The following is a 243,446-nucleotide window of genomic DNA, read 5'->3' on the forward strand; positions in this document are numbered from 1 at the left end:
GCTAACAGTAATTCCATTTTGCCATGAGGGGAATGAAAGGAAAGCTTCATTATGAGACTCTGCTAAGTGCTCTGCTAAGAGGTAACTGCAGGCAAGACCTCCTAGACAGCTTCGATAAATGCTTTGATATGTGCATTTTAAAGCAGTATCTCCAAACTATAAAAGCACTGTTTATCAACTGAAACATAGTATGCTTAGGAATTCCATTATACGCATTTCAAGGGAAATAAATTTCACTGCAGCAAATACACTACTAAAATCTTTCTGAGGTACAAATATCTCATCCCCAGTTCTTCCAGAAACTGCAAACAAATAATTAGCCCTTCTGAACTCCAGAGTCTATAGCCTGTAGTTAATGTGATGTTACTAATGCATTTACAAACACCAGGCTCCAGAGCCAACACTGAGATATTCCATCATAATTTAGATCTCTCATTAACTCCACCACCCTGACCAACATGCTGTCACTGGCAGAGTGTTTGACAGTTTACATTACCTGCAGACATGAGTTCGTGTCAATTCAATTAAGAAAGATTAATTCCAGAACTGACAATGCATAAATATTTTTAAATTACACCTGGTCTTGTTGGCAGTGCTTACTCCAAGATCGACTTCAGAAGAGAGAACATGTCTTTAGCCTCCTGGGCAGAAAGGGAAACTAGAAGGAAGGTGAAAGAAAGAATTTATTATTAATTCAGTATTCCATCATACTGTCCAAGTCTATCTTTTTTTAATCCCCCCCCCGCCCTCCCCTCCCAATAATTAAACAAGCTTATCTCTCACTGTCTGTTGCAGAATAAAAGGAAACAAGAAAGATTCGATCCAAACAGCCACTGCCAGAAAATTGTCAGTGACATCTTTATGATGATTATTTGCTGACTGGTTTAGGTCTAATTTGTGTACATTATTGCTTTGGAAGGCATTCAGATACCATGGTGATAGACACCATATGAGAATGTAGAAGAGATAACATTTGACATTTATCTCCATGAACAAAGATGTGGGTAACTCCCCACTGATTGCACTTCTGATGAGTGAAGATAAATGTCACATCAGACTAAGCCATCTCATGTTCTAGTGAAACACTCTTACTCTTGGCTCTGGTGTGTGAAAATATCTAGCTTCAGTGCATGTGAACAGGCTTCACTAGGTAAGCATCAAGCACAGGGTGATAAAATGATTTGTTCACTGTCATCAAACAGGTCAGGAGCCAGAGGAGCCAGATTTATTAAATTCTGGTCCAAGGTTTAATCTACTAGAAAAAACTTTCTCTGAGATTTCAAAGTAACAATTACACAGCCATTGCCTGAAAACAACATTTTAAAAAGTAAAAACCCTCTACCGCTGTAGCCAAATCAGTGCCACACCCAAATAAATGAACTTCATTGAGAAAGAGTGCAGTCCCACACGACTATCACTAGTATCGTGCCTTCAGAATCGGAGCCTTATTTTAGTGCTATATTATGCTGAACCAACTTCAGCCAACTTCATTGGCTGATGCTAAATAAGACAGACGTCCTTAATGCAGCAGGGGTGAGAATGTCTACTAAAATATGAAGTGGGAGGACAAGAGGGAGCATTCAGCTGGCAAGGGGAAAGGCAGGGAGAGGTAACATGCTCCTGCCATTTTTAAGTTGATGGTACGTCCCATGGACTGTTTCTCCTGTCCTATTGAGTGAACTGGGTATATTAAGGTTAAACAGGATAAAAGAAGTAATGGAATCCAAAACCACCTGACCTAAGCATTCGAGATTCTGATGCTTGGACATAACTTTTCTAATTTTTCTGCACCCACAAGTTGAAAAGATGGATTGAGTGGCTTGCAAGTTATCTTAAACTATTCAAATTTGAGTACTTCTGTACTAGCCAATATGAGGCAGCATAAAAAACAGACAAATACAGCAAGAAAAACCCAGAAGTATTTTCAAATCACTTCTAAGGTAGAGGTTTGAGCAGATACTACAACATTTGCCCAGCTCAGGCTCTAGCTTGGTTTCCTAAGGAACGAATTAAGGTTTATGCTACCACATCGTCTGTCCGTCCCTCTCTCATCAGCCCTTTCCTAATAAGGCTCAAAGCTGCTGGCCAGGCTCCATCTTACACACACAAGGCTTCTAGATGACCGGCAGCATACAAGTAAATTCAGGATGGATCCAACAATGGTGTAAGCGCTTTCATGTTAGACAGCAGGCAGATTTTACTATTAGGTGCCCGTATTCTCTATGAAGTGTACTGAGCCAAGTAGATGACACAAGTTAACGCCAAAGTAGTCAGCATGTGGAGCAGCCTACACCCCCCCACTCCCCCCAACAGAGAAGCACTCAGGGCAGGTGTGTTTGAAATTCACCCTCTGCAGGGCTCAGCTTTCTTCATAGACCTGACGCCTCCCCTCTGGGAAGAGAATGACAGCAAGACTGATGCTTAGCCCACTCAACATGAAACTTCAGTGCTCAACTGTTGTTCATTTTATCCAATTAATATCTTCTGCCAAGGTGCTGTTCTCTTTTGTTTGATTGGGGTTTTTTTCCAAAATATTTTATTTTTAAATTCTGGATTGTATTTACAAGAGTATTAATTTATTGCCATGACTGTTGCTATAAGGTATGCAAAAAACGCATTTCCGGATTCTGCCATCAGCTTATGGGGGAGCTTTCATTTCTGGATGGAATTTTTGTTTTTCAAAGGCTGATGATTTTTAAGATGTGCCAGGAGAAACAAAATGTTTCAGAGGCCAAACCTTTTTCAAGTCACTTCAGGATTAAAATTCCAAAGAGAAATGCCAATATACAAACAAATAAAAAACCCAAAGAAAATAAAGAAACTGTTCTCAAATTCCACCAAGGCAGCATATAAGTTTTTTCACATATTCAACTCTGTAGTCCCTCAAAAAAATCTAACACAATGGGGATAGAGCAGTCCATGTGTGACTACAGCAGCGGGCCTCTCTACAAATCAGAGATCCTTGGAGTGTCTGGAAAACGAACTATATATATGCACATTACAGTTTTCCCTTATCCAATCAAGCTTTAACATAGTATATCTGACCTCAAAACTATTTTCACCAGACCCTGCTATCCTGTCTGACAAAGGCACCCACCTGTGGGTTTCCTGTTTGTGGTGAACATAGACTTGGCCTTTTGAGCACTAAGATTCATTAATCTTAGCAAAGCGGAGAGAACTACAGCTGAATACAATTTATTTTGAGGTCTGTCACTAGAGCAAGATTTAATGCATTTGTATTTTTAATTCCAGAAGTGCAATAAAGAAACATGGACTTACTGAAATGCTATGAAAATAAATTGAAAACAAGAGCACTTACACCAAGTCATTAGAAATATGTTGCTATATCAGGGAAGCAAAACAGAATTAAAAACATCATTGCAATCCTAGGAACTGTTGTCATTCAGTGGAAATGACGTTTCTACGTGCAATAGGAAAAGACAGTCACGAACACCAGTGAAGCCATATAGGACAATGCTTCAGCTGCATGGAAGTTATTGGCCCAGGAAGACACACTACAGGAAAACAGGTGACATTTCCCGCTAGATATTTTTTTTTTAGTTCAGCCACCTATTAAGTCATGTAATAGTCTTTAACCTAACATCCTGGTTTCACAGAACAATTACTTCACAATCCGTGCTAAGTGATGCTGCATTTCAAGTGTTTCTAAATAACCAATTTGTAAACTAACTATTGCTATTTTCTTCCACCTTAGCTTTGGAGGAGATATGTTTCCAATTTAATAAAATGTTGATAATACTAATTGATTAAATATTTTGGGTTAATTTTTATTGTAGGTGGTTTCTGCTTTTTTATCTTTTTTTTATTAGAATACTTTTTATTATTATTATTTTTAATTTTTTAAGACAGGTTTTCTTCAAAGCAGCCTCCTCCAGTGGGAGGGACAATAATAGAACTGGGATCCAACAGAAAAAACTGTTTAGGGAATTTTTAGGGGGAAGTCAGAATAAATCTATTTTTAAAAATCTGCATTAAAATAACAAACTTTATTTTTATGTGATAAGACATTCTCTATTCTCACCTTTCCTTCATTTACAACACAGTCATTTTTAGACAGTTGATTGGCTTGGCTATGCTATCTTTCCCTGGAATACTGCCTTAGCTGGAGGACAGCCAGCATCATCACTGATGCCTCAAGAAAGTGAGCAGGATGTACACTAGGATTTCTGTCAAGGATCAACAACAAGGCAAAACTTGCATTGTTATGTAGTTGAAAACCTGCTGTTCTGAGCTTTTGGCTAGAAGTCTTATACCAATTTTTTCCTACTACTGGTAAAATAGATGATAAATCTCTAATTTGAATTAAGATATTCTTCAGAAGTTTGTGGTTTGGTTGGTTGGTTTGGTTGTAGTTGTTGTTTTTTAAGGACGTCTGAGTTCCAAACCCTTTTGCAAGCAATTTCTACTCACACTGTTCCCTCTACTTCATATTGTGTTTTTTCATACAGAAAATAAGGGATTAAAACAAAAATTAAACCAATCAAACAAAAACCCCACTGAAACCAAGTAATAACAAAAGACAGCTTCAGTGCAGTGGCAGAAAAATGTCAAAGCCTTTGGATTTAAGCCAGTTCACATATTTTTGAACGTAGAGCTGAAATATGACTTTCCCAGCCTAGCTCTTTCGTTTATTTTGTAGTTGTTCTCAAAGTATTAATGATTGCTTCATTAACAGTTTAATAAACAATTTGATATTTAAAATTTGTATAGGCTTTATCCTAATACTAAGGTTTGGTACAGGTTTTGGGTGGTTTTGGTGGTGGTGATGTGGGGGGGTTGTTTTTGGTTTGGTTTTTTTTCGTTTGTTTGGTTGTTTTACTATCAACAAATGGCTGTGGATAACTTTTCACATTTACCAGTTTTTGAAGTCTCACAATATTAAGAAGCCCTATAAATTATTAATAACACTGTCCTCACATTTTAAACCAGTTTCTCATTGGCATGAGCCATATCTAAATAGTATCTTCCAAACACAGGTGATCTTTGACATTTTTCTAAAAGTCCATTCTAGGCTATGTTAGGATAACTAGTATTTGTTGGTTTTTAACAATAAGGAGAAAAATAAATCTACATTGGTCCTTGTGCTTTTTAGTTTTGCATAATTTGCTTTTTAAACTGCAGACATTTTGTATATTTCTAACACACACTGGAGCAAGAGTCACATGTCAATAGCTGCATTAAAATAGCACTCTGACTAAATAACACCAAAAAACCTGGCCTAAAATTAAATAGGCAGGAAATTAAAAGTTACATCTGACACTTGATCTTTGACTCAAACCACTGAAAAAAGGTTAAAATGACAAAGATTTTTTTTTTTCATTCAATTGAAAGACTGGAGAAAGTGGTAAACTGACTGCAAGTTGTGCCATCACACAGTCACCTAAATAGCTTACCATCAGCCTGGACAGGCAAGAGAACGCACAGGACAATCTAGCAATCCAGGATGCCGTAAGCAACGAAAAGAGGGGTTCATACTCCCGGGTGCTCCCTTTGCCTTTGGAGCATCCTGAACCCTACACTCAGCTACAACAGGCACAACATTAGTCCTGTTTCAGGGCATTTCAGGGCATTTCTAGGGGTAAATGTACTGATTCCACTGGACAGTTCTATTCATTCTTCTACTCTCCCCATAGCTTCACAGAGTGCACATCCTTCGTTCCCTTTCTTCAAAATGGTATGGCTCCATTTTATGAGCAGATGAAGTGTAAATTATACACCTCTTCCAACTGAAAACTATTGTCCTAATCCATCTTTTTAGTAATTTCTCTGTCTGATGTATTTCAATGTTGTTGAAAGGTACCTCCAAAACCTGCTATTTTTCAGCTGTTCTTGGATAATCAAAATTAATAAATAGAAAATACAAGATAAGTAGTAAACCTAAGATCTGCTCTGTTTAGAAAAGCCCAAGAGAGATTCTGAAATTAGCTAGAGCTTTCTAAACCACCACCAAGTCATCCTTGGACTCAGGGAACTCAAGATTTGGAAAGCAGCGATGACCAACGAGCTTGCATTCAATGAGTATCAAAAAGGTCTGGTAATTATCCAATCACACCAGTATCAAGAGAGATGTTCACTTATAAAAAGCATCTAAGCAATTTGGGCCCCTGTCTTAACAGTAACACTGGTTAGACACTTCTAGCTGCACAGATATCCAGAAAAGAAAACAGTCTCCCCAGTGGAAAGCTGATAGACTTTGCTGACTCATTCCATAGCCAGGTGACGAGAGGTTGTAGTAAACCACAAGATATTGCTTTGAACCATAAAAGCTTCATTAAGTGCAAGTGCTGCCCTAACAGTTACTGGGCGACGAAGAAATATCCAAAAGTTTATGGGTGAGCTCGGTTTTCTCTTCAAGTGGAAGACAGAAGTCACTAAGTCTTCATCTGCCTCTGTTCTTCTTCTTTTGTAGGAGTTCCTCACTCAGAAATCAAGATTACAGACGCATGGATGACAATAAGCAGCTGCAGTGGATCCAACGGACACATTTCTGTGGGGATGAACTAGGAGGCATGGGGTTCAAATTAGAGGGTTTCCATAGCTCTTTTCACACTGGTGGCCAGAGGAGCTTGGTCCATTGCTGGGTATTGCCAGTGCTGAATTGTGTCCCCCCGAGCAGGGCCAACAATCATGTGATGCTGCTGACACCCACAAAACGCAGCATAAGCTGACACTGCCATTCTGAGCCAGAAACGCATCTACCATGAAAACAGAATAGTTGGCCTTACCTTCACCGAAAATTAACTAGCACTTGAACAAAGATTACTAATACAAGAAAAGGTTGACAACCAAAGCTATTAACAGAATTTGTCCCAGGTTTTGTGGCTTTTTTTTAACCCAACAGGCATTTAAATGGGCTGAAGACTGATAATATAACAGTAGTAAACAATAGTAGGACCAAAATCTTCATTAATTCCCTACAGGAGAGAGTTCTCCTGCAGAATGTTTTATCCCCCAGGCAGCTGAGAGGAAGTGAAACTGTGCTAGACATACTCCACCTCCAATGAATATGCGGGATAGCAGCCCACGAACACATGCTTTCCATGTGAAGGCAAAATATTGGTCAGCCTCAGGAGCAAGAGCACTGCACACTTGCAGTGTAAAATACTTTCAGACTATCACTTTGAAAAGAACAGTCGGGTCCAATAATCAGACATGATATACAGGATCCTATATTACATTCAAGGTTGTACTTAGCTAATGACCATAATACCACTTACTACTAATAAAAAATGTCACATTTAAAATATTATCACTCTTACAGAAAAATATGCCATGAGTAATCAGCAGGACTGTGGTCAGACAAGAAACAAATCCAAACAGCCTGTGTTGAAAGCAGATTAGTCAGAAGTTCAAAAGCAGAGAAGAAGAAAGGCCTGAAAGAGCAAAGACCTATAACACAAGAAAGAGAGGGCACAACTATAAGCAGTGAGAGTCCAGCAGTTAAATGAAAACAGGCCAAGACAAACTGAAAACAGGATACATGCAACACGTGAAAGAGATTTGTCCCTAGTCCAGACAGAGAGAAGAGCAGCCATGTTTTGCAACAGGCGGCTGTGGTCTGTGTTAAGCATGACTCCATGTCATAGTGTATAGTCATGGCTAAGCAGCTGCCCAGTCTCTCTCCTCTTTCTTCTCTGCTTAGACTATGGCTGAATTTGCACCAGTAGGGCAAAAGCTTAAGAAGAGTAAAAAAAAAATAAATACAGTGGAATTCTGTCCTCTTTCATGTGCGACTCCAGGTAAAGTTCCTTGATCCTCTGGCAAACATGCATGAGTAATCTAATGAAGTCGCAAGGATCAAACCAAACAGTGGAATCTGTAAAACTGTGATGTTAGAGTTAGGTGGTCTCCTCCTGGCTTCTTACGGGAAGGACATGGGTACAAACTGGAACACATGAGGTTCAACTTAAATATGAGAAGAAACTTCTTCACTGTGAGGGTGACAGACACTGGACCAGGCTGCCCAGGGGGGTTGTGGAGTCTCCTTCTCTGGAGACATTCAAAAGCTGCCTGGACACCTTCCTGTGTAACCTCATCTGGGTGTTCCTGCTCTGGCAGGGGGATTGGATTGGATGATCTTTCAAGGTCCCTTCCAAACCCTGACATTCTGTGATTCTGTGACAAGGAATAGACTTGGACAAAGATGACATGGATTTCCCCTGAGTAGGGAAGAAGATACCCCATCCAATGCACACATTATGAGCAAAGAAAAGACAACAAATTTAAGAAAATATTTCTGAGAAATGTAAAGCTTTAGCTTTTCAATTACCTTCCCTGAAAATGACACTTCAACAAAAGTGCTTCTTGCTTTCCTAACATTCAAGGACTAGACAGTTTAAACAAACCTCATCTTGGGTAAAAAATTTTATGCAGATTATTAATGAGAGCCAAACACCACAAGTGCTTCAATGGGTGATAAGGCATAAGGAAAACAATCTATCAATGGAAGATAGTATCAGCTTATCTCAAAAGAATATTACACCTCTCCAGCCAGCAGATTTCTAAGCATAGGAGAACAGCTTTTTTCAATTTTTTTTCCCAGCAATTTCTTAAGACATTTTCATAACACATTTTAAAAGCCCAGAGATGCATTCCCATAATGAGTTCTTAACATCCCCACAAGAAAGGTCAGAATGCAGTAAAAATTGTCTGAACACAGTTATGAGGAAGAATTGAGTTTACTGAACAAGTATCATTAATATTGCTACTACTTGATGCCTATTGTATTTCACTCTGACTCAAAGTTTTTTGCCCCAAATCTGTGTAATTGAATGTATCATGGTAAACACACACTCATATAAAGAATCTATTTGTACTCGATCATAAAATCTTAGGGACTCTGTATAGCACTCCAGTAAATAGTAAAAGATCTTATCTCTGAGTCTCGTTATATGGGTCATGAATAATATTAGAAAAAGATTGCTGTGCCTCAAAATTGGACAACAACAAACAAGGGAGCTACAGAAAAGGGATAACAAACACAATAGACCAAAAGAGAGAAACATACATCCAAGGCACTATGTCACTGCCCTACTTCATTTATGAAAGAGTTGGTTAGTAATGAGCATCAATTTACTATACGTTTTTTAATGGTATGACGTTATTCTAGACATACGTCTTCAGTCAAAACAGAGTAGTGGCACACTAGCTTACTTTTGTTAGTTTTACATTCAATGTAATTCCAAAATTAGCTAAAAAGCAAAACCATTTAAGAAAGATATGAAATTCAAATAAGACACACACAAGGAAAATCTGTTTCAATCACATGATTTACCCCCCCAAAAAGTGTAAAATCAACATAAACAGGTCCATTTTCATATTGAATCTCTGTAAATATTTAATGTGAAACAATGTGATAATTAACATCGCTATACTCTTATGCTTAAGGAGTCATTACAATCAGCCTTTGTTTGCTACAGAGTTGGCAGCACAGACCTGCTGCATTTGAGAAGGGAATGTTTTAGGGTCATTTAACATTATATCACTCTTGGTGATCCAAGAGCTGCTATAATTCTGCCAAAGAGTATAGAGGGTTTCCCAGTCAAGTTTCATCCTGATTTTGATTATTGTTTATCTCTAGTCCACGTCTGAATAGTTGTAGTAAAATAGAGGAAGTTTTACTCCTGAATTTGAGGTCAGCTTGTAATGAACCATGGTTTCAATCGCATGAACAGCTGCTTCTTTTATAAGCAAAAAGGGTTCACTTACAGTTCAGGGTAACACAGTAATAATTTAAGGAACAAGGAAGCTTCTATTCATTTCTTTATTTTTTGTATGTTTTTGAAACATTTTGACATCTGAGTGCCTATAGTGGACTTGTTGGAATAGTATGCAATATTGACATTATTTTGCTTTACAAAAAAATGAACAAAGTGAATTTTAAAACCAGAAATACAGTAGACCTATCAATCATCATATAAAAGCCTTTTTCACTGAGAACTTCATTTTTCATAGTGAGAAAAACTATTATTGAACTTCTAAGGCTTTATAACTCCAGTTAAAAGGGACACGGCAAATCAGGTATGCTCTCTGAAAACAGGACCAAAAAATATCTGGAAATGACAACAAACCAAAAGGGAAAAACATCAAAAAAACCAAGACATCGCTAAAGTCAGTGGGTCATAAATTTTTTTACAATTAACCAAGATCTCAACAGAAATAAAAGGGGTTGTTGGTTTTTCCCCCCTGCCCCCCCGATCTAATTTGAAAATGTTCTTCTGGATGAGCAGGAATAATTTCTATGACTTACAGAACTAACTAAATAAAATAACATTAACAAGGAATTTTGCATTTGTTCTCTTTTGCTTATTTAGCCAACTAAGATTTGTTAAAGTACTTGTACGTTGAATGGTTTTAAGGGGTGAATATAACAGCCTGTTGGCATTTGTCATCTCAAACATATTATGGCTTCCCATTTTCAGCAAAATCCATGTTGATGCTTTTTCGTTAATCACCCTGTTTGCTTTTGGCAGTCCATAAGTCACTGGATTGGAAGCCAAAAGATGCAGGCTGTATTCCTGGCACAGCCACTAACTTGTCATATGATCCTAGGTAAATCTTTGTGGGTCAGATTTACTCATAGTGATTCTTGATCACCTAAGTAATCCCCATGGCAGCTCACTGAAACTTATTCTAAAATAATTTCACATTTTAGCATTGACAGTCCTGCATTAAGGGCTCTATGATCAGTCCCAGAAGTCCTGTGAGGTCAGTTTCACCATCTGTACATGGAGAGGATGCCGATCTCAGAAACTTCTTTAACATAAGACTGACATCTTTTCACTTTATTTATGTTCCAATAAAGGCCTTATGCACTTTGGTGGATGTATTAGGGTTTCTCCCTGGAGCAAAAGATGAACTGATTAATTGCTCATGATCACAGGCCAAGTGTGAAGCTAGAGGTTTTCACTTCTCTTCCGCAAGAATAAATGAATATCCCTGTTTCCCACTGCACATCTTTCCTTGAAGGTAGCAAGATGGTATTCCAGAGACTCAGTAACTGAAATACAGTAGTAACTCAAATTTTAAGCCTAAATTTTAGACAGATTTCTCAACTCTTCCTTTATCTGCTTTTTCCTTCAGACTTCCAAATACCTAGCTATTTCCAAGAAAGAAAACAAACACACACAAACTTTGATCATGAGCATAATGCAATTCAGGAATAAATGTGAATCCAGACATCTCACAAAAACAAAGGGAATTTTGTAATAATATTCCCCCATAAGCTTACAGAAATCTCACCTCAAATCAGTGACACTCAGTGGATCAACACAATCTGAGCTGTGCTGAAACTGCTGCAGGGTCAGCACAGACTGGGCATGCAAACATATCCACTGTCCTTGCTGTGAGACTCTCAACACCTGCCTGTTTTCTTCTTCTCACTTGAAGGCAGGATTTTTCTGCTCCCTCGGCTCTGTCTGCTCTGCCAGTGCCTAAGTCACCCCAACTCTCATAATCTACTGTCAACACTGCCTTCTTGCCTTCAGTCTGGTCACACCAAACCATGAACAGGGATCCTCTGCATCCCAGTAGCATTTGTATTGTTATGATAAAGTCCCAATGGGAAGTGCAGCGCTGATTATAGGAAACACTGACTATAGGCAGGCAATTAACAAGGAGCAAGGAGTAGAAGCATAATTTACAACAGAAGTGTACCTGGCATTCAGGTCACTGATGACAAGGATGAGGCTGCTGGCTATCAGCCAATACCACTTGATGCTCCAGAAGTTCAAAACTGGAAATGTATTTGAGATGTTGAGAATTACTGTGTAATATTTAATATCATCCAGAGCACACACACAGCACGGTAATAGCAAGGCGGATCCAAATCCGAGCGGCTGAGAGTTTTATTTTACCTAGGAGACAAAGCTATGGCAACTTCCAACTCACTTGAATGAAGACTGTCACAAGAAATTCTAAAACCTAAACCAAATTCTAAATGGGCCAGTGTCCTGAATTTACCTCTCGGGAAAGGGTCAGCTGTTCACAGGAGAACTAGATGATGGAAAGAGAAACCCAGGAGGGATGAGAACATTAACCATATGAAAGGGTACATGACTACCAGGCTGTGCCTTTAGACCTCTCCCATGGTTGAGCTGTTGTCTGATAACTCAAACAGGCCCTTGGCTCCTTTCTGAAGTGGCTGAGGTAAGGATGAGCTAATTCAGCATTTTAAGTGACCTAATTCAGAAAATATGCAGCTATTCCACTACAGCATACACTGTTCTGCAAAGTTATTTTATTCATGTCTATGCATCTCTAAGGCTTTGCAACACTTGGAAACTTACATTTCTGAAACCTGCTGCTCTCCACATGTCCTCCTTATTCCCTAACACTGCAATTTACCACTTTACCAGATGAAAAGGTAACTGATTGGTCAGGGTACAATAACCTCAGATTCCTTGTTGGATTCGCCATTTTTAAAATGTCACAGAAGACTGGCAGGACACACTTCCTACCACATATTCAATGGCACAACACACTACGAAGAATAAATAGCATGATTAAAGTAATCCCTCCTGTTCTCCTCTCCTAGCAACAATTCCTGCAGTACACACTCGCAGCCACTGGATTAATGCAAGTTCCACATTTGAAATCTTTTTTATTCCTTCATTGTCAATGGAGAAAAATTCTCATGGAATCTTGATGCTTCTAGCTCGCACCACTACTTCTTTTCACGCTCAATTAGATTTGTTTCCATTATTCTTCTTCCTACTCTCTCATTTTTCTATTTTTGTTGCTTCCCAAATTAAGGATGGCTTCCTGAAGCAAAAGCATGACCAGCAAAGCAATGCTACTCATAATCCCCCTCCAGGTTTGTACTATGCATTACAAATATTCTTTCCTTTCTTGATATACCAAACTAAGATATCTTGGTAAGGCAGACACTCCACCTCACAGGTCTGTTTGTGTCCTTTTATTTAAAATTTAGCTTTGGGATTCTTGTTTTGAAGTTAAGCAATATTTGCTTGCATACATTTGCCCTGCTTAGACTACAAGTGATGCAAACAATCTTTAAGTGCAAGCAATGATTTACATAACAGAAGTTTTTAACCATTGCTTTACCTACCAGAAGAGATTTAGAGAAATTTTACTTTGTCAGCCTTGAACACACAAAAGTACTTAGTACTGTCTCAATAAGCTACAGATCCTTCTTTTGAAGTTGAAATGTTCTCAAAATGTTTTCTAGTTATCTGACATTACTGATTGCTTAAAAAAATGTTCTGGCAAAAAAACCAAACAGAAAACCCCCACACCTTTAAGAGCAAATTATCTCCTTTTCTTAAAGCCTGTGGAATATGTAATTCCCATTCCTACCTCACATACAGCAATGAAGAGGCTATTTATATAAAAATATATTATGGATAATAGAAATGTATTAGATGCTAATTCTAAGGTCATAGATCATCTTATGTATTGAAAGCCTCCCACACAACTTGGTTGACAAACGACTCTGTCACATCTCCAGCAGTAATACAAACCTTTCTACCTCTGTGTTCTCATCAATAAATAAATTCAAGATAAAATATGAAGATAGTGGGTGTCACAGGCCCAAACCTTCTAGGAATTCTGAAAATAAATTAATCACATTTTATGTTTTACTGCTTCCTTATATGCATGCTACCTGTACTTCAGGAGATCATCGCTTTTAGGTAGCAAAACCAAGCCTTCTAGGATGTTCGGTTCACATTAGCAGTCAACTTCTAATAATATTCTGAAAAGGAGAAAAACAGAAAAAACATCTTGGATGAGACCTACCTATTAAGTACATGTAATATTTTTATTAATAAAAGGACTGTTTATTTCTCAAAGTCAATTATAAACAGCATAGTATAAGCAGGCAAAAAAAACCCCGCATCTCCTTGTGATCCAAAGCACAGTGTAGTGCCTTGTTTCTACTTCTACCTTGAATCACTCTGCATTTTTGAGCTAGGCTAAATCTTCATGTGCTTGTCGTGATTCCTGCTAATACAGATCATCTGGCAAAGAAATACACTTCAGCAAGTAGTTACTAATCATGGTTCACTTTTTAACACAATTAATTTTAGAGTTTTAAAAAACAGTTAATCTACTTTACCAGGTGGCATCGATTTGTTAATTGAGATGTTTGTAATAGCCAGTCATTAGGTAAAATCATATCCATCACATTAACTCAAAACAGTATTAAGGCTCATCACTCATTCTTTTGTCTTTTAGCTACTAAGCTTACTACTTAGTTCTTCTACTTTCATTACCATTAGCTTTTCATATTAATAGTACTTTGATTTAGCATTCTTCTGAAGATCTGTTTTTGCTAAGATAATGCTGGGGTAGATATTTGTTATTTTGAGGACGCAATTTACAATCAGAGATAAGGAAGGCCTGAAGAAAACAGAATACAAGCTGACAAAAAGAAGGAGAATACTGTTGGAGAGTTAGCAATATAAAGTAAAGTGATGGAACACCATTACAAGTAACTAGAATAAAACACACAAGAGAAATTTCAGGTTCCAAAACTGTGCAAAGGGAATCCCGTGAACTCCCATGCTGGAATTCAGACAGCATCACTGTATTCTGCACAAAGCACATGATACCAAGCAGATGTGCTTGTATGACAGCAGCAATAGTCTTTTAAACTAACCATAGCACATCAAACAATATTTAGACACCAAATACAATCATGAAGGGAAAACAGCAATGCTAAAATTTAAGAGTGAAAATGAAACTTTAGTAATGTTCTATGTGCATAATAAGAAAGGGCGTCAAGCACAGCACTTCCGTATCATGCCAGATACAGATTTCTCAGAATTTTTAAGAAATGAACAGCCAACATACACCCACATACAAATATGAGAATGTTTTAATCACTCACAAAGGTGGACACTTAAAGAAACAGGTCCTAAAGTCCCAAACTTCATGCAGTGAGTGAAAAAAAAAACTACTATGCACAGGGCTTGCCTTGTTTGATTTATAATATTGGATGTTTCCATCCTGGTTACAACTACCATTTGTGTTAAACCAAGACAACAGCAGCTCACTGACTTTCCAAGTTGAAATCCACAGGAAAGTTAAAAGGAGTTACAGCAGCCTAAATTCTGGTACCTTCAGTCACACCTGTTAGTATTATTAAAAAAAAAAAAAAAACAATTTAAAACCAAGCAAACAAAACCACACAAGACACAGGCAACAAAAACTCCAAATATTGTAGAGGTTAGCTTTCTTGCTGGGCTAGTGTGAACATGCAGCCCACTCTTGGCCCAGTACAAACATTTTACAGTTAGATAATGTTTCATTTAATATGCCTCCACAAAAGGGGAGTTTCCTTCACACATATTAGACTGCAGCATGCACACGTATGTATGTGTACATATGGACAATGGAATGTGTCTCGACCATGGAAATCTCATCAGACTGTAAAGGTTTATGAATGAAACCAGAGGCCCCACAGAACGCCATCAATGATGAGCCATTTTATAGACTGGGAAATAAAAACAAGACTTCAAAAAAATGGAATCTGTAGCCAGAGACAGACTAATGTAAAACAGACTGTTTCTTGAATTGCATGCTTGATAGAACTGTTCTGAAACATTCTCTTGATAGAACCATTCTCCACAAACTATGCTCTGCTGATTAGAAAATCAAATCAGCTCTAGATCTGGCAGCAACAGCCAATAAGCCATTATGGAGCTATTACAGCTTTAAAAAAGTATAACAGAAGTACTGGTATTGCTATACTTTGTCCTCCCAACCTGTCTAATCTCATAAAACTGTAAACTACGAGCAAAAGATGACAGTTTTACTTCTGTGGATACGCTCAGGTTATCCAGACCGAGCTTTCTGCCAACATATTTCAGTAACCATTGTGTAAATTCAAGTATTGTCCCACTCTGATCTGTTTTAGAAATACAAAATTACTAAACCAGAACTCAGCTACAACTTTCTGTAGGGTTGTCAAGTTACATAAGGAGGAATAGAGACACTTGATGTAACTCAATACTGGCTGAAATAAATGGCAAGCTTCTTTGTTTAAACAGGTCAAATCCCATGGTCAGCCTTCAGAAAAATTCAGAGTGAAGTTAATGGGATTCCTCCCCAGACAATTATAGCAAATTGGCCCCTGTGATAATTAAAATAAATTAATTCTGTAATTTCAAAGATTTGAAGTCGATCAGAACAACCAGGATATGTTTTTATACTTCCATCTTAATATACAACTGATTGTATTGCATACAGAGGATGACTGTTTCTTCAAGGCACTTACTCAAAGTTACAGCAAAACATGACAACATTCACCCCTGTTTCAGTCACTGGTCACACTACTTTATTCTACATTTTTTACTGGCTCACAATTATCATATCCTTCTATTGACCCCAAACCTTGAAAAATTAGCACAGACTGTTAAAATACTTACAGTAAAAGCATCCATCTAATCTTTCTACTCCAGCAAAACAGTATGCTCTATCAGGAATGAAAAACTGGTTTCACTGAGGCTCACTTGACATAGGAATGAACCCACTGGGTATGGAAGGTAAAGACAAAGGGTGCTAAAATAGGAGTGAAATGTTGCAAGGAGCGTTTCCCCTTAATGAATTACTGGGAGATTTGTAGCAGGCCAGCCAGGGTAAGTCTTTCAGCATGTGTATCCACAAGTGTCATGGACTTGCTGCACTATATCGTTGCTGCCCTCTCCATGAACTGGGCAGTTTCCTTTCACCAGTTTATTTTCACTTCTATTCTGGCAGCTGTCTACAGCAGTAGGCATTTATCTTAAATAATTTGCTACTTGTTGAAGAATTCATTGCGGGGGTGCGGGAAGAGGGAAATAGCCATTCTTGGTGCATCATGTCATAACTGATTAAAAAGAAAATTCAATCAAGATAAAACAGATTTCCCACAGCTTTTTCACCCACTTCAGAGGAGATCTTATACATATAGCAACATTCCCCCTCCCCCAAGCAAAACACAATCAGAACTTGATGAATTTAACTTTTCGATTATTGGAAGTAGCAGAATTTGTGGAAGCTGTTTGCTTTTACTTAAATCCTCCAAAGGATTTTCCTTACAGAAGGAAATCCTTAGTGATGACTGCAGTAAAAAATAAACCTACTAATAAAAAAAATGACGGTTAGGGCTTTTCCTTTCTTTTTCACACTACTAACCTCTTGCAATAACAAGGCAGAGCCTTTGATGCAAACTACCTGCTTCTGTGTTCAGCAACTAACCTCAAGATCAGAGTTTCTGGAACAAAAAGACAGTGGAAATTCAAAAGGTAAGAGCAGCATTTAATGGAGATTTTTGCTGAAATGCACTTTACCTTACTTTCTGTGTCATGAGCAAAACGATCATTTGCCCAGTTTGTAAAGTACTGTGGAAGAAAGAAGAAATGTCATTGTCAAGTGCTATTGGCAATATAAAGGCCTGTTCCAAGCAGGGAAAAAAATGACAAGAAAAAAAAAGGTAAACATTTCCATTCTCCTTACTGGCTACAGTTATGGGAGGCTGGCAAGGTACATTGCAAAGTAGACCTTACAAAGTGTTTGGTAACTTTTATTAAATAGGAGCGAAAGCAAAATGGGAAAGAGTGAAAGTAAAATTACATTCTTGTGTTGTACATATGAAACCCAAGGGAGCAACTGGTATTCCAAGCACTGGTTGTTACAAGTTATTTGATGAAAGACCGGTAGCTGTTAAACTTTAATGGTTTTCTAGGGTTCATACAAATTCTGTGAAGTCAGAAGTTCACTGCAGCAGGTGAAAAATCAGGCAAGCCTCCCTAGCCCTCATTTTCTCTCATTTGAATGCAACAGTTTACACTGCAAGTTTGCATACTGTAGCCCCACAATAAAGTAAGCAGAACTGTAATTTGCTATTTAGAGCAGCTCAAGTTTCCAGACTGAGCTAGCACTAAAACTAACCATTTCAGAGTTGCAGAGCTTAATAAATAAATCAATAAATAATATTAAAAAAAAATCCATTGCTTATATAACACATTCATTATATATATAAAATGCATACTGTTTCTGTTCCACTAGCTCAGAAAAGTTTCAAAAGCAGAAATACAATAGACAATGCTAGAAAACAAAATATTTTCTTTTCACCCTAAACTCCAAGTAATAACTAACGGGCGTTCTCCAAATGGAGACTAACAATGTTGAACCAGATGTTCTCCATTTCACAAGCGTCTATGTCTCAAAAATACCCAAGACAGATATCCTTTGGAAAGTCCTACCTCCAGAGTTCAAATTTAAGCTTAAACAAAACAAAACAAAACTGAACCAACACCCTCTCCCTGCCCCACAACCTCCACAGCATGCAACAGTTCCTCACTCTGTGTATACCGGTATAAACTGATAAATTTAAAGTTACGTGTGCACATGATTATATGAAGTCTGTTAGAGAGTTATTATCAGAATCTCAACTGTGATGTCCTGATTCACTTAACATTTCAGCAAAAAATTAACTTCAGCTATGCAAGCCAGCCTCCTTGAAGTTCAATGCTGAAACTACAGCTTTGACTCTAGTTAAAATCAATACCAGACAGATTTGCTCCACTTCTAGTCTGTTAGAGTTAGTTGAAATTTTCATGAGAATATGAATTTCCATGAGGATTAAATTTCAAAGAGCAGACAACTTATAAGAATTGCTAACCTTGAAATATTTCCCTTGGAATCTTATGGCATGTGGACGCCGTTTCATCTGTGCCCATTTTTTCAATGCAACCTTAAGCTACACTGAACCTCCTTACTTGCTATTTTCAGAGAAGCATCAGTGAGAGAGCCATCTGTATTTCCACTGTATAGAGGATTACAGAACTATTCAAATATAAGTTAAAACCTACCAACCTGGCTAATTTGCGTGTGTGGTGGAAGGGCCTCAGATCTGCTACAGCTATGCTACCTATGAGAGAGAATCTAAAAGGAAACGAACATCAGTACTGTGTTATAAATTCTGAAGATCATAAAAAACATTTGACACAGGAACCCATCATCTCCAGTAATCTGCTCAGCTCAGCAGAAGCAGTGTGACATCATCACACTTAGGTACTTTCAAAACTAGATGAGCTTCTACATTTTAAATATCCAGCAAAGAACTACATAATGTATTGTCAGGAGTGCTGTTATTATTGGTTTGTAGTAATACAGATATACAAGTCGAAGCACTGATGATTTATCAATGGTCTAGGATTAAAAAGTACTTTATGCTTAATTACATATGAGGTGACAAGGAAGCATCAGCCAGGAGCCTGTATGTTATTCAAAACAAAATAGGAAATAGAAGTCAGACCACGGGTACCTAGCAAAATTAGTGGAGTCTATGAGTCAAGTTTTGTTTTCTTCAGAGCTCAGCCTCATGGCCATATTGATAGCGTAACAGTGGCTCTTGCCAAACCAACATGCCACTGTCAGCTGCGTTCTATTCACAGCTGACTCAGCAAAAGCTAAGGTTACCCAATATTTTGCATTATAAAAGTCTCTGTACAATTGCCTACAATTTTGCAACTCTCCAACTGATTAGTATGAACATTCCCAACCCTCAAAGCTGCCCTGGGACAGTCTTCTGCAGACTTTCAGTGAAACTGTACCACTGTTCCCTGAAATGAGAATAACTTTGCCCCATCAATACATTCAGATGATAATGCCTAGTACTACAATGCTTAAGAACAAGGACTTAAGACTTTGATGGGGAGACCATTATTTTGCATTTGTATAAGATCAGCTTGGAGACTACGATGAGAAGCCAGAAAAAAGTTTGATCAGACATCAGCAAAAGAGTTCATGTCTGCAGACATATTATTTCTTCACTGAGTAGACAACAAGCTACAGGTACTGTCAGTGACAGTCAGTGACAGTCAGTGACAGTCAGTGACAGTCAGTGACAGAAGTCTCTGTGGGATCAATTCAATTAAATTGCATCTTGTGGAAATACATTGATGCTGTTCACAAACAAGTAATTTTTGTATTCAGTTTTCTTTAAAAAACAATCAGACAATAATAGCCAAAATCCTTTAGAGCATAAGCAACATAATTTCTTTTCCCCAATAAATCAGGTCTGAATACCTCAGACCAGAGTCCCAAACATGGCAGAAGTTCTTGCACCAACTTCCTGGCACTTTTACCATAATTTGTAAAATAAGGGAGTGCCCCCATCATCCTGTGAGGCTGCTCTGAAAACAAAATGTCTTAACTAAGATCTCTGAAACCAAAGTATTACAAAAGGCACCCTTGAGAAAACTCAGTATGTATCACGGATAAAGAGGCAGGTTTGAACATAGAATTATTTTTTAAAAGTATGCTCAAATTAAATGCAAAAGACACCCAACTGCAATTGCACACAGCTACAAAAGGAGATGGTCTTTCCAAAATCTGTTAAATCGTGGCCACAGCAAAGCCAAACATTTCTAGATTTCTTCCCCTTCATGTTTTGCTTCCTGTAGTAGTCACTGATAAAAAACATTTTGTCGCTACTTAGCTGGGCAAAGAAAGAGACAAAGCCAAACCCCCAAAAGCTGTTATATGGTTTATTTACTAAAAAAAACATGTTTTCATTGTAATCTGAACAAGGCTCAATAACTACATTCTGGGAATTAAAGACTCAAACTCAGTGTTCTTAATGTGTATTTTTCCATAGAGCCAGGCCTTTCAGAGATGCTGCATGGTCTAGTGATGGTCAGAGAAGACTGCAAGCCTTTAGGATACTGGGTCCTAGTCCAAATTCACAGCACTGACTCATAGTCTGGGACAAGCCACTTGACCTCTTATGCCTCCAACAGTCCAGCTGGAAAATATAGAAAGAAAAGCAGCAACCCTGAATGAGAAACAGTTATTATGGCTAAGATCAGCTCCTGGATGAATCAAACGTCCAATAAAATGTGTTTTCCATATGGAAGCTGCTTTCCTAAAGTGGAATAAAATGTAAATGCCTGTCAATTATAATGATCTGAGAGGCAAGTGGTGAGAAAAGCAGCTCTGTGACAGACCAACAGGAAATACTCAGCTAGGAATGAAGGACAGTTTTGGAGTGTAGAGAAATGGGAGACGGAAGGTAGTCAGGCATCTGGCAGCAACAAAGGTGAAACTACGATTTGAGGAGGTCAGAGACAACAATGTGTCTGAGTCAGAAAAGGTCACTTATTCAATATTCCAGCTGTAAGATGAAAGAATGCAAGTGAAGATTTTTCAGAGCAGAGATCACAGATGCAAGAACATCTAAAAGGTGGACTGTTATTTGAAAGTGCTACTGACAGATATGATGAATTCATCCTCTCAGGCCAAACAATTTCTCATCAACTCTTCATTTTTTCCCTTTCCTTCTCCTCTCTTCACTTCTCTAAGCCGTCAACCCAGTTTCCCTGAGTTTCCATCCCGCCCAGGAATCCAGTCTTTTCACTAAACGTCAATAGGCCGGTCCTAACTTTAATAATACTGCACTGCTCTAAATATTGGACCATCTGAAAAATCATGATCTTCTATGATTCACATCACAGAAGTACTAGTATAAGGAGACGAGATATTCCCTAGGAAACAGTGCAACCAGGTCTTAGACTTGCATGTTTTCCAGCAGATCAAATGCTATTCATCCAAAAAAGATTGTGGATCTCTTTCTGCTACTCTGCTGCCATAAAGACATCCTCATGGAAGCCAGAGACAGAAAGCTCTATGCTTTCTTTCCATATAGAACATGAGTCTTGAGCCCAGGTACTTCAGCTATCCTGGACCACACACTCGCCCATCAGCACTGAAGCAAGATTGCTCCAAGCACATCTGTATGACAAGCAAACCAGTTCCCAAAGGAAAGGCAGAACAAAGATGACATTTTCTCTCCTCTGCCTCTCCCGAGCTGTGCTTTCTGTATGTGTGTCAGAAAGCCATTCCACTAAAATACAGTGTTTTTAAAAAAGCGTATTTCCTGTACTAACGTAACAGCTGAAGTAGCAGTGTGTCATTCCTTATTGGTATTTACATAAGGTTCATATGAAGGTGAATAGATGAGACTGCTAGTAAAACAGCTGAGTTTTAGATAATTAATACATTCTAGAAGCACACAGAATCCAAACTGTAAAGGAAACAAGTACAGCATGATTTCAACTTGGAATAGATACTGATTTCCAGCATATTCACAAACTTTCAGATTCACAAGCTCAGACCTCATAACTTTAGAGAAAACAAAAACTACAAAAAGGTCAGATGTCCTTTAACTAAAACATAGGCTGAACAGTCAGTCAGTGATAGCAACGAATTGTGAACCAAGTGAAAGAACTGGAGTCTGAGAGGCAGCCATCTGTAGATTGCACAGCGAACCGTTTAAAGAAAGAAATTCATTTCCTTGGATTGACTTTATAGAGCCAAAACAAATTATGAAAGCGTTGTATGAACAGCACTATCCAGTTCAAGTTGGAAACATGACATCAGGATGTCCACTAATGTAACAGCTCCCATGGACATTGGTAACGTTTGTACAAAACATTAAAAAGCAAACACATGCAGAACTTGAGTTAAAAGAAGTGGCCGTATCAGAACCCTGCAGCAGTGGATTCCCTGGAACACGCACCAGCATTGTCATTACAGTGAATCAGTTAATCCTCTGGAGTTTTTCCTGGAGTGAGATAATCTCCTAGGGCACAGGACAAGGCAGCAGCAGTTATGGCATTCCAAGGTGGAGATTCACAAACCAGCAAGAAGTACCACTTTATTGTGTGGCCTCAGGCAGGTCCACAGGGTATAGAAATGCACCCTGGCAGCTTCCTGCAACAGTACAACTTCCAAAACACTGTGGTGAAAACTGTCAATAGCACAGAGTCTTTTATGGGCTGTGAAGCCAGTACTGACAGTTCCTCACTTTCATCTAGCCAGGATAAAACTGAGGTAAAACAAACACTTTTAACAGTCATAATAAAAGCAATTTAAAGAATAGTGAAAGAGAAGACAGCAGCTGAGCAACTGGCTGAAGGCTACAAGAGGCAGCACTGATGGTCCAGGCAAACTACAGCCTTGCAGGCAGCAAACAATACAAAGAATTAGACCTGCTAACCACAACTTAGCCAGGTATCTGATCTGATAACAAGGAGGATATGAAACATGGAATGATGTTAATTTATGGTTAGCCTGCTGTCAGAGACTCCCTGTTGACAGGAAAATGGGAATTGTTCTGTAAGCTCAAAGCAAAGCTCTGTCTTGACAGGATGTCAAAGAAAACACTTGAGAATCCCAATGCAGACAAAAAACAAGACAAAACTTCTTGTTAGAATTATTACAACTGAACATTCTCATTTATTCTCTTCCTGTTGTTTTCATTGTCTGTTTCTTTGCCATTCACAAGTATTTAAAGACTCCTGTTAAGGCAGTTAAAGACACAAGTACTTAGACAAGTCACTAGAGGAAACCTCTTATGGCTCCTGTTGGACCAGTGGCAAAACTGAAACTACTGCAGCTACCATCTTTTTGCCCAAACTAGTGCAAGGCTTGACCACATTGACTTAGAGTTGGGACTGCAATCTACCACCTCCCTGTTCCCTTCTGGGAACATACCAGTACAACTAGATTATTTTCAGGCTTCTGAGCAGTCAGAGGATCAGGCTCTTAGACCTTTCAGTGTGCTTTCTCTTAAGACAGCAAACTCATGCACTAGTGCACAAGCCCCTTCTCTCTGGTCTCAGTGCCAGTCTCGGCTTTTCAGTTGTTCAGCCCTTACTTTAAGTGACTGCAGTTTAAACTTCATGTCAGCCCCCAGAAGACTGGTGATCTAGTAATTAAGCAAAGTATTGACATATTTATGAAGTAAAAATGTAACATGGTGATATTTACTCTTAAAGGATCTATTTGAAAAACAAGTTCAAAGCCTCTACTGCATTGTATGGATAAGATCAGGAAACACTGAATTAGTAATGGTTCAGCCACTCTGGAAAAAATGTACAAGTTTTCCACCATTGTCATCCAAAAATATTTTAAAAGTTTTTATTGTCAAGTCTAACCAGAATGTTTCTGAAATCACTTTAATGATTTTTCAGTCTTACACACCTTGCAAGCAGAACCAAAAGGCGAAAATACCACTGAAAATTCTCTTCCCCAAATATGTGCAAATGGACCAGTAAGAGGTTAATACCAGAAATCAACTTTTAGTTTCAGGTTTTCCAGTAAATATTTGAAGTATCAAGAAGCTTGGGAAAAACCGGCACCATTTTAGATGCTTAAATAAACAAAAATCAGAACTTTAGCATTCTTGAAGCAGGCAACGTGCTTTATTTTTATGGTGACAAACTATCAGTATATCAACATAAGTAACATAAAAATATTTATACAATTATAATAAATATGAAAAAATTGCTACATTTGTTATTTAAAAATTTGCTATAACAAACAACAAATTATAATAAACAGAAAAGCCTAGTAATTCAAGCTTTCACAAGCAATACAATACCTATGCCTGTCTTTCTTCCATCCTAGAGATATTTCCATTCACTAAATAATCTTATCACTCCAATTAACAGAAGCCTGAATAGAAAAAGGGATTGTATTTATCACCAATTTTATTCTATTTCAGTCAAAACAAAATGAGAGACAAACACACTCTAATTTATGAATTGGTACTAGACAGCTTAACCTTTTATACACAGCCTCAGTAATGAATCTCAGTGCCTGTCATCTTTTGCTCTTTGTACCTATACAGAACTGAGATGACTTATAGGAAGAAACATAACAAAAAAGTGAGTCACATTTGTTTTTTTATTAATATTTCTATTTTCTCATTATAACTTCAAAATACATTAAATGCACTGTATAGCAATTACTATATGTTTAGGAGAACTGAAGATAAAAACAGGAGATCTATTTAGAAGTTTTCACCTGTCGGGACCTGCCACAATGAATTAGAGCCTATCTATTTATGCACGAGATATCTATAAGAAGAAAAATACTGTTCTATTGTCTCACTAAAGTTGATTAAAACAGACAATAAAAAGTACTGTAGTGCATGAACTTTATTAGCATTGCAGCTAGTTTCAGTAGAATATTTTTCAGTAAAACTCATATTCCCAAATGGAAGAAGAAAAATATGTTTAAAACCACTGGCCATGTTCAGAATGGGAGAAAAACAACCTATTCTTCCTAGCTCTTCCTCTGCTATACCAGCCTCAACAACTGGAAGCAATGGCCACCTCAGCATTAGTTAACTCTTCAGTTAGAAACTGACACGGGACTCTGGTCTAAACCCTACCTTGCAAAAAAAAAAAAAACAAACTAACCAAACAACAACCACCACCACCCCTGAAATTCTCTTCTGCTCACAGGTCATACAGCACTTTAGGAAGACTGTACATATGCTGTACCTCTATGTGGATTTACAGGGAGGTCTCAGAAAAGAGACAGAATGCTCAATTGGCTTAAAGCCATCTCTGATGCTCGGTTGCATCACAGTGTCTACAGTCACTTGCTGACGACATTACAGAAGGCTGCCCAGAGTCTAAGTGATAACACAGCATATGGATTTCATCTCCAGTGATTCTCCTACCACCAACCCATCTTCAGAAGTGCTGGAAGAGAGGGCAGGAAAGGTCTCAGAAGACAGTCTTCCTCACCCAGACCTAGAATTCTGAAAGCTTGTTGTACTGCTCTATGATTTTTAACCAGCATAAAGGGACTAAAGAAAGTATAATGCATAAGTATAAATCAGGTTATAAACCAAGCCTTCAGAAAAGGTCTGTAGATCATGCTGCAGATCACTGATGTGGTATATAATGCTTCTTGTCAGAACTAGCAGGAAGTTATTGCCACTGAAATGCACTGCTTATATTCTGGAAATTCTAGTTTTGCTTCCCTGGCTTCTTCCCACGACATCCTGAAAGCAGAAAGAAAGCTCATGCTTGCTGCAGCAGAGCTAACCCCGTGAGTTCAGTATCACTAACTCCTGGAATAGGTGCACTTGCTTACAATACTGCAACAGAACTGCCAAAAATAACAAACATTTGCAATACACTCTTTCTTATAATGTGTATTTTTCTGATTGAGCAGATGCAAGCCTTCAGAAAGGGGGAGGAGATAGGGTAGTGACCCTAGTAACAACCACAACACACATCGCAAGCTCAGTCACAATCTCAGCTACAACTATGGGCTTAGCAGCACAGATTTTGAACTGTTGTAGATGTCCACCAAATTTGATGTTTCCTCGTTCTCCTGTGTTGCTCACAAAGAACGTAATTGCTAATTTCTTCCCTGTGTTTACATCTGTTCTTTGCTAAGCAATGCAAGAATAGCAATGAATTATTTCAAACAATTAAATTACTCCTTCTGCAAAAAGGAAGTGCCTCATACAGAGACCAAATGTAGCAATTTTAACAAAAATCTATAACTACTTTATGTTTTCCTAAATGAGAAGTTTCAAGAGTGTTCTAATTATATAAGCCCCCCAAACAAGGTCCCAACTCTTACACAGCATAAAGTTCAAAGCTTCAAACTTTTTCTAATGTAAAAATGACAAAATATATGTGATAACAAAAATAAACTTCAGATAATGTCATATTTATTTTGGTTTTTAAACAGATGTAGCAGTTCCGGGGAGCCCTGAATTACAATTTATGAACAGTCAGGCACAACCGCTTTAAATCAGTTGTTGTTTCTTATTACAAATTTTAGTCTAAAAAATAAGTGCTGCTTCTTCCTGATAGATTGAGTCTCCAGACGCACTAGAAGGAAGGAGAGAAGAGGAATAAGGAATTCCTTTTCAAGGAAAATAAGCTGAATTTATTACAGGCTCTTCAGTTTCTGGTATATTTCCACATTTATAAAATAACTTTGCACAAAATGCTTTTGCCCACACGATTTTATTGTCTAATAAGTAAGTGAAAACTGCATTAACTGATTTTTCATTCCTAACACTCTAATACTTCACATATGCTTGTAAAACCTGCTCAACTGAAGACTATATCATGAGATGACATAGATTCAAACTTTAAACAAATACATAAAGCCATGACCCATTTGTTTTGATATTCTGCAATGTTCCAGACAGGGAGAAAAGCCATCACTGAAACCATGAGACATACAAGACTTTGCAATTTATTAAGAAGATTAGCTGGGTTTAGTTTGTGCAGTAATGATTAGTCACTGAATATGTGTTGGTTTGAAAGCCTAAAAGGTCAGGGATCAAGGAATTATTTGGCTTAATTGTGTTTAGGTTTTTTTTATCTTTTAAATAGTTAAAAGTTTCTTTAAGTCAAGGAGAACTTCGCAAATGCAGAACTCCAAGTATATTCCACACAGAACATCAAATGCACCTTAAATATCTCATGTTTTTTCACTTTCGGATTATATTTGTAGAACTGCCTGCTGTGAGATGACAAAGTTCATGGTTCATCTGAACTTTTGAACTCAAGTGAGTATTTGACACAGCAAAACAATCTAAATGAACCTAACACAAAGTTTTCATAGTTTAAACCTAGCTTTCAGGCCTTTGTCTGGGGCAATTGGGTAGGAAAGTTCTTTATTGATGTTGTAAAAACTACCAGTTTAATAACAGGCAGAGAGAGTGGAGAGATCAGTGGAAAGAGCACCTTAGCATTTCTGAAATAGTGCTGGTTTGGTAGTTCATTGAACTTTACCTGACCCCATTATGAAGGCTTCCCCAGGACAAGTTGTAGCTGCATTTGTGACAAGCCTGAAGCTTCCTATCTTATTTCAAATAGGCTCCAGGGCTGGGAGTTCACAGATAAAGTTAGTTTAAAAAAATACTCTGCACACATGAATTCACTTGGCTCCTTGCACTGCTATTTCATTTTTATGTTCAGGCTGGATTTTCTGTATTACAGAGAAGCTTAAATATTTTTTTCCAAAAGGAAAAAGTTTGTCACCTGCATTCCTGCCATATAACAGAATAAGTCCTTAAAAAAATGGGAGAACACAGCGCATTTAAGATTCTTATGCTGATGCTCCTCACAGACCCTAAATCTCGGCCTGCTGGCACATAACTGCTATGATCCTTTCCTAATGTTACTAAAAAGTCTACAGCAGTCTCAATTCATGCTTTATCAATTTTAGACGTATCAACCAACAAAACTTGCAAAATATTACGAGGCTTTAAAAATTACTTTTAAGACCCTGCAAGATGTCCTGTACTTCAAGTTCACAATCTGTTTCATAACTCACTAGCACATATGAATGAGAGATTTCTGACCACATTAGAAGTACTGACCGCATACTACATATGGTTCAAATGAGCCCTACAATATCAACAGATGTGTGATAAAACCCTTCAACTGTTCAGCTCCCTGTTAATTCCCTGTGAAAGTAATCATATCGCACAAGAACCCGTGTTTCACTAGCCTGTAAGACTGGAGGCACTCACTACTGTCTTCCATCCAAAAGGGTGAAAAAAAGCAACCCAGAGATTGCTCACAGAGAGCAGCTGTAATAACCACTAACACTACTACACTTAATGTTGCCTCTCTGATGCACTTACTAACAAAGTTATATATATGTTTTTAATCAGCTAAACTATGACAGGAAGACAGATTAGAGAATTAGAAGCCTCCTGAAGTGACTTAAAGACATTTGATATTACTTTCTTTTCCAATTAAGTCTTCCAAATTTACCATTTAACACCAAACCTCCTTACGTAGCTCCGTTGCTAGCCCTTGCACTGCCCGCCGGGCAGCCAGCGGGCGGCCGGTTCACGCTGCAGTTCGCGAGGCGCTCGCGGCCGCTCAGGTGTGCGCAGAGCGGCCATCAGCGCCTGACCCCCCAGAGGCTTCTGCACAGCAAACTGAGCGCGCTTTACCTCCGAGGCCGCTCCCTGACTCTCGCTCCACTCCTGATCACGCAATTAACAGGTTATACAGATGCAAATAACGATAAGGAGGAAATTCAGCTGGCACCCAAAGCCAACTGCAGACCCAATTAATTTCAAATAGCTAGACAAAGGGATGCCTTGTACCTGCAATTAACAGTCCCGGTATCTTCTCACATCACTTGCAAAAGGCACTAAACCCGCGAGGCTTTTGCAAGGGAGGGCAGCCGCCTCAGGCCCGTCGCGGAGTCAGGCACCGGCGGCTCCCGCAGCCGAGGCGGCCAGCGCCCAGCGGGGAGAAGCCGCCACTCTCACAGGAAGGCAGCGCGGAAACGGGCCGGCCGGGGAGCGAGGACAGCACGGCCGCCGTGCCGAGCCCAGGCCCTGCCAGCCCCGCTAACGGCTGAGGCACGAGCGCACCTGCCGCGCGCACGCCCGCACGCGCAGCCCCAACGGCCGCTGCGGGGGCGCTTTCCGGGAGCGCCCGTCCCGGGGCAGCCGGCGGGCCCCGCGGGGCGCGGTAGCGGCGGCGTCTGGGGAAGATCGCGGCACCCGCAACTCGAATCCAGCCCTCGCTGTTGACCGGGGTGTCCCGTCAGTGGTGGCTGAGGATTTTTATTAGGTGGGTGCAGTTTCAGGACCCATCTGTGCTCTGCAGTGTCCTACAATATGTGAAGTAGCTGACGGTGGCTCACCATTTGAAAGGCTTCATCCTACTGAAATTCTATTTAAGAACCTGATTTAAAGCAATAACTTTTTATGCACTGGAACACTTGCATTGTTATCAGAAATCTGAAAAATAATCACCTGAATCATTGCTTGATTAGTTTGATATATTCTCTATGAAGTACCTAACTTCACACCCTAGATCCTCCATGAATTAACCTTTATAACCTTTCAAGGGATAAAGCTGAGTTTCTCCATTCCTCTCCCCAGCTGTTGAACACCCTCAAACATTCCCTGTCAGGAACCACAAACCCAACCAAGCCTGGACCCAAGGGGCACTGTGCACCCTACAGCTGGGACAGCACAAATTTCCCGTGGTTTCTAAGCTGCCACTGGCTGCTGTGCTGAATAAGCCCCTGCCGGGCCTTGCTTTCCAGTCAAGCCTTCCACGGCACAAGGAGACTTTATTTTCACCTGCAATATGTGGGAATGATTCCGCTGCGTCCTGCCCCTCTGTGGAAAGGCCGTGGGCTGGGACTCGTCTGAACTGGAGGAGGGATGGCTGTTGGCACCCATTTCATGATCCAGGGAGAAGGTTACCTCTGGCATCAGGAATGGTAATGGGTAGGGAAGATTTTGTTGCCAGCCCCCCCAAGGCTGCTGTTACCTTCACAATGACAGGTGTGGATGACCAATATGTGTTTAATCCTTCAGATCTCCTTGTCTTTCTTCTTGCAAGTTCTGAACAGTCTATGAAACCCATTCCACAACTGAAACACTGAATCCTCTGTGAGACTTAGGAAGCTGACCCTTGCTCTGTAGACCCTGTGTGTGCCCCTGCTGTCCCATTTTTTTCTAATTTGTTGTAGGACTTGTACTGGCAACCTATTACAGAAGCATCAATCAAATCAGCTCCTAAAACAGCTTGTTAGACTGCTGTGTTGATGCATGCATTTTTAAGCAATTTGGAGAGAGAAAGTTTAGAATCAAGCAGTGCCACTGAAATTGGCTGGGGCCAGTTTTATTGGTTCTGGAGTAAGCAAAAGCAAAGTAGCAAATACAAATGAACACACATGGTGTTTGGAACTATGCAGCAAACGCTACAAGCTTTTTAAAAGTCTGTGTTGAGATGTGACACTTTAATCACACAGAATCTGTCTACTTGGTGCTGAAAGAATGTGGGATCTACAAGACAATTCAAGACAGACAGTAGGTCATGCAGAAGTTAAGTCTTCCATTTATGTTGTGTGTAGCTATTTCATAAGCTACAGGGTAGCAGCAAATAACTCTGGCCTCTGGGAGACATAATTTTGTACACAGTTTTATTAATTTTTCTTCTGATGGTATCACTGCAAGTCCTAGCAATGTTGCATAAATGCAAAGCAGAAAAGGTCTCTAAGTCCCTGCCTAAAAGAGTTTTGCTATTAAATAAAAGAGAACAAATTACAACAGAGCTTTACAACAGAACACCAAAACAATACTTGTTGGCTGAAGGAGCAGGACTCTCAGGACCCCAGCAGTCCGTGGCTGGCAATTTTTTTGTAGGCATTGTATCTAAAGGCAATTAAGATAAATAGGTTGCACTTCTAGAGAAGTTCTTAATGGAGCTTCTGCCAAATATATTGATGAAAGCACTCTGGTGCTCTTTTGAAAATGTAATAAGTGGAAAATAGACACTGGCATCATTAACAGATTAAAAATAGTAGTCAACCTTTATATTCTGAATGAGAAGCTCATATAAGCTGTGAAACTCAAAAGACAAATCACTTATGCTGACTTAGACTGTGAAATGAATGTGAGAGAGAGGTGAGTGAAATAACAGCCTAGGAAAATCATTTTTTAGCCATCGTTTTGAACAGAAACAAATGGGGAAGAACTGAATTTGTGAAAAACAGGCAAAAAGATGTGTTAGACATATGAGTGGGTGAGAATTTCATAAAAAGGTTTTAGCTGTCTAGGTATCTGGAGGTCATGGATGACAAAAAAATCTGCAAGATAAATATAGTGCCATGGTCAACACTGACTCAAGAATGTGGTGTCATGCAGACAGATGGGTGAAGGTTCATTACGTGGGACTCAGCTGGTGTGCACGGTCTGTGGAGCAGTTCCCTGAACCAGATTCCAGCTGTGATCATCTCCTCTTTGGCAGCTAATTGTAATGATTTGTTCTTCAGATTGGATGTTGCCTTGGGCATTTGGGTTTTCCCTACCAGTTTTGAACCACTTCAGACAGTATTAGAGGTTAAAGTGTTAACACAGGTAGAAATATAAACTTGGCACTCAAATAATTCTAGGCTACAAACTCCAGGGCAAAAACTGTTATGTTTCATAACCATAACAATGTTGGTTGGTTTGTTTGTTTTTCTGCCTAGGATTTGAAAAAAATGTATGTTAGGTCTGTACTCAGAGTTGTCTGAAAAATAAAACACTGAAAAACATCATATGGAAGCTAACTGTTGATTCCTTCCATTATCTCGTTGCACTTCTCTGATCACCAATTATACCTTTCATTTAGTTAGGTTCAATGTAACTGAATCATGCTCTAAGCCCGTTATTCTAAAGCACAGGATCAGTAAATTAAGAGGGATGTAAAGAAATGCACTAAGACCTTCCACAGTTATCACTATAACTACAAAAATGTATTTTTCCTACATTTGAACCAAATGACATTTTTTATCTTCTCTTTCTGGTATTTCCTGTACTGCTTTTATATAATCAGTACCAGCTGTACTGTTAATACAGCTCCCAGCGATGTAGATTTCCAGCTCAAATAATTGACAGCTTTCTTCACTGACCTCATCCTCTTTGGAGGCATCATTTCTAAAACACTTTCCACAGACACACTCTTACTGTTTGCATACTCTCAACTCCTGCCTCTGGTTACAGTCCTGTCAGATTAGATTTGGGTCTCTCTCCATCCATTGTTCTGAAGTTTCTGGAAATTAATGTGCTGATGTTGCTAAAGTATTACAAAATATTTTACTGGTCATTCTGTCATCTGTTGTAAAACCATGATTTTTCCAGAGTATCCGTTTTATTTAATGTTCATGCTTGATTTGCCACCAACTGTCCTTCCTCTGTCAGTACCTAGTACTGCTCTTGTATTATGATCTTAACAAAAACTCAGGCCACTAAGTTTTTGGTGAGATGCCCATTGACTTTAGCTACCTTGTGGTCTCCTCTATCGATTTTGTTCTGTTCACCTCTCTCTTAATTCTGTGGGGAGTGTGGTTACTCACTTATGGACTTACTCTGCTGACCAAGGTCTGTCCTCCAAATGAGTTTTCAATGGAAAAGGTAACATTGCAGTCCCGTCAAACCTTCTATTTGTGAGTGGTGTCAGCATTGCCCTTCCTGTGACCATACCGCCCTGACATGCTCTCAGATAAAACTCTTAAGAATAGATGAGGTAGCTCCAATAGTTCCTCTGCTTGATCACTCAGCAAAGATTTCCCTCAAGATGATCTTTTATCTGTAGTGGTGGAACAGCCTCTCCTAACTTGCTTGTGGCAGTACCTTTTCCTTTAAGGCCTTTGGCTTATACAATTTATCTGTTTCACATCTCTCCATCTGATCATGTTTGTTTTCAAATCTGTGTGCAGTCTTTAGAAGTTGGGTGTCATTAAAACCAGCTAGTAGAGATCACTGTTAACTGCTGCCTCCTTTTGCAATGAGGCATGCTGTGCTGCCTCTGGATCAATTGCCCCAATAAACATCACATCTGTGACCTTAGCTCATTCTCTTCTCTTCCTCTGTGTTTCTCTCTTGGGAAGCACGTTTTTTTGCAGAGGGATTTTCTTTACTTCTTGAACACAGTTTTCCAGAGTTTACCATGTGCTAGCAGTTCTGCTTTGAATGGGATAGTCAGTGCTCCATTCTTGCATCCCTTCCCAGTTCTCTTCCAGCTTGGCTCAATGTGCAGTTTATGGTGTACCAAACCTCGCACTTCCTTCTCTCTTCTAAAGCAACATCTCTTCCAATCAAATTGATTTAGGGACTACTGTTTAGCATAATCATTCACCTGGACCTTTATCACGTATAATCCAAACCACACTTCAATTGATGTAAGTGACCTCTGGATTGGTCCCTTTAGTATTTAAACTGATCAAGTTAGATTGTACCTAGTGGAGTGGTTAGTAACAGAGTTTTCAACATTTTTATCCCTACGGAGAAAGAAAAAGGTTCTGCTTCTGAATATGTCTATTTCAAAAGACTTCTGTTGATCTTACAGTCAGAAAATCAAACTTTATCCTACGTCTCACAAAAAGGCAAAATAAAACAGAAAAGACTCCATATCCTTCTGTGAACTAACCTATAAAAGGTATAGCATGCATACGTATCATTGCTTTTCATATAACAGAATGCACTTTGATCCATGGACTCTAAGCTGTCTTGGCAGAACTGAAGCAGGACTTTGTTGTGAGATTTGTGCCTGTGATACAGATTACTTTACACAGTAGGATGAACACCTTGCCTTACAACCTATGCAGTGTTGCTTGAAGATAGCAGGAGCAAATTATGGAATTATCTAGGGACTACTACTTTCACTCTTATGAAATTCCAGTGAAGTAAGTGGGATTACTCACCAGAGTAACATAAGCAGAATTCATTCTCGAATGTTTTCAACAGGTCTGTATGTAGACTTCGCAAAAGACTATCATAACATTTTTTCAATAAACATCCCTTATTGACATTGTGTATTTCACTGCTGGATTTTCTACTTAATTTTAGATTTTTCTGTTTAGTATTTTAACATTTTTAGTCTACTCAAAAAGTAAACAAAGGAAGAGGTGAAGGTGTTTCACAGACGTAATTGCTTCAGGCAACTGTCAAATGTAAAATTCAGTGGAAAGCTTCAGCATGTCTCTAGTTTAACTCAGTTTAGGAATGCTGCAAAAACAGGTGTTGTCTGACACAAGCAATAATTATCTTTCACCTTGATGGATGTTAGTTTAATCTGTTTTTTACATGGTAGCTAGGTCTCAGCTGGGTTAATGCCAGAAAGCAGATGAGATGTTCTGCGTACTTTGTGTATAACAGTACCCCAGACAGTTTTTACTCCCCTTTTTATTTCTTACATGGAACAGTTTTAATAGTCTCAGTGGTTTAACTCTAGATTCATTTTATGTTATCCTATGGCTGCATTTTAAATGACCTCACAATTAAACTATTGGCTGTTGAGTACTTTACTGGAAGAAAAGAGACTAATGAGTAGAATATACTTCTAAAATATGGATGGCTATCTACGCAATGTTCACAAAGCAAAAAATGGCCTAAAGTACAGGGTTAGAGGAACAAACTTAAAAAACACCACCAAACTTACTGCCGTTCTTTGCATATATTTAAACTAGAGGAAAAAACCCTGTAAATTATATCTTTAATCCAAAATGCTTTATTAATTTCTAGTATCCAGTGGTTACTTTACATCTTTCATTACATTAAGCTGTTCCAAGCTAGACTACAACCTTCCTGTGCCCTTGGGCAGACTTTCTAGTCCTGTGGGCATGGGAATGGTCTATAAACCATGCCAACATTGAACTTGGCACAATTTTGAGGATTCTCTTTGCATGAAGATAATGTTCTAACAGTTTCCTCGGGTGTTAGGCAATAAATACAGCAATCTAAACAAAAGGCACACAGGCCCTTCTGGTTTGGCAATGTTTTCTACAGGGCTTAAATTAATAGATATGTGATATACCACCTCTGATGTAAGATTCTTGTTGGTATTTCTTACTTGCATACATCCATGATATGTTGGAATGATTTCATACTAGCACTCATAGTAGTCATTGTTGGCTGGTGACTGATACCAAAATAAATACTGGTACATGCTAATTTCCACCAGTTTATGTTGTCCAATCAAGTGTCCTCTGTTTCTTAGGAGCTCCTGATGGATAAATGTTCTGAACACCTTTATGAATCAGCTGCCTTCAGGAACAGGAAGAGGTCAGCACGTAATGGTGCTGCACTACTTCTCTAATTTACGTTCCACCTCTTAATAGCTCTCACATGACACAGAATTTCAGCATGACAGTAGCCTTATGCACTGGCAATGGTAGGTTAGTATTAGCAGCATTTGTTGCTTCTGAACATACACCTCGCTTCTCCCACTGTACAGAACGTTCAATGGTTTAAGTGCACTCCTTGTAATACCAACAGGGTTTGTTGCATGTGAAGGCTATGAATCTTATTTAGCTGGCATTGAAAATTTGCTTTTAGCAATTCCCAGTTATTTCTCTTAAGGACACTTGAGTTGAAAGTTTTGAAAACTTTGGCATAAGTATGCTGCTCTCCATGGTCCACGTGCCCTAAGATTCTCACTCATTTCACCTTCTTAAGACAAGTACCATCACTCTGGTGTTATGGTATTAGGACAGATCAATGTGAAAGAACTATTCCAAAGGATGGCAGATAGCAGGAGCAAAAGACATGACTACCTGAAAATCGTGTTGAAAGCACAGTGTGGTCTGCAAAGCTTACAGACACACACGGAAAAATTGTCTCAAATTCGTATTTCTGAAAGGACTGTTTAAAGGTATTTCTTAACCCCCTTGAATGCAAAGTACTGAAGGAACATGGAGAACTCTCTATAAAGAGTTACCAGTACCTTTGAATGCTCTAGACTGATGGTAAATTTTATAACTGTGCAGATTGCCTCAGAGAAAACAGAAGTCAGGTAACACAGACTAAAGAATCACCAAGTACAAAAAATATTACAAGAAAGACTTACGAGTATTCATCATAAAATGGAAACCAGAAAAATAACAGAGCAACCTTCAAAGTTAAGGAATTTTATTTCAGTTGGGTACCTTTATGCAAAAAATATGGAATTATCATTGAGTTATTTAAAATCCTATCCCATGTATGTTTTCATTCCTTACTATTAAAATGTGTGTAATACTTTTTCTCTGTTATATTCATGCTTCTCCAGCAGGAAATAATACCAGGATTATGTTTTCATTTCTAGAGGACAGCTCAAAACAAAATAAAAGTGCCTGCATTTGAGGGCAGCATTTTATGTATTAGATATACAAACAGTTTCAGAGTTGTACATCCATTTTTTTGTCTTTCAGGTTCCCCATTTCTGCATAACCCTCAAACCACAAACCTTGCACAGAGTACAATGCATGGCAAGTAATTTTACACTCTACAAAAAAGAAACAAAAGATAAAAAGATATGAGCATGTGTGCTTAGATATCAATGAAAATACTTATGGGTATATTTTAATTACAACTGAAGAGTAAGTCTTGTAACAGGTGCCCAGGAATTTCTGTGAAATACATTCATATGGAAGATTGGTCAGCTTTCAGTATGGAATCTGGTTCTGTTTTGTCAATGTTTTTAAGATGGCATTATGATTTATTTAGCAGCAGCTGGAGATATCATTACTAACATGTGTGCCCCTCCTAGGGTAAGTGTCGGAAACACTCAGCAGGCACCTCAGATACAATATTAATGTTTTTCAATGTTGCTACAATAGACAGAAAAAGTTCATATGTGTAATACAATAAAATAAAAAACCCTGCACCTCTGTAGACAGAAAATAAGACAAAGCAGAAGGACTCAAATTTCTTCTCAAATTTGTACGACAATCTGTAAGCATTTTTCATCCAAAACCTCAGGAATTTCAGAATATGTAGAATTCTATGTCTGTAAAGAGTTTTTCTGTAAAAGGTTGAGATAGAAACCAGACATAAAGCACAGTAAGCATACTAAAACTCCAGTAGTTAGGACATGAGTTGTGGAGTTGAAAATCTGTGTTGAAGTATGTCATTCATCAGAAGACTGGGGCAGTTATACACTGAAGCATGCTGAACCGTATGTGAAATAGGAATAACAACACTCCTCATTAAGAAAAATGCAAAGAAAATGCCATTGGGACTGCAGTATTCAGGGTTTACACTCATAGTGGCCACACACAGGAGAGAGCAATTTTAAAATACATCTCAGATAATGCTGTTCAGGGAGCTTCTTAGTAGTTTGGGAGTGAAAACTGCAAAATAATAATTGAGCTCTGTATACTCATGGCACAGCAGCACAGCCATGTTTGCTGAATTAATGCATCTCCTCCAGCTACAGATGGCAAACAGGGAGGAGCTGCAAACCTCTCAAAAGCCTATAAAATATTTAACTTTAGATAGGTACCAAAAAATTATTCAAACCCATCCTTTGTGGCAGAATAACATGAATAAAAGAGTTAGCAGAGTCAGTGAACACTGGGTAAAATCTTTTAAAGAATAAGGAATAACTCAAGAGAAAAAATACAAGGAAATGTGGCAGCATTCTTAAGTGTTTGTAAATAAAAGTTAGAGACCCAAGGAAAAGGAAAACCAAATACCACGCAGAGATTTACTTTCAGGAGATCACAGGATATATGGTAGAAATACACAATCATTAAAATTAATGAAGAGTGGAAGAAAAGACCACTGTGAGATAGATAATCTTTCATATATACAAAAACACAAAGAAACAGAACAGTTGTCAGGCTGATGCAACTCTGCACACTGTTTAAAGGAAAACTCGATAAATCCTTTATTCAAAATAAGCAAAATTTGAATAGGGAAAAAAAAAGAGAAAACATTATTTCTAACATTATTCTAAGCAACAAGAGGACTGTCAAAAATAAACAATAACTAACGTTTGTCAAAAAAAGCCAAAAGTTGAATTGCAAAAAGAAATTCTTACTTTACCTCTCCTACTTCCTCAATAAGGCCAAAATTTTTTCCCATTCTACCCTCCCAAAGCCATGTACTGGAATATGTAAACAATTATTCAGAAGCAGTTTTGGCAGTGGGGAGATGTTACCTTTAGTTTTGTAAAGTTATTGGATCTATGACCTTGGAATAGTATCTGTGTTTTAGAAAGACAATATCTTCCTTCCTGTGTAGTCAGTCTACAATTCAGATTTGAATTAGATTTTTAATGTGATATATCCAATGAGGGTACTACCTTCTTTTGTTTCCCACTATTTAAAGAGATGTATGTTAGTGAAGAAAATATTTTTAACTATGTAACCTTGTATATCATGGTTTCAAACCATCAATCTTTAAAATATAGCTGGAATATAATTATTTCTAGTACTTGCTCCTTATTACAGATCTCATTATAGATTATAGATCACTCTGTAAACTGAAGAATGTCATGTAAGCATGAAATATACCTGGTTTTTATTTTTAATAAATATATTTTAATATTTCATATTTCTTCTGCCTAAACAGCACATTTTTACTAGAAACAGATATTTCACTCATGTAGTAGCAATATTTATCTATCTAGTTAACATCACTGTCATTTTATTACTGAACAAAGCATAAAATATAAAAGAAAGATTTTTCACTTAAATGCAAAACCCCAGTGGAAATATGCTGTCATTTGAAAGAAGGAGCTGCAGCATTATGAAAGGAACACAAATGTGGTAACTTTTCTCTCCCTTGTCTTGCAGTTGACGTACTTAGATGGGTCATTTTGACATCCCTATGGAAGGTATGAAACTCCTGCATCAAGGAAATTGTTTATGATTACGGGATAATGTGAAAGGATGTTTAACCTTTTTTCTTGCCCAACTAACACATTAATGACCATCAAGAGTTTTTACCCTTTCTTGCTAAATGAAAGACAAGACTTTCTATTGTCTTCTAAAAAATTTTTTCCATTGTTTCTTATGCATTTGACTTAAAACACAAATGCAGACACAAAAACTGGAACAAAATATGTAGTCTGTCTGTTCTTACTACATAAATGTACTAACTAGTTAGAAATTATTCAGCTAGGAGTGATTTGTATTTTATTGAAAGAACAATATATGTGCAAAATCAAATTACATACCTACTAAACATATGTACATGGTAGAGAAAAACTGTTACCACTGTATATCTGTTGTAAGAAATAATTTGGCATTTAATTTTTTTTTTCAGTTCTGATTTTGACTACAAAGTATTAATACAAAATTAATGGAATGTGCTAGTTTACTAGGGGGGGCTACAAAAAAGGTATATTTTTTCCTGCTTTTCACATATGTTCAGTGTTACTGACAGCTCCACTAATTTTGACTTAATTCTATGGAATTCACCCCATTATGAAACAAGTTTACATAGGTTCACTTGTTGTGTGATTACTGAACATGGTATGTATACATAAGAGTTTAAATTATCTTGAGTTTATGCTTGTGATTTAATTTCATATACCTATCACAGATCTAATTGCTTTACATTTTTAAATGGCTTGCAGGAAAAAACACCTTGTAAGACTTGAAGAGATGAGATAAAGAGGACGGTACCTCAGGCTGAACTTCTAGAAATCACTGTAAAACTGTTTCCCTAACAAATTTTGTTATTAAATTCTTGCATTCTAAAACATGGTAATGGCTAGTTTTGAATGATGACTTATTAGGCACATTCAGCAACATGTAACAGGAAAAGACCAATTTTCCTTTAGCAAATGCCAAAGAAGAAAGTTGAGACTTGGGCCATTCTGGAAATGGACTATGTAGTTAATTCATTAAAGGATTATGGAAAAAGAGAACTATTTCTGTCCCATAGGAATACAGACATTAAAGATTAGTAGTAAACAATATGCTGTTACACAAATATTTATTTTCTCAGGTATGTCAGATGTTTAGTGGTGCTATTACAGCATTGGCATAGAATCATAGAATCATTTTGTTTGGAAAAGATCCTCAGGATCATCGAGTCCAACCATAACCTAACCTAACTCTAGCACTAAACCATGTCCCTAAGAACCTCGTTTAAACACCTTTTAAACACCTCCAGGGATGGTGATTCCACCACTTCCCTGGGCAGCCTGTTCCAATGCCCGACAACCCTTTCCATGAAGAATTTTTTCCTAATATCCAATCTAAACCTCCCCTACTTCATGATACTTCATGATTTCTTCTCCCTTCTTTTTAAATAGAACATCCAGACTAAACAAAACATTCCCAAAATCCCCAGTTGCATTTTTTAGTTACTTACATTCAGCTTGGCTATGTTATTAATCATGTTGCCTTCTGGAGTAAGTGAAGCTGGGTAAAGCAGGTATAAAACCTAATGACTGCTGTTTGTGTGCTGGGTTTCAAATGTCCTTGAGTTTTAGAAGTAGGACATTTAAAAGAGAACCACTCATTGAACTCCATACTGAAGGCGTAAGACTAATATTTTGAAAACCTCTAATTCAAAGACCTGTTATCTTGCTTGACCTTATTTCCTGTCATTGGCAAGAAGTGAGTTGCTTCTATTCACTCTAATAGCCATATAGTATAACCCTTGCTGTGAACAACTGCTATTTATGCATCCCTTTGTAGAATGCTCCAGTCTTGGGAAGTTATGTGTCTGCCTCAGAAGGGTCATTTACAAACAGCCTCTCGTTTGACCTAAGGGATACATCACATTGCCTCACCCTGTACTTTTTACCTGTATACTGTACTTCCTTCCTCTCATGTTTAACGCGGCACAGGTGGTTCTGTGTTTCAAAACCAGGTGTCTAAGTTTGAAGTCATCTGCAGAAAAGTTTACCTTCTTATAATTTTTAGCTGGATTTCAAAAGTTATAAAAATGCAATTGTTCTTCTTTGACGAGGAAAACCTATTTTTCATGGCTTATTCCTATTTTGTAAAGAAAATATTTTGGTGCCTTACCAGATGTATTTGTCACCTGACCAAGTAAGAGTCTCAACCACATACTCCCTTTATCAGAAAATTGTTCATGATAAGTCATAGATTTAAAAAATACATGGAAACAAACAGGTACTAGGAGTCTATATTTGAAGAATTAGAAACCTTTTCCACTATTAAAGCATGGTTAGTATACAAATTACAGAAGTTATTTTACTAGAGAGTCCAAGTCTGAAAAATTTTGAAGCCTCTCTACTTTTCAATTCTATTTTTTCAATAATACACAGAAAGCTTTCTGTAGGTAATTATATCTGCTTGAGGTTGTCCATAGCAGAAAAAGAGAAGGTTTCTCTTTTCCTTTCTCAGCTCAGTTGTGCTTCACAAAGATCTAGATCTCAAAACAATGTCAAATCATAAAATGATACAGAAATAAAGGCATTAGTGTATATATGAAGGCATTAGCATATACATAATCTCTGTGCAGTTAGGAGAATATTAATCTTTCTTGAAGCATGTTTTTCTGCTGGAACAGATTAAATATGCTAGGTCCCTATTACAGAGATTTAATCAGTCAATAAATAAAGATGATATTTGCACAACTGTAGTCACAAGGCTTTTTTAATCAGCTTTGAAAGAATGTAATAATTTTGATTCTGAGTGGAGAAACCTACAGACAAAAAAGCAGGTCCAACACGCATTTTAAAAAAAAATATCCTGCTACTGTATTCTATTCCCTCTGTTATGGGAAGAATTAGCTATTGAATATTGCACTGATAAACCACAAAACTGCACCTGTCAACAATACCATCATCCAAACTTGAAATGCCTACACTTTGAACTGTTCCTGACGAGTTAAGGATTGCTTCACAGGAAATTGTATAGAACTAACGTGTGAAGCTCAGCTCTACCAGTGAGAGTTCATAGTAAATGTATTAGAGTGAGTGAGATATTTCATGATGGTTTGTTTTGAGAAAATAGCAGAATTTCTGGGCACAGAAAAAGCCTTGATGCTATGCTTCAAACATGGTTGTTAGTTAAGGTAGGTAAGGTAGGAGTTGAGAGAGCTGTGAAGTGGATGAGAATTTTGCTAGAGGGAAGTTGCTGACAGGAGGTACATTTGGTCAGAGGTGGTTAGAGGGGAAATTACAAGTGTAATGATCAGTTTTGTGACCATCTTGTTTCATAAGATGAAAAAAAGCCAGAGGGTGGTGGTATCCGAAACAGAATGATCCGAACAGCACATAAGAGAAACAGATGCTCTTGAAGACCACAGCAGAAAAAGTGGGATGAAAAGTAATATGTAAAGTACGATATATATTTAGCAACTAATAATGAGGATTTAAATTAGACTAAGGGTCTCATCAGCTGACAACAAAAGATGGCAAACGAAAGTTCAGGAGGTATTACCTGATCATGAAAAGACTGAGTCACCAATAAGATATGGCTGTGAAAAGCCAAAAATGATCCTGGAATATACAAGGCAAGACATTTCCATTGGAAACAGTCAAATGTTCATAACACTGGAGAAGATGCTGTTCAAGTCTGATCTGGAGTACTGTTCATGTTAGCCCACATTTTAAATTAATCTTTGTTCAAAATGGAATGACTGAAAAGAAGACTTGCTGCACAGGCAGGATCCTGGAGAAGAGAATGAAAAGGCTCATGTGGTGCAGAGTAAGGTCTGCTAGGATGGTTCTCTATAAATAAAAGTAAAAACAAATACTCAAAATAGGAAAAAATCTTATTTAATTTTAAAACCAAATTAGTGCAAGAATAAATAGGTATAATCTAGCCCTGAGCAATTTTTTTTTCAGGTTTTCAAAGGTTTTAACTATTAGAAAAGTAACTTTCAAGATGAGCTTTCCATTAAGAATACTAGACACAAAAATCAAATCTGTTTTTAAGACCGAGTTTGATACATTTCAAGAATGGGTTTTGTGACCAGATAGTAGTTATTGTGCCTGCAACAGCAGTGTCAAAGAAGGTCTCTTCTAGTCCACAGTATCACAGTATCACAGTATGTTTGGGATTGGAAGGGACCTCAAAAGATCATCTAGTCCAATCCCCCTGCTGGAGCAGGAACGCCTAGGTGAGGTCGCACAGGAATGTGTCCAGGCGGGCTTTGAATGTCTCCAGGGAAGGAGACTCCACAACCTCCCTGGGCAGCCTGTTCCAGTGCTCTGTTACCCTCACTGAGAAGAAGTTCTTTCTCAAATTTAAGTGGAACCTCTTGTGTTCCAGCTTGATCCCATTGCCCCTTGTCCTATCATTGTTTGCCACTGAGAAGAGCCTGACTCCATCCTCATGGCACTCACCCTTTATATATTTATAAACATTAATAAGGTCACCCCTCAGTCTCCTCTTCTCCAAACTAAAGAGCCCCAGCTCCCTCAGCCTTTCTTCATAAGGGAGATGCTCCACTCCCTTAATCATCTTTGTTGCCCTACGCTGGACCCTCTCCAGCAGTTCCCTGTCCTTCTTGAACTGAGGGGCCCAGAACTGAACACAGTATTCCAGATGGGGTCTCACCAGGGCGGAGTAGAGGGGAAGGAGGACCTCTCTCGATCTACTGACCACCCCCCTTGCAATACACCCAAGGATGCCATTAGCCTTCCTGGCCACAAGGGCACAGTGCTGGCTCATGGTCATCCTGTTGTCCACCAGGACCCCCAGGTCCCTTTCCCCTACACTGCTCTCTAATAGGTCATGCCCCAACCTATACTGGAACTTGGGATTGTTCCTGCCCAGATGCAGGACTCTACACTTTCCCTTGTTAAATTCCATCAGATTATCCCCCGCCCAACTCTCCAGCCTGTCCAGGTCCCGCTGGATGGCGGCACAGCCTTCTGGCGTGTCAGCCACTCCTCCCAGCTTAGTGTCATCAGCAAACTTGCTGATAGTACACTCAATTCCCTCGTCTAAATCATTAATGAATATATTGAATAATATTGGCCCCAGTACTGACCCCTGAGGCACTCCACTAGATACTGGCCTCCAACTGGACTCCGCACCATTGACCACCACTCTCTGGCTTCTCTCTTTAAGCCAGTTTGCAACCCACCTCACTACTCTATTGTCGAGACCACACCTCCTCAATTTAGCTGTGAGGATGCTGTGAGGGACTGTGTCAAAGGCTTTACTGAAGTCAAGGTAGACCACATCCACCGCTCTGCCATCATCCATCCACCTTGTTACATTCTCATAAAAGGCTATGAGGTTGGTCAAGCATGACTTACCCTTGGTAAAGCCATGCTGACTGCCCCTAATGACCCTCTTATCCCTGATGTGCCTTGAGATGGCACCAAGGATAAGCTGTTCCATTACTTTCCCAGGGACAGAGGTGAGGCTGACCGGTCTATAATTACCCGGGTCCTCCTTCTTGCCCTTTTTAAAGACTGGAGTGACATTTGCTTTCCTCCAATCCTCGGGCACCTCTCCCGTTTCCCAAGACTTGGCAAAAATGATGGATAGCGGTCTAGCAATGACTTCAGCCAGCTCCCTCAGTACCCGCGGATGCATCCCATCTGGACCCATGGATTTATGGACGTCCAGACTACTTAATTGTTCCCTAACCCAGTCCTCATCGACTAAAGCAAACTCCTCCATTAACCTGGCTTCATCCGGGGTCTCAGGGGTACAGGGTTCCCCAGGACAGCCTCCAGCGGAGTAGACAGAGACAAAGAAGGCATTCAGCAATTCTGCCTTCTCTGTGTCTTCTGCCACCAGGGCACCCACCTCATTCATCAGTGGGCCTACATTGCCTCTGGTATTAGTTTTATCTGCTATGTATTTGAAAAAGTTCTTCTTGCTGTCCTTGACCCCTCTCGCCAGCTGTAATTCTAAGGAGGCCTTGACTATCCTAGCTGCCTTCCTGCATCCTCTAACAGCAGCCTTATATTCCTCCCAAGTGGCCAGTCCCTGCTTCCATGACCTGTAAACTCGCCTCTTCTGCTTGAGCATACCCAACAGATCCCTATTCAACCACGCAGGCCTTCTGGCTCCCTTCCTCGACTTCCTACGTGTGGGGATGCTCTGATCCTGAGCATGGAAGAAGCAATCTCTGAATGCAATCCAGCTCTCTTGGGCCCCTTTTCCTTCAAGCAGTCTTGCCCATGGGGTTTCCCTCAGCAGTTGCTTGAAAAGGCCGAAATTAGCCCTGCCAAAGTCCAGGGTTGCAATTCTACTTGCTATTCTGTTCCTGCCACACGAGATGCTGAACTCCACCATCTCGTGGTCACTGCAACCCAGGCAGCCCTCAACCTTTACTGCTTCAACCAGACCCTCTTTGTTAGTGAGGATGAGATCCAGCAGTGCACCTCTCCTGGTCGGCTCCTCCACCATCTGCATGAGGAAGTTATCATCAATGCACTGGAGGAACCTCCTGGACTGTGGCTGGCTGGCTGAATGGTCCTTCCAGCAAACATCAGGGAAGTTAAAATCACCCACAACAACCAGGGCCTGTGACTGTGAGGCCACTCTCAGCTGCGCATAGAAGGCCTCATCAACTTCCTCAGTCTGATCTGGTGGCCTGTAATAGACACCTACAACCGTATCACCCCTGCCAGCCTGTTCCTTGATCCTGACCCATACACTCTCAACTCGTTCCTCATCTGCTCCTGGGCAGAATTTAGTACATTGCAGTTGCTCTCTCACATAGAGAGCAACTCCACCACCACGCCTGGCTGGCCTGTCTTTCCTGAAAAGGGCATAGCCATCCATGACCACATTCCAGTCATGTGAACTGTCCCACCACGTTTCTGTAATTGCCACCAGATCATAATCTCCCGACCGAACATAGGATTCTAACTCCTCCTGCTTATTCCCCATGCTGCGCGCATTGGTGTACAGGCATTTCATGGAGCGAGCAGAGCACACCAATTTCTCCCTAGGGGCACAGGAGGCCACCCGGTCCTCATCTGTTTTAGAATGCTGCCCCTCTGGGGCAAGCCCAACTACAACCCCATCCCCCTTCGAGGCTAGTTTAAAGTCCAATGCTATGATAACATTTATTGCTTATGATAAAAAATACTACCTCTGATTAAAAGAAAAAAAAAAAAAACAACACGCAAACAAAAACCAGATTATTGCCAAAGTAAAGTTATCTGTAAAATAACACCTGCAAGGTATTAAGATATTAACATAGTTTCTCTCAAAATTAAAATCTAGAAAATACAGTTCTTTCTCACCCCACTTCCTCCCACCACTTGCATAGCAAGAACCATTTTCCTAAGCAGCAGTAATGGAAGGAATATATTATACAAAATGTTAACCTGGTTAAAATGAAAGTTCGGTATATTGTTACTTCCAAAAGAAAACATACCTTAGGATGTGGTGAAGTGTAGAAAGATCTTTTTACAGTCAGTGTGAATATTTTAGTTTCTAGGTTATGTGGCACATGATGAAATGCTAAGGAGTAATTAGTCTGTAGAGTATGACTTACCGCCCAGTCTTGCTGTTTTAACTCAAACCTATCACAACTCCTTTTCAGACAAGGCAAATCTTTTACATTAATTGTGTATTTGAGTAAAGAACGCAAAATTGGATCCTCATTTACTACACTGAAATAACATGAACAAACCAAATAGGGTATGAGAGAACAAGGAATTTATATTTTTAATTGATTCAGTCCATAACACAGCTGTTTTCCAGATTTAACCCTCATATTACAAATTCTTGTACTACTTGATAAATCATTCAGAAAGCTCCAGGACTATTAATGTCTTTTATTCAATTCCTCTTTCCAGGTAGAGATAATAATGTGGGCAATGTTCACATTCAGGCACAGAAATATTGATAGCCCATTTGGAAATCTGAGCATTTCTGCAGTAAGCCAGTGTTGCTGCTTCTTGCCTTACTCTTGTCAGTTGTAACTACTATTCCCAGGACCACAATGACCAAATATGCTCCCCACTGCATTGGTCTATACTGTCATCATAGGAAACAACTGAACTAAATCACAGAGGGTAAGATTTGAACCTTTGGATTTAGGGTCTCTAGGAGCTTAGCTTATCCTCTGAAGTATGCTCCTCTTGAAAGTCAAACTCACTCATCATTAGAAAGGTTGGACATTTGTTATCCAGTGCTAAGGTTTTAGATAGCAACATAAAAAGCAGAGTTGAACACATCAACTCTACACTTGTCTAGCCATCTCACCACTATGGTAACCAAAATGACAACATCAAACTCATTCTCAGCCTAATCAAGTTTTCTTCAAAAGATGTACAACTTCACAAAAGGTGTAGCCAAGCCTCTTGCTTTCAGACAAGCACCTCAATTCCTGTGTTAGAATCCCACTTGCTGGCCAGACCAGTGAATACTTATAATCTTGCTCTGGCACAATTGTTCCAGGTAAAGTCAAATTTCTCTCCCAGAGCTGGACACTCCATCACACTGCCCAAGGCTGTGTGGTTAGGATTGCTTTCCCAGGAATGGGGAGAAGCGTGTCACCTACCCAAGGTATGACTTACGTTTCCCAAGTCTTGGATGGCAACTTTCATTAGTAGGCAATTAGATGAAAAGGAGACACCATTGCTATTTTCCCTTTTTCAGGTGACATCCTGAGCATATCTAGTAGGAAAACAACATGTCCAGGTCCATCAAGACCTGTAGATTACTGGGCACAAAGATGGGGCAGAAAATACCCTTTTTGATTCCTAGTCCATGCTTCAGATTCCTAGATGCTATGACAAAAATTTAAATAGTAACAAAAGAAACGAGGATAGGCTCTTTACAGGCCTCCTGGGTAAAGACTGGGTTGGTAGAGAAGTGCTGCAAGAAATGTGGGCTAGATAGAGTCTGGCTTTTCAAATTCAAGTGTAGTTTTGCTATGAACTCAAATGAGGTTCTCTCCCATATTATACCTTGCTTTTGTGTGTGACATTGCATGGTCCCTGTGTCAGGCAATACCATATTGATGTCATATCATGATGAAATAACTTGATATGACTGTTTTAGCAATTTCTTATCATCAATTTGGAATAAAATATGTAACAGGGATTGTTTGCTGCTGTTGTTTTGAAAGAGTTGGATATAATTCAGAGAAAAGGTAAAAACCATGCAGCAGCCTACAAATACTGACAAGAGCCCAGTTAGGATTCACTTCTGAATGTCCACCTAAAATTGCAACCCATTAGAAATTGAATTTTTCTTCTGTTGTCTTCTGTATATCAGCACACATGTTTAACTTTTTGGCAATTCAGCCAGTATCTGAATATAAAAGAATCTAGAGTTCTTAACATTTCTGGTTTTCCAACTCTTTTCACAGTCAGTTGGGTGGGGTACCATGACTTTCATTTGTAGCACACTAGGTGGTGTGAACACTATAGCTGTTACTGCTTTCACCTGAATGTTACCTGTTCCAGAAGGACTCAGAAATTAAACAACTGGGTGCCAGTTTTTCTCAGTAGAACTAGGCAAGCTTCTGATCTCATTATGATCTCCAGAAGCTGCTCCTGAAAGTACACTGGATGGGAAAGCCCTCCAGAAATTAATTTTCCTGGTTTTGAAGTGACGTAGTTACCTCCTTAGCTTCAACTTGTTCTGCAAAGGCCTTCTGCATGGTGGAGACCCTGGACAAGGACAGGCTAATGTGCAGAAGCTGGTCAGGAGAAAGATGCAACACCATCTGCATTTCTCAGCCTGCAATTCTCACACAGCCGATGTGATTGGTTGAATGACTTCACGTAGAAACTGTCATCCTGGGGAACAGAAGCCATACACTTTCCAATGACACAGAAGACAACTACCCTCTCTATGAGGGAAAGGGTCTGATGATCAAAAATGCTTTCTATGAATTTTGCACTGTTAAGCTATCAGGATGCTGAGCAGATACCATAGTCATATAAAACTAGAGAGGTTGTTTTGCACCTAATATCCCCCAAGGAAAGCTGTCATAAATTAAAAGTAATCCTTAACCAACCTCTCACATACCTACAGGTGCAGGTAGAACACACCATTTATTTAATATCATATGAAATTATTCTATCAAGTGCTCAGTCACCCATAATGCTGAACATATCATTCTGTATCACAACTGGCACATACCAACCATAATGTTCATCTGGAAAAAAACACATGCCACAAATTACGCATGACATACTGACATTTTTCCTTACCACATTTGTGCTTTCAATTGAAAACAATTAGCCAGCTAAACTCTTATTAATAATGTTGCCCAAATCCTGTGTACATTACTGGTTGCACAGAAGCCGTGAGAAAGCATTCAGCCTTTTTTCTGAAAAAATCTGACACACCGATCACTTTCTGCTTCCATAAAATGCTTTTGTTCTGGAATTACCAGCCAAAGTCAGACCCTGTGCCTCCGCAGCATGCAGAAGAGAGCCTCCCTCCACCCGGTGGAAAGAAGGGATATGTAATACCTCTTACACAGCTCCCCTTCCAACAGGCTGATAGTTTGTGTAAGCCTAGGCACCTTCCCTTCAACGAATCCTATCTGTTACTCTTCTCACAGTGTAATGGACAACTGATGTTACTACCGTAATTTTACATCCAAAATCAAATATGTGTAAAGAAAGTTCTGGTTTGGTCTTGTGTGTGTATGTGTGAAGATGTATGTAAAAGATTAACAGAAACATAAGTTTCAGCTTCCCCAAAACAAGTCAACAACTCCATTTCTCTGCCTGATAAGATTAAAAACTGCATGATTACAAGACAGGTGCTAGTGTCCTTGCTCAAAACATTTCTGGAAGATGCTTAAAGTGACGAGTTTAGCAAGATGATCTATGCAGGACACAACAGATGAAAATCCAGCACAGGAAATAAACAGAGCTCAGAACTCAAGCAGCTAACAAGAAAGAGCTGGTGGTACAGTTTTGCCTACAAGTACACACCAGTGGAATAGGCAATCTGTTCTACCTAGAGCCAGGGTGTTCTGATAAAAACTTTGAACAGAGAAGGTTTAATGGTTAGCAACATCTGAACAATGCTTAAGACATCCTTTTAGTTACATTACTGCATTGTACACCAATAATAATAATGCCCACCATCCAGTGACATGCCTTCCTAGCTCTTAGGCTTTCAAAGGAGAAAAACAATTTCTACAGAGACAGAAAGAGACGAGGAGACATACTGAAGGTGACAAGTAAGGAATCAGCAATCCCAGGAAGGGAAATCAGGCCCCAGCTGAGCAGTCTGAGACCTACTCAGAATATGTGGAAATCTCTTTTCTCTGCGGTGAAGAATGGTGAAAAGGGCGCACACATTTGTCAATAGATAATGCTGCACTCCATGTCAAAGTGGTGCTATAATTGGCATCCAGCAGCCTCTGCATAAGGCCACATGGTTAGAAGAAATTGCTAAATTATTTGACTTGTAAACCCAGTTTGAAATGCTAACTGCAGAGTATTTGTCTGAGTGATAAACTCTTTAAGGAGAAACCTTTGATCTCCAGTCAAGTAAAGACCCTTAAAGGTCCTGAAGTCTGGAGTAGCCAGCCCTAAAGACCTTTGTTTGCAACCATCACTGGAAGAGGGGGAGGGAAAAAGCATTTTGCACAGTGATTGCCCAGAAGTTTGGCTTTGCTTGTAAAGCTGGAAGGTGAAAGGCCGTGCAGCTCCCTTCCCTTCCCCCCAGCAAAAAAAAAGGTTACCCAGCTTTATGGTATAAGGCAGTTCTTAACTTTAAACTAATTATTTGGACTTAGCAAAGAAGATTGTGATCTGTTAAAAAAAAAAAAAAAAAGGTTTATAGACAGTGAATTTTCTTGTTTGTGAGAAAAAACATCTTTAAGATCAAATGTGTTAGCATGGTATCCCTTAAATGCAGCATGTTGCAATACATTTTTGCCTTCTAACACTGAAATGGAAAAGAGTTCCATCTGCATGCTAGTTCTGGTAGAAACACATTCACTTGATCACTGAGTTCAGACCAACAGGGCCAAAGTCTGCACGTGTGCTGACCGTCACTCTTCAGCATCACTCCAACTAAAAGCAGCACAGCGTTGGGCTGCTGCTGCAGTCCTCTCAGCAGAGTAAGAGGTCAGTTGAACCATACGTGAACTCTCTCCTGCCACTGCACACACAGCTTCTAGAAGAGACAGACAGGATTGCTAACCTTTTCTGCCTTCCAAGCCTATTCGTGGACAATATTCTGAATTTCCAAAATTCCTTTTGACAGAAGGAATTGGAGTTAAAAAAAAAAAAAATCTACTAGAAATTGGTAAGGCTTGAGTGTCACTTCTCATACTTCCTGCTGTGTCCTTTCACCACCACCAGCCCCTGGACAAAAGTTCACAGCTGACTAGCAATGTCTGTGAACGACAGATCTTTTACTGCTGGCTTTAGCCTATGCTGAGCTCCCAAATGGGATGGTGTTGCTTGACAGGGTCATCTGTTTACTTAAAACAGAACTGGGATCAAAAGTTCATTTTCATAGACCATTAAAGGACAATGATATATTAACAACTTCAGCCACTGCTGAGTTGGGCTGGATGTGACTCGTAGGTGAGTGACATCATATGCCAGCCACCCTGTTTCTTACAAGATTTATTTCAACCACCTTCCCTGTACCTCTCATGGAATATGAAAACAGCCATCTTCCATACCAATCTAGAGGTGTACCTGTAGGCAAACTCTGACACATTATCTTCCCCTTAGAGGTCACTAGTGATTCATTACAGCATATTTAGAGAGATCCCACCAGCTACTTGGATTTGTTTCAATGAATCACTATGTTTCTGACCAGCAAGATCTTACTCCTACTTTTTTTGGTCACAAGGAAAACCCTCAGAGACTTACTGCTTGTGGAACATTAAATATTTAAGTGAGCACTTGTGATGCAGACATGGGTAAGGGAGAGAGAGGAAAAAATAATGAGGAAAAGTGAAAATGTAAGTAATTTCCACATATTCAGGCAACAAAACTGAAAAAGTGAGCAACAAACCGCATGGCTTCCAACAGGTAGCCCCCTGAAAAGTGAAAGAAATATGACAGTGGATGTTTTTTGGCATAAAAGCCCAAGTTATTTAGGTTCTTAAATTATTTGACAGTGTTTTTGCAAATTAACCATCAAAGCTCCAGTCCAATCAAGAGCTAAGGCAAATTTCTACAGAAACATGAAGGAAGATTTCCTTAATCAAACAGGGGCACTCAGAGCATGCAGCTGACTGACATATCTGCTGAAGGTCCAGCATCTGCCTGTAAAAAAATGCATTTTTCCCTGGAAAAGTGTGATTTATTTTGTTGTTGTTTTTCTTTCTCCATGGCATGCTTCAACACTCAAGAGAAAGTAAGGGCCCAAGTCACCAAATCCCACTCTTCTCCACACAGCCACCCAGTGCACAGTGAACTCCAAGAAGATATGGAGTTCTGTCTGCAGCTTCAGCTTGTCAGTCCTTCCCATGCAGGACAGGTCCTGCCTAGTTTTCCAAACCCCAAGCCTCAGGTCTTTAATCATAAGGCCTTCTCTCAACTTGAGGGTGTTTCTTCCTCTGTAGAATGATTGTTTTGACTATCCCCTCAAATCCATTAGAAAATGTCAAGGAATGGTGTAGACCAGCGCCAGACCCTTCTTCAGCTGAAGGAAACTCAGAAAACTGGGAAGGAAGAAGTGGGAAACGGTTGTGCCATGGGCAGCACCAACATAGCTTGAGGGACTTCTGCCACAGTCTGTAGATCACACAAGTGTCTGGTGGCACCCATTAACTGCTTTCAGGATAACAATGGCTCTTTCTCATCTCTGCCCATCCTCCCTGTCCCAGTTAAATAAGCTCTTTCCCAGACAAATAAAGACTGGAGACACTGTCTTCACTAGGAGTAGGAGACTGGGGAAGGGAATTCAGATGGGAGTGATGGGAGCCTACTGAGAGAGGTGGCCACCCTGAGCACTGCTATGGGAGATGAGGAGAAAGGGAAAGCCTCATACAGGTGAGAGAGATGCAGGGAGCATGAGGGGACATGAAACCACATTTACTCTCTGTTCGGGGGCTTGCAGGAGCGAAGGGAAGCCACAGTGCAGGGGCAGATATTTGAGATCAGGGATGTGCAGAAAGTCAAAAGAGGACAGGAGAGGAGGAAGCTGACAGGGAGGTGGCCCTGGCACCTGTGCCAGCTCAGCTCACACAAGCTGCAAAATGCACAGGTGTTCAGTAAAACCAGCAGGCAAAGGGCTAGGTTTCTGCTCTCCTCGCTTACTGTTTTCTTAGAACGTCTATGTCTTCTCTGTCTGAAGCAGCTGAGCCGGCAGGAGGGCAGCCGCACTGACCTTGTCCTAAGGTGGCGGCCTGACTCTGCTCCTACCCCTTTTCTGCTTTGGCTGCAAGGACACAATGTCTGATCCAGAAGCTTCTTATGAAATCCTTGTGCTTCCTCAGCCTTTGGGAAAAACAAGCGAAGAAGGAGCATCACCCAGGTGGGACACACACTGTGCTTTAGAGGTGACAGGTCAAAATTCAGTTCCACAGTATATCTGTGCTTCTTTGCCAAGCATAGGCAATGTGAAGATAAAAACATTTTACATATTTCTACCTGACTTTATATAGTTAGATGTATAACTATATACAGTTGTATAGCATGGGCAAATATTTCTGTGTTCAACCTGCTTGCAGACCTCACACTGTCAGATAGTGCAAGCAGTCAGTTTCAAGGAATTTGGGAATACAAGAGGGTTTTATAATATCACTATTGTATTTTTGCCACTTCTGCTGAAAACAACTGTTCCAAAATGGCAGCCAGCCACAGTGATGTAGCAGGGCCAGAAGTAGGGCTTTGAGAAGTATAAAGTTCAGTATATGAAGAAAGAATAACAAGACAAAGACCTAATTTGTTAAAAGACATTGGTCCAAATCTTTGTCTACATCATTCTTAATTGTAAGAAAGCAATTATCAGAATAACTCAAAGAAAATGAGTTTGAGTCTGCATCACTGTAAACCGGCCTGAGTATGACAGCTGTGAAGTAAAAAGCTTTGAGAGCATCATCACTGGTGTATCTAACAGCTCTAACTCAACAGTGATCTCCTAAGCATCTTTGCCAAGGCAGCCACCCTGGGGACTGAATCTACTATTTTCCTCTCTAAGAGTTTTGTTTACAACCCTGCTCTTCTGTTCCCAAGAGTAAGAAACAAACCTCTCTGTAAAGTGTGAGGTTGCACCTGTCTTTAAAAAAGGCTGCTGGCCCTATGAAATTTTGAGTGTCAGGGCACTAGGAGAGAAACCTCTCTGGTACTGCACAGCTGCTGAGCTACCTTAGGGGTGAGTTGTGCAAAGGCGACTCATCTTGGGGCTCTCTTTTAACACAGAGGGTTCACTGGGAAGCAGCTGTCAGTGGGAACACTGCAGCAATGGCACCACTTTCACCACCCGGAGGGTAGGGCTAGGATATGGGGTGGCCAGTCTGGCATGTTCATATGAAGTCTCTGCTTTAGTAAGGCCAACACTGAGGTCTTCCTGGTTTTGTGGAAGATAAGATGTAACATCACATCCTACCCAAATCTTTCACACCAATTCTTTCTCTCCTTGTGCCTTTCCCAAACTCACCATTGCCCCACATTTAGAGTCAAACTACAGAGCAGAATCTTTCAGTGTGAAAGATAGCCTGACAGTAGAAATGTGGCCTCATGGGCCACTGCAAAGAAAATCCTGTTTTAACAGAAATTGTTAATTTATATTAATACAAAGGAACTAAAAGATTAATGCACTGTGGTATTGTCACAACCTGGAGAGGGCAGAGAGCCTTGGGGAAGACAATGACAGCATATTTGGGAACATTTTGACCATAGACCTCATCAAATGTAATTCTCTGCTGAAAGGATGAGGCTGATCAGCGCTGCAATCAGAACGTGACTGGCAGGCGCTGACTCAGCCTTTCCCAGATATCTCCTTCCCTGCTCCTTAACTCCCTATTACACATGTACTGATGCTCCTGTAAGCAGGACAAGCTTGCTTGTGTGTGTTTCTCTGCTCACCCTTTCCCCAGGCTGCAACAGAAAGTCAGCCGAGGGCACACTCGGAGGAAGAGCCCTTGCAGGAGAGAGTTTACAACGCAGTTCCCCCTTTTCTCTTCCAAGCGCACTCTCTTCGACATGTCCCTTCTTAACATTGCTGTCACTTTCTTTTCCCCTTCGTGTTGTAACACTGGTGCTGAATTTTGGTGAAACAAAACCAGGTGCAGCCTGTGACATTTATTTGTTTAGAATAAAATGTAACATTTTGGTAAGTATTTTGGAGTTATGGAGAAGAATGCTAGGTCATCTGCTTCTCTCAATCCAGAATAAGTTCTTATGTTTTTATGTGATCAGTTAAAGGAAATACTTGCCTTGAATCCACAACCATGTTTTTTGTTTTAGATATTCTAGACACTTTTGGTCTTAAAGTTAATGTTAGTTCTTTATATAATTCATACAGTAGCCACAGGCACCAAAAAAAAAAAAAAAAGTTAATTTCTTAACTGTAGCTCTCCTCTTTTTATGTTTGCAATTTCAATTAACTGTTCTAAATAACTGACAACATGGAATATAAAGCATTCCTGCAACAATGTAGGTCTAACAGCAATTACATTGATTTACTCTGGACCATGTTAAGTTCAGGGAGTAGGATAAAGAGACAAGAGTTTAAAACTTCTTTCACACTGATGTAATAAATTCAGTACATTGCTTTAAAGTTAAGGCAAAATAGCTGGTAACTGAAAGTCAAGAAAACCCTTGTTTTGTTTTCCACTGTGGTAGAAAACAATAGATTATGGGAAAGTTCTTCAGAAGGTGATCAGAGGAAAAGTTCACCAGCATCTATCATGGACTGTGTCTCTGTGGCCTGCTGGGATAGGAGGGAGGGACATAAAGGTGTCAGCAGTTGAACTGATACGGTAAATCACAGTAGGGCTAGTAAAGTGCAATGGCAGCCTAGTGTAAATGCCTTAAGACTTCTATTTCTTCTCTGAGGTTGTACTCAGGACACGTCCCCTCTTTGTGACCTTATCTCTGGGGCAGTGGGTTGTGCACTGGTCTCTCCTCTTTAGTTTATGAGGACTAATCCATTTGCAGGTTAATAAAAGGTGAAAAGAACAATCACCAAGAAGCCACCAAAATAAACAAGTAGCACCTTTGACTGCTTAAGGATTCTCAGTTTTCCTCATCAGCATGCTCTGCCCATCTCCTCTCTTTCCTTCTAAATACTCTGATAATAAGTACATCCGTAAACTGATGATTTTAAAAAAGAACTAACACTCTAGAAAATATGAGAATGATAAGATGATTCCATAAAAAGTTAATGCTTCCACTTCACAGGCATGTAACTTGTGTCTTTAAAATGTACTTTTCTATGTGCATCTCCATGGTTGAAATTTACAGTTGTTTTTTCTAGAAATGCTGACTGACAGTGCATTTCAGTGACCAGAGTGTTTTCGGACCCAGATAGAGGAAAGGTTCCCTTAGAAATGTCACAAATCTGAGCCATTTCGTTTAATACAACAAGCAAAAAGGTCATGACATGACATTACTTCAAGCAATCTGTTGATTTATATGAGTAATAAACTTTTCTCTTTAACTGCTAGATTTATAATGCATGTACCAGCTTGCTGCAGTGCTGTAGGCAGCATCATTAACATCAATAATGTATATTTAATATAATGACACCAAAGAGCAAGAGAAGTTGGGACGAGAAGGATGACTCTAAGGTGAAAATCACCTGTGTGTTATGCAGCCAGGGCTGTGCTGCGGTGCTGGAGCTGTTGGCCTCGCTGGTGGTTTCCCTTTGTTCCCACCCTATCTCCTTCCATTCTTGTCGAAGTTAAGGACAGTTCACAAAAGGAGGCTATTGCCAGGTCAGGGAGCAGTTTCCAATTGCTCTGTGTTCCATGGGAAGCTTCAGAGAGAAGCAGGGTGTTTTATGAGTAGGTGTATGATGTGGACTTGTAAGAGGGGAAAAAAGAAAAACAACTCTATTTGCACAGGCTGGCACTACTATAGCTAGCAGGGCATTATCTAGTCCCCTCCTTCCTTTCCCGTAGGACACAGACAGCTTATTAATTTGGAGGGGCCTAGGTATAAAATAAAGACTGTAAGGTAACGCATACCATAGCCCCTTGCTTCTTTCTGACAATTAAGTCAGCAAGCCAAGAAAACCAAGACCTGCCATCATTCCACTGCAAATTCAGATCTAATCCTGAAAAGACATTTGTTCTGCTGAGATTTTACACAGAAAAGCAGTATACCTCTTGAGATACAGATATATTCATGTTGACTCTATACATCTAAAGAAAAAACAAAACCAAAACAAAGAAACAAAAACCTAAGTCGGTGCTCTTCCCTCAAAACAATGATTCCTGGAGGAAGCAACATTAAGAAAGATGACTTAACACAATCTTGGTATATGTGTGCCTGTGTACATCTCCCGCTTAAATGGTCTCAGCTGTACCTAGTCCACTGCTCAGGGTGCAGATCTCCATATCGATACTGATCTCTTCAGCTTCCAGACACCTCAGAAAGTTACTGACCTGCCTCCTACCCAGAAGAGTGCAAATGGGACTGCCTTTTGGTTACTTTTATCTCTGGAAAGATCCTGTGAGGGGCCCTCAGCTCTGGAATTTATTCCCCCCTTTGCTCAAAAACAACCTCCAACAATCTTTGACCTTCTGGGTAAGCTGTGGGGCCCAAATCCAAGGATTTGTTTTGGGACAGGCATAAGAAAGCTTGGCATTTGTGGGTGTGGTAGGAAAGCATGTTGTCAATAGTTGATTTAGTCCTTGGTATATAATTTTATCACGTTGTGGCAGTTATCCTGTACAGCAGTGTATACTTAACCTGTGGAGACTTAGGGTTTCCTAAATGGTCATAAACTGGGGCAAAAAAAAGCACGGAAATAAACCAATGTATGAATGATTGTGTGTTTGTGAACAAAATGACCTGGCCAACAAGTACATCATAGGTCACTTTTACTAAAATGATCCTTTTAGACTTGCAAATCACACAAGTTCTGCAAGTGCCCCTGGGCACTAACGGCATACCCAAGTGAAAGAACTTTGTTGGGACTGCTGATAAAAAGGCAAGTAACACTCGAATTAACTGAGACTACTTACTATGTTACCCTGCCTATGCTGCAACTGCAAGGCAAGCTGTAAACAACCATTAAAACAGCACTATTATGTCCTGGTACAAAACTTCTCTTATCTGTCACCTTTTAAATATTTTAATATGAGATTATTTTAAAAAGCTGTCTCAGCTGCTCTTATTCTCTGGATGTAAACAGATTTGTTAAATATTTTATTTCTAACCCACCCACGAAGTTACATTCATTTACATAACTTAATGAAGGCTGCATTATTCATTGAACTTCTCATATAACGTTTTTCATAAGACATTATTAAACAAGTGAAGCAAGCCAGTCTAGTAATGAGCCTTCTCTAAACTTGCTGCCAGTTATGTTTCCTTTCTCCTAATCTATCACTCTAATGGTTGCAACTAATAAACTTTTCAAATCTTTGCTGCTAATCTGTATATGTTTTGCATTGCATGCTGGATGTATAACTTGACAGATAATTTACAATACAAACCACCTGGCAAACAAAACTATCTGGATTAATAAATGCTATCCAAACCTACATGCTCATTTTTGTTAAAATAGAGGAGACAACTACATGTAACAAAGTACCTTCAAGCCGTAAATAAACTCATCTGAAGGTGGCAAGTACTCTACTGAACAGTATCTCCCAAACACAAGATTTGTGACTGCCTTTTATGATTTAAAAAACATTGCTAAAATCAATCAATTGAAGTTTGGTTTACGTGAATGTTCAGAGACACAGGGTTGTACAGGATCCGTTCTAGGAAAGATGGTACGTAATAGTTTTAAGGTAAAAAAATTTTTACATTTGGGCTACTTAATCTGTATTTGGGACTAAGTCAAAAGCAGTGGGATTATCAGGGAGCCTAAGCAGTGCAACTCCCTTTGAGACAGACATCAAATTTCGATAATTTATGTCTCATAAAACTCAATTCTAATCCTAAAAATAGTAATAATTAAAAAAATGATCTAGGGGTCTAATTTTATGCACATTAGTTTTGAACAACCGAGGCATATTCTTTTATCATCATCCATTCTGAGCACCTCTACTGGTGTGTAGAATTAACGAAACACAGCAGTGTTCTATTCTCAAAGACAACTAGACACAGATTTGTAAAAACAGTTTTAAAAACTTCCTATAGCACTTAGGAAAGTACCACTTGAAAGCCAAGGATGGAATATTTTACATATTATGAAGTATTTTTCTTGGTACCACTCCAAAGCTTGCTCTAAATCACTTACCAGAATAAAATAAGAAAGCACATGATAGGTTGAAATGGAATAGAAAGAAGGGCAACCTTGATGTCAGCCTCTCATCTTGCAAGGGCCAGGAAAAACTCCTGTAGTAAATGCATAAAATAAAATGTCAGAAAAGTAAGTGGAAAACATTAAGTATACAAGACTTCAACTGACACTGTTCCTTCAATAGGTGCTTTTGTGAACCAAAAGAAAAAATTATTTCCTGGAACAACTGCTGAAAGTAACATGTCCTGGTTTCACTAGGACAACATAAATCTGGTCAAGTTATTTTTAATTAAGCAATATTATTTCTAATGAGTCTTCAGCATTCATTTGCACATTTTTTTATTAGTCATATAACCATTTTCAAAAGTCACTTTTATCAGTTCTGACCTAAGCTGGAAAGACTATTGCCTTTCATTCAGGAATTGATTTATCAGGTAGCATTCCTCAATGCCAGTTTACACTAGTGTCATTCTTCGATGTCATTTTCATTTAAGATTGGATAAAACTGTGTTGTTAAGAACCACACATTTAGCATCGCATAGATACTTCAAAAATTCTAAGCACCAGATATGCTGCTGGCTGGCAGGAACTGTTACTCATGTAGGTATAGGAGAAGCATGGGTTCCAGTTAACCAACTTACCCTCAAGAGAAGAGCCAGTGTTCTACATATAAATCATGGTTTTCTAGTCCCAGACCAAAGCATAGCACTTACTGAATCACGTGTGGTTTTTTGGAGAGAGATACAGTCCAAGGTTTTTTCTTGTAAATGAAAGGGTAACTAAGAGCACAGATATTAAATACCTCAAAAAGGCCCAATTACAAGAAGGGAGTGAGTGCTCCCCATCAAATCTGGCCCTGTAACGTGTTTCAGCTTGGAGCCTTGGAGCACCAGTCACTTACAATAACACACGGTAACATTTACAAAGTCAAAGTTAGAGCCTAGCTCTAGGAACCTGTCAGCAGCCATGCAGCTGAAGCAGCAACTTCCTCCTCTGCAGCACCCCAGCACAAACCACTGCCCATCCAGTGAGTTGGAGTAAGGACATAGACTGGCTAAAAAACCGTGGGGGTTTGGCAGATAAATTTTCAGCAAGACCAGTTCCTGAATCCAACATAGTAAAAGAAATAGGCATCGGGAGGCAGGAGCCCATCAGCCCTTAAATAGCAGCCACAGTCTCAGCATGTGCCCACAACAGCAGCTGCTGAGCAGGCAAAGCTACATAATCACACCAGAGCTCACCTGAAACTGGTCTGCAGCCAGCATCTAAGCTGTCAAGATACAGCTGCATAGAGGAGATTAGCAGGGGTTGTAAAACCTGCTCAAGAAGTTGGGCAAATATTTTAGCAATTAACCCACACTGAGCTCCATATTACTGCAGCTACACTGCTACCATTTCTTAGGGTAGGTTGTTTAAAGCTAACTCCACGATGCCTAAATTACACAGCAGTGACGGACCATTTAACTACAGAGATAAATTATCCAGGGGCAGTGCCTAACATAGGTTATGTTGTCGTGATTTACAACAGCTGAGGATGTGCCCCCAGATGTCCAGACAAAACCAAATTAAGTACAGGATTTTTTTTTTTTCCTCCAAACATAAAAGCCTTGCAAACCTGACTTAAATATAAAAAAAAGAAACAGAGAAATATATGTATGACCTTAGACTTAAGTTATGAGTGTTCATATTCTCTGGACAGCACTTAGATTCCCATTCTTTAAAAAAACAAAACATAAACTGAAATAATATGAAGGCCACGCAAAAAGTTCCCACATAGAAAATATGTCAGTTAAAAATAAACAAGACATGTTGTGGTGGATTGACCCTGGCTGAAGGCCAGGTGCCTGCCAAAGCCGGTCTATGACTCCCCTCCTCAGCTGGACAGGGGAAAGAAAATATAACAAAAGGCTCATGGGTTGAGACAAGGACAGGGAGATCACTCACCAATTACCATCACTGGCAAAACAGGCTTGACTTTTGGAAAATTAATTTAATTTATTACCAATCAAATCAGAGTAGGATAATGGGAAATAATAGCTAAATCTTAAAACACCTTCCCTCCATCCCTGCCGTCTTCCCAGGTTCAACTTCACTCTTGGTTTTCTCTACCTCCTCCCAAAGAGCAGTGTAGGGGGACAGGGAACGGTCAGATGTCTCTGCCATTCCTTCCTCCTCAGGGGGAGGACTCCTCACATGCTTCTCCTGCTCCAGCAGGTCCTGCCGGAAGCCTGCTCCAGCTCAGGCTCTTCACAGGGTCACAGTCTCCTTTGGTCATCCCCTTGCTCTGGTGCGGGGTCCTTCCTGGGCTGCAGGTGGATCTCTGCTCTGCCATGACTGTCCATGGGCTGTAGGGAACAGCTGGCCTCACCATGGTCTGCACAACAGGCTGCAGGGGCATCTCTGCACCTGGAGCACCTCCTCCCCCTCTTTCTTTACTGACCTTGGTGCCTGCAGAGTTGTTTCTTTCACATATTCTCACTCCTCTCTCCTTGGCTGCAGCCGCACAGGTTTTTTTTCCCCCCTTCTTAAATATGTTAACCCAGGGTGCTACCACCATCACTGGTTTGCTCGGCCTTGACCAGCGGTGGGTCCATCTTGGAGCTGGCTGTCATTGGCTCTATTGGACACGGGGAAAGTTTCTAGCAGCTTCTCACAGAAGTCACCCCTGTAGTCCCCCTGCTACTAAAACCTTGCCACAAAAACCCAATACACACGTAAAGAATATGGGCATCTATTTGGATTTGCAGAATGTTGTAATGTTAAGGAGTAAAATGTTGACAAGGAATACCAAGACAAGAGACCTGCTGTTCTTCAGACTTCAGGATCACCTCCAAACTGGGATCAGAGTTTGAAATTCACCGCTACTATATTGATGACAAAGGGGTCTTAAACTGAGATTATTCATCAAATCCCCAAAAGGTGTAACAGTATGGGAGGTTTGCACAGTAAAAATTATGTAAGGTTTTAAACATTGCCAGGAAAACTTAGGCGCAATCTAAAAATAATATCTTTCATATTTTAAGGTTATAAAAAAATTAATATGAACAAGTCGATATTTACACTCAGTTTTATATATAGGTTGTGTTTAAGGTCTTATATTATGTATTTTAAATGCTAGCTGGAAACACAACAAATGTATTACAAAAACACTCCTAAAAAACCAAACCAAATCGAACAACCCCACCAAAACATCATAGGTGCTGTTAAACACCTGCAACAACTTTGAGCTGCTTAACTCCATCCTTAATTTTTGCCTTGGTAGAACATGATGTAAAAGTGACTAATTTCCAGAAGCAAACAAAAAATTTAATTAGTCTATATGGTCCTATAAGTGTTCGTGACACTGAATTATATCGATTTACTTTGTAGATGTTTATAGAGCCAGCCTATGTTGTTTGACTTTTGAGGGAAGACTAATAGGTGTAGTAATGGGAGTGGGAAGAACACAAAAAACCTTATGGTTAAGCCAAAACAGGGGTCATGCCTAGGGCATTTTATCTGCCCTGCTTACACACCCCCAAGGAATTGCATCCCTACAGTTGATTCCATGTTAATCAATTCACATTAGTGCCTCCCTTTTAGTTTTCACTTTGCTGAATTCCAGGAAAGAAGTTCTTAAACCAAATGCATGCTCTATCTCTGACCTAGTCAGAGCCATTGCGTTTCGAGAAGAAATCACAGCAGATTTTATTTGCTCTACCAGCTGATAAGAGACACCTTCGTAAGTAAAGATTCATAGTCAGCAGACTCAACACAGAACAATATCCAGTGGTCTGTTTACACAGGTCAGCAGTAATATGGGAGAATAGGACCTTTATGGAATTCTTTTTCCTCAACCTATTTTCCTCTAACTTACAGAGAAAGACTCATGTCACACATTATTCTTCTACTTTCCTTTACTTTCTTATTTACTGTCTCAAGATCATGTGCTTGATAAAGAGGCCTGTAGCACTTGCTATTACTCCATACTCTTTTCAGTGAGTGTGTATATTTTGCACCGCTCTCACCACTTACAGGCTAAAGCTTTTAACTAAAACAATTTACTATTCAAGAGCGAGAACCACACTGAGGGTAGGAGGCAGGGGAGAGTTACGAGCACAGAAAAAGTGAATAGCTCATTCACAAAAGCAGATCTGACTTTACACCCAAACCCTTTAAACCCATTGGCTAAGCTACTCTCTAGCATACACACAGATCTTCATACAGAGCATCATAAAAATAAACTTTATTATCAAACTTAAAAATTCACACATTAAACAAGATCTAAGCACAAATAATACTGAAAACATTCTCAGACAATAACCATTTTAGGTAATTTGTATGAGTAGCTAGTTCCCATTGTTTCAAATGCCTTGAAGAATTTCTTAATACATGCATCATCGTCAAATGTCTTCAAATGCTTAGCTGCCCAGCTTTCAGTAAGATTTTTAAATAGGGGAAAACTTATTTCTATAGAAATAACGTTATCTAATTATGAATCAGAGACCCATAATTGTAGTGCTTGGGGAAAAAAAATAGCCTTTTGAAATATTTAGAAGACATAAATAACTATTGTACATTTACAAGTTTAAATATTTAAAGGCCTTCATTACTATAAAAAGTTACTATGTACATATTAGATGCTATATAGAAATCCAGCCAGAAGCAAGTGTTGAGTTCTCAGATTTGGCCACTGAAACCTATGAATTTGGTAGGCAGATTGTCCACAGGGTACACTATGGGGCCCGTTTTCATTGTAGGAGGTCCATTCAGCAGCTGCCAGTCACAGCTCCGAGCCAGCTCCACTGTAAATATTTTTAGAAGGACTTTTGCGAACTCTTTGCCCACACAGCTCCTCAAGCCCCCACCGAAAGGGATGAAACTGAACCTAGAGGAATCCTCTGGAGATGGAGACATGAAGCGATCGGGGTTAAATTCATCCTTGTTGGTAAAGAGATCTGCCACATCATGGGTATCACAGATACTGTAAATAACATTCCAGCCTTTAGGTATCTGATAACCCTATCAAAAGAAGAGAAAAGAGACATGAGCACCTTGCTGTGTTAAATAAGATGAAGTGTGAGCACAGGACACACTGATGCACCCCACCTCCCCTCCTGGCTTCCTGCAGGTCACTCTAAGGCAGATCAGCTATGTGAATGCACTAGTACTTAGCAGCTGTGCTGAGGAGTTGAGCCTGATCCCCACTTACATTTAGCTCAAGGGTCTTGAGGGCAATTCTAAATCCTCCAGGAACAGGAGGGCTCAGCCTGAGGGTCTCTTTGATGACACAGCCTGTGTACTTCAGCTGCTCTAAGACCTCCATGTCCAGCTGCTTCTCTTGGTTGGGACTGCACAGTAACCCCTAGAAAGGAAGATGCTGCCATGACTTTCATGGAGCAGGCGGCTAGGGCTCCCAGCACTGCAAAGCAGCAGCCCCTCAGCAAGTGGTGTTTTCTTGCCACCCCCTAAAAGGAGGGGACCACCAGGGTCGAGGGGAGCCCTGTCTAGGACACCTCTCCTGGAGGTATCTTCCCACTGCCCACTCCTGTGAAAGAGCACTAGGGGAGACACACACCTTCAGTTGCAGCTCTTTCCTCACTTTCTGCAGGACATCGTGGTGGAGCCCTAGGAAAGCGATCAGTGATGTGGCAGCGCTAGCAGTGGTTTCATGGCCGCCAAAGAGCAGCTCTGTTGCAGACTCCTTCAGCTCCTTGTGAACACGACAGAGAAAGCATAAAACAGGTCTTGAACTTAGTATCTCCTCCAGGCCCATCCTACCACCACAATGCTGTGCATTGCTCCCAGGCTGTGGAGCAGAAACCCAGGGGCCAGGATGGGGTGGATGTGGTGCTTACGCTCCCTGGGGACATGGGTATGGTCCCATGCTCCCCATCCAACAGCCTAGTTGCAGCCTCTGCACCCTAGTGCACTACACAAGCTGGTTTACTGTGTAGAGAGAGGGGACTGTGCCTTTGCCTTTCTCCTTTTGGCCTCAAAAGATAAGCGTGTTGCTGACAGAGGGACTAGGGGAAAGGGATGATCAGGCCCTGGGAAACCTCACCTGCATGTTGAGCTGCTCCCCATTGCCCTGTGTGTGCTCCATCAGTAGCTGCAGCGCATCCTTGTAACCACCCTCAGGCTCCTTGCGGGCCATCTTGGCACGGATGTTCTCCTCAATCTTGGCATGGATGATGTTGCGTGCCCGCAAGCCCTGACCCAACAGCAGAGAGAGACATGTGGGACTTAGGCCATACTGACACCATTCCCATCCATTCCCTGCTGTCCTGGATGCTGAGGCATCCCCTTTCCTCACAGACTGGCAGGACCCTTACCCGGTAGAGCCCACTGAAGGGCACATCAATGGGGAGAGAGAAGAGGTTGCGGATCATCTCCTCGAAGGCCTCCACCAGCTGCTGCTCGCCATCAGGGCTGGCCTGGAGGGGCTGGAAGCCCAGCAGGATCCTCATGGCAATGCGAAACATGAGGCGCTTCACCTCAGGGTACACCAGCAGGCAGGGCCCGGCAGCGCCCAGCCACCGTGCCAGGCAGGCACTCACCTCCTCCTGGATGACGGGCACGTAGTGCTGCAGGGCGTCCCGGGAGAAGGCTTGCATGATCACCTACCCACGGGGACAAGGAGAAGGAGATGGACACAGGCTCAGCTGCAGCATCCAGGGCGGCCGCACCCGCTCCCCGCCCGCCGTAGGGGCCATACCTTTTTGCGGTGCTTGTGCTGCCCGTTGTGGAGGTTGGAGAGGCAGCCAGAGCCCAGGATGGTGCGTACCGAGGCGGGCCACTGCACGGAGACGAGCCGGTGCTCGCCCAGCAGGATGTGCCGCACGTTCTCGGCGCCCATCACCCGCACCGTGGGCCGCCCGAAGAGGTGAGTCTTGTAGATGAAGCCGTATTTCCTGCGCTTCATCTGCAGGAATTTCCGCCTCTAGACAGAAAAAATAAAATATTTTATTTTAGAAGAAGAAGAAGAAGGAGCAAGAACAGTAGCTCTTTCCCATCTGGGCACAGAAGCCCGGCAAAGCCGCTGCTCATCCCCCTCCCCAGCAGCCAGAGGAGGAGCCGGGGCGCTTCTCCGCTCACCCGCGGCATCGCCCCGCCTTACCTGCAACACCATCTGCAGAGTCTCCCCGAAGAAGGGGAGCCCCATCGTGCCCGGGGGCAGCGGGAGCGGGCAGCTGGGGTCGCGGCTGCTCACGCAGTACAGGTCCCAGAGCTTGACGGCAGCCAGAAAAAGTAGAAGGGGCAGGAGGAAGGTGCACAGGGCGCTGGTGACCAGGGTGGAAAAGCCCATGGTTGGGGAACCAGTCTACCCTGGCCCCCCGGGAGCTCCGAGTGCGTGGGTCGGGCTCGCCTCGGGCCGCCTTTTATACCCTTCCCAGGTTGCTGCCCACCCTACCTTGGTCCGATAAATTAGTTCATCCAAAGTTCATCTTTAATTGCGGATTGTGGCCTGGCTCCTCCCCCCTAAATCTTTAACTATTTGCTTTGCGCGTCGCATCCTGCTCGCCGCAGACGGCCGCCGGGGAAGGAAAGTGCTGCCGGGCGCGGCGGCAGCGGCTTGGGGCTCGCTCCGCGCTTGCATCGCGCTCACCGAGGGAGCTGCGGGACGGTGCCGACAGCTGACAGTCGGAGGTCGGCCGCCTCCTCGGATTTATGGCCGATGCTGTAAGAGACCAGCAGGCTGCGCCGAGAAGTGTCCCGCTCCAGCACCCGGGAGACCGGCTGCCCGGAGACACCTACCCCCGGGGGCTCTCCCCGGCCGGTGCGCTCTGTAAGCTGCGGAGCTCCTTCGCCTGCCCGCTGCTATCGCCGTCCGGAGCGGCGAGTCACCCTGGAGCCAGGAGAAGGCGGGCTGGTTCTGGGGCCGGATGGGGCGGGCGATCCTTCGTGCTGGGTGTGCCTGGTGGTCCGCGGGGCAGAGCCGCAGCTATGCTACCGCATCGGCGGAGAAGCCTCCGCTGTCCTCTGGTTCACCTCGAAAAGCCCGGCTTGTATTTCTTGCCCGGCCGCGGAGGAAGGAGCCGCGGGCAGCAGTCCGTCTCGGCCTCCCGATGCAGGTTCAAGCGCGGGTCACCGAGGGAAAGGGAGGTGAGCGCGGAAAGGAAACACCCAACCCGCCGTGCCCGGCTCCTCTCTACGCTATCAGCTGCCCGCCCTCGCCCGGGGCTCACCGGCATTCCGGGGCCGTCGGCGCTACCGCGGCCGGGAAGGGGTCCTCGGCATCGGGCGGGTACCCCGCCTGCAGTCGGGACGCGGAGGTGCGCTCTCCTGGAGGGCGGGCAGGCACCGGAGGCTGCTCTCCGGGATGGACAGGCGGCTCCTACAGGAGGATCGCAGCCTGACCGGGGCGGCCGGTGGTGTTACAGAGAGGCTGCGCTCTCTGGGCTCCCGTTGGGTCCCGGCGCAGGATGCGCCGTCCGGCTGACGCGGCCGCTCTGAAAGGGACGCCCAGCGCGGACTGCGGAGGGAGGGACGGATCCGCGGAGCGCTTTGCTACGCACGGCTGCTATCAATAAACTATCCGGCTCGGCTTTTTCTTTTTTTTCCTTTCCGTTTTTGTTTCCTTACCCCTCCCTGTTACTTTTCCTTTTTTGCTCACAGACAAGCTCAATAAACGCTGGAAGTTGTGTGTGGGTTGGGGGGTGGAAGATGTCACTTTTAATTATAATTTTTCTGACAATCAGCACATCACACGGGACCCTCCCTCCTCTTAGGATGCCTTGCGGGAGCGGGGCTGCCCGCCTCCGCAGCCTCTTGCCCAGGAGGGACCCCTTTTCCCCCTTTGGGTGGGGTACTTCCTCGCCCTCGGAGGCGCACAGCCCCTCGAGGTACGCCGGGGCTCCCGGCGCGGCTCCGCGAGGCTCGGCCGGCGCTGACCGGGAGCGGCGGCCGCGCCCTGACCCGGCGCTCTCCCCTCGCCGGGCGCTGACCTGCTTGTGACCTACAACACGGACCGTGACATCTGCGTGAACCCGGCCGGCAACCGCGCCAAGTTCACTGTCTATCAAAATAACGAGATACGGTGGCCTGAGCACCGATAATTGCCACAGGAAGCCTTTATTATCTCCCCAGCTGTGTATTCTGCAGCCATCGGCTGGAAAAGAAGCAAATGGTAAAGAGTGAAAGGGATAATTAAAAACATCTTGGAAGGAGGTCAAGAAATTAACAGCCTAATATGAACAAAATTTGATTACAAATAACAATTATTACACTTCGTTTGTAAATGCTCGTGTTTATCCGCAAACAAAATCAGTTTCAAGTATGTTTTGGGTTTTTGTTGTTTGGCTTGCGATTGTTGATTTTGTGGTTGTTGGGTTGGGGGGGTGTGTGGTTTTTGTTTCAGTGGGTTCATTTTGTTTTAAACTATATTCATGTTACATTTTTCAGCGGGTGGCTATGGGTCTCGTTAGAGCTCAGGGTAATTTTTAATCATGTTTCTGGAGGAGGCCCAGGCCTCCCGTACCTGGTGCTGGGCGTTGCAGGCCCAGCCCTGCCCGCAGCCCTGCTTTTGGTGGGAGCCTGCATTGCCCGCAGGTCACAACCACACCAGCACCTCCTGCTAATTAAAGTTAGTCATTGCCACTTGCAGCCACCACCTACTGATTTCACCTTTGATAGCCAGAAAGATTCACCTTTCAGGACAAGGTCAGGAGGGGCAGAGGCTCTGGTTCACTAAGGGGTCGACCTGCCAGCAGCATCTTAGCTAAGCCATGCAGTTCAGCCTCTTCCAGATTTGACCTGTCATATTTGGGAGCCAAATTTTTGCCCCATGTAGCGTTGTGCTTGCTGTGCAGCCATCTGGCAGCTCACAGCAGCACACACCTGCTGCAGTTCTCCAGCACGGACGTGTAAGGGGGACTGGCCAGGGTGAGGTAATTTGTAGCTTGGCACTGAAGCAGGACAATGACAGAGTTTCAGGGGACAGGGGAGGTGCCCAGAGCCCTTACAAAGGGACTGTCCTTGTGCCACATTTCTGCCCTTGCTGCTGCTGGTTCTTCACACAAAGCACACTGCACCACCAGGCTCAGGATGCACTGCAGGGCCAAGGTGGATGATTTCCTTTACTGCTTCCATGCAGGATGCATGACAGTGAAGACAGAGGTGAAGCTGAAAGGAGCTTATAAACACATTGCAGTGGAGCAAGGACCTGGGGCCAGCTCTGTTCTCCATGCACAAGCAACAGGACTCGCTTCATTTTACATAGGAGAGAAATACTCCGTGTCTCAGTAAGGCAGGTGGTACTCAAAAGCCAACTGAAAAGGTGCCCTCAATACCTAGGCTTAGCCCCAGGTGCCACCCCCGACGTAGACCCCCTAGGTGGACCCATAGAACTGTTGTCCTGATACCTTCCCTGGCAGAGCTAGGCTGTGGGAGGTGACACAAGCAGTATGACCCGCCAGCCACCATGGGGCCTGTGGCACCTTGCAAATGGCCCCTCTGCAATGTGAACAGCATCATCAGAAACAGGGGACTTTCTACCAGCAATCAGACATACTCAGAAATGTGCATTTTCCAAATGTTTATTCCCCAGAGCTCCTTCCCCTGCTTCAGTCTGATCCCTCAGTCAGTCTGCAGCTGGGGAACTCATCCTGCAGGGACCCCAGAGGGGGCTCTGTGGCAGACCCCAAGCAGCAGCATGGTGCTCAGGCACAACATACACAGCTACCACTACTGGATGAATGAGACGTCCTCTTTGCACTGTCTCTAATGGGAAATGCTGGGATGAGATTAAATATTTACAATAAAATCCACTTTACACCCTATTATCCTAGCTACAGCTGACGCTGTGGATTGGGCAGCCCCAGATTGCATTTTCCTGTAGATCCGTCCCATCTTTCCCTTTTTTATATCTAAAAAGCTACAGTGTGCAGGATGTTCATCCTGCCTCTCCTATAACCCACCCACAGGAGATAATCCTGGGACAGAAAAGCTCTGGGAAACTTAGCTGTGGGGCTGGGAGTTTTCCTCCCCATCTCCAGCAGCTGGAGACGCATGTGGGGCAGGGGCTGACTGAGCCCCCATGGGGGAGGCTCCCTGCCAGCAGCTTCAGCGGGCTTTTCCCCCAGGCTGGGGCTGAGGCTCATCCTGATGGTCAGGAGCAGGACTCTACAGGACCCTTCCTACTGGCTTGCACACCAGGAAGGGAAAAATAAAAACACCTTTGGGTTTTTGCTCTGCAGTGACCCAATGCCATACCCCGCCTGGGGCAGCAGAGACCTGCCCCTGGCAGCTGTGGAGGGGCACTGACACCAGGGCTGAGGGGGCAGTGTACCCCTGGCTCAGGCCTCACTGCCACAGCTGGCCTGCAAGGGGTGGAAGTAAAGCTGCAGCCCGTCATCAACAGGGTGCACGATGGGCACAGTCTGCATGGTAGGGTAGCTGGGGGTGGCCAGCTCCCAGCGGGCCGTGCTGACCAGCTCGATGGCCAGCAGCTTGAGGATGGCCTGTGCCAGCTCCTTGCCGATGCAGCTCCGTGCCCCACCACCAAAGGGGATGTAGTGAAAGCGGCCTGTGGCCTCCGTCCCGGCAGCACTGAAGCGGTCTGGGTCGAAGCCGCTGAGGGGGCTCTGGTAAACAGTAGCCGTCTCATGCGTGTCACGGATGCTGTACATGACACTCCAGCCTTTGGGGATCTGGTAACCCTGGGAGGAGGAGAGAAGAGGGGAAGAGAGGAGTGTTACATACCTATGCCGCTGGCAGTGCTAGTGGAGGATGAGCAGAGAGCGCTCGGGATCAGCCCCACCATATTGCCCATCTGCTCCACAGCTCCTTTTCTGCCCAGCCCAACTGGTAACCACGGAGGTTGCTGGGTGGCACCTTCCCCTGAGCTGCATTGTCAAGCACCACCACTGTGCCAGACACAGGGTGCTTGCAGGCAGTGGCAGGCAGCAGCTCCCTAGCAGCCCACTGGTGTGGGAGGCACTTACATTCAGCTCAAAAGTCTGCAGTGCTGTCCTGTAGCCTCCGGAGACAGGGGGCAGCACCCTCAGCACCTCCTTAATCACACAGTCCAGGTAGCTCAGGCGGCTCAGCTTCTCCAGGTTGATGCCTGAGGGGCAGTGACAGCTCTGGCCTGACAGTGCCGGGAGCTGGGGGCCAGTGCAGAGACTGCTCTGGGGAAGGGTGGGCTCCGGTGGGGCACAGAGCTGGGGGGAACCTTCCTCTCTTGGGCCCAGGGGCTGGCTCTGGTCCTTGCGAGCATCTTTGGCCGTGGGGTGGAGAAGCGACTTCTCATTGTCCTTGCTCTGGGTGGTCAGGGTGTCTGGGCGGGGTCCCGCAGGGCAGCACTCACACCGCTGGTACAGCTCATGGGACATCAGCTCCTGCCTTATTTTTTCAGTCACTGAGGGGTGCTTCAGTAGCAGGAGGATCAGAGAGGTGCTGGCACTAGCCGTGGTGAAAAAAGCAGCAAATATGAGCTCAATTGCTGACTCCTGGGAGAGGAAGGAAGGTGCCAAGTTTGAATGCCATTTTAAACTGGTTGTGATGCAGACTGTCCTCACCTGTTGCAGGTTTTGTCCCTGTGCAGAGGTCCCGCTCCCCCTCTGCTCTCCACAAACCCACACCCACCCTGGGTTCTCAGGGACCAAAACAAAACATCCCTGTTCTCCCATTTCTGTATGAACTGAACATCTACTTGCTAAGTGACTGATGCAGAAACACAAGTGAGCTGAGTACACGTCACCTCCAATCCGACTCTCCTGAGCTTTCCTCCCGGGATTTACAAATTTTAAAGAAACATTTTAACATGCATTTCAGCACACTGAGTGAAGTCCATTCCAAGCATTATGCTTTTTACCTTCATCTGCCAGTTCTCCTTTGTGCCCAGCTTTTACCTTTCTGCCGAGCCAGGGGTTATGAGGCTGTGTGTTTATGCCTAAAACCTAGATGCACTGGCAGCTGAAATGGGTTGCATTTGATCCATCTCCAGGTATAATCAACCATTTACTTGTTTGGGAGGGGACTCAAACCAACAGTCAAAAGCAGAAAGACCTCCCTGCTACAGCAGGTCAGCCCAGGAGGTGCTGTAGCTGGCAGCGAGCTCTCCCACAGAGATGCACGCACCAGGCAAAGGACTTGCTTACTTTTCAAGCTATACGGCCTAAAGCACAGCAGTGCTCCTGAAAGCTCTGTAGCAGATGTGTCCATAGCAAGTTAGGAGGTTAGCTAGCTCAGATGGACCACAGCACAGTCAAATCTGTAATACGTGCCTCGTCCTGGCTCACAGATCCACACGCAGCCTCCCAGTCTTTCTGGGACTGTCCGCAGGGTCTGTATGGCACAGCACATGCCAGGTTGCTGTGCGATGTTCACAGCACCCTGTGATCAACTTTTGGAAATCATTTTCCAAAAGTTAAAGGTTGCCTGGAGCTGGGTCATGGCATGTCACATCTCTGATAGCAAACATAATGCTCAGACTTACACCCCCATCTGAAGGTGCCAGTGGGTCCAAAGCACTCGACTGGGAACACTGAGGCCAGACCCAAAAGCCAGGGCAGAAACCCGAGGGAGGCGCAGAGGGAGCCGCCATCCTGGGAGAGGCTGTGGCCCCCCTGGCTCTACCAAGCACTAATCACTGCAGCCTGGGAGCAAAGTGGAGCAAAACCCCTGGGGAAAGCAAGCAGTTTCCTGTCACGTGGTGACGTATCTGGATTTTGAATTGTTCTGACACAACCAGTTTCTGGAGAGGTGAAGCCAAAAACACAGGGAAGAACACCTAAAGGTATCCAGAGCCAAGTCTGCTGAGGTCAAGGGTGATGTAACAAGGATTAGTCTTTTCTGCCATCCTCAGTGCCATGTATTGGCTTGACTAGAGGCTTTTGCCGAAGTGCAGCTCTCAAGGGCATCTTTCAGCTGAAATAAAACCTCTGGAATAACAGATCCCTGTCAACCCCTATCACACCTCCTGCAGATGCTAGCAGGAAGTTTTACATTCACAAGGTGGCAGACCTAGATGAAAAGAAATCTCTCAGTTCCACCACATGCAGTTAAAACCCAAGACATTTCAATGCAATGCGAGGAATTTAGGGCAGGCTCTGCCATTTGAAATAACAACCCTTATGACTCCCTGCATCAGCCTCTGACAGTGCTGCTACATAGGTTGTGACACCAAGCTGCTGACTTGCCCTCTCTGCTTTTACAAGGCAAACATAACCAGCGGCTGGGAGGCAGCGTCTTCCCAGTATTGTCCCTGTGCCATAGCCCAACTGCCTGTCCTGGGAGGCAGGACTGGCAGCGGTATGGCTCAACCCATCCAGCCAGTGACAGCACTGTTACGTAGGGTGGGCTTTCTTTAATCCTTCCAAGGTTTTAAATGCTTTAAAACAGTACTTTTGGCAAAGTGATATCTTTTTAATGACCTTTATATTTCAAGGGTCCTGCCGAGTTCATGCCAGAGGTGGAAATCACAGCATATTTAGGAAAAATTCTGGGAAAACATCCTTCAAAATCATTTGAACAAAAAGCAAATCAGTAACTAGTGTGTGCCAGTGTTTGGAGCATCTCTCAAAGTCAAATATATCCATGACTCTGAGACAGCTTTGGACTTTTTATCCAATTACACCATTTCACTGGATGAGAGCTCTACTACTGTTTTATAGAGTCGACAACATTGCCGTAATTGCGGGCATAGGTAGCTCAGTTTGCAAGTGGTTTTGTTAAATATAGACAAGGTAGAAATTTTATAACCATAAAGGTACAGGACAGCATATGTATACACTATCATTTGAATCAGCCCGAGGTAACTGCCATGTCTCTCCATGTTATATTTAATGTCCTCTTACTCCACTTGTGTTCAGAGCCAGGGACATGATGAAAGATCATGTAATTACTTGTGTGTAATAGTCATGTGACTACTAACAGAGATTAATCAATCTTAATCACATTTTGAATCTGACTATTATTTCTTAAAAATAATTATAATAAAAATCACTCTATTAGAATAAATAATAAATAATTATAATAAAATTACTTTAAGAATATATACTGGTTCTAGTTGTATCTAACAGTTGCTGTAAAGTCGTTCAAATATCTTAGGTTTAGAGATTACACTTTCACAATACATTTATAAAACATTAGTCTTTAGTTTTTCTTAAATACCTAAATAAATGGTAAAACTATGTATATTCAATGCTTTATACAATATTCAAATACTTTTAAACCATATGCAGCTGCTGTACCCATGAAAAACTGCTTTAAAACTTGTTATATAAATGCAGTTTCATCTGTCATTCACTAACACCAAGTGACCTGGAGCTATGAATGGTGCAGTACTAATGACAATTTTTTCCCCAAGATCTTTGGCAAAATACTCCTCATATTCAGTTGGCAGTTTTGGCTCAGTAAGGACTACTGGGTTCATCCCTAAGTCACAGCGATGCATTGTGTTGCACTGTAGCAATCCACAAACTGGATGATCTAATTAATGATGAGGTGATAGGGAATGATCCAGAATCCATCATTCCATACCTGGACCTATTTTGATATATCACCTGAGAGGCTTCTGGGCTTGCAGTCCCCGCGAATACGGTAACATGATCTACATGTCGCGCTGTGCCGGATGCTGGGGGATGTCTGAGGAGCACACAACTAGCTCTAAATATTTCCAAGATAGTATCTTGGAGGTTACTGAGTGCATACTGGGGTACAGAGACTTAGCACAGCCACATAACCCTACTGGCATCCTAAGGCAGGCTGAAGCCTGGTGGCCATGAAGAAGAAAGGTAGAGAAGGCATTTATTCCCTTTTTAATTAACATCTCTCTTCTAATGCAGAGGCACAATCATACAAGGGCTAATGAGCTGCTGAGTCCAGGCTTTCTCACTTGTGCTGGAGACGATGTCCCCAGAGCTGGTAAGAGGAGTGCAGGAGCCAGCAGCTGGTGGTGGGTCCCCACAAAACCCTCCTCCTGCTCCTCAGCCCAAGTCTCTCAAAGAGCCACCGAGTTGGAAGGGACACTGCAAGGGGGGGTTCTTACCTTTAGCTCCTGCATGGTGAACTCTTTGCCATGCTCCTTGGCACTGTTTATTATGAAATCCAGAGCATCACTGTGATCTTCTGTGTTGTTTCTCTTCAGTTTTTCCTGTATAGCCTTCTCCATAAACTCATGTAGCATATCCCGCGCTTTGATTCCCTGTGGGAGGCAGACATACTTCAGGAGAGCCTTAGGAACTGTCCCCCTCTCCAGAGAGACCAAAGGACCCCAAGTGTGGCAATCCTTAATCCCAGAGCTGTAAGAGCAAGAACTGACAAGTCCTAAGAAACACTCTGAGAGGAAAAGACAGCAGTAAACCCATGGTACCAAGTCCAGAGGTGTCTGTGCTGAACAAACCCACAGTCGTGTCAGCTTCAAAAGAAGCTTGTCCAAAGGGACAAGAAGTAACTTAGCAAAACTGAGCCCAAGCAGCAAGGTGCATCTTAGACAGGAAAAAATGAGAAGCTTTACCAGGATACAGTAGATAAAGACAGTTTAATCACACCTAGCCCGTCTCCAGTTGAATTGCATTCCTGTGCAGAAAAACATTTAGGTAAGATCTCAGCAAGTCAAGTGATTAGTGATCTCTTCGCAAAATGGGATGGATGGCATCACAGAATCTGTGGGTCTGTATCAGGATGCCTCCTGCAAAAGCCAGAAGGGCCAGAGATTTGGGATAAAATATGGCCATAACCAGATGTTAGGAAGAGAATAAAAAGGCTGAGATTTGAGGTAGGAAGGATTGGACAAAGGCAACAAGACAGGGAGTAGAGGGGAATACAAGGGGACCTAAATGCAAATTGAAGAGGTTGGTCTGGGTCCAGAGAGGCTGTGGCTGACCCGAGAGAGGGCAGGGAGGGATAGGATGGGGGGAATAAAAACACTGATGACAACCTGCAAAGGGAGACTGGCCAGAGAAAACAAGAGCTTTGAATTTGTGGAGAAGAGCAGCAAGGAGGCTGGGGGAGAGCTGGGGCTGGCTGGGTAAAGTAATCCAGTGGTGCAGAGCTCACAGTGGAAATAAGAGATTGGGAAAGACCTGGCTAGAATGGGCAGGACACTTGAGCTGTGGTAAGGGTGGAAAACCCAAAGCCAGAGGAAGGAACGCAGGCTGAAATGGGAGAGGAAGGTTGGGATACAAGACCCATACCTAGAACAGGAGTATGGGGAAGCAGGCAAAGAGCAGCAGGGCAGCAGGAAAGAAACTGCACTGTTGCTGTGCCATGGAACGCTTGCTGCCTCTCTGCTGCTGAGGAACAAGGGACCAAGGACCACAAGTCCTTGGCCTGCCTTGAGGTGCACAGGGAGCGCTAACCTGAGGTGTGCTGTGCCCATGTGCCTTTCTACTTGTGGCCACAGACCCCTCTGCTGTGGGCTGACTTGAGTCCAGGCAGGATGAGATGGGAGAGGACCTGACAAGATGAACTAACCAAAGCCAAGAGAGGCAAAGTATGGGGTGAGGGAGGAACAGAGCCCTGCACTGCTCAGTGAGCTGGAATCAGTGCCCAGAGGGGCTGGAAGCCAACCAAGAGCAAGTGAGAAATGCAGAGAAGTGGAGATGGCTGAGTTGGGCAAGACACCAGGCCCTCAGACTCAGCACAGGGTGCTGCAGTTGTCCTGGCCCATTCAAGTGGTCCTTGGAAGGCCTGGGGACAGGAGGCCTCTGCCGCTGGGACCCCAACCCCTGCTCCCAGGCAGGGGCAGTACCTTGCGCAGCCCGCTGAAGGGTATGTTGAGGGGCAGGGAGAAGAGGTTCTCCACCAGCTGTTCAAAAGTTCTGGCCAGGTCCTTGAACTGCTTTTCCTCCAGGCGGAGCCCCAGTAGAATCTGAGCTGCAATGCGGAAAGTTAAGGTTTTAGCGGAGGAATAAACTGCGATGGAGCCTGGCTCCATGCACCAGCCCTGCAGCTCCCAGCTCACAACCTTCTGGATCCGTGGCAGGTAGCTTTCCAGGGCAGCACGGCTGAACACTCTGGCCAGGATCTAGGAGGAGAAGGGGAGGAACAGAGGCAGATGGTTAAAGCGGGGGTGTCCCACATGGCACCGAGGCCCAAGCCTGGGCAGGAGGTGCTGCCTGGGCTGCATGCCCGTGCGAGGCTCACCTTGCGGCGCTGGCGGTGCAAGTCACCGATGGAGCCAAGCAGAGTGTGGGAGCCCAGGATGATCTGCGTGCTCTGGGGCCACTGCGTGCTGACCAGCGTGTGCTCACCCAGCAGGATCTTGCGAATATTCTCGGCGCCCGTCACCCGCACCACTGGCCGGCCCAGGAGGTGGGTCTTGAAAACATTTCCGTACCTCTCCCGACGGGAACTGTGGAAGCGGGAGCCCTGAGAACGAGCTGCAGGTCAGGCCAGGGCCCCAGCCAGTCCCTTCCCAACCACTCCCTGTCCCCCTGCGCCTTACCTGGAGCAGCCAGTGCAGGGTCTCCCCGAAGAAGGGCCAGCCCATGGAGCCCTTGGGCAGGGGCAGAGCGCTGGTGCGGTCCCGGCTGAGGCTCCAGCGCAGGGCCCACAGGTGCTGGCACAGGGTGACCAGCAGCGCCAGGGCCAGCAAGGCCAGCGCGGCCGCTTCGGGCCAGGAGAGCCCCGCCGGCATCCTGCTCCCGGGCGGCGGGAGACGGGGCGGGCGCGGGCGGTGGCGGGTCCCCGCCCCGAGGGCTCGGGGCCGCGGGCGGCCCGGGGAAGCTGCCCCGGCGGCTGTCAAACACGGCGGGCGGGGCGCCCCGCGATTCCGCTACCGGCGGCGGACGCTCCGCGGCTGGTCCTGCCGGCTGCTGCACGCACAGCTCCGCTCGCCTCCTGCTGCCGGTGCGCCCCTCGGCCACATTTATATAGATATTGGGCACTTACGCCCGATCCACCTTCGGAGATGACGTATCCGCTGCATATTTAAGCAACGCGGCCAAGTGCGGTGATTGGAGCCGGAGAAGCGGGATAAGTGACAGAGGGGCGCAGAGACGCGGCCGGGGCAGCTCCCCTCTCCCGCCCCCCGCCCGGCCCCTCGGGGCGAACCCCGACGGTGCGGCTCTGCCGGCCGTCGCCCCCTGCCCCAGCCAGGCCGGCCCCGCCGCGGGACTGCGGCATCTCGGCGTGGGGTGCGGGCTCTGCCCCGCCGGGACCCCCGCGGCGTACCCTCGGGCCAGCCCTTGCCCCGTCCGGGGAAGCCTGCGAATCGCATCCCGGGCTCCCCTGACCAGGGAGCGTCCCAGCCCTCGGCCCCGCCGCCCCCAACTGCGGCGGCAACCGGGGGGATCCCGCAGCTCCCCAAGTCACACCCGCCCATCTGGGCCGCCCGGACCCCTGCCCGCCTGCGGCGCGGGTAAAAGAACCGAGACCTGTACAGGTCTCCACGAAATCAGCTCTGAGGTGCGTTCCAGCGTGTGAAATAAAACAGGAATACGGGTGACGTTTATATTACTGTATTTAGACCGTCAATAACTTAAAAATTACAGCGAAAATGTACATCATTTTTACACGTTCCATTTGGTTTGTATTTGTTAGACATTCTCTTTTTGTCTAAAATAGCCAGGAAGGGACAGTGCAAAGAGACCAGCGGTGGGACAAAATGCTAATCGCTGGGATGGGTCTGGCGGTCGAAAGCGCATACTGACAAACAGATGCGGCACGAAACCAACAGTGGCAAACCTATTCCTTACTGTAACCTGGGGAAAGGAACCCGAGATCTTACAAAAGTACAGTTAGAAACAGTAACCCTGAGGAACAAAACCAAACCAAAACGTCACATTATAAAGAGCTTGAATGGTTATTTATATTCACAACCTCAAGATTAAACCCTTTTGCAGAACAAAGCCTATAAGCCCTAATGCTAAATGAATATCAAGTCCAGTTGTCAGGTAGTTTTCAAAGGTACTAAAAATCAAAATATTTTTTTCATACCTCCAGACTACAAAATCTGGTATACAAAATTATGTCAACTCACTTTAAGGCTAATATACATTTAATGCAGAAAACAATAGGCGGTATCTGAAATGCAAGTATCTGAATGCTTAAAAAAAAACTATTAAATTAGGATTCATCCAGAAAACAGCAACTAAGGGATTATTTCTGAAATAATTACTACCCGGAGCAAAATTTTGGACATCATGTCTGCAAATATTTAAATAAGATATTTACAGTTCAGCTGTTCCATTATTGAGCTGTTTTTTATTGTACAGTCTCATTTTTCACCATTTGTTTACAATATACAAAATAGTATTCGATCCATTAAAAATACATACAAAGAATTGTTTGCTGAAGACTCCCTGTACGGGCCATCTACTGCATTTTTTCCTTTACTTGGTCAAGAGACTGTCCTAACTGATGTCACTGTTTGCTTAGTAGAAACAGTGGCTAAACACCTCTAAGCGCAATGAGATACCATCGATTTAACAGGCCTATGTGTGCTGAGACATACCATTCACTAAACTCCTAAGTTGCTTTACTACGGTCTCTATTAACTTCTGCTTGTCACGATCATTCTTCCTGAACTGAGCAAAAATGTTGTTCTTTTTGCTAGAGTCTTTCATTCTGGAGAAATAAAAAAGCAAACAACACAAACACGTTAGAAACATAACTTGAAAAGGAAAAAAATCTGACTATTTAAACGGGTTTACTTTTGTTCCTCTTTTGATCTTCCTGCTAATAAGAACTGAAAGATTACAAACCCTGTTAACTATGTGTTCTCAAATTAAAATTCTCCAATGTGGAACTCGTTTTAATAATATTACTTCAGAAATCACCCGTAAATATTAAGCAAGTATCTTTCAGCAGGAAACTTGCCCTACCAATTGTGTTAGGAGAGAAGCAAACCAGAAAACACATTAGTATCATCTGCTTCCGTGGTAAGTTCAGACTCAGCGAATGGGCATGTGTTTTGTTTTTTTTTTGTTCACCATCAAATTACCAGATATCGTTATTGCTGATCTTCTGTATCAATGGATTTAAAACGAAATTCGGGAAATAAAATGAATTGAAGCAACAATATTTTGTAATAATACAGGCGATACATACCCTCTGTGAACTCTGCAAAATACACATTCATCGCGGGCAGGAGAGGAGAGAAAACACCGTTAGAAAACGCCTTTAAATCACAGGACACTTTGATGCAGCTTTTTAAAGCAGATTGATGCTGCTCTGGCGGAAACGCACCCTCCTGACTCTGCCTTCCTCAGTCCGACCGCCGGGCCAGCCCAAACGCCCGCACTGGCTTTACCGCGGCGAAACACCGCACGTTGCCCTGCCCTAAAGCGGCAACAAGGCAGCCGGGACCTGCTACCGGGGCTGCGGCCCCGCCCGCGGCTCTGGGCACCGGGGCAGCGACGCGCCGCCGCTCCCGGGAGAGCGGCCCCGGCTCTGGCCCCCGCTCCGCAGCCGCCGGTCTGGGAGCGCTGCGGCCCCGGCCCTGCCCGCCGCCGCTCGCAGCCCCGCGCCGGCAGCTCCCGCCCCGGGCCCCGCACTTACTTCTCCAGGAGCGTGAGCGCCGTGCTTGGATTGACCCGCAGGTATTTGGAGGTGGCCTGCCCGTAGTCAGCCAGGTAGGTGGACCAGTCCCACACCATGAAGAGGTCCAGGAGCTGGGGGGAAAGAGGCGGGTGAGGGGGCGCGGAGCGGCTCTGCGGGGAAGAGAAACCCGCCCGGCCCGGGCCCGGCCGCAGCCCCTCGCCAGGAGCCAACAGCCGCTTCACCTGCCCTTTGCTTTCTTTATCACCTTCTCACCCTGCTCCGTGCGCTGGCAGGCGGCTGTGCGGGTTCGGCCCTAGCAGGGGATGCTAATGGCTTCACGCTGTTATTTCGGGAGCTTGCTTGACCGTGGGGAGCAGTAAGAGGATAGTCGTGTCTGTTGCTGCTCACAGAAATTTAAACCAGAGGTTCAGGTAGTATCAATTAAGTGAATTAAACAACCCCTGCTGCACTCTCCATGGTGACTGATCCCTGTGACTCAGCCCCAAGCCCTGGGCACACTTCTGGCCCAAACAAACCCCAAACACTTAAATAGGGGAACAAAGAGCCTCCAAACACAGCCCTGTGTCTGGCTAAATCAGGCCTTTGACTCACAGTCTTGGAGCTGCTGTTGAACAAAACAGACTGCCTTCACAAGTGGATGCAATGCTTAAACCTCCAGCAGGCCCTACCCTCACAGACATCAACACCTAATTCCCCCTCTACCATCACGGGGTGCAGGCCTGGTGCCGCCGGGCACCCTGCCCAGGCTGCCTGGGGCCAGGGCACCAGCAACCCTGCTTTGGAGCTGGTGGGCCCCACTCCCATTGACGTCAACAATGAGGCACCCCCAGCTTCTCCCCACGTCTGACGGCTGGCCTTATCCTGCTGCTGCAGGCTGACGCGGGCTTGTTCTCAGGCTGCCCTGTGTTAGCCAAACACACTCTTCAAATAAGTGCGGGGAACCATTAGCAATGCTTTGGCCTGGCTCGCGGTGCCGGTAGCTGCTCCCCTGAACTGGGTCCTCAGCATAACCTACAGCCCTGGCTTGCCTGGGGTCCTTGCTACATCAGTAATGCTGGAATGGTGGGGTGGAACAGGATTTTCTGTAACAAAACCACACTAAGAAACATAACAGACTACTGCAAGTTGTACCATTTTACTATTTAAATGAAGAACCAAGTTCACTTTAAACATTTGCTTCTACTAGGCCAGACCAGAGCTGGCGCAGCCAGGGCACAACAGCAGCAGCCCCTGCTCCCGCAGGCAGAGCTGCAGTGGGTGCTCACTTCTCAGACCACACTAAGCAAAGGGCTGCACCTCTGAGAGCCTTGCCTTACGTGAACTTCCCAGTCTGACAAAACATCACAGGTCTCCAGTAATGTTCATCCTCAAAACAATAATACCAACTTAATTACAAAATAAAAGCAAACATCTGGTCTTCACAGCTTCAAATTTATGTGTCTCTCCTCCAAATTTTTCCAATTCCTACCCCTCCTTATATAATTTCCAAATAAAGTGTCTAATTCAAATAAATAATTTTCTAAGTAATTATTCCTTCTATATTTATAGTATACTCTTTTATGAATATGTAGTAACATTTCCTGGCTTCATAACAGACCTCTGACACAGTTACTGCTTCGTGAACAACTTCATTGTTTCAAAGTGCTCCAGGGACCACTACAGACCTCAGTGACATCTAGATTTTACATTTAACTATCTCATATGGGTAAAAGGTGTATAAAAAACAAGGAGCTGACTTCATTCTCTGCTGACTACATATCCATGATAGCTGTCAAGGTCAAATGCAAATGGTTCTTTCTCACAAGGCGCTTTCTCAGGATGGACACCAGTTTTCCTGCTGAGCTGAAGAGAACATCCCTTTAGTCACTAAGCAGACAGACTTGGGAAGGCTCTGATAACTCAGGAATTAGTGGCATTTGTGAAACCCACAGTGTCAGTTGCTGCTGCACATTACTCATCATTTATTATTACCTGTGTCACAACACTTGGTAGTACCCAGTCCTCAGAGGCTGTAAATTCAAAAGCATGATCAAAAGAATGGAAAGATAGGACAAGCAGATGCAAAACACAAGCTGAGAGGATAAAGCTGACAACTACAGGAACCGAAACTATATAATCCGGATGACTTCACGTTCCCTCTCTGTTACAGAGAAGCAAACAGAATGTATTAATAAATTACTACTAATTACAATGCCACTTGTCATGGGCTCCACATGGGAGACAGTCCTTTAGAAAGGACCATGCCAATGGTCCTGCAACAGTTGTGCTCAGTAAATCAAAGTTGAAAGATTTTATTTGTTATCTCTATTGTAACACTGAAATTGAAGATTCTGTGTAAATCCTAAACAGTCCTGAAGCTCTGTACTCTGTTAGCAATGTGCAGCCCAAAGGCATCGATGACTGTTACAATTATAGCGCTGACAAGTTCAAAGAAACTTTGCTGCCAATATCACATGAGCAATTTTCATACCATACTTCCAGTGCCCGAAACAACCGTCTGATTGTGTCATTGCTCTGGGACATCTCAGTGATAGTGACAGCCAGGCTGGAAGATCACACCTCATCTGTCACCTGACCAAACACAGGTAGGCACGTAGAACCCTAAAAAGACCATGGAGTCTGTTGCTTTTCAACACGAGGTAAAACAGTGTCCCAAGAGAACATCAAGCATATTCTGTGCAATCCAAGACAGTTGTGGCTCTGAAGAGTGAAGACCCTGAGAGACACTACTGGCCAGGGGGATGTACCCAGAGCCTCTTCCTTGCTCCACACTTGGTCAAAGATGCTGCACATAACCAGCCTCATGCTAATAAATCTCCTAAGTTACAGCAGTTGTCATGACATGTGGCAGGTAACACAAAGGACCAGGAACGTGCAATCAGATGACACATGTCACTCAATCATAGCTCCCTTCCCTCCTCTGTATACATGTTCAGGGGCTGCAGTGTCACAAACATGCCCTGCTGCTGGTGTAAGCACAACAGGGAGCTGCAGACACTGCTGGAGACCGGGCTGCTGCTGTGCTCAATTATGCATTGTGCCCCTCTCACAGCTGCAGTTCTGCACTGTGACATATTGCTGTACGTAATGGGCTTTGACAGCACGTACTGTATGCTGTGGGTGGGCAAGAGCTGCCTGGTGTGCAGCTCTTTGGATCTGTGTCCTGGCCATTCATATCACCTGCATCTGACTTGGCACTTGGCGGATGTACAGTCAATGCCGGCGCTTTGTGAGGGGAACAGGCTGGAGAGCAGCCAATGAGAGGAAGGATCGTCTAGCAGAAATGAGCTGCTCATCCCAGGACAATCACACGTGTGTGGAAAACAACTTCAATCCACCCATACAAAGCTTCTCTCGAGCACAACTCCGAATTCACCTTCACTCCTCCAGCCATGCTGCAGAGGTATCAACCTTACAGTCTGCTTCAACTGCCCATCCATTCAAAGATGCAGAAAGATATTTGGGCTACTTCATGTGATTTGAACATACTCTTGGAAAGAGAAAGCTGATAATGAAGCACTGCCCTACCCGATCCTTTAATAGAAGATTTTTATTCTAGTAAAGCATAAAGTTATATTGAAATTTATACATAAAGATTATTGAAAATAAGAGAAGAACATGAAGATGCAAAAAGTATTTTTTTAGCTGATGCAAACAGATAGCTACATGGAATTAATAACGAAAACTTGGCCAACTTCCATAGAGAAATAAAAATCCAACTTTATCCCTACCTTTTTGCTGTTTTTTCACTTACAATAGATGCATATTAAAATGATTTTATAGTGTGACAGGGACTAGGTGTGTGCAAAACCACAGCCTTTGGTAATGTTACATGGTAGTCAAAATGAAGAGATAATGGAAATACTTGATAGATTTGGCTTGATATGCTGATATGACTCATACCACAGAGATGTAACACATAGGATATGTTAAATTCCACTGAAATAAAAGACGGTTGCAAATCTCTGCAGTTTTAAAGACCATGATTACTACTAATGTGGAAAAAGAAAAATTGTATCAAGGGCAAGTCTGATCATAAAAGCATTAGTTTTGCCAAAGAATATCAGCTACAATTAAAAAAAAAAAAAAAAAGGCAAGCAAAAACCAACAAACATTTAGGGGATTTAAGTTCAGGTGAGCTCAGCTTCTCAATTGTGAAGCATGAAGTGCAGGAGAATTCGCTGGTTTTGTCACAGTAGTTCTTATTGTGGCAACTGGAATCAACTAATTAAAGGTCAGATTAAAGAAACTATTGTATCCACTAGAACCATCACTGTTATGGCGAGAATAACTGAAAATGAGATGGATTGCCCAGCAAGAAATGGTCCACACTTTCCAAAGTTAACCTGCATAGTGGGTCACCTCCAAGCGGTCAGCAAAGCAATCTCTCCTGTGACTGTCCAGAGTCTGGAGGCAGCGCGGACCCACCTAAGGAGCCACCCAAGGGTGCTCTGTCAGAACCACCTTATCATGGAGCTGAAACACCGTGAAGCACCTAATAAACTAGTTATAAGTACTTTAAGAACAATGGCGCTGTTGTACTCTCATTATCATGTAACAACCATGAAAAATAAGAATAAGCTAAGACAGGAAATGCTATACATGAGACTTTTATAACAAAGCAGAATATGCTTCCCTAGCAGCAAGGGAAGCCCTATTGAGTAGCAAGAACTTGCGGAGCAGTGTGTGGACCTGTGTGTCTGAATCTTTGCGAAAACAAAAAGGCAAAAAAAAAAGGAGCAAGCTTTATCCTCTTATCCTTTCTAGTATACCAGTTAGAGTGTCAAATAGACTGTCTACTTACTTACACTTACAAGATAGATAGAGTATGCACTTCTGCCTTATTTAGAGGATTTGCCTCTTCTAAAGGTGTAATAGAAGGGGAACCTTTATCCAACATCTTGGAACCATCAGGGTGATGATCAGAGAGCATCATGCTCCTTTAACTGTATATGAAACAGTGTTGCTTTCTCAAACCATAATATTATTACTCACATATATGTCTACATAGATAACTTAAGCCACTGGCTGCTGTTATACATTTGCATTTTAAATTATGCCATGCAATACTTTGATTTTCTAATTTTTTTGTTCATGTGTCTGTATTTTCTAAATGCCTTTTATGTCTAACATCAGGTTTTTCTGCTCAAAATAAGCACCACTTGGGAAAAAAAAAAGGTGTTTATATAGAATATAAAAGCCTATATTGACCTTTTACATTATAGAAATAATGCTGCTATTTTGAACTAGACGACTTTAATTTTAAACATAGCATTTTTATTGTAAGATACAATCTGTTGTTGTTGTTACTTTAAGATCTTGATAGCTAATGGGTTTGATTAACACAAAACATTACAATATTGTTGCTATGTTGAAAAAAAGTTCTAAAGATTTTAGGGACAGAATTCTGGTTTCAAGTAGGGCACTTGGCACCTATTCTCCCATGTCAGTACTCTTGCATTTTCCCAGTATCTAGGTGATATGGCCACGATAGAAATTACTGGTAATCAATGCTCAGTAAAGCTTTGTCTTGTATTACCTAAAGTCCCAAGCAGCTCAGCCGTGGTTCTGTATTTAGGCCATCTTGTAATTACGTGAGAATTTTGTGCACTGGGAACTGCTGGAATCGACCATCCGGCCCTTTCAATGGTGTTTGAACCTCTTGTCACATCCTCAAATATCATACGGATGCCCTTTCCTTTTTACTTTTGGGCAACTGTCAGGAATAATCTTGGAAGAGAATGTAACTTTGGGAACTAGCTATGTGCAGAGTCAACCCAGAAAACGGGACAGAAGGAGGAGACAAGGAAATAGGGGCACTATCCATTAGACAACACCAATTGTGTTGGTTACACTACAAAATCCTAAGTATAAATTATCAAGGTAGCTCAGCACGAGCTGGAATGGTGCTGTTATCTCTTCTGATGTAGCAAGAGCATCAGCAAATATCTTTGGTTGTACTATTGTACTATCTCACAGAGATTCAGGAGCTGGAGAAAAAAAAGAGGAGTCCTACACTTAATATCCTGCTTACCTTTCTGTAAAGTCAAATATTCCATCAAAAGAGAAGTATTTTTTTCAGATATCACTGTTAGTTATGTCCTTCTGGCCCACTCTCCTTGCTCACAAGCTGAATATTCCCTATGCTAAACAGTTTATTAACCCCTAATCACCCAGTTACTTCTGGACTTGATTGCATGTGTAATTACCTTTTGTCAGGTACAATTTGCCTGATAAACATGTCAGAACACTTGCTGCTTAGTCTGTTGAAACAGATAAATGCTGTCTTTCCACAGCCTTGGGGCATAATTAACAGGGAAGAAAAAGGCAGTTATAAAAACAGACAGAAGCTGATTCAGAGCGGCAGGAGCTCCCAGCGTGCAGCCCGCCAAGGCCCATCGCACGGCCGCTATGCTTGCCTGAGCCCCATTGAGCTCCAGCCTGCTGTGACAGGGCAACAGGGGCTGCCCTCAACAACTCGGATTTAAAGTAGGTTTCCACGTGAACTTCAAAAAAAAAAAAAGAGTGGGATGATGCCTGTTTAAAACAAAACAAAACCAAAAAAAGCCACACACAAAACCCCCCAAACACAACCACCACCAACAAAACAAAACAAAACAACACAACAAAGTGAAGTAGCAGATAATGATATTGGTAGAGTCCCTGTCATCGTTACATGTTGGATGCCCAAGCAGATTGTCTGGGATGGCATCAGGAAGCAAAAAATTAAAAGAAAGCACAGGGAAAAAAATCAGGAAAAGAGAAAAAAAAAGCAAGATTAAAAAGAAAATGCTTTGTGGCCCTCTTGAGCTCGGTTGCTTCTGATTTCTGCCCTGTAGTGTTTGCGGGTTATGTATCCACACACTACGGGGAGTGAAAAAAAAGAAATCCTTACCTGACCTCTGGGTAACCCAAACAGGAGATTAGCCCATTTCCAAGCAAAGCAGGTTGTCACACTGTTAGGCCAATTGCTTCTATTGACACTTTGCATAAACATCTTACACAGGGTGATCAGAAAGGACTGTTATGCCATTAACGCTCTTTTTATTTTTTTATACCTAAGCCTTACAGAATAAAGGCCTTTCTGAGTAAGGGATAACAAAAGGGTCAAAAGGTCACAAACATTCTTTTAAGTAGGTAAAAATCGGGCAGTTTTAGATTCATTGAAAAGTGCAAATTGGAACTTTTTTGACATTCCAGCATGCTCAGCTTTTTCTGATTTTACTTTTAGCAAATTCATTAATCTACTTAATTGTGCATCTTTACTTTTATTTTTAAGCAAGAAAATGATAGAATATTCATTTTAGGAAATAGCAAGCCATCTAATCTTCTCAGCTAATCAGTAATCTAAACAGATTTAAGACATTACCATTAAAATCCTCGTGGGGAACAGTGTGAAAATATACATAATTTTTTTCCTGAAGTGGTACAACTGAACAGTCTCTCACATACAGTTTTCACCTATAATTTACCCAGCATGTGGTTCACACTGTGTACACAGCAAAATATTCTATATTTTCCTTTGTTTTGTTTTTGCTTTGATCAGATATGGAAACAATCTCCCTTTAATAGTATAAAAGCCACCTGCTGGGCCTCGCAGACTACAGCTAATTGGTAAATTCTTTGAAATTTAGATATAATGGATTTTGACCTCTTTAATTAAAAAAATCCCAAAGCTTAGAAAACTGGTGAACTCTTCTGGGAAATGAACGGTGCCAAGCATATACAACGGCAAGCTATGCCAAATATTTTCTTAGGAGAGAATACAGAAATAACATTGCATTTTTTCCTTGAGGATACGTGGTTTTTGACCTAGAAAAAAAGCCCCGTGACTGTTGTTAGCTATGTATAATTTAAGTCATCAAGATAAAGGAACAGTAAATATATTAATATTTCAATTAGTACTATTGGTATGAGGATTCGGAGCTAAAAACCTCCAAAGTGGACTTTTTCATTTTAAACACAGAAAAGTCAGCCACTCACAAATGTCCCACTCCTTAATAGTTACCATTCCAAGGAGCTCACACTGTACCTAAACACACCTTTTATGCAGAAGGACAAAGGGGTTTGAGGACTGAAGAGGAAGCCTGTCAATCAGAATAATTTTTGTTTCATAATTTCTGACATAACGTGAATCTTCCAGTGGAGCTATAATCTCCTCAGTTTGCAAACTCTCGGGCAACACTGTCTTCCCTTTGTTAAAACATTTACTTATACTCTACCCACCGTAATGGGGCCATGGTCCGTGACTGGGACGAATTGGCACTGCAGTAACGCAACTACATAACAACAACACTTTGTTTTTAGTCTCTGTTTATGTTTCACGCACAAGTACACATGAATATATGTTACACAGGTATAAGCTTATGTCCAACAAATTAAAAAAAAAAAAAACAAAAAAATGCATGAACATGAAGATAACACCCCCATTAGTTCACCAAATGTTATCTCCCTGTTTATTAAAGCATGCACACCATGAAAACACTTACTAGATTGGAACTAAAACGTGAAGGACTAGAATCAGAGCTGGACAAAGACAAGTAAATCTTGTTCACTCGAAACATTTCGCGGTTGCAAAGGAACAACAGAAGTATTTAAAATACAGATATCTAAGTCCAGCTTACAAGGAAAAAAACCCAAGAGTTTGCTAACTGTAGCAACCAAATGCAATTATCTCTTAATCAGTTGGTGTTTGTCACTGCTGACAAATATCTTGTTAGACTGGTTAGCAAGTCTGCCTGCCACTTGCCAAAATATTTTGTTTTATTTACTCCTGGTGACTTATTTTGTGAATGTGGTGATTTTTAAAATCCCCCCCACTGATCACATAACTGGAATAACACACATTGGTCTTGTGTTTCAAAGTGTAAATCGATCTCTCGATCTGTGAATGTCTCCCTATAGTTTATGCTATTCTTTTTCTGGATTGGTAAAACAAATGCATTTTCAAAGTGATGTTATGGGGATTTAGCTATGCAATTCCCATTAGTGTCAATGGGGGTCGCAGGCTAAATTCCTAGGCAATGCTTTGAAAACTGAGCCCCCGATTTTCAAAGGAAGGATAGTCTGTGTTAGAAAGGCAGTGTCTCTCAGTTTTTAAGCCACTGCATTTAAACGTGCCTCTTTTTTTTTTTTTTAAGTACTATGCATTTAGAAATTGTGCCTAAATTTGGGATATTTAAATGTTCGTGAGAATGAAATAGTTTCATATTTAAATGTGTCCATCTGTCTCAAATTTATAAGTGGAAATCTTATCTGTCACTATCTTGAATGTTGGGATACAATCTTTAACACATTTGTAAGCATATCATGTATAAGCTCAGAGCTTACGACAGCTGAACCACTGGGAATTGTTGCTATGCTAAAAAAACTCAGAAGTTACTTTTGTTCAAGTAAATCCTTTATAACCTAAATTCTCTGAAAGGGCAGAATTCTTTCCCAAAATCTGGACCTTGACATATACTCCGAGAGATGCCTGGTCTCGTAATCTCTGTGAACAAGCCCAAATACGTTTTTTATTCTTTGGCACTTCAAATGAACTTAGGCCTGCCTACAAAACACTTGCTGCTCAAGCCACAGGAAGAAGCTTTTTGCTCATACCATGACCAGAAAAACACAATATAGAAATTTTACAAATCCCATTAAAACTTCAAGCAGCCCAAGGTGCAACTTCTGAAGATAGTCCCTGAAAAATAGGCACTGAGGCAAATATAAACACTTAGGCCCTATGCAATACACAATCTAGCAACAAGTAATACTGGTTCAAATAAGATTTGTTTAATTACAGTACAAATGTTTATTATGAAATGTGTTCTTCTCCATCATTAAAGAATAAGCTGGACTAGTAGAAAAAGAACCATCTTTTGAGTCTAGAAACAGGGAAGAGTTTGAAAAGCAGGAACCTGGCAGACAGTCAAGCGCCAGAGGGCACGGGCTCGGGCCAAATTGCTCCCGTCAAGCCCGTTAGCCCGTACACGAAGTCCCTTTTGACAAAGCATAAAACTATGTCAATGGTAATATTTGTGTGGATTAAAAATTGTGTATTATGCAATGGTTAGGTCATTCACAATTTTTTTTGTTTTTGAGCTTCTGACGCAGAGGCCTACACGCTCAAACTGCACACAGGGGTGACAAGTGCAACCCTGCGAAACAGGACATTTGCCTCTGACCTGAACGAGACTTTGAAAATGCAATTTCAGTTGTTAAAATCATGAAGCACTTAATATAGCACAATTAAATTTAAGATGTCATTCTCGTATATATATTTTTTTAATTTTTCTTTTCAAACTGCAGGTTTGCCTGTAGTACTTAAACACTGAAATTTACCCAAACCATTATTAACTGAAGAGGCATTTTTTACAGTTTAGTTTATTTAAACTTACACTTTCTATAAGGAGTTGTTTTCAACTGCACGAGACTTAGAACAGGCTTGCTTTAAACTATTTGCTCATCTACAAAATAATGCCATAAATAGCATGACTCTGGTTTAGAGAAAGTGAGACTAATTAAAAATGATTTAACTTGGTGTAACTAGAATAAAATTTGAACACAAAACATGTTCACTTCAACTTCTATACTGTGTTCCGGAACTGAACACTCTTGTCCCATCTGTCATATATAATATTTAGCAGCACCTATGTGAGTAACTCTGCATGCCTACAGTCTCACCAGAGGTCAGTATATATACTATACCATGAAAAGCCATTACTTGACAAATGCTGTTTTGAACTAACTAATCCAAACTGTCCTTGTATACACACACACCTAGTCTATACAGTCAAGCTTCTATACCTTAGAACTAAACATCCATAGTGGTCTGCAGAAGTATAATTACAACGCCAAGTTTAAATTTCAGTCAGATTACTTCTAGGGTTGAAGGAAGGAGTTTTAGATACACAGCCCTGGCATGTGAATGTAAACTGATGCTTATGGGAAGACAAGTAAGCAAGGCAGAGCTCCACGGCATCAGCCTTGTGTGCACAGAGGCAAAGACTTCAGCTCTTTGTATGAAGCTGCAGTTCACAGAACTGACCAAGGAACCACCACCCTCAACACTGGGAATTAGCAATTCAGTGGTAAAACGCGATATTTCCTTCTCCTAGCTTTTCAGTTATTGTCATATTCTGACTAGGAGCAAAACACTAGAAGAAATTACATCTAAGAAAAACAGTGAAATTACATTGTTGCAGAGATTGAGGCATCTACCCTAATAGGAAGACATACATCAGGCCTATAAGCTTTATGAGCATGTTTTGAATTTCCAGCATTTGGTCTTCACAGAGGTCCACGATCTCAAGTACGCACTATGAAACACATCATCTCCACTGAGGTAACCTGCGGTTGTACAGCAGATAGAGGAAAATAGTTTGTTTCAACACAAGAGTTTAATTATTTTTTTGATCTGTAACTTTTGGGTTTGGTTTATTTTTAAGGTTTGTGTGGACCTCAAAAAGCTGCAGATCTAAAATTTTTAAAAAATCACAGTCTTAGTGCTGCACATTTTTCTCTTAGGCGGCCATCAAAGCCCTTAGTATTTTATACAAAAGGCATCTCTCTGGAAAACCTTTGCAGGAAGCATATACAAATATAGCAACTGTCTCATAAAATATCGCAGCTGATCTTGGATGCTGAGTTAGAATACATGGAAAGCCACTGAAACCTAAGACATAATAGGCAGAGACCAGCACCATTTTGTTTGCATCCAGAAACAAAACTCCAATACAATCCATAAGGCACAGACACTTACAGATGTGCTCATCATGAGTTTACTGTAAACAGAGAGTTATTTCTTCCAAAGCAGAGCATTCAGGGTATGGCTGCACAACCACCCTTCATAGCAGATGAAGTTACATCCCTTAGGGAAAGCTATACTAGACCTGGGAACCACTGGACAAGGAATTCCACAATCAGTAGCTCAGGAATGTAAATATAGACAAGTTAAAAGCAAAGCAAAAAATCACTAGACAGAAGTTTTATATTCTTTTCCTGCACAACCTTCACTTTCTTCTTCAGCTACTACAAGACATTTACTTCCAAATTTGTATCTATCAAGTGACTCTAAAAACGTTTTAGCAAATATTACAGCCAGTATAACATCCTGGTATTTGTCTTTTGTTTTTCTTGTCTAGACAACTTGGTTTAGCAAAGGCGTCCGAGCCCAGTGAGCTGCAGTAACAAGAACCCGGATAACTCAGAACTTGTTTTGAGTTATCTGGTTTTTTTTTGTTGTTGCCTTTTCGCAAAAGATCTTTCTTCTCTTGCTGCTATGTTTGAAAACATATTAGGATAACCCCCTTCTGCTTAATGTCGATAGTCCAATATTAGTTCTTTTCTAAGAAACACATATTCAAGAAATTACTCTCCTTAGAAGGTGATGCTTTTCCTTTAGAATAAGCCTTTTCTCCTCACTTCTCAGACGACAATATTTTCTTCAAATGTTTAATCTGAAAAATTTGTTACAATTGCTCTGGAAGACTGAATAATTTCAAACTATATAATATGTCATTTGTAATAATTAGTCTTCACATTTTAGCTTCAACAGATCCCAACAACATGGAACTTTTGCTGAGTAATGATGGCACAATTCAACCTCTAATGTCTCCTGCAATTTGAAAACCTCTTCCCCTGATTTTCCTTGCCACTTTGAAATGTTATCCCTTTCTGGTGAGTAATCCTGTGCTAGATTCTTTTGCTTCTTAAACGAACATTATTCTCACCCTTTATTGACTGACCACATCTATTATCACATGTAAGCAGTGTTAATCCTCTAGTAATTAACACCCTTATTAAAGTAATTTTAACTCAAAGAAGTTTAAATCGCATTATTGGTTTTATTTAATTAAGCTATGGGAACTGTTTTACACTGTAATTCGAGTTTTCAGCTTGTGCCGTTTCAATCTACACAGGTTCCCTGCACCCCCCCAGTTACCTGTGTTCCTTCTGTCTAGGAATTATTCAATACTATTCTGCTTCACTGTGAACTTTTTATACAGTCCTCTCTGTCAATGGATTCAAGACTTAGACACTATAATAAACATATTACCATCCCCCAAACTATCATTTGGATGTGGATTTCAATGACATTATCAAATCTACCCTTCCACACGGTTCAGTATCTTTTTAGTGCTTAAACTGAAAGAACCACTTTTAATGTCCTTCTCATACATCCCAAGCAAGGGCAAAGATTTTTATTTAAACTTTAGACTGGCAAAAAGAAAGGAGAATCTGAATGCACTGAGTTGTGCCACTTACGAAGGCTGGCTCAGCACTTCTTCTGTTACTTCAAAAATCAGTCAAGTTTTATAATTGCATTTTTGTGTGTGTGTCTACTGTATGTTTCTTTCTACGGGGAAAATACCTGATGGCCTATGTTATCTTACAGATCTCAGGTAAGCTACTCAACTGACATGTTTGGCACATGGTCAAAAGATAAAAACTGTCTTCTGGTTTAACTGCATCATGTTACATTGTGCACTCTGGAAGAGTGTGGGCTAACTGTGTGTCCACTTGGAAGGATTTCCTGGAGGCACGCCACTGAGACCGGGAAAGCTTGTGTTCTCCTGGGAATAATGCAACCTGATGGTTCCATGGACTTTATACACCATTAACTGTCTACTGAAAGTCCTTTCTTTCCTTTGGGTAAAAACATATCTTCAAATTTCTACTGTGTAAAAAAGAAATGTTCTACACGGGTCTCAGCATAAACCATGGAAAATGATAAACATAGAAAGAAAATGATAAGAACAACAAAGTACTTTACAGACAGGACTGATTTTTTTCTTTTTTTTGTCCTTCATCCCATATCTTTAAGTTCTTCTTTTCTCCCCATCATCTACTGCTTCCACTTACTCCCCTTTTGACCATCTTAAAAATTTTCTTCACATTCCTGTTCTTATTAATCCTTTTTTTCTCCCATCATCACTCTTTCTGTGATTGGGGGTCTTCCAAGTTGCAGTGCTCCTTTGCTACTAATGCTTTAGGGGAAGTCCTATATGTGAATCTTCTCTATAAACTTTGTTATTTCAATACTTTTTAAAACAGTACAACTTGGAAAATGACAAATTGCTCCAAACCTGACATACCCATAAAAGCTATATATGTTAATATGGTAAAAGCCCAGAATGATATAAAACTGTGCCTAAGATCATGCTGGTTCATATTGCTTATAGTACAATTAGTTCATTCAGAAACCAGTTATTTACATAACAATATGAAATTCAATCATTTCTTTTGCCACTTATTAGTATCTTCCTACTAAGAGAAAGAAAATACAAGAGTTTCATCTCCCGTGTTTCACCAAATGAGTGGAGGCAGTCAGACAGTCAGAACACTATTTTTTAATTTATATTTCTGCAGCGCTAAATTAACACCTGGCAGAAGATCAGTGTCACATTATGGTATATATTGTACAAACACTTCAGAAGATATGATCTTTTTTTCTAAGACACTATGATCCAAATGAATAAACATTCATTAATTCCATTTCACTTACTCAAGTCCTTGCCATACTACGTCTGTGATACTACCAGCTTAGCTAAGGCTGAAGAATATAAGCAATTTTTGGACAGAAATTACTGAATATGCTAATGTAGCTAGCAGTCCCATGGCTCTCTGATGGGAAACCAGGACTCATAGGTGTTAAGAGAATACAAATAACAGGTAAGTTGATAGAAAACAATATTTTTCTCTTGTATTGTTCAATATGCTCATTCATTACTCATAGGAACCACATGGCACCCACAGGATTCAGAGGAACTTCTATGGAGCTGGAGGCTCCAAAACTGAACTCCATCTATCAGCTCAGGGCTGCAGAAGGGCCCGGGCACAATGGTAGTGATTCTGCAGCGACTGGCTGCCAGCAGGAAGACAACAGCTTGATATGATGTATTCGCAGACTTCAGGTAAGTCATGCACCCAAGTATTCCTTCCTTTCATTTACATCATTTCTTACATGACAAAAATAAAGGTGAGGATCAGAACTGCTAGCAGAACTGCTAGCAGAAGTAAACTAGAGAGAAACTTCATTCCACTGAATGTGATGTATATCAGCGACTCAAAAAAAGGGTAAGTATGAGCTTACAAATATAATAGGCACATGGATCAACTTCTAATTCAAGCAAGAGACTTGTTAATTGAGAAATTATCTGAAAGTGAACCTTCTGAAATTTTTCTACCAACAAGTCCTTCTGCAAAAGAATAAAACCATGTCCAGATAAAGCTTATTTAGTGCTTTCTCTCTTTATGTAATTGGAAATTACCGCTTCATAAATAGTCTCCCAGACACGTAGCATACCGGTTATTGAAGAAATCGAGTATCTCGGCCAAAAAAACTGAAGCCTTTGGGTTTTGGTATTATGGACAGGGTATAATTGGGATATGCACTTCAACTACCACGGATACAATTTTAGTGCCATTTAGGTCATGATCTCACAGGAATTTCCCCTGTAATGATGGGATGAGCTTTTCTGAACAGAAAGGTTTTCCAGAGATATGAAGTTTTCATCATAACAGCAGCTCTGTATGTTTTGAATGAATTGATTAACTACTTCTAAACCTTGTATTGTGAAAGTACTGATGACTAAGTAGAGCTGAAAGCTGATTAAATGTGACAGTTGGTAGTATTTAGATAAGGACTCGGATATGTCCATCTAAATAGTCTTGACAGCAGCTTTTGCCTACTTTTTTTTGTCTTTTAATATCTGCTTTGATCAACCTCTCAGTGAAACTTTTAGTAATTTCTATGATGGTAGTATTTAGAAGCTGGAACTCCCCTACACTGCTCTAAGAAGCTAAGTGTTTCTGCACATGACAAACAAGATCAATAAATGCCATTTCCTGTCTCAGATCCAAAACATATAAGTTCACCTCACAATAAACCCCCCACTTTTGTTCAACTAAGTCTTATGTTCTTATGCAAAAGCTGTTATATGCAGGTCTCTAAGTCAAGATGAGCCAGTGCTTCACAAGATCTGTCATTTTCTAAATACACAGTAGAGATTTCTCGCCAGGTCATCTAATTCGTGCATATATCTGGTTCAGTAAGTGAAGAACTAAGAAAATTGTATCCCTTAAATGAACTAGCTTAAATAAACAACAAGAAAATTATTTTCTTATTTTCTTGATTTTGATAACTTCCGTGGTGTAGGTACCTACAGCATTCTTTACTGTCAGTTAGGAGATGACACTCAGTTTAAGCATTATACACCTTTCACCACACAGTCTTTTGTGCACAACCTACTGTACTTTCCTCTGGAGAAACTGGTACAGTTTTTGTCATAGACTTGAGTAGTGTATTTTGTAGTTAAATGGCCATACGTATATAATTTTATTTAAGTTAGGTATTGATAGGGCTACTGAAGCGAAGTAACAGCATTTGTGCACTGAGTTTTTAACTCCTGTTTTCAGGCATGCTTCCTCATTGTCAGTAAGTCAGGACCTAGAGCGAAAGCTTGGTATGCGATCAGCATGTTATTTGTACTTCTCTGCTGAAGAAGGAGCATTCAGATGTCGATCTGGATACAATCTGTTTTGTACTGAATTTGATGAATGATTCAATGTCCCAAAGAACACACACACATCTAATACCTGGCACGTGTGCCCTTAGTTGCTGGCAGTAACAGGGTAGGAATATCTACTGCCAGGAAATGACTGACTCGCCAACCTGCTTTGATTCTGCAAATCCTTATAAGATAGTGTATCCAAAGCCATGCTTGTTTTTGACCCCCCACTGCTATTTTCTGTGCATTTGTTTCCAAAGCTTCCTAATTCTTACCAGCTGGCAGGTATAAATCCCATCCCAGTAATGAGCTGGCTTGTTTCTGTGTACAGAGCCCTGATTGAGATCTTCCTCACAAATATCTATACAAGCAACTTGTGAACTGAGCCTATTGTGATTACCTACAGGCTTCACAGCATCTAGTTGAAAGGGAGAAAACAAAACTAAGAGATTCCATTGGGGAATATACATGCTTACAAACAAATGGTCACGTTTGTGTGAAAAATTCCTATTTATTTGTAAGAATATAGTACTCCGCAAAGACACTGTTTGATCCCTGCAAGCTGGATAAGACACACATTTAGCATGTAGTCATACTCAGATAACTGTATCATTCTGAACACAGGTATGCATATGAATGCTACCCCTGTATGATGCAAATACATGAGACACTGAGCCGTGAAGTGCCCCTGCTCTGCTCAGCGTGCCTCAAGCTCTCCTCCTGCTTTAGCGCAGAGTCAGTTTATGGAGAAGGGGGAGGCCAGCAAAGGTGTTGCCTTCCTCCTCCAGCAAAGTGAGGATCTATGGTCCGAAATCCAGAGAGCCACAACTCCTGTTTTGTTGCTGTTTGAAATCTGATATCCTTTTTTTTAGTTGAATAAGCAGCATTGCACTGAAAACTGAAGAAGCACAAATCCCATTACATAGCGCCCTGAGGCTGGGCTTCATGTTACAGATGTAAGGTGCCCCTCTGCTTGTTCAGAGAAGCTGGGGAGTGCATGGGAGGGAAAGGGATCAGTGAGCATTGTGAAAGAGCCTCTGTGAAGATTAAAGTCTCAACAGCCATTTCCCTCAGGAAGCGAAAGACAAAATACTCTATACTGCTTGGTAATTAAAAATTCAAACTGTTGCCTTAAGAAAGAGAGGCTTACATTTATCTTTAAACTCTGAAGTTTTTAAGATTTACTACTAAACATACTGTTAGGGATTTCTCCCTTTTGCAAAACCCAGATGTTTTTTCAGTTCATGACTCTTCTCTGGAGCAGAGGCCAGGGGTGGGTGTACCCTACTAATTTCAAAGCCTAGGCATTGTGTGGGCTGGCAGCCCGTGAAGGAAGCCACAGTGCACCCTTGGAGCCCTCGACTTCCAAGAGTCATGGTGGATGGGTCTGACAACAGGCTGCAACTTATTCTCTGAGACTTAACAGAAGGGCTCAAGAGCAATCTCCACAGGGAACACAGATGATGAGGGCTACAGCATGCTGCATGTTGGGCAAACCAGAAACAAGCCAGAGACGAAATGCAGTAACTACCACAGGAAATGAATTCAAATTAAACACTGCAAACAAAACAGTGGGGAAGACTGAGCCGTCAGCCTGCGTTTAGTGGCAGACAATCCCATGGCTGGGATTGAAGGCCAGTGATCTGTTACACGGTTTCTACCTACAATGAGTTACTTCTGCGTTTATCACAAAGACAGTATCATCTCTCAGTGATGAATAAGAAGCAAAGAAGAAAGAGGAGGACTATATTAAGTACTACTAAGAATTTTCTCCTCAAATAAACTTAACATCTGTTGCATGGACCACCACAGTTCAGAAGGTCAGCAATAGTTCTCACCAACAATACACCAGAAAATGCATTACAAAGTAAATGGTCAAGCAAACCAAGAAACTATCGATGTAATTTCCATTATGCTTTGGAATCAGAAGAAAATGTATTACACTTTTAAATATCAGGTATCAGTTTTTAGGAGGAATACATATAGTGTATTACCAATAAATTGAGCTCATAGAAGTGCTTATCCACATGCTTATCTACACACATAATAAGTAAAAGTTTGACAAAAATGTATCTTGCAATGTTTCCATGGTACACGTTATACTAATTACACTGGCTGCATTATGGCTTTATGTCTAATTTATCTCTAATGTTAGCAAAATGTTAACAGAAATTGCTGAAAATCTTCACTAATTTTGTCCCATACCTATGCAGAATTTATGGACACTGCTGTTCAGAGACCTTGATCTCCCAGACTGAGGGACACCACTATCAGATTGTAAACTCTATGTTACCAATGTGGGTGGAGATAGTGCTACAATGGTTGCTTAACTCTGGGGTTACCAAGAGCATATGATGATGTTCACTTGAGATGGCTGCCCCTGTTGCAGGACCAGCACTGACAGCAACTGAAGGATGTTAACAACGTGTACTTAAGTGCTAAAAGAACATAGAAGACACACGGTTCTCGTCCCTGGCAAAATAAGGAAATTCCATAATAATCAAGTACTGAGTACTTGTCTGAAATTGGGCAGTAAAGGAAGAAGGCCTGTTTGAAACTGAACTAGTGCTTGTGGTGGAAAGAAACAATAAAAGCAACTTGTGAAGTCACAAGTGTAAAAAAGACCAGCTACCTTTGCAGCTTAGGTTATAACTCTGCAGGCAATGATGTGATTTCAAGAACAGGCATCTTTTTACCACCCAATTGGTTAAGAATCAGGAAATTTGCTCTAGGACAGCAACTGTTGACCTCTCAAGGCTATCTGTCTGCTGCACACTACACTGGCTCTCCAAAGAATAATGCACAAATTTTAAGATTCAGGCCTTTTCCTCACAGTATTTAAGTGTTCAGGACATCCAAGAAACTGCCTTACATTCCAGAACTGTAACCCTAGTCTTTAAGCATCAAGGAACAGATCATAACCTGGACAAAACTAATTCATGTTGGAGGCTGAGCTTCCTCAGAGACTAATTCAAGTGAGATGAACTAAGACCTGTTTACTTTTCAAGGTTAATTCCAATTGACCTAGGATCTGAATTGGTAGCAAAATCCTCAAAGTTCATTCCACCTTACTTTTGGGCCACTGTGCTAATTTATGCAGGGTCTCTATATAGACAGTGGCAAGAGAAAATCTTCAGAGAGTGATGCAGGTCACAGGAGACCTGGGTCATCTTCACAAGATGCCAGAAACCAGTCTCTTTAAAGCAGCACATGCCACTTTGATAATTGCCTTGCTGAGCTGGCCTGCCCCTCAGTGGCTTTAAGTGAGTGGGGTGAAAGGGTGCACGTAGGGTATAACCTTGGGTCATACACTAAGACAAGTGGCATGAGGCATGACACAACTGCTGCAGCTGTACAGAACCACAAATATATCCCAATTTTCTTAGCAGCTGCTTGCTGCTTTAGGAGCTGCTAAACTAGCTGGAGCTGCAAGTTTCCGGATGATCATGGCTGTGTGATTCTCTATCAGTAGCACAATATGTGATTAGCCAACCATACTAAGTCACCTCTGTAAGACGCTGAGATACTATGGTTACAGGAATAGCAAAAAAATCTTTATTGACTAGGGTTTCTACAGATTACTAAGATCTTTAAGGAGTATGTTAAGTATGACAGGAGCATAAGAGGGGATAGTATAAGCAGAGAGAGGTGGCTTATCCAAGGGGACATGGTAAGTGCCTGCCTCTTGACGATTCCTGGCATCTCAGAGCTTCCTGCCACTGTTCTCTCCTTAGAAGCAACTCTTCCTCATGCCAGCTGTTTTTGTTTCCTCTTTTATGTCTGTGGAAGGAAGAAGGAAAGTGGGCTTGCTGGGGACAAGATGCTGTCAGTACGTTGTCTTCAGGGAAAAACGGAGGATCAGGAATTGTCAGGACGAAAATACCTATGGTAATTCTTTTCAAAGCTGCTCCTCCCGCCATGGTAATCATCCAAGTGTGGCTCTTCCCTTTCTGTCTTCCAAGCCAGCTCCTTGTGACTTGACTTCTTTAGTTAAATGTGCTACAACATTCTACTGCCCAATCCTCATTAATCTCACACACTGCCCCAGCACAACACAGAGAGAGTAAGCTGTTGTTGAGATAACTGGCTTCCATTAGCAACCATGTGATTGGCAGGACGATAAAGTCTTTTCCCTTGCAGGTCAGCTGCTTTTTAAGAAGAGGGCAATCCTGCTGATCCATCTTTTAGCTACAGTCTCTCACTGAGTCCCAAATCTCCTGCCTTTTAGCTTTGATACGGTTCAAGCTTTCCCCCTTGTATCAGCCCCTACCTGTCATCAGCTCCTCTGTACCAAACAGCCAATATCAGGAGTTTGACCTCAGGGCACAGTCCGGGTGGGCAGGTAAAACCTGACCACTGGACCTACTTCCTTATCTTTCATATCCTGCAATTCATGAAGAAGTATCAAATTCAAACTAAAAAACAGAAGCATGACCTTTTATAAGAACTTTCTGAAAAAGGCTCTGTTGCCTTTCTAAGTATTCTTGAAAAGAACTGTCATCCACCCTATTAAGATAGAAATGGAACACAAATAAGGAAGAGAGAAAAAACACTGCAAATCCTTACTAAACGGTAAGTCTTTTTAATGTGTACTTGCAATACATTTTGGTGAGGCATGCAAAAATACAGTACCTCCCCGCCTCAACCAAACAAATATACTAGAACTAGAACATCTGCCAGCTCCAATTGCAACCTGATAAAGAGAGTTGCCCAGATTTTGCTGTTCACAAAGTATCTGAAATCTATTAGATTCCCATGACATACAGAGAATCCTCTATAAAGCATTACTCACATCAAGAGAATCCTAAATATAAGTTGCTAACATAAACTGAGAGCTATCATAAGCAACATAATCCCTTTTTACGTGACATGCTTGACAGTTGGTTCCTACAACATACGAAAATATTATTTATCTCCTGTAGTAAGTATGCACACATCCTGCCCTCCTGCATATCTGGAAATTACGCTTTCCCTTGAAACAAACACAAGCTCTGCAAGGATTTACACCAGATGACAGAAATTGTGCCAAAATCTCTCAGTGTCCTTTCCCTTCAACTAAACTGGCTTAGGACAAATTGGAAGATGTTTAGTCACTTCTAACATAGATAATAAAAGTACAATAAAAAAGAATCCAAAAGAGGAAGGCTGCTAGTCAAGGCAAGATTTGCGGTATTTGAAGTCTGACAGCGTACATCTTTACATACTGAATTCTGAAACTCCTAATGTACAACTATCACATGAAAAAAAATCTTATGGTCACGATCCTATATCCTCCTCATGTAGTCTCCACTTACCCCATTGTAGACATTGTTCACTGTTATATTACTGTGAGAGTGTAACAGACAACTCTGCCTTTTAACTTCTTCATTTAAAAATACAATGAAGCCCTTTCTAACCATTAGGAAAAACTGGATTACTTTTGCTTCAGGAATTTTCCCTTATGAAATGCCTTTTCATCATCCTTCTGTGAAAAACCTACTAAACTATTAAAAGCAAAAACGTTCTTACTATATAGATAATTTGGTATGGATTTCTTTCCGCATTTCTTCTCTTTTCTGGTGACTTTGACAGGCTCATAATGGTGCTGAAAAATATCACGAACATCTGCAGAACGCTTAAGACCCTCCATGTGCAGTTAATGATTCATGTCACTATGTAAATGACACTTACACTTGCAACCCTGTGAAATAATAAATCCTTTCTAAAAGCTTACTTCAGGTATGAAAAATTTTTGAAAAATAATTGCTATGGGTAGATATCGTGTCAGAATTTACAGAGAGCAGGGAATAGAAATAACTATGTGAAATAAAGTTAAGTAGATTTTAGCCTGGAAAAACCTTCTTTTTGGCAAGAACTGTGGAAAAGTGCTTCCAATATTAAGGCATTTAAAATTAAACTTGATATAGAATAAAGATCAGACAGTTGTAATAAAGCTGCATTTTAGGAGTTTAAAAGAATTCTATGTAACAAATTAAGGAAAGGAAATGCTAAATGATAACATGCCCAGTTCTCCTCTCCAGGGAGTAGTTTTGTAGACAGTAGCAATCGCTCAGAATGAAATCAGGCCAGCACACATCAGGTTAACATGTACACTCTTGCAAAAAGGCATCACAGGATCTTTAAAAATTATCAGGACCAAACCTCAATCTTAAATGCATGTAACAGTACCACTAGTGGCACAGTGCCCCCTAACAACACACTGGAGAAACAGTTTTTTTGCTGAATTACAGGGAATAGTGCCACTAACAACACTTCAAATAACTGCTTTTCAAAACTAATTACATGGTAACGCAAAAACATGAAAGGTTCTTAAATTTAATAACTTCAGCATTGGTCAAAAGGGGAAATTAGCAGGATAAAAACCAACAACTAGTGTCTTACTTGTCTGAGGTCGATGAAAGCTAACTGCAGGGTGTCTCCCTGGAATCCTGGCACAGGCTCAGAACTAGCAAACACTGCAAAGAAAGGGTAAAAACATTACAGATGTATTTTTTTCTAAAAATCTATCAGAAAATCAGGCTTTATGCAACATAAATGCTAGCTAGCACTAAAATGAGACCGGTTTGATAGAAGTAAACTACTAACAGTGACTAAAAGCAAACAAACCAACAAACAACTTTACCACAATTTTTTCAACAATCCCAAAGAATAATACCTGTAGAAGTATTATTAAAAATTTTGCTTTAAATTCTAACCCAGTAGCAATACTACAACCACAGAAGCCAACAACTTTTTTTCGCCTGAGGTGATTACTGAAAAAATTTGAAAGAATACCAGTTCCATGGCTGTCAACATATTTTCAAACATCTGCTTTTGTTACAGCACCCATGCTATAAAAACCCACCTCCAGCCAAACAGCACTAAAAGACAAACACTAAGGTGGGGGTTAGTTTAATGTGCAGGTGACAGGTGGAAAGTTCTATGTGGCACAATCAGAGCAGAGCTGAAATTCCTGTTCACACCTTTTAGCTAACTGATCAATAACAAACTTCTGTTCTTTTTGAACTTCAAAACAGGCTGTCAAAATTGGAAGGCAAAACTATATTCAAAATTTTAAAAAATGATAACACTTATGGTAATGAAAAAAAGTCAGTTATTTGTTTACATTAGGAAATTATCAATAATTGTCACACTTAAAAGTAAATATACTTTTTGTTGTTCTTATCCCAGTCACACACTAATAACAAAGACACTTGCAGAAACAGCTACTGTCTCATATCCCCACTGTAGTTAGATACCTTACTTCAAAACAGCTTAAGATAATTTTTCTTATGCTCTTCAGCTGGAGCTCTTAACAAAACAAAGTAGATACTACTACAATACTCTTAGAGAGGTATCGTCTGTGGCAGTGAAAGGTAACATTTTTTTCCCAAGTTTGAGAAACAGGCCATTCAATGGTAGCGGAAATCAAATACATGTATAAAAAAATTTCTGGAGCCAGTACTCAACTCTACTGTGTCTCATGGACTCCTACTAACATTTAAAAGTAATATGTAATACTTACTAGATTTATTTTTTCAATGGCTAGTAAGAAAAATTGGATCATAAGTGAAAGTAATATCCAGAAAGACACTGGTGTCCGAGCTAACATGATGGTAATGTAATGGGTTCAATCATTTTCTTCTGAATGTTTGTTTTCAGTGTAAAGCAAACTAATGAATTCAGACAGACTACATTCACAAGTCTAAAAATTATTATATGGGATGCAATTGTAAATGAAAATAATAAAGATTCTAACTTAAGTGGTACAAGAAGCTATGAAGACCATCTCAGACTATCTAAGAATAGCTTAGTAATAGATTAATATAGTATCAGAGTAGCAGCTTTACTAGTGGGAGAATTTATTACTTGTATTACAATAGTGCAAAATTTTATGGACAGTCATGTAATAGAGAATGTATTAAATTGGAATATTACTTGATTCTTCTTCAACCTAAGGAATAAAAAATAGCAATCAAACACTGTAAATTCACATAGAAGTATTGCTAACAGTTGGCAAATTCTCACTGATTACTGTATACAAGTCTAAACTTTAAATGGTCTGGTTTTGCTACTTTATAAGCAACACCGTCTTTTCAATCTACCACAAAGATGCTTTTTAAATAAAAAAGAAAATGAAGAAACAGTAGAAAAGTAAATCCTAACCCCAGGATTTTATAGTGAGAGTTTGCTTAATAATAAACTCTTAAAGCAGCAAAAAGAAAGCAGTCTGTACAAACACCAACCTGCAGAAGAACAAAAGATCTCCAGGCCTATGAAAGCACCTTCTGAACAGCCCAGGCTAAAGGGCTGCGTGTCTCCATGGCTGTCTTCTGCAGGCACTTCATGGCCAGTGGGATCACCCTTTCCTCAGGGACAGACAGGCCTGCAATGTCAGCCCCTGTGGTCAGCCAACAGTGTTTAAAATGGGACACCATACTATAGCAGGGAATCCTTAGCAATGCCCCAAAGCAAACAGCTAAGAAGAACTACAAGGGTTGTGAGCTGCGGCTGCACACTGACAAGGGGGATCAGCATGATGGTCAGAAGCAGCCTCTTCTACGTCCCCCGAACAAGGAAGGAGAATCTGTACTATTCTTGAAAGATAAGGCCCGTCTGTATCTGATCCAGTATCACTTTCCCTTCACACACAGTACACTGAGAGCAGCTTTTCCCACCAGGCCCTGAGCTCCTCCAGCCACTCCACAGTGGCAGCACAGGAGAAGTAAGCTCAATGGCAAAGAAATGGCTACAAAACTGGCAAGTAAATACAACAGAAATGAGTGACTCATAGCAGAAGTTTTCGGCTAGTTATTGGCACTTCATACTTTGGGAGGTACGGCCTACAGTGGCAGACTTTCGCTTGCCACAGGGCAAATATTTGCATCCTTTCTGCAGCTAATCAGGCTAACACCATTTGGAATTCATCCTAATGCATGAAACAGTGGAGTATGATTTAATTTCTCTACGCAGTACATATTACCATTGCAGCTACAGAACGAGAATCACACAAGCTAGCCAACTTAATTATTGTATAAGCTTTGTTCTCTTTAACTACAATTCTATGTTATGAATGCAGGTGCAGCACCAGGGATACTCATCATAGCACAAGCATTTATTCTCACATTTGGGTCATTTTTGACTGGTGACTACAGTAGAAATTGCTTCATTATTACAATTTTATGAGTTCAAAGGGCAAAAGGGTAATCTACTTATGGTAACGGTCAGACAGTTCCCCCTCTGCCCTCAGCTCAGGGCTTTGAAGTTTTTCTAACAATTTTACAAACCTAATTAAATATTTTCTACTGCACAGCATTTTAGGAAGATATTTTAAGAACAGGATTAACATTCTTAATGTCTCTGTCCTAAGGGTCGGTTTTCCAGATAGTAATGAAACATTGTCATTTATATACATCTTTTAAAATATTCACCCCCTACATTCATTCTAGGCTTTAAGAGGATTTGGAGGGGTAGGGGGCTGGTTGGTTGGTTGTTTTAGTGCGCATAAGAGCATTAAGGAATTTTATAATATATGAGAATGAAATGTAAAGATAACCATTAAACTGTCACAAATAGAGGCAAACAACCGGTTGCTTGGCTGTTTGAATCAGAAACTTCAATGTGTGGGGGAAAATAAGCTGAAAACATGCATTACATGGATCTAGTATTCACAAGGTTTTTGTTAACATCTTATTTTCCTGCACTTTGCTGATACTGTGTAGACCTTTTCTGTGTATATAGAACAGGATCTTTGGCACAATGTGCGTCCACAATGTGTACAAACTCAATGTACTTCCTACAACAGCCAGTCTGGGAATTTACAGGAGGTAGGATCTAATGAAAAAAGTATGTAATAATACAAAAACAAGCTGGGAGGTAACACATACACAAGAACGGTAAATTTAAATATCGTAAAGATTATTTCAGTTCATTTTCTTTTGAATGCTTAGCTTTGATCTTTTCATTACATTTTGTATATTGGATATATGTGAATTGATGTATATATATATTAATAGATACCTTAAGAAAAAGGCTGTGTATGCTAAAATGGAATTTCAGACATCTTTAATACTAAATTGTACGGAATTTCTACACATTTCTAGATTTATTAGCAGGTTTCTTAATTTTATTCTCTCAATACCCCATCTTTTAGGGATCACCCGATTGTGCCTCTGTTGGTCTGGGAATTCTGTACCTAATTCCTGACAAATAGTTTTGCTGCTCAATGGCAGAAATTAAAAAAAAAAAAAAACAGAGTCCAGACTTTGGATCAAAAGCTAAATTAGGACAGTTTTACTTTAGCCTCATAGCATTGATTCACAGGCAGAACAGCAAAGCTACAACTGTATTTTTAAAGGCAAAGTGGAGAATCAGGCAACTATTTCAGCAGCCGCAGCCACTTTGCAGCCCTGTTGGAGGCTCCAGCTGTTCAAACATGCCTGGAGGGGAGCGGCACTGAGGGAGCTGCCAGCTGGCCAGGCAGAGCCCCAGCCCTGCCTCCAGACTGGGGACGTCTCCCCGCTTGCCCTTGCTCCCGTGCTGCCATATGTGACCAGCAGATGAAGGATGGTCTCAAGTGAGCTAAGTTAACCTGGCTTCCCAGATGGGATAGGAGGCAGGTAAAGAGACCCCCCGCCACCTCCCGAGGAGAGTATTGTGTCTTTTCAAGGAAAAAACAGGATTTGGGTTCATCAGCTTCTGGCATGCCCACCTGGAGATCACCTTCATGTAGGATGGAAGGCAGCTTCACCTATGCTCAACAGAGAGCACTCGGATCAAGATCTCTCTTGCTCGGCAGCTCTCCATACAGCAGGAGAAGAAGTAAAAAAACTGTCAGGAATCCCTGCATAGGGCTGGGTAGGAAAGTACCTTGCATCCTGCATTGTGCTAATTCTCTGTTAACCCATGCTCGTTATAGGCAGGACCTGAAACCTTTTCATCCTTGCACAGATTCATGTCTCAGTGACAACCAATGGTAGGACAAGGGGTAATGGGTTCAAACTGGAACACAAGAGGTTTCATTAAATTTGAGAGGAAACTTCTTCTCAGTGAGGGTAACAGAACACTGGACCAGGCTGCCCAGGGAGGTTGTGGAGTCTCCTTCTCTGGAGACATTCAAAACCCGCCTGGACACATTCCTGTGTAACCTCATCTGGGTGTTCCTGCTCCAGCAGGGGGATTGGACTGGATGATCTTTTGAGGTCCCTTCCAATCCCTGACATTCTGTGATTCTGTGAAGAAGGATGCCCACTGGATCACACCTCCTTCTGCCAATTAATCCTGTCTCACAATTCAGCTATGTTAAAACACATAAATTAGAAAAATTGTTGATAACTTTTCCAGCAATTAGAATTTCTGACAAGTTCTAATTCCCTAACTAAATGCAGATGTAAGATATATAGATCTTGATGATGTCTCTGAAAAGTTCATTTTCTATTATGTACACCTTGCTTGTCACAAAGTGAGACACAGCAACCCACATTCCAATTTCATCTTCAAGAAACGGCAAATGCCTCTCCTGCCCAACCCATTTCCCTCTTCAGGATACTGAAATACAATGCTCAGGCAAAAGACTCTTCTTTGGATTTTATTCCATGTGACCTAATATTTTTCTATTTTTATGAATACGATCCTAAGAATCCCAATCATCCTTGTGGAAGACCACCAATGAGAAAGACTGGTGTAAAATACAGAGGCAGTACACTGCGCTAAGTTGTAAAATATGTAGAGAGAGTGGTCTTTCTTGGAAGTCCACTTATCATTCTACCTATTTGCTATGACTAAAAACTTCAGCACTTACTGACTTTAACAGATTGCTGTTCATTAACAGATTGGTGGGTTGTTTGTTGGACTGTTGATTGCTTTCTAACAGAAAAGAAAAAGTCTGTCAAGTAATCCTATTTCCCTGGTTTTATTTAGATCTCCTTCAGTTCATATTAGAAATAATAAAAACGCAACATTAAAGATCAGAATAAATATCTAGAATGTTGCCAAAAACTTTAAAAAATGTATCTCCAGATATTCATAATTTTCAACATCTCACATAACTTCTTAGTTCAAAATGCATCTGAGTATACTCCATTGTGTCTATAAGTAAAATGTCAAACCCATGCACGCAATACAGTAGGAAACTACCCAGCAATAGTGAGTTATTCACACACTCTAAGCACTAATTGAAATGTCACTGTCGTATTCATTAATCCCAAAGTGTCAAAGAATAAAGCTGGGGGAGGGTGATGAGCAAGAACATAAATCACAGACATCACAGTGAGGCCCAGAATGTGCCTGTGATGGACCTTATGAATGAAACCACAACAGCAAAGCAGTCTCTGAGCAAAATCTTGTGCTGATCCACAGATTGTAAAATGTCATTTGTTGCAATGTGTTATTCTGACAAGCTTCCCTAATTGTACTTAAACTACCCCAAGTGCTTCTGCACAAAACCAATTTTTTTTTTCTAATGTGCTCTGCAGAAAGGACAAATTAAAATCTATTCTACTTGCACCTGTACAGCTGATGCTATAAATTACAGGGTGGTGGAAAGAATGCATTTTTCAGTCTTTAAGTTACTAGTTTTCTAAAACGTTCTAATTTTTGCCCCAGGTTTCCCATGTTCTGTCCATGCCATATGCTCAGTGTAACAGCTACATATAACAAAACATGTTGTCTAAGGTTATATTTTGCTCTTCAAATAATGAAATGTTGTAATGTTAGTTTATATGAAAACTCCACTAATATCTCTTCACTGATTGAAGTTTCCACTGTGCAGTAACCAAAGCTGGCAAAAGAGCAGCAATAGAAATTAGGATGGTACAAAACAGGGCAAAGGCTGCAAGGAAAAAGGTGTGAAAACAGCCCAGAGACCCAGTGACAGCTGGACCCATTGGGACTTCTCATTACTTTCCTGTGAACATGCTGTTCACACTGTGAAAGTCACCTGCAAGGCATGCACTTTTCCCCTGTACTGCTAGAAATCCCTGAGTGAAACAGTGAATTGGTTAACATGTACAGAGTAGTGAAGTACCGTGTTATTCACAGATGATATCTGAAATAATAGAAACAGAATAACATGGTAGTGGGCAAGCTTTCTTCACTGCTCAGAAGGCAGATGAGTGCGCAGTAGGTGTACCAATTCAGCTTGTCTAGATGAATGATTATGGTTGTCAGTATTACGAATACTATGGAATTTCTGTTTCTACAACTGGGATCTTCTTCACACCTTAGAAACTACACAAATGCACATACACATACCCCCACCCACCTACTTGAAAAGAACACTCTTAAATTTGCAACATCAAGTGTACCAAAAGGTAAATCAAAGTCAAACGATCACCTGTTCAGCCAACTTGTGCAATCAGAAGACAAACTTTAATGTCATGATCACAAATATTTTTTCAGCCAGACTCTGATTACCCCATCAGTTTATTCCATGCACTGAAAGGCATGAAGGCTGTATAATGAAGGACTGTCAGAAAGATTCCTGCTCTATCTGTTACAGAGTTTAGCTAGAATGTAACAAACAAGGCAGGAGAAAGAAAGAAAGACAAGCATATGATTAAAATGTCAAAAAATGCCCCTTAACCCTGTCTCTTGACTCCCAAAAGAACCCTTTGTGATGCTAACCAAATTGTTTGAAATCGAATTTCCCATTTCCCATAGGTGGCTGCTAACCGGGTAGTCATCAATTTTTTCACATGTCCAAACTGAAAACCTCAGGATATGACTTGCAGAACTGCCCCATTTTAAGTCATCACCAAAACCATTCCTTCAAACACATATGAGGAAAGATGCTTTGAAAAAACAGAGCATAAAAACCTAAAAACATGTATTAAAAAAAAACCTAGTGAGCCTTTTCACTGTATCCCAGTCATGAGCTGTAACACCAGATCTAAAACCTGTTCATACCATAACAATGTTACAGAAGTAACTTCCTTCACACAGATGAGCGGCTCACCCTCAGTGCTGAGAGCCATGGAATACACAAGGAAATTAATCCCGCCTTCAGTGCTGGACTGAACCACTTATTCTATAAAATAATTCTGATGTCATACTTCGAACAATGAGAATAAACCAACATCTGATGTTTACTAAGTTAGTACTACTATTCTGCACAGTGATTAAGGCAGTAATAATTCTAGGAGGGAGAAAACCCATGTAACAGCACATTACCAATAAATAAATTCAAGCGGGAAAAGTAACATTTCACAGACATTTGACTTTTTTTTTCTCCAACTATAAAAGCATAACATTTATGTAGTGGTTTTGGGCAATTTTGTACTAGACTATAGTATTTTTTGCTGGATATAGCAATTATGATTCCATTAGGGCTAACAACAGATATACATTTCAATTGCATACCCGAGTTAAAAAAAAAAAAAGCTTCATAAAATAATTTCCCAGAAATGTTAACCTACTTACTCATAAATACTTTTATAAGACGCTGTGCTGTAATGTTTTTGTTGTTGTTTAAGAGACAAAGCTTTTGCAGGTGATGGAAAAAGATAACTATATAGCTTACATTAAAGAACATTTTTGCAATGTTCAGAAAGATACAGATAGGAATACTGGAACTTACGTTCACATTGTATCACATCCAAATTAAACTGCTGAATTGCTCCCATGCTTATTTGTTTTAATTCACTGTCCAGTAGCATCTGCATTAGGGATGTTGAAAGATGCTGGCAGGCTGACATGCAGGCTGTCTGGGCCACTTTTCCCTAGTAGAAAGAGCAACAGGTTTTAAGATAGAAACAAATGGTACATCACTAAAGAACTGTTGATTTGATTTTAATATACACTCAAAGTCTTAATGATGCAGGACTTAGATTAGACGGAAAAAGATCACGCTTGCTGTTATTTCTGTGATCCATTAGCTTTGTTTCTACTAAATCAATTGGGGAGCTAAATTAAATATATGTTAAAGCAATTATTGATATTTCTTTCAGAAATCCAACTGTTTTCATAAATACAGTAACATTTCCAAAATAATAACAATCTAAGTTGCTGAAGCATATGACAATTTTGTGGACCTTTTTTTTTAATTCAAACAGAACGAAAACAAGAATGTAACAAAAATATTTTTAACAATATTTTTAACAACAGTCAGTAAAAAAAAACCCAAACTTTATATACCCCAAAACCATTGCTTTCATTGGGGCATTTCTCATAACAGCTTGTGCTAATTATTTGCACTTTGATTGCTTGAATTCCACCTCAATGCTTGTTGTAAAATTATTTAAAGTATTCATGCTGATCAATCATCTTTACAGGTGCTTAATAAATCAGTGCTGTCAGTAATCAACTACTGACAAAATGAAATGTAGTCCTCTGCTGTACAAAATAGAAATGATTTTCCAATCACAGTAACATTTTTCTTGACAACGTACATGTAATTGAGACAAATAATTTTCCATACATGAGACTAAAAAACAAAGCACAACATCAGACCTTAATTTAGTAAATTATTAAAAATTTAGTACAGAAAAATTGAAATATATGGAAATTCTACCTTAGAATTAAGAAAACTAATTAAGACCAGATACCCGATCAGATGGCACCATGCTATTCATAGTGCTGCAATCTTTTAGAGCAGAGTGATTTTTGAATCTTTGTAGTTTAATGTACTTAAATCACGCTTTTCAAATGATGTCTATGTTACAACATGAATTGAAACATACTTAACTATGAACATGTTTACACAAAAGAAATAACAATTACATACTACACCTACTGGAGCACATGCCACTATTGCCTTACTTAGATCCATCAGTAAAGTGATGACACCTATTTCTCTAAAGCAACGGTTCCCCAGCTGCTTTCTGCAAAGTCAGGTTGATCAATTCACTGTTGACTCACAGAAACACGTGTAAGCAATGCAAAATGGTAAGGACAGACAGCAGTTCATTGTTCCAAAAAGTTTGGAAAGTTCTGCTCCAGCATCTGAAGAGCAAGATTTTGTCCTTAATAGAACAACTTGCTCATATCACTGAATTGTCATGTATACATGTAACAAAAGCAAAACGGGCCCTAAATATTTAGTAATTGAAAAATCCGTTCTTTGTTAAAACATAATTAAAATGTCGACAATACAATGGAAATTGTTCACTCTCCTCACATGTCACAGTGAAACATTAAATGGCTTTTGCTAATACCTCCTTAGCATTAGGACACCTTGAACTGTTAAGAGCTTTATATCTAAAATGAGATGTCAGTTTCTTAATTGAAAATCTCAGAAAAGCAAATAACGTTTTTGACCAAAATAGATGAACTGACAATGAGGAATGTAAGAAACAATGCAAGAACAGCATGCTCAAAAGTCTCCCAAACCCAATGGTAATTACCCTGGGAGACATGCAGCTCTATTCCCCGAGTGGAACAATATCAATACGAATGGAAAAAAAGAAGAGAAAAAAAAAGGGTGAAAAAACGAGGTGAGAAGGCGAATCAATGGGCCACAGTTCATTTAATTACAGTGTAGTAGGTCTGAAATACTTAATGGAAATGTCATTTTGATTTAATGGAACAACTAGTGTATCTTTGTTTAATGCACTGCTCCATCAAATCAGCTCCATGTCCTATTTATGCTGCCACTATAATGTAATAAAAGTTCAACCAGATTAATAGGTTGTCAAGAAAAATTTTAACATTCAATTTATTTTATATGCAAACAATGTGTACTCTTCTATTATTTTAAATAAAAGACAGAATTTTATCTTTCTGACAAGCATCTGTAGTTAACTGTTAAAATTTGGCAAATATCAATAGTACTGGAGCACAAGAGAACGGTTGCAATGCAGAAATGACATGGTAGAAGCCACTTGGACTTTAAATAAGTATCAATACATGTACATTTAATGTTTATTTTAAAATTTCGTAAAATGGAAACATCCTAACATTTGAACTATTTCCAACTATGTAACTTGAACTACAGGCTTATTGTTCACTTGACATATCAACAAGTTTACTATACACAGTTTATACTTAATACAATCACTCAATTTTCTTAAATCTAGAGAAAAAAACAAAGCTGTATATCAATCAAAATGCTGAATTTTAACTGAGAGAAAAGTGAACATTACTGTTCTCCTCTTCAAAATTCAGTTCTTCTCAGTTCAAAATACGTGGGATGTAGAATATTCAGAAAAATGTGAAATTCAAATTTGTGCTTGACAAATGAGATCTAGTTAAAAATATCTCTCCAAATTTCCACCATCCACCAATTCATCAATTGCTTGCCATTTTTTCATAGTGCATTTTGAAGAGGAAATTCAAGGATTTGTGAACATAGCAATAGCACATTTATTTTCCAGAATTAAACAATGCTCAGTTAGTTTTAAAACATTCTTAATGTTTATTATTTGCCAGTTTGGGGTTTTTTAATTACTATGATTATTTTTAAGGGGGATGGCTGTGGTTACTGTATCTAGGAATTAAATACCTATATTTAATAGCATGCAGAGATGCAGCAGGCTTCTCACATTCGCTCCAGTTGCCTCCCATTTGGAGACACTACCATTATCTCACCCGTGCCTACGCTAATTGCTGCTTCCTACAAAACCTATTATTCCAGCCAACCAATGTAAAGTTTACAAAACAAGGACTCTATTCTATAAGTAAAACCACCTGCTAACAGTGTTAAAGGCAACTGTTTTTTCAGCCAGCCTTCACATTTTTCTGAAATACAAGTTTGTAAAAAGAGAAAACCCTTAGACAAACTTCTTATATTTCAAAGGAGCTTGCAAAGAGAATCTGCTGACATATTAAATCCTTTTTTTATAGGACCCAAAAGCTTTTCTCCTAAGAACAATTGCAGTGAAGAGACATTTGGCTCCTAGGAAACTCCCAAAGGGTCAGCCATATGCATCCTCCACGGCACCTTCGCCGTGCTGCTTTCTAAGACTCATGCTCGCTTGTCTCAAAAGCAGCTTTCATCATTCACTATAGTGTCAGTCAATATGATTTATGGACTGCATTCAACAAAGTCAAAGCATATAGAATGAGAAATATGACTACAATCTGCTAATTTGTTTTGTATTGAGCCACTTAGGAGTCAAAGACCTGATGTCAGGCTGAGACCAGTAATGCAATTAACCCGCCAGTGACAGATTCATCCATCCTCCCTGCCAGACTGTGCCAATCAAAGACAGCATGAGGCAGCATTTGGAGAAACGGGTAAGAAAATCCATTCTCTAAGTAGCCCGTGGAGGCTGTTGATTGACAGTTTTTGAATATAGCTGCAGAAAACCACCAGCCCTTCACCCTTACTACAAGCTCTGAAATGAGGCTTTTGCTGCCAATCACAGAAACAACAAAACACCACAAACTGCCATCCTCAGCATGAAAGGAAATCACAAAACTTATCCATTACATCTAAGAAGCTGAAAAATTAATTTAACAATATGAAATGACATAATGAAAAACTTTCTCAAATGCAAATAGACTAAACATACCGATTTTATCAATCATAATAACCAAAGCATGGTATGACTCAGTATCAGGACTAAAATCCAACTTTTGAACTACTGACAAAACCCAAGTATATTAAAAAACACTAATACCATTTTTAAGACTCAATTTTACTTCCAGTCTCTGCGCTGAATTCTACTGAAAAATAATAAAAAATATCCACTTGAAAGTAATTTGTAACGGTTACTTTTCAATAGTCACTTTTCCGAAGACTTGTCCCATACTGACTTTGTACTGACAAAACACATTTCTAAAATATAACTTCAGCTAATTCTAAACTTAGATGAAAAACGCTTGTATACACACCCTCTGTAATTTCAAATTAACTAATCTGAAAAGGTTTTCTTTATTTTTCTTTAACTTTTCAAAATTAAAACAAAAAAATTCAGGTCCTTAATAACAAATTTGATCACCCAGTTGATTTCATGAGAATAATGGCTGTACAACAAAATTTTAATTTGCTTATTCACTCAAAGTATCTAGTGGCACTATAAACTGCAACACAAACTTTAAATGGGATGTAAAAGAATATGAGAACAGCAATAACCTCAGAAGACTGAACTCTTATGACTTTAGAAAACAGAAACATTAAAAGCTGGGTGAATCACAAACTATAACCCCCCAAAAGCAACGCAGTCTCTGTGCTCTGCGTCTCTGAAATTCTGGTAGTGCTTGGTCATGACACAACCATCACACTGACACCCCTTCAACATTAACGGGAAATATTTCCACACAAAGCATTAAGTATCCCTAGTACTCATTACACTTAATAGCTTGATAGTTCAACATGAGCCTTAGTATTCAAATCACAGAAATGTCCATTGGAATGAACCACCAATGTCATCTAGTCCAGCCTCCTGGAGCAGGATTATTGCCAACATTAGTTCAAACATATTGTTCTTTTTCCTGACAGAGCCTTCAAGTCAGCTGAGGATAGGAACTGCGCAGCCTCACTGGGTAACCTCCTCCCACACGGCACTGCTCTACTCATGCAGACCTTTTCCCTAATGTCAGAGCTTAACCTTCCAAGCTTCTACCTGTGACCACAGCCATCCGTGAATTTGTCAGCCCTATCAAGAAGAGTATGGTACCATCACCTTTGTATCTTTCCTTCAAGAGCTTGTAGGCTGCCATTAGGTCTCTCCCCAGCCTTCTCTTTATCAGATTAAATAATCCACCTCCCTAAACTTCCATTTGTAACTCACGTGCTCCAGGCTCCCAACGACTTGGAAGCCCACTGCTAGATCCTCTCTCCAGACCCAGAGAACTACTACTCAGCCAATTACTTTCTGGATTGTAGCAATGAATGGGGTTATTCCCACACTGTATACTCTAAGTGCCCTGGACATTCATTCAGTTAAACAGTGGACAGCACAGTGTATATTTGTTCAATTACGCAGCGTACAGTAACAAGATTCAACTACATTAGAGTTATTAGAGAAAATCAGTAAAGTAAGTTCAGAAATTTGGTATTCGGAAGCCACTCTTAACAGATTAATATTAATTTCAACACTTTCATTATAATGGAAATGCTTATGCCAAATCAAAATAAACTCCTTATACAAAAATTGATGACCTGAAAATACTCAGGGCTTGGAAGAATTCTTAAATGCAAACCATCACCTTCTTAAAAAAAAAATTAAATTTGAGCACACACATTCCCTTGATGCCAGGCAGACGCAGCGCTGACTCTTCATTCTGTTATATCAGTCTACCCTCATTCTGTACGCATGTCTCATAGCCGCATTTTGATACCTGACCTCTCTTCCAAAAGGTCTCATAGACTCCTCTAAATTCTCTCATTCGGGATGCAAGGCACACCCCACCAACCTTCTGCAAGGTTTTTAGGGCTCCTGCTGTCCCAGTGTACGAGAGCCCAATGTTAGTAATTAACCTCATCCCTGCATGCAACTACACAAAGTACGCAGCAAGTCATCAGGGAAACAGAAGCGGCTTTTTATTGAACGATTGAAAATTGAAGCAATAAGCCTGCAGGCAGTTCATAGTTTTGCAGTTCACATGCTTTTTCTTCATCTTGCATTTACTTACCGACATAGCTGCATGGTCATTGTTGTTATTCTGAGAAGGAAACCAGTAAGGCAATCAAAACAAAAAAATTAAGATGTACTGTCAACATCCAAAAAAAAAAAAAAGAATAAAAAATTGGTAGCAATAAAAGATAAGGAAAAGCTTCCAAAAAGAACAATTACAGCTGCTTAATTCCTTAAATTATTTCTTTTAAGCCTGTGAACTTATATACTATTTTGTTGATGTATAATAAGGAGAATATAATCTAAATAATACTAATTCAGCAATAATGCGGGTTTTTTTTGTAATTAGGAACTATATGCCAAAACATCAAAATAGCAACCTTCAAATGACAAAGTATTTGTTGATATGCTTTTCCAGAAAGTTTTCATTATAAGAAATTATAAATTCCAAAATACTTAGGTAAAAAAATAAATGCCATGTTTATTGCCTTGGTAAACATTAACATAACATTAACATACTTTTTACAAGCAAGACTTAGAATTGCTCAGGACGGTAAGAATCTAAATGTAACATGACCCGTTAATACATTTTAACATAAATCTAATGCTAACATAACTGGAAGGTGTAATGAAGCTATTTTATTTTCCCAAACTGTTTCCTAAGTATAGTTCACATGCACAAAGGAGAAAACTAACATGTAAAACTTAGGAGGAAAAAAAAACTTCAGAGATGCAAGGTGTCTCCAGTGATTAGATGGAGATATCAGAACCCAACTAAGTTGGGCCACGAAATATGCAGGTTCAGTAAAACTGAGATCATGGTCTACTAGATTTAGATCTCTAATGTTCCAATAAAAATAATACAAATTGTATAAAATGGATATTTAACATAAAATGTAGTTTTTTAAAGTTATATCTACATTGCTACAGAAATACTTCAGTATATCCCCACATGGAAGTATGAAAGCAGACACATCCCGGTGCATTACACAGCTCACACATACAGCTGAAATAAAACAAGACTCTAATGACAGGAACCAAATGACCGCAACAAAAAGTTATTAATGAACGTATCGTAGCAAGTCTACAAGAAGATTAGAGTTCGAAACAATATCAAAGAGAAAGCCAGCAACCCTTGAATAAGCCTACAGAGAACTAGTGTGGCCAACTAATGCCCATCACCCTTGCACAAGCCCCTCTAACGTGATTGGGCACACTAAGGGACGAAAACATTTCTCTACTTGTCCTGCACTACTTCTTACAATAATTACGGCTGGTGGCTAGGACTTTGGTTCTTTGATTTTTAATTACAAAAAATGTTCTGAGAAACTATTTTGAGCAATGGAATGTTTCTGACAGCTATACAAAAATTATTACGGAAATTACACTGTGACATTAATGGAATAATCCATTAATGAACACTAAAATTATTTCAAATCTTAATTGTGGCACATATGAGAATCTAGTGTAGTTCAGCACTCCAAAGGACTTACTATTTTAATCACTTACGGAACATAGTTCTGGACTTATCTTTGAAAATGCATTTGCTATAAATTTTCTCTTAATGAAAATAGCTTAGTATTACAAATCTAACCAGAATCACCATAATGGATGGTATACACATTTTCATACAACTTCCACAGCTCATGCGCAACAACATTCATAGCACTGTATATTTCTACAATTGGCCAAACCACAATAGTGAGTAGTACACAGGGTAAGCAAAAAATTACAAGAACTCTCTTGCCAGACCAAACTAGTTGTCCATGTGGTTCTACATCCTGCCTGTTACCTGACAAGAGTTCGAAATTAACAATTAACATCTTCATAGGAAATAGCTTTCTCCAAGGGTTGACTTGTGCCCCAAGGTGCGTATTTCTATTCCTTTCACACTTTTCAAGTCTTAACAACACAGCTTATTCTTTCCACCCCTCTTAACATACTACTTCATTCTGTCTGTGGCTCATTTCCAAAGAGCTATATCACAACATACATTCATGACAGACTTTTGTACATCCTTCACTAGAAGCTGCATATCTCCCAACTATACGTATATGGTCACTGAAGAGCAGTGCCATTTGCTCACACTGTTTTGTATGTTAAATTACAACGAATTTAACTAATTCACAAACTTCCTATTCTTTATAAAAAATAGTTAAACTGATGTGGCACAGAGCACATTCCTCACACATCACGTTCTCATCAATATTCCATGATACATTTTGAGTGGGTTAAGTCTTTGAGTCAGGAAAAAAAAAAAGACTGGAGAATGACAGCCTTTTCACATGTGATTTGGAAGACCAGCTAAACCCACTATGCCAGCAACTTCAATGCCTTGCTGTGCATGTAAAGAAATTATCTTTTACTTCCAGACCAGGGTCTCAAAACATTTTTTGCACTGAGGACTTATTCTTCATAGGCACTGCATGTGGGTAAAGCACTGAGACATCAGCATGACAGTAGCAACCAAAGACAAGCTGATGAAAAACAGATGTAGCTTGAAAGATGTATTGAAGTTACTCCGGACGTATAAGGCCATAAACTATTAGGATGATAGATCAAACTAGAAATAGTCTTTTTTGTCTTAAAGCAAGGGGAAATCAGACAAAAGAATGTAACAATTAATGCATAAAACAGGTTAACAGTACTTTTTTACCTGGGACAAAGTTACACAGGATATATTTGAGTATGAACAAGGATTCATTTCAGTAAAGCTCAATTAACTAGAATCAAATTACTTTTTATGATCAAAACTATTCAGCTAAAAACAACCTCGGAGAATCCAAGACATCCATAATCTCATGCACAAATGCAGGATTTGCATCAATTCTGCATTGTTTGAATCAATGTATATGTGCATATGTACACAGAACCAATATGGCTAATTAAAAAGGTCATCTGATGCTCTAGAAAACTGCATGAGTACTTACACTATTTGTAAACTAGCTGCTGCTAACAATATTAGTGAAGTATTTGAAAGTAATTCTAAGTATTACCATGGGTAAGCATCATCAATATACTGAAACACTTCTGAAAATATATATGAACTAAAAAAAAATTTTAAAATACTTCCGCCAGCGTGTGCACAGTTCAAAAATCACATCTATCTTCAAAATCTTGGTATTTTAAAATAAAATAATGCTCCAATAGTTTGAAATCAAACTTAATTTTGAACACTTACAGGTAAATGAGTAAAAACTTGAAACGTGCTTCTTAAAAAGTTAATAAGGTCCATTAAGTATCCACTGGCCCTTCCATCCGATTCAGACATTGTCCAATCATAATCAGCAATCTGAATAAATTCATCTATTTTTTGGTTAAGTTTTGTGTATATTTCTCCTTCTGCAGCATGCCTTGCATCCTGAAAAAAAAATGTGCAATTGTCAGAATTCTAAAATATTATTAGAATGCAGATAAAATTATATTAATTAATTAAATCGAAGTCTTGTGCTTTTCTTAGATTCAAAAAATATGTTATTTTAATCAATATTTTAACCTTCTGTCTTAGAATAAGTCTGACACTGTGTTTTTTAAAATACTCCCATAATGCATACTGTAAGAGTGCTTATAACAGAATACGCCTACAGAATAATCTAAGTTCTTGGACAAAAATGAAATTAATTTGAATTTGGCAACAAAGCAATTGCTTTACTCTCTTCACAACAACAGCCTTTAATTCAGCCTTACAAATTTATGAACCCTGACACAAATTTTATTTGCCCTCTTTTACATATAAAATACTAAATGAACCTAATTATTTTATCTGTTATGGCTAGAGGTCCAGCAATCGTATGATTTTTATATAAGGTGTTAAAGCTGCACATGTGAAGAATACTCATCATTTTCCATCCTCCTTTAAATATCCTAATCATCATGCACTGCGGCTCAGAGCATTCCCCTACTTCCTCCTACCCCATCCTGCCACCCCCTGGATTCCCCTTTTTGGAACAGTAAAGAGGTAAAGTCTAGAATTTACGTGAAGTGAGTTGACGATGCAGATCTATCTGCCTTATTTGTTTAGGGAACATCCTTAGAGATTCAATTAGAGCTATGTACAGATGCCTGATATGGTGTCTCCTCCTGGCAAGGCATGCTTTTACCAGCCTGGAGTTTAAAGTTATTCAATAAATTCTATGTTCTAATTTGGGCTCAACATGAAACTTTCTTCACCGATTCTGAGCAATAATTCAAGTAAGACATTTGATTTTCAAGGGAACTGGTCAGCTGCTGAAGTTTTTTAGAGAGTAAAAGTAGGCTGGATACATTGGAACAACATAAAAGTGGATTAAATTTCCATCACTAGTTTCCTCTGGAAGAAAGCGGTCCAAAAACATTGCACTTCAGGAAAGGTGTAAATAGTAAAGGCAAAAAGGAAAAAAAAATTGAAATTATCTGAGCTTAAAGGCAGCATCACACAGAGCACATCAAACTCAGTCTTCAACCAGCCCTTAGGCCATGAGGCACTTCAGGAGGAAGCAAGAAAGCATGCGGCCCTGGCAGGCAGAAATAGCAAAGCACAGTTCCCCCAAAATAGTATTTCTACTGCCCAACCAACTTGTAAAAGCCTCCACCAAACAGCTCTCCCAATATAACACACAAGAATACGGCAGCCTGTTAACATGTTAAATAAAATTAGATGCTGACATCCAAAATTTTGTAGATGGCTGTGACTATAAAAGCCTCAACTGAAGTCTACATTTAAACTTTTTAATTACTGATGAGATCTCAGTTTCAACAATCTATCATGACAAGACTTGCAAATACATCTACTTAGGTTTAGTGTGATGGCCTGGGTTTTTTTTTTGTTTTTTTGTTTGTTTGTTTGTTTAAAAACGAAATCCTTTATGGAGCAGTTGTATCATCTTCACCAGGTAAGTGTTTCTGATAACTGGCAATGACAAGACTACTCCTTCAGGGTTTTGTTTCTGGAAGGTTGTTTTAGGCTACCTTTTATGTTGCTTTGGTTACTGGGTTACAACTGGAGCAGCATGCTGCCAGTACTTTAAGCAAGGAGTGTTGCTCTGTTCCTTGAGATAATTGTGAACAGCTGAGCAATTGGATTTCCAACTCAGAAGTTACTTCCGAGAAGCAGCACTGTGAATCCCACGTGCGAGTCCAGAGTGAGTTAGCAGCATTCAGATTTGGGATGACTCCTAGAAGCAGGTGAATTAACTCCATCTCTTATTTTAACATGGTGACAAAATTGCATCAAAAACCTTTTGAAAGCTCACCAGATTTCCCCCCATTATAAAAGTGAAAAGGGCAAATGATGCAGTTTCATTAAATGGCTTCTTTCTCAGAGGCTGTCCTGAAGCCCTGCACAGGATTTGACACTGTGTATCTGGCTCTTCATCCGTCATCACACAGCTTAGTGCTGGGACCCTGGGCTCAAAAACTTCTGCCAACTAGATCTGCAAATACATTGATTTATACTTAGGGAGACTGCAGACTTAAACAAAGGAAAGCCATAATCATCCAAAGCTGGAAAACACGGTTATAAATATTGAAATACACACTTTTTCACTATAATAACATGAAAAAAGTTTTGAGTTTGTTTTTTTTATTTCCTCCCCTGTGAAACAACAGGGTGTTTGAAGAACATCTTAAAATGAGCGTATGTATGTATCTTATATACAAACAGTATATGTATATATTTTATATACAAACAGCCCTCTAAAATAGTTGCCATGAAATGGGTCTGAGGGCTTCTGTTAAAAAAAATACAGTATAGATGTACTTATAAAATCATCTCATGGAATATAAATGTGATCAATGCTGCTAATAAAAGGAGATTTTTGACCACTCAGAAAGAATGGAGGTGACATGATTTGCCACCAGGAGATTAATTTAATAACAGCAGAGCATACCAAACTCTGTGAGGGCCCAGTTGGGGAACAGCAAGCAATTTTTCATTAAAACAGAGAGGAAAAAAAAGAGGGATTAATGAGAAAAGATTTATCTGCTCTAAGTGGAGAATGTTGTGCTAACAAGTTCTCCATGGAAAGAGACGGGAGAGAAACTTTTAAAAAATTCTTACATGTTTGCCAGTGTTCATGCTGTATGTTTCCAAAGTGCATAGATACTAAGCTCACTAAACCCAGATGTAATAGTTGGTGATTCCCTCCAATGGAACTTAGAAAGTTTACAGGATAGTTAAATATAACTTACAGCATAAGCAATCAGCACAAAACATAATGCAAACTTTCAACTGCATTTATTAAATTAAATTTGAGGATAAAGAACATCTCACTCCTTAAGGAAATGAAAGACTACGGCTGCTTTAAGTGTTTTGTTTGAATGTTAAAAAGATTATGGATTGACCATACATGAAAATATCTACAGATATGCAAATTCAAAGACACACATGCACCATTGGTACATAACAAGCACACTAGGCAGCCTAGATCAAAAGGACAGGGCAAAATCAGTAAAACTACTGGTAGGGCAGAGGTAATCTAACCACAGTTGCGAGGTCAGAACATTTCTGTCTTGCCTTATTCTTTAAATCCTCAGCAAATAGATGACAGTTAATGGGAAAACTGTTGGCAGTCAAACGGAAATATGAATCGTCTTGCAATGACGATGTCTTATTCTACCTCACCCACCTTTTAACATCTATGCCAAAGGGGAGATTATAATAGGAAAGACTACATATCAAGAGAAAAAAATTAAGTACCGAAAACAGGACTACTCTCAATAGGATTAGCCCTCTTTATCCCATAAATACAAGAAATCACCCTCCTTTGTTTCAGTGCACACTGAAAAATCCCCAAACACCTACAGTTCAAGTTGCAGCTGCTCTGGAACCCCTGATGACTTGTTGTTTTGTTTCTCTTTCAGAATTTTCTGTATAGAAGCCCCTTGTGACTACAGCGGCAACACACTGGCTGAATTAACAGCACAAGGTAACACATACAAGATTATTTTTCTGTGAGAATGTTTTCTTCACAAAGAAAACCCCAAACCATCCCAGAAGCACACACATTTGCTTCTGTTCTAAATCAAAAAAGCTACACAGCCAGACTCAGGCAACGAAATAATATCTGCCATATTTTATGTATATGAATACCAAATCTTGGTTCTTCAATGCACACAACCCTCTGGTGCTTGAAATAAGTACCTGGCACTCAAATACCACCAGGGTATGAAGGCTCTCTAAGCATCTCCAGTGCACAGCACAGAAGGGTTTCTGGCCTGAGACCAAACTGTCTTTGCGCTCGGCTTAGCTAGTGCAGCTGTTGGGATCTTGGTTTAGTGCTTACTACAGTCATTATGACATAAAACAGCCTGAGCAAGGATCAAAATTTTGACTAATTTATCTCAGGGATAAATCTCAGTCATCTTGAGTTACCTGAGATTATGTGTGTAAGTTGTCTTCAGTAATTTAATTTTTATGTGCAGATTTCTCATAAAAAACACGTGTCTGCCTTACAACTGAAAAAGGACTAAGGCCTTTTGAGTAATATTGTGGAGAGGGACATCACAGCTGAGGGTGTGGGGTTTGCTCTGCCAAAGCTATCAGATATGGCTACACAAGTCACTTGGGCCTTTTGCTTTAGTTTCCTCTTTCCAAAATCCTTCAAAATTTTTATATAGACAAATGCAAGAACAAATAGGAGAACTTCACCTACTAATGAGATGAGGAGCCATATACAGAAAGAAAACTAGAACACATTTTATTTTAGCATTATTTTATACTTGGCTTACAACTGTTGAAATTACAATTGTTTACACTGAGTATGCACCTCCAATGATTTACTTCAATTTTTTGAGATTAAGCTTAAATACTTCTGCCATTTCTGAAAAATGCCAGAGAAAATACAGTTTGTGCAGATAAGCAGCTGCCATAAACGTATGGCATTTATGAAAACAGTCAAGTTCCCAGTGATCATTTTAACGAGTATTCTTGTGTAAATAAATTTAAAGGACATGTAAATAGGATATGAATTCTAAAAAGATAATTGAATAATTTATGCTTTGTAGCACATTCTTAATACTGCATTTATATTACTAAGTTACAGAATTTGATAAAATATACAAAATATTTCTATTGTACAATAAAAGCAAATAAATAATACAAACATTTTAGATTAAATGGGCTGTTTTGCTCGATTCCATTCATAAAGGAGATACATTTAACAAATTGGAGCTTCATCTATTGAAACCTTCTGTTGCAGCTACGCTTAGCGTGTCATTTTGTAACTCAATAAAAGATGCACCTGAAAGAGAATATTAATGCTTCTCACTTACTGACATTTCAGGTCGTATCAAAAACATAAACCCGAATGCTCATCTTCTGAGTGTTACAAATGCATTCTTAACAGTTTGGTATTGTTTTAGAGTCCTTACCCCCTTTTGTTTTAAAATGCTTCACTTACACAGATTTTAACACAACTTTTCAGAATTAATCATATAATGGATGACACACATGGTACCTTAAATGTAGAAAGTCCATAAAGTCTTGCAGTGTGAACAGTGACTTGAGAAATATTTGTAATGTTGGATATAAAATCTTCAAGGTATTTACAGGCTTGCTCCAGGTGTGTTGTGTTTATGATGATTTGAACAAGCTATAGAAGACAAAAATACTTGTAAAAATCCTTTTTGTATCAGCCATTGTCATTTGATTTTGTAAATGGTTACGTTCTTCAGCAACAATGCTACTATAAGTTAATTACAGTATTTCAGGTTACCACCTATTAATTGTTAGTTTTCAAGTCTGCTTTCAAACGCCACCAAGAAATAATACTATAGTTTATATACAAATGATGTGGTTTTAAAAACGAAGGCTACAGACACCTACTCAGTGAAATAAATCCAATTGATATTTTGGAATTTAAAAAGGGAAAATTAAGGAAAATATATAGTCCAAAGCAAATCACTGATTTGTACCATAAAAATAAATTTTAAAAAATTGCGATTAAAAAAATAATCAAATATAGTCTACAGAATGGTGCATTCCGAAGCTACGGAAGTTTAAAAATGAGGTTACCAACTCCTTCCTCCCCCAACAATGGTAACAATCTGCTTGTACACTATATGGTTTTATAAGCAGGACCTGCATTTCAATTCAGTTCACAAATAAGACAATGTACATAATGTGTAGTAACTGAAGTATCAGTATACGGTATCTTAATTCTCACTAAACATTCCTTTAGTGAACACTAATGTAATGCTTGGTAAAGTAAGTGTTCTCTTTTTAACATTTTTTCTCACAAAACTTAATGACTTAACAATGAAATAGTTCTAAAAAATACCAGTGAATTTATTTTCATATCCTTGAATATAAGTCTGTACCAATTTAGAGAACATAGAAAACTACACCTCAGAAAAATGGTATGGCTTGTCTTACTACCACGGCAATATATTATTTATAGACCTCTTTCCTCATCTTCTTCTTCTTGTTTTCATCTATACAAGAGGTTCTTGCAGTTTAAAAAGAACGTTCAATATGACATAACACTACCAGCAACAGCCTAAGTCCTTCTCAGTATGTTTCAGTCAGTATCTGCTATCTGCCAACACTGCCAGTCCCTGCACTGAATTTCAGACCTGACTCGCTGTCTCACTGTCTCTCCTTTCCAATAAACAAACTAAACCAAGAGTTCTGATGAAGAAACACCATGCACAAACCTATTATAATACTTTACTTTAATTTCAATTATTATAGAAAAAGTTTCATGTGTTAGTGTAAACTTGAAATTTTAGATTACTTGATCTGGTAGGTTTACTCCGAAACTTTCCACAGTTCATGTGTGAGAGATTTTCTCTCCCCTCCCTGACTTTTTTTTTTCCTTTTTTTTTTTTTTTTTGTTTTTAATGGGAAGTAAAAAAACTCAACAATGTGCTACTAATTGCTAGACTGAGGCAGAACACATGAACCACACTCCGTATGCAACCAAAGAAATAGGAGTTTTCAGCTTATTTCTTGCAAATCTCTGTTTATCATACAGGAGACAGAACTCGCACGTTGTCTCTCTCTCAAAAGGCATCACAGTGTAAACACACTTCCAACTAGACCCAATACTGTATTGTATTATTTATGTAACAGATATTGATGCTTTTTATGCTTCATCTTGCACCACTTTAATTTTTCAATCTTAAAGCAAACAGTACTTGTTTTCCTTACATAAATCTACATTTACAAGAATAGTTTTAGCACTAATTGTCCTAAAAACCACAGTTTTGAATATATGTTTAAAAACTTACCTCTGTTAAACCTATATGAGGTTTTTTAATTAGGTTCTGTAAACAACTACTTAGTGTTCTGGTAAGCAGCAAATTTGTAGATTTTCTGAGCATATCATCTATTTCTGTTGAGCTGAAAAGAAATATTTTTATAGCTATGCTGTACATGGCAATACTTCGACAATAATACTTAATATTTTTATTTTTTCCCTGCAAAGGAAACTTACCATGTTAAGAATTGCAATTAAGAATGTACATTTAATTTTTGGTTACTACAAGTGTTCCATGTTCTAACACACAGAACACCTCTTTCATTTAGCAAATTATCTGTTAACTGACTTTCAACACTGAAGCAAAACCTGTTATTTTTAGATTTCAGACATGCTTATTGACACAGGAGTTTGGAAAGAGTAATTTGTGGGTTTTAATGAGTTACTGACGAGGTCAACATGTGCTCATTAGTACGTGTAAATTATAAACAGTATCAATTAAGAATGTGTGAAAGCGAGTCATTTACATCTCTAACAGTGCAGAAGTGGGTGACCAGCCAGGAATACCTTCCAAATTTCAGATCTATGATTCTTATTTTCTGTAATTACAATAAAGCTTTTGTAGGCCACAAGAAGAAATGAAATGGAAGAACTGTGATGTTTTCCATCAGAAAGAGGTGGGATGGAAGAGGGAATGAGCATGCAGGCAGCACATTTGCAGGAGAAATCATTGCTAAGGAAACTCAGAGCACTGAGAAGGGAAAGACCATTTGAATTAATCAGGGATGCTACACAATTATTTCTAAAATGGTCAGTACCAAAATACATTTTCCAAATCTTTCATGCTTTGTTAAATAAATAAAATCTATATTCAAGCCAGTCAATACCAGTTAAAAAACCCCAGCAGTGTTTTAGACTGCTTAACATGCCAAGCTACCCTCACCTTCACCAAGCTACCTCCTATACAATACACATCTTGTATAGAATATATATACACACCTATTAAATATATGGTATGTCACTGGGAATCATAGAATAAATAGAAAGAATTATGTGTGTACATTATGATTATGTATGTAAATTACGAAACAAGCAGAGCTAGCAAGTACACAAGAAAATATATTTTCAATTTAATATATATTCTTAGGTCACCTGGAAGTTATAGGCTACCTTATAGTCACATTCCTGATACCTTAAGCTTACCTGCGGTGAAGTGACTCTGAAAACTTAAGGCTTGCATAAATAAATTCCTTAACCTGGATATAAATCTGAGGCACTGATTGAGACATTGGAAGCTTTTTCGGAAAGGATTGCTGTGAAAAGAAAAAATAACACTATAATACACTTGAAACATTCTAAGGACACCTTGGTATTAAATGCAACAATTAGAAAGACACTTAATGCTATCAATACTTTAATCTGTCTTAAGCTCTTCTGTTTTTCATCACATACAGTGGTATGCATTGAGCTGACTTATACATCTGTTTCAATAGCTTATAAACAAAATAGAACTTTAGCACTTATTTAAGTTCCAATAAAATTTGGAGAATTTATGTAACTTAAGATCCCTCTGTAGAAAGCAATTTACACACACAGCAACAGGTCTCAAGCCACTTCTAATCGGGATGAACAAGACAGATCTAAATGGGATGAGAAGTTCAAACATGCAAATTTCTTTTGGCAAAGAAAGCAGTGAAAAAAAAAAAAAGGGTGTGACATATTCAGTACACCTGGGATTTTCAAAACATCCTGTGTATGTTTAGGCATGTACATTTACTATCATGTATCTATTTCTCTCAATGGCTCACAACACCAAAGCAGTTGGAATTATTTCCAACAATCTGGATTAACATGTGGGAAATATTAGTAGTCTGTAAGAATAAAATCAACCTTCTTACTTCAGTTTTTAAACCAGTATTGTGTTTGGGAGGACAAAAAGAAATACACTCAACTAAATCTACACAGACCAAATAGATATTTCCACATTGAATACATAATTTTTGAAATCTGCCAAAGAATTGATTTTCTGTTTAATCTATGACTGGTGCATGAGAAAAATAATTAACAACTGGTATCATCCCTGAAGAATTCCATTTCCTCTAAAAAAGCATTAATCAACAGCAGCTTAACATTTGTCTATTAAAAAACAAGACAAAACAGATTAACTTGACATTCTCCTAATCATACCCCTTTATTTAAGATCAGTTAGTGCAACAGTTATGTGGTGTAAGTGCCAGGCTTTCGTGTCATTGAATAGAGGCAGCAAATGCTTCTTTAACAATAAAATTTACTTTAAATATATGTTCATCTGATTTAAGCAATTACTTTTTACAGATAAAACAAGTGCTATTACATACAACTGTTTCAGACCATTACAATAGTTTGTCAGCAGGGCTTGAGTCTCAACCTTCAGATATTCAACGGTCTAAGAGATGCAGTTCTTTATCCTCTACAGTGTCTGGCCAGTACAGGAAGACACAACACTGCTTGTCTGCTTATTCGAGTAGGCAGCAAGAAAAAAACAAAAAAACAACAGAGATGCAAGCCAACTGTTTCACTTCTGAATACAGAAAGATGATATAATCAAACCATGATGGTTTGGCACATTCAATCTAAACATCAGAGTGCAGACAAGACTATTTTGTCCAGTCAGATTGGATTTGCTATATTAAAAATCTAGTTGGTTCTGGTCATAATTCTGCATAATGTGCTGCAACTCCTATGATAAACTTACCTGTAAAATGTGAGGGTGATTCATCCTAATCTACCGTTAAAAATGAAACATTCACATTCATATCTTTTTATACTAAATTGAGAGAACTGGGCATTTCCAAAGGTGAAATTCCCCTTGATCAGAGATGCATCAAATGAAGTGAGGCCTCTGGGGTGTCTCTTCCTCTCTTACAGGCTCCTTTGGTGACTAACCTGAACTTACATATCTCTTATTTTAAAAAAAACAATTAAATTAACCCACCCAATAGGATCTCCTAGTGCCTTACAGCCCAAGGCAAGAACGGAGAAGGGAACTCGATGAGACTATAAACAGCAACCAACAGAAGTAATTTGGGAGCATTTATAAAGTTTCCCCTCCATGTGGATTCCCTGCTATCTAATACCACATAAGGTAACACTGCAGTCTTTTCTTTCAGCAGATACACTTAACGAGTCTTTCTCCTCTACCCCACAGCCTAGTTGACAAAACTTTTAAGACCTCAGCTACCTTTGGGAGACCTGCCTCTTTGCTGAATCTGGTAGAAGTCAATTAAACTGTTTCAAAAATTGCCAGGACATAAGAAAAATAGCTCAGACTGCCTTATTTCTAATGACGTCCTTCTGCTTTACATGTAGGTTTCAAAGCTCTAATCAGAGATATGTAAAAGAAGTTAGCTCGATTTTACAGATTAATTAACAGGAACAGCAAGATGTGAAATGACCCACCGGCACCATGCAGCTGGTCAATGATAGAGTTGGGAACAGAATCCAGCCTGATTTCCAGCTTTACTCTCAAGCTCACCAGTCCAAAAACTAAGAATCAGTGAGATTCTGCTCATAAAATATATACAAAAAGTGTTGCTCACTATGAAATAGAAATCCCTCTCTGTGTCATAAACCAAAATGAAAATTGTTGGGTACAGAGAACACGTTTTCCTTCTGGTGAAATTAGAGCCAAAGCTTTGTATTAATCATACATACGTGTAACTACACATGCCTACACAAGTAACGTCCACACACATACGCCAATTCAATCAGACAGAGAGTGAGGCTAGCAGATTAAATTATTTAGTGCAAGTTAAAAATCTCTGCAATTTATTAGTAAAATATGTCATGCTAAATTGTATCCAGGGTGTGGTATACTTCCAACGCTGTAAGGGATTTCCATTCTCTTCATCCTATTTTAGTATTATAATGCTAAGTAAATGAATTGGATGTAGGAAAGCACCCAGCAAGCACTCTGGAGTCTTACTGAAAAATCAGCATAAAACCCACCTTTGGTTTTCATTGTCACTGCAATACTGTATTAACAGCAGCTGTTACATTTGCCTGGTAAATCACAGAATTAGAGTATCTTTTTACTTTTGCAGATATCTGTAGTGACAGATCATGTACAAACCTGCTTCCCTCCACAGCGGGTACTCCTACTGCCATGTGGTTCTTAGATTCAGTTCACCTCTACAGATTTCATCATGGGCCTGTTATTTCTTCACTGGTATTACCAAAACCATATTTGAACAGCAGAACATATTAATCACCTTTCTGTGAAAGGTGTTTGTAGTGAAAGAATGGCTAAGGATATTAAAGATTAGCCTATTGGAATGTTAGTATGGCAGAATTATTTACAGTCCCTTCATGTTTATTTTACCACATGTGCTCAAACACAAATAATTAATTTAAAAAATGAAATACAAAAGTTGCTGTTTCTAACAGATCTGTGTTTTACAGGTATTTTTGCACTACTACAGCATATAATACACTGCGAGTTACTAAACCAAATGAGTTGCAACAAAATTTAAGTTAACTAATTAAAGACAGACTGTATTATAATTACATAAAGACTGTATCAATTAAAGTGTATTATTAATTTGTTTACAAAACAATGGGTTTCATTATTCACTCAAACATCAGTGCAGATGACTAAAGCTTTAATTTTCATATTTATTTATGACTGGATAATTACACACAAAGGTGGTAATTTAGCCTCTTAATCTACCTAGCTTTTCAAATTTTAATTACTTTTTAATTATAAAAATAATGACTGTACCAACTGTCCTTAACTCTATTTCGGCAAACTTTAATTACATAAAACTTTTCCTTACCTTATCAAATTCAGGATCTTGAAAAGGAAATTTGCTTATAACTGTTTTGTATTCCTCTTCGTTTCCTACAGGAATAGGGCTGTAGTTGTCTGCTTCAAAAATATCCCTGGTGAATCAGTCAGTAAAGTGAAAAATAATTAGTACATGTAATTTATTTACAGTATTTTCCAGTGTGAAAACATGTACATGAATATGAATTTTACTACCACACTTGCGTGTGCAGCTTCAAAAAGTTATGAGCTACAACCATTACGATTTCAGACATCCAGACTATTTTTAGACTAATTTGAAAGCATATGCCAACTATTTATACCCTGTCTAATCACAGAGAACAAATAGCTGAAAGCATTTTAATATGTATGACTCAAAGCATAATACATCATAGGAACTTTAGTTGAACTAGTCTACTCTGGAGTAAACCATAATGAGATACTTGTTAATTACCACATGAATTATGGTAGTCTACACTTTGCCTGCACTGAAGCAAATATTCAGTGTTTCCCTGAGGTACCACAGCTACATGTAGTCAATACAGATGACTCAGGGAACTTCAACTAGGCATGTGGTTACAGCTTTATTTAAGTACCTTCTGGACTTCTCTACTACTCCATTGACCACAGTAGGAGTCCAGAGAGCATTAGAACCTTAGACACTAGACTTAACCAGTCAACTTATTTTTAAGGTTTTCCATAATACAGTGTAACTCTTTTTTATGGTAAACAACGCCTGCACATTTAGCTGTCATGCTCCAGTTGCAAACAGGCTTTGGAGTACTATCCCAAGCTGCCCTGTTCCTGGGATTACAATCTACACAATCAAATTATTCAAAGGAATAGGTAGAAACCAACCTACATCAAAAAAACATGAAGATGCACTGGTAATGTCAGTAGTCTGTCAGGGAGATACACATATCAGCTAACTGTAAACATTAAGATAACCCGAACTAGGAACGTAATGCCCTATTCCAATAGCCTAGAGCAATTAGGTTCCTAATGAAAAAAAAACAGGCATCTCTCTCCTGCATGTTTCTTGAATAATGTCTCTTTGAAGACCTTCCTTCTCTGTGTTAACTACAGAAGTTGTCCTCAACGGCTCTTCCCCTGAATATTAGTTACATGTGATGAATGCCTTAGTGCTACCCAATCTGAAATTCAGATACAGATTGTGCTAATCAATTATTCCAAAATCACAACTCTATTAAAAAACAAAACTAAACAAAACAACAAACCTTTAAGAAAAAAACCCAGATACAATACAAATAGAATTATTTTGAAATACTAACCTGAACAATCCAGACCACTTTTTAAGAAGTGTTTCATTGTACTGGTCTCTAATCTCAAATAAAAGATCAAATAGTCGATTCACAGGAAAACCATAACCCTAAGGTATAAAAATGAAAAGAGTGGGTAATTCAAAAACACAACACAACACTTCAGGACTCTGAGACGAGACTTTTTGAATCTTGCCACATCTATAAAAAATATTATTGTACTCTAAACGCACCACTGCACTTAGAAGATTATATATCAAATTTTTACCAAATACTTAATACTATGCTTTTGGTTTTTGGGCAGAAATTTGTCCTGTTTCTCTGTAGCATTTTAACTTGCTATTTATGCATACAACTAATCTTTTTTATCAGTCTGTTAAACATTGCAAGAATACTTGCCTATGATGTTCATTTGGTCTTTCAGCTAGAGAGCTAATGATAATTGGAATGCTGTTCTTCTTAAGAGCAGAAGTAAAGCATTTACAAAAGACAAAAACACATACAAATTACAAAGCTAACATTAATTTTGCATAGATATGAATAAGTGGATGCCAGCTGGATATCCCAGAATGCATAATTTAGTTGGTAATACTGAAAAAGAGGAACCAAGGTGAGAAATACAAATATTTTAAAAATATTACTCTGTAGTTTTGTTCTTGGTTCATATATATGACATCAGGGAAATCCAAAGCATTGCACTTATCTAGAGGAAAAAATTGACTCTAGGAATTTCCGTTAAACTACTAATATAACATGTACTGGCTACAATACATACCTGCAAAGTATCAGCAAATACTACAATAAGATTCTTCAGTTCCAGAACAAGGTCAGGATCACTGCAATATGACTGAAATTGAGAAATTCTGGTTTTGTTAAAAGGATTTAAAATATGGGACATTTGTTTTCAAAGAATATTAACACAGAAGGTTAAACTCTCCAGCCTTATCACTTTACATGATGGACTGGCTATCAATAAAAGCTCAGAAAAAGTAAATTAAAAATAAACTAATATATGTGAGTCAAATAAGATCAGTATGTTGTACTGAGATTCAAAACCAGCAAACCACATTAATTTCAGTGGAATATAGGCACATATCAAAGTGCTTCGCTAAATCAACATCAGAGAGGTTTCCACAGAACATTGTTTGGAACACTAACTAGTGTGAACTGTGCCACCTCTGACAGTTTGCCAGCTGTGTGTGGAAAACACTATAAAATACTTTCTAAATAAGTTCAAATTACAAATTTTATGGCAAAAAGACAAGACATCAAGTTATTTACTAAATGATCAAAGTCTGATTTTCAGAAGTGTGGAGTCCTGCAACTAATGCTTTCACCTCAGCTTCAGTATTTGCAATACCGGATAAAGTAAAAAGATATTTATATTGAAATAATTTAAAGCAGTATGAGAATATAATATTGGTTAGAGACTACAAATGCCTGTTTCAACTTTTTTTTTTTTTTTCAATTTTTTGCTCTTAGCATACTTTAATAAAGTAAGGGTTTGGTTTACAATACCCCAGAAGACAACATACACTTATCTAAACAACAGTCTGTACTAAGATGATTTTAGAAACAGATTGTGACAGAACCAGTTTTGATGGGAGTTATGCATTTTGAGAAAAAATAGTGATCAACATGACAAGACACTGAAGAGTTCTTTAGAGACTACAGTACTTCCACTCCTTAAATCACCATATTCTTACATGGTGTATAAATCCATACACAATCAATTAATTTGCAAAGTATTTAGCTTAAAAACCACTGAATATATCTCAATTTATCCTAATCTTCTGAAATGAATTAAAAAGTATGAGAACATCTCATGTACCAGAGATCAGCAAAGGTCCTATGATAAAACTATAGTTGCAATCTGAACTTTTTTCTCATTTTCCTCAGTATATGTGAAATGTAAAATATTCCTTGAATTAAAGGCCAACTGTAATAAAAATAACATTGCAAAGAGGAACTGAGAAAGATAAAACTCTTGTATTTTTTCCAATAGTATAAGTTATACCAATAGCAAACTCTGAAGCAATTTACTATCAGTCAGTCTAACTGAACACTGTATTCCATTGGTTTCCACAGAGGAATAAGAAATAGCAGTTATTCAGCATCATGGGAGCTCAGATAGAAATGGAACTTTAGAAGACACACTTCAAATGTACTGAAATACTCAGCTGATACAGAATTACAATCTAACACCTCCAAAGATCTTTCTAATACCTTTATTTCAACATAAACATATTACTACTATAGCACTGAAGAGATAGCTCCAAGGGTTTTCCTGGTGGAGTTTATTTTGGAAACACAGCATTTGGAATGATAATTAGGAACTATTTCCTGGTGGTGTTTTCAGTGCTGAACTATTCAATCTGATCTAATGAAGAGGTCAGTTGAGACTAATGAGGAAGGATTGCAATAATAACAGCAGATTAACTCTGCATATTCTAAACTGCTGGACTAAGAGAAGGTTTGGAAGACCCAGTGAGTTGTAAATCAGTGGAGGATTATGCAAATAGCCCATGGCTGTGGATCACAGCCTGATACTGTTGGGTAAAACAAAAGCTTGGCAGGCTCCCTCCCAAATCTGAGCAATTTTTAATCACCAGGAAAAGAAAACATGAGAGAGGTGTAATTTTTCACTTTGTTACTATCCCAGCTTTAAATATGCAGAGTTCTGATGTAAGACAATTTAAACTGCAGCACTGATAAGACTTCTCACTTACTGAATGTGTTCTAAGAACAGCAATGATCTTGGAAAGGGCCATGTTCCAGAGTTCATCAGTGTATGTTCTAGTTACCAGTCCCTGGGTTACATGTAAAATGTGGTCTTCTACTACAAAGAAACTAAAACAAAATAATGCTTAAATTATTAAGTTGTTTTCTAGTAGAACAAATTCTACCATTTCACACAAACATAGTCGAACCCTTTGGTCGGTTTGGTGTCCTGCCTTGCCCAGCATGAAGTCAAAATGTGAAAAGTTTGTTTCATGCCAGCTGGAGCCCAGGCTGCTGGAGGGTCCTGATACAATCTGGATGCTCTTCCCCACTCAAAGCAACAACCACCCAACAACAACAACAACAACATCCAGCAACAATCACCCACACAATTTGTGCAGAAGAAAGTTTTTGGACAAAGGGAGAACAGAGGGTGAATTAAGAATCAATATAGGAAAAGTGAAATAAATCTTCATTTAGAGAACTTACCCTACAATTTGACTGAAGTATCTTCTATAGCCTTCTACTGTTTCATGCTTTCAGCGAAAAAGAAAACAAGTTTAGGAATAAAAATACCACTAAGTGTTAAGTACAACCCAAGTAAATGCAAAAACAAATGTATTGGTTACCATGCTTGACTGCGGCTGCAGAACTAATCTTGCTTGTTTCCTTCTTTGTTTTCTGTAGTAATTCTCAAATATTTCTCCATCACCCTAAAACAAGACAAAAGTAGTTAGAACGAGAACATTGTCACAGTATGAAAAAGGCACTTCTTAAACTAAAGGTAGAATTTTCTTAAACTAAGGCACACATTTTTCATTTATTTCACACACAGACATCCAGCTGACACCAGCAAAGTTTTGCATGCATCAGATATGCAAAAATTATATCTTTAAGTAGCCCACAGAATGTACTGTAAATAAAAATGTTGCCTATATGCCTACATTTTGTCAAACCCTATTATGCATTTTAAGCAATATTCATGTTTTTAAACTAAAGCTTTCAGAGTATGTTAATATTTATAGACAAGACATATTACCCATTACTCTGCTGAAATTCATTGTCCCCTAAAATGTTTCTCTAGGTTATTCAAGAAACTAACTGCATTGTAAAGTTAAGTCACAAGAACGTTTCTGCAAATATTGGATATATCTGAACACTGCCCGCATTAGCTTTGCCTGAGAAAAAAAACAAACCAAAACAAAAAACACACATTAGATTTATTTAATATTTGCTTATTCGCTTTGGAATTCGTGACGATAAGGACTGTGGATTTGGATTTTCCTCCTATCACTGTCCTCAAAAATACAATATCCTTTGTGCCTACTGATTATATTGAGAGGAATTCAAGGGACATCCTACCCATCTCATTAAGATGACCACTCAGTAGAAACTATCTGTCCATTTGAAATCAGTGCTACATTGACTCATCTACCTACTTAACGCAATGTAATTTGTATGCAAGCAAAATAAAGCAGCTTAGCATTTTTGAGGTTTGTTTTTACTTCATGAGCCTTTTATTAGGCCAGTGCTATTTAGAATTCCATTACTTGGGCTTCCAAAAATATTTGAATCAAATTATAAGAGAGATTATATATTACTAAGACAGGATTACCTACCTAACTCCTTTATAAGATTGAAGAAAACGTAAACTTAGTATTTCAAGTTCGTAATGAACATTGTGTCATTTTAAGAAACACTGCTAATCTAACAAAATCTAAAAGCAAAAAAAGAAACTTGGCTTAAAAACAACAAAAAACCCGACTTGAAACGGAGATGCAAATTTACCAGAACACTTCCTGTTGCAGCAGAACTTTATCCAGTGTGCTATAACATCATTTTAGGTGATGCTAGCAGAAAAGACAGAAGCCCTATTCTGAAGACATCAACAATTCTTTTTTCTAAGAGGCTAAGGACCTTTGATACCAGAGAGCACTTCAGGTTCTTTTCTGTCCTCAGTAAATTTGGAAGCTGGCAAACTTTCAGTGCAAACCCAAAGGGCATCTCCTTGGATCAAGGATCAAACATCAACATCCTTGTCAAAGTAAAAAACGTAATCACATTAAATGTCATGTATTAATTTTATTCCTGTTATTTTATTACACTAAAGGAAAAATAAGTAGATGTTGTCAGTTGGTGTATTTAACTTTACACATTATTTTTTATATGTTATTTCACACTTTTTTCCTCTGTAAAAATAAATGATCCATTCTTTTTTAATAGTTCTGGCAGCCTGTATTTCTGTCCCTCCTGTTCTTTTCATTGAGATGAATAATTACTGATGTAATTATTGATGGTTTTGTTTGGATTTCTTCTTCTTTAAAAAAAAAAAAATAACAGTGAGATAATACTTTAAATGTTATTTCAACATATAAGCTTCCACGTTACACGCTACACGTGTTCCATAGAAATAAGATAACCCAGCCTCAGTGCTTGAAGCCAGGAGGAACAGAGATTGTAGGATTAGCAATACTTAAAATTATTTAATCTATATGCACCGATCCTTATTCTGTAGGTAATCTGGCTTCAGAAGTAACTGAGACACACGAAAGTGAGAAAATAATAAATAGTTTGTTACCAAGCTTCCCCCCAAAAGTTTTCATCCTTGTTAGCTTGTTCTAATTCTTTTATAGCAGCTAAACTGGGCTATTGTGTCTTTGTCACTGAATTCAATTTAATCTGCCCGAGCACAGCCTGTCACAACCTCCATTTTTCGCTTGCTATTTTGCAGACTGACTATTCCTATCTTTTGTAATATTGATCATTTCCCCCCAAACATCTGTATACCTTGGAACACTTGGTGGAACTGCAAAAGTGCTGACACCACTATTGAGGCAGACATACATATTTTATGCGTATTCTTAAGAACACTTTTGTCATTAATGTCTTGCTGTGTATCCTTTACTGTGCATATATAATAAAACACACAGTCATGTCCTGAGTGTCTATGTTCAACCCACCTCAGCTGGTTCATCCAGAACTACCACTACTAAAAGCAATATGTTTTTTGGGACTTATTAAAGTATGAAAAATACAAAAATGAACATTCAGCTTCAAAAAGTAAAATACCTTTTGAAGTGACCTTAATACATACCAAAACTGAGTAGATATGCAAGCACCTATAGACTGGGGAAAAGTCTACAAGATCTTGAGCAGTTAAAACCTGAAGAAGCAAAGGAAAAAAGAGAAGTATATAAACTATAAAAAGCATATAGTCTGCAAAATGTGATACATTACCAACAGAACTTGTCCTCTTAATAAACACTTCCCAAGACGCCTTACTGCTAAGGAAATATCTCTTTAAAATTCTGGTTTAGTGTCCTTAATTTTACAACTGCTCAACTTAGTTTCTTCAAAATTTGGAGATTTAGGGAAGAATTAGTAGTTTAGTAAAGTGTAAAGTTAGTAGACTGATGAATCTAAAGTTCAGATGAATCTGGAAATACATTGGGGTTAAATACAAAAACACGACCAAATTGGGACCAGTGAAAGTCAACTCTGTTGACAGGTTTTACAGCTTACGAAAACTACTGTTCTCATACAAAGCAGCAGGAGTTTGCTTTAATGACTTGAAGAGTAACTGTGTCAGTCTTTTTGCCAGTAATTTCAGGACCCAAAAATTGATGGGTTCTATCACAAAAGAGCAAATTAATTGCTCAATTCTCCTTGCCTTTGTATTACAGTGCTAGATTTTATTTGTGTTACAATATCAGATTCCTTTCACTGTGTTTTCAGAACACCTGATTTTAAATGTCTCAATACTTGCTATTTTATTGAATTTATGAATACTGAGTATTTGGTAGCTGAAAGAGTTCTAACACAAGCTGAAGTCCTCAACACAGAAATGCTGGCTTTAGCAATAGCTGAATACTCCAGTAGGCCACGTATCATTTACAGTGGGTAGGTACTATATAACACAAATTGCAACTGAACTCCAGAATAATTACAAGTTCCATCCAATTGATGCTAAAGCTAGAGTTAATACAACTAATATTCTGGCACTATTTTTCCTCCTAAAATGCTGATCTGGACTGATGTCCCTTGAAGGTGTTCTCTGGTCCTTTCTAACTAACATTGACCATCTACAGACAGCATACTGCAAGTTTTGTTCAATAAACCTACAAAATTCACTTTAAATAAGATGTACTGATTTAGTATAATGTTACCTCTTCTTCATGTTCATCATCTTCTTCAAACGTTCGCTTCAATGTAATTTCATTCTTGGATTCCAAAATTCTGCTTCTACCCAAACACATATTCCGACCATAGTTTACATTATTCTGCTTCTGAAGAGGTGCACTAAAGGTTTTCTGCTGCTGCGCCTGTTTTAAAAGTAGTACGAATAAAGAAGGATGTAAAGCAAATTTAATCACTGATGAGTACATGTTATGACATGAAAAACAGGTGGTGCTACTGAACACACATTAGTATAACTACAAGATGTGTGTTCTCTGCCGACACCAAGGATTTTTTCCTTAATCAATTTGGGATGACGAGTTCAACAACTAATTTCTGCATAATTTTTCTCTAATCCCCATAATACAATCTCGAAGGTAGAAAAAATTAAAAAGCAACCTTTACTTTTCCTGACCATAAATTGCAGAGAATCAATATTTAAATGAACTACAGTTATCACAGTTTCCAGATATTTGTTTGCTGTGTTCAGTTATACCTCAGTGAGCAGTCAGCTGCAGAAGCCAAACACAGTCTTGCCTTACTATTGAAAGAAATGCAACACAGTAGCACAGTATAATCTTGCAATTAAATCAATGCCACATTTTACAAGAACCTTAGATGACAAAATGGTAACTCAAGCTGAGCTCTACCCAAAAAACAGTCAAATAAAATTCTGCTTGCTCTCCAAATAAATTTTAAAAACATTAACTGTTTAAAGCTTGGCCAGCAGCAGTGCTTTGAAGTGGCATATTGTTTTGTGATGGAACAGGTAAGGGCTCCACCTGTCCCAAACTCAACCTGGCTTTCACCCCAGTCCTCTGCGGTGTGCCCTCTCTGGAGCACACCATGCCAATATCACAGCCTGTGCTAGTACTGTACAAAGAACCAGGCAGTTATCTCAACATTTCTTTTAGCCTTATTCCTCCTCACCAGCTGGCCAGCTCTTTCTTTGCTTTGCTGTACTAGCTGCTCAGTTACAGACTGTCTAGGAATTGACTACTCAAAGTATTTCATGACTTTTTGCAGCCTGAGCTATAGAGCATTTCTCCTTCCTTTCCCAGGGAGGAAACTACTTCTTGTCTAGCACACAGACACAATTTTTTAAGAAAAGCTGGATGCTACTGAGGTGTCACACTGTGGCTTCCTGTGTTAGCCAGGGACCACTAGAATTGACAACTTCATGTCCAGGAAAAGAATCTACCCAAGACGCCAGCAAACACTTCACAGCCCTCCATCTTTACTCAAAGGTCTGTGTGATGACTGAAATCCTTAGACAAACCTTTTGGGCTAACCTGAGACTATCGACACAGATCTTTAGAGCAGATAGCAGGACTGAGATAATCCTGTTAGGTCAGCTTACCTGCTTCATGGCAGTTTCCCCAATTTTGTCAGAATGTTTTCGAATACTCTCTAAGAAATCCTTGAGATCTGACATGGATATTTCTTTTATTTCTTCACGCAGTTTTGGAAGATTTTCTATCATTATCTGGCAAAAACGGTATTGGCTAACTCTAGGAAGATACAGATTTTCTAGCTGTTCCATTGTTTTTAAAGCAGAATAGTATCTACAAAGAGATTAAGATCAAATTACATCGATTGTTATTAAATTTTAATAAAATACTTTATCAAATATAGGATATCAATATCATACACACAATGAACATACATCTAATGCAATTACTCTGTTCTTAGAAAAATTACGGAACAATGGGTCATCCATATAATGCTTTAGTTTGGAAAAAAACAGTGAATTGTCACAGCGACTGAGCATGTACAAATTTTAAGTAGGCTTCTACGGCTCTCATCAACAGATTCCTAACACCACATGGAGCATCTTGCACAACGGAGGCACTAAAGTCACAACAATTACCTTCCCTTTGAGATTGACTTTATTAGGAGTTTTTATGAGGGTTTTTTTTTCTGAAATAAAAATTGCCTATTACCCAACATTGCAATATATGCACCAAGCAATGAAAACAATCTTGGAAAAGTGTGCCCACATGCATCTGCCTTCCTTAGGCATATGTGAACAACCACACCCACCCTCTTTCCACCATCCTTAGCTGGAAAAGACATGTACACACTTATCTCAAGCAATATTTTTTCCAGCAGTATATCATATTTTGCTGTAAACCACAAATTTACTTACTCTGCTGACTAAATGCAGTATATCTCACCAAGAAACTGATTACTTTGAACAAGTATTAGAAGGGTAAAAACAAAAAAACAAAAACCAGAACAAAGACTCCACCATTTTCTCTATTCTCCCATGTTCTGTTAGCCTACAGACTCTTTGTAGCAGAAATATGGAAGATGTGTCCTGAGAGGGGGAAAACACAAAACACCAAGAAATACTTTCTCTCATGTCCATACATTATGCAGATACCATAGAGTACATTTGTAACTGTGTTGTGAAATTTTACATACGGGAGAATTAAAGAAATACTCCAACTTAAAACCAAGTGTAAAAAGTGATTTAACTGCAAAGTAGATTAAAAAAAACAAAGACACAAACAATTTTGACAGTAGAAAGCTACCAAATACTGAGACATCAACTCACTGTATTACTACAGTTATTTCCCTGTCTTCACTCTCAGTTGTCTCATAGATAACTGGGTTTGTTGGGCCAAGACTTACTTGCTAAAACCATTAATCAACTTTAGGCCTGTAAAGTTTTGCTGCTTTCAGCTGATTTAGAGAAACATTTAAAGAAGGACATTTTAATTCAGGGAAACTGTTTTTCCATGCCTCCTCTTACAATCAGTAGAGATGAACACCACAAAGAGGTGACTCAGAGCTGAGTCAGGCTTCTCTGTGCCTGTTCTTGAAGTCAATACCCTTCTCTATTTAATTTTCAAATGTCACAGGGGATACTAAGGCAGAATGCTTGTGAAAAATTTTACTTTATTGAAAAGATGAAGCAAATAGAAGTGGGCCAATTCTGGGATAAACAGCTAAACTAAGAAGGCACTAAACAGAAACACCATGACCAACAAATCTGTGATGTCAACATTTTGAAGAGAGGTGCAGGAAACAGGTCAAACATGAACAGGACAGCAATTAGTTTTAGATGTGACAATAATTTTTTTATACAGTATTCTTACCAGCCACTCAAGAGGTTTTAAGAAAAATGCATTTATTTTGGCTTATGATAGCAGAACAAGGTAAATTGATGCCTTCTATCTTGGTTTGAACAGGAAAAGTAGAAAAACTGAGATCAGACTGACTTAATTTGCTGTTATTTCCAATCCTTTCTTTCCATAAATACAGAGTAATATCCTTAAGCCTTTTTTAGCTTTCATATTATAAGTTTAGTTCCTTCTTCCTGAAAGTTCTACACAATCAGTACTGGAAAATAACCAAGTCACTTCGAAAAGGAAAAGCTGAATATGAGAATGTGCCTTCAAATGTTCAAGAAAACCTGGAGAAGTGTCCTTTCCAGTTCTTTTGCTTCTGGATATTAATTGCAGAGGTAGTGAGTAAAGACTTCTAAACTGAAATACATTTCAAGCTGCTTGCTGGCTCCCCTTCTGTAGACAAGCAATAATATATTATTAATACTTCAGTCATAAATTCTTGTTCCATTCTGAAATAAATACATTCTTTTCAATTTTCTCAATCAAGACATTTCTAAGTTAACTGTTCAGCATAGCCAGAGGATGGGAAAAATCTTCTCTTTTATTCCAGAACAGAACTCTTTTCAGAAGACTGCAAATAAAGAGGTTTCAAGTGTAAACTAGGAGCTTATTATATAGTTGGTTTATATAAAATATACATAAGGCAAGGGGTATGTCGCAGATAAGAGAGGGTCTGATGGTTTTATGTGTGGGGGGTTTTGGTTTTTTTTAAATAGAAAATGACCAAGAGTGCCACATGGTGAGACTTGTTGGGAATAAAACCATAATAGCATCAAAATTGTATAAAAGGTTTTTATTTAAATTATACGGATCAGCTTATCAGAACACTGTTAGCTCATCTGGAAGGTTTTTGACTGCTGTCTCTGAGATCAGAATTAACATAATCCATTTAAAATCCATTCTAGAGTCCCTTACTAACTACATATATATATATGGGGCTCAAGATCTTGCCCTTTTAACATCTGTTCTGATAAGGCACTCAAGTCTTATTAATTTGAAGGTCATCTGCTGGTCAGGATTTAAACTAAAAAGTTTTGCATATAATTTCAAGGAATTATGTATTTGTATATTTTGCTTTAAAAATAGACTTAATGCTGAAAATTGTGACAATAGTATTAGTTCCTATCATATATGTTCAATCATATAAGGTAAAGATTGCCCATTTGACTATAAATGAGTTAAAGAAGTATCTTCAATCTTATTTTCTTGTATAAAAATAGCTGCCCTCTGTCTGTTCTTCTGAGCTAATCTTGTAAGAATATGTACCCCAGTGCAAAATTTATAATGGAAGCTTTGAAACTGAAGACACAGTTTGAAACATCAATAGAAGTCATATGGTAAGCCTGTCCAGAACCGATTAAACTTGTCATCAGAACCAGAAAACTGTAAGATGGATTTTAGTAACATCTCCAAACTATAAAAACGGAAACTTTTAAAATCAGCTAGAAGTAGGCCAGGGGGTGGGGGGGATGGGGAAAGGAGAACACAACAACCAACCAACTGCCATAAAAACATAACATTAATGTTAGTGTTTTGTATCATCTTATTCTAAAACTGAGCTGGCCTTTTACAAAATGGCCAAGTACCAGGCATAGAGTAGTCCGGTCTTGTATTAGAATCTGAAACATCAACACACAAAAACTTCAAAAGAAAAAGGACCGTCACTTTAGTGTACCCAAAGTATTAAGTTATGTTTTAAATGACAGAGAGCACTTTTAAGATTTTTATCAGCAGAGTGTCATTTCGAGGCAGTTAAGAGAAATTCTGAATCTTACTGAAAAAGCCCCATCAAGTTAAACTAGAGCAGTCAAGAAGCTGCTCTGGACAGGAGCAAGATGAACTCAAAGGTTGTAAATTTTCTGAGAATAACCCTTTTGTACACAAGCCTTTTGAGAAAAGAAATGTGTAGTCATGACCCAAAATTTCCTGCTGAAAAAAACAAGATGAGAGACAATAATCTTAAAATTATAATTTTATTTTAATTAAGGAAACAAACCTAATTTACAAAGAAAAAATAGTGTTCTCCAACTTTTGTGTTTCCCTCTGAGGTAATACTGTATGTTCCTGCTTACAACATTCAACAGAACAAGTAAATGTGACAAACTTTTTGTACTGTACCAAACAAATTTAGGGAGCTTATTGGAATTTTTCAATAATACTGTGGAAAAGTCACCTTCATGGAGATCTTGCATAGAATATATTGAAATTGCAATTGAAAACCTTTCACCACATGAACAATTATTTTTTTATTTTGTTTTTTAAATCTAGTTGCCTTAACAATTCTAAACCTAAATTTTAAACTTCCCCAGCATACCAATTTTATCAGTTGCCCCAAAGGACCACAAACTGAGATCAAGGCACTACTAACTCGAAACTTCTGTAAAGTGAGTCAAAATCCCAATATTTCTGAAAATCACATTAAAGAGTTGTTATGTGAAAAAAACCCAAGATGTGTGGAACATCTGTTTCATCCATAATGATGTGGTAGGAGATTTTTTAAAAACATAAATTATCAAACAAATAGGGTTGTGAGAACAGTGAAGAAGAAAGCATCTGACAGTTCACTATCAGATATATATTTTGTTGGGGTTTTTTTTGCCAGACCCATGGTACCTCTGTGAGGTATTGATTTGCGGTTGGTAAATTCCAGTGCTTCATTTTGACATGGACCCAAAACATGCAGAAAACCAAAATTAAATCACCATCAGTTTTATCTGTTCCAGCATCTTTCCATACAGACATGCGTAGAACAAAATTTCATTAATTATGAAGATTTCCTATTTGTATCCTTTATGTCTTCAGGTTTATTTGAATGCTTGGAAGGTTCATTCTGAGAAAGGCTGCATGACTGTCTCAGTGAGACTTAGTAACCTAAATAACTACGCAACTCTGTCTTTCCCACAGTTCAGAAGAAAGCTTATAGTAAGGTCAAAACAAAAACAACCAGGTCTTTCAGGGAAACAAGCTCACTCTTTCTTTAGTCCTTCTCATGGTAGATTCAAGAAGATTCAGCAACAACCTTAACAGATTAATTTAATTATTTTCATTGTATGGTGGGTTTGGGGTTTTTTGTAATACTTATTGTGAAAGAAGACTTGCAAAAACACCGGTTCTAACAATTCTCAATTAGACCACAATCCCATGAAGCAGCTGGGAACTTTCTCCAGAGACACACATCAAAATCCAAATGGCAACACAGCTGCATAAAATGTGTGATGATCTTATCTCTGACTTAAATTAAAGACCTAGGTATTCAGTGTAAATGCATAGCCCCCACTAGGGGTTTTGGAAAGCAGTGGAGAATCCACGCTTTGCGCTTCTGCTTCCTCAGCTAAGACTTTAAACCTTCTACAACTCTTCCCAGCCAATTGTGCTTGTTGAGAGCAGATTCCACAGTTACTTCCTCTCACAACTATAGTTCTTGTCAATTTGTGTTATGCATGGCTCAGGAGACAGAAAAATAGGATACAGAGCCTTTCACCTCCAGGTCATCAGTTCAAACATACCCCACATCTGTAGGGACCAAAAGTTACTACCAACAGATGGCTTTTTGGAGTCCACAGTAAATCTCCATTCTATCTGCATATACCAGGATGTACTCCAGACCCCAAATCCTGCATTTCCTTAAAAGGCATCTGCCATGCAGAAAAGGAAATGGAATTCCAATCTTCATCTTAAAACAACTGTCCTTCAACAATACAGAACAGCCACACTTTTGTCTTCTCTTCCTTTAAACATCAGAAATACTACTATATTCATAGTGCAAGACTGTAAGACAATGGAATCATGAAAATATATTCCAAAAAGCTGCAAGCTGAGAAAGTCAAAATAAAAGAGGTCTTTTAAAAAAAAGACCAATGAAACATTCACTGCATTAACTCCAGTGAAGGTTTGTGAGAAAAAATATCTTTGCCTGAAATAAACATTCGTTATTGTTTTTTTAAGACAGGGATTGTGAATGCTCCTCTCTCTGACTCTTCCAGGAAAGCTTCAGAGCAAAACTTAGGAAGGTCAGTTTTGAAATTCCTTGGATCTGCAAACATCAGCTATCAGGTCTCTGCACTGATGCTACGGATGTCCTTGCTGTTGCTCAGTCACAGTGACGCAGGATACACTCACTCTTTGGATTTGTTCCCTGCTAAGCCGCAAGGAAATTACCATTTGAATTACCTGTGAGTTCCAGGGGATAGCCACCTCCAGGCTGTAGTATAGGGAATTGTAAATCATAGTCCAAGCAGTAACTGTAGCATAGCTAATGAAAGAGATATCTGAGCTGGAGCAGTAGCCTGTAGCAGAATCTAAACCTTCTGCGTGATTTCAAGGTTTGGAATATCAAAGCATTATTCAGAATTATTAGTATTTTCCATAGAATTTTAAAACCTCCTCTCTGGCAACTCCTTCCACAGGAAAATTATCAGATCTGAATCCGTTAAATAACAGAATTTAGGTTTAGATTTAAAGAGTGCGGATGATTTCTCAGAAAGCATACCAACCATCAGTGGACCCTCCAAAACTACTAGTAAACATGAAATCAAAATGCTAAAAGCCATCTGCAATCCTACCTCACCTAAGTGATCTCTCTGTGATAACTTTAGGAACTATAACTTCCCTTGCAATTCCAAAACCAGGATGTTGCTTGTCTTGCCTGACAGAGCAAGTGAATGGCAGAATGCAGGCCTTGATCCCAGTGTTTCGGTATTTTCAACACACAAAAGGTAGCACACTCTACAGACCACCTTGCAGAAGGAAGTGGTGGGATTCAGCCAGCACAGCCTGCAGTCTGTTCTCTGACCAGAGCAGCAAGGGTGCTGCACTGTTCACATCTGTGTGCTCCAAGAGCACTGCAACAACACGCTGCCAACTACTCTAAGCAGATGTCAAACCAGTGCCTTGTTCAGAGGAAACAGGGAACAGCAGTCAAGCCAATAAGATTCACTGGTTCACATCTAGCAAGTTTTTACTGTAGTAAGAGACAGCATAGCGCCATAGCTATTAAGTCATTCCTAAAGCTCTTCTGTTTCTTCAGAAGACCTCACAGACAGTACATGTGCACAGGTATCAAGTAGCACATATACTACTGGCAAAGATACGCCAAAGTTGCTGCAATGCTGATTGCTCTGACGTGTACAGTAGATGGGATGCATTTTGGACATGTCTGCACACCGGCTTTAGAACCGATTTACTCATACACAGTGGTCATTGTTGAGGATTTTCAGATGTCCAGCAGGATGGCAGGAGGTGTTGGCTATCCAGACAAAAAGTCCAAAAGTAGATCTAGATTACACAGTAGACGTGCAGACACCTAACCATGCACAGCTAGTTCCAAATGGAAATAGTCAGGTCCAGACAGACTTGTTTAGCAGGAGCTCGCTGCAGTGGTGCCAGGTGCACAAAGAGGCAACGGCAACAACCATGAATCCAGCACGGGAAGACACAGAGCAATCGGCGTGACTGAGGCTGTATAAAAAGCAGGCAGGGATGAAGGTGGCAATGATGTCGTAGACGTCAGGAAGAAGAAAATAGCAGCGGTTATATTGCTGGGGCGGGTGTGCATGAGGTGCAAGGCAGCAGTATCAGCCCCAGTGGGACAGGACGACAGCTACAGGGGGACAGGGGCAGTCAAGCTGCCATGGAGGAGAACTGGGGATACTGGGTTTACGGCACCAGCGAGTGGCTCTCTGAGAAGACGTAAAGTGAAGACACAACACAGGAAGGAGCAATTGGTCACATACATGGAAATTTATTTTTAATTATGGTTTTAATTTTTTTTTAACAAGTCAGGTTGTCATAGTGGGGGGGAAAAGAAGACACTTTTTGCACTTCATTCTCATGATCTCATGTACAAGAAAAATTAGCATAGAGATACCAGATAGGTCTGAAGAAAGGTATATGAACTTAAGTGTCCCTTTTTCTTGGATTATTAATTGAATTTAAATATATCGTGATAGATTAATCAGGTATTAATGTACTCTGAAAGATCCTTACTCCCTAAGGATCTTACTATTTTTGCTTCTTAAGCTGTTTTAAGTATTAAAAAATAATACACTTTACTTCACATTTTATAATCATAATTTCACTGTATGTCATACTCATTCAAGCAAACATTATTTTTCATGGCAATCACTAAGCTCATAGAAGTCCTTATATTTAACAGTTGTTCACTTGCAATGACATTTTTGGGACACAAAGTATTATGAAAAGAAGAGTACACATAGCAAGCTACAGGACTTAGAATACATATTTGTCTACATTAGTCTTTGCTATTCTATCAGTTTACTTACAAGTATTATATTTCACTCATAGAAATAAGTTGACTCACCTTTTTACATTCATCTGTTCTTTTAGTTTGCTGTACATTTCCAGCACTGCATAAAAACAAGCAGATTAACCCATGGATCTTATTGTGGCTTTAGTTAGTAAAAGAGGAAAATACATACTGTAAAGGACAAACCATAGAAAAGCATATGCTAAATTTACCTTATTTAATTCCTACTATATCATAAACATAAGAAAACTAGCAAAAAATATTCTAGGAGGCAGCTAAGAAAGAAAAAAGAACTGAACTCCTAACAGCTTTTAAATGAAAAATAATTAAGATTAAACAAACCAGTAGACACTATATATATATATCAAGCATATTCATTCACTTACTACATACCATAACTTTATCTGCAGTACCAGCCTATGACCTGCCTCCATTAAATGGCAACAGTACCACCTACTGTACTCATAACAAGTCAACAACAAGACTTCACAAAGAAAAATTCTCAAATCTGTTTTATGCCAATATCATGAATAGGATAAAATCCTTATAGAGCTGTGTGCGATCCTAAAATATTACATTTCGGAAACTTCATTTAGGGCCATTACGTTTTATGAAAAAAACAAAGCCTGTAATGACACAAAGCTAAAAGTACAACATTGAAACAGAATGATTAGCATTTTCCATAGAATTCAAATGGTAAAATCCACCCTCTTAAGCAACAAATTCATTGTTTATCACATTAAAAATGTTACTTCATTTAAAGCTGTATGTGGCTACATTGTTTGCATCATTTATGTGTCTCGCTGTCTTCTCACAAAGTGGCATAATTACATCAAATATTGCAAAAGACAGAACTTACACGTTCACATCATTTTAAAACATTATAATTGGTTTGTTACACTAGATGCTACAGGACAACTTAAAGAGAAAATGATTTTGCATTTTGGCTATTGTGACTTAAATGATTTAATTTCCCATCATATTTAGCTGTGGGTCACTCACCTGGAAGACACAACTGCAGTTTTTCCACAACTGTTGTAATATTCCGTTGCTGAACTCTGCATCGGATTATTTCCTCTGTTTGGGCTATCACCTTAGAGGTTGGTGGTTTGTTTTGGTTGTTTTTGGTTTTGTTTTGTTTTGTTTTTTAAGAGAGAAAGAATATCACAATTAGATTATGCAAATAAATTCAATTTGCTACAAATACTCATAATGCTCATATAGGAGGCATCATTTTCTCACCTCTTTCCCAGCATCCTGAAGCCTCCGGTTGGTATCAGTAACTTGGACCTTAAAAATAATTTCACCTTTGTTAGACAAATATGCATATATTGCCCTGATGTGACTGCTCACCCTTGTAATCAGATCATGCTTCATGAGAAACTTAGAACAAAGAAATGCAAATTCAAATTAACTCTACAGCTTGAACTTGAACTTTTGATCGCAAAGGGCTTTTGTTAACTTCAATTACTTATGACAGTTCTTTCTAACAGATTCTGTGGCAAACTTCTCAAATTTAGTTGGGATTTTTGAACTTTCCTTGTTTCTTTAGGTCTGTCAAACAATTCAAATCATTGACCCAATTGACCACTGGTCCCTTTTTGATAACCTCAATGAGCTCTATGGGCCATTCATTGTCTGTAAGAAATGGTGATTGCATTTTATGGTAATTAAACATTCATACTTTGCTGAATGCAAACACTGGGTGGTTGATTAACATCAAACGTGGAAATCTCCAAACCACAGCAACATTTTAATGTTGCAGGTGCAGGCAAAGCTCGACCTCAGATTTTCCCACATAGTAAGTGACTCATTAGGTCATCATAATAAGGAAGCACATTCTAGTTTATTAAAAATCTCATTAATTTCTGAACAAAGATGCTCAATGACCTCATTGACGCTGTATTTGGTCTCTTGTTATCTGAATATCCTTTATATAATGCTCTTCTAATCATAACCTCTGATGAACTATGCTCATTCTGTCTGGTGTGCATATTTTGCTCTCAAAAGTGTAAAGAGAGCTAAAAGGGATGGATCTCATAATTCACTATTCTGCATTCTGATTTGGGAGTAAATCTTAGTTCTCATTTCTAAAAACTACTAACTCCATCTACTCTTCCACTCATTACAGAGCAAAGAAAATCTCTTCTTCATGCATAATGGCAATATTTCTATTTTGCTAATCAAGATTTTAAATTTTTCTAAGGTCTGACATATAAACGTACGATTAGAAAAAGACCTATGTAAGAAACATTTGGTTTACCAGTTGTTGTTCTTTCCCTTCTGAGAAAGCCCTTAAAAAGGACAAAATAATTTTGGTAACATTTTCTGAAAACATACACTAAAAAAAAACCAGAGTTAGACCTAATGAAATATTTGGCTTTGTAAATGTAAATTATTGGATCAGGCAACACATCTTTAATCACAAATTCTAAATAATCCAATTTCGAAAAATTGTTGCAAACATAAGAGTGTGTGTGATAATCACTAAATTCTTGTTCTTTGGTAACAGAATCAAGTTATTTCTTTAAATTCTAAGACAATGATATATGAAACTCTGAAAAAATAGTTCCTTACCTTTAATTTTTCTGCATCAGCCCTAACTTTAAGAAGTTCTGTAATAGCATCCACAAAGCCCTGATGGTGAAAATTGCACATCTTTTCTATCTCCCTGTCATGGTTACGTATGCAGGCATCTAGTTTTTCCATAAACCTCTGATGTGCATTTGGTTGGTCATCATATACAGACCTGTTAAACACAAATAAGAAAATCCAAGTTTACTTTTTCCCCCAGTTAAAAGCAGTATGCAAGGATTTTTTTTTAAAACCCTCTCTTAAAGAAAAAAATCAAAAACAAAACCAAGAGCACGAAAACTTGATGTTACGGTGGCATCATTTGTGATTCACTCCACCAAAATTAGCATTAAAAGAAAGACATGGCACAAAACTGAGAACTGAGAACCCAGCCCTTATGGCATTAATCCAGGTGCTTAACCAGTTATATCATGGTTGACCTGAGCCTCGCTGGTCTGTTATTTATGCCCTAATGCTCACATATGGGTACAAACAAATTATTTTCTCCAACCACCTCAAATAGCATGGATCACTTTTCCATCAAATTCCAGTCTTTGCTAAATACAAAGAAGTGCAAACATACAAATTTGCTTTTCTGGTATTCCTAACATCAGAGTTACCCAACTAAACCAGGGCTGGATGCTTCCAGCCAGAACAAGGGGAGCACTGTGCAGCGGCGGCCGGACCCCCAGCAGAGGGCAATCCCCAGGGCCGTCTGCCCCTCCTGCCCACGCTTAGCGTCTCCCAAAGCAAAACCACGACACGCACATGTCTGAGGCTGCTACCTCCATGGGATCTGGCTTGCAGGAATGGCTAAAATCAGGTCTTTTGGCTTATTTTACTAACTGTTTTGAATAGTACGCTTATAAACATCAAACAGGGAACATGACTCCTAGAGAAATGACCAGCGTGGCTTGTTGAGCTGCATCAGAAATAGAAAGCTGTGTGGAAAAATAGGAGCAGGCAAAGGAGATGAGGTAATTTAAAGCTTTAGACTTTAGTAGAGGAAGCAAGAAAAGAAATATTACAGAGAACTGTACTGGAAATCAAAGGTATGAAGTCTCCCAAGAAGGGTAAGGCAAAGGCAGTTCCAAAACTTGATTAATAACTTGATACAGCAACAACAGCAAAGACAGGTAACTTTTGAAGCAGCTTTTCAGATAGAATGAGAGCAACAATACAAGGATGACAAAGTCATAAATATATGAACATGTTTGTACTGCAAACTACAAGCATCCAAAAAAACCAGATCAAAAATCTTTAAATTGCTTTTTTTAGCTGTTAATTTCCTTTCATAATTACAAAGTTTTCTCCAGAAATGCAAAAGGAGAAGCTGCTTTAAAATAATTCTTAAAAATATCTTAAGATAGGAAAAAAAAAAGGCTGAAGTTCCAATGGTCTCAGTGTAGCTTGTGTAAAACCAGTCCTAAGTCCAAAACCCAAGCAACAGTCAGTCAAAGCCTCTAAAACTCTTGAGCAGAGGGAAAGTACTTCCCTGCCAGTCTTCTCAGAGAAGTCTGACTTCCCTTATGCTTCGAGATCCTCTTTTCTAACCAGACAGCTGGGCTCTGATGAGATCTGGGGTCACCATCACCCGTTCAACAAACCCATAGCTGAGTGTCTGACAAGAACTTGACCTTTCAAGGAAGAAAATAGTATAAAAGAGAATGAAAAGACACTTGTAACTAGATCCTTCATCCTTTTGAGTTCCTTTTGACCTTGGACTCAGAGAAGCAACTTAAGTTCGAGACATGAGAAAAGTAATAAGCTGTCCTACATGCCAAAGGAAGAAAACCAATTCCTGGTTGCCTTTGTGCAGCAGATATTTTCTCAGGAAAAATCTATTCAATAAAATATTCCTAGAATATCCCCCTTTTGCTTATGATCGATAGGAAAATAAGGCTAAGGTTGTGAAAGGCAGGTTCTTTCCTCCAAACTGCACCAGGGGAAAATCCAAGGTTGTTGACCCATTAAGTGGTTCATAAATGGAAAAACAGTCTTCACCCTTTCCACTGCTGCAGTTTGAAATGACAGCTGGAAGGAGCAAATGTGGCAGTCAGTTCTCTCCTCCTGAGGCTCCTGTCAGACTCCCCGACAGAGATTCCTCAAGGTTGCTTAGGACAACTGAGGTTTAAGGGGCTGTGGTGGAAGATCATGAGTGACCCACACCTGCCAGTGGGAAACATCTGCACCCAAAACCTGGGGCTGGTTGGAGGGAGGCGCAGCAACCCAGCCAGGGGGGAAAGAAAGGTGCAAGACACACAGTCAGTGCTGAGTCAGCTCTCCTCTGGCACCCTGATGTTCTGCATCTGAAGACATGGGGGCAAGCATATAGACCATATCACAGTTACCTGCAAAGAAATGGGAAAGGAACAAGAAAAAGGCTCAACAACTAACGTTCTAGTGCTTTGAAATACATAGGACAAACTGGTTACATGAGTGCTGCTCTGTCTCTGTAAGAAAAGGGTCAGAGATGTTGGAACCCACAGGGTGGCCACAGAAGGACACCCACCTGTCTCCAGAGTACTGTTACTTGAGAAGAAATAAAAATATTAGGAGGACCAGAGGCATCAGACAGGGCCTTCATAGATATTGGGCATGCATGAGCTTCCAGCAAATGGGCTGGACTCACCATCTATACTGCACTAAATGCTAAAGGAAAAATCAGCAAGAAGTTCGATTTATTACTGCTTCCTTGATCCTTTCATCTAAGTGTGGAAGGAGTCTCCAAGTTCAGGTCTCCTTCCAATGTTCTCAAAGAGAAGTGAGAAAGGATTGTCATTATCACAGAGAGGAGTCTTCTGTCATTGTGTACTTGTAAGTTGTGTATCATAATTGACAACAGTAGTAAAACACAGTGGACCAAATATACCTAAAATGAGAATAAGACTGTAAAAAGATGGTGCAAGAGGAACTCCATGCTCGAGTTTGTACCACCAAGCTTTCTTTGGTAGTAGCAATGCACTGACTTTTTGGACTTAGTTATTGTCTGATAATTCGGGGTACCCAGGAGCTGCAGTTCAGCCTAACTGTCTTGATACCTTTTTATCGATTTCAGATTTGCCAGCTAGCAGACGTGCTGTTAAAATACTGAGGGAGGGAAATAATTTGCGATCAGGAGATTTTTCTTTAAAATGTGACCAAACGATTGCAGAAAACATAGCCCCAAATTCTGGAAGCACAAACGATATAACACAGGCAGTACAGTATTCACAGTTATAAGAATTGGTATTTATTATTTTTTTCTCAGTGTTAAAGCTACTTATACTTCAGTTTAATGATGATAAATAAAGTATGGATTGATAATTCTCATGGGCATTATCACAATATTTAATTCCAAATCATACAGGGAAAAAATGCTTAAAATTGAGGAGGAATACGCCAATACTGTGTACATCCAAATCCACTGCCTTAACCACACAATTAGCCTACCTTACTAAAATAAGATTACTATTTAACATACTAAATTACACTGTGTTCTGCAGAGATACTAATAAAAAGGTGATCTGTGATCTAAACCAGTATTTTGACAGAGCTCCTTAAGATTCACTGGTAGTATAAGTTCCATATTAATTACATATGCAGACAGCTCCATCTTGTGGGAACAATAACAAATCATCCCTCTTTCAGCACACTAGCAAAAAAACTCCTGAGACAGAACTGCTTAAAGAAATAAATCATCACACTACTTAAAAGAAATTCACACTCCATATCACAACTCTCTGATTGAGGTGTGAAGAAAGAAGACGGAGGAAACAAGTTCATAACTTTCTTAAGACGCTGTACTCTTAGGTCACGATACACAGGCTATTTCAGAGGCTTCAGAAGGAAGTCTGACCTAAAGCACCGGCCTTTTTGAAAGTGTAAGTGTACTCAGGACAGCCATGCCACCTCTGGCCATGCACAGAAATGAGGCTTTTTCTCAAAACTACAAACACAACCGAGGGGATCCACACCTGATTCACCCATTATGGAACATCACGCATAATAGAGTATGGTTTATTTCTACTGAAGCTTATTTTCCGTAGATACATTTCCAAAATCACCTACATGTATCTAAATAAAGTAATTCCTACCTTAGAATAATTATTTGAAGGTGTACATTTTAACAGATTATGGCACAGTAAGTAATCCTGATAGCCCTTCGGCATTCATCAGAGTTAAACCATCAGGCAGACAAAAAAACGTATTTCAATATCTTGGAGAGAGACGTGGAAACCTAAAAGTGTCCTATAGCTATTTATTTTAAATTACAAGACAAAATTACCTGAATTTACAACACATACACACACACAGAGTTCTGCTGGGAAGAGAGTGAGGAAGCGGTAACTCTTCCAGATGCATTTCTTAAGGAAATAACCACTACATCCAAATACATCTACCCTAAAAATCTCCCTCTCACTATAAGCTGCTTCACATGTGTCAGTGGGAAGTGTCATAAAAAGGGGCAAACATGCCTAGGCTGTGAAGAGAAATTTTACATGTGTAATATAGTTCTTTCAATTTCTGTTTACGTTTTTACACTTCTGAATGAAGAACCCCAAGGATCCTCTTCAGGGGCCCCTGAAGTGGATGTCAGTGGTCCAAAATACAGCACAAATTGGAACTGAGTAAAACTGAAACACATGATCAGTTTGTATTACAAGTGCTTTCAACCTCTGATCTACACAGCTATAGGAACCTACAGACTACTAGAGGTTGATTCACACATCTAGTAGTGTAGCAGGTTATTTGTTTATATTTCCCAGAACTGTATATAGACAGAGACTTATTTTACTCACTCATCCCAACAACTGGACGAGTCATATTAATGCTAGTCTAGATATATACAATCTAGTGCAGAAAGTATTCAAAAGAGGGGAAAAAAAATGAACCAGGAATAGTCAGTAACAGCTTAACTTGAAAGAGAAAGCTGTCTCAGCTACTGGCTCAATTTTATTTCAATAGGGATATATTCCCTTGATCTTTTCTTACCAGCTGTGCTGAAAGGAGAAAGACGAGCATGAACAGCTTTGAATTCCGGTCTCAATAAAAAAAAAAAAAAGAATTTTCAGATACAGCACCATCTTCCAATTGAAAAAATAAATCAAGGTTACTTTATACCATAAAAAACCTCCCTACAATTTTTATTCTCAAAACCGAAACACAACATGAAAAACATGTATTTAATAGGTCTTCGTGACAAGTTTTTGTGTTTACATGCAAAAATCTATTGAAGCACCAGAGGGCACCATTCTATTCAGAAAAATCCTAGCTGCTGAGTAAGCAAAAAGGTTAACCTTCAGAGGAAACTAGTTTAAATTCCGCCCAGAATCACAAAACCTAATCTGCCAAGAATTCAACCTGACCTTTCACAAAATAATATTTTTTTAAAAAATTAATTACCCTCAAATCATCTGATCCATTCTATAATGACAGCCCCATACATATGCATTATCACTCTGAGCCACTATCATAGATCTTTCACAAATGGTTACAGTGCAGCTTTAAAAATACATTTCTGCTAGCATTTCATACAAATGTTTTCTATGCATACAGCCAGGATACATGTTATTAAATGCCTGAGTGTAAATGGGATTAAAAGAGGATCAGCATTTCACTAAGGAGGAGGGAAATAAAAACTCACAGGCTGAAAAGTATCATAAGCCAGAAATTAATTGAATACATTGACCAGACTACTGGAAAGGTAGGCAAAGGAAGCACATACAGACTCGTAAGTGTGAAAGGAGAGGAGCCTAAAAGTATTTCTCGAGAGTTCAGCAAATACCCTAAATTTGCTTTTTCCCTTCTCACCCCGTCTTCACATCTATGTCGCCTTCCCACTAGAAAATGAGAATAATCAGAAACCTAAATACAACTTCTGCTCTAATCTATTTGGTGGGAGTTTAGCATGGAAAAGTGAATTCCAAGAGTAACTGGAATAAGAACTACAGTAATTTTGTCCCTCATATCTGTGGCAATAGCTATAACTTTTCAATGGTAAGCAGGACTGTGCAGGTATTCAGGTTTCAGGCAAAAATGAACTTGAAGAGTTTATTTTATAAAAAATAAAAGCTCCATAACTTTCATAACAAAATAATGATTCAGAAGATAATATTAATTCCTGGTTGGTAATAAACAATTCTGTCAATTAAATTCATTACTAAACCAGTTTATTAGATAAAAGGAAAAAAATAACAAACCCCTTTGTGGTTAAAAAAAAATAAATCTATTATTTCTTGAAGGTTTTGGGGCTTGTTTTTTGTGTGTGTTTCTTTGTTTTTTAAAGTGGGCAATGATTCAATTTTTAATTGCAAGTCACATTCAGGAGAAACATCTCTGAGCTTACGGAGCATTACTGTAAATTTTTAGAATGAACAATTCTCATCCTAGTAATAATTTACAATAATAGGTTCTAACAGCAAAGGGTCTTAATTATTTTAAAATTAAAAAACAAAAAGGTCAGAAAATAGAGAAAAAAACCCACTGATCTTTTTACAGGACAAAATACCTCCTCACTAATGCCTTGTCACCTTCCACCATCTTCACACTCCCAGTCCATCCTGTTCTGTCCCATTTCTAGGATGAATTGCAGGTTCCCCACCCCTGCCTGCATTGCCACAAAGTCTTTAATTTCCTGATTATGCAAGACATATGAAGCAATTAAAAACTGTAAACACATATTCCTTTCAGGGTACTGACAACCACTTAGTAAGTGTCAATTAGTTACACCTCCACGAATGCTGTGATGACGATGGGAAATACACATATCTGCACAATAGTTGTGCAAGTTTGACATGGAATATAAGCCTGACCGTGCAACTTCTGAACTGCAAGGGATGCAAGAGAAACAGATTCATTTGTAGAACTTCAGATTTAGCATTGTGAGGAAAAAAAAAAAATCAACTGATCACTTAGATCAGTTAAACCAAGTCACAACCCCTCTCAGACATACAATTTTTATTCAGTTTTTCAAAGTAATACTTAAAACACACAAATAAACCAACTTTCAAATGAAGAAACTATGCTTGTGGAAAAATTATGTTTTTAGAATTTGTATCTTGCTACCAAAGCAAATTTTGTGCTGAGGTTAGAGATGCTCTCAGATAGCTCCTACACACACACTGCAAGAAGTGGCCCAGCAGACATTTGTCCTCTTCCTCCATTTCTCATTTGATTGGGAAAAAAAGAAAAAGAGACATAGAGACAAATAAAATTATAAAATAGTATTTACAACTCAAACTTGCATGATTAATTAAGTGGATCGAGATGGAAGCACAAAACATTGACCATGCAAATTCAGACTCAGCCCTTAAAACAGACCTGTCATTGTGACTATAACCATGGCATCCCTAACCACGATACTGTATCACATACCCATTCAAGCTGCAGTTTCACAGGAAACACTGCAAAAACTTCCATTGTCCTAAAATATACAAAGATATTTTCTGTTTACACAAACTGCAAACTTCGTAGGGATTTTTCCATGGAGTAATTTCATATAGGTTGCTGCATACACCCTAAAAAGCTTTATAAAATAATGTCCAGGTGTTTCCTGTAATTCAACTGGAGTTATGGTAATAAGCACAGTTCTGACATCCTTATTCATAATTATATCTCACTGCTCTATTTGAAAGATCATACTACACGCCAGAACAGTGTAGAACTCAAGCTATGGCCTAATCAGAGAAAAGATTTTATTAATCTTAGTTAAGCTGTTATGCTTTACTTGCCTGGTTTTCCTGGATGTGCAATTTCTGTGAATTGTTCTCACTAATAGTATCCTGTTTCTACAAGCAGGAAAGGGCTGAGTATGGTTTGTTAGTTAACATTACTTCCTATAAGCAGGGTCCATATTCTGTGGTAGCAGCACTCCAGCAGTCATTGTTCATGCTGGATAAGCAATGGATCATGCTGGTGGCTGTTAATGCACATCCTCTGCAGCCAAACACCACTGATAATCAGCAACCCCAGATTTGCAATAGATTTCCTTCCTCCTTCCTGTTTGCACCCTGCTGACCAAGGAGATGCCTCTTCCTGCCGAGCCTTTGTGCCACTTACTGGTGTATGAAGCAAGAAACTGAAAAACAAGTGCCAGACTACTTTTTTTTTTTTCCCCCTTATTTTGTGTTCTAATAGTAGACTAAAAAGACACCAAAGAAAACGGCGGCTTCACTCCCTTTGGTACTAGCTATTGCCACATAGCAAAATGTCAGGTTTGGGCACCTGTTTCATATACCTAAACGGATTCAGTGGACATAATTGGAACCTATGTTATTTCATAGAAAATGAAAAAAGAAATTATTTCCACAGACTGTAACATAATTTTTTGGGGAGCAATGGCTTCATCTATAAATGAAATTGTGAGCTTCTAAGTTATTTTTAAAGGTTTGATCAGATTTCTATTACACACGTCCCAGAAATAATTAGCCATCTATTACAACTTACCTAATTTGCCTTTTTTTATCTGGAGTACTTTAAACATAAACTTCAAGATAAATATGTACCAATTGTTTCTGTAGAGTCTTCATGAGACACAGAAAAACAAAACAGAAATATTAATGTCACAAATGTCTAAGTTATTTATTTCAAAAGGCTTTGAATACCAACACTACACTACACAGATGTAAACATATTCTTTTAGAAATCAAGAAGTTCCAGACTAAATAAAATATCCAACAATTAAAGTTTCAAACCCAACTGGATTAAGTACGTATTCTATTAAATCCAGATCACACCAGATAATTCTCTGATGTGTCACATTCCTCTGCAAACATATAACCAAAGGATGTATTTTCCAGTAATTTTCTGTTATTAATTTCTGTTAACTCCGTGAGTTTACATAGCCTAAACACAGAAAATCATTGTGTATTTTTCTCATGCAAATCGACAGCCTGTACTATATATTCTGCGCACATGCACATCTCCCAGGATCACCGAAGAAAATGAAAGCTGACTTTTGAAAAACGCTGGTGTTAATTCAAAAGCCCAGATAAAACTACCTCACAGTGTTTCTGTCTGTTGGGAAGCAACTAACAGGGTTGAAGAAACTGACTTCTACTGCTCTTTGTGACCTTACTCCATCTACCCGCTCCACAAACAGACTAAGCAGCAGAAAAGCCATTCACACCTTAGGGCAAGGAAGGTGACACTCCAGCACACCACAGAAACTCCACACTTTAGGAGGAGGTAACACACATTGGCTACCTCATTACAGTTTCCTAAGTTTATGAAACAAAACAGGACAAACGTACAGTACAAAACAATATCAACTATGTAACTCTTATCTTAACATTAACTAAAACTAAAATTCGGAAGAAAACATTGCCTGGCTAAACCAATGGTGCAGAGATCCTTCAAAGTGACTCTACCCACAAGGAACTGCACAAGTTCCAGTGAGAGCTGCTACCAACAAAAATACCTACGTGTCTGTAACGGAAAGGAGGATATAGTGCATTCAAACTGAAGTATGCAATATTTGAAATTTTAAACACTTCTTTGTGAAGTTGAAATGTCTCAAAAGTATCCCCCCAGGTACACACACTATAGTTTATGCATTATTAATTTTGTATTACTCTGATTCATGGGAGAACTGCAAGTTATACTCTCTGCAGTTTTGCAAGCACATTACTTTCTCTGACTTAGTGAAAATCCCACTGACAGTATCAGACCTGAACACCTTTATCATGATATATGAAAAAAAAAAAAGTTCTATTTCTCTCTGCAGGTTCTAATGCAGATCTGTTCAAAGACATCTTTTAAGTCCTCTGCCAAACCCCAAGTCTTTCCATCAGGGTCGGTGCATTCTAAAACCCGCTTCTTTCCTTCTTAATACCTCTGTCAGCGATTAAGTTCCCTACTAGTTTGGTATTACTGGCAAAGGTTGAGGTACAGAAGGGCTTCGGCCAGGCTCCAGGAGAGATCGTTAACTCCTTCCTGCACAGGACACGGTTTGTCAGGCACACAAATAATTCCTTAGTAGACATGGACAAGATTAGGAGGAGATACGTTGTTGACTGTATTTTAAACTGAACATTAAATTGAAAATGATGTCATTGTTTTACCAAGCTCTGTGGTGACAGGGATTAGGTTTGGGCATTTCAACCATCAGCAGATAATAGCCAGAACGACTAGCAACAGCTAGACTTGGTAACTAGCCATAGCAAGCCCTTCAATAAGATAAAATCTAATGTGATTACTTTATGTTGATGCAAAGCTAGGTTGGTGTTTTTGAAAAAGTTAATACTTAATAGTTTACTACAAGCCACAGAAATAGTTTCCTATTTGCAAACCCATTCCTGGCACTACCTTAGAAGCATTATTTAAGAAACATCAACCTTCACAGATTTTTATGAGCTCATTTTAGTAGTATGATCCATAAAATGCAACATGGCAAAACTTGCTTAACTGCAGTTGCCGTAATTTCAGCTTTGTATGCACAAACACTCTAGCACTGCCAGGTCAAAACCAGGCTTATATTTAATGGAATGATGATAAGACTCCTCAGGTATCTGTATTGAGGAAACTGCAAAGGCTCAGCAACACACACAGAAAGCTGGAGTGCAGTGTATGCTGTTGGCTTCCCCAAAAGATCTGCAAGAAAGTAAGTATCCATGTGACTGGAATTTGTGCATTTATGCATTTCCTATGCATATGGCAGGTCAAAAAATCTGAGTCAACAGGCCCTAAATAAAACCAGTTTGAGGAATAAGTTGATGAAGAAATGACATTAATTACAACTGGCTTTCCTGAATTTAACTGATGCAACACTGAATAAGCCATTCATATGGAGAGAAGGTTCAATTTAAATGAAATACAGTGATACGAACTGCATGAACCACCTACCACCTATTCGAGATCTCCTGGTAGATGATCCCTGTATTTTGAAACGTGCTTCCTAAACACAGGAACAATTTCAAGTTCTTTGGTGATGCTTGTGAAATTGGAAAGAGCTATTTCAGAAGTATTATTCACAGAGGTTACTAGTTAGGTTAAAGCTCTACTTGACAGTCACCCATTTGGAAAACACTGCAAGAACTGAATCAGAAGCTGATGCATGAACACTTAAAAAGATCAAGATATCCTGATTTGCAGACACACATTTCATGACAAAATTAATCAGCATTGAAGCTAAATATTTCTTTGCACAACAGAAAAATACAGTGCAGATATGATTACCCACAAACAGTTTCAGGTTTTAAAAAAATTAGAAAACTACTATGTTGAAACTTGCAGCAATGGAAGCGAATCCTCATCTTCTTCTAAAATATGTTTTGCCACCAATGGTAAATCTGCACAAAACATCAGGCTAGCCCACAGAAAAATCAGAACTGTAGTTCTGCCACTGAATATATAAATGGCAGATTGATCAGTCTGTCTTATGCTGGTTTGACTCTATGTAATGGACTAGTGACAAAAAAATATTGCTCCTCCATAGCAATATACATGGTGATAGACCTGCTCACAGAAACAGTTGCTTTATCTGACTGTTGCCTTTAAATACTTGGAATATCATCAAATCCTGCACCAAGTAAAAAAACTGCAACTGACACTACACGCCAGCCACCATTTTTTCAGGATACACTGTTCCCAGTGAGCAGGTTGTTCTCTTTAGCGCAACCTGGCTGCAAAACTGGAGTTAGCTATTATAGTAAACTGATATATAAATATACATCTAAGTATGCTCTTTATCAAAAAAAAAAAAAAACCACAGATAACACACAAGGAATTTCTAGTTCCTATGGGCTACTTTGTAACTTTGGTTTGAAAGGGAACGAGGAATGAAACACATCATTAACTTGAAAATGGAGCGGGGCTTGAAGACAGACCATTAATGAAAATATAGACTACTGCTTTTTGAACCATAAAAATAGCTTACAATGTTGTAAAACTTTATCCTATTATTTGAAATTTAAATACATGATCAATTCTGATTCAAAGCATTGGCTGATGATCTCAGAGCCATCTTACATTTGCTCTATATTTAAAAAAGACCAAGCTATAGGAAAAATGCGAATTGTTGGCTCATAATCCAAAACCAAAACAATAAAACACAGAAAAATGCCTTCAGACAATCATACCTGACAAGTAAGACCACAGGACAAAAATGAGGGCAACCACATTTTGTCACTGGATAACCACAACACAAATCCCAGCAGCCCATCAGCAAGTGCTCAGAAAAAATATCTCCCAGTCTATGATTGTGCTAATGCTGTAGCTGTAGCACCTTCCCACATCCAGAGAAGTCATTCATACTGCCTGTGCTACTGCTTACTAACTATTCTGCTGAAGATACAGAATCAGATAACTAGATCACGCCTACTAGTAATAATAGCATACACTTTTGGTAAAACAAGTTACACTAAGGCATCATAGCATGCTGTCGTACTTCAAAGAGTATTTTAGCCACTTTGTTCACTTGGCTTTGGAGACACTCCCTCAACGGATACAGGAATATCTCCAAAATACAAATTATGGTCCCCTGCCAGAGCAAAGCACCTGCAGTTGTAAAGCATACCAGAACTCACTAAGAGCAGCAGAATTAGACTTTCATTCCATATTTCTACCTCTGAATTTTCTTAGAACCTCTTGATCAGGAAAGAACAACACAGTCTTGCTTGGAACACAACTGCTACCTTAACTTCCTTCATTTATTCCCCTAATGATGCCTTATTGAAGGGTGCTTTTACCTTTTGCTTTCCTGCAACACAAGGACAGAAGATCAGGATGAACAGTTACCAATCGCTTCTAATACTTCACCCATACTAATTTATGAGGCTCACAACAAATCTACATCCTACCACCAAACTCTGTTCAACTTAATTTAGAAAAAAGCAGTACCACACAGAAGTGATTTTGCTTTGCAGCTGCATGGCTCAGTGCTGCTCTTACCAGAGCAATGCAAGTCCTCGGTCAGTGGAAGGTCACCGCAGCACACTGCAGCATGAGAGAAATGCGTGAACCTAACAGCTCTTGTCGCTGTGATTCCCGCAGCCAGAGACAACGTGCCAGCGAGATGCCTTCACAGGATGCCTTCTAGTAAGTCTGCAGAGAAGTTTCATGGCCAGCACAACTCACGGTAACCTAGAAGATGCTCAAACATCTACAAGGCGACAGCTTGATGATGACAGATTTCAGAAGCAGCAGAACAGAGAGGTTGCCTGAAAGCATTTTTACACTAACTTTCGAGGAGCTCTTTCTGAGCTGCAGTTGTAGGTCAAAGCCACAGGGTACATCCCACTTACAGATAAACCAAGAGATATAGCACCTCCTTAGCAGCCTCACCTTAGCTACAAAATTGACATCATCAATTTCCTCATAATTTAAAATTTTATTTTGCTTTTGTATGAGTTGCTTAGTCAACTGACTGCAGGCACAGAGGTATCCTCTGACAGGCTGTGCATGGGGATCACAGAACAATGGAGACTCAGTGATGCGAAGCTCATGAGATGAAGTGTTCAGAAAAAGCCTGCCATATGCTTACACAATACACTGCCAGGCTAGAGTTTAAGAGTTAATTCATCTTTTTTTTAAAGGCTTTGAAATATTACACATTACAACAAGCTCAAAGAGACTCATATGCATAGCATATCAGGACACTAGCAGAACATCTTCTACTCTCTGGGGCTCCAGTTCGACCTATTTCAACCAACATAAAACTAACTAACCAGCAGCTAAGGTCAATTATTTTCTTCTAAATATTATTTATTAATTACCCTGGCACATCCAATAGAGTGTGAAGACGCTCTTAAAATTAGACTCTTGAAATTTTGTTAATATTTATTTATATGTAGCTCAGTAAAGGCCTGAAAGGCTTTGTTACAAACTTTTTAATATGTTTACCTTGATCTTGGAGAGGGATATAGGAATTGCCGTTATTTCTTTTTGTGTTTTTCCTTTTCCTTTATGAAGATTAGAAATGCACTGACAACCCTCCCTAGTTTTGCACAGCCCAACAGTAGGAATATGACATGAATTATAAGATATTAACACATTATATAAAAAAGTGAGAGTGATGAGCCTCTAACAGGTTTTGTCATTAATCTCATTTAGTTAGCCATTAAAGCTAGAAAGATGCTGATAAAAGCTTCACAGTCTGCTGAAAAAAAAAAATAATCCTGGCCTGCTATATATACAGTCTGCCTATTTAATGAAAGGAATGTTATACAGTCAATTTAAGTCTCATTTATAATGATTCAGTGTGTATCACTAAATTTAGAGATGCAAGTTAAATATCAGTAACTTTAAATGAATAAAATCATCCATTTACTTTTTTTTTAAATTAATCAAATACAATACAAATTAACTTAATCAAATCCAATCTCTTCAATTTATATTTCTTGAGATGCAGAGCAATCTTTAGGAGCTAACTTACTCTCCAAAATAGTGAACAGTACCAATTGTGCTAACTGCACCTGAATTCCTCCTAGAAAGGACCTGTGTTTCAAATACATTGGTGCATCTCAGTACTAGAAAATCACCTGCGGGGTCAGTCTGTATGTTGTTCCTTATCTGCAAATTACACACAAAAACATTGTATATCTACAGACACTATTATTTTTATATAATTAGCACAAGTGCTGCCAAACCAGCAAACAAGACACTGAAGAAAAACAAGAGCAGAAATGTGTTTGGATAGAATCTATGTACACCTACAAAAAAACCATACATCCTTTGTGAAGCATGGGTGCATTAGGAAGATATTAAGATCTTGACATGAATAGTTAAGGATAAGTCAGATCTTGCATATCCTATGATCTCAGCATTTAGTGTTACCTCATGCTACTTATCCAAACCACTCACCTCAAGCCCCTTGTTTTGTTCTGCTATTTAAGTATGTCAGTACTCTGTTGCATGTCATGATGCTATAGATATTCTCCCAGCACTACACACCATGGATTGCAAAAATATTCAATTTAATGTACTTAACATAATTTTAGTCATCATATGAGACAACCAGCATCAATAGCTTCCACAACTGGAAACTGATGGATTGCTTTATGTTGTAGCCTTATGCAACTATACATAGAATCGCTCAACTAATTTCTTTGATTTATATTGTTTAGCAAGTAAACCCTAGATCTTGTGCAGAAAATAATGCTCCATTTTATGTTCACACTTTTGTTCATTGAAACAGATTTTGAAATTAGATGTGGGATTTCAGACTTTCTGCTTTCACACAGCAATTCACAAATCTTACCAGGCGTAGCTGAAGAGATAGCTCAGTTTTGGTTTTAAACACTGCTGTTCTTATAAAGTAGCAGCACATTTCTGTGATGTTGGATAGACACCTTTCAAAACACTCAGCCAGATGTAATAATTCTTTAGCCTCATTGTTTTTATTTTTAAATGAACACTAGAGGTTAAATTAGACCAACATGCACTTCTTTTCTAAAAATTCTGAAAGTCAGCAATGCAAAACTCCCCTTCTGAAAAGTCACTAACAAAATATATAAGATAGATGAGATACAAATAGAAAAAGGAACATGCAAAGAAATTAAGAAATGTTCACATTTATAGAAACTTTGCCACATTTCAAATGTTTAATATGTATAAGAGATTCCTATTGTTCCTTCCCCATTTTACATCCCTCCCCCATCCACATTTGTGGTTCTCAAACACCCCTTCTTCCACTGTGCAACTGGATTTTCTGTATGACCTTTACATAGGTTCCTCTGATACAAGCTCTATACTGGAGATTCTAGTAAAACTGCGATTAGATTTAATATTTAGTTGCCAAGTTTTTTGTTTTGGCATGTTTTTTGCAGACGTCAGCTCCAACCTGCTTGGGCCTGTTATCTGAAACATGGCTAAACTGCCTCCAGGGACAACTCAAATCTGAAAGTATGTCAGCTACTTTCGCTCTACCTGAGCTCACAAACTCTCACAGGTGAAGCTCTTTTTGTGATGCTCAGCTTTGACACCTCCACAGTGTCCTCTCAGTACTGAGAGGTACATTTAAGGAACAGTAACGGGAGATCAGAGCACAGCTTGCTCCAAGCTGGCCCCTAAGACCAGGGGAACTTCACAAGCAGCCCCTGGGCTGCCTGAGCCACCCACCATTTGGGCTCTTTGAGGCCTCATTAGCCCCAGCCTCACAAAAATGGCCATTCTGTCACCTGCCCAAACGGCCCCTCAGAGGTCGAGGTCCCATTGCAGCCATACACAGCCAACCACAAAATCACTTGCTGCAAATTTCATGCAAAGTGACCCATTGCACCTGCAACTTCTTCCATCAGTTCTTGGCACCAGGTTCCCCAACCGCGGTACCCACGTTCATTCACCCTTTCCCACACTCTCTCCAGCAGGCACCATCCTCTTGGACCCTGCCACAAGCTGCCACACAAACCAACTTTTCCAGTTCCCTGCACACAGGCTCTCTGTATCTTCCCCAAGGGATAACATGCAAATTCACAGTTCTCTCTTCCCAGTTTGGCTAGTGTTTGTGCTTCTTCACAGCTTTCAGACATCTCTGATCAGGGAAGCACCAGCACAGCTCCAGGATTCAGACCCTCTTTCCCCCATATCTCCATACCCAAATCCACTCCCTCCAGGCCCTGCCTTTGTCTCCGCACCTCTGACTGAAGGGCCCTGAGACGTTCCTCTCTTAACAGGAAAGATGAAGCAAAACCTTTTCTTCAACATGCAGGCTACGCCATTAGGCAGCATGTGGAACTGGAGGGAGAAGTCATGGCGTTTCAGAAATGCTTTGAACGCTGCCACATCTCCAGAAGGCACCTGGCCGGAGCCATGAGATTTCAGGCTGCACCAGGAAAGGTCGCGCACAGAGGAGCCCTGCAGTTTTACTGCCGCAAACACCACCCACAATACGGCTTCGGTCCCGATCTCAGCACAGACGCGGGAGTACCCGCCCACCCGAAGGCGATGACCCATGTCCAAGCGCGGGACAGGAGCCTTCCCTGCCCGGGCGACGGAGAGGCCGACACCGGCTTACGGCGGGCACGGCCCCCGTGCCCCGTCCCGGCTCCGCCGCGCCCACCGCCGCCGGAAGCCGGGCAGCGCCCCTCGTCTCCGGCAGACAATGACAGAGGGAGGCCAGCCCGGGGGCGGGGGCACGGCCGCAGCCTCTGCTCGACCCCCTTCCCTGTCAGCTCAGCCGGCCCGGGCATGACAGCCGGCCGCGGCCGCGCCGGCCCCGAGCCGTGTTCGCACCGCACGGCAGCCGCCCCTTCTCCCTCTTGCCACCCCACGGGCGGCCGGGGCGCGACGCCCCCGCAGGGCCCGGGGCGGGTGGCAGCGGTCGGGCCTCACCGGGGCGCCCCAGGTGCTGCGCGTCCCTCCCGGACCCGGAGCGGCCCCTCCCGCCGGAGGTGCTGCGGGCGGCCCCACCGTGTCTCTGAGGAGAAGCTGTCAGAAAACGCGGCTGGGCCGAGCCGCGGCTCCCCGGACGGACGGGCAGGCCTGGCGGGGCGGGGGACCCTCTCCCGCCGTCGGCGCCGCGGCCTCCGCCGCCCTCACCTCAGGGTGGGTCCCACGCAGGCCGTGTCCGTGCTCTCGATCTCCTGGAGGATCCGATCATGCTCGGGGAGACTCTCCGCCATCTTGGATGGGAGGGACCAGGCGGCCGTGCCGCTGCGGGAGGCGCCGGGGAGGGACCGAGGGCGTAGGCGGCCGCGAAGCCGGGCGGGGGACCGCGGCAGCCGCCGAGGAGGGTTTCCCAGCACGGAGGGGCGGCCGGTGGCCCGGGCGGGGGTGAGGAGGGAGAGCAAAGGGCGGGAGAGGGGGAGCAGGTCGCGCCGGGCCGCGCCCGCCCGGTTCGCCCCAGCTCGCCGGTACCCTGCGGCCCTTGCCAGTGGAACGGCTGTGCCGAGGAAGCTCGGCGAAAACCCCCGATCCCCGGGCGTCACCGGCCGCTCGTCTCCGGTGGAGACCCGGGACAGCTGCCCTCGTCTGGCGCCACCCGCTCTGCCCCGCTCAGCGCCCTGTGACTGAAAGGGGACACCCAAAGTCCGACACTTCTCCCGGCTGTGCGACGGACGGACGAGCGGTCCCCGCTGCACCGCGCTGCGGAGACGCCTTGAAGCCTTCTAAGTTCAGACCCAGCCTTTTCCTCTGGGATAGTCATGGTTTGTTTCTTGGGGTGTTGGGTTTGGGTGGGGGGCTGTTTGGCTTTATTTTTGTGGTTTTTTTTTTTTTTTTTTTTTCTTTTTGAATTTGTTTTGGTTTTGACTGCTCACGTACCCACCGGCCGCGCTGGTCCCAGCGGGAGGCGTGGGGGGCGTTGCAGGGGGCGCTGCCACCGGCAGCTCTGCGGGGGTTTCTGCGTTCAGATCCGCTCACCGACTTGTTTCCTTCTTTTCTTTAGGTGATAGAAATGTAGGGGTCGGGATAAATATAATATAATCGAAAAGTGCACTTTCCTGTGCACTGACTTGCTGTGTTCTGCTAGAAACTGGCATATTGTTTCCTAGTGCACCTGTGCAGCAAAGCTTCAGATTCCAATGGATGAATATCCCATTTTCTATTTAAATGATACATATTTTAGTTTGTGGCCAAAGATGAGCTAGTCCTTGGGTTTTGCGTGCTTAAGGAGACAGGCTGCACCTGCTTTCTGGTCAAAGTTATCTGCACACAAGTGGAAAGCCAAATTAAAGAAATAGGCCTGAAGTATAAAACTTCAGGGTGACGTGTGGCTACTTTTCCAATGAGGAACCGAGAGGAATTTACAACTGAATGCATCAAAGTCTAGACACCAGCCAGCTACAATTGTGTTTGGCACCCTTCCAGTTACTGTAATCAAACTCGTCATCTCTCCTACCCTGGTGCAACTACACCTGGGCGCTACTTAATAAATAGCATCAAAAACCTTACACGTCTTGTCTATGCTTGTGGCTTTATCATAGTCAGTGTTAATTCAGATGAATTTATTGATGACACCTACTGAATCAACAAGGACTATTCCAAATGTAGACAAGTGCCTACAAAGCGCATGCTTTCACTGCAGTAGTATTTCCTACCAGAAATCTCTCAAATGCAGCAACAATCTTCCCATGTTCCTCATATTCCTTTTTTTTTTTTTTTCCTTCTCCCGTCACGTTACTGAAGTAATAGATTGACACATACATATTCCAGGGTAAATTAAATTTTCTTTCTTTAGCCTGATAGTCACTGCAACCTGATGCCTACATTTCCAGGCAGGCTATTTTTAAAACTCTTCTACAGATACTGATAATAGACATATAACATCATAATATTTTATATATTACTTTTGTAATGGGGATTACTATAGAGGGGAAATTTTTTTCAGTTGCACTTTTACCATTAAACAGTTTCCATAAGCTGCAAATGAAAAAAAATACTAAAATCTTCATATATTTAGGGATATCCACAGTAAAACCTTAAGTAGTTGTGTCTTTAGTGATTAAAAAAAAAGTTGCATTTATTAAAAATGTAAGCAAGGGCAACTCTTCAAAAACGTAGCTGTTAACAGCAAACTAAACACACTGCTACACAAAAGAGCAAATTTCCCCATGCTTTCATGTGTAAGAGTAATTTTTTTCTTCACAAACAATCTGCAGCCAACTTTTAGTTTTGTCCTACTGAAAAGAAAGAGCTGAGTAGGTGACCTTGGTTTGTATGTTTCATTTAAGGCAAATCACACTGAAATTCAACTTTCCTGCAGATTTCAGGGTCAGGAAAACCAAGTTTCTATTATATTAGGCTGACTGAAAGAACAGCAATAAAACAGAACAAATCCATCATGAACAATATAATATTATCTAAAAGATGCATACCTTAGAGTGGTTCCAAGAGGCAGCTCAAAGGACTGGATCTCAGCAAAGACATTTTCATATATCTGATCTTTGTTTTCTTCTAGATACAATTCTGACAGATTTGACTTGCTTTTCCTTGCCATAGATTAGCATAAAACTAGTCTAACTTTAGGAGAGGACTTTTATTCTGATTATTATCTTTGACCAAGTGACTCTGTAGTCAGCAAAACCAGGCATGAAAAAACAGATCCTGCTCTAACCTCGTGACTCCTGAGGGACTTTGTGTCCAAGAATGGTGCACAGCTGCTGTTTTCCTGTCTCTGCTGGTAACGTTTGCCTCGGATGCACTACCCAGGCCTGCACAGTCTTCTTCTGTGTGTGCGTCCCATTTATTTATCTTAACAAGAAATTTACTTGCAAAAATATTTTTACATCATTGCAATAGTTCACCAGTAATGAATATTAAGCTTAGTCAGTTTGAAAACACAATTTTAAAGTCACTTCAGACATTTAACAGAGAATTTGAGCATTGATGTCTACTTTTATGAGATTAAAAAAATATATATTTTAAAAATGCATTTTTTCCTCTTCCTGTATAAAAAGCCTGCACACAAGAAATTAGCTGGATTTATGGAGCAGATTTACAGACCTTGTAAAACAGACTGGAAAAGCAGAGAAACTTCTATGCTCTTGTCTTTTTTCTGTTTCAACATTAGTAGATGCTGCTTATACTAACAGTACACAAAATGCTCTGGGATAACTGGCTTTTATAAGAGTGTGCAATAATCAAAATTATTACTAATTCATTACCTGCATAGAAGAAAAAGAGAATGGATAAGCTCCCACAAATGTTGGGAGCAGTGCTGCTGTCAAGTCATTGTCACGATGATGGCAAAGAAAATACTTTGCACAAACGCCACAAATTAATTTCAGGCAGTCATTTCAAACACAAGACTGTATTTCTAGATCTTTCAATGTAAACAACTTTTTAGAAGCCTAATTCAATGTTATGTAACAGTCAATGTTGTTATGTTTGGTTATTTTTTTTTATTTCAAAAGTTTTAATCAAAATTTGGCTCTTAGCTCCGTACCACTCCTGACAAAATTGATGAGAATCTTGACACATGTGGTGCAATCAACAGTTAAATGCAGGAAAATAGAAATTAGTGATTTCTGACTAGGCCAATATATTGTTTATTCACTTTTACATGCCCAGCAGGAACAAGGGGGCAAGTTCAGGACAGCAGCAGTGGGTAAGAGCTCTGAAGGCTACAATGAGTTACCCATGTACATCTCTGCAATGTGTTCCCTTGAACAAATTGCTTTACTCACCTGTTTAGTTTTAAACCAAAATTGAGCAATTGCTCTGTCAGTGTAAATATCCAATACATTTTCTGCTTTTATGTTCTAAGCAGAGTTGTGAGCTGTTTATACACCTTTCACAAGAAATGGGAGCCTGTGATTGACCCATCCAGCCACTGGATGTCACACAAATGCAGATGAAAGGACATCGTAACTACTTGTTCTGACAGACACCAGATTCAGTATTAATGTATCAATTATGAGGTGACACTGTAGAAGTAAAACTGCAAAAATTATTACACTGCATGAACTGGAGCTTAAGCTGATTCACGTGATAGAAGTACGTTTGCTACCACCATAGCAGAGCACAGGCAAACCAGGTAAATCAGAGGTGCCTTGGATATCCACACCAGCCATTGCATGCTGTGGTCTGCATGAGAACCACCATGCAGCGATGGGAGCATGGCACTTCATACAGAGTGCTTTTGTGAATGTTTTTATGTGGTTTTAAGTGAGTTTGATACTTACAGAGGCTTTGGGTACAATTTCTTCTTCCTTCTTTCCCAAAAACTCAAGTAGAAGCTTGCCTTAGGAATAAATCAACCAAAATAAACAGTACTCTGAATCTGTTGTGCAAATGTTGTTGTAGATACACAGCTTCCTGGAAATAAGTTCAATAACAAAGCTAAATCATGTAAAAATGAAGCAAACAAATACTAAGGTGAATGACCAAGAAACAGACAGATGTTACACCTGCTTGGTCTGGAAGTGGGTGCTGAGGTACCTCAGCTCCCTTTGCCCTCGGGTATACAGGGTTAGACCAAATCACACCAGGCCCATCGGCCTGGCTCTGCCCTGTGGTTTGCACCAGCACCAAACCTGTGTAAGACCAGGACACGTGGAGAAGATCTAATGCACAGTGGTGGATCTGTAGCAGACCCCAGATCCACAGGCAAGAGTCTATTAATACTTGCCAAAAGCTGTTTCTGCTGCAGACAATCTCGCTTCTTCCGTGTACTGTCTGTCCAACCTGCAACCCCCCCGGCTGTTTCCATCTTCTGCTCCTCTCCATCTCTTCCGTCATTCCAGTGCTGATTAGATGTGCCCAAGGTCTATGTCTTCCAGGCAGTGAGCTTCTCCTTTTTCCAGCCAAGTCCGGGGCCACTCTCAAAAGGCTTTAGAGAGCTGCCTTATCCAAGGAAAGTAAGTTTTTTTGCAAAAAGGCAAGAGGACAAATTCAGCACTGTGACATGACAAGCTAATACGCTGTTCTGCCAGCAGTTGATGAATTTATCTCTACATCACAACTATGCATAACGTGCTCAGAAGCTGCAGCTAAATAGACTATCAGCAAAGACAGTGCTAAATTGGTGGTGGTGGTGGCTTATTTGGTTTTGGCTTTTGTTTGTTGGGGGGTGGGTGTGTGTTCTTTTTTTAAATTTCTGGTGCTCCTCATGCTGAAAGGGAGAGAAGGAATTATCATTTCTGAAACATCACTCTTGTAGTAGTTGAAATTTAACCAGATAAAGAAGCTTGAGAAAGTATTCATCTGCTAGAAGTCCCTGACAGAAAAAGGGAAGATATTTTCTGTGCTTGTTAAATTCTCACTATGTCTGAGGGAGGTATTTCATTACCTGGACAGACAGAATCCTCAAGGCCTGTGACCTGTCAAGACAGCTTTTAAAAAATATGCCCAAGCACCTAGTTCTTCATAAAGGTGTGAAAATGGTTCACAACTCTGTATAGAATACTGAAGGGAAATTGAGGCAAATAAGAAGATCGTGAAACAGGATGCAGCGGCTTTTCTAGAGCAAAACCATTTTCGGCACATCTGTGCTCCCTTTCCTCCCTTAATTCCTACTCTTCTCCAACGCCAATGGGATACCAGAAGGCCAAGAACTGCTTGTTTAAATGTAGCTTGCCTGTATTAATGCTTTAAAAATACATTTTACCCACATGACAATTACAAAAAGGGTAGCATGTGCTGTAATATAGAGTCATCCCTACTAGGTAAGTAATTCCAGTGCAGATTAGTTTTTCTTTTAAATTACCAGTGCAAGATTAGCAGCAGAAGTTTGTTTAATTTTCTTTCCCAGTTGGATTGGAATCCATTTTGAATGATTCATGGAAAAGAGGGAAAGGGGAAAATATCCAATCTCAAATGGAATTGCTATAGATAATTTTCACATGCAATGCCATCCATAATAAATGACTTCATTGGTCATTGCCCAGATATCTTCTCTTTACATCCCTCCACAAGGACAACAATGGCATTAGTCATTTCTCTGGCATCTCCTGCTCTCTCCATTCTCGGGCTCATCCCGAAACCTGGACCCTTGCAAACCAGCTCATTCTCCCCAGAACCTGCACCAGCTGCTCCCATTCCCCTGGTGTCTGCGTCTTTTCTGGTGGCCAGACCCATTTCTGCCTGCCTCTCTGATGAAGCATGGTGGCAACACCCCGTCAAATGATTCTTGGGAGGGACAGGCAGATAAGGACCTGCTGAACTACCACTGCCATCTTTTGCCTTGGTGCACATGCGCTTTAAGAAGTTTTATATAATCTGTAACCCGAGCTTCTTGATTAACACTACCATCAGAAAATTTATGAGTAGGAAGAAGGGAACTCACCATCAACAGTATAGCTGCACCTAACTCAGCCTAGTCCATGTGATGAGGACTACAATTATTTTTCTCAAAAATACTGTTGAAAGTTTGGAATGAGAAGCTCAGACTAATCTAGTGCTCAAGGCTACGCTACCAGAAATCAGGCACCTTTTCCCAGCAAATACAGCAAGAGTAGCTATGCAGGAACAGATAATTTAGCATAACCTATGCAGTAATAACCTGTGTGCAACATAGCTTGGGCTAAGTGGAGTACTTGGAGAGTATTGGCTTAAGCTGGCAGTAACACACTGAAGACGGCAATCTTTTATTTGTAAAAAGGGAATTCTGGTACCTTTCTAGACTTCTTTGCTTATTATATTAAAAAAGTATTATTGGAATTTCTCTTCTAAACCCATGAAATTGTGTATGAAATAGGAGTTTTAAAATAATTTTAATAAAAGGCATAGTGGTTACCTCCTTCTTATGCTCTGGTCTTTATAATCTACTACCTTTTCAGATTAAATACAGATTGGATACGTTAATAAATTTGATATTAACCTGTATGATTCCCAGGCATTTGCTGCAAATCAGTATGTTTATCAATTGTCCCAGCTGCACTTCAATATGATAAGGATTTGCAGGACTAACTGTGCTTTAGGTTACCGCATATCAAATTGTTATTTCTATTTTAAAATACCATTTATTGTCAGGTATTACATACACACTATAAGCCAAGGGAAATGTGTTAGAAATTGTTTCAGTGCTCAAAGCACTACCATTACTAAAAATCTGACTTTTCTAGAACTGAGTTGGTACTGTCTCTCTACAGTGCATTACTACTAAAACACCTCTTTTGCAAGTATCTGACAAAATGTGTTTTTTTTAAGGTTGCTGACTTTCCTTATCACTCCATATTGCCAGTACATTACATATCAGCAGGGAAATGACTTCGTTTTTTCAGAGCATTTAAGTTGATTATGCTTCCTGAATTGTTGTAAAAAATCATTGCTTTTTGTTTTAATTACACTGGATTTAAGAATTGAACAGCGTGTATAACATTCTGCACCAGAAGATTGAGCAAATAATGCTCTATTGCACATTAACACTTGTTATTTTTATAGTAAATTGCTCAAAACAACATACATGTCTCCCATTAGGAAGGCAGTGCATCACTAACTACTTTTGATGTTTCACTGACATCTTACAAGTGTCTAAAAATATCAGAAGAGATCTTCAGCTGGTGCTGATGTTATCTTTGTAAAAGTCAATAAAGCCATCGAGACTCCTGGCTGAACAGACACACTTCTGTCTGACAGCAGCAGGAATGAGAGGAAAATCACTCTCATCGTATGTGTTTGTATAAAGTTTGGTGCCATTAAGGACCAAGTACTATTTCATTTTAATTGCAACATATAGGCCATGAAATAATGCTCAGCTCCAGCTGAGCACAGATTAAAAAGTAATTTAACAGTTCAGACTAAATAAATACCTCTCTTGTATTTTAAAACAATGCTAGAATTTCAGATTTGAAGGAGACACTGCTTACTTACATCGGATAATAGCGTATGAAGTAGCTTCTTTACTGTTCTCCAGAACTAAACACTGATGCATAAAAAAATTCCTCTCTGCTTACTAGTGCTTTGAAGGAACTGGTGTCAAATTAAAACCCTGAGTCAAGAGCCTGAGGGCTTCTCTCCCTTGTAGGCAGTGACAGACTGTATTACAGATGCTGCTCTGGAGGACATAGCTTTTCTGGAACAGGAGAGGTTTTTCCTCCCCACATCTAGAGCATCTCGTCTCAGCCACTGCATTTATATTCATTGTGACTCAGGAGAACCTTCCTGAGAAAACCAGCTCCTGTTCTAGTTTGGGTTATGCACAAGTCAGAAATCAAAATGACTTTTGAGGTTAGGACAGGTGTATGACAGACATCTGACTGGCCATGGCCAAGTGCCCTGAGCTTGGTGAGTTGCTCTGTCAGCTGGACCATGGTGACTGACAGACACCATGCCTGCTCTGAGCCTATCCTCACTGCAAACCAAAACACTTCCATTGCAACCACCATGAACAACCCACCCAGAAGTTTGATCATTTTTATCATGGCCTATATTTTTCAAATGCTTTGGGGAAAAAATAAATCCTTTGTCTGAATACAAGCTTGGATCATTTAGTTTACAATTAATTTAATCAAATGTCTCCATAGGCATTTTCAGTCTCTCAGGTTCTTATTTCAATTTAGTTAGAACTCCACCTAATTGACTTAAGTGAAATAACTCTGCCTTTGAAAAAAAGAAAAAAAAGAGTATTACCAGGTACCTTTTCATACCAGTTCCCTGCAGGTCAGGCTTCTGCTGCATTCTCCACTTGTGCTTCAATGAAGTTTGCAAGAAAGAATAATTAACATTAGATGGTTGGTATTTTAATTATCCTACTAGTCAAACATGGCCGGAGGAAATCTTCAGAATTAATTTTGCTGAAAAACCCATGCCTAACTACTTAGTAGTGTTAACAATAAGAAAATGTAGAGGAAGTATCTTGACAGCCTCTTCTGCTTAGATAACCTGGGTTTTATAACTGTGAAAGATCAAAAACCAAAACCAAAACCAACCAAAATTGCCAAATAGTACTATACCTCAAGAGAAAATCTTTTTTCCAGTAAATGAATGGGGGAATTATTACTTACAGTATCACACCATACTAGCTGCTTTTTGGTAATATTTCCCAGTGATATTCAATTAACGTAACAGGTTAGACCTTGTAAATCAACACTAATAGCTTTGAAAGGAACTGCTTGTTTTTGAGAACATTCCTGTCCACAAATACTTTTTCCAGTGAAAACTGAACAGTTACAATAAGACTCTGTTTTGGTAAGAAAATAGGAAATGATGCTAAACAAAAGGGAATGTTTATTTAGAAATTCCAAGGCCATTAATTTATATTAAGAAACTGTTTGTGCTCAGAGACTATAATCAAAAAGTGATGTGAATCATTGATCACAAAAGGACCTTATAGATAAGGAGCAAGTGCGGTGCTGGATGCTTGTATTATATATTAACAACTTTCATGAGCAGCTTTTGCTGATTCATTTGGCAGGAAGTGAGCTGCCAAGAGAGATTTCTAGGGGAGGAACAATCAACAATATTTTCATATAAAATAACCTCCAGTTACTGTATTGTTCTCACAACATTTGATAATGAATGCTTTCCTGTTTAAGAAAAAAAACATAAATCACAAAAACAAAGGCATATCTGGTTTAGTGTTACATGGCTATAAACACACATGCTACCACTAATACAAATGGAAAAAAAATTACACATGGCTATAACTACTCTTAGTTATAACTTGGTCTGTGATGGGACTGCCCAAACACAATGCTTCTGGGAGCACATGGTGAAGAAAAGAGGATGAAAGAGCGTGTACCAAGAAGCCCTGGAGAGTAAGAGATGCTGCAGTGTCTCTCATAGGCATTTGTAGGTTCTACTCTAACTGGATACCAGTTAGATGCAATTCATGACCAGCTGTGTAGCTCTTTAACACAGACTTTCCTGTTATAATTTTTCTACAGTACTTGTCCTTAAATGCGTAGTAACTAAACAGGGGCAGATTTAGGAAGCAATCTATTAGAATTATTAATAAAGCTTTTAAATAAATTAAGAAGGAAAAAATAGAATCCAAATGAGGTAGCAGTTGTGGATTTTCATTCAGCACAGCATCTGGCAGGCATCTTTCTCTTCTTCATCATAAGACATGTAGCTCTTCTCTGACCCAGGAAATACTGATTAGACATCTATGGAAATATACTCTTGCAAAGGAAAAGTGCCATGAAATAAAATGCCATAAAATTCACAGAATGTTAGAGATTGGAAGGGACCTCAAAAGATCATCCAGTCCAATCCCCCTGCCAGAGCAGGAACACCCAGATGAGGTTACACAGGAAGGTGTCCAGGTGGGTTTTGAATGTCTCCAGAGTAGGAGACTCCACAAGTTCCCTGGGCAGCCTGTTCCAGTGTCTGTTACCCTCACTGAGAAGAAGTTTCTTCTCAAATTTAAGTGGAACCTCTTGTGTTCCAGTTTGAACCCATTACCCCTTGTCCTACCATTGGTTGTCACTGAGAAGAGCCTGGCTCCATCCTCATGACACTCACCCTTTATATATTTGTAGACATTAATGAGGTCACCCCTCAGTCTCCTCTTCTCCAAACTAAAGAGACCCAGCTCCCTCAGCCTTTCCTCATAAGGGAGATGCTCCACTCCCTTCACCATCTTTGTTGCCCTGTGGAAAAATTCCACTAATTTTACCACAAATGACTGCCAGAGAAGGCACTGATTATCAAAACCCTGTCATTCAAACTTATAAAAAGATTCTGCATAAAGCATTTTTAGATTTTTTTATTAGTATACCTTGAAGTGTTGTGGTAGGTCAGCAAAATTTATTAGCATAACTAGAGCCTGAAATAAAGATACAGCTTGTGTACAGTTAATGTAAATACAGACTTCAGAAAATGGTTTAAAATATCAGAAATTGATGCCAACTCACACTCTCACCTTTCATCCTGAGGACACAGACACCACATTTCTCAATAACAATCCATTATAAGATTTAGGCTGTCCTGGTAATGTAGCTCATCCAAGTGACAACTCAGCCAACATGTAGCTACTACAGTCTGCCCAACTCGCACTGCAGGAAAGACAAGCTTAAATAATTAATCATGGCAAAACACAGATAAGGCAAACCTCAGAAATTCCTGACTTGAGAATCAGTTATTAATAACATGAAATATTTGAAACCATTCCCATACAAATACTGTAACTTACCAAGACAATGAGGATACCTTATGCAAAGAAAAAAAAAAAAAAGCACACACACAAAAAGCAAAAACCACACACACACCCCACCAAAATTGCAAAACAATGGATTGCATTCAACCATGCAAAAATATTTTGGTAATTAAGAATATTTTGAAGTCCAAATGCTGACTTACATTGTACTTTTCCCTTCGCATACATCAGTCTACCTGAGATATATAGAGGCATCAAAAATATGTCAGGATTATCTATTTAGTAGAATTAATTACTAAGTTGTGTTAAATCTCCACATTTGTTATCTCCAACTACCCAGGGAAGACAATAAAGATATCTGGGTCATTTTAAGAATAAAACCAAAGCATTTGTCACATCAGGCTTTATGTTGGGCAGCAAGAGGGACGCATTGAAGAGGTTAGAATAGATTGATTCCTCTCGTTATTAGCTAGAGAGGTATATTCATAAGACAAAACAATAAAAGAGACATGTAAGATGCAATCCATGGAAAACAGGGTAATACTGAACCTTCATCAGTACTGGGAGGATTCAGATTTGCAATACACATAGAAATTCTAAGGAAGTTAAAAAGCAAACCATTATCTGACTCAGAAGAACTGATAATGATAAGAAGGATCTTTTTCTTTTCTCTCCTCTTACATTATTACTAGCAGACAAAATAGTCCTGCAGTCAGGTGGCCCTATTATTCATTTTTAAATTGTCAAGATGAAATAAGGGACGTTGCAATATATTTATATACTAATATATTTATTTATATTTTATAATGTTAAGTAGTTTTAATCAAATAAATATATCTTTTTTCTCTATTAGGCATCAGAGAAATGTTTAATTGTGGTAGGTGTCACTTCATAAATCAAGTCTAGACTTGCTCCATAAATTTCAAGTAAAGGAGAAACGTGCCTTCCATGATTAATCATCTTAGTGACTAATTAATGCTTGGAGATGCTGTCACACTTGTATGTTAGCCATTGCCTGCAACCCTTCTCCCCATCTCTCAGTCTAACGTAAGCTTTTCATACATGGTTCACTTTTCCTCTTAAAGACCATGCGTCATTTTCAGAGATTATGAAATGAGCAATGTTAATTCTGTCACCCAAAATGTAGTGTATAATATTGTCCCCTATCTTTTCCTCAAAACCTTAGGGTGAAATCTGCTCAATAGAGACACAAAACAATTAAGACTTCACTTTTTCTTCTTTTTTTTTTTTTTTTTTTTTTTTTTTTTTTTTAGTGCTTTGACTACCAATGTCTTTGCAAAAGGCACTCGAGTGTTTTCCTTGCTCAAGACAAGCTACCCACAGACTTGGAGCCCATCACAGACCACTGCCCACGCACAATGGGAAGGAAAACCAGCCTTAACTCTGAATTTTCTCACGTGTTTAAACCAGGTGCTTAATGATTTTTTTTAAATGTAGGGTTTGAGTTTGAATAGTACTTCAAGCACTAAACTGTCTCCTTAATGTTTGAAGGGGATTAAGTTCAGAGTTCATTTTCTTGTCTGTCATTTTAAAAAGATTAGATAGTTTAGTTCGGCTCCTACTGGCAATGTAAAAGTCTCTGTATTTATTGACTGTCTGGAGTCATTATCAAAGCTTCTAAAACCAATCGACACCTTGTAAACAGAAGTCCCATTATTTTAGTGATCCTGATAAGATTTACATGGTATCCACATTTTTGTTATGATTGATTGAACTGTTAGAAATTTTCATACTGTAAAAGGTTATGTGATAAATGATTACAAAATCAATTAGTAAATTAAGCTTTACATTGGTTTGGAAAATGTGAATTAATGTAACCCATCCCAGTATATGTCAGATATAACTTGTAGTTTTAGGTTTGGATCAGGAAAATTCTGAAAGGTTTAAAATATTCTTCCAGGAAAAAAGATCCTTTCAAAGGGAGAAAATAATATTTTAACTTAGTGATTTTTCTAGTGACTATTAGTAAACTGAGAAACAATATCCCAATGGAGGAGTTTGACATACTAAAATAGTAGATTTGGGTCGTGTAGCATGAAAAATCTACACCACTAGACTGCTACTAGATAATTGTTAAATTGTATGAACTATTTATTTTTCAAACAACCATACAAAAATCAAATTGAATTAGAGGCCCCGCCTTTGAAGAACCATTCTCAAGAAATGACCGAAGGGTTGTAGATGGTTTATAAAGTGTCAAAATTAAATGACAGAGCTGTCAACTGAACAATCACATTGTAAACATTAGAGATATAAGCAGTCCTATTGATGATGCCTCAGGATTTGCTTTTGTAAATCAGATACTATAAACACAGTAATATATTGCAGTGTATTTCTGAAATAGCATGATGCGTTTCACTGTAATTATTTAGAAGATGGATTATTAAATCATAAAGCATAACTGACAGACTAAGCAAGTTCAATTTGATTTGAAAGTTTTTCCATAATTTCTATAACCATACCATCACACCAATGTTCTTTTCACCATGATCCTGTAAGGAGGTAAGTTAAGATACTCCAGGAAAGGTAATAGCTTTTCTTAGACCTGATGATACAATTGATTTAAAAAAATAATAAATCTCTGAATACTCAGCTTATGCTGAGCACATCAGGTAGGGCTCTGACACAAATTGGTTTTAAGGAAACACTCTTCCTATTGAACTTCAGCAACTATTGTGCAACAAGTCATTTTTTGTGGTGATCCTTCTGTTGAACTTTTGTTTGCTGACACTTGATAAATAGTTGCTACTGCAGATGTTAATCGAATAGCTTTAATAAATCAAGTCAGTTTGTTAAAACCTCATGTGTTGACAGTGCCAAGGTATCCTGTAATCTATGACAAATGGATCAATAGAAGCACATGAAAACATTACCACTGTGGGACAATATTGATTTTTGTCTTAGTAATACTTACTTAGCTCCTGAACCAAATAATTAAAATCAATGGAAACTCTCCCATTGACTTCACTGGGCTTTGGGTCAGGTTTTTAGACTGACAATTCTGGATTCATGTACTGTTTTTTAAGTTTGCAGGTGTAGAGCAGAATGGGGTCCTGATCCTTAATGGCAAGTTCCAGGTATGCCTGTGATGCAAATAACAAGTACCAACCCCAGTGATGGGTCTGTTGCATGGTTTCTCAGAAAATACAAATTTAGAAGGTCTGCATGATAGGCAAAAACTTAATATCCCTCCATTATTACTACTTCAGTTTGCGTGACTTGGTTTTTCAAACTCAAAACCTCCCATTTTTTGTCATATTTAAACACAATGCTTTAAGTAATGCCCCATTAGAAAAATTTCTCAAAGAATTTATAGCCTTCGAGGTAAAGGTCTGTGAAATGGGATTATAACCATAACGACTACACAATGGCATCATTAAGGGTACTTCAGTTGCATTTACTTTCCCAGTGCTTGAATTTATTGCTACACTGTAAAGTATCTATTCAGGAAAAAAATACATTTAGCTCAATTTATAGAGCTGATTTTGCCTGAGAGAGATTAGAACTAAAATGATTTGAGAAAGAATCAAAGAATTCCATCTTTTTAATTAGTCTGTTAAAGGCAGGAGCACCTAATACAAATATTTAACTCTGTTGTTGAACACTACTGCTGAAGTCATGAAGAGAAAATTTATAGGGAGCTCTAAAGTCACTTGACAATTATTTTCTTGGGTTATGACTTCTCAAATTGCTGTTTATTGCCAATAGCACTACATTTCAACATGAATAGGATTCATGGATTAGTGCACTGTCCTGGTAAAGATGTTTAATTTTCACTTTAAATGAGATATAGTAATTGAACCTCTTTCTTGTTGTGTAAGAAGTGCCTTTAAACAACATTAGCTATTTTTATATGCACTAATGAACCTCTAGCTAAAAAACCTTTTTGGTCAAATGCCAGGCTTGCCTTGTTACCTGCTGTTCTCACTAAATGTAAAGCATGAGGTGAAGCAGGGAAAAGCAAGGGAAATTACTAAATGTTCTAATAAGAAAAAAGACATTAACCAATACTGCTTAAAATACTTCAGCATCAACAGAATTTAAAACGAAAAAGAAAAAAATAAATCCCTTGGCCACTAAGTAGCTAGTTCTAATTCAGACAGTTTAGTGTTTAAAAGAGTCATTTGAACATTTGGGAGGTTTTTTTTCATAAATTGGATAAACTCCCTGTTTTGCGTGTGTGTAAGTGGACTGAAGGACAGCAAACCTTAGCAGAGAGCTAGAGACAGGATTACGTCTCAGTTTTAGGACGAACCTTTTCATGTAGAGTTAAAGAGTGCTCATGATTCACAACAGAATTTGCTTTGTCAGAGCCCAAACAATTCCAAAACTTCTAGAAAAATAAGGGACTCAGGCTCCCTGCCTGTTACTTCATAATTCCTACTGGTTACAAGATAGCAAGCATTTTAAGATCACTTTAAATAGTTCAGTACAATACAGAGTCTCAGGAATGCTTTTTACTGTGCCTTTCAATTCTCCTTCCTTAGCTACAGGGGTCATTGCAGCTCTGTTTGCAGCATTAATGTGCCATACCTGGGCTTTCCAAGCAAAAACTTCTAATTTACATAGGTATACATTAGCTGGAGAGGTACACATGGTGCTGTTTTAACATTTGCTGGTTTCAGCTAGTAAATTATGGAACCCTATTTTTGCATCTTTGGCTTCCCTCACTGTCAAGGTACAGATGACTTCTATTACTATAATGCATCAGAGAATGCACTTAGGCTAGGAAGATGATCAGAGTTGGAACATTTTCTGTGGGCAAATGGCACAGCACAGCTCCCATCCACTCATCTAAACAATTTCCCACTGCGTAACAGTTCAGCCTCGTTCTTTCTGACCACTGTGAATAAAAGTGGCAGCTTCTGCTGTGCCCCAAGGCACGTCGGGGTGTTGCAAGGAGGAAAGCTGGTTGTGACAGGCGACAATTGCCAATAAACCAGATATTACAGGCCTGTGCCCTGTGACACCCAGCCACACCTGGGATAGCAGTGTGACCACTGTCCCCAACAAGTACAAATTTTCAAAGGGTCAGAAAGTCAGAAATCCACCATTTCCAAAAGAATAAAGTGGGAAGGATTCACTGAGGAGGATGCACCCTCACAACCCCTGGCCCTAAATATCCCATCAGGTCAAGAACTTACCTAGAGCCCCAGCACAAAGTAACCAGGCCCTCCTCCCTCAAAAACATTGCAGAGTCCAGCCATCCAAAAAAGAAAAGATTTGCCCACCAATGTTTGAAATCCCCCCCTACGCAACAGTGAGAAACTCCTGTGAGGCAGGGGTGAGCAGAAAGAGAAGCAGTAGCAACAGCACAGCCCCTCCTTGCTCAGTGGGGAAGCCAAACCTCCAAAGGCGGCCACCTCCAACACAGCACCATGGCTTGGCCAGGGGGCCTCAGAGCTGGATTTGGGAATTGTATGGTTTTCCCAGGCTGAAGGACTCAGCCACAGAAAAAGCACTCTCCCTGCTAAGTCTCTTCCTAGGAGTTGTCATTTTGTACATAAAACCAAGTTCTTGTTTTTCACACTGAAAAAAACAGATTTTTGGTCCCTTCTGATTTCCATCATGAGGAACAACGACATAATGCCTTCTGATTTTGCATGACTCCCAGGAAGCTGCTAAATTACTTCCTTGGTGCCTTAGAAATATGCCTTCTCACATCTGACGTTCCCAGAAGTTAACATCCAAATTCATCATTATTGTTAGTTATTAGGGCACCAAATGCAAAGACACATATTCATCATCTGTCTCTTCTTTCAGAAAATGATCTCACCTGCTTCTCCCTTATTTTAACTTACAGATTTTGAGGCACTGGAATTCACACTTGTAGGCCACTGGTCTGTTCTGGTTATTTTCTTGTTTATGTTAATTCTTAAACATCTTAGGAGGGCCACACAGGAGCACTTTGTGAAATTCAGAAATGCCTGGTTAAGAAAACAGAAACATCACATTTCTCCTCTGCATTCCCTCTATGCTCCCTTGTGAGATCCACAACTGTATTAGACTGTAGCTGGGATCTTCTCTGCCAAATCAATGCAGTGACATTTCTGAAAATTGGTGAATAATTCTTAAAATTCATCCATAACATTATGCAAATATAGAAATAATTTCAAGATGAAACATTCAGATTGCATTGGTAATATAATTGGTATAAAATACCATTCTTTATCTATTTTAACTGCCTTTTTTGTACAAGAATCGTTCAAAAAAAGTAGAAGCTGTTCTACATAGTTTTATGATGCCTGAATCAGTCATGTCCTAGCAACGGTTAATGCAATAATGAAGTTGTGGAAACAGATTCCATGTTTTTCAGGATTCATCAAATCATTCTTTCCGCACATGGAGTTTTTGTAATTCTTCCTCACCTACCTACCACAGTGTATGGAATAACAAATAACAAACTCCAAAAATGAAACTTTATACATGTTTTCAAAATTATTAAAGCACCTGTCATTAAAAATGAAGGTGCTCAACTCTGTACAGGTTAGAAGGTAGTGGAGCTTAGCTAACAGGCTGGGGTATGTACACAGAGCTGACATCTTTTAAACTAAGACTAGAACTATTCCACTCTGCTCAAGTCCCTTACAGGTAAACCATAAGTGTATTTTAATTAGATTATTCTGATGTCATACTTGAGCACAGTTGTGCAAGGGGACACAGCTGGTATCTAATAGCTAGAAAGAAGAAACTGAATATAATGAAGCACAGCAAAAAACATTCTGGCTTGTGCAATTGTATTTATCTTCTGCCAATCGCATGGTACAGCAGATCTGGTGACTTATTCCTCATTGCACTTGCTAGTTAATTTAAGAATCACTCACTCATTGAGAAGCGCCAAGACTTCAGGATCATGAGTTGTCTCCCCCTATAGCATTTATGCAGTTAATCAAAGCCTGTACCCATACACTCAGCCACCAGCTGTTAAAGTGCTAAGAGGTAAGAGGCCACTAGACACTCCCAATCTCTAGCTCTCTAGGCAGATTGTAAAGCAGGGAGTGTTTAGCAGAGTCCTAGCTTTTATAGGCTCGGGAGCATCCTACTCACAAGCTGAAAGTAGAGAGAACTACTCCAACATGAGAAGAACCCTCAAAAACCAGAACAACCTCCTATCCCAATCCCTCAAAACAACTTTACAATAAGATTTTGAAATTATGATTAGTGCAAAGAACATTTGTATGTTACCCACAGAAACTCTTATTTAGCATAAAACCCCACATTTTCATAAATCAGATTCTACACAACCATACAGACATAGGTCTCATTTCTATCAGTCCTTTAAAATGGAACCGGCCTATTAAAATCAAATACACAGTTCACCAGGTAAGGACTCAAAGACATGAACTTACTCAGATAAGGAGTACTATCAAGCTCTTTAAAACCATGCAACTAACTTTGAACTCCTTGGAGTTCAGAAAACTGTGCCTACATAACATATCCAATACTACCCCAAACCAGCTTGGGGTATATAATAGTCTTGAGTCGATTATATGCAATGTCACAACACCACAGTAATCAATAACTATACCTGCCTTTGGCAAACATTCATCCAAGAACAATAATGTGCCAAGTACTGAAAGCTACAGCTTCTTATTCCAACTTAGTTTCTGCATTTCTCTGTACTTCTGAAGTAGCTAGCAATTATTCCAGTTTTTGCATCTCCAAGAGAAAACACTTTAAATTTGGATATTCAGTTGGCTTCAAGTCCAAAGTAATCTTTCATTTATTTTTAAAGCCTACTGCAATGAAAATTCCTTTTAGTTCAACTTCAGTCTTTCTATCTAAACTCACATGTGCATACAGATTTTTTTTTATTGTAGACCACTTAATATAAAAGCAGCTAATACTATGAAAAAATTGAAATAGAATAGCATAGTATCTCTGTCATGGTAACAGAGTGACATAGGTATATAACTATGATTCAAAAGCCAGTTTACTCATTGTGTAATGGCAAATAGTTACTACAGTGGCTACTTAATAAAGAGTTTAGTCATTTGCTGAAGAATAATTTTAAAAGTCTGGTCTGCTAAGCACAATGGAGAATCCAATATGTAAACCATTACTTAGTTATGTTTTCATAGACTTTAATACTTGTCTTTTGTGAGCTGGCATCTGACAGCTGCTGAGGCAGCTGTGATGAAAATTTTCCTGGGAATCTAATTACTTGTAAGGATTTCTTTTGCAATGTATCTTGTTGAGTAGTTTGCTGCAAATAGTTTTGTTTGTATGGTTTGCATTTCTAACTAATGGCACATACACCAATTCCAGGGTTAAATATTTTAATTTTTGTACTTAGCCCCTCCAAAAATTTGACTCAAAGTCTTGCAGTATATTCAAGGTGCTTACTCTTGAAAAGGGGTAATGTGTTAATAATGTGTTATTCATACCTACCGTCTGTAACGATATCATAAGCTACATCATTGCCTCCTACATTTTGACTGAACAAGGACCACAGGGTTTTATGTGGTCTTAATGTAATACCTGAGGATTCTTATAGCATTGAAGAATCCCCATCAACACCTGTCTCTGTGGTACACTTGTGCTATTCATTTTTAGAAATAAAATATCTAGAGAGTAAAAATCCTTCATTAAAAATAGCAAGTGACTTGATTCACCATTCCCCAGCCTAACAAGCATCATCTTCAGATCATTAACTGGATCCAAGGTTGATTAGACCTGTGGCTACCCTTCAGATAGTTGTTTATATGCCATTTTTGAAATGCATCATACTCCTGTACATCTGGGAATACAGTTCTGAATGTGCAAAAGAGTCAAAGTGGGTCATCAGAAACTGAGTATGTGAGATGTTGATTTACAGAACCAGGATCTCTAAGCTTAGGGTCAAGTCCTTCCTTCCCTGCTTAAATATGGAGCTAGACATATAGTATGTATATGCACTGCCCAGTAAATCACACTATTAGATAAAAGTACAACTATGTTAATTGTTCAGGATTTGCTAACCTTTAGGTCTTAAAAGAAAAAAAACATTTAATGAAAATAGTATAATAAATCTTCAGTAACTTCAGGTCCAGAGAAGATGGGCTGTCTAGTACACTGGATTCCAGGTGAGGTGGCCAGGCATGACACTGCCACAGCAGACACGCACAGAGCTGCTTAGGGCTGGGATAATACACGTCTCCAGAAACAAACACAACAGCTTGTTCTCCAGCAGGTTAAAACAAGATAAAAATAATGATCTGAGAAACAAAAACAAATCCTGTGTTTATTTAAATGCAACAGCACTTCGCTGTTGTTCCGAAAGAGCCTCTGTGCTTGAAAATGGCTCCAAGCAGCACAGCATCAGAACACTGCAGAACCACAAATGAATTTATTGCGCTCCTTTGAAGTAAGGAGATATCAGCCGTTTCATAGATGGGAGTCTGAGGCATAGACTGAATTTACTAAATAACATACCCAATGTTAAACTGCAAATGAGTGACAAAGCAGAAAACTGAATCCAGATTTTCCAAATCCTGGCCTAGGACCTACAGCACAAGACGACCCATGCTTCGCAGAAATGGGTGCCTCTGGTTTATTTCTGGTACTTCCAGGTTCTGATGGGGCTGGAAGTATTCCAGCCAAAGAAGGAAGTGGAGGAGAGTGTGAAAAGTGAAACAAATAGAAACATAACCAAGGGCTTTTTGCAACCTCAAACTTTGTTTAAGTGGAGGACAAATCTTAGGAATTTTTTTTCAAAGTAAATCAATGTTTAAATAAAAGTCTATTGTTTGTGATCTGAATTTCCTTTTTAAAACGGGTTAACAACCATACGTGAAAATACAAAAGAGAATAAAGCAATTTAGAAAGTCAGACATTTGAGGTTCAATCTTAATCTACTGCTGAGCATAGTTTTATGGAGAATTGTTTCCCAAAAGGCTGGATCTGCTGCCCGGGATACGAGTTTCCTGACCTCTCCCCAGACAGGATCAGGGCATGAGAATGGCAAAAAAAAAAAAAAAAAAAAAATTAGTTTTCTGGATAGAATTAGTTTTCCTCTGGTTTGGCTCTCTCTTAACTGACTGACTGCCAGGCCAGACAACCATTGCTCCTGGTACAAGAAAAGGTGCAGGAAACTTCGGCACAGAGAGAGAAGTGGGACTGTGCTTTCCAGCAACAGATAGCTGCCACAACAAAACTGAGTTAACACCAAACCACATTTAAGGAGGCAAATGGTCACAGATTAAGGCACCCATTTCTTTCAGACTGAGAAGAAGGGCCTCTCTGCATTACTTTTACTTGCTTGGAGTATCACCATGACTGTACAAGTGTTGTTGTCTTCAGAACAGCTGAAACTTCTATGGGACAGAGAAACCCATCTCTGAAAGAGTCATTGATGCTAAACAAACACAAACTGAAGTTGTGGATCCACTGTCTCATAGGATATGTTCAGATGTGATCAGGCATGAAAAGCATGATCACATATCTTGGTTAATCAGCTATGTTTAACTTGGAAAAAAAAAAAAAAACACAACAAACCACTAAACAGGAATATTATATGTTGTTCTTTATGTCATAGAGCCCTGCATTTCTAATCAGCTACAAGGTTCCCTAAAAGCCATCTATTGGAACCACAGCCAAAAATTCACACACACTATATAGAAGCTTGTCTGCAGACTACAGTTTTAATTGCTTCAGCTTCCAGAAGGCAACAAATTGCTAAGATAGGTGTTGTTTTTCAGTTTAGCACCAGGCTCCCAACAAGATGAAAACAGCTTGTGGTAAATATAATAGCCAGCAGTCTGAACAATAGCAATTAGGACAACAGCCTAAATCCTGTGGTGTCTCTGGAAAACGTGTGAACGGTCTTGCTAGCATGGTGATAACAAGTTTTAATTAACATGTATTAGCATCCCTGGGAGTCCTACAGCAGCCCACAGCCAAGAAATCATTAAGCTGGTGCTTCTTAATTGTAGTTGACCTTGGCTGGATTTAAGCAGAACTTTAAAGTTGACACTATCTTACATGCTCTTCTGAGCACGGACACAAGGGCCCTGAATCAGGATCATAGAACTGGTTAAAAAAAAAAATAAAACCATCACCTTAATTGGAAAAGTGAATCTAGTAATTTAGCTGAGTAGACCTTCCATGCCCACTAGAGTCCACACACTATAGACTGTCAGGAGAGGTGGACCCTCTGGATATCCTGAGTGACACACAGGGTACCATCACCTACCTGAACATTTAAGGCTATTAAAAAAAAAAAGGACTATTGTAATAATCAGTACAGGCAACAGCAACATCTGTAACTACAAACATCAAGAAGAGATCAACGTTATCAAGACAGTAACTGTCTACAACTTCTTGTCATTCCCCCACCCCACAAAAAAGTCAGTTGAGTGTAGAATGCAGTTTTAAAGTGGTAAGAGCTTCCACAAAGCAGAACTAAACAAAACCTTTAGTTTTCACTGTGCAAATGTGTCTATGCAAAAAGCTATAGGGCCAATTAGTACCTGTAAACTTGATTCACAGCACTGATATCCATATTGACTAACAAAAACAGGGGTTTTGCCCTCACAGTGAAAATGGAAGTATTCTTCACAAGGCAACAGCATGCACTGGTTTCCAGCAAAGTATTGTTATTTTTGAAGTAAAACGATTTTGGAGCAGCAGGACAGTTTTTAAGGTGGGATCTTGACTTCCGCTTTTGCTGTGTAATCAAACTGAAAGAGAAGGGGAGGAAAGTTCAGCTTCTTTAAAAAAAAAAAAAAAATCCACTTTCCTGTTTTCTAACCAGCAGTGAGAGTTTGTTCCCCACAAAAGACTGACAGTGCTCAAAACTACAGCACAGAGCACCACGTCCTATAACTTTCAAAATTTTCCTTAGCTGCACTGAGTGATTGCTAGGGCCCACACCAACCCCTCCTGTGGAAAAAGTGGTGGGAGGCAGCAACTGAAGGCAGGAAGACACAAAGTGCCTCTCAGGGTTTCCTTGGCATAGCAAGGCAGAGTGGAAAACAGTGGAATTAGAAAACTGGATTATTTCCCAGCTCACTTTCAAAGATTTACAGGAAGGGTCTGCCAGAAGCTCGACTCAACCCTACAGGTTTGGGCTCTGGGGCCCCTTCCTTCAGGCAGGATGGCTCTGCTCAGGTCACATCACTGACTGGCTCCCCCAGCAGTTTCTTGATGGGATTTGGAGTAATCTCTGTATCGTGTTCCTCAACCCATACAGCAGTTAAAATAGTGAGAAAAAGGGGAGGGAACAACAAAGACAACCAACAAAAAAACCAACAAAACCAAACAACAAAACCTCAACCAGTTTCTGTCCATATTCTATTAATTACATTTTTTTCACAAGTAAGAAAAGAGACATCAAGAGAGAATAGACTTCGTCTTTTACTGTTGAGAAATTTCAACTTTTTTTTTCTTTTTATAGTACTATCAGATTTTAGTTAACAGAGACCATGTTACATTATGGATCTGAGGGTGGGTACCAGCTTAACTTCATAGTCACAGGTTTGCATCTGTCACATGGTCAAAACATGCACCAGAAGCATGTGGGAAGAAGCAGAAATGGACCCGAAGCTGCAGCATCCCAGACTAGCAAGCGGGTATCAGGCTCTGTAACAGGCAGACACTTATCAGCTAACATGAAACCCACTTGTGCTGAGTAAAAGGGCCAATACAGTTAAGTAAGATACTACAAGGGGCGTGGGAGAGGGTGGTATTAAAAACTGGAGTCAGTGTAGAGGAGCTGTTGCTTAGAGCAGAAGTATTGCTACACAGTTTGAATAGGCTTCCTGTGGCTGCCCAGAAAGACTAACATCTGGCAATGCAGCCTGCTGTTCTGAAGAGGGAACTCCTTTATCAAGGGTACAGAAAATAGAAACATAACCACAAAGGTGGGAGAGCAGGTTCATGAGCTGTAGCCGACCTCCTACAGTAACTATTGTTCTTATTTGTTATAGTCTCATTAAACTTATTTGACACATAATCATCAGGATAACCATCTACCATTTCAATTTGCTGAAATAATATCCGTCCAAAAACATGTGGATCCAAAATTGTAGAATGTAAAGTAAGCAGGCATTGCAGCAGTGCACACCAAGTAAATCCCAGCTGGGTTTGGTTTTTTGGTCTTTTTTGATTGTACGAGTAATATTTTGGTTGTTGTCATAGTTTACATAGTAAAAACAGGCAAACCGTGTCACTTGTAAAAAAGTGATAAATTTAAAACCAAGAAGTGAAACAGTGCAGATACCTGAAACTACAGCAATTCTGCTAGCTTTGCTACACTACCAACAGAAATAGTTCTGTCCTGTTTAGATAGACTTTGTTTTGCTACATGACTGCATATGTAGTGAAGTGATATCAAGTCCTGAGGGTCCACTCCTTTGATGAGTTAAGCACACAAAGGCCCACATTTTGATGCAATCTGATATCATATATTTAAGTCCTAGACAAACTGCAACTGTGAGGAAGTGATAAACAGAACTTCCTGCACAAAGCTGCCTGAGATAACACTTTCCATGGACTGGAAAAAAAGAGACATGATTGCTACAGAACTAAAAGGGAACTGTTCTGCTCTTAATAAATAACCCTTTCTTTTTCACGTAGCTATTGCAAAAGCCGAAGCACAAGTGACGAAGATTTGGTATGCTGCAGAGCAGTTCTACTCACACATTTCTGAAATGATTCTTTGAAGAGCTGCACTTAATTCTTAGCAGTCCAGATCTATGTTCTCCTGAAGGCTCCTGTGCTGCAGCTGGAGCCCTGCAACTCAGAAACCTCCCAGCTAATATTTGTACTGCCATTTTAAAGAAAACTCAAGAAAACTAAACTAAAATGTTTAATCAGATGGAGGAATAAGAAGTGGTTGTTTGAAGAATAAGGCTAGATTGTCTCCAATGAGGAAAAAAAATCATATAAGAACCATGATTAATTCCTTCTTATGGAATTTCCTCTTGATTTTGCATCAATGTCACCTCAAACACCAAGAAACGTAATATATTTATAATTATTTTGAGTTCACTTTGTGAATGTTTGAGCAGCCAAGTTCTTCTCACACTGAAAGTTATAGGGGAAATGAGCTTCAACATGAGTACTTAACATGTACCAAAAGGTTTTTTTGAATTAGAATTTAGAAAACGTTTGAAGTGTGGAGGCATTTCTTCATATACAAACTGACTAGAACACAAAATAAAAATCCATGGAAGTTAAAGGTCTAAAGCACATGCAATTTCTAATGTAAAATACCAAGAAATCATAATAACTTGTTCACTGGTTGTTAAGACGGGCAAAAGAAAAAATAACACTTGCAAAATAGACTTACTCATTGTCAGAAGCATAGGCAAATCACTGAAACCTGGAAGAGATTCTGCAGGTACTTCTACAACATCTCACCTACTACACAGACATCTACTCTAGCTTCACATGGCGATGTTCTAGAACCAACTCAATGTCAAGTTCTCCTTCTGAGACACTAGAAGGGCTCCAGACTCATGACATTGCAACCTGCTATGATAGAAAGGATCTTCATTAACTCTTCTCTGTTTTGTGCATTTCTTCTTATACTTCCTGGGGTTGCTTTGTTGTTGTTTGTTTTTGAGAAGCTCAGACTGTGTAACAATTCAAGAGACAAACAATTGCAGTATATTCAAAAATCAACCAAATGCCACCCATCATTGAAGAGTTTTAAAAGTTCTCCTGTTGCAAGTTTATGAAGTAATACGGAAAACACAATGATTGATTAAATTAAAGTGACAGCTCTGTGGTGACATTCCCAGAGATTTGCCCTGTACAGTGTTTCTTAAGACATAAAGAACCCTAATATCAGCATTTCTTCTGGTCCCTTTTGGACCCTACACGTCACTGGTCAAACCTAAACCTTACCACAAGTTATGGAACAAGTTGGGATCAGACCAGCGTCAAAGATGCCATTGGCACAACTGTGCTGAGCCCAGGCAAAACAAACCAAAGCTGCACAGTGCTCTCAGTCTGTGAAATACCAATTAAAAAAGGCAAAAAAGCCAAAAACCTTTTCAGCAGTCTTTTTAATTGGATCATTTCAGAAGGCTGGGTTAGAGTACAGCAGCACCAACAGGGGAGCAGCCACAGTTGCTGTATGTCAGGCAGGAAGAAGTGAATCAGATTTGACCCTTAATAAATCGTAAATGGAAACACAGCCCAGTGATTGCTGAGGACCATGCAGTGAGAGTAGAAGGCTGCAGAAAATACCAGGCCTAGAACTGTGTTCTTTCAAACAACCAATATATTCACCATAGCAGGAGCTAACAATGATTATTTTTCTGATAGCCTCTCATCCATACACTCAGGCAAAGAAACAAATTCTATAGATGACTATAGGTTTTTACGATTTAAGAAACAGTAACTGCCATGGTGGCAGCAAGAGGTAAAAAGTTCTTAAACATTTTATTAAATACACAAATGATTGTCAATTTTGGCCTATTTCCATTATTTCTATAGTATATTGCAAATACAAAGACTTGTTCATCTGTAATCTAATTCAAAATTGATGGCTTTCCCTTTAATCTTACACATTTGCTAATTTTATTCTGAGCTTTTGTACATTCCCTCCCCTATATGGATTCCTCCCGCAGATAAATTAATCAGTTAGACAGCAATTTGTATTTTTCAGGTGTGAGATATTATTGAATAAAAACTAATGACATTGTTTTTCTTCATGAATGCATGGGCTGCTTGCTCACTTGGGAATTACAGTAGAAATTATTGAACAAACATTTTTATCATCGTCAAAACAAGTTTCGTTTTCATTATGGTAAGTTATCTTGAAAGCAATATTTAGTATAACACTTGAGCAAGTAGTTTATTGTTACTTAGACAGACAGTGATAGGTACCTTAAAAAAAAAATAGGCAGCAAACCAAATTATAAGTAGCAAACACTCTCAGTCTCCTCCTCCTTTAGTACGAATACAATTGGAAGCCTTCACAGTGGTGGTAATCTTGTAATGGGTTTGAGCTCTTTATCTTGGCTATGAATGAACTATTGATTTTTCAATTGCAAAAACAAGTCTGTGTAGCAGACACTTGTGACTACAGAAAGAGTGCTCGTTTGATGTGAGTCAGTGGACAGAGAAGCCTTGTGCGTCAGCAACTAATTCTTAAACCAAATAAAATGTCACTTAAATATTATAAAAACAACAAACAAACAAAAAATCATTTGATTGTTAGCATTGCAAATGGGACACTGTGCCAACTTCGCTCTGCATAACAAGTCTCAAGAAGCTCTCCTGGGAATGTTTATATTGTATTTCTACCCAGGCCTTATATTTGCTTTGAATTGTGACAACAGTTTGACCGTTTTAATGTTAAAAGCTTCCTGCCTTTGTCATGAAAGGAGCTTTGCATCAATATCTATAGACAACAGTCAAAACAGGAATTCAGGAATATTGCTGCAAACTTTACGAGCACCTACCTTGAAGTACTTGCAACCCAGTACCACCCCTACATCCCCCCGGCCTCAGTCCACATCTTCAGCAAGTGCCAGTACCCAAAGCCCTACCAAGAGCAAAACAGAAGGCAATCAGGCCCAAATCCTGCCAGTGAAGTTAGCTATGCTATCAGTCACAAAATAAAATAAACATTTTTGAAAAAGGTTTTTGGTTTCTGATCTAATATGATAGAATAAGAACTTTGACAAGCATGTTTGGGTCCTACTACAGTGTAAAAAGTAACCAGCGCAAAACATTTTAAAGAGGTTGTAATGAACATAAATACACATACACACATATGTGTATATATATATGGGAGAATCTCATACATGACTGTGTAATTGAGTGTTTCATATCTGAGATTTGTCAGTTTGTGGTTTGATTTTTTTTTAATATATTTAACACTGCAGAACAGCTTATTCTTTTCACCACTCCCAAGTCAAATAAACTATTCATGTCCCAGTATCTTGGAATATATTCCCTTCTACCTAGGGGAAATTCTACTTGAAAGATAAGACTATACATAAGACTGAAATAATAACAACCCATCAGGCAAAAGTCACTGTCTTTCCCTGGAAGAATTAGTTACCTCAAAACTTCAGCACAACAAAGAGAAATCGGAAAGTATGATTCACCTTTTAGATTGTTTTGGTTGAGTAACAAATAGTCTGAACTTCCTTTTTTTCAGAGCGTAGTCAAATAGTGATTATGCAAAGCGTACAATTCTAAACAGCTAATTAAACAGCAACCACACATCTTTACAGCTGAATAAGCTGCTTTAAAATAAAGAAAACAAAAAGAAACCTGTGCCTTGTGTTCAAGTTTCTGAAAACAAACACACCAACCAACCCAAGAAACCCATCACCACACATCAGCTACTCTGTGATTCATCTCTCCACACATTTTTACCTGTGCAAAATCTACTACTTACAGGATTCGGTGTATTTTTCTCTCAGAGCACTTTCTGTCTGAAGCTCCCAGGGGAGACACCGTATTTCCCAACCAAGAAAGTAAACCATCAAAAAGTAAAAGAATAATACAAACAACCATGAATCAAACTGGCTTTCCAGTATCTTCATTTAGCACTAAAACCTGACCTTATGACATCATACCAAAGAAACAAGAGCATCTTGCAATTTTCCAAAGGTCACTTTAAGATGACCTTTTATCTGGGCATACTTTCTTCCCATCAGATGCGTACAGAAAAGGGAACAAAATATTATAAAAATAAGTTTGAGTAGGATTTGCATACTTTGGGAGACTTGGTAGGGTCTCCTGGAAATCACAAAGTAAAAGACAATTTTTGAACTTCTTGTTGAAGCTAGACATCTGGGGCCATGTAATTCCAGTTGTTTTAGAGAACTACTCAGCACAGTGGAAAAGCATACTCCAAAACTGATGTATTTGCCTATGCTTCCTAAGCAGTGGCTTTGATAATTTTACTACAGACTTACTCTGGTAAAGCCAAAAGTAGCAGCACGGTTTGTTTTTAATGTCTACTTGAAAAGTTCTGAGATCCACTGGATATTTTTCAGTTGAGTGTAATTTCTTTAAACTTCAGTGAAAAGCTACCAACTGTTGCTCTAATTGTCATCTTCTAATACTTTGTACTTTTTTTTGAAATCTGAAGAGAACCTGAAGTAAATCAATTCTTGGTCAAGGACCACATTAGTCCTGTCACAGAAGGGTAGCCCGTTAACAACGTAATTGAATGCCTTTAGCTGTTCCTTATGTACACTAATGGACACACTTAACTATTAAAAAAAACAGCCATGACCACCCAGGAACTGTTTTAGCAGGAACAGCAGCTACCATAGTTTTTTTAATCAAACACTGAACTGTTTCTTTCCAGCTATCATTATTGTAAGCAGCTGCATTCACAGCTGTATGCTGAACAAAAGCTAGTGAGCATCAAACAGGCACCTAAAGGATAAACAACTCATTTGGAACAAAAATAAAAGAACACCTCCTAACGCTCTCTCTTACTTTATTAGGAAATGGTCATTAGCATCTTATTTAGATTAGGACACTTACTTATTAAACACATCATATCAATTTCCTTTTCAAAAACCTCTTAGCATTTAAATATTTTCTCTACATTTACATGTTTAATGGTGCATTACTTTATGATGCAGACTGTCCATTGCTGTCGGGATATAGACTTTTAAACAAAAAATATCTGAAAGTGTAAGATACATCAGTAATAAACAAGACAATTTAATGATTTTCTCATCTTCTAAAACAGGAAGACCACTTTGTGTAATTGGACTATTACTAGATTTTTACTGTAGCAGTCAGGAATGCTGACTCAAGTACTCAGCTTGTATTACCTTGTTATCTGGGAGTGGGATCCTCTACAGTAGAGAAAACTGTGTAAGACGTTCTTGATACCCTGTTTAACTTACTTTACTATGTCTCCAAGGTGTTAAGTGAAGTCTGTCACTATCCCAGAGAAGTCCCTTAACTCCATGGCTTTCACAAACTTGGGTATCCCATTTATCTTCTGCTTCACCTGGGGATTACAGAAGACCTCAACTGAGTCGTAGCTTTTAATGAGCTCAGGCAGAGCACAGGGCTGAGATACCAAGCTTGCTCATTCCCTGGAAGGCCACAGCTCAGACAGGGATACAAAGGCGACTGTGTCAGAGCACAAGCTAGACATGCTTCCCTTCTGCTACCTCAAGCCAGATAGCCAGGAAAAAGCTGACTATAGGATTTCTTTAAATCATTGTTTCCTAAACATGGTAGGTCACCATATTTCAGCTAACCCATAGCATCAAATTTTAACCTTGCTTCTTCACACAGATAAATCAAAACATTGTGGCGTTACATAACCATAACGAGCCTTTTGACCTATCTACCATTAACTGGAGAAGCTTCACCGAAACTTGGTTTTCCCAATGAATTTAAGCTAATCTAAAAGCATGCTGCAACTGAAAGAGGCAGCCCTACCCCTACTCACATGTGTGTTCTTACTGTGTCTCTTCTCTAAGCATGAGCAGTCATGAAACCATGTGGCCAGTTAGATCAGGGAACTTCTGATGAAAATTAACCTGAAAAAATACAAATAAAGTGGTTAGTTTTCACTAGCATGAGTTTTCACAAAGCATATGGGAACAATGACTGGGGAGAGGAGGATCAGAAAAAACCTTTTGGCTGCAACTTCTTAAAGCAATGGTGGAACCATCAGGAGGGGACTGCAAGCTACTGTGGGGCTAGCACAGGTTTTTGAAACTATTTTAAACTGTGTTGTTTTTAAATTTTGTTGACCGTATGCTTCTATGCTGCCTCCTGCTGAGGATGCTAAGGAGCTCTGCAAAGTTCACAAACAGCTCCTTGGTAGGTATTATCACTCCTGTTTTACAGGAATGAGGATGCAGACAGAGCTCAGATCATTTATCTGAAGCAAAAAGCAAGTTAGTGGAAGGCAGACAGAAAAACAAAACCACTGATCCTTGCTTCCCACCACTATGCTAATTAAGAAATCAATTGTGACCAACATGCAGAACATTAAGAAATGCCCCCTGAGCATTTGCTAGCGAGCTAGGCAAATAAGCAGCTGCTCAGCCACACCAGCACTTGCTCGGCTGCACAGGCAGAGAACAGCAGAGCACACAGGAGCTGTGCACTCTGCCAGAAGAGGGTCTTGCCAGCCTAGCGAGAACAAACAAGGGTAGGTAACGCGGGAAAAACCCAAGACAGGAATTAGACATGGATACACAGCCAGCATTTTAACAGAGGTTCTTGAAGGTGCAAGGTATTGGCTGGTCTCTACCTTGTCCTGTTCGTGGTGGTGGTCTGTACCCTGCACAGAATCCTGCTGGTCACAAGATAAAGCAGCGAACCACTCTCTTGTCATCCCTAACAAGTCAAGAGGAGTGTGCATAGCTCCATGTGCCTGTTGTTAAGGTATACCACTCACAGCTAGGAACAACGCAGCCATAGTGCTGCTGAAAGGGGAAGAGGTATTCTATTTTATTTCATTTTTAAAAACACACATTACATAAGGGTAGGAAAATCTTTGTCATGGCTTCAGAGCCTGTATGAAGCTGTGCAAAACTATATATTGCAGCCTCCATTGTTTCTTTGAGCCTTATGGAGGAAGCAATGCTTTACTTCATTGTATAGAGTAGTAAAAATCATACCAACACCCCATTTTGCATAGTTTCTGACCCTGAACTTCTGATTTTCTTTTACGTCACTTCATACTGACATGAATGATGGCACACACTGTGGGGAAATGGATATTCAGATCTCACTTGTTCAAAAGGCAGTTGCTAGTTGGCTGTTAAGTATTTTTATTTTGTGGTTTTATATCGTCCACTACAACAAGTGAACAAGATACCTCTGCCCTCAAAACCACAAATATTGCAGTAAATGTGAACCTTTGAGATGGCATCAGAGAAGTAGCAAGAGCTGATCAGCAGAAAGCAGTTGGGACCACTACGTGATATTTGCTGTCAACTGACTCATTTTCATCTGTCTTAATAATGGTGTTTATACATGGTTTTTTTTTTTTCTTTCTTTCTGGAGAAGTCATCTTAACCTAGAGAGCACTAAATTCAGTTTTCACATCTCCAAAATTTCCAGCTGGCAATCCAGCTATTTATAACATATGTTTGATTATGAAAAAGGTTGAAACTCTTCCTTCAGTGAGCTCTAAATAAGCCTCATTTTGTTCCTCCAGACTTTGGGCAATGTCTACTGTTCATTTTTGAAAAAGGTCAAATACAAGACAGACTTGGACAGAACAGAGACATCTAAAAAAATGTATAATCTAGGCCTTTCCCCTAACACCAGGGGCAGATTTAACTTCCTTGGCATTTACCCTTTGCTGTGTATAAGGTGGCAGGCCTTCCCCAACACGAGCCCTATTTCCTGCCTCAACATAGCTTAAGATATCTGCTCTTGCTAATTGTATAGCTAATCTATGCAAAGGCTTGCTTTCTTTCCCTGCTCCCCCCACAGAAGCATTCCTAACCACTAATAAAGGAGCTGTTTTATTGAGCCAGGAAGTTGAGAGATTCATCAGAATCAGGTATTTCAGCTGTGAGGATGATGCAGCAGAACAATAGCAATGGCAGATACAGAGGACAGAGACACTATCACACCACAGACCTGCAGGTTCCAGTGAAACATTGCTTCAGGGTCTCTTCATGCTCAGCTCATTCAGAGGGGCTCACAACAGACACACATCTCTGTGGTCATTCTTGTTCTGCCTCGGCAGAAGCCCTGGGGTGGGAGCAGTGACAAGGGTGGGAACAGACGCTTTTTGGAGGAGAAGGGTAATCTGTGACCTGGGCAGACAGTTCAGTTCTTCACTGCTTCCCAAACTCTAGGGGAACACCAATCTAGAGATCCTAATCAAGGAAGCATCTGGATGTCCAATTTTAATGTTAGGCAGCCTTTCCCAACCAGCTGCCATGCCAAGTGCTTCCTCTCAGTTGCTATACCAGGACGTGCGTGAAACTGCCCCCTGACATTTAGACAAAATAAGGCCATAAAAAGGAGCTGAGCAATGATGAAAACATTCACCAGGCATGGATTTCCATTGGCCGTGACATATGTTAGGAAGGTTTTTCCCAGACAGGAACAGGAGCTGGAAATGTAGGCTCCAACATATCATCAGTGCCACCAGGGCTTAGCAGCTGCTCATTTTCTTTAAACTTCCCACTGAATATACCTCAGGCACAAGCAAGCATAGCAAGACAAGTCACAATAATTAAAAAAACTGTATTAATCATAGAACCTTATAAAATAAAAAAAAATAATAAAAAAACCACGCTGCAAGAGTAATCATTTCCTATGTGATTTTATCCTCTGAACTTTCCTGAGTTGGCTGAACTAGAGATTTTACAGGTATTTGCTACACCATCATTTCAGATGCATTCACACAAGCTCAGAATAAACATCCTAGAAACACTGGAGGAGCTACCACAACCAGAAGCAGAACATAACCTGCTGAAGAACATCCTGAGGCCAGACTTTGGGAATGATTAGAAGATCAGATACAACCAAACTCTTTCAGGCAGGAGTGCCTCCTCCGATGCCATAAACAACATATTAAAGGCAACTTCCTTAAATATTTTCTGGAAAGCAATTTATGTCATAGTTCCAGGCATTTCCCCCAACGTTTTCATCTTTGTTGTTTCAATCTTTGATAGCGTGGGAAGGAAATCAGACAACTTGTGGATACTGCTGCTACCCTTCATTTCTACTGATAATAGTTGTGGAAACATACACATAAGAATAACTTCCTGAATGAAACAATATTTAGCACATATAGAAGCTTTTGTTCTTGCTGCCTAAAGGATATACAGTTTCACACAACTATAGTGACTTTTAAGTGACCGTAAAGAATCCCACTAGGATTTGTGAATGCTCTCTTTGAAAAAAGAAAAGCAGCCAAACCAGGTGGCGTTTCTTTTCTTCTCTCCCCTCTCCAGACAGAAAAGACAGACAGATACATGCTAGCTCCATTTTTCTTCAGCCAGTTATGTCGTAACAGGAAACAATACTCATTCAAAATTTGATGTTGAATTATTTTACAAAAAAAACCCCTATGATGAGCAGTGGACAGAACTTTTTCCTTTTTATTTCATAACCTTGAAGAGACTTTTCAGAAGAAGCCAGTGTGTCATCAGCTGAAACACATTCAGTCACAGGACTGAAGACACGGGGCTTTGATCTTCCTACCCCCAAAATTACAGAGAATCTACATTACTTTTTTTTTTAACTTGAACATAAGCTCCTGAAAAATATATTTGTCACAGCAAGATGATATAAAAAATAAAAGTTAAGTTTCCTCAAGTGATTAGATTTTATACTCTTACAAAAGAGTAATGATTTCAGAACATAAAAATGGTCATATGGGGGCAGACCAAAAGTCTGTGTAAGCAGGTATCCTCCAGCAGTTACCTACTATCCTGGATAATTAAGTAAGAGAGCAAGAACAAAATAATTAATAAAAAAACAGAGCAAGTTGAAGCAGCATCTTACAACTGTATACACTTACCTACTTCTTTCATCAAAAATGCTAGAAGGACTTAACTCCTGCTCCTGTCACCTCTCCAGAAGAAGGCAAGAAAGCAAACTTGGCCAGAGGGAGTAAATTAAGTTAAGAACAAAGAGACAACAGGTGTTTCTTATTTTTGTTCATGGTAGGTGAGTAGTAGGCTTGTCATTTCCTGAGGCAGAATTCAGACCATGGTTTCTAAGAAATTGTTGGGTTTGTGACTTTATTAAGCTTAGCTTTCCTTTCTCTGTGCTGGAACATGAAGAGATTATTAGATGCTCATACTTCACCTGCACTGTATATTTAGCAATTTTATTTTCTAGGGTATATGGTTGTGACCTTCCACATGTTATCAAAACGTGCTATAAATATTCCTCTCTATTTTTAAATCAATACAAAATTGGCAGTTCCGATGTTACATAATGAGTTTTAAATCACAATATTTTCCCCTTCCAAGACAGCGTTTAACATAGTTATCCAACATATCTGAACAGGATTAAGTAAGCCTCACATCGAATGTAAACAAAACATGCTCATTGCTTTCCTGGCATTTTAATATATATATGTAGCATTTAAAATTCACGTTATCTTATTCCCTTTAGTAGAGCAGCCTTTTCTGCCTTGGGTGGGAAGGTTAAGGTAAGTCTTTGTCATCTTATATCAGACACGACAAATTTCAAGTATGAAGATTGTAATTCACATCACTCTGCACACCTTACATAGTAATTCACCCTAATTTTAGGCCCGAATTAGTAGCATCTGAAATTTAAAAAATTAAATACAGCAGAAATTAGACCTGCAGATTTCAATCTACAGTGTTTTGAGGCACTTTATGCCATAACAGAGGACCATACTAGATCTCACTGTGTAACAAAACCAATGTGTGTGTTTCATGTATTTCAGCATTAGAAGACAGGGACATAATCGTATCTGTTTCTCAGTCCTTCCAGGTGCCTGGGTAAACAGTAAGCACTTACAAGATTGAGACATGTGGGGAACAGTGTCTCTTGGTGTTTAGTTAGAAAAACAAAGTAAAAATAACTCATCTGCTTTAAAGAGATTTGCTTTAAAGTTCAAACAAATCTGAGTGGTTTTTAAATTTAAGTGTGTAAAACAGCCTGGTGGGTGCTTCTTTACTCTTTCTGAGTATGCCTGAGATTATAACCTTAATCTAAATCTATAAACTTAATCTAAGAATGACCCTTCCTTTGATTTTCTGTCTGGAAGACTAAGCTAACAAAACGGTGCTGACAGGAGCAGGCCTGGGTGGCTTTGTGCAACATTGAAGCAGGGAAGGATTTTATTCTGAAATTCAGTGGATGCAGCTAGGTTAACACCAAATGCTTCTGAAGATCTCATCCTAGTCAGGGTATTTCAACTTCTGCTTTGCTCTGTTAGGTGAGTACGTAGACTTTTGAGTTTTGGTCCTGCACTTGTTCCACCTAAATGGCAGTTGCATAAATAATACACTGGCCAAACAACACGCTGGCCCATCAACTCATAAGCATGCCACCAGCAGCAGGGGTTGTGTGGAAAATTAAAGGGGACAAGGAGTGGAAAAAAGCAGCTGTGGGACTTCAGTGCAGTTCCTTTTACCCCCTCCAGTGATCTATATAAAAAGATCGTGATGCCTGTGAGAACAGACGACTAAATTTGATGAGTTAGGAGAGTTCTTCCTGCCCTTGGTTTACGTTTTTTTTTGGGTGCCTCCACCCACACCATTATACCATTAAAGCTGTGGCCAGGGCAGCCTTGAGAACTGTTCATGTGAACAAGAGCATCTTCAGCAAGTTAGAGGACTTCAAAGCACAACCTTCACCATCTCTGTTAACAATGGTAAAACTATGAGATCCCCTGCTCCAGAAAACTTGGAAAATTGAGAAAAGCATGGTTGTTCTACTCACATAGGTTCTTATTTGCATTCTGATTCTTTTAGTCCTTTAGTTGCACATTCTCTATTTTTTCTTTGACACTGTTGCATTTACAGGATCTTTGGATTGTTTTTTTTTTTAATGAAAGCTCAGTTCATCCCACAACAGCAAGAACCAAGGCTGAAAATGAACTCTAAAACCTGATGCAATGAACAGCGCACTATGAAGAGTCAGCGACACCTCTGTTGTGCGACCCTGGGAAAATCTGTGCCTCTTTGCTCCGTTTCCACTGAGTAAATAGATGCCAGAGGGGCGACTTTCTGTGTACTAACCTCACATGTGAAAGCTGCTGAGGCAGTGAGATCACAAAGACCTTTGCTTTGGTGTCATCATCCTGGAAAGACAGAAGTACTGAATCAAAGACATCAGGTCTTTCATGTGAATGAAGTGCTGATCCCACAGGCTGACTGGCACTGCTGAGCACGGAAGAGCTACCTTCATGCCAGGTCAGCAAACAAAAGGTGCTGTTCCACTGGTCCCAGAGGCTGATGCCACTTCTGCAAGTTCGCATGAGAACGTTAATCTCTGTGCTAGCATAAGTGCTAACTCCAACCCACCACAAAGGTAATTTTGCCTTGGGAATGACCCAGCAACGTGAGTTATATTGGAGAATTGGTAGCTCCAACTGGTAGACCTGAGGCATAAGAACAAGGCAGCTACCTAGACTTGTCAAACACGTACCACACAAGTTGGCATAGGTAAGAGGGAAGCTCTTTTTTATTTCTTTTAGATGCACAGTTGACTTCTTTTCCTAGTCAGAGAAGCACTGCAGGACTGTTCCCCCACCCGCAGCAGCTTTTCCCTTCCTCCCAGGCCCTGCAGGGAGGAAGGACTCTGCCACCCCCCAGGGCAGAGCCTCTGTGCCGCTGGGGACAGCGCGGAGGGCGGAAGGGTGGGCCAGGGAAGGAAGGAGTGGGTGGACTGCAAGTAGGCACAAATACGTATGACTTTCCTCCCACCTTCTAGCGGGTCTTACTGGGGAAATTGTTTTGTTTCCCCATCTTCTGCTCTCTCCAAAGCAGAGGGAGAAATTAAAGCCCTGTTGCTGAAGTCACCACTGGTTGCAGCAGAGGATTATCCTACTGTTGGGCTGGTGACAGCTGAACACTTTCATCAGAGAGAAGGACTGGCCAGAGACAGAGATAAGCGGCAACTGAAGTTCTTAAAACAGATAGTCCTCAAGTTTTGGACATATCCATAGAATATAAGCTGTCAGTGCTGGAACTGTTTTTCATTCTGTTTTGGTGGGGCAAAGAATAGTCTATGCCTGAAAAAAAAAAAAAAAGGCACTGTTTTCCATCTCCTGAGCAGCTGATTTTCCATGTATTTTCCCTGCCAAAAGCCAGTCACCAAAGGTAAATGCTCGTTTTACTCATGCAGATGCTGATACTGGCTTCAATGGGATCAATCAAAAAAAAAAAAAAAGAGAGAGAATGGGCAGGGTTAATTGTACTCTTCCCAAGCCAGTGGCTTGATTGTCCTTGCACTTCCGGAGACAGGGCAAACTCCAGGTTTGACTTGAAATTCTGCAATTCATTTCATTTAGATAATTGTAAAAATGTGCCAGACTTCCTAAATAGACACACATTCCATATTTTTAATGGAGTTACTACACCAAACACAGAGTCTGTTGTGCAGCCACTCACTAATTCTCCAACAGAGCTTCAGCCAGCCCTGCAGGAAGCCATCACCTGCCAGGGCGGGTGCGGGATCGAGCGCTGCATAGTCTAATAGCCCTTCTTGCTCGTATTGCATTTGCCTTTTATCACTATTTTACTGATGCTGATAAAACTGGTAAATCTCTCATTCTGTAAGCAGAGCCTAATGAAGTGGAGGGCACCACAGAAATGCCCAGCTCTTTTTTAACACGTGCTGTCACGGCTATCCCAGCAGTGCTGCATCCCCCTGGGTGGGTCAGTGATACAGTTGTCACTTATAAAACCATGAAGAAAGAAGGAGGTGAATTAGAAATTAATGGTAAATAGTTTTGCTGCATTTAGAACAAGTCTTGATGTAATTTGGACTTCACAAGAGGAGTGTAGCACAGCGTTTGTATAACTTGAGAACCTGCCCTGATCCAGAGGAATGGTTTGAGCTGTTTCATACCAGGTTTTCCATTATCTCAGACAACGTAGGTGGCTTTCATCATCTCAAATACATCTATAGCTGGGCCTATATCTGTCCTTCCTAAAGGAAATGGCAAGTAATATGCTAGAAGTCAGTAGGACTAATGACATTCCCAATACAGATTTTCTGGGCCCAGCGCTGGCATATCTGCGTTGTCTATAAGAGTTGGGGTGCCGGGTAATGTGTTGCCCATTAGCACAACCCTGCCTGGGTAGCAGTACACACCTGTAGAGCTAGAGGATCTTCTGGAATCATCTTATTTGGTCAGCAGAATCCATATAATTTGGTTTATTTCACCTTTGCCATTTTGTGTGGAAAACCTTATTTCTTGCTACCTGTTCACAAAGAAACACCAAAACCAACCAACCAACCAAATAAACCCCTAAAAATAAAAATGAAAAAAATGCCCAAGCAAAGAAAAAAAAATCCCTAAAGAAAATAAACTGAAAATAAGGGTAGAAATGGAAGTCCAGCAGTAATTTTAACCCCATCTGCAGCTACCTTGACAGAAAGAGTACAGTATTTAGATAACTTTTGGCCACTCAGTCAATTTAAGCCATTTTTGTACCATTAAAACCTGATTTATAGCTTGGAACTTATCCACCGTAGTAGAGCCAAATGAACTTTTAAGATCAACCTGTTATAAAATTACCAAAACCAAAGGTTTTAAGGAAATGACAACTGACCCCTCTCCATAGCAGCACAGTGCTATAAGCGGCAGCTGTAATGGCATAAATGGACAGTTTATCAGCTTTCTGCCAGGGACTGACAAAATCATGTCAAATGAGGCATTAAAGACCTAGTGTTGAAAACTGTGATAAATACGAGCCTATCTACTGACATAATATATAATGAGTCAAATATTTAGTTGTGCATTAAATCTAAATCCAACATTAGAGCATTTCCTCTTGATTAAAAAGGACAAAATGTAGATGTTATTTTATGCTCCAGTTCCCACGTCTAATTAACGCTCAACATTCGGAGCCATTTCTGACTTTACAAATGTATTAGCAAACATGCCAAGGAAAAGGGGGAGGCAGAAGGGAAACAAGTGCAAAATCTATATGTTTAATTCATATTCCTCCATTTGCAGTGGCTCATATGTTATTGCAGAGACTATTTGCAGACACTTGCCCTGCCAGTGAACAGCTAACTTCCCTGATTGCTTGTATAAACAGTCCTCTAGATCTGGAGACAGACGTCGTAAGAGACCATATCACTAATTTAATTTTAGTATCATTATGAATTAAAAGCAGGACATTAATAGTTTCACAGTAAATGTTGGCTAGGCAATATAAGCACTGAATGATATCACTATTAAAAGCTTTAATATTTGTGAGTGATCGTATGAAAAGGTTTGTCAGAAAGTTTATTATCTTGGGAATAAGATGTACTTAATTAGAAAAAGATAACTGCTGAGATAAAGTAAAAAACTTCAGTGGTTTTGTATTATATATTACTGATCTTAATAGGCATGAGGAAATTGTGGTTTAAAATCTATATATATTTATAGGCTAGTTAATAGAATGAGACAAATCCTCACAAATTACTGAAATATCTTCTTTTATTATGCATTATATTCCCAGCATTATGCTTTAGCCGATTCTTGGAAGGCAGAAGTTTGAGAAATGTGTTTTATTGTCAAATACTATGACTTCAGACTCTTATAGCCTCAAACTATACTGCACTGTAACTGCTCCTTTTCTAGAGAACGTTTTAGAAAGCTTAAATGCAATCTAATGCTGTGTAACACAGCATGAGTTCAACTCAAATGAAAAAGGAACGAAAGACACAAAATAAGTCATCGCCTTCCATCTTCATTTTAGGAAATGTGTTGATTTATCGATTAGGGAAAAGGTCTCTTTAGGCTGACACTCCTAACTAAGTCTGCCACACAAATCACTATTAAGTGCAATTTGCAGGATTTGGTATAGCTCATGCTAGCAGATAAATAGTTCTTCATACTCTGAAAATAAACTGAAAAATCACTGAAAACAAACACAGAAAACAAAACAAAACAACAACACAAAAGTAAGGAGACCTTGAAAGTATGGACTTCAGAATTAAATATTTGTTATATCCAAGAAAACGACACCCTAGTTCTTCTCCACCGTTCTATTCTGCAAAGGATTCTTGTATAGCCATGTATCACCATTGTCCTTCAGGGTGCAGGTTAGAAGATATTTAGCATTTAAGAAACTGAATGAACTTTAATGCCAGTCAAACAGCTCAGAAGTTGTTTACCAACAGCAGCAGGGCAGCCTCCTCCTGTGCGCGCGTCTGTGAGCGGGAGGAGGCTGCACACAGAACTGATATTCTTACACAGCTCACTCTTTTGGTGGGTAGTTGCTTTTATTCAGTTTCCTCAGTTTCTTATCTCAAAACCACAAAGACCTTAAGCAGAGCGATAGTTCAGAACAGTTCTGCAAATACTTGGCCCTGGGCACTTTCCTGCGCTGGCTATTCCCAGAGCATCTCTGCAGGACTTCCCATGGTACAGGGCTCTGCTCAGAAGAGAGTGTCCAGGCTCTGCTTTCCACTAGGATGGCTCTCCTGGCCCTCTTACCAAGCAGGAAGTCAACCCACTGTTGATAGCAGCTATCTCCAAGAAATGCCTTCGAATCAGTGTTTTAAATGGTTGAATTGTTCCTGTAAACAAATCACAGCTGAATTTGTGATCATTCCAGAAAACGCGATGGTAAACCAAATTATACTTGCTCTACCCCCTTCAGAAATGGCTTTGTGCTATTTAAACCTGAGAAAGGTTTCAGTACCATTTTGGACAGACAGGCTGATCACAGTAACACTGGTGTAACAGACTTGTCTGGCTTGACAGTACAAGTGAGTCACAGAGTAGATGTACACAGCTCCTTCTCTTTCTGCCCAATTCCACAGTTAATACGGAGCAGTGCAGGACTGAGACATCTCCCTCCTCACACCTTGAAAAGGCAACAGCCAGTCTATAAAAAATAGAAAAAAAAAAAAAAAGCAACACTAAACTAGACCCTGAGTAGTTTTGCAGTCTGAAAGACTTAAATAGATAAGACATGTTCTCTTATGGAAAAGTGATTTTTGTCTTTTTTTGTCTTTTTTATGCCACTGTTTGTGTTACCACATAAAATGCCTGCTAGCACCCACTGTAACATGAAATGCCCTTGAATTTGGGGTTGATCTCATAATTTATATCAATGCCTTGTGCAGAATCCGGTTCCAAATTTACATAACCTCAAAATGCAACACTAGCAGTTTCATTTGCCTTGCACTTTGCACTTCCATTCAGGGAATACAGCTATTTGGGGAGCTATTGATACATGGGAACTTAAAGTTATAACAGATAACTATTGAAAAATAGTAATTGCATTTCCTGAGGAGTTTGGAGGCATGTGCTCTAAAGTTAGGGAGCCGGCACTTTTCTTCATCGGTGTAATGTGGTTTTCTTCCTTCATATTTTGACAGGCATTTTTGACTCCAAAGAGACTGTAAGTGGTACACATTTTTCCACAGAAACAGCCATAAGGGAATAACCTCAAAACCTGGGAAGACCTGGTGTTACTGAATTTGTTCTAAATTATTTCTCAACTACTAATATCTACCATTAACTCTTTGTAACGGCGGGAGAAATATTCTTTCTTTAACTCTCATTCTGGAACTTGATTCATAACCTCTTGTTACATCTTTGCACTGAGAGGAAAACATGTCTAGCTTCATTTGAGAGTTCATCAAATACTTGTGACTAAAGTCACACTGTTCACAAGATGAAGAAATTCATCCCAGACTCCTTCTGCAAGGAAACTAGCTCTTCTTCTGTGAACTGGTATAAAAACAAAACAAACAAAAGTATGTAAGGAAGCAGAACTCTTGCCACATAGGTTTGGAAAAGGCTTCTCACATTACTGTATAACTGCTGACTGATCACCTACCTTTTCTGGGACAGTCATCCTGCAAAATGAAAACGTGTTAACCTGGAAGAATGTGTTCATGTGATGTTTGGAAATATACAAAATGCCACACATTACTAGCAGTGCTTATGTCAGTACTGCGTGCACTGTGGCATACAGAATCTCCGAGGTGCCATGCAAAGCCCTCTACCAGTGACTTCCAAAGTAACAAAGCCAGGCACAGGATGAGCTGTCCTTGCTGCTCCCAGGTCTCCAGGTCACCATTATCTTGTGGTGCCATGTTGTCATCTCTAACATCTTCACAGCCCGGGGCTTCTTCCTCCGCAGGGATGCCAAATGCTGTCTTAGTTCACGTTTATCCTTAAAACAACCTCGGTTTTGTGCCAGACACTGAACAACTTCTTACGTTTATATTTGAAACAGTTTTAATGTCAAGAAATTGTGATTTCGTTCTTCCATCTTCTACTCTGTTGAAAAGGTTTGAATATTTAGACAAAGCCTTAAAATCTTTAGAAGTTCACAGTTCATTTAAGCCAACATAAAAACACATTTCATATCTGTCTTTGCCTTTACATACCTGGTGCATGCTAGTCATTCAGGATCTCTCACACAGGGAAAGCTTATTCGGATGCTAAAAATATCACATGTTTACCCTTGTAAATCCCCATTAGCAAATTATTTTCCTAATGCTTTAGACAATATAGTAGCAAAGCGCAGCTGCTTCAGCCAGGATGGTATTTTAGTGATTTTTAAGAACTTAATGAGATCAGGTAATTGACTAGTGAAGCTAAAAGTTTTACCTTCAATTAAACAATCAACAGCTCTGTACATCAACATAATCATCTTCGCCTCTCCACCTCCCTGTTATCAAATCGATATGTGGGTAGCAGTTGTCTAAGAAACCACTTCCTCTGTGCTTCTAAACCAGTGTTCAAGACCCATTTTAAAGCGTTTATTCAATCAGTCTGGTGTAATTTGCAAATAATGGAAAGTCTGTAGTAATGCAGATTCCGTAAGTAACTAAGGAAAAATAAGGCCTTAATTCATTTGTTGTTTAATGGCATTATTTATCCTACATTTGTTCTGGTGCAAACAACAAATAACTTAATACTCCATGTTTTAAAATATAATCATGTGTGCTTCACTTGGCAGTGCTAGATTTATTGATTGGATATATAGGAAATAAGACTGTGCAGATTATGTTAATGAATCATGCGATTGATAGTTCAGAAGACAGTCAGGAGGCAAATGTATAATATTTGGAAAAAAAAGCACAAGAACATAAAATAATGTTATCAGGAAGCCCCTTCCAAGGGCTATATTACAACAATCTTATTTTGGAGTTTTTAATAATGGATCAATATAAACTGCCCTCCCCAACCACAACTTTGAGTGTAAGATATTTATTACCTGATGCATGAAGAATTTCCACTGCCTTGCAAAAGATTCTGAAATTGAGTAGTTGTACCCCACCACACATTGCATTCAGAGGAGTTCCGGTGTCATGTCACCCGCAGGCATCTGTAACGTAATTCCCTTCTCTAGCAATAATGTTTTCATCTGCAGGCAGCCCATATTTTGTTACAGTAAAAAAATATCAGGTAATGGTTAAAAAGGGAGAAAAACTGCAGTCCATCATGGAGATGTTAACAGGTAAATTAGCAATTTACCACTCTAAGGCTTTTTTAATTGAGGCAAAAATATATTCTAATACATGTTGATATTCACCACCTGCACCTCCTACAAGTATTCTCTGACTGCCCAGACACTCCCAAAAGTCTGGGGAGGAGGAAGGTAGCTGGCGGAGCAAACCAGTGCCAAGCATGAACAATATTCATTACAAGAGTAGCACTGGCAGCAAATGGGTGTCTTTTATACAGTTACTGCAGTGTCAGCATTGTCTTCTCATACCACGGTATGGGAAACCGTGAACAACATGAAGCCAACCTGCATGCAGCTCTGACTGAGACTTTCAAAAGTGACTAGTGACTGAACGACACGAGACTGCCTCACTCAGGGCAAGAGGCTTGGGGGGATGTTATTGCACCAAGGAGATTATATTGTACGAGGCATGATATCAGTGATCCCACCAATGCTGCCTGTGTCAGCCTCCAAGGCCAAAGCCAGGGAAATGGGCTTAGCTCAGCAGGACAGACCCCATCTATCTCCTAGCAGAGTGTGCTAACCATTACCTTACCCCAAAATCTTACTGCAATGGAAAGCTACAGGCTGGTGCCTGCTGCCAGGGCAAGATTCTGAACTTCACCCAAAACAATCATTTGGCAAATTTCTCTTTGTCATTTGACAAACTTCAGAAGAAGTTCCTGGTTTGCTCCACTGTCTGCACCAGGACACTGCTCTCTTTGCCTCTGAGCCCCTGAACCCTCTTCTACTGGCAGCACAACTCCTTCTCAGCTGTTCCCACCCCAAATTATTCAGCTCTGTGTTCATTTTCAGCCAACAGAGCAACTCATTCACAGTTCCTGCTCACATCTAACTGGCACTTACATGCTCAGAGTGAAATTTAATCTGGTGTCTTACTAGCCAAGGAGCACAGAACTAACCAAATAAATTCCCCCAACTAGCAAAACTTTCTCCAGTGTGCCAGCAGAGCTCAAACACCCATCAGCCAAAATAAACTAAGTTAGTGCAGACCTTTTCTTTAAAGTGTTACCATGCTTTTAAATGCTTACACCAACTTGGGCTATTTTGATTAAGGTAGGTGTGGAAAAGGGTCCCCTGGCAGAACCAAAGGCTCTGGTGACAACAGGGAGGACAAGTCCCTGGTGAGTAACATCATTCAGTGTTTTAACCCAGCCTTTTGCAGAACTGGGCTTTTCTGTACCTTAGGTTTACAACGGGTCTGAGCTGCTTTCTGATGGACTCTGTGTGCTAGATTAGGAGGTTTCTGGCTGGGTAAGAGGGTTCCTTCCTATATAGAGAAGGAAGTAGAAGAAATCATGTGTATAAAGCAAAGTTACTTCTTCCCCTTTTAACCGATCGCTGCTGTAAGGCATTGAGATACAACTGCATGGTAGCGGATGATCCTGACTCATTTTAAAATGGCTGTGCCCTCATGTGGGTGTATCCCAGGACAATCACTCTTTTTCAGTACATCTAGACTAGGATAAAAGTTGTGTTTCTAAAGATACTAGCTAAAGCAGCTTGAATAACACATTTTGAAACCTTGCATAGATAGGACAATGCAACTGCTAAAAGGTGTTTAAAAGTGTTCACTAAGTCATCCTAAAAATACAACTTTTATACCTGTCTAGACAATGACAGAATACAATAATAGAAATGACATACCACACTCATGGGAAGTCCCACTGCAACACCCGAAGAGATTTATAGCATAGGAAACAATCAATAAAAAGTTTCTCCACAGAGGTCTTCAAAGCGGTGGCACAGATTGGCATGTGGGGAAACCCTGAAGGCCTTGTCTAGACAACAAGAGAAAAATACTCCTTTTTCCAGTAGATTTTGTTCAGTCAGGCACTATTTTTTCAAAAGTAAAACCTACTAACAGCCTATCAAGATCATCTTCTCCTCACTTTTAGCAGGTCATAGTCTAGGCTCCTGGCTGACTGTAACTCAGCCTGCTAAAATCAGGCTAAAGGTATTGAGGTCTGCATTTGTCAGATGGGATTTTTTAGTCCTTAAATAAGCTTGATTGAATTAGGTATCCTGGAAATGACCCTTTCACTACGGTTGATGAGATGTTGGTAGCTTTTGTTTGTTTGTTTCCATGCTCATTCAGTGTTTTAACCAAATTCATTTGCCTAAATTGTACCAACAGACTCAAAGGTCTACGTGTCTTTGGCATCAGTATTTCTAGTTGACTGTGAGCACCCACTCATTTTCAACAGGCCACCAGACAGCAATTGGTTTTGACTTTGACTTCGTTTTACTGAAACGTACTCAGACAAAACGCTCGATCTAATCTACTCCTTTAAACAGCTACTTGAAAACGTCTAGCCTGCATGCATGCACACATACCCATTGCAATAATTGTCTTCTACAAAGTCAGCAGATTCTTAGTCACTAATATATTTCCTTATACTGTTTTGCTTCTGCGATACTAACTGGAGAGTGAATAACTTAGAGTAACTGTTTCCCAGAATTGTACTAGCATCTTTGACATCTTAAACAATACTTTCAGGAAAGAAGAGAAAGAAAAAAAACCAAGTCACTACTACAACTGAAGAATAAGCATGAGCCCAGCATCTCTGACCGTTTCATGTCAGGCTCTTTTTATATGGAGGGGAAAAAAAAAAAAAGACAATTAGTTCTATTTATTATTAAGGCTTAATGACATGAGTGGGTATCAGTATCTGTTTTTCTGGTAGGAAAAAAAAAATCTACATTTCAATTAGTCCCATTAGAGATGGGTGGGTATCTGATATTCAGGGGAAAATTCACAAGTCACCAACTCAATTTAAACGGTCCACCAAATAATCATTTGCAGGTATAACTCCAAGTAACCCAAATAAGACAGTCTGGACTTACTTAGGATTCCCTAGTTTTAGTGTTAATTTTTCAATAGCTCTCAAACAACGGAGTTGTGAAGTGGAGCCCGTTAAGTTATCACGATGAGTTTTTTTCACGATTGTGTCAAGTATTTTTGGCCTTGGCATGCACCACCAGAAATATTTTAGAAATGCACATTATTTTTCCATTTTGAATAAATAGAAAGAAAAATCTCCTATGCTTGTAAGGCCTGAAGCCAACAAAGTCTATGATTCAGAAGAAGACAGAGACTCCACGGTTGGCAAAGACTCTTTGATAAGCAGTTGTTGTCACCTACAGAGCCGGACAAAATCTTTCTGTCCTTGCTAAGCCCAAAGCATCATTAAACATTAATGGGAAGCTGATTTGTCTTTAAAATCTAACCTTTTTATATATATATTCATATATATATATATATATATATGCATAGCTGAAAGACTCACCCTATGCACAGATTTTTTGTCTGTCTTATTTTTTTGTCCTCTGAGAAGACATCTAACAGCAGATTTGTTCGGGGCCTAACATTTATTGTTGTCCACTAAACGGAGTGGTAAACCCTCAATTTACCCGATGTGACCAGAGGAAGGTCCTTTTTAAGTGAAAACAAACAATTAGGAGCCCTAAGTTATTATTTCCTATTATTGTGCAATAAAAAGAGGTTCTGGACGTTTCGGCGTAAAGGAGTAAAGTGTCCGGGATCGCAAATGTGCAACCGCTTTCCTCCTCCCCCCTCCCCCGCACACCGCGGAACCACTCGAGGCTGCTCCACGCGTGTCCCGACCGCCGAGCTGGACTCGCCCTGCCCTGCGTGCGGGCAGCCTTCGCGGAGCACGGGGGCTCCCCGCTCGCTTCCACGGGTGACGCTAGCTGCCTCCCTTGGGACGGGCCCCCCCGGCTCCCCTCAGCCCAGGCATCCTGCGGGGCCGGTGGCCGTGCCCGCTCCGGGCAGCCGCGCTGTGTGAGGAGTCAAAGTACATCGGCGGCCGGGTCGATAGCCTATTAGGCTAGAAACAGTTCTGCATATCAAAGGCCGACGAACCTAATGACTAAAAATATAAGTATCTGACCCGGAGGATTAATCACACACTGTCAAGCTGAAATTGGTGCAATTCTTCCAATCATTAACGTTTTGCTTACAAAAATGTGCTTTTCTGTTTGTTTTTCTGCTAAATGATAACCATTTTCAAGTTGAATCGGCTGATAAAAGAGTCGAAAACAAGACGGGAGTTGTGCTGGAAAGGTCATACGTGCTAGTTCGGCATGAAATAGCCAACAGGCAAACAAATAAGAAAAAGAAGGGTGGCACGGAAGGGGCTCGAAGCTTTTACCGAACGGTGTAAAGCGCTTCGGCTGTTTTTCTCCTGCCGAGGAGAGTTGCTCGCCCGCCCCTCCGCGGGCATCCCCACAGGGGTGTCCCCCGCTGTGCAAACGGGCTTTAGGCGTCAGGGACAGCTGCCGGGGTGTATTTCTCTAATCGCCGCCGGCAGCTCAGCCCGCGGCTCGCCGCCCCCACCCCTACGTATGTTTCACCTCGGTGCCGCGAAGCCGTGAGCCCCCCTCCCCGGGTGGATGGGTGAGCAGGGTTATTTCCACACCGAGCCTCGGTGACAGCTCTGTTGTCACCTGTCCTGACAACCTTGAAATCCACATCCCGTCCCGGCGGCTGCAGACGATGCATCTGCCCTCCCCACCTTCAGGTAGCTGCCAAATCCCTGCCACCGCTGGGAAAGCGCCGGGGTTTAACGAGCCCGGCTTTCCGGGACCACCTTACACTGGCGGGGACACAAACCCGAGTTGTGCTTGGGGCAGAGTCCCCCCCGCCATCCTTATCGGGCCGTGCAAGCCTATAAGCGCGGCTGGCTCCCGGGTTGCCCTGCCCGGGCGATGCCGGCATCGCCCCTCATAGAAATGGGATTTATTGGACTTCACCCAAGGCCCCGCACCCGCGGGCTTTCCCCTGCCACCCACTCTTCGCGGTGGCCCTGTCCCACGCGTGTGCCAGTCCCCGCGCGGAAGCACAGCCGTAACACGAACCTGCCCTGAAGAGATATAGCAAATTTCATGCTACCTAATCTTGGTCATGACAGGCAGACGAGAAGGAAAAATGGAAGGGAAAATGCCGGGAGCCCCTGCTCGAGTTCCCCCCACATCCGCCCTGCGCCCGGCACCTTCCCGCAGTTCCTGCGGCTCAACCCCGGAGACTCACGATGGGCCGTTCCCGTTCCCGCACGGATCCGGGCCGAGACCCGCGACAGAACCACTGAGAGAGGGGGGAAATGTGAAAGATGGAAACGCGTTTTCCTGCCCAGCAGAGCCCCACTGCACGTTTTCTGCTCTCGAGGATAATTTCCTCGCCCTGCACGCACCGCGGCTTGCGGGGCGGAGGGGGCGGCCGGCGGCTTCACCCTTTTCCCGGCGCGCACGAACAGGTGGCAACGGAACCGCCCAGTTTACTTCATGTTTTCGGGCTCCGTTCACGAACGCAGTTTTAATAGAATAAACCAAAGTTAAAGCCACTCAGTAATTCAGAAAACACAGCTGTTTCTCGAAGCATTAACCGGCTCAGATGCGACACGCCGGCTGTCCTGAGGGCCGTCCCCATTCGCTAGTCAAAGTTGCCATTTGTTGCTCCCTAAAGTCCCTTCCTGGCACTAAAAGCCTCTGTGGCACCCGGCTGGGGGCAGGTCTCTCTCCCCCGAGTGGCCTCTGCGGCGTCCGGGGGCGGGAGGGAAGACGTGGACGGTGCGGGCTGAACCGCGCGGGTGTCTCCGCTGGAATGCCCGGTCCCGGGGGCATTTCCCCGCACCCCCGGGTTCTGTGCGCATTCCCGTGCCCACGGGCGAGCATCATTTCGGAGAAAGGCCGATTAATAACCACTGTTGACTCAGGCGGGTCAGCGGCTGCCCGGGCTGGGGTCGATGCCCGGCCCCGAGCAGGTACCGCCAGCCCCACTCCTCCTCCAGCCCTCGCGGGCTCCCCCCGCCCCGGCTCGGGGCGGCTCGGGGGTAAACATCGAAGCTTCCAGCCGCAGCTCGCAGACCACGCTTTCCTCCTCCCGCCAGAGAGTTTTCCCGTGCGGGCACGGATATAGGCAAAACCGAAACGTGAGGTGGCAAGGTGAAAATAGCAAAAAAATATGCAATGAGCCCATGCGAGATCCCCGCAACCCGAGGGCGCCCAGAAGGCTGCAGCGTGATCGGTGACCGGCACGGTACCGGAGGGAAAAAGCCCGATTACAGCACACATGGGCCATTGCTGGAGACGGGAAAGTTTGGGATTTCCCCTGCCAGTAACTGAACAGCCAGTGTGGCGGCTGGTGCAGTTTAGTTTTATTTCACAGACAAGTCCATCAAAAATTAAATACCAGGTTTGGGGTTTTTGTTTGTTTGTTTTTAAACATGGAACAAATATGTACAAAATATGAACAATGTGAGGTATAAAACCATAAGACTTTTAAAGAAAACTAGTATGTACAGAAGCAGATATGTATACAATTAGGCGTTATCTTCCCACAGCTGTGTGCCTCATCCCCCACAGCTGATGCCGTTTTCTTTCCTGCACCACGGGGCTATCACTCCCCACATTTTCTTCTCAAGTATGAAATCTGTAAAAAACAGTGCTAGAGATTTTAAAGGAGAAAAATATGGTGGTTTTTTTTTTTTTTCCTGTATATTGAACCATCAAGACTGTGGGGAAAAGTCCTCAAAAATCTGAGAAGGCACATTTCATCTCAAACAAGAGCAAAAATGAATCTCTCCAAAGAGGCTACCTCATGAATGGAGGGATGTCTCAGAGGAGAACACCGCAGCAGGTAAAAGGGTGTGAGCGTAAGGCACTTCTTGGGATATCAAATCCCTCCATATTTCGCAGAACGTTTCTCTGCTTGCAAAGGGCGTTTAAATTAATCTATTTAAACTATATTGGTTTACACATACAAAGGCTTTAGTCCTGCAGTCCATACTCACTTCCACACTACACAGAGAGGAGCTTTGCCTGATCACTAACAGCAGCTGATTCAGACCTCCTGTGAGTAAGAACAGGGTGCAGTATCATATTCCAGTCAGAACATCAATTAATGTACAAATACATTTTACAAATAATACAAACCATGTTCCTTAAACCAAATCAGAGAACTGCCGAAAATGGACTGTGCAGAAAATATATCTTTCTCTGCTTATTATAAAATGAGTCTATTTGGTGGTGTGGTTTTTTTGTTGTTTGTTTGGGTATTTTTCAGTGGAATGGTGAAAGTTTTCTCCTGTAGCATAATATCCTTCCAAACCAGCCCTTGGTAAAGTGCAAGCTGAGTTAGGGTCCACTCTTCACATGAGGCCATTAGTGGGTAGAATTGTAGTAGCCTTTATCACCTTCAATGTCCACTTCTTGATCGGAGTCGTCAGAGACGTCTGACTCCAGGTCCTCCTGTGAGGCTGGTGAGGGGGTGTACTGAGAGCCATCCAGGGAGACCTCCTTACCCTTCTGCTCTGGAGTCGGGCAGTTCTCCGGCCTTTGGTCACTGTGACTGTCAGCACCTTCTACTTCTTTTTTGGTGGCCTGAGGGTTTTCCTGCAATGAAAGAAGCCTGCTTTATACAGGAATATGGGGCACGAAGCCAGAAGGCCTGGGAATCCCAGCTGTGCTCGATGGGAAAACCACCTTGGGTTTCTCCAGACCTTGCAGGAAAAGGCAGGTGTCCCACTATCTCCCAGGCCCTCCTGCCTATAAACCTGCCTGAGTGGGCCAGGGCCGGAAAAGGGCTCAGCTGCACATAGGGTCTCGGCTCTGATCCCACTCCCCAGCAGCCACAGGGGCTGCTGCCGTGAATAAGGCTCCTTGGTGATGGTTATCGCAGCCACTTCAAAAGACTCAGGAGCTGCCGGAGCCCAGGAACCTCTGAACTTTTGTCTTAAGCAAAGCAAATGTTTATTATGAGTCTACAAACACCGATATACAGCTTCCTCCTGCCCTGATCTTTCTTTAATTACACCCAACAGTAAAAGGAGGGAGGCCAAATCCATCAGTGGCCTGAAAGCAAACGTGAAAAAATGACTAATTAAGCTAAAATTCAACATTAAAAAACTCACCATTAAAAACAAAACAAAACAAAATAAAAATCCCTTTTCGAAGGCAGGAGTAGCCCTGCATTGGCAGCTGTCTGGGAAGCCCGGTCCCCTTAGGGGGCATGAAATGATACTCTCAGCAAAGAGAAAGCACGCAGAGACACGTACTCATAACCGTGCGGGCTCAGAGAAATAGATGCAACTGAATGAAAAGGAGGAAATGACTTAAAATGGCTGAGATCCCAAGCGAGCTCTCTGGACACTGTGGCGCAGGCCGGGCCCTGCCGAGGAGGCACCATCATGGACCCAGCCCATCTCTTGCCAGGGAAGAGGGATTAAAAAAGTCAACTGAAGTATGAGTCAAACCCGGGAGAAGATCGCAGAACAAATACCTCTAGAGTGTTGCACTGTGATTAGTTTTCCTTTTTTATTATTTTTATATTGAGAGGCTGATTTACCAGTAAAACTCAGCTGTCTATGCCATGCTTCCTGAAGCCAGATTCAGGCCACAATGCAGGGATTTTTCACAAACCTTTGAGCCAAGGGCCTTCATCTGGCCTAGCTGGGCAGGATTGGGCCCTCTGGATCATGAAAAAATATATTCACCTGTTTGAGCACCATTTCTCAGGGGAGGGAAAATGCTTAAACCTCTCAGCCTCATATGCTGTAACTATTTGTAAATAAAAGTAAAAGCTACTCAATTTTCCATGTAGCTCCTCCAAACAAGCAAGGCGTTTGTACCTGCCTCTCTCAACATTTGCAGAATAAATCGACTTGTGTTTATTAAGAGAGGGTGGTTTAAAAGACCAGTAAATATTCTTCTCCAAAACAACTGCCTAAGTAATTTACTGACAATGACTTATCTTCTTCACGTTAATTGGCTAAACAACATATGGGTTTACAAAACAATTACCGTGGAGTTTTAATAGGCAGTGTGTGAAAGCTGGGCATAATTGATATAGGAACCACATTAGGAGCTTTTAACGTTAGTGCTGCCTGAACGAGCCCTCATTGATTCCAGCATGATTATTTGTCTTTTTAATCAAGGTGAAGAGGTTAAACAGCCTTTCAGATGACTTCTGCATACAACCTGGAATAGGCGAGCACGGCACAAGATAAGACAATTAAAATACTTATTTCTATAGAAACGGAAACATCCCCATACCTGCTTTAGACGCCTCCATTTGGCTCGGCGATTCTGAAACCACGTTTTGACCTGAGCAACGACAACGAGAGAAGGCACAGTGTAGTCTTGGAGCCGGTAAGCGCCAGGAGCCGTACCCGAGCCACAAGAAGAAAGCAAGAGCCAAACTCCCTCCACCCCAAGCCGGCCGGGTCTCCAGGGCCGATGCGCCAACAGCAGCCGCATAGCGGAGGCTGTCCAGGGATGGGGTGCGGTTCCCCGGGGTGCGGGCACGGCCTCACCTGTCTCTCGCTGAGCTGCAGCATCTTTGCCAGCCGCTTCCTCTCCGGCGGAGAGAGGTATTTTTGTGTCTCAAACTTCTTCTCCAGCTCGATGGTCTGGTCGTTGGAGAAGCGGACCTGCCCCCCTTTCCTCTTGTGCAGCGGCCGCTGGATGAAGGGGCTCCATAGCAGCGGCTTCCCTTCAAAGAAAGGCACACGCCGAGCGTTATCGGCCGGCCGCGGACACGCGTGCCTGGGGAGCCCCGGCCCCTGCCTGAGCCCGGGCCTGGAGATGCGCCGAGTCCAGGGCCCGCTAATTTCCTTCGCTTGGTTTTATTGCCCCCAGTTCCTAGTCTGATATTTCGCCCCCTCTGATTTTTCACCTCTGCGGAACAGAGGGACCAGTTAGAGCCACTCTACGGGCTTTGGCAACATTTCCGTCAATGTGTTTCCTGTTGGTCTATCTCGCAAAGAGACAAAAAAAAAAAAACAACCAAAAACAAACCACCACCTTTGCTTCCTTCTGCTCTTTCAGTGCGATGGCCCAGAGAAACCGTCTCCCTTTCTCTGCACCACTGCTCGGGTCCCCGCGCAGAGCAGGGACGTTGCCCGCACTCGCTTCGGGCAAGAGGGGCCCAAGCCCCCCAGCCGCGGCTAAGGGCTTGCGCGCCCGTAGCCACGGGGTGCCCGCCAGGCTCAGCCCCGGGCTCGGGGCAGCGGTGCGGGGCCCGGAGGTGCGGGCAGTGACACGTCGCGGGCCAGCCCCGCTGCCGAGTCCCGGGGCCGGAGGCTCTGGCCAGTGCCACTGAGTCACTCTGTTTGTCTTTCTGTCTTGCTGCTTGCACCCTTTGAAATTTGCTGCATTGTTTTTCAAGATTTTGCTTGCGTCAGGCTTTAGTAATTCTGGTGCAAAACAGACACAAAAAATAGGAAGCAACTGGTTATTTTAGCTGTCATAAAGTCACATCCCACACAGAGGAAATGAACAATATCAGAAAAACGGATCCCGGCTATCAGAAGTCGAGTGTTTCCTGAATTTGTCTGTATTGAGGATGTCGATAAAGTAATCAGCAATGTGCACGACTCCCGGGGAAGAGCCTGCTTCAGGCGGCCAGGAAAACACTTAACAGCTTCTGAAACCAGATTTACTCCTATCGAGAGCTCAAGGTTTCCTGTATGAACGGAAAGGGTCAGCCTCTTTCACTGCACAAATGTGGTGAGTCAGGGCCAGTTTTGCAATCACTAAGAACAAGTGCTGCAGCCCGGGCGCGGGGCTCAGCCCCCGCAGCAGGGACGCTTCCAGCGACCGCGGGCGACAAGGGGCTGCCAGGGCTCCGGCCCCACCCGACCCGACCCACTGAGGAGCCATGGGGGCCCCGGCGAGCGGCGCCGATCTCCTGACTGTTTTTCAAGTCATCCGCAGGAAAAGGGTGAGATCTGCCATGCGATCTCCTAGCACAATTAAAACTCCCCACCAAAACCACACGCGACATTACTAAGGACACTCTCAGAGTCACTTGGTTGAAGGAAAACAAATCTGAGTCACCGCGGCCGCGCACTGTGGTCTCGCTGCCAGCGCCGGAACGCGCCGTGTCTTTACTGTAAATCAGACAGGAGCCGGAGGGCGACAGAGGGAGCGCGGAGAAGCAGAGGGGCAAACTTCAGCCACTGTCTCATTCCACCCCTGCCCCCGACGGCGGGACGGGGACGAGATGAGAGCGGCGCGGCGGCAGCGGGAGGTGGGGGGGGGGATGTCTTACCCAGGGGGTCCTGCCGGATCAGGGCGTGCGCGTAGTCGCCGACGGCGCGGGGAAAGGAGTAGAGGGGCCCGGCGTAGGCGCCGGTGCCGTAGGTAGCGGCGAGGTGGTGGGAGAAGGCCGGGTGGATGGGGGTCGGCTCGTAGATGGGGGTCCGATACGGGGACACCAGGCTGGTGAAGGAGGAGTTGGGCGACGGCAGCGTCGGCGGCGGCGGGGCGGGCAAGGAGTGGGGGGCCGGGGCGGCGGCGGGGCCGCGGCCCAGGATGTCCTCGATGTAGAAGGGCGTGGGGTGCGCGGGCTGGAGCAGCGGCGTGGGCGCGTACAGCGGGACGCCGACGCCCAGGGCTGCCGCCGGCGACGCGCCCGGCGGCTGGTACTGCATGGCGCGGCCGCCGCCCGCGCACCCCCTGCGCCCCCGACCGCCCCTGCAGAAAGCCGGTCCCGACCGCGGCGGCTGGGTACTGGCACCGCCGCCGCGGGTTTCTCTGGGCTCGGGTTACCCTTCGATAGGTTTCTATTGGTGCGGGGCGGAGCTCGCGTGGTCTCTGTCCCCTTCCTGCCACGGCTCCGTCTAGCCAATGAGCCCGGTCAGGGAAGGGGGAAACCACCCCCCGCCGGCAAACTCTCCCCCCGCCTTCCCGAGCAAACTCCCCGCGGCGCCAATCAACCACCGCCGCAACCCGGGGGAGCCCAGGCAGCGGAGCGCGACCCGCAGCCTGCCCGCGCCCCGGCGGCGCCGCGCAGGGAGTCTGAGGGTACGGAGCGGGGGTCCGACGGCACTGGGCAGGGAGCGCCGCGCTGCCCTCACCGGCTCCAGCTCCTCTACTCGCGAATGGCACAGCGTTACCCAGATTTCGGGGTTCCCTACGAGGGAGAGCGCTGACCACTCCAGAGTGCCTCGGCCCCGGACTGAGGGAGCAGGCGGAGAAAGAGGTTGCGCGGACCCCGTCACCCCCCTCCGGAGTTCGCTATGCGCCGGGAGCCTTTGGAAGGGTCCTCGCGGGTGCTCCGCCTGGCTGTGCGGACAGGGCAAGGGGCGGGGGAGCGCGGTAGCGGAGCAGAGGCCGCGCGTGGGCGGAGCGGCCGTGTAGAACACGGACAGACCCGAGCGACCGGCGAGGCGCGGAGCAGGAAATCATGCCGAACAGCTCCTCGCCCCACCGGGCACCGACGGTCAGCGCTGGCCGGTAAACGGGGACAGCCGCCCCCAGATGGGTACTCCGCGGCGCTGGGGAACCGTTCCCGGCAGCCCCAGGGGGGAAGGCGGCGCGGCGGCCTGAGCAGCGCCACCTGGGCACTATCGATTTAATTTTTAAGAACCCGCTCGGTGTCTTCTCCTGCCCTGCCGCCCTCGGGGAGGGACGTGCGTTCCGTCCGGGCGCCGCCGGCTCCCGCTCCCGGCCGGACTGGTGGGGGGAGGAAGAAAGGGGGTGGCGACCCCTGGCTTCCCCGCGGCCCGTCACCCACCCAGGGACTCGCTCCGACGGCAGCGGGTGGCGCCGCCTTCCCCCCTTCTGTAGGAACGGCGACGGCAGGTGCCCCCTGCGTGTCCGCGGATCCCGCCGGGTCGCCCGTCTCCCTCATACGCCTCCGCGCTGACAGCGAGCACGGGAAGCTGTTAAGAAATAGCAGGTGCTGGCTTAGCCTTTTTTTTTTTTAAAAAAAAAAGTCTCCAGTTGAAACCCACAAAGATCTTAATAAATAAGAGGCTCAGAGCAAGGCGAAAGGGTGTTGGTGAAATGGAAATATATATATTTTTAATAATACAGGGAGGTTGGGTTTTTTTCTTTACATTGTTAACACATGCCAAAACTCACCTTTAAAGCGTGGTCTTGTGTCTTGTAAATATCAGGTACACGTAAAGCGAGCTAACAGTTTTGATTATTTTTTCTCTCTGTGCTCAGTCTCCCAGGCATTGCTCTTTCCAAGGGGTTTAGCTAATGTTTTCATCTGGAAGTGTTGGATTTGCAGCTTGATTTACTTAATAAATGTACAGTAAACCGATGACCCGTTGCCCCCTGGAATAACGATGTGCATGATACAAGGCAGCAGTATGGAGGGCCCCCACAATATTTTACAAGCTGTCGATTCAAAATCCTGAGAACAAGTTTAAGGAAAAAGAAAAAAAAAATGTTTTGCTGTATTATTGGAAAACAAATAAATAGAGGAAGAGATTATTCTTTTCTGAGTTTTATACAAGCAATAGGCCTTGTTAAAAGGAAGTTTTAATGGCACAGTTATTACATTCCACTACCACTGCATAATCCCTAACAAGAAAAATGAAGCACTTAATTTTGCAGCTTTACAGCACCGCCCCTTTCAAATTCAATTGTTAGACTTCAGCCTTCCTCCTTCCACGGGTTGGAGACTATTAAATTCGCATTCATGAAATGTCACATTTATTGAACTACATAATTTTTTAATATCACTAGTGCAGGTTTTATAGTTGATTTTATTGTTTTTATGGCCATTCGGGGCTCTAAAACCCGGATTTTTTCAATGTTGTCCTTATAATTTTTTTCACACAGTCAGAACTAATAAAATAGAACAGTTGTGACTTTTTAATGCAAGGGGTCTTGGAGTTTCAATATTTTCACTCTGCTGGATACTAAACCCAATAAAAATACATGAGAGTTTAATTATTTTCTGGATTAAATAAAACCTTTTCCCTTTCTTTTGGAAAATACGTTTTGTTTGTAGTTTCTATTGTGAGGAAGATAATGTAGCTTCGGATAAAATACATTATTACCAATATTGCTGCGATGAATATAGTTTTTACTGGATTTTACACTTTGACTTGCATTTAAAGTGAGATGCTATAGACACCACAAGATCTGTACAACCAAGACAGTGCTTTAATAGTTTTATTATTTCTTCTTTAGGTTCCCTCTGGAAAGCGCGCCAATTTATCTGAAAAACCTCGGGAGGGAGAGAAAATACACTCCCGATTAAAAAAAAACCAAACCAAACCAAAACAAAACAAAAACCACAACAGAAAACTTCACATTCATTTTCTTGGAATACACTTGAAACACCCCCAAGTTTTCTTGCTAATCTGGGGATTTCTGGAGCACGGCGGGACGGGGTGTGTGCATCCCCACACCGGCACAATCTCAGCCCGAAGAGATCGGCTGGAGAACTCATTATTTTATGTAATAACTTCGGGGCCCTGTCCTCCCCTTTCACTTTCTGTGAAATCCCCCGCCTTCGAGGAGTTCTGAGCTCAAGGGGGGAAAAAAAAAAACAACAAAAAATCAGGGCCCCCATCGGCGCCAAGCCCCGACGGTGGTGCCTGGGGGCACTCAAGGCTCCCCCATCGCCTCCCGGTACGCGCTCCCGACGGGGCGGACAGAAAAAGTATCTCAGGCTGGGGGAGGCCGATGCAAACGTGCTGCTTCGTCCCCCAAATCGGTGGGCTGACGGAGACAAGGTAGGACAGGCTCCCCGGGGGAAGCAGCGGGGGCCGCTGCTGTCCACCCCGCAAATGCCCCCCGAGTGATGTTGCCACAGCGGCCTCGCAGGACGGTGCGCCCGGGCTGTGCTATAAGCCTGGCCCAGCCACTCTAATCGGCTGCTTTGAGCCTGTTTCGCTGGCCTTGCAGCTCCCGTCCCGCGTGCGGCCCGGAGCAGCTTTCCCCGAGGACGGCCCGCCGCAGGTGGCGAGGGGGGAAGCTCTTACCGGAGGCAGCGGGTAGCCCACTGGCCCCGGCGAGACTCCAGAGCTCCCGCCGGCCGCCGCTGGCTCCCTCCCGGTGCTGCGGAGAGCCGGCGTCCCCACGGAAGAGGAGGCAGCAGCGGCGGGGACCCGCTCCGGGGCCCGGCTGCGGGTGGCCGCGTCTCCCTCTCCCCCCAGCCCCGGGCGGAGAGGCAGCGCCGCTTTAATTTAGCGTTTATGTGTCACCGTGTTCGTGAGCGGGTTTTACAGGGCGGCGGTAACGTGAAACACCTGGACGGCGGCACCGCGGACGCGCACGGCGGAGGGGGCCGGGGGCAGAGGAGCGCTTGGCTGCGCCTGTCTGTCGTCAGGTAAATCCGTTAAAATAAAATAAATTTTAAAAATCAAACAAACCCCCCCAAATGTCGGAAAATCAGGAAATTAATGCTTTCAAAACCAGTGCCCCCGGTTATCTGCGATAAACACACCACAGATTTCTGATTCCCGAGGTGGTTATTCCAAGCAATACTCTGCAACTTGTGAGAAGAGCCTCGAAGCACAGAACTCTTTCCTTGTCTTGCAGGTTCTGATACCACTAACAGGATTTTTTTTTTTTTTTTGGCGTGGTACCTGCCTGGTTTCTGCTTCTAAAAATGGGAGTTTTGCCCAAAATAGCACCTTCTGTGGCACTGCAGACTTCAGAAGAGTTTCACCAGAGATGAATCATTCCTAGCTGAAGTAACTGTGCTTGGCTGCACAAAATTAGTGAGCAGTCCAGCAAAGTCCATCTTTTAACAGCCAGAGCAGGCTACCAGCAACGTCATTCCCTAATGCTACAGGGTGCTCTCCAAGAGGATCCAGCCTGCAGCCATTCCACCCCTTCCCATTATTGAAAGTATTTCAAGACTCTTCCAAGAGAGGTGAGGCCACAGCCTTGAATATCTTCCAAGGAGGAAATAGGAGGGAGTTCACTTCTCTGATTTTCCTAGCGCTGTGGAAGCCAGATTGCTCCAGACAGAGGCACCACGCATTGTGAGGTGATGTCGGTCGGTGCTGCTGTCTTCCAGATAACTCATCTGTTAGATATTCGCTTCTCACATCTTCCTCCTCCTCCTCACCGTCATGATTTGATTTACTAAATGAGTTACAACTATAATAAACATGAAGGCGGGTCAGTCTTAAAGGCATTTATTAGATGTAACAGAACGAGACACATCTTGGCCTAAAAAGGGTTGGACAACATATGAGCTATTATCATAGGCAGAGCTGGCAGGAGCTTATCGTTTTCCATCCTACATCCTTATATTCAGCCCATTATGATTTTGCCAAATTTAAGTAATCCAGATAGAAAAAAATCTGTTCTGGGGGAATCTGCTTCATGCTGAGCATGTTTAAGGTTTCAGCAAAACAAGTTCAGCTGTTTCTGAGCATTGAGAAAGCAGATTTTTTTTCATTTTTGCCTTCTACCGAAGGCTTGAGGTGTCCCACATTAGGGAAACTTCAGGAGATGAAAACATCCAGCAGAAAGTCAGCCAGGGGTTGCCTCTTTGGTTCTTCCTTTGCTCTTCTACCCAAGGCTGTGGTTTACAGTTAGGCAAAACAAAGACCCAAACCTCTGCAGAGAGACATGGACACCTTGGGAATGCTTAGGCCACCCATGGGCCTGACTTGGCTCTCTGATGATCTGAAGAGCTCTTCTTTCTTGACACTGAATATTTGTGGGTATGAGACATGTGCTGCCACCAGCAAGTGCCCTTTTCCTATATGCTGTCACCAGCTCTGAGAAAAAAAAAAAAAAAAGCCACAGGAAAGCTTTAGTGGTGCTTTTGGGTCTTGTCAGGGATTTCCAAGCCAACACGTGCCAGACACTCAGGGGAGCACATTGGTAAGGTGCCTCCATTTCCTCTAGCCCCCAATATTGTTAATACCTCTTCTGGGACACCTTGACTTGCAAAGTAGGATATGCAACATTTAAGGCTCTGTGGTAAAAGGAAGGAACACATGGCCCTGTATTATAAACACAACTTCATAACACTTGCTTTCTGGACTTGGCTGTCCTAGAGATTACTGTGATACCAGCTTCTCTAAAACAGAGTATAAATGTAATTCAAGTGGAGTGTGACATAATTCACCAGAATTTTCTTCGGAGTTGCAAAAGGCATCCTATGAAGCCACATAGACTTTAATGTGTTTTTGGAATACGCTTTCCTAACCCTTTCTTGGCCTGAAGAGTTTCTTACCTGACCATTATGAAATTGTGGTGAACAACTCTATGAAAACCAAAGCAATATGTTGTTCCTTACAGGCTCATATTTCCTACATATCTGCCACCACAAACCATGAGCTGTTTTGGATCCTGCCTGTGAGTGCAACTGAAAGCTGCTTAGTTAATTATATTTATTTGGGGTGATAGCAACTATAACATGTTAAAACTTCTCTATATTCTTGTGTGTTGGCTACACACATAAAGATTACACCCAAAAACATATATAATTCCCAGAGGGAACTGTATCTCACATCTTGCACAATCATTTACGTAAGTGCAAACTGAATATAAAATGCTGCTAACACAGACTGCTGGCTACCATACACCCACTCTGTGTTGATATAAATGACTATAACAAGATACCAGACAATGGAGAATCTGCCTAAACTACAGTGATGACAAAACATCTTTTTTAAACAGCATAATCAGAATACAAAATATTGTGTGTTTCAAACAGGACTTGAGCAGCAAGATTTTTCACTGTAACAGTTCCAATGGGTCCAAAGTACACACAGCTAAATTTGATGTCAGTAGAAATTAGGCATGAATAGGGAGTGTTACCTAGTTATTTTTGTTAATGTTTTCCAGAGCTTACAGATTCACTCTACATTTTTTAGCAAACTTTATCATTTTGTCATCGTAAAATCAATCCCTAGGTAGGTTTGTTTTATCTGGAGCTGATACGCATAGGCACTTGCTGTTAATAGTCAAATATAGAAGCTTACAATAACAATCCAGCTAAGTATTAATGGCTGTTTAACAGTGGAGTTAGAAGGATGGATCTGAAATCTGTCCTCATCTGAAAAATAGATTGCTAGACTCTCAGGTGCAGAAACTCTTCAAAGGCTTCATTTCCATGGGTAGCAGCCAAAATAGTTGGGTAGAATTGGCACTAAAAGGCTAGTGGAGAAATTGCCTTAGAGACAAATTCAGAACTTGTGTAATAGATTTGGAGTCCCTTGAAGCTGATGATTTTCATAGGCAAATCATGCATATTTTTTGTAACAGAATGACAAAATATGCCGTGATGGTTGCACATGGTTGCTCATAAAGTACAATATTAAATGGCAGAAATCAAAGGAAGAATCATTTTTCCCTAAGGTGCATACCTCCTCCTCTTGCTCCTGCCGCTGAGCTGCAGTGTCCATGTAATGGAAAGTGAGTAGCCCAGAATCAACTGATGAAACACTGCAGCATCAGTTGCAGACGGCACCCAGCCTCAGGTCTCTGAGTCCAGAGGACCTTATTGTGCCAATTTTATCCTGTTAGTTCACACCTGAGGTGGCAGGAGCATTACTGCCAGCTCTGACAACACTACAGAGGTTCCTGACAGTGGCAAACTCTCAGTGTCCCAGCATAGTACCAGCACTTTCAGCTACACAGAGAATATTCAGCACCTGCTGATGAGTACTTCTGATTTGTGACAGGTACTCAGGAGGATGCCACATCTCCCCAAAAGGCAGCTAACCTGGCCTTTGCACAGAGGTTGTCCCTTTCCAGGTGCAGAATTGGGAAGCACTGACTCCTGAATTGCTTAGCTCTGTCCACAGCTCTGGTTTGGCCCGTGATGATGCTGTTGTGGAGTGGAGAGAAAACCCGCATGATTTTGAGATAAAGCAAAACCAGGATACTTTCCCCAGTCAAAGTGGAGCATGATGGCTTCAATTCAATGTGTGGGATGTAGGAGCCATTGACATCCAACCTGGAAAGTTATTTTATTTTTACTCTTCTGAAAATATGCATCATTCAATAAACAGAGCCTTGCTTCAGTTCTGTATTCACTGTTGGCTGTCTAAAATTATGTGAGCTCGAGTTGGCTCAGAGGAAGGTGTAGGTGAGCATCCTGAATGGGTCTTTGCCACATCTGGCTTCATTCACCCTCTCCAGCAAAGATCACTTGTCAGACAAGTCACTGTTCAAAACAAAAAATAAATCATGCTTGAGATGAAAATAAATATGCCAATAGAAAACATGTATATATCTGTAAAATCTGTATTCAAAACATTACAGTTCTTTCCTGATACTTTAAGAATTGTGGTTGGCAAACTTTTCAGAACAGCTGCTCTTTCTCAATCCTTCCTTAGTTTGACCACCTCATAATCTTACCTCATCCCAGTACTGGGGCCTGAAATTGTGGGTGCAGACATAGGAATTTTAGTATTGCAGAATCTAAACCATAGCTCAGATGTTTCCTTGAAGTCAAACCATGACATCAGAGCCAAACCTCATGCAGATGCTAATCCAAATCTTAATCTCTAACCATACTTTGTTTATTTTAAATACTTGCTTTAAAACATTACAGCAAAATTACTATAAAGAGATGGAAACAGGTGTCTGAATAGTATCCTCGGCAGCCAGGCAGGTGATGATACACAGCTGCTGAGAAGAGGCAGTGGGACTTCAACCCAGAGCTTAGTGCTACATCCTCATAGATGTACGCTGCTCAGCTCAGCTGCTGAATTAGTAATAGCAGAGTAATTCAGAGGCAGATCTACAGTCCACGCTTCTACACCTATATATGCTGGAGCAGGCACATGTAGGCAATGCCTGGATAAGGAGTCCCACATTGGGACCCCCTTCCCCAGCACAGCAGCAAATCCCCACCATTCAAAAGCATGTCTGCTTCGAGGGACTCCATGGCAGTGACAGACACTGCAGTTTGTGAGGGTCATTCGTACGATGAGTAACAAGAACCATTATGTATGTGGGTCACGTGCCAGTCCACACTGTTCTTCACATGTCAAGGCACAGTCAAACATGCAATCTGCATGTGAACAAGCATGGGATTTTTAAAATCTGTTCATACTCACTGGATACGTAGAACATCTAGGGAGGAGGTGCAGAAAGCGGACTGCTCACCAGGACAGAGACTTCAGAGACATTGTAGATTTTGAGGAAGACACACGAATTAGAACAGGATCCCTCATATATTACCAACATGTACAAGAGATTAACTGGAGAAAATATATCTTCCCTTTGGAAGAACTGTTTCTACACTGCCCTCCGTATAGTTGTGTGTTTCAAATTTGTGTAATCTGACTTCAGGAAATAGATACAATTTTTGTAATTTTCTTTAAAAATGTAGTGCAAATCAAAGTTTCAGGATTAATTAACATGATCTAACCAATCAATTAATATGACCTAGCCAATTTAAACTGAAGGTAGAAGTAGCTCACATTTATTCTTTGAAGAACATCTGACAGCGTGGAAGGAACTGGGTGAACCCTGCCTGACTTTTGCCATTACATTAACTTTTAGAAGATTTTTTTTTGTTGAAGAAAGATCTTCTTTTGCAGTCTCGGGGTACTGAATAAGTGCATAAATAAGACCATAAGTAAAGGCAGGTTTCGTTGGACAGATTCAACTCAGAACTGTCTACCTTTAAAGATAAACATACCATTTTATTTTAGGCTGTGCCTAAACCCAGTCCTTGCTGCATTACTTAATTTCTGTAGCTTCCCTAGTGGCTTTTCTGTTCTTTTCGTCTCTTTCCGATTATGTTACGTTTTACCTCAGGACTGGATCTGTTGGGAGACATGACCTTGCTCTTTATGTAGCCTTCATAGCACCCATCTGACACCTGTAAAATATTTAACTGTAAGAATGTATGTTAAAGTCAGTTAGCCAGGATAAGTGTCTTCTATAGATAAATGGGTTTGTTTGGGAGAGAGCACCACAGCCTGTCAATGCCTCTGTCTGTATCACTGAAGAGTAAATTCCTAAAGAGTCAGGATGCTCTAGATAACCATAAAATCATAGAAAGTAGCAGAAGGAAGTCACGTTGGCAAGGTGTGCCACACAGTGTACACTCCTCAAAACCCTGCTGCAGTTACCTCTGTTTCATTTTCTGCTTGTTGCATTTCAATTCCATGTTGCAGTTACATTTTTACAGTTTTCTTCATATTTAGTTCATGTATGGGCTTTAGACACATCAGTCTCCCTGTCCATGTATTTCAGGACATGAATAGCTTCTTAGGAGCACACACAGACCTACAGATAAAGCTCAAACAAGATCAGTCTTTCCATATCTGACTATACCCTAACTTACATCCAAGGATGTGCTTTCTCCAGAGACTGCCTAAACCAGAGTTGAGGTCCTGCCACCATTGCCACAGATAGGAGCGTGAATGGAATATGAGCAGCACTTCTGTCTGCTTTTGGGACCAGAGCAATGACTGCAATGGCACCAACTGGGTCTTTCTGCCAGGCCACAAGCAGGTGGCCCAAACCCTTCTTCTTAGCGCAGGCAATAGCGCTGATGACTCAGTGCCCACACGACTCTCTGCTGGGCAAGAGGATCATAACCTGTGCTCCTGGCAAACATCATGCACTGAGACCTGGAACGCCCAGGTCAAAACCAGACATCGGGCAGGGCAGGGGATGATGAAGTATTGTTATTACATTTGCTTTCTGCTAAGCTCATCATCACTTATGCTACTCCCTCGTCCCGCACTAACCTAGTTCCTCTCATTTCTGCAGGTTTACACTTAAAAGGTTAGTTAACAGTTATTACATCATCTTACTCCCTAGGTGTTGGTTAGCAAGCTCTGTGCTGTCAGCTCTTTGTACTTTTTCCCATCAGCCAGTTCTTCCAAGCATACAGCTACAGTTGGGTCTTCTTCTCTGAACTTCCTCCAGCTTGTCTTCCTGGTAATGAGGTGCAGAGAACTGCGCTCACCTTTTCCAGATGCTGTCGCACATCAGTTCCAGGAAGAGAGGCTCACGTGTTCTTTCCCTGTGGTGCATCTCCATGAGAGCCCCAAATCGTATTGACCACTTTAACCGTCACATCACCTAACAGATTTAAACGCAAATTCAGAGGCCTTCCCTTGCCCAGCGCAGTAGTCAGCACATCCTTTCCACCCTAAGAGAAAAAGACAGCAGACTTTGCTTTTCTGACAAATGTTGCCATTTTTGTAGCGAGCTCAGATTGGTTTCTGATCAGGTAAATTGGCTTATTTATGACAGGGAGAGGGATGGCAGGAAGTACTAACTAACCCCATACTGGTGGTCAGAGTAAAGCAAAACCAAACATGATTTCTAGTTTTCTGCTCTGAGACTGGTTTTCCATTGTCATTCTACATCATCTTCCCATGTAAGCCTGTCCATGCAATTCTGTTGCGCATCCTGTCGTTCTGTTTTAGCAGGTTTAAAACAAACAAAGGGAAGTACTTTTTCACGCAGTGCATAATTAAATTGTGGAACTTGTTGCCATGGGAAGCGTTGGATGCCAAAAGTACAAATGGGTTCAGAAAAGAAGACAAATTAATGAAGGATAGGTACGTTTATGAGTATTAAACATAGTGGCTTGCTCAGAGCATTTGGCTCAGGAAGCCCTTACACTGCTGTTTGATGAGGGCAGGAAAGGATTTCTCTATCTGTGCCTGTTTCTCACAGTGTTCTCAGTAGTCTCTTCTGGTCGCTGGCAGAAAGATACATTGGAGTTAATGGTCTTAGTACAGCAGCTCTAATGTCCCTCTCCTAATGAGAGACACAGATGTCAATATAAGCCTGTAAGGTTAAAAAAATAATCTTTAAGCTGAAAATTGACTCTGGCACTTCTGAATTCCTCTTTGGACATTTTTTATCAGATCTGATCCAGCTGACATTAATACATGAAGTTTACAGCACAGTGTGTGACTGAAATGTGATATTTTAAGGCTCCAAGACAGCTGGGTTTGTTGGTCCAGCCCAAAGTTTGATTTTGCAGATATTACAGGTTTGGACCAACTTTGTTAGGGATTGATGTTAAGAGGAAATCAGTTATCTGTGCTGTGAAAGTTGTATCTGTTCTTGGAGCTCTCTCCCCTCCATGAACAAACGCTCCCACCAGCCAACCTGGTGCCATCTCTTCTTGTTGACTTTGCTCTGTAATTACTGGTTTATCAGTCTGTCCTCAGACTTCTCAGTTTGTCTTGACTGACAAGCAAAATGAGCAGAGCTGTACACGCACACACACACAGTCCGAAAGGGGAGGAGGACAGGCTGGTGAGGAAGGAGAGGAAAACAGGCGGGCGAGGTGGGGAGCGAGCCCTGGCCCCTCCGCCGCCGTTCTCGTCTGGGTGGGGGCCTCACCCCACAGGCTGCACCAGTCACTCCAGTCCGAGAGGGAGGGAAAACTGGCCTGTAATTCTGATAGCATCATGAGTTGCTTTCGTTTCTTGTTCTGTGTGTTTGGCTGCAAAACATGTAGTCTGATTTCATCTGTATTGCTTTGCCATTGAGGTTTCTTTCTGCATCATTCAGAACAAAAGAATCTCATTTTGGTCACAGCTTAGTTTCCCTGCTTCTGCTTTAGATCAGACCATGTGCTAACTGCCTTAGTTACTGCAGATAAATTCATTCAGGCAAGGTAATTAATCAAATCAAGTTATTTATTTCCATTGTGGATAAGGCTGTATGTGTTTATCTACATTATGTTGTTAAAATGCAGATGATTAAAAGCCAGAAAGCAATCTGCTTGTCGGCTAAGGGCCCTGCCTCAAAGGGAAGGTAATGGAAGTGCGAAAGGATCAAATTCAGAGGCTTCATTTTCTCTTTGTCACCAGAAACCCCGAAGTACAGGACATTTCCTTGGATTTTGAAGAATTTTTCAGATCCTTTGGCTGAAGGAGGGAGAAGGTCAAACTGCACTACCTGAGTGAATTAGTCCTTTGCTACCCTAGCTCCATTACACAGTACTTTAGCATCTTGATACTATTAACTCAAACTTCCTAAACATTGCTATAGGTCCTTGTCTTGTATGATGGTAGACTCTATGGGGGGAAAGCTTACATTCAAGTCAGGCATTAGGAGCAACACTGGTCCTGTTTGTTTTGTCTGAGCCCTACTGGGATGGAGAACGTGAACTCCCAGTGGGGGATGCAGCAGTGACTCCAGCAGCACCGTGCTGCCAGACAGGGGACAGAGAAGACCATGGTCCAGTAACTCTGCACTGGAAACTGGAGGCCTGTACACCTGCCTTTGCCATGGCGTGTTGCTGCTGGAGCTCAGTTCGCCGCATCCCTGCCTGTCTGTGCCTGTTCACCTGCTCCCTGACTGGTCTTTTAGTCTAAATTCTTCTACAGGTATGATCCGCATAGTGCCTTGTTCAGTGTATCTTGGCAGGGAGCTCTTGGAATGTCCATAATTTAAATATTAATTATGACACAAAAGCAGTGATCCAAGTGTTCAAGCCATAGTCTTGAAAGGAGCTATCAAAGGCTACTTTATTAGTCTGGTTTCCCTAAGAAGTTAGTATGCCTCCATGAAAAACTATGACCAATCTTTTTCCTGTCAATCAGTTATTAGCATATCGCTCCCCAGTTTTTACAGTGCCAATTCTTGTCTCTAGAGACAGCTGTGCACTACTCATTATGCAGAATATTCCTCAGAAATAATAGCTTAAAATAAACAGCAAACCCCAGCCCAAAGGCAAAGAGCTAGCCATGGACACCAGGCAAGATAATCAGGGAATAACTAACACAGATAATCAGCAAATCATTCAAATGAATTGATTTGGCTCTGGCTGGCGTCCCTGTTTCTGCCTGAAAGCTTCGGTGAAATCTAAATAAGTGGCAGTTATCTTACTGTCTCTTCCTGTTATCTGACTCCAATGACAGCAGGGGAGAGAGGGGGAAATCACGTCTTTGAACAGGATCGTGGCCTTTCATTTAATGTAAATACTCCATCAAAATGGAAACTGCCTGAAGAATGAGTCCGCCTTGGCTTAGTCCAGAACAGATTAAGTAATGTATTAAAACCAGACAATATTAGATTCTTGTGATGGCTTCAGCACCTTCACTACAGAGGATCTAAAAGTGCTATTTATAATGACCTGGAGGTGGCTAAGAGTACAGTGTGAGGTAGCTGTGAAGAGGCAAAATTCTGCCAAGGCATCTGTATTTTATGTTTCAATAAATGTCTTTAACACTAAGAAAAAAACAAAAGCCACAATAGGAAAATTCAAAGTGAGTGATGCTTATCCCAGATTCGCTTACGCACTTGTAGCATCCAAGTTAAAATCATTACCTCCTTAGGTTCCCACGTAGTCAACGGAGAGAAACAAGTAGGATAACTAGCAATGAATCGCCCCCTAAGGTTCCCATCTCTCTCCCCCAACGCTGGAGAGAGCAGAGCCTGATAGGGTTCTCACTGAAGCACTTCAACTTAGGTGCCTGAACACACATCGGTGGGGTGAATGCAGGCCATGCCTTGCTTTGGCAGGAAAACCTGGGGTCAAGAGATGGCTTGAGCATGACAACGTCCACGTAGGCTTCACCTGAACTTCTGAGCACCATCAAAATCAACCACAGCTGCTGAAGAGGTGATGAGGGCTGAAAGCCCATTTTCTGCCACGCTGAGCTGCGGATGGATTCGAGATTGGACTCCTCAGCACAGAAAACACAAGCAGAAATAATCGTAGGTCCATGAATATGACAAGATTTGAAGTGGGGTGGCATAGGAAGAGATATACAGGCTGTGCTTTGACAGTAACTTCTGTTGGCAGGACAGGTGGGCAGCAGTGGCAGCCAGCCCTGAAGGCATGGCAGCAGGACTTGTGTTAGCACCCTCCTTCTTGCTTTCAGAGCGGGCACTCACTTCTGCCCAGATTTCTGTGGCTGTTCACACAGTAGGAATGACAAAGAGAAGAGGAATTCATCTGTAATTCTTGGATCCTGGCAGTGCAAGATCCTTACTTACCCTTGAAGCAAGCAGCACGGAGCTCTGCGCTCAGATCGTCAGGAGAGTCCACACACGAACAACAAAGCATTGAAAATACAGTGGGCACAAAGTATTTTATAGCTCTTCTGTTAGAGAAAGCTGCACCAGCAACAATGCCATAGGGCAACTGGCCATCAATGTAAGTTACAAACAATTTCAGCACTTTTTACTCTGGGCACCAAGCTGATTACAGACTGAGCATAACAGACACACGGGGTTGGCATCCACGTTGCAGCCCAGCAACCAGCAGCCTGGCAACTCTGGTAACCTCTGCTTCTTCAGATGTGCTGCTCATTTCCTCTGCTCACTGTCATCTGCCTAACTCTTCTTTCCACAAGCTGCAAAACCATGAAAGAACTAATCACAATTACCTCTAATAACACAAATATCCTGCAGCCCAGTGTATTTCATTAAAAAACCCCAACTTATCAAATATTCAGTCTTCCACCACGGTTGAAAACAGCTTTCCTAAAGTACTCCCTCTTTCCTCAAAGTACTGGTCCAAAACACCAAAGTAGTAAAACCTGGAATGCTGTGGCAAATTAGAACTAGAAACCAAAGATTAATATTAGAGTAAAAATACACTGTGAGCATTCTGATTGAATTACTTTTGCACTGGATAGTTCCCACATTATCAAATCTCAGAAGTTGCTGTCACTAGGTTTGAAGATATTACTTTAGGGCTTTTCCAAGGTCTGTAACATTGCTGTATTCCTCCACATTTTTAAAAGACCATACCCAGATGGATGGATGCTATTAAGGGATGGGGAGTCACACATCATAATAACAATACAATTTAAAAGGATTAAGTTCCAAGTACTCTCATTTTTGCTAGGTCCAAATTAACTTTCTTAATAATTACTCTTTTTAATAATTAAAATCCCTTAAAAGTCAGATTTTATTGTAGATCCAACATCTTTTTCTACATACTATTCTGAATAATTTAATTACAATCTGAGAAATGACAGGACAAAACTCCATTGCGTAATGCACTTGTACATAGTGCTTTATTTTGCTTTGTTTTACTTCTATAACTTCAAAAATGTTTTATTGGAAAGAAAATAAACTGAAAGTGAGGCTTCAACCCAAACTTTTTTTTTTCAGAGCAGTAGATATAAACTCTGGGAAATAAAATGCACACTAAAAATGTTCAGGGACTATTCAGTCTAATAGAAAGAAAGTGCCTATCACTTAACTGAATTTTCGCTGCTAAAGCAGTTTTATGTTTGCTATTCACAGGTACTAACATTTACGATAGTAACCTTTATAAAGTCAATTTAATTATCTTTATCTTATTACAAATAATAAACTTAGTTGTCCTACAATGAAAATCAATTGTCAACATAAGCTATGGTTAACATCTAATAAAACAGCCCTCTGTAAATCCATGATTAATAAGATTGGCTTCTGTATTAACTAACAGACATAATAAAATTTCCTTCCTTGCATTAATCTGTATATTCAAGGTTTATCCTGCTGCACTGAGTTTCCTAAAATAAACTGTTAGAGTCAGTGAGCAAAATTTTGGTGTCTATCATTATTATGTTATAATCATTTCAATATATATCTATAGCTGAATGGTTTTCAAATTAATGCAATATTTTAATTAAATTACAGAAGATGGTGGCTATAACAAATCATAAGTGATTCACTACTTTGTTTCCTGTAGCTTCTGAACATAATGATAATGCTGTTTATGCTTAGGTTTGAATGTTAGGGGAAGCTAATTGAAAAGTGAAAAAACAATTTCCCAAACAGTCTTTATGACAGCAGTTACTTAAGCTCCTGTGTTTAAAAAAAAAAAAAAAATTTAAAAAAAATTGGCATTTACTCCCTCAGAAACGTGCTCACAGGTTTCTGCTCCCGAAGTGGAAGTAGCGGTGCTCAGGTTCAGCATAAAGTTATTTTTTGGAAAACAGGGGCTGTGCCATCCTTTGGAGGTTTAAAAGGCTCCTCTCTCCTTGTGATACACACTGGGCCTAAGGACACTGGCATGGTGGTGGCCACTGCAGCCAGTGCCAGCTCCAACAGATGTTTGGTCTTTTAACTGCAGAACAATAACATTACACCCATCCTGGAGGATCCAAAGGCGTTTTACAAAGTAGAGGAAGCAGGTATGCTTGAAGTACCTACATGTGAAAGATCACACAGAATTAGGGATGAAAACAACTTCCAGGCTTGCCTAGACAAACCCTTCTAAATATCATGACATCTCTTGGCCAGAGAGACCAAATATGGCCTTAATTTTTAATTTTTTTTTTTTAAAAGCATAATTATCAGCTCAGGATGTACTTTGGAAAACAAAGGATTTGACCCTTCACTTTATTACTTTAGTATAAATCAAATGACTGCAGCAGAATTAGCCCCATGTAAGACTGGACTTGTGCAATGGTGAAATCAGTTCTCTGAGAAGCAGCATTCATTGTTATTACTCGGAATGGTTGGGGAGGAGGAGAAGATAAGTATCTTACCCTGTATTTAATGTGCTTTGTATAATGTTTGTCATAAATGCTAAAAGAACATTTTATTTCCTGCTAATTGTTATTTTTCACTTTGTAAAACTGTGTTAATTAGGCTTTTTTAAAAAAATTAACTTCTGCCAATGAAAATACAACTCTATCACATGAAAATAAATCTTCACATAGTAGCTTTTGTGCTCTGGACGTTGTCAGAATAAAGTTATCAACAACTGTAGATGATCGTATCTAGAAAGATCTGAAGAAAATACAATATACTCCTATATCTTATTTCTATTTATTTTGTTATTATATTTTGGTAATTTTTGATAAACAAAACACAGTAATCATGTTAAAAGTTTTAGCCATTGTGCCTCATTCTTTAAATTACAACGTTTAGATTATGAACAGACCAAGAGCTACAAAAGCATTTCAAGTATAACTAAGGAAGTAAAGGGAATGTTTATATATGTTTAATATTGTGGAGAAAAAGGAAGCAATTCAGTTAACCTCTATTAGTTTACAAAATCTAATCTTGTGCCACCTGAAAGCTGACAGTCCTCTCATGAAGCTTTCGAAATCTGGAAATATGCAACAATTTTCAAACCTCATATAAAAACGGCAGCTGTTTTTAACTTCTTCGCTGACAAGACACTGCTGGACCGAACATCAGCTCCTTTTTACCTATCTGAAGAGCTCTTGTGTAGCTATAATGTGCCCTCCTTCGGCAGCAGATTGAGCAGAGCAATGCTGCTGTGGATTGAGTTTGTGTTCAACCTACAGGACTCGCCTACTTTGCTAGGTGGTCTACATCTCACCTATAATACTATGTCACATAAAGCATACTAATGCAAAGCCTAGCAGGATTTATTGTTGTTTAACTTCATAAAGTAACTGCATGGGTGGGCACACAGTATATAGAGCTTTACCCCCTACCATAAAAGTAGGGAAAGAAAAAAATAGTAGTCAAATGGTTGCAAACACTTGTTTAAAAAGTATATCTTTATCAACTATGTATTTTAAAAT

At 40.5% G+C, this 243,446-nt stretch overlaps 4 protein-coding genes and 1 long non-coding RNA gene across 18 annotated transcripts; all 5 read right to left on the minus strand.

Annotated features, from left to right (window-relative positions):
• Positions 1–200: 200 nt before the first annotated feature.
• On the minus strand, positions 201–29,163 carry LOC139828501 (uncharacterized). Its single transcript, XR_011740179.1, has 3 exons — positions 28,922–29,163; positions 13,646–13,735; positions 201–658 (listed from the first exon to the last, which is right to left on the minus strand). It is a non-coding gene; the product is annotated as an uncharacterized lncRNA (long non-coding RNA).
• A 34,349-nt stretch (positions 29,164–63,512) lies between these two features.
• On the minus strand, positions 63,513–67,142 carry CYP26A1 (cytochrome P450 family 26 subfamily A member 1). 4 transcript variants are annotated; one of them, XM_071811999.1, is made up of 8 exons: positions 66,698–66,788; positions 66,404–66,566; positions 66,002–66,226; positions 65,619–65,906; positions 65,348–65,497; positions 64,862–64,996; positions 64,496–64,648; positions 63,513–64,305 (listed from the first exon to the last, which is right to left on the minus strand). In XM_071811999.1, exons 2-8 carry the CDS (start codon positions 66,446–66,448, stop codon positions 63,964–63,966), a joined length of 1,338 nt encoding a protein of 445 aa, XP_071668100.1. In that variant the 5' UTR covers positions 66,449–66,566; positions 66,698–66,788; the 3' UTR covers positions 63,513–63,963. The 4 variants fall into 4 exon arrangements, with proteins under 4 accessions (XP_071668100.1, XP_071668102.1, XP_065699642.1 ...); XM_071812001.1 differs by lacking the exons at positions 66,404–66,566; positions 66,698–66,788 and adding an exon at positions 67,042–67,142; XM_065843570.2 differs by lacking the exon at positions 66,698–66,788 and having other exon boundaries at positions 66,404–66,680.
• Positions 67,143–68,339: 1,197 nt separating this feature from the next.
• CYP26C1 (cytochrome P450 family 26 subfamily C member 1) lies at positions 68,340–77,869 on the minus strand. The gene is made up of 6 exons (XM_065843682.2): positions 77,678–77,869; positions 77,377–77,601; positions 76,982–77,257; positions 75,278–75,433; positions 71,229–71,735; positions 68,340–70,943 (listed from the first exon to the last, which is right to left on the minus strand). Exons 1-6 carry the CDS (start codon positions 77,867–77,869, stop codon positions 70,581–70,583), a joined length of 1,719 nt encoding a protein of 572 aa, XP_065699754.1. The 3' UTR covers positions 68,340–70,580.
• An 807-nt stretch (positions 77,870–78,676) lies between these two features.
• On the minus strand, positions 78,677–172,728 carry EXOC6 (exocyst complex component 6). Of its 11 annotated transcripts, none has more exons than XM_065843362.2 (24): positions 172,536–172,728; positions 152,806–152,977; positions 151,471–151,518; positions 151,231–151,321; positions 150,283–150,328; positions 142,187–142,391; positions 140,817–140,972; positions 139,745–139,813; positions 137,280–137,363; positions 137,140–137,186; positions 136,659–136,779; positions 134,705–134,776; positions 133,942–134,039; positions 132,660–132,765; positions 129,049–129,158; positions 127,877–127,988; positions 126,103–126,237; positions 120,849–121,028; positions 117,726–117,755; positions 111,787–111,928; positions 103,614–103,687; positions 80,734–80,846; positions 80,284–80,295; positions 78,677–79,800 (listed from the first exon to the last, which is right to left on the minus strand). In XM_065843362.2, the coding sequence occupies exons 1-24, from the start codon at positions 172,655–172,657 to the stop codon at positions 79,668–79,670; spliced, it is 2,478 nt and encodes an 825-aa protein (XP_065699434.2). In that variant the 5' UTR covers positions 172,658–172,728; the 3' UTR covers positions 78,677–79,667. The 11 variants fall into 11 exon arrangements, with proteins under 11 accessions (XP_065699434.2, XP_065699438.1, XP_071668103.1 ...); XM_065843366.2 differs by lacking the exon at positions 172,536–172,728 and adding an exon at positions 170,260–170,741; XM_071812002.1 differs by lacking the exon at positions 80,284–80,295.
• A 47,700-nt stretch (positions 172,729–220,428) lies between these two features.
• HHEX (hematopoietically expressed homeobox) lies at positions 220,429–226,364 on the minus strand. Its single transcript, XM_065843961.2, has 4 exons — positions 225,341–226,364; positions 223,602–223,780; positions 223,342–223,392; positions 220,429–221,682 (listed from the first exon to the last, which is right to left on the minus strand). The coding sequence occupies exons 1-4, from the start codon at positions 225,720–225,722 to the stop codon at positions 221,452–221,454; spliced, it is 843 nt and encodes a 280-aa protein (XP_065700033.1). The 5' UTR covers positions 225,723–226,364; the 3' UTR covers positions 220,429–221,451.
• Between the last annotated feature and the right edge of the window lie 17,082 nt (positions 226,365–243,446).

The sequence above is a fragment of the Patagioenas fasciata genome, chromosome 8, assembly GCF_037038585.1.
Source record: "Patagioenas fasciata isolate bPatFas1 chromosome 8, bPatFas1.hap1, whole genome shotgun sequence".
NCBI lineage: Eukaryota > Metazoa > Chordata > Aves > Columbiformes > Columbidae > Patagioenas > Patagioenas fasciata.

Coding starts and splice junctions, on each gene's coding strand:
- EXOC6 (XM_065843362.2), bottom strand. CDS start 172,657: ATGGCAAGGAAAAGCAAGTCAAATCTGTCAGAATTGTATCTAGAAGAA. Junction 151,519..152,805: donor CTGATGCAGAAAAATTAAAG/GTAAGGAACTAT, acceptor ATTATTTTTAAG/GTCCAAGTTACTGATACCAA. Junction 127,989..129,048: donor TCAGAGTCACTTCACCGCAG/GTAAGCTTAAGG, acceptor ATTTCTTTTCAG/CTCAACAGAAATAGATGATA.
- HHEX (XM_065843961.2), bottom strand. CDS start 225,722: ATGCAGTACCAGCCGCCGGGCGCGTCGCCGGCGGCAGCCCTGGGCGTC. Junction 223,393..223,601: donor TGCAGCTCAGCGAGAGACAG/GTGAGGCCGTGC, acceptor GTCGTTGCTCAG/GTCAAAACGTGGTTTCAGAA. Junction 221,683..223,341: donor AATGGAGGCGTCTAAAGCAG/GTATGGGGATGT, acceptor CTTTCATTGCAG/GAAAACCCTCAGGCCACCAA.
- CYP26C1 (XM_065843682.2), bottom strand. CDS start 77,869: ATGCCGGCGGGGCTCTCCTGGCCCGAAGCGGCCGCGCTGGCCTTGCTG. Junction 71,736..75,277: donor TCACCATGCAGGAGCTAAAG/GTAAGAACCCCC, acceptor TTCCTCTCCCAG/GAGTCAGCAATTGAGCTCAT. Junction 70,944..71,228: donor TGCAGACTTTTGAGCTGAAT/GTAAGTGCCTCC, acceptor TCCTCCTCCCAG/GGTTACCAGATCCCCAAAGG.
- CYP26A1 (XM_065843570.2), bottom strand. CDS start 66,592: ATGGGCTTTTCCACCCTGGTCACCAGCGCCCTGTGCACCTTCCTCCTG. Junction 65,907..66,001: donor AGCACAAGCACCGCAAAAAG/GTATGGCCCCTA, acceptor CCCCGTGGGTAG/GTGATCATGCAAGCCTTCTC. Junction 64,306..64,495: donor TCAAGACCCTTGAGCTAAAT/GTAAGTGGGGAT, acceptor TTCTTTTGATAG/GGTTATCAGATACCTAAAGG.